The 265,268-nt window shown below is 40.6% G+C and overlaps 10 protein-coding genes, 1 long non-coding RNA gene, 1 other non-coding gene and 1 pseudogene across 18 annotated transcripts in view; 3 read left to right on the forward strand and 10 right to left on the reverse strand.

Annotated features, from left to right (window-relative positions):
* Nucleotides 1–58,374: 58,374 nt before the first annotated feature.
* On the reverse strand, nucleotides 58,375–68,615 carry LOC143116753 (vitellogenin-like; annotated as a pseudogene).
* A 24,681-nt stretch (nucleotides 68,616–93,296) lies between these two features.
* On the reverse strand, nucleotides 93,297–94,301 carry LOC143114775 (uncharacterized). Its single transcript, XR_012984994.1, has 2 exons — nucleotides 94,217–94,301; nucleotides 93,297–93,429 (listed from the first exon to the last, which is right to left on the reverse strand). It is a non-coding gene; the product is annotated as an uncharacterized LOC143114775 (long non-coding RNA).
* Nucleotides 94,302–118,954: 24,653 nt separating this feature from the next.
* LOC143116754 (vitellogenin-like) lies at nucleotides 118,955–168,848 on the reverse strand. Its single transcript, XM_076278044.1, has 34 exons — nucleotides 168,809–168,848; nucleotides 168,653–168,673; nucleotides 168,409–168,560; nucleotides 167,798–168,049; nucleotides 167,425–167,586; nucleotides 167,166–167,314; nucleotides 166,744–166,894; nucleotides 166,487–166,644; nucleotides 166,223–166,388; nucleotides 166,008–166,133; nucleotides 165,698–165,916; nucleotides 165,134–165,351; nucleotides 162,648–162,745; nucleotides 162,037–162,161; nucleotides 161,839–161,940; nucleotides 161,586–161,705; nucleotides 160,683–160,869; nucleotides 157,619–157,712; nucleotides 157,348–157,533; nucleotides 157,099–157,243; nucleotides 156,583–156,799; nucleotides 156,242–156,498; nucleotides 138,849–138,887; nucleotides 138,686–138,748; nucleotides 138,385–138,591; nucleotides 138,135–138,277; nucleotides 137,889–138,027; nucleotides 137,612–137,738; nucleotides 137,295–137,478; nucleotides 137,105–137,199; nucleotides 136,916–137,010; nucleotides 120,599–120,764; nucleotides 119,180–119,341; nucleotides 118,955–119,058 (listed from the first exon to the last, which is right to left on the reverse strand). The coding sequence occupies exons 1-34, from the start codon at nucleotides 168,846–168,848 to the stop codon at nucleotides 118,955–118,957; spliced, it is 4,869 nt and encodes a 1,622-aa protein (XP_076134159.1).
* Nucleotides 168,849–170,156: 1,308 nt separating this feature from the next.
* On the reverse strand, nucleotides 170,157–170,267 carry trnal-caa (transfer RNA leucine (anticodon CAA)). Its single transcript has 2 exons — nucleotides 170,230–170,267; nucleotides 170,157–170,202 (listed from the first exon to the last, which is right to left on the reverse strand). It is a non-coding gene; the product is annotated as a tRNA-Leu (tRNA).
* A 25-nt stretch (nucleotides 170,268–170,292) lies between these two features.
* Nucleotides 170,293–173,255, forward strand: ctbs (chitobiase, di-N-acetyl-). The gene is made up of 7 exons (XM_076278045.1): nucleotides 170,293–170,572; nucleotides 170,678–170,816; nucleotides 171,161–171,369; nucleotides 171,454–171,625; nucleotides 171,722–171,819; nucleotides 172,187–172,348; nucleotides 172,833–173,255. The coding sequence occupies exons 1-7, from the start codon at nucleotides 170,369–170,371 to the stop codon at nucleotides 173,067–173,069; spliced, it is 1,221 nt and encodes a 406-aa protein (XP_076134160.1). The 5' UTR covers nucleotides 170,293–170,368; the 3' UTR covers nucleotides 173,070–173,255.
* A 940-nt stretch (nucleotides 173,256–174,195) lies between these two features.
* Nucleotides 174,196–178,733, reverse strand: spata1 (spermatogenesis associated 1). The gene is made up of 8 exons (XM_076279251.1): nucleotides 177,620–178,733; nucleotides 177,416–177,533; nucleotides 177,271–177,324; nucleotides 176,737–177,180; nucleotides 175,558–175,774; nucleotides 174,652–174,830; nucleotides 174,464–174,562; nucleotides 174,196–174,387 (listed from the first exon to the last, which is right to left on the reverse strand). Exons 1-8 carry the CDS (start codon nucleotides 177,790–177,792, stop codon nucleotides 174,238–174,240), a joined length of 1,434 nt encoding a protein of 477 aa, XP_076135366.1. The 5' UTR covers nucleotides 177,793–178,733; the 3' UTR covers nucleotides 174,196–174,237.
* Nucleotides 178,734–178,905: 172 nt separating this feature from the next.
* On the reverse strand, nucleotides 178,906–185,573 carry rpf1 (ribosome production factor 1 homolog). The gene is made up of 9 exons (XM_076278046.1): nucleotides 185,252–185,573; nucleotides 184,977–185,033; nucleotides 184,614–184,694; nucleotides 184,421–184,516; nucleotides 183,944–184,097; nucleotides 183,562–183,644; nucleotides 180,848–181,029; nucleotides 179,236–179,362; nucleotides 178,906–179,083 (listed from the first exon to the last, which is right to left on the reverse strand). The coding sequence occupies exons 1-9, from the start codon at nucleotides 185,555–185,557 to the stop codon at nucleotides 179,042–179,044; spliced, it is 1,128 nt and encodes a 375-aa protein (XP_076134161.1). The 5' UTR covers nucleotides 185,558–185,573; the 3' UTR covers nucleotides 178,906–179,041.
* A 1,999-nt stretch (nucleotides 185,574–187,572) lies between these two features.
* Nucleotides 187,573–190,222, reverse strand: LOC143116758 (deoxyribonuclease-2-alpha-like). Of its 2 annotated transcripts, XM_076278047.1 has the most exons (7): nucleotides 189,943–190,222; nucleotides 189,712–189,815; nucleotides 189,466–189,631; nucleotides 189,274–189,358; nucleotides 188,940–189,098; nucleotides 188,530–188,721; nucleotides 187,573–188,346 (listed from the first exon to the last, which is right to left on the reverse strand). In XM_076278047.1, exons 2-7 carry the CDS (start codon nucleotides 189,807–189,809, stop codon nucleotides 188,003–188,005), a joined length of 1,044 nt encoding a protein of 347 aa, XP_076134162.1. In that variant the 5' UTR covers nucleotides 189,810–189,815; nucleotides 189,943–190,222; the 3' UTR covers nucleotides 187,573–188,002. The 2 variants fall into 2 exon arrangements, with proteins under 2 accessions (XP_076134162.1, XP_076134163.1); XM_076278048.1 differs by having other exon boundaries at nucleotides 189,712–189,960.
* Nucleotides 190,223–197,825: 7,603 nt separating this feature from the next.
* On the reverse strand, nucleotides 197,826–203,364 carry LOC143116759 (deoxyribonuclease-2-beta-like). Of its 2 annotated transcripts, XM_076278050.1 has the most exons (6): nucleotides 203,205–203,364; nucleotides 202,828–203,002; nucleotides 202,619–202,697; nucleotides 202,063–202,224; nucleotides 200,019–200,216; nucleotides 197,826–198,675 (listed from the first exon to the last, which is right to left on the reverse strand). In XM_076278050.1, the coding sequence occupies exons 1-6, from the start codon at nucleotides 203,315–203,317 to the stop codon at nucleotides 198,341–198,343; spliced, it is 1,062 nt and encodes a 353-aa protein (XP_076134165.1). In that variant the 5' UTR covers nucleotides 203,318–203,364; the 3' UTR covers nucleotides 197,826–198,340. The 2 variants fall into 2 exon arrangements, with proteins under 2 accessions (XP_076134165.1, XP_076134166.1); XM_076278051.1 differs by lacking the exon at nucleotides 202,063–202,224.
* Nucleotides 203,365–204,922: 1,558 nt separating this feature from the next.
* Nucleotides 204,923–209,557, forward strand: uox (urate oxidase). 2 transcript variants are annotated; one of them, XM_076278053.1, is made up of 8 exons: nucleotides 204,923–205,008; nucleotides 205,218–205,430; nucleotides 205,554–205,670; nucleotides 205,762–205,840; nucleotides 206,210–206,393; nucleotides 207,851–207,974; nucleotides 208,235–208,318; nucleotides 209,218–209,557. In XM_076278053.1, exons 1-8 carry the CDS (start codon nucleotides 204,997–204,999, stop codon nucleotides 209,290–209,292), a joined length of 888 nt encoding a protein of 295 aa, XP_076134168.1. In that variant the 5' UTR covers nucleotides 204,923–204,996; the 3' UTR covers nucleotides 209,293–209,557. The 2 variants fall into 2 exon arrangements, with proteins under 2 accessions (XP_076134168.1, XP_076134167.1); XM_076278052.1 differs by lacking the exon at nucleotides 204,923–205,008 and having other exon boundaries at nucleotides 205,200–205,430.
* Nucleotides 209,558–209,619: 62 nt separating this feature from the next.
* Nucleotides 209,620–228,446, reverse strand: samd13 (sterile alpha motif domain containing 13). 2 transcript variants are annotated; one of them, XM_076278054.1, is made up of 4 exons: nucleotides 228,271–228,446; nucleotides 226,876–226,951; nucleotides 226,588–226,699; nucleotides 209,620–210,803 (listed from the first exon to the last, which is right to left on the reverse strand). In XM_076278054.1, exons 2-4 carry the CDS (start codon nucleotides 226,911–226,913, stop codon nucleotides 210,660–210,662), a joined length of 294 nt encoding a protein of 97 aa, XP_076134169.1. In that variant the 5' UTR covers nucleotides 226,914–226,951; nucleotides 228,271–228,446; the 3' UTR covers nucleotides 209,620–210,659. The 2 variants fall into 2 exon arrangements, with proteins under 2 accessions (XP_076134169.1, XP_076134170.1); XM_076278055.1 differs by lacking the exon at nucleotides 228,271–228,446 and adding an exon at nucleotides 227,116–228,245.
* Nucleotides 228,447–228,835: 389 nt separating this feature from the next.
* On the reverse strand, nucleotides 228,836–242,973 carry prkacba (protein kinase, cAMP-dependent, catalytic, beta a). 3 transcript variants are annotated; one of them, XM_076278057.1, is made up of 11 exons: nucleotides 238,010–238,273; nucleotides 236,269–236,330; nucleotides 234,658–234,786; nucleotides 234,403–234,501; nucleotides 232,956–233,038; nucleotides 232,663–232,789; nucleotides 232,207–232,302; nucleotides 231,970–232,092; nucleotides 231,690–231,854; nucleotides 231,121–231,282; nucleotides 228,836–231,003 (listed from the first exon to the last, which is right to left on the reverse strand). In XM_076278057.1, exons 1-10 carry the CDS (start codon nucleotides 238,185–238,187, stop codon nucleotides 231,157–231,159), a joined length of 1,188 nt encoding a protein of 395 aa, XP_076134172.1. In that variant the 5' UTR covers nucleotides 238,188–238,273; the 3' UTR covers nucleotides 228,836–231,003; nucleotides 231,121–231,156. The 3 variants fall into 3 exon arrangements, with proteins under 3 accessions (XP_076134172.1, XP_076134173.1, XP_076134171.1); XM_076278058.1 differs by lacking the exon at nucleotides 238,010–238,273 and adding an exon at nucleotides 242,533–242,973 and having other exon boundaries at nucleotides 228,836–231,282; XM_076278056.1 differs by having other exon boundaries at nucleotides 228,836–231,282.
* Nucleotides 242,974–255,409: 12,436 nt separating this feature from the next.
* ttll7 (tubulin tyrosine ligase-like family, member 7) overlaps nucleotides 255,410–265,268 on the forward strand; it is a 50,045-nt gene continuing 40,186 nt past the window's right edge. Inside the window, exons 1-7 of the mRNA XM_076276537.1 lie at nucleotides 255,410–255,434; nucleotides 256,006–256,137; nucleotides 257,557–257,678; nucleotides 259,959–260,026; nucleotides 260,216–260,374; nucleotides 262,383–262,599; nucleotides 263,069–263,233. Of these exons, the coding sequence (XP_076132652.1) occupies nucleotides 255,410–255,434; nucleotides 256,006–256,137; nucleotides 257,557–257,678; nucleotides 259,959–260,026; nucleotides 260,216–260,374; nucleotides 262,383–262,599; nucleotides 263,069–263,233 (888 nt within the window). The remainder of the gene's footprint in view (nucleotides 255,435–256,005; nucleotides 256,138–257,556; nucleotides 257,679–259,958; nucleotides 260,027–260,215; nucleotides 260,375–262,382; nucleotides 262,600–263,068; nucleotides 263,234–265,268) is intronic.

The raw sequence follows: 265,268 nt of genomic DNA on the forward strand, positions 1-265,268 counted from the left end.
CATCTTGTTAGTGTTTGGCTGAAATGTAGTTTGTTTGCTACATGTACATGTTAGTCCCGACTCTTACGGTCTCTCCAAACACTCACAGTAGGTGTAGAAAGATAATTAAGATGCATAACATGTGACGCACCAGCCAAAGCAATGTTAAAGTGCATGAAACAGTACTCTGGATACTTCGGAAATGATAAATGCACCCAAAAAGTGGTTTGAGAGGGGAGAATGACTTTTCCAAAAGTACAGGGCCCAACTCTTAGGGATAACGTGTCATTCAGAGAGCAGAGACAACCTGAGCACCACCATGAGAACTCAGTTTCTCCCTTCTTAAACATGCCAATTGATATGGTCAAGTCTTTCCCTGCAGACTATACGCATCAGTGTTGCCTTGGGGTGATGCGCAAATTGCTTGGCCTGTGGTGCCGTAGCAAAACTGCTTACAGGCTGTTCAAGTTCAAGTTACTTTATTTGTACCCAGAGGTAGATTTTGTTTGCAGTCCTCATACACACACACATACGGGGAACAAAAGAGGCACATATCACACATTATTCAACTGAAGACAGTGGGAGTTAAGAAATGGCAAATTAAATAAAAATAAACTAAAAAATTAAAAGTTCTTACAGGTCCAAACTATACTTAGATATTGATGTGAACTAAAATACGAATAGTAAAAAGAAAGAAAAAAAAATAAAACAGTAAAAACATAGATAAATATATATATATATATATATCCGTAACTTCCGTATCCATCCAACTTCCGGGCGTGGATTGTCTATGGGGAATAACATGGCGTTTCGAAATATCATACCGGTAAAACATCTGTAGGTAGCGAAGTTGAAAAAGCTGGTGGGCAGATTGGCCTGCACACTTCTGCCATATAGTTTCCACTGGATTTTTTGATTGTCGGTGCCGTTTAAGTAGTATACTATAGACTATACTACTCAAACGGCACCGAAAATCAAAAAATCCAGTGGAAAATAGATGGCAGAGGTGTGTAGGCCAATCTGCCCAGCAGCTTTTTCTACTTTGTCACCTACAGAGTTTGACAGGTACGATCTTTCAAAACGCCATGTTATTTCCCATAGACGATCCACGCCCGGAAGTTGGATGGATACGGAAGTTAGGAGGCGGGATATATTCTGGAGAGGTCTATAGAGTGTCCCAGTGACGCCACTTCCACTTGCCTCCATGGGACCTATCTTTCAAAAAAATTTGAACGCCAGTCTATGCGAAAAAGAAATTATTTTCTGGTCCCGGTTGACTTGTGCCTTGAATTACCCATATGATGTTTGTCAATTTTAAAGACAACTTTTCATGTAAAGACATTTGCAGTTTGTTTCGTAACTTTTCAATTACAACATTGTGAAAGATCGTAATTCCAACGACTACAAACCTATCAGTCGCGCTAGTGACGTTAGCTCATTCACAGCCACACTAGATTGTACAAGCATACCAGCAGCAACAGGTCTTAATTGGGCTTTCCTTGCCGATGAAAATACCATGAGTCAGAGGATTAAACACATCAGGTAAGTTGTATTCGTCCATAGACTGTACATTAGATACTGATAAGTGACATAGCAGGCAGCAAGATGCAACCGTTAACTAGCAGAACAGCTAGCTTCTAATCTTATCGTTTCATTACGTTGGTGACGTACATCGTTCGAGACGAGAGATGTAGTCTACTGAGCGGATTCGTACAAAACCAACATAACTTTGTAAGTCTATCGAACAACAGTACTTTCTTGACGTGAAAAATTATCTTTTAAATTCACACACATCATATGTGAAATTCGTGGCACAATTCAAACTGGACCAAAACATAATTGTTATCTCTCCATTAACTCCCGTTCATATTTTTTTGAAAGATAGGTCCCTTGTAGCGGAAGTAAAACGGAAGTCACTGGGACACTATTCTGGATACTGTGTTACAGATGATGACTACGTGCAGGAAACTGTTCTCAACAACTTCTGACTGACGATTTATTATAACATAGTAATAAGTGCTAAAGCTCGGTTACATTGGTGACAGAGGTTTTACGTTTGTGACGTTCGAGTTTTGTTTACTGTAGTCGTTTTCTTTTGTTAGTGTGTAGTTTAGTGAATGCCCGACAAACACGGGACGTCCCCCGGACCTTATGCCGACATTCACGACGTCCCCGATTGGTCCCGAACGTCATGTTCTCTAGCGGACATTCCGGTGACCTTATTGACGTCCGGAGCAAGTTATCGTTTGGTTATTGCGTGACGTCCGGTGCAGGACTTTCTGGGGACGTCACCGTCAGGTCCCTTGGATGACATTTGCATTTGGTCATTTCAAATACCTTCTAAGGACCCGACAATAACGTTATACCGGGGACATGAGGGGGACGTTTGTTTATTCACACATGGCAGCGGAGTTGAGAGCGCTCTGGCTACCGCCTGCAGGACGGAGACATCACATCCATGCACGACTTCACGTTACGTCTGGGGATGACTAAAGTATCTATCTATCTAGTATCTCTAGCAGTAGCTGCATTAGCCTACCGTAAGGCAACATATCATATACAGTTTATGAAGTTGTGCGTCTACCCATACAGAAAAATAATATATTCACATATATGCAGCTTGAACATATTCCAGTATAAGCACATCTATGTTAAATAAATATATTTACATCTATGTGAAATACATATATTTCCATGTATGTATCAATATATTTCAAAATATAAGTAAATATTCAATATTGGCCACTTTCTTATATTTTATGCATATAATTAAATATATTTAAATATATGGCAGTAAGAAGCATGATCACATGACCCTTGATGAAGATTCTGATCACATGATCTATATATTTCAGACATATATTTCTCTAATATAGTTCATATTCTACTATGGTTTTATATTTTCCGCATTGATCATTAAATATTTCACCATTGTGTTTACTTAAAATTAACCATAGTATCAGTATAAAGAGGAAGAAACACACAACACTTCTGTTATCTTTTATTCTATTTTATTGAAAATCTTTGTTTTTGTTATGGAACCTCAGTTCTGTCACTTTGGCATTTATTGCCTGGCCCAGCAATCTGGAGTGAGTGTCTGGCCTGGGAACTGCTTCAGGGTGGCCTCTGAATAAGACAGAACATATACAAATAGAACATGCAAAATATTAGTGACACAGATACAGATGCTAAAGTGCATAATTGGAGATAAATACAAAGTGAGTTGGAGAGAAAGACATACAAATAAAATAAACTCACCAATTATCGTCTTAGTCCTCTTAGGGTCCAGGCATTCCCTCTAAGTGCATCCTAAAAAATAGCACAATCAATTAGGACCTCAAATAGTTACAGTTTACTAACACAGAAAATATCTATGATGGTGAGGCGAAAATGGGAAGCAGTCCACACAGACAGCCTAACACTTTTAAATGAGACAACACAACTAATATATCATATACACAGAAGAGAGAAGCACACAGATACACACTGAAAGGAAAAGTTAGTTTCATCCTCAAATTTTTACTAAACGTGTACAACCAAGAAGCTGCTATTTCATTAAAGTTAAACATGTACATTTTAATGTAAAAGTTCACATCTGTATGAAAACACTCTACAAACCTTGTTGAATAAAAGCCTTCAGACTCACAACCTCCTCTTGGAGAGCCATTATCGCCACCTCTTCTGTAGGTGGTTGTCAGTTCTTGGTTATCTCCCACAGCTCACACTCATAGAGAGCTCTACCAGCCTTCTCTGAAACCTGCAAGTGAACAGAATATACAGCGTTAATGAGAGTGGCGTTGGTAAAGGGTACTCGCGTAATATGTAATGTCCTGGGATATTCCCACTCATTAAGTGTCTCCCATCCGAGACTGCTATCTGAGACTGTAGGGAAGCTGTACCAACCATCATAGAAAGATATGGTTGGAAAGGTATATTTTCAGTTCACTTTGTGTTCCCAGTAGCTTGAAGCTAATTTCTTGTCATTCAAAAGATCAAAACTACTCAAACAAATGTATAAATTCTCAGAAACAAAAGGTTATGTTCTGCATTCGAAAATAGACCTTTAACAAAAAAGTTATATTCATAAGTAAACATTAATTTTTGATTACCTTTGGTCTATGTGATGATGAAGCATCAACATTTGTCAGTGAAGCATACTATGGGTTGGGCTTGGGTCGTCTTGGTCTCAGGTCTTCTGGTCCATCCTCCGGTGTCCTTGATGTAGCTTTCGAGTGTTGCCTCTCTAAAATGTAAAAAAAAGGGGTGTCAGTGCTCAAATGCACTACATGACCATACATGGTCCTTTTTAATACAATTCAACTTTTACATATATTTACAATATTTTACATTTAGAAGAACTGTTACACCTCAAAGTGACTCTGTATCTTGAAAATAATCCCCCATCCCTCTTTAAAATTAAAAAAGAACACAAAAAGAGCGTTTTTTAGCTGTTCTGCCCTTTGTATGCATTATTCTTACAGTCTGCCAATACTAATACTATTTCAAATACAAAACAGTTTAATCATTTTTATTCAGTCACATTGACATGGAAAGAACTTGAACTTGTCAGTTTTAAGTAGCACCTCATATTTTTCTTAGCCTTTCAAGACTTTCTTGGAATTTTGCATATTCCAGTGTGATTCGGTCACTCCTCTTGCCTAGGTACGCCATGAGAACATCTCCAAACTCCTGTGCTGTTTTCATCCTCCTCTTCCCACTGGGCAGTGTCACCTGGATTCTGAAGATAGGGTTGACTTTAGGCAGAAGCGTGGTGCTTTCTCTGGCAAACTGAACCTCAAGCTTCATCCTCTGCAGCTTTCCGTTGTTGTTCAGACTTTCATCCACAAGGAACTTTTCAACTTCCCCACTGTCAGTGAAGGGGCCACCTAAAGATTTCAGTGTGTCCAGCATGTCTAGTCTCTTCCTCTCCTTTCTTTGAGCCATCTCCTGTTTCTCGTCTGCCCCACTCTCGAATTTTGGCCTCATGAGTTTACTCCAGTTGAGTTCAACCTCTCTTTTTGCTTGGGCTGCTGCCTTGAAACCTCTGAAGGACGGAATCTGTCCATCCCTAAGCTCCTGGCTCTTCTGTAAAATTATTGACCTACTGACTGCGTTCAGTGTGCCTAGCTTCTTCAGTCTGTAGTCCACCTTGCCACATTGTCTCTCCCTCCCAATGTTGTGCACAGGGGTGCCATCAATGTTACTAGCCTGTTCACTGACAGGGTAGTCCATTGGGAAGGTCTCCTCATCAATCCCATAGTCCCTCCTCTGCCTGGCCAGGACAGTCTTCATCCAAGTGTTCGGCAGCCACGTCTGACACCGAATTTCCAGAGCGTGTTACAACACACTCGGCAATCGACTCCTACGGACTTTCCCCTTAAGATGGCAGCAAAGATGGCAAAATTTCCGGAAAGGTACTGGCTTGATGAAATTCATTCTGGACTCTCTATCCGACCACATAAAGACCTCGGGATACTTCGGTTTGCCTTTAGGGACCCTCTACTCACTACCACGTAAGTGTTATGTTGTTTGGAACTGTTAAGTTTCACTTCCAGGCTACGAGTTTTGACTGAAAACGGTACAATCAAACTTTCTCAAGACACTTCCGAATGACATGATTTTGATGTCAACTCAACGTATGTACCCCCAATCATCCGTAAATCGATCTAAAGTGCATTTTACTCCGGATAATTCCTTTAACTCCCACCCCTAACCATCTTGTTAGTGTTTGGCTGAAATGTAGTTTGTTTGCTACATGTACATGTTAGTCCCGACTCTTACGGTCTCTCCAAACACTCACAGTAGGTGTAGAAAGATAATTAAGATGCATAACATGTGACGCACCAGCCAAAGCAATGTTAAAGTGCATGAAACAGTACTCTGGATACTTCGGAAATGATAAATGCACCCAAAAAGTGGTTTGAGAGGGGAGAATGACTTTTCCAAAAGTACAGGGCCCAACTCTTAGGGATAACGTGTCATTCAGAGAGCAGAGACAACCTGAGCACCACCATGAGAACTCAGTTTCTCCCTTCTTAAACATGCCAATTGATATGGTCAAGTCTTTCCCTGCAGACTATATGCATCAGTGTTGCCTTGGGGTGATGCGCAAATTGCTTGGCCTGTGGTGCCGTAGCAAAACTGCTTACAGGCTGTTCAAGTTCAAGTTACTTTATTTGTACCCAGAGGTAGATTTTGTTTGCAGTCCTCATACACACACACATAAGGGGAACAAAAGAGGCACATATCACACATTATTCAACTGAAGACAGTGGGAGTTAAGAAATGGCAAATTAAATAAAAATAAACAAAAAAATTAAAAGTTCTTACAGGTCCAAACTATACTTAGATATTGATGTGAACTAAAATACGAATAGTAAAAAGAAAGAAAAAAAAATAAAACAGTAAAAACATAGATAAATATATATATATATATATATCCGTAACTTCCGTATCCATCCAACTTCCGGGCGTGGATTGTCTATGGGGAATAACATGGCGTTTCGAAATATCATACCGGTAAAACATCTGTAGGTAGCGAAGTTGAAAAAGCTGGTGGGCAGATTGGCCTGCACACTTCTGCCATATAGTTTCCACTGGATTTTTTGATTGTCGGTGCCGTTTAAGTAGTATACTATAGACTATACTACTCAAACGGCACCGAAAATCAAAAAATCCAGTGGAAAATAGATGGCAGAGGTGTGTAGGCCAATCTGCCCAGCAGCTTTTTCTACTTTGTCACCTACAGAGTTTGACAGGTACGATCTTTCAAAACGCCATGTTATTTCCCATAGACGATCCACGCCCGGAAGTTGGATGGATACGGAAGTTAGGAGGCGGGATATATTCTGGAGAGGTCTATAGAGTGTCCCAGTGACGCCACTTCCACTTGCCTCCATGGGACCTATCTTTCAAAAAAATTTGAACGCCAGTCTATGCGAAAAAGAAATTATTTTCTGGTCCCGGTTGACTTGTGCCTTGAATTACCCATATGATGTTTGTCAATTTTAAAGACAACTTTTCATGTAAAGACATTTGCAGTTTGTTTCGTAACTTTTCAATTACAACATTGTGAAAGATCGTAATTCCAACGACTACAAACCTATCAGTCGCGCTAGTGACGTTAGCTCATTCACAGCCACACTAGATTGTACAAGCATACCAGCAGCAACAGGTCTTAATTGGGCTTTCCTTGCCGATGAAAATACCATGAGTCAGAGGATTAAACACATCAGGTAAGTTGTATTCGTCCATAGACTGTACATTAGATACTGATAAGTGACATAGCAGGCAGCAAGATGCAACCGTTAACTAGCAGAACAGCTAGCTTCTAATCTTATCGTTTCATTACGTTGGTGACGTACATCGTTCGAGACGAGAGATGTAGTCTACTGAGCGGATTCGTACAAAACCAACATAACTTTGTAAGTCTATCGAACAACAGTACTTTCTTGACGTGAAAAATTATCTTTTAAATTCACACACATCATATGTGAAATTCGTGGCACAATTCAAACTGGACCAAAACATAATTGTTATCTCTCCATTAACTCCCGTTCATATTTTTTTGAAAGATAGGTCCCTTGTAGCGGAAGTAAAACGGAAGTCACTGGGACACTATTCTGGATACTGTGTTACAGATGATGACTACGTGCAGGAAACTGTTCTCAACAACTTCTGACTGACGATTTATTATAACATAGTAATAAGTGCTAAAGCTCGGTTACATTGGTGACAGAGGTTTTACGTTTGTGACGTTCGAGTTTTGTTTACTGTAGTCGTTTTCTTTTGTTAGTGTGTAGTTTAGTGAATGCCCGACAAACACGGGACGTCCCCCGGACCTTATGCCGACATTCACGACGTCCCCGATTGGTCCCGAACGTCATGTTCTCTAGCGGACATTCCGGTGACCTTATTGACGTCCGGAGCAAGTTATCGTTTGGTTATTGCGTGACGTCCGGTGCAGGACTTTCTGGGGACGTCACCGTCAGGTCCCTTGGATGACATTTGCATTTGGTCATTTCAAATACCTTCTAAGGACCCGACAATAACGTTATACCGGGGACATGAGGGGGACGTTTGTTTATTCACACATGGCAGCGGAGTTGAGAGCGCTCTGGCTACCGCCTGCAGGACGGAGACATCACATCCATGCACGACTTCACGTTACGTCTGGGGATGACTAAAGTATCTATCTATCTAGTATCTCTAGCAGTAGCTGCATTAGCCTACCGTAAGGCAACATATCATATACAGTTTATGAAGTTGTGCGTCTACCCATACAGAAAAATAATATATTCACATATATGCAGCTTGAACATATTCCAGTATAAGCACATCTATGTTAAATAAATATATTTACATCTATGTGAAATACATATATTTCCATGTATGTATCAATATATTTCAAAATATAAGTAAATATTCAATATTGGCCACTTTCTTATATTTTATGCATATAATTAAATATATTTAAATATATGGCAGTAAGAAGCATGATCACATGACCCTTGATGAAGATTCTGATCACATGATCTATATATTTCAGACATATATTTCTCTAATATAGTTCATATTCTACTATGGTTTTATATTTTCCGCATTGATCATTAAATATTTCACCATTGTGTTTACTTAAAATTAACCATAGTATCAGTATAAAGAGGAAGAAACACACAACACTTCTGTTATCTTTTATTCTATTTTATTGAAAATCTTTGTTTTTGTTATGGAACCTCAGTTCTGTCACTTTGGCATTTATTGCCTGGCCCAGCAATCTGGAGTGAGTGTCTGGCCTGGGAACTGCTTCAGGGTGGCCTCTGAATAAGACAGAACATATACAAATAGAACATGCAAAATATTAGTGACACAGATACAGATGCTAAAGTGCATAATTGGAGATAAATACAAAGTGAGTTGGAGAGAAAGACATACAAATAAAATAAACTCACCAATTATCGTCTTAGTCCTCTTAGGGTCCAGGCATTCCCTCTAAGTGCATCCTAAAAAATAGCACAATCAATTAGGACCTCAAATAGTTACAGTTTACTAACACAGAAAATATCTATGATGGTGAGGCGAAAATGGGAAGCAGTCCACACAGACAGCCTAACACTTTTAAATGAGACAACACAACTAATATATCATATACACAGAAAAGAGAAGCACACAGATACACACTGAAAGGAAAAGTTAGTTTCATCCTCAAATTTTTACTAAATTTTTACTAAACAAGAAGCTGCTATTTCATTAAAGTTAAACATGTACATTTTAATGTAAAAGTTCACATCTGTATGAAAACACTCTACAAACCTTGTTGAATAAAAGCCTTCAGACTCACAACCTCCTCTTGGAGAGCCATTATCGCCACCTCTTCTGTAGGTGGTTGTCAGTTCTTGGTTATCTCCCACAGCTCACACTCATAGAGAGCTCTACCAGCCTTCTCTGAAACCTGCAAGTGAACAGAATATACAGCGTTAATGAGAGTGGCGTTGGTAAAGGGTACTCGCGTAATATGTAATGTCCTGGGATATTCCCACTCATGAAGTGTCTCCCATCCGAGACTGCTATCTGAGACTGTAGGGAAGCTGTACCAACCATCATAGAAAGATATGGTTGGAAAGGTATATTTTCAGTTCACTTTGTGTTCCCAGTAGCTTGAAGCTAATTTCTTGTCATTCAAAAGATCAAAACTACTCAAACAAATGTATAAATTCTCAGAAACAAAAGGTTATGTTCTGCATTCGAAAATAGACCTTTAACAAAAAAGTTATATTCATAAGTAAACATTAATTTTTGATTACCTTTGGTCTATGTGATGATGAAGCATCAACATTTGTCAGTGAAGCATACTATGGGTTGGGCTTGGGTCGTCTTGGTCTCAGGTCTTCTGGTCCATCCTCCGGTGTCCTTGATGTAGCTTTCGAGTGTTGCCTCTCTAAAATGTAAAAAAAAGGGGTGTCAGTGCTCAAATGCACTACATGACCATACATGGTCCTTTTTAATACAATTCAACTTTTACATATATTTACAATATTTTACATTTAGAAGAACTGTTACACCTCAAAGTGACTCTGTATCTTGAAAATAATCCCCCATCCCTCTTTAAAATTAAAAAAGAACACAAAAAGAGCGTTTTTTAGCTGTTCTGCCCTTTGTATGCATTATTCTTACAGTCTGCCAATACTAATACTATTTCAAATACAAAACAGTTTAATCATTTTTATTCAGTCACATTGACATGGAAAGAACTTGAACTTGTCAGTTTTAAGTAGCACCTCATATTTTTCTTAGCCTTTCAAGACTTTCTTGGAATTTTGCATATTCCAGTGTGATTCGGTCACTCCTCTTGCCTAGGTACGCCATGAGAACATCTCCAAACTCCTGTGCTGTTTTCATCCTCCTCTTCCCACTGGGCAGTGTCACCTGGATTCTGAAGATAGGGTTGACTTTAGGCAGAAGCGTGGTGCTTTCTCTGGCAAACTGAACCTCAAGCTTCATCCTCTGCAGCTTTCCGTTGTTGTTCAGACTTTCATCCACAAGGAACTTTTCAACTTCCCCACTGTCAGTGAAGGGGCCACCTAAAGATTTCAGTGTGTCCAGCATGTCTAGTCTCTTCCTCTCCTTTCTTTGAGCCATCTCCTGTTTCTCGTCTGCCCCACTCTCGAATTTTGGCCTCATGAGTTTACTCCAGTTGAGTTCAACCTCTCTTTTTGCTTGGGCTGCTGCCTTGAAACCTCTGAAGGACGGAATCTGTCCATCCCTAAGCTCCTGGCTCTTCTGTAAAATTATTGACCTACTGACTGCGTTCAGTGTGCCTAGCTTCTTCAGTCTGTAGTCCACCTTGCCACATTGTCTCTCCCTCCCAATGTTGTGCACAGGGGTGCCATCAATGTTACTAGCCTGTTCACTGACAGGGTAGTCCATTGGGAAGGTCTCCTCATCAATCCCATAGTCCCTCCTCTGCCTGGCCAGGACAGTCTTCATCCAAGTGTTCGGCAGCCACGTCTGACACCGAATTTCCAGAGCGTGTTACAACACACTCGGCAATCGACTCCTACGGACTTTCCCCTTAAGATGGCAGCAAAGATGGCAAAATTTCCGGAAAGGTACTGGCTTGATGAAATTCATTCTGGACTCTCTATCCGACCACATAAAGACCTCGGGATACTTCGGTTTGCCTTTAGGGACCCTCTACTCACTACCACGTAAGTGTTATGTTGTTTGGAACTGTTAAGTTTCACTTCCAGGCTACGAGTTTTGACTGAAAACGGTACAATCAAACTTTCTCAAGACACTTCCGAATGACATGATTTTGATGTCAACTCAACGTATGTACCCCCAATCATCCGTAAATCGATCTAAAGTGCATCTTACTCCGGATAATTCCTTTAACTCCCACCCCTAACCATCTTGTTAGTGTTTGGCTGAAATGTAGTTTGTTTGCTACATGTACATGTTAGTCCCGACTCTTACGGTCTCTCCAAACACTCACAGTAGGTGTAGAAAGATAATTAAGATGCATAACATGTGACGCACCAGCCAAAGCAATGTTAAAGTGCATGAAACAGTACTCTGGATACTTCGGAAATGATAAATGCACCCAAAAAGTGGTTTGAGAGGGGAGAATGACTTTTCCAAAAGTACAGGGCCCAACTCTTAGGGATAACGTGTCATTCAGAGAGCAGAGACAACCTGAGCACCACCATGAGAACTCAGTTTCTCCCTTCTTAAACATGCCAATTGATATGGTCAAGTCTTTCCCTGCAGACTATATGCATCAGTGTTGCCTTGGGGTGATGCGCAAATTGCTTGGCCTGTGGTGCCGTAGCAAAACTGCTTACAGGCTGTTCAAGTTCAAGTTACTTTATTTGTACCCAGAGGTAGATTTTGTTTGCAGTCCTCATACACACACACATACGGGGAACAAAAGAGGCACATATCACACATTATTCAACTGAAGACAGTGGGAGTTAAGAAATGGCAAATTAAATAAAAATAAACTAAAAAATTAAAAGTTCTTACAGGTCCAAACTATACTTAGATATTGATGTGAACTAAAATACGAATAGTAAAAAGAAAGAAAAAAAATAAAACAGTAAAAACATAGATAAATGTATATATATATATATATATCCGTAACTTCCGTATCCATCCAACTTCCGGGCGTGGATTGTCTATGGGGAATAACATGGCGTTTCGAAATATCATACCGGTAAAACATCTGTAGGTAGCGAAGTTGAAAAAGCTGGTGGGCAGATTGGCCTGCACACTTCTGCCATATAGTTTCCACTGGATTTTTTGATTGTCGGTGCCGTTTAAGTAGTATACTATAGACTATACTACTCAAACGGCACCGAAAATCAAAAAATCCAGTGGAAAATAGATGGCAGAGGTGTGTAGGCCAATCTGCCCAGCAGCTTTTTCTACTTTGTCACCTACAGAGTTTGACAGGTACGATCTTTCAAAACGCCATGTTATTTCCCATAGACGATCCACGCCCGGAAGTTGGATGGATACGGAAGTTAGGAGGCGGGATATATTCTGGAGAGGTCTATAGAGTGTCCCAGTGACGCCACTTCCACTTGCCTCCATGGGACCTATCTTTCAAAAAAATTTGAACGCCAGTCTATGCGAAAAAGAAATTATTTTCTGGTCCCGGTTGACTTGTGCCTTGAATTACCCATATGATGTTTGTCAATTTTAAAGACAACTTTTCATGTAAAGACATTTGCAGTTTGTTTCGTAACTTTTCAATTACAACATTGTGAAAGATCGTAATTCCAACGACTACAAACCTATCAGTCGCGCTAGTGACGTTAGCTCATTCACAGCCACACTAGATTGTACAAGCATACCAGCAGCAACAGGTCTTAATTGGGCTTTCCTTGCCGATGAAAATACCATGAGTCAGAGGATTAAACACATCAGGTAAGTTGTATTCGTCCATAGACTGTACATTAGATACTGATAAGTGACATAGCAGGCAGCAAGATGCAACCGTTAACTAGCAGAACAGCTAGCTTCTAATCTTATCGTTTCATTACGTTGGTGACGTACATCGTTCGAGACGAGAGATGTAGTCTACTGAGCGGATTCGTACAAAACCAACATAACTTTGTAAGTCTATCGAACAACAGTACTTTCTTGACGTGAAAAATTATCTTTTAAATTCACACACATCATATGTGAAATTCGTGGCACAATTCAAACTGGACCAAAACATAATTGTTATCTCTCCATTAACTCCCGTTCATATTTTTTTGAAAGATAGGTCCCTTGTAGCGGAAGTAAAACGGAAGTCACTGGGACACTATTCTGGATACTGTGTTACAGATGATGACTACGTGCAGGAAACTGTTCTCAACAACTTCTGACTGACGATTTATTATAACATAGTAATAAGTGCTAAAGCTCGGTTACATTGGTGACAGAGGTTTTACGTTTGTGACGTTCGAGTTTTGTTTACTGTAGTCGTTTTCTTTTGTTAGTGTGTAGTTTAGAGAATGCCCGACAAACACGGGACGTCCCCCGGACCTTATGCCGACATTCACGACGTCCCCGATTGGTCCCGAACGTCATGTTCTCTAGCGGACATTCCGGTGACCTTATTGACGTCCGGAGCAAGTTATCGTTTGGTTATTGCGTGACGTCCGGTGCAGGACTTTCTGGGGACGTCACCGTCAGGTCCCTTGGATGACATTTGCATTTGGTCATTTCAAATACCTTCTAAGGACCCGACAATAACGTTATACCGGGGACATGAGGGGGACGTTTGTTTATTCACACATGGCAGCGGAGTTGAGAGCGCTCTGGCTACCGCCTGCAGGACGGAGACATCACATCCATGCACGACTTCACGTTACGTCTGGGGATGACTAAAGTATCTATCTATCTAGTATCTCTAGCAGTAGCTGCATTAGCCTACCGTAAGGCAACATATCATATACAGTTTATGAAGTTGTGCGTCTAGCAAAGTAGGCCTATATGTCTACTTTGCTCATAGACGCACCCCAGCTAACACACAACTAAACAGCCACGTTGCCTATAAGTTGCCAGTTGGTCACGGCCAACTAACATTCTGGCAACCTTCCTGCAACGTGGCCACAACGTTGCCACTATGAAGTGGCCATTTGGTGACTTGAGCAACGTTGCCACAACGTGGCGCTAAGGTCATTTGGTAATGTTGCCGTTTGGTGGTGTAAATAACGTGGCCATAACGTGGCCCTATGGTCATTTGGTAACGTTGCCATTTGGTGACTTGAGCAACGTGGCCATAACGTGGCCCTATGGTAATTTGGTAACGTTGCCATTTGGTGGTGTAAATAACGTGGCCGCAACGTGGCCCTATGGTCATTTGGTAACGTTGCCATTTGGTGACTTGAGCAACGTGGCCATAACGTGGCCCTATGGTCATTTAGCAACGTTGCCATTTGGTGGTGTAAATAACGTGGCCGCAACGTGGCGCTTTGGTCATTTGGTAACGTTGCCATTTGGTGACTTGAGCAACGTGGCCATAACGTGGCCCTATGGTCATTTGGCAACGTTGCCATTTAGTGGTCTAAATAACGTGGCCGCAACGTGGCGCTATGGTCATTTGGTAACGTTGCCATTTGGTGACTTGAGCAACGTGGCCATAACATGGCCCTATGGTCATTTAGCAATGTTGCCGTTTCCCAACACCAATTTTTAGCTGAGGTTATATCAAATGCAATAATAATCAGAGATATTATTTATTTATTTATTTTTTAAGTCAAACTATCTTCCAGCCAGAAAAATGGACCACTGGTTTGTACTGTTTATTTACTACCTGATGACTCATCCCCACAAAAATAATGCTAAACTGAGATTAATGTTTGCCATCCAGAACTACAATTTTCTAATTTCCACAAACTCTGACCCAGTTGAAAAATAGCAATCAAATATATTCAGATACTGAATTGATGAATCATTTATTTTAAATGCATGTAGGGAACACATTAATAAATCACACTGACAATTCTTTCTATTAACATTTGAAGTAAAATTCATGTGTTTCATGAATTCAAGTGATGTGTACAAACAAACCACGTTGCAGGGTAGGCATTGGTCAACCTGGAGAGAGCATAAAGACCTTGGAGAGGCTGAGGTGGAGAGTAGCTAAACCACTGACTGCTAATCAGAATCCAATCCAAACTATGCTTTATATTAAGTTATAAGAAAATAACAGCAGTGCACATGACCCACAGGATAAGACTGATAACTGACAATCAAAGTTTAATTTTAGTATTCAGTTACCAAGGCTGAAAAGAGGTTAAGCAATTTGAAATTGTGTGAGTAGGAGTGTTGGGTAATGATATAATCACAGGTGTTTTGTTTGGCTGTAACCTCGAGGTTCTGAGGCCGAGTGGCGAAGGTAACAACCCTGCGATCACAAATGCTGTGTTGATTCAATACATTAATTCTGCCGCCGACTAATTAACCTGATTATTTTATTGATGTGGGATATTCCCACTTTTGGGAATAGCTGTCTCCTGTCCAATAAGAAAACAAATAATTCCATAGAACCCAAATGTTGTATGAAATCATAGCATGAGAAAATAATTCTACATTACAACACCAGCTTAATTATAATTCAATTATTATTGTATTCACCAAATTATTCGATCAGCAAGTAGGCTAAGTGGTGCCAATCCAACATCAGTTCATATGTCAATTAAGTGTTGCAAGTTTTCTATCAAGCTGAAGTTGTCCTTAAGCCGTAGAGATGCTGGTTCTGCTGTCGCAACTGAGTCAGGGTTATCAATGTTGCCTCCGGTTGTCTCCAAAATGGTGGATCGATCCCTCTTCAGTTCGGTCCCTGGAAAAGAAAAAAAGGTAAGAATGTCTTAATACTTTCTGTTCACACACTCACAGTTTAATAAAATATCAAGCGAAATGAAAAAGTGTGCATAGACAGCTATACAAGAACAATTGTGTCTAGCTAGCTGAGTTTGACTGCTCCAAAGTCCTTTTAGGCAAGTCCCTCCACTCGGCAGTCATATTGCAACACTTTTTGGGTACTCATCGGGCATCCTATTCGGCAGAAATATGCGTGCACAAGGCTTTACGACACCAGTGTGCTCCAGTGGCGAGTTCACAACACATGATTGGCACGATGTCTGCACAACACAGCACATAATTGGCTCAATGTAGTCACATCACACCACATGATTGGCTCAATGTACACATGTCGACATTTTGGCGAAGAAGGGGTGGGATATGTGTAGACAACAGTACCCCATGCATTTCTATGGAGGATTTTTTGAGTGCTGTCTCCTCATTAGAAAGTCTTTGACTGATCTTGTTTTTATGCCTGTAACTCTACTCTACACCAGATGTGAGGAGTACCACCATGCTGCCCTCTGCAGCCTGTGCATTGGCAATAACGAGACCAAACATTGTTAATTCGAGCTTGCCTTTTAGATGTAACATTAGGTTGAGTCTATGCTTACCTAAATCTTATTTTGCTTTGACATTTTTATGCATGCACAAACAAAGTCGATGGAGAGGGGTGAAGGTGTAACCCACCTAAGCATTGGTTACTAAACCCAAAATTAGTTGTCAATGTTAAATAAATAGGTACATAAATTGAATAAATAACAAAATAATTAAAAATCCAGAAGAAGGACATACGATTTTCTAGTCAACGGGAAATGCTTTTATTTTGACAAGCGTGTTGCTTGGATACCAGAATTCGTTTATTTTACGTTCTACTCGATAACGTTACACTTGAATTAATAGACTTTGAATCAAAACCTTTTACTCCTTGACACCTTTCTATCGTGAATCATTTTTAATACCTCTTAAGTCGTTTTACTATTTCTACTTTGTCCTTAATCTTCCCTCATTGTTTTCACGTCTTTATCCACTTCTTCTGAACGCCGGTGAGTAATTTATCTGCTAGCAAAGATTGTTAAGGCTAGCGAGTGATTAGCATCGCGTAGCAGCAATTGCATTACAATGGGGCTAGCATGTAGCATGCTAGGATAACTTTGAGCTAATTGAATGATATAAAAAAACAATCGGAGATTTACGTTTACTGTACTGCTTTGTTACTGTACTTTAATGTTAGTGTTTTAATATTAATATGATATGTGAATGTTATTGAATATGACAAGTGTAATTAGTAGATGGTGTACTATGATTTTATGAGATATATGCAGTAACGGACTCCCCAGAGAAGACGTTAGTTTGGCATGTTCTAAGACACGAGCTAGTAGCCTGTGTGTGTGAGATGAAAGTGGAACCCTTTCTCTCATGGTTGGTGACCGAAAACGTTGGCTATGTTGTGCCTCTCTTAATTGAAATGTTGTTTTCTGTAGCCCACACTACTAAATTTGGAGGCAGCAACCTGAAGGGGAAGGAGAAGCTGCCACTGCTCGGAACCCGGAGTATGCAGTACAATAAAACGTAAGTAAAACTTAAGGACAGTCTGCACAAATTCAAAAAAAGTGCAGCTCTTACCTGAAAGCTAAAGGTTTTCTTCTTTGCTTGCAGGCCCGGCAGCAGCAGTAGGAGGAGGGGAGGAGGAGGAGCAGCAGCAGCAGCAGCACATCAAGTCATCGGCAGGAACTCCCAAATTAAATGAATTTAAATAAATGGTGTAATCAAATGTGAAATGTCGCTCTGATCTTCTTAAACCAAGTGAGTGGGCAAATGAGGACTGCATCTGCAGATCCGCCCAGAGCTGTTCTGGCGACCTCCAACATGGGTTTCAATGTTGCTATAACGTTGCGGTTACGTGGCCATTAAGTTGCAGGAAGGTTGCCTGCATGTCGCCGATATGTCGCGGTAATGTTGTCAAATAACGTGGCGGCAACATCAAGGCGTCTTTCACTTTTCCGGTTGCCGCCACGTTGGAAATTAACGTGGCGGCAACGTAAACATTGGTTGGAAAATCACGTTGCGGCCACGTGATGGCCACGTTAGTGTGTTTGCTGGGACAACTTCATAAACTGGGAAAAGGGTTGTTAACGTTAAACTCAAAATGTATATGCTACATAATTCAGCATACATGCTGAATTATGTAGCACATACATTTTGAGTTTAACGTTAATGTATAATGTTACAAACTAGGGAAGGGATTTTATCAAATTCGCTGATGTGATGCTTGGTGTAACGTTAGCAAAGTCGCTGTTCTTCTAGCTTAGCCTACAATGCGCATTTCTTCAGATAACTGTCATTACGTGATGCATGTAACATGCTCTAAATAGGCAGTGGTTTATTTAACGTAGTCACCTACTTATTATCTGTTTTATTTTCAGAAACACACACACGGCCGAATTGGGACTGAACCGACTTTTGGAGCTGAATACGATGCAATAAAACTAGAGAAATGTTAAAAACAGACCACGTAGCATTTGTTTAGGGTTGTCTAGCAACAGAAGTGACTAGGCTACTTAATTTGTAAAGCAAAACGATCTAGCTCCCCAGCAAACACACTAACGTGGCCATCACGTGGCCGCAACGTGATTTTCCAACCAATGTTTACGTTGCCGCCACGTTAATTTCCAACGTGGCGGCAACCGGAAAAGTGAAAGACGCCTTGATGTTGCCGCCACGTTATTTGACAACATTACCGCGACATATCGGCGACATGCAGGCAACCTTCCTGCAACTTAATGGCAACGTAACCGCAACTTTATAGCAACATTGAAACCCATGTTGGAGGTCGCCAGAATGTTGTCAGGATGTTAAAAAAAAAACAACTCTGGGCGGATCTGCAGATGCAGTCCTCATTTGCCCACTCACTTGGTTTAAGAAGAACAGAGCGACATTTCACATTTGATTACACCATTTATTTAAATTCATTTAATTTGGGAGTTCCTGCCGATGACTTGATGTGCTGCTGCTGCTGCTGCTGCTACTCCTCCTCCTCCCCTCCTCCTCCTACTGCTGCTGCTGCCGGGCCTGCAAGCAAAGAAGAAAACCTTTAGCTTTCAGGTAAGAGCTGCACTTTTTTTTGAATTTGTGCAGACTGTCCCGAAGTTTTACTTACGTTTTATTGTGCTGCATACTCCGGGTTCCGAGCAGTGGCAGCTTCTCCTTCCCCTTCAGGTTGCTGCCTCCAAATTTAGTAGTGTGGGCTACAGAAAACAACATTTCAATTAAGAGAGGCACAACATAGCCAACGTTTTCTGTCACCAACCATGAGAGAAAGGGTTCCACTTTCATCTCACACACACAGGCTAGCAGCTACTTGCTCGTGTCTTAGAACATGCCAAACTAACGTCTTCTCTGGGGAGTCCGTTAGCTGCTACTGCATATATCTCATATAAAATCATAGCACACCATCTACTAATTACACTCGTCATATTCAATAACATTCACATATCATATTAATATTAAAACACTAACATTACAGTACAGTAATGTACAGTAACAAAGCAGTACAGTAAACGTAAATCTCCGATTGGTTTTTTATATCATTCAATTAGCTCAAAGTTATCCTAGCATGCTACATGCTAGCCCCATTCTAATACAATTGTTGCTACGCGATGCTAATCACTCGCTAGCCTTAACAATCTTTGCTAGCAGATAAATTACTCACCGGCGTTCAAAAGAAGTGGATAAAGACGTGAAAACAATGAGGGAAGATTAAGGACAAAGTAGAAATAGTAAAACGACTTAAGATGTATTAAAAATGATTCACGATAGAAAGGTGTCAAGGAGTAAAAGGTTTTGATTCTAAGTCTATTCATTCAAGTGTAACGTTATCGAGTCCATTGAACTTAACGTTAAAATAAACGAATTCTGGTATCCAAGCAACACGCTTGTCAAAATAAAAGCATTTCCCATTGACTAGAAAATCGTATGTCCTTCTTCTGGACTTTTAATTATTTTGTTATTTATTACATTTATGTACCTATTTATTTAACATTGGCAACTAATTTTGGGTTTAGTAACCAATGCTTAGGTGGGTTACACCTTCACCCCTCTCCATCGACTTTGTTTGTGCATGCACATAAAAATGTCAAAGCAAAATAAGATTTAGGTGCATAGACAATTGACTCTTAACCTAATGTTACATCTAAAAGGCGAGGCTCGAATTAACAATGTTTGGTCTCCTCATTGCCAATGCACAGGCTGCAGAGGGCAGCATGGTGGTACTCCTCACATCTGGTGTAGAGTAGAGTTACAGGCATAAAAAAAAGATCAGTCAGAGACTTTGAAATGAGGAGACAGCACTCAAAAAATCCTCCATAGAAATGCATGGGGTTAGTTTGTAACGCCAATAAGGCTGTTGTCTACACATATCCCACCCCTTCCTCGCCAAAATGTCGACATGTGTATACATTGAGCCAATCATGTGGTGTGATGTGACTACATTGAGCCAATTATGTGCTGTGTTGTGCAGACATCGTGCCAATCATGTGTTGTGAACTCGCCACTGGAGCACACTGGTGTCGTGAAGCCTTGTGCACGCGTATTTCTGCCAAATAGGATGCCCGATGAGTACCCAAAAAGCGTTGCAATATGACTGCCGAGTGGAGGGACTTGCCTAAAAGGACTTTGGAGCAGTCAAACTCAGCTAGCTAGACACAATTGTTCTTGTATAGCTGTCTTTGCACACTTTTTCATTTCGCTTGATATTTTATTAAACTGTGAGTGTGTGAACAGAAAGTATTAAGACATTCTTACCTTTTTTTTCTTTTCCAGGGACCGAACTGAAGAGGGATCGATCCACCATTTTGGAGACAACCGGAGGCAACATTGATAACCCTGACTCAGTTGCGACAGCAGAACCAGCATCTCTACGGCTTAAGGACAACTTCAGCTTGATAGAAAACTTGCAACACTTTAATTGACATATGAACTGATGTTGGATTGGCACCACTTAGCCTACTTGCTGATCGAATAATTTGGTGAATACAATAATAATTGAATTATAATTAAGCTGGTGTTGTAATGTAGAATTATTTTCTCATGCTATGATTTCATACAACATTTGGGTTCTATGGAATTATTTGTTTTCTTATTGGACAGGAGACAGCTATTCCCAAAAGTGGGAATATCCCAGGTCAATAGAATAATCTGGTGTTTTAAGGTTAATTAGTCGGCGGCAGAATTAATGTATTGAATCAACACAGCATTTGTGATCGCAGGGTTGTTACCTTCGCCACTCGGCCTCAGAACCTCGAGGTTACAGCCAAACAAAACACCTGTGATTATATCATTACCCAACACTCCTACTCACACAATTTCAAATTGCTTAACCTCTTTTCAACCTTGGTAACTGAATACTAAAATTAAACTCAGGTTGATTGTTAGTTATCAGTCTTATCCTGTGGGTCATGTGCACTGCTGTTATTTTCTTATAACTTAAATTTGGACTATAAAGCATAGTTTGGATTGGATTCTGATTAGCAGTCAGTGGTTTAGCTACTCTCCACCTCAGCCTCTCCAAGGTCTTTATGCTCTCTCCTGGTTGACAATGCCTAACCTGCAACGTGGTTTGTTTGTACACATCACTTGAATTCATGAAACACATGAATTTTACTTCAAATGTTGATAGAAAGAATTGTCAGTGTGATTTATTAATGTGTTCCCTACATGCATTTAAAATAAACGATTCATCAATTCAGTATCTGAATATATTTGATTGCTATTTTTCAACTGGGTCAGAGTTTGTGGAAATTAGAAAATTGTAGTTCTGGATGGTCAACATTAATCTCAGTTTAGCATTATTTTTGTGGGGATGAGTCATCAGGTAGTAAATAAACAGTACAAACCAGTGGTCCATTTTTCTGGCTGGAAGATAGTTTGACTAAAGTTTAAAAAAAAAATAATATCTCTGATTATTATTGCATTTGATATAACCTCAGCTAACAATTGGTGTTGGGAAACGGCAACATTGCTAAATGACCATAGGGCCACGTTATGGCCACGTTGCTCAAGTCACCAAATGGCAACGTTACCAAATGACCATAGCGCCACGTTGCGGCCACGTTATTTAGACCACTAAATGGCAACGTTGCCAAATGACCATAGGGCCACGTTATGGCCACGTTGCTCAAGTCACCAAATGGCAACGTTACCAAATGACCAAAGCGCCACGTTGCGGCCACGTTATTTACACCACCAAATGGCAACGTTACCAAATTACCATAGGGCCACGTTAAGGCCACGTTGCTCAAGTCACCAAATGGCAACGTTACCAAATGACCATAGGGCCACGTTATGGCCACGTTATTTACACCACCAAACGGCAACATTACCAAATGACCTTAGCGCCACGTTGTGGCAACGTTGCTCAAGTCACCAAATGGCCACTTCATAGTGGCAACGTTGTGGCCACGTTGCAGGAAGGTTGCCAGAATGTTAGTTGGCCGTGACCAACTGGCAACTTATAGGCAACGTGGCTGTTTAGTTGTGTGTTAGCTGGGTCTACATTGCAGAAGAATTAAGGATACTGCTTCTTCATGACTTGTTTAAATGTCATTGTAATTTATTTGACGCATGCTCGCGTTTAAAAGTGTCACACAGCTGTCCCCGATGTTACAGCAGCTCCTTGTGGAAACAGCAAAGAGTGCACATAGCCTATCCGATGAGATTTCTGACGAGGAGCAAGCTCTCTGCCTCACCAGAGCCTTACTGTTTATTAATAAAACAATGATATAGAATAGAAACATCTTTCTATTTATTTCATCTTAAAGTTGGCTACAAAGAGCATTCAGGGAAAACGATACATTTTTCTTTATCTGCAATGTTCCAGGAAGATAGGCTTACATTAGGCTGTGCCTGTTTGATCACAGGTCCAAGAAAACGAGTGGATATAACGTCAATGCATTCTAGTTATGTTTCATGTAGCCTACTTTATTTCATATTGAGTTTTGCTTCCCAGCATGCATTGCGATTCATTTAGTATTTTTGGCTATTATTAGTTTTTAAAATTTTGAAACAATATGGTTTGAACTATTTATCTTGGGCTAGCCTAGGCCTACTCTGATGATGTTTTGAACAATGTGCTACGGGATATGCCCATTAAAACGTCGTACTAGTTTATGAAGAAAATGACACCTTAGATGTGAAAGCAGCACATCCTAGCCCGGTATAAATGTCCATGTCTACTCATCATCAGTGTAATACATTCGGAGGACGTGATTTGTCATACATGCGTGAAAATATGAGGTGAGTGACGTTGATTGTGTAGTTGTAGAACAAGTCGTTGATGCGTGTTGTCGTTGCTGTTCCGTCCCCCTCTCTCCTAGCAACGCTGAGACTTACAGGATGTAATAGCCTACCATACTAAATCGCGCTTCATGTTTTTTTTTTTTTTTAACCATCGCGGAAATATAAACGTCGCGCGCATAACGCCGCGGTGACCATTACAGGACGTCCTCTCAAAGTCTCGTGGACGTCTTTTAGATCTCCCGAACAGAGGTCCGCGGGACGTAAAGGGAACCCTACACAATGTCGAGGAGGTGACGTTCGCCAGGGGACCTTTAGGGGACGTCGCCAGGACTTTATTTTGTTTACTGGGTGTCTTGTTAACGTTAGGCTAGCTAGTTTGGCCATTGTTGCCTAGCTTCACCGGTTCCTAGGCTAATAGAATACAAAGGAGAGGAGAGAAACTTATTCAACATGTGGTGCAAAGAGGAGGAAGATTCGTTGCTGTTTAACACTCGGCGGGACAAAGATTATCAAGCCGCCAGGGTGAAGATTGACCTGCCACCTGCGTTTTCTGGGGAGGATGACAAACAAAGTTTTCTCTGCTGGGCACGTCAATTTGAAGTGGCAGTCCGTGCTCTCATGGAGGGGGACGAAGGAAGAGAGTATCATTATGAACTGGTGAGAATTCTACCAACTCGTTTGAGCAAAGCAGCATTCTTGTTGTGGGATAGCCTTCCTGCTACAGTCCAGGCTGATTATAAAACTGTTAAAGAGAGACTTAAAGGCCATGTTGCAGGGTTCATTTTCCAACGAATTTGCACAATTTGCTTGTTGATAATAAACATTTAAACTGTTATCCATTGTATTTGATGTTGTTGGGTATCACAAAACGGAATATAATATGAAAAAGCAGGTACTATTTCATAGCGTTTGAAGTGATTCTCCTTTCCCCCACAATGCATTGCATTACGTCACCTTGGGGAGACTACAGACCAAAGCCCACCTTGAGACCCTTGAGAGTAACGAGAGAGGAGTAAAGAGAGACGAGTAAGGGATTGTTCAGCAGTAGATAGCGCAGATTATAGATAAATAGATAGGCTATAGATAGCCTAGATATGTATATAGACAGGTAGATAGATAGCTAGATAGATCATGTCATATGCTGGTCACAGGGGAGCTCCTCGACCAGCGGCCAAAATGCACTCGCTTCCCTAGTTACTGCAGCTCTCCACCACAGTTTCCATCGGGACGGCACAGCCCACACAACACCTGCAAAACTGCGACCTGCCCATATTATCTCCCTCTTTGGTAAGCCGTACCCTGACGATGTCAATGGCAATCAATCACGAGCAGTAGTTTTCGAAAATATTCATGCTGAAGACACGACCAGCCTAATCGGCGGCGGCTAGAAGCTAAGTAGGCTAATATTCCACTATTCCACAAGGATAGGTTGATAAGTTAACAAAAACAGGAAGGAAGAAATAAAGCATTTGAAATGTATCCCACAATTCCACTAAGAGGCATATTGAACTACTGTATTTACATGTTTTTTTCTGCATGGGTCAGCTATCATGTTGTTGTTTGGTGATTTGCTCCTTTACTACATCCACTTCTGAGCAAACAAGCCATATAGGTTGATCATGTAGCCTACTGCTGTCATAGCCTACTGTTCTTTCTTCCATAAAATAACTTTAATTCATATGGTTAACTCTATTATCCTTTCTACTTGTCCCTATAGTCATAATTTCGGGCTCATCATTTTCAGCGGGGGACTGGCTGATCTGCTGCTCAGGCTACTTTTGTTTTTAGGCCTATAGGCTACTGCATACACAGATCAAGCTTGAGTTTGCATAATATTTGCAAAGTCTATGAATAGCCATATTGGATGATACCAAAATGCTAATTATGACCGCCGCTAGCGAAGCTAGCGAAGCGGTCATATAGGGATTGTCAAAGTTTTTTTTTTTTTTTTTTCGTCATCTACTTCCTGAAATTTTGGTCAACGATACCTGGGGCACCGAAACACCGGGGCACATGAAATTTGGTGGGTATGTAGCCCCACTAGACTTTTACGGAAAAATTTCGTTTGGTCCCCGGGGGCCACTCCCCCTCCACGCTGGGCCCCCCGAAACCCAAAAAATTCAGTTTTTCCTAAATAACTACCTGAACCGTGGCACCGAGGATGAAATTTTTTTTATGGTATGTTGGTCTCAAGGGCCCACATCAACCTAGCCCATAATCACTCATTTGTGATTTGCACCCCCCCGGTAAAAAATGAAAATGCAATATCATTCTGCTTTAATCGCCCTTCTCTTCAGTTGAGACGTTCAGAACTGCACCAAATTTTATGTGTATGATTAACCTGACACTCTCTGGGGGTATGCCAAGATCGTAGAATTTCATCCATGGGGGGGTCTAAAAAATTAAGTTATGTGTACATTTAGTGACTGTACACTCATTGGCCTGTAGATGGTGGTGCACACATATACACACGCACACACACACACAGGCACGTATACCATCAGTATCGGCAATTAGAACGGCCGATACATAATTACAAATTCTGTAGGATTAAAGGAAACCCAAATATTCATCATAATAATAATTTGGCTGCATTTCCAGTATTGGCGTCACGTAGTCGTTTGTCCACTAGATGGCGCATCGTTGCAGTGAGACGTAATTTTGTTGGAAGTTAATCTAAAGTGGGTTGGAAAGACACTATGCTTCCTACAAGGACAAGACAGTAGGCTACAGTAGTTTACCGCAGAGAACGTCTAAGGGTAGGATGATTTCTGCATGACATGTAATTCCCATTTCCTCTTGAAGCCGAAATAAATCTGAGAATGTTTATCGGACATGCTTGTTTTTTACTGCAGGTAGGCTACGTTAATCCTATCAATAGCAGAATGTAGATAAAATAATGTTACCATTAGCATGGTTGAGTGATGGATAAACCATAAATGCGTTTATAGGCTACCAAGCAAATTGATAACAGCAGTAATTGTATCTTTCAACTGTCATCTCATTTGCTTATGACCATAGCCTAGGCTACTAACAGGAGCTAAGTGAGTTAGCCACAATACGTTCGCTACGTGATGGTTTTTTTAATGGAAAATATATAGGCTACCTGAAAGATAACCTGTCTATGATGCATCCTAAACACCGGGCTGGGACATTTCTGACATTTTATTGGTCTCAAAAAGCATCTGAGTCAACGTTCATTCCCAAACACCCATATAGGCTACTTCAATCCTCTATTTTCAAAGATGATTCAAGTAAGGAAGAGCATGGCTCAAAGTAAAGTAACTGAAACTACATAAATTCGTCAAAGAGAATAATTTGTGTCAACTCGCCGCAATGTAGATTTATTAACGCACCCGTGATGATCTACATCTCCATTTAAACCAGATGTTTTAGAGCGCACGTTGAGATGTATTCAGGGCAGGGCTGTACCTACACATATTTGTTGCACGTGCTACAAAAATCATTCTTTGCGATGAATGATTTGTACCAACGTTACACCGGTCAGATACAGTTTTGCTTATGGCTATACCGTGAGACTGAGGCGCTTTTTGTTTGTTCGAAGTGCGTGTTTAGGGTGTGAGAGGGGAGTCGATGTGCTTTGATTCCAGCTTGGTAGTTGTAGTCTATGCGATTAAAAAACACGTGTGTGTGAAGTATCCAAACAATGATAACGCTTTCATTATGGCTGCTTTAGCCACAGACCTTGAGCTACTGTACAGTGGGTTGGGTTCCATTTAGAAGTGTCCACTTTATTCGCCCTTTCGGTGATTCAGCTACTTGAAATGTATTACTACTGATATGCAAAACTATTAACTTTTCGCAAAGAGGTGGCAGCTTGATACTGTAAGGTGTAAGCCATTGGTTCCAAAGGAGATTTTATTTGGGTCGCCAGCATAGCCTATAGTGACAATTTGTGTTGTGTAATAGGCCTAGCATATAGGGCCTACCTTATATAGCTTATAGTTTGTTAACAGTCACGGTTTTGTCACCGGGGGGGGGGGGGGCAGTGCGTGGATATCTCAATCGCAAAATTAAACAATATTTCTATCGGGCGCCTACCATGGACTAGGCTGGGTGAAAATCAAAAGATTGCGTCAAAAGATTGAGCTTGGTCTGGCGAAAGCTAGACTAACCATGGACCTCATAGTTGCAAAATGCAAGGGAACATGAATCAGCATATTATTTGCACAAACAATAACGGACAGTAGCTCTTCAACTTTGCCCGTTAAAATGTGTATGAACAGTCTCGCAACGCATTTCATGAAGGCCCTTTTGGACATGTCAGTTATTTGCACCACTGGGTAAAACGGCATTTTGTTTTAGACTACTGGTATTTAATTTGTGCATTGACAATAAAGCTGAATATCATATGAACTAGATGACTAAACTTATGCATATGTAGAAGAAGAAACATTCACAAAAATCCGTGACATGACCTCTCTTCTTGATAGCTGTTGAAAACTGCATGGAACTGACAGGGATTGTTTTGTTTAATAATAAATAAATAAATACATTATGCTGCTACCTTCTGCTTTTCCCAAATACAATGTAGCCTACAGGTGTACCTTTCATCAGTCTAGTTGCAATGGATGGACTGTGATGAACTGCCCTACTTGTGATTGTTTAGAGATTTTAAAGGTTTTATAACAATGCTGCAAATTTTTTGGCCCAGAAACAAATCTATTCACCTTTGCAGCGCCAGTAGGCTACTTTGTGTGCGGAATGTGTGCACACACACATTCCAAACAAGTATACACAAAAGTTTCAAGAGTGGGGGATGGAGTAGAAGATGGAGACAAATTCATTAATATGATTTATTTTCGCGGAATGGATGTACAGGACTGAGCGGCGGTCATATTTTGTACCGCTATGTGGTACATCTAGTATTTTAATTCATTTAATATGTTACTTGCGAATAGGTTGACAACGCTAAAACGTCCAGTAGGTTATTAGCCCAATTACGCCGTTATAATCATGGCTATCTCTCTTTACCAGTTGCCACTTATGTCTGTCCTCTTCAAATTTGCACATTTGGCAGCATTTCCCTCCAATACTTTTCGTCTTTTTTATGGCCTTTTCAGTCCCTCATGGCATCTTTCTACTATCCATCCTCCCTGACGCTTATCACCATAGGGCCGGCCCGGCTGGTATCTGAGAAAACTTTTTAGGAAAGACGGCCTATATGGACCCAACCAATTAACTCTTCTTGGGAGGGGAGAACAACCCATGCAGAGGCTGCGGTGTTAGGCATAGAATGCGAACGTGTGTAGCCAACTTTAAGAGAAGATAGATTAACGTGACAAATGCCAATATTTTTCCCTCGACCGGCCCAAAAGTGAAGCGGCCCACCGGGAATTCTCCCGATTCTCCCGATTACCCACTCCGGGCCAGGTCACACCCCTACCTGACAGCCATGAGTACTTTGGTGGTTTGGTGCAAGGCTATTAGACTAATGGCCTCCTTACACCAAACAACTTTGACAAGATTTGGGAAAGATTCTTCAAAGATTGGAGTCTTTTGAGTAAAACTTGAATGGGGGGCATTAGTTAAAATACTACAATCTTTTAAGAATCTTTCCCAAATCTTGTCCAACTTGTTTGGTGTAAGGTGGCCATTAGACGTTTCCCCTCCCGCTTGACCCATCCCTTCTGGCAATTTCCAATCAGAACCATGCAAACATTTTCATCTCACAGAATAGAGTGTGCGTGCCTCTCTCTACAAACCATGTGAAGTGGCAGAGTCATAAGCCTCAAAAACATGGCCAAACTTTAGGGCTGGGATAAACGATTATTTTTTAAACGATTAATCTAGCGATTATTTTTTCGATGCATCGATTAATCTAACGATTCCGTCCAATTCGATTTCGATTCGATTCGATTATCTCCCCATTAATTGACTAAAAGCAATTTATACATGTTGATTTATATATCTGAATAAAAAAACATGAATTCCTTAACATTGCAATATATGTTTATTGCTCTTAAAATTCCAAAATAAAAGACTATACAAGTGCAAAGTAATGCATTCTTAGTCAGAGGTAGCATTCAATAAAGTTCAGTAGTGTATAGGTCTAATTGAGTGCCTGTCACTTTAAGACGTTCGTTCCCTCCAATTGTAACACTAATGCAGTTAAAACGCAGCTGATGTATGGATGCAATTCATAACGTAGCTAGATAGATACTTTATTGATCCCCAGGGGAAATTCAAGTTAGTTCAAATAACAGTTTGTACTTCTCCTTGGGACAAGCACTTTTGAGTCTTGGAAAACACTTTCCATTTACATCGGGATTTTGCAAACATTCAGACTCAATAAAATGAGCCCTGAGTAACGAAATTGACAAGCAGCTGTACTTGAGTTAACTTGACTGCAGCAGTTTTGAACAAATTTGCACAGCATGGTCATGATGCTAAGCGGATTTAATAGCAATTTAGCCAGCCGTGTTCTATGCATTGCTTCTATATGGCAACAACAATCCTTCAACAATCGTGAATATTTTGTGTTAAATGCACATGCAGAGGAGGGGCAGCGGGCTCGTTACGAGAGAGAGCGGGCGGGGCAGGGAAAGGCTGCGTGCGTAAAAAGTGCAGCTCAAAGGATTTTATCTTATCTTTAATTTAAATAGTACAACATAGAACATCAATGTGTGACGGCCGGTTTTGTGGCGCCCCACCACAGATTAGTCAACGTATGGGAAACACTGAAGGTGTAAAATTCAAAATATTAGGCAGCACGCGTTTTGGGTCTGACAAATCGATGCGCATATTTTGCGTCGACGTATTTTTTGCGTCGACGTAATCGATTACGTCGACGCGTTGTCCCAGCCCTACCAAACTTAGATGTCTAATGTCAGAACATGATTTGGATAACTTATTGATGCATTCATCTCCAGTAGGGTTGACTACTGCAATGGGCTTTTTCATTTGGTGTCACTGGGCCGAGTCATCATCTACTTCTTTGGCTTCATGTTCTGAGTCCTTGGGCTTTTCTGTGAAAGAGAATCACCTGGAGTTGACCATTTTTAATGCACTTTATTTACACCGATGTATTATAAGTCTTTATGCAGTGGTTTGACACTGACTAAAATAGGAGAAATAAGTCACCCTATAAGGACTTTCCAACTTTTTCAGCTAAGGGTCACATTATACATAAAAAACATACGGTGAACTTGAAATGAACTGTGCCATCTGACAATTTGGGGTGGCATTTTGTCATCCTATGTTGTTGAGTGATTTATGTGTCCTTGGGGGATTTACTAGTACTGGGGGGTCTTGGTGGACTTGGTTGCACTGCACCTTCTGGTGGTGTGAACTGTTAAATGAGAGTATGAGAGAGAGAGAAATAGGACAGACAAAATAATTTATTAGAATAATATTACTACAGCACTAAAACAGAGTATCATCATCATAATCATCATCATCATTCATACACTGTAATACTGATTAGAAAAACAAAAGGGGAAACGCTAAGAATCTTTAGGTCATAATCCAATAAATACTCTGATGCATCTGTGATTAAAGAGAAACTATGCAGTTTTGGCCATTTATTTGCCGTTTTCTCGCTTTTTGCTCGCAGGTTTCTCTACAGAGCTCCCCCTACAGCCTCAGAGTATATGATTTAAGACACTCCTCAATCGGTCAGTCTGTCGTTTTTTTTCTCTTCCCTGTTCCTCCGACAACAGTTACTCGCTTCCTACTTCTTTTCGCTGGCTCTGTCACAACGAATGTCTGAGAAACTCCATCGCTACCTTGTTCTAGGCGGTACATTCCAATTTTTTACGTTTTAGTAGAACTAAAGCACTCATTTTCAGGTGCTTGTTGACAGCCATGTCAAAGAACAGGAAACTGGTCTGCCGACTACAAGTGAGCTTGTGCTCAGAGCACATACATTAGCACCTATTTTATCAACTCACAGCTTTTCTCTGCTTCACTGAAATCACTTCTGGCACTGTCTTGTTAGACAGGGACATGCACTGGTGAAATAACATTAGCATGGAAAATAGTCTCTCCAGACATATTTCTTACATTCCTCCCAGATGAAATGTAATGCCACTCTTTGATTAGCTAAATGTAATACATTTTAAGACCTTAAAACATTTATATTTTATTTAAGACGTTTTAATACTTTTAAGGATGCGCGGAGACCCTGCTCTATTGCTTCTAGTGGTCATACCTTATTTTCAGGATCAGTTGAAGTGTTTTGAGATTTTTTTTGTAACAGTCTTCAATATGTTAGATATTCATGATATAACTTGTTTGTGATCACTGCAAACCATATTTTTTATTTTTCCATTATAAACAATAAATGAAACTGGAAACAATTAAACCAGGAGACTTTGTCACAAGACAAAACAGATGTCTCAAAGCCCATTAGATTAACATGAGCCTACTGCGGTTTAGATTTGTATGGCAGCAACGTTATAGACAAATAGACTAGGCTAGCTAACGTTACACTGACACAACGTAACTTAATGCTCTGAATTCGCAGCCAACATGAAATCCATAACTTTTTGATCACCAAGTTGACATTTCCAGGTCAACCACAAATAATTCCGCTTCTTTTTAATATCATCCAATAACTAATTTAAAGTTGATTAGGCCTATTACTCACTTCAACACCATTAAACACCTCAAACTTCAACGAAGATGAGTTGCCATTGCTGCTGCTGTGCTGAAGAGATGTGGACGGCAAGGCAGGGCACAACCAATGACCATAAATTACCGCAACACAACACAACACAGACCCCACTCGCGTCAGTCACTGAAATGAACGCAACACAGAACCCGCTTCTCTCGCGTCAGTCACTGACAGTTAGCAATGCATCGGGAAAAACACTTAGATGATAAGCATTTCAGAACGATGGAGGCTACTGTGTTCTTGGCCACTTTCAATGCTGCAGAAATGTTCTTATAAATCACTGTGTCTTCACACAACCCTGTCTCGCAGGTCTACAGACAATTTTCTCAACCTCATGGCTTGGTTTTCACTCTGACATGCACCATCAACTGTGAGACCTTATATAAAGAGATGTGTGCCTTTCCTAACTAGATGTCTCGCATAGCGGTACAAAATATGACCACCACTCAGTCCTATACATCCATTCCGCGAAAATAAATCACATTAATCAATTTGTCTCCATCTTCTACTCCATCCCCCACTCTTGGAACTTTTGTGTATGCTTGTTTGGCATGTGTGTTTGTGGCCCGCACAAAAAGTAGCCTACTGACGCTGCAAAGGTTCAGAGCTATTCTAAATGCAAAAGTGCATGGAGGGAGTTATGACAAAACCGTGACTGTTAACAAACTATAAGCTATATAAGGTAGGCCCTATGCTAGGCTTATTACACAACATAAATTGTAACTAGGCTATGCTGGCGACCCAAATAAAATCTCCTTTGGGAACCAATGGCTTACAGTATCAAGCGGACTTAAACTGCCACCTCTTGGTGAAAAGTTAATAGTTTTGCATATCAGTAGTAATACATTTCACGCAGCTGCGTGAATCACGGAAACCGCGAATGAAGTGGACACTTCTAAAAGGGACCCACAGTACAGTAGCTGAAGGTCTGTGGCTAAAGCAGCCATAATGAAAGTGTTATCATTGTTTGGATACTTCACACACACATGCTTTTTAATCGCAGACTACAACTACCAAGCTGGAATCAAAGCACATCGACTCCCCTCTCACACCCTAAACACGCACTAACAAAAGCATCTCAGTCTCACGGTGTATTGGTGTATTTGTATTGGTTTGTCTAAGTAAATGTTTTCCCTATTTATTTACGATATTTTTGATCCGTGTTTTTTCCGTGTTATTCTTAGTCCTTTTTACTCCTAAGTCAGCTGATGTCGTTGACACTTTGTCCATTGGGAGCTTGCTATGGCTAGCTTTTGCCCTAGCTGGGCATCGGACATCCTTCCATCTATCCGTGAGCGGTGCAGCACTTCACTGTCTGGTCGAGTGGATCTCTCGGGACAGCCGGACCTAGGCTCTACTCTGCGAAAGATCTACCGTGCCCGGCGAGCTGTTGCTGACCTGCGAGCTGCCTTGCCAACTGCAAACTAACGTTAACGGTGAAGAGCTGCATACTCACGGAGCAACAAAGTCGCTGTTAAGTCCACCGAATTGCGGATCTACACGATCGCTCAGTACTTTGGTCTGTGCTTCCATCATCTCCAGACTGCAGTCTAGCAGGCCTAGCTAGTGAATTCACAGGGTTGGTCAGTTGCTAAAGAACTTTGTTGGCATTGCATCGGTTGTAAAGACACAGCTCTGTGTGCAGTTTTAACGGATCATCATTGCCCTTGGACATTTTCATTTAAAATATATTTTCTTTCTTTTTATTTGTTTATTTGTTTTGTTGTCTGTCTTGTATGTCTTGGTGTCACGGGTACGCTGGCGACTACGCTGCTCCGTCCGGCATTTTTTTTTGTATTTGTTATTTTTTTAAATTTGTCTTGTCTTGATGTCATGGGTACGCTGGCGACTACGCCGCTCCATCCGGCATCATTTGTCTTGTTGTTATGTGTCTTGTTTGTGGAGCGCTTTGGATTGCACTATGTGCATGTTAAATGCGCTTTAAAAATAAATCTGACTTGACTTGACTTGACGGTATAGCCATAGACAAAACTGTATTGGACCGGACCGGTGTAACGATGGTAGGCTACTAGGGGTGTAAAGATTAACCGATACGTATCGGTATCCGTTTTTAACGTGTAAGATACGGCTACATCGATATGTGAAGCCCCGTATGGGAATAAAACTGAAATGATCCGGTCGTTATATCGATTTACTTGTTACAAATCGGTTCATAACCTTTTCTGCTCGCTCAGACTCTGATTTACGTTGCAAGCAGCGCGTTCATCCCACTTCCTGTTTTGAAACTACACGTGGCACGGATTTGTGGGTAATGAAGTTCGTTTTGGGCTAAACTCATTGCCCAAAGTAGACAAAGGACTTCATTACCCATACATCTACTGCAACTTAAGCACGTGACAACTCGCACTCTGTCGGTGTTTGACAGATTTTACTCTTTTGTTTGTCAAAATCCAGCGCGAAATTAAACACTTACTATAGCATTCCTAAACGGCAACGATAGTCTGTAGAGTAGCCTTACGTTTGATGAAGGGGTTTCCTTAATGTTAAAGAATAATTTGGCCCTTGCTGCTAAAAACGATGTACAAATTATTATTATTTTGTTCATATTCACTCAGACTTGGAACAAAATAGGCCCAGTTCATTGATATGTAGGCCTATGTTCTTGTAGGCTATGAGAAAAGGCCAAGATTGTCTTCAGCACCGTTTTATTTTATTTCGGTATTGTCTTACCTCAACAATAGGCTACAGCTCCTTGAAACTCTATAACTCTATAAAATCTATAAAGTCTATAAAAATGTATTTTTATGTTGTATTAGGCTGCTTTGTTTGGCTGAAATGTAGACTATTCTTTTTTCATTTCAATACAATATATGATACAAACCTCAGTTTAGATAATCATATTCACACATTTGTTTTTGCCTAATTGACATGACCATGATAATTTATAATATAAAATTAATGTGCACCTTAAGCAAATGATAAAAAATCTTTCAGAATGCTTTCCATTCTTCAACTGCATCGAACTGCATCAAATCGCATCGCATCGAATCGTACTGAATCGTTTTTATGAACATGTACCTTTTTTGTATCGAATCGTGCCCATGTATCTAGATGTGAATCGTATCGTCTTTTACATGAGAGATTCACACCCCTATAGGCTACTAAATCATCCATCGCAAAGAATGATTTTTGTAGCATGTGCAACAAATATGTGTAGGTACAGCCCTGCCCTGGATACATCTCTCAACGCGCGCTCTAAAACATTTGGTTTAAATGGAGATTGTCACGGGTGCGTTAATAAATCTACATTGCGGCGAGTTGACACAAAATTAACAAATCTATCGCTCTTTGTCATTGTTGGCAAAATGATCGGAGGGCTCAGAAGCCCCTAGCATTTTGGCGACGCCCCTGACCTCGGTATTTAAAAAATTCAGACTACGACCTTGTCTGGAACATGTGCTGAATAACAGGTCTCTTAACTAACGTTAACCAGTAAAAAAAGTACTTACCGCACATATTTCCATGTCCTTTGGTGAAGTTAATCGTGGTTAATCATTGTTATAAAACCTTTAAAATCTCTAAACAATCACAAGTAAGGCAGTTCATCACAGTTCATCCATTGCAACTGGATTGATGAAAGGTCACTTACACCTGTAGGCTACATTGTATTTGGGAAAAGCAAAAGGTATCAGCATAATGTTATTTATTTATTTATTTATTTATTTATTTACAAAAACATCTCTGTCAGTTCCATGCCGTTTTCAACAGCTATCAAAAACAAAGGTCATTTTTGGATGGATGGATTTTTTTGTGAATGTTTCTTCTTCTAAGATTTTAGTCATCTTTAGTTCATGTAATACTTTATTGTAAATGCACAAATTAAGTAACAGTAGTCTGAAACGTTATTGTTAATGCACAAATTAAGTAACAGTAGTCTGAAACGAAATGCTGTTTTACATCTAGTGGTGCAAATAACTGACATGTCCAAATGGGCCTTGATGAAATGCGTCGCTAGACTGTTCATACACATTTTAACGGGCCAAAGTTGAAGAGCTGTTGTCCGTTATTGTTCGTGCAAATATAGGCTGATTCATGTTCCCTTGCATTGTGTAACTGAGGTCCATGGCTAGTCTGACTTTCACCAGACCAAGCTCAATCTTTTAAGAAATCAAAAAATAAATAGCGGGCAGATCAGGCTGGGTTCACCAAGCCTAGTCCATAGGCACCCGATATTGTTCACGCTCTGGCTATTCTAAATGCAAAAATGCATCAGGGAGTTATGACAAAACTGTAACTAACAAACTAGATCCTAATAGAAAGCTGTTAGCTTCCCTAAGCTACAGGTAGGCTTATAAGGTAGGCCTATTTACAACATAAATTGTCAATAGGCTATGCTGATGACACAAATAAAATCTCCTTTGGAAACCAATGGCTTACGCCTTACAGTATCAAGCGGACTTAAATTGCCATATCGTGGCGAAAAGTTGTAATAAAATTCACGCAGCTCCATGAGTCAAGGAAAGCGCGAATGAAGTAGCCACTTCTAAATGGGACCCACTAGCCTACACAGTAGCTTAAGGTGTGTTGCTAAAGCAGCCATAATGAAATTAAGGTGTCATTGTTTGGATACTTCACACACACGCGCTTTTTAATTTTACAGACTACAACTACCAAGCTGGAATCAAAGCACATCGATTCCCCTCTCACACCCTGCACGCACTTAAAACAAAATAAACAGGCGTCTCAGTCTCACGCATGTATAGGCAAAACTGTATCAGACCGGTGTAACGTTGGTAAATCTTCCATTGCACAGAATGATTTTTGTAGCACGTGCAACAAATGACAGTCGAAAGATACAATTACAGTGCTGCTATCAATTTGCTTGGTATAACCGCATTTATAGTTTTCTACAAATGCAATCAATCAAATTGGCCTCCATCACTCAACCAACGCTAACGGTAACATTACCTAGATCCTTATTGATATTATAAGATTAACGTACCTGCAGTAAAAACCAAGCATGTCCGATAAACATCCTCAGATTTATTTCGGCTTCAAGAAGAAATGGGAATTACATTTCATGTGAACATCATCCTATCCTTATTAGACGTTCTCTGCGGTAAACTATAGTCCTTGTAGGAAGCGTCCATTGTTATTCCAACCCACGTTTAACTTCCAACAAAATTACGTCTCACTGCAACGATGCGCCATCTAGTGGACAAACGACTACTTATCGCCAATACTGGAAATGCAGCCATGATGATGATGATGAATATTTATTTTGGCTTTCTTTTAATCCTACTGAATTTGTAATTATGTATCGGCCGTTCTAATACCGATAGTATGTGGGTGCCTGTGTGTGTGTGCATGTGTATATGTGTGCACCGCCATCTACAGGCCAATGAGTGTACAGTCACTAAATGTACACATAATCTAATTTTTTAAAGACCCCCCCATTGATGAAATTCTACGAAACTTATCCCCAGAGAATGCCAGGTCAATCATACACATACAATTTGGTGCAGTTCTGAACATCTTAACTGAAGATAGGGGCGGTTAAAGCAGAATAATATTGCATTTTCATTTTTTACCGGGGGGGTGCAAATCACAAATGAGTGATTATGGGCCAGATTGATGTGGGCCCTTGAGAGCAACATACCATAAAAGATTCTTCATCCTCGGTGCCACGAAAAAAAAAAAAAAAAAGCGGCGGTCATAATAAACTCCTGGTGCACTTACAAACTTTCTAATGCCTCGTTATTGGACTAAAGGTCATAGTTGTACTACTGCAGAAGTTTCGTACCATTCAGGGCATTATTAGTTGGGTAATTTGCTAGATAAAAGTTGGTTCCATCACGACTGCAGAACGTCATTCGTTTCTGACAGGTAACTAAGGGAAAAAAGGTTCTGGGAGGGTGTTTGGCTCGGGGTCATGGTGCAAAGGACCCTAGGGTGAAATTACTCCGAACCATCGCTTTAAAGAGAGGAACCATGTGCTATATATACCAGCAGTACTCTGCAGTACACTATTATGGTTTTCGAATCTTAATTTGCTTAATTGTCATGATATGAGAGTGTTATTCTAAAGTACAAAAGTTGATGGGAGAGTATTATTCAAATTTTTACATGTACAAAAGTATGCAAATTAATATATTTACGGAAGATTAAGTATAATTGTGTTGTTTTTTGGTTATTAAAGACTTGCAATGCATTGGGTAGGCAGCAGTAGCGAAAAAAGAGGTTTACCTCACACTTTTAGACACTAGGTGGCACTGTTGTGCAATACACAGAGGATCAACGTGAGAAGGCACATTGTATTTCTCAAGTAATGAGTTTGCATCGTAGATGTTCATGACTGCAATATCAGTAGCCTACGACAGGAATACAGTTTGTGAAGGTGTGCTTTGATGAACAAAGTAAGTTAGCCGTGAACCTGTTAATGACCTAGGCCTACCAGTTGTACTTCAATTAAGAGTTTATAGCCTACTGCCAGAGCCCGTCTACGGAGAGCCTGGCCATTCCATATTAAGTCCCATTGTACCGAATTTTGGTTGCAGTTCCACCAGAGTTCCACTGGGGGCGATCGCCATGAGTGCAGAATGAATGGGAGTCAATAGAGCTAGACGGTTAAATTTGTCTCTTTAACCTGGTTGTCGTTGACAAATCTCAGATTTGATTGTAGTTTGTATAACTTCAACATGGGTTATAGGTCAAAAGTTAAATGAACGAGTACTTATGTACTTTTGATTTCTTACAGATTGGGTCGTTGCCCATAACACGCTAGCATTGTGCTAATGAATGACGTCATTGACATGTTCGAAAGGCTTTTTAGAACAATTAAGTGACTTTAAAAAATATAATACTCAACCAAGTGTATTTTCTTTGCCTCCCCTTTCAAATACAATATTCAAACTAGAAATGCAATTCCGAGGAATTACATGAGGGGATGCAGTCTGCTGGTTAGGGTGTTGGTGGGGCTGTTGGTAGGGTAATTGTGATACCTGCAAAGGTGCTTTTGGAGTAACCAAATTTGAATCTTGTGTGACATGGCATTATTCAGATATCACACTCAAGGTGTTTTTGACCTTGACATTTGACCTTCAACCTTCAACTCACTTCATCTTTGAGTCCATAAAAACACTCGTACCAAATTTGAAGCATGTACGTCAAGCCGTTCTAATGCTGAATGCATGTGATATGGCTGGGATTTTTATTTTGACACACAGGAAACACTTTAACAGGATGTGTAGTTCAGGTAGAGCTAGAGTGTATGCTTAGAAGCTGAGACAGTTGGAATCCTCACAGGTGACACCTGTGCCAGTGTTCTGATTAGCCTGGGAACTGCTCTGAGAACTATACTTAATGAGCGCAGCTGGCTCTATTATGACATCACAGCCCCCATTCAAGTCTATGGGGGAAAAATACACTTTTACAGTTTTTTTCAACTGCTTACACACTAAATCTTTGCTTGTCACACAATTTTCTAAACATGTCCTACAAACATCATAACCCGACACCAAATCTGCAAAACCATACACTAATAATTATCAGTGTTTGACTCAGTTTTCAATTGACTAAAACACATTTTGCAAAACACCACACACAATTTTCTACCTAACACACATAAATCTAACAGGAAGTAACTTGATTTCGTTCTTCAAACACAACTAGGGATGTCCGATATTGGCTTTTTTGCCGATATCCGATAAGCCGATATTGTCCAACTCTCAAATTTCGATTCCGATATCAGCCGATACCGATGTCGATATGTGGGTTATTTTTCCTCAAAACTAATTTAGGTAACATATCTCCTGTTGTGGAATTAACACAACATGCTTAATGTTATTGTGATGCCCCACTGGATGCATTCTTGAATGCAACAAGGCTTTCCAAATGTTAACATTGTCTGTGCAAAATAAGAAAAATACTTCAACTTAATTTAGGGAAAAAGTGCCATGTTTATTTTTTATTTTTTAATTGTCTCAAACAACAGTTTGGATTACACTCTCCCTGAGATAATCTTGACAATGCCCACAACAAATAGGGCAAATTTGACTTCTTCACAAATGATAAAACATTGTACCTGAACAACTATGTGCAACATAGCAGAATGTAAAGCCAACTACAGGCATAGTGTATGACAGGCTACCCTTTTTCTGTGTTAAATGAGCCTGCATTTGTAGGATGCTTCATGAACTGTTTCTTTAACTAAAACTCAATCACCTTAATTGAATGAATGCACAAATATGAGTCAATTACAATGTGGCAAGCAACTATACTGCACAATTTTGAAAACATTTGTTTGAGCTACAAAAAATACTTCAGGCTTGAGGTGAAGTACATAACGGGCCATACCCACAATCAGGCTTGGAATTTCACCATTTTAGGGGCAAGGCCACTTGGCCTTCAGTTGGGCATATTTGGTGGGGGGCACAAAGGCCACATGTCAGGGCACCAAGGCCAAAGTTAACTATACAGTAGTAGGCTATAAAAATGATCAAAGTTGTATTCACTGCAGTAGACCTGCATCACTGTATACAAAAACATAAAACATGACATATTACATATAACTGTAAATCATCTGATCATCTAATATTTTCAGATATCTAGGCTATATTTAACATTTATTTTATATTTGGCCTGTTATGAAATCATATATTGAACAATTTAAGCACAGCTCAGCTTTAAGAAACTCAAATAGCCTAGATGCATGCTTAGCATTTTGTGATCATTAAGGCTACTTTCACAAACTCGTATACAGTCAGCTGTCCTCTGATTTACCGATATCTAGGCGACATTTGTAATATTTGTTTTGTATTTGGCCCGTTATGAAATAATGTGGAACAATTTAAACACAGTGTATAACTTAAATCCCAAATTTGGAGACATCCATGTATGTTGAAATTTACTGCAAATTCAAAACGGGATTAGTCTGGAACGGCTACAGGGGACTGATTTACACCTTTCTGTTCGGTAAGGTCTGCTGTTTATTCTGATATATGGTTCGTCATATGTTAAACGAAGGGTTCTGAAGTATTCCACCGAGATGAATGGGTAGGGAGATGGACGCAAAACCTTCAGTAGAATTTATGATTGAATGATATTTACTTTTCTCGCGAACCGTTCACCACAGCAATTAGCGGCTAACATCGTTTAAAAGCTGAGAAAAAGCTCTTTCATGTGATACTTGTGATGTCTGTGTGATGAGTAGGCTACTTCGCGAGTAGTTCAACTGAGAAGAATGGGTTAATTTGGACGCACTTTCTTGCGCTGTCACTTTCTCCACTGCGTAATTTGGCCATAGGCTAAATATATATCGCTATTAGTAGGACGCAAAGCAGAATATTTAAAGAAGGAGGCACCAAGGCCATCGTGGCCTGTAAACCTCTGATTTTCAAAGGGGCGTCACGGCCAACTCAAGGGGCTACGACGGCCATGGCCAATTCCAAACCACAGACATAATGTTGAAACAGAGCGAGCAAAGTTTGTTACTGCAGCCATCCACGCTTGTTTGTATGCTTCAAGACGCAGCTTGATGAGGTCATCATATGTGCGCCGGTAAACGCTTCAGGAGCGCATAGGCACTATTTGGGTGTAACGCAAGCATTATTTTATCGGTTTTAAGGCAAAAAAAATCCGATAACGATATTAACAGATATTACATTTTTATGCTAATATCGGGCCGATAATATCGGTGGGCTGATATTATCGGACATCTCTAAACACAACCCATCAAAATGCCACACTAAATCACCAGTGCTTCACTCTTTCTCTTCACATGTGCAAACACTCTTTACTTTACTGAACACCATCCAATCATTGCCTTAGTATAGGTCTATGAATAGATATACTCTCTATATAGGTATAGACCCTTTCAATCTGCTCCTAGAGGATTTCCGGTTGAAATATTCAGAACCAATGCAGATACTTTGAAAATTACAGTAATCGGACTTTAGCTTACAGTAATGTTCTACAAAAAGTTGACTTTATGTAAAATTTGTCTTTTTACTCTATTTTTGTTTGTCCCCATGCTACAGTACCATTAGCTCAATACATTTTTCTGTGCCTCCAGAAATGCCTTAGGAACGCTTACTGTAGAATTGTTTGTTTCTGCAGTTGAAAGGGTCTATAGGCCTATGAATACATACTGTACACGAACCCCCCCCAACCCCCCCCCCCCCCCCCATACACACACACACACACACTTGTCTTTAGAAAAAAACTAAATCAGTGTTTTCAAAACTCCATGTACATCTGGTGGTCACTGTATTCTTCTTTGCTTTTTTTCTTGTTTGCTGTAAAATACTGTATTCACAACAGCAAATTATTTGGGAAAAATCACTATTTTTGGTTTCAATAATTCTGTGTATTTCAACTTCTCTCTGTACCGTAACTTTCACTCTCGTATGGAAATACATAAAGCCTATGAAAGACAGAAGAGTGTTAGGTTTTTAATAACAGTGTGTATATGATGTATCCAAAATGTCATATTATGACAAAAGTGTTTGTAATGTGAGGCGAATGTTTGATTTAAACATGTGTTTTTGCCATTTTGAATGTAGTGTGTCATTTTGCTGGAGATTTGAGGCATTTTGCATTTTGTGTGAGCAATTGTGGGTTTTGTGTGTGGAGTTTTGAAAAATAGACACAGAGTTTTGAAAACGTGTGTAAACAATTGTAAAAAACTGTAATTACAAATATCTCAAAAAGTATAAACTTCTCAAAAATTAAAAACGGATAGGACAGTAAAGCCTTGGAAGATCTACGGAACGGTGTTTCAACCAAATTTGTACGTTAAGCGGTTTGGGCTAAATAGCGCGCACAAAAAGGTAAAATGAAAAATAACTAGAAATGCAATTCCGAGGAATTGCACGAGGGGAAGCAGTCTGCTGGTTAGGGTGTTGGTGAGGCTGTTGAGCTTGCTGCTAGCTGTTTGGTAGGGTAATTGTGATACCTGCAAAGGTGCTTTTGGAGTAACCAAATTTGAATCTTGTGTGACATGGCATTCTTGAGATATCATACTCAAGGTGTTTTTGACCTTGACATTTGACCTTCAACCTCCAACTTCAACTCACTTCATCTTTGAATCCATAAAAACACTCGTACCAAATTTGAAGCATGTACGTCAAGCCGTTCTGGAGATATAATGCTGAATGCATGAGATATGGCTGGGACTTTTATTTTGACACACAGGAAACACTTTAACAGGATGTGTAGTTCAGGTAGAGCTAGATTGTATGCTTAGAAGCTGAGACAGTTGAATTCCTCACAGGTGACACCTGTGCCAGTTTTCTGATTAGCCTGGGAACTGCTCTGAGAACTACTTAACGAGCGCAGCTGGCTCTATTATGACATCACAGCCCCCATTCAAGTCTATGGGGGAAAAATACACTTTTAATTACAAATATCTCAAAAAGTATAAACTTCTCAAAAATGAAAAATAGGATAGGACGGTAAAGCCTTGGAAGATCTACGGAACGGTGCTTCAACCAAATTTGTACGTTTAGCGGTTTAGGCTGAATAGCGCGCACAAAAAGGTAAAAAGAAAAATAATAATAAGAAGAAGTCTCCGGATTTCAAGAGGGGATGCATCCCCTCTAATAATAAGAAAAAGAATCCGGATTTCAATAGAGGGGATGCATCCCCTCTAATTGCTTGAAAAAAAATTATAAAGTGGATTTTGAGGGGTACAGCTCCATAGACCTCTATGCATTCTGCACTCGTGGACGAGGGCCCTCATTTGGAACCACAGGAGGAACTGCAACCAGTTCAGAAACCGGAAGTTTTGCGAGAGTGGCAGTTCTCCCCTTATTAGACATTCTCTGCTACTGCCAACGAGGTAAGGGAATGAATGTTAGGTGAACCTGCGCACGAAACAACTTTAAGAAAAACTTAGATTGATGCGCTACTTTCATCCAAACAAAAACTTTTCAAAGACAGCAAAAACTGGCACTTGCCTGCCTAATGTTTCTTTTATTTTTGATTTGTTTTATTGACTCTGCACCTCTGCTTTTTAATCCTAAGCAATGACATTGATATGACCCCCCTCAAATTGAGCTACACTGCCCACAGCATATTGAACGTGCTCTTATTGCCATGATTTACGTGTAGTAATGAATGAAGCCATGCCACATGTTATGCGTCAATGAGATTAGACTAGATTACATAGGCTACTCTAGTCTACATTATGGTTTGTCTGTTCATTGTATGATACAACAACATGAAAAGCTACAGGGCCGATATTCATGAACTTTGGTTGTAAAGTGTAGTTTGAGTGAAGACATTACATTTTGAAGCTAATCCAAATCTTTTAATGGATTTGTGAATTCCATTTCATGTTCACGAAAGCTGGTAACATTTTGGCCTTGGCCTTATGGCCTCAGCCATAGCGCACGTGGAACACTTAAAGGAATTATGCACTTTAGATCGATTTACGGATGATTGGGGGTACATACGTTGAGTTGACATCAAAATCATGTCATTCGGATGTGTTTTGAGAAAGTTCGATTGTACCGTTTTCAGTCACAACTTGTAGCCTGGAAGTGAGCGGGGCCACTACAAAACGCTATTTTTATACCTCTTCTACAGTTCCAAACAACATAACACTTACGTGGTAGTGAGTAGATGGTCCCTTCCATCCCAGTAGGCATTTCAATTGCGCCGCTACAAAACGCTATTTTTATACCTCTTCTACAGTTCCAAACAACATAACACTTACGTGGTAGTGAGTAGATGGTCCCAGTCGGGTCGAAACGTTGCAACACTTATTAAATATATGGGAGTTTTAGCAGATATATGGGAGTTTTAGCAGAGTGCGGGCATTTCATTTCTTTGCTGCTCTAGTTCCATTTGCCCTGCACCTCACCGGTGGGGATGTGCACACCTCCACTACTACTCATTGGTGCTGAATGAGACATTTTACTGCACAACAAAATTATTACATCTTGGGCTTAGAGGGCAAACTGTAAGATTTTGCTTGATCTGTATGTTACCTGGCTGATGGGGCATGGGAGAAGCAGCCTGTCAGCGACTATGCCTGCTATCTGAAGACGCTTACTGAACTGCTATGGTGCTGCGCAACTGGCGTGCCCTGCGCGCGACCGCGCGAGTTCACGTAACAAAGGAAGAGAGATAGGCTGGTAGGGTGTGCGCAAGGAGGTGGCTCATTTCGGGGCATTGTTTCAGTCGTTTTTAATGGCTCAGGTTTTCAAAAGATAATTTCAAAACCGACCTCAGTAAAATCTTAATAATATTAATAATTAAAAAAACAAAAAACAAGTTTCAAAAGGGCATTTTCGTTGATAAAGGGCAAACTTCCTAGTGCTTTAGCACCACCTAGTGTCTATGTATGCACGCCTATGGGTCCATTGTTATGTAATTTATAATGGGCAATAAATGGAAATATTATTTCTTGTTTATTCTCATGTCAAACCACACACATCCTATTGTCGCTATTATAGATGCGTTCATGAGTATCCAGCTACATTTAATGAGTTAAGTGAAATATATTCACACACACACACAGAACATGTGGTGGACATTCCTTTATTCTGAGATACAAACAGACATACGGTGCTTATAGAGCAGGCCCATATAGATTATTTGTCAAATAAACCCGTAAATCAGTATTAGGGGCAGAGTTTCCGCTAGAAAAAAAAATGGTGCCGGTGTTGCACCAAATTCTGTGACCTGTCGAATTTTGTGACTCTAGAGGGCGCTGTTTTATTGGAGTCTATGAATGTACTGAGCTGTACTGACACACTGACATTACTGGCACATAACTGGCAATTCTGTTATGTGTATAATTCTTCTAATAAACTTTGTACATTTTTGAAACATGGAACATTGACTGGGTGTGGGTGTATTATTCTAGAGTAGAGCTAAAGCCTACCCGTCACCACTCCTGTGAACAGATGGACTTCAGCAGGACAGGTCACATATTTTGATAGGCTACTGTCAAATTATGTCACTGTAACTGCAGAAAAAATGCTGTGGAGGTCACTAACTGCCTCCTTAAGTTTGTATATCAGTTTGAGGTGCCAAAAAGTATATTAACAGACAATGACAAGGAGTTTGTCAATAATGTAAAATAAAGTGTTTGCTGATGTCAATGACAATGTACAATATCAGTCTATTTCTGCAGAGTTATAGTGGGGTAACATAATTTGACAGTAGGCCTATCAACATATGTGACCTGTCCTGCTGAAGTCCACCTCTTCGCTGGAGTTAGCTCTACTCTATAGAGATAGTATAGAGAGGTAGATACACAGGCAGGCCTGTGGAGTAATACACCCACACCCAGACAATGTTCCATGTTTCAAAAATGTACAAAGTTTATTAGATGAATTATACACATAACAGAATTGCCTCATCAGTGTGTCAATACAGCTCAGTACATTCATAGACTCCAATAAAACAGCGCCCAGGTCACAGAATTTGGTCACAGAATTTGGTGCAACACCGGTCAAAGTGACCAGCAGAGGTTTCGTTTTCCGGACATTTTGATGATATGCCGGTCAAATATATTATCGCTTCTTAATTAGTCAAATTGAGGAAAACTGGAGACAGGCTACTTAAAGAATGACATAATCAAGCTAGAATGCAACATGTTCATTACCTAACTTAAACATGCCTAACAAGATCTAGCCAGTATCTTTTCATGGACAACAAGAGTCCGCTTGTTGTTTTAAAAAGGCTACGTTGTTTGTTGCTGCTACCCACGTTCTCCACATCTCCAGTGGTGACTGTTTAACTTACACAGATGTGCACATACAAGAATGAGCACTCACATCACTACCCCCTAATACTATGCCTCTTTATTTGATAACAATAAATTAAGAAATGTTTCCTATTCTGGAAAATGTTTCGTTTCTTTTTCTTTCGGCCGCGGTTAAATGATACCGTTTAATTGTGCCAGAAATTATCCGCGAACCAGTAATCTCCTCGTCGAGGAGACCCTAACCCTGCAGATCATAGACAGAGAACGCATAGGCCTACTGTATGCTTTGGGTAAAGAACACTTTGCATGTCCAGTGTAGGCTTCACGGAGAATGACAGTGTCTTGGAGCGGCCGCATCCCCCGCAACTCCACTTCCAATGTCACTGATTCCGACAGATACGCCCAACACTTCTGCTTTTTATCTGGTGGTGGTGGAGTTGACTGGACATATGAGGCTTCAGACGTTACCAATTTATCATCATCCATCGCGTCTGGCCTCTGAAAAAACTTTTAAGGCTAGTCTGCCTGGGCCTGGCCATGTTTGAACCGCCTCACTCATTTGTTCGTTGTTTAACATGGACGTTTTAAGCGTGCGCTTCCTATTTGAAATGCAGCATAGCTAGGGTTGCAAAGGGGCGGAAAATTTCCGGTAAATTTCCGGAAACTTACTGGAAACTTTCCATGGTGAGTTAAGCTGGGGAATTTTGGAAATACTCCAAATTGGAAACTTTAATGGAATTAAAGGAAATTATGGGAATTTACGTGAATTAACTGGGAATTTTTGGTAATTCCTACTTTTTCATATACAAACATTAACATTTTGTTTCATAATAACCAATATGATTTGTTTGTTCATATTTTTGCTTAGCTTAGCATACAAAGCTAGCTACCATGCTAGCGGGAATCCCATTCTCTGCCTATGGTTTACTAGCGTGCTAAGCTAGCAACACTGAAACCACTGAACTGCCCAAGATACACCGCACCAAGGGCGTCATAGTGGGGGGACAAGTGGGAATAAATTACCCGGGCCCCAAGTGGGGGGAGGGCCCCTAAGGAGTTGAATTATATTTTCCTTAATAATAAATAATTTCCTTAATTTAAAGATCTTAATAAATATTATTAACTAATATAGATGCAAATATTTCGGGTAAATGCATCAGTTGATTGATGTATTAAATTGTGTCCAAGCCAACATTGTTTGAGGGCAGGCACCCTCTCCCTTGCACGAAATGGTTCAGTCCGCCTTCCCCTGCTAGGCGCATTTTTCAAGTAACGTTCATTCTGCCGAAGCGGCAATGCAGACGGTCACAGTGTGGAGATGTCTAAGTCTAAGAAAGCTAAATCCGGTTCCCAGAAAAGAAAAGTGAGGCAAGAAAGGGAGAAAAAAAGAAATGAGGGAAAACAAGTGTTAACAGCCTTCTTTCCCAAGAAAGGTGAGCCCAATGTGAAAGCAATAGTCTACAAATGAAATGAACTCCTGAAAACACTTAAATACTACCGCGAATCCGCGATTATCAGTGCTAAAACAGCATTAACACAAAATTAGAAATAACATGATGCCTGATTTATAGCCTACCACAACATTTCAATAGCCTACTAATTCGAAAATGATTATGAGCTAATAGCTTAACTTAGTAGGCTCAATGTTATATAGGTTCATGAGGAAAGGCTGTCAAATTAGTAGCAAAGCTAACTTGTGAAACGCATCACACTCAGTTAGCTATAGATAGCTGTTCTCTCAGCCAAAAGTGTTCAATTTGTATAGATAGCTGTTCTCTCAGCCAAAAGTGTTTTCATTCATTTCATGTTCTAGCTTTTGAAATTCAGTGAAGTCTTGGGTAATAAGATTATTTTCTGTTATTATACGGCTCTTCACAATGCAAGTAGAATGCTCCATTTACTTGAATACTTACAACCGGACCCGCGTCACACAGAGCAGGTTGTTTGCGCCATGCCCCTTTTGAGGGGAAAACATTCCCTCAGAACAAGCCAAAGTGAACCGGTAGACATGCCGAAAAGTTGCAGGTGGGTTAGGCTACAGCTTTGCTGGCAAATAAATATTAGCCTAGTTATTAAATATTTATGAAATTATAATATCGTTCATTAGTCTTCAAAAGACAAACAACTAATGTTACACCAAAAATGAATCAGACCAAAGAAAACAGAAATCTAGGCTAACACTTAACGGCTATGACAGTAATGATCATATCTCGGAATGATCTAACTAACATACTTTACATCTGAGCCTGTGAGTCAACTACACTACATTAAAATTCAAATATGAAGGCAAAAATACAGGAAAACAATTTAGTTACTTACCTGGAGACTCGATGAGATGGGCTACGAGTAAATGTCCGGGTATGACTTAGTGGGGTTGTTGCACCACTTCGTACTCGGGAGACTGAAGGGACATGTTTTTTATATTAATTGAATTAAGCTTTTGTAGGTATCTTTCACGGTCAACGACCGGCAAAGTGGTTATGTATTGAGTGGTCATATTGATTTGTGGTATTTTTTGTTATTATTTACTCCTGCGATTTCTGTACGAATTACGTTTATTGACCCTAATTTGCGTTGGAGTTAATGAGAGGGGTTGTTTGTTTTCCCCCCGAAAGGGGCGGGAACGTTTGTCACGAGTCAAGTTCCCGGATGTGCCGGTCTAACGTATGGGATTTCCGAAAGTTCTAGCGGTCATTATTTCTTGGGAAAGGACCTATGAAAACAAGAATGACCGCTGTCAATGGCAACGGAGTTTGCGCTTGGAACTTCATTCAAAAGTGAAAGCAGACGGTTGATAAGCTGTGTTCTAAAGAATGTTTGATTCAAGTTCAGCGTGTGTTGCGAACTATTTGTTTCTCAGCAAAAGCCACGACGAAACGGTAACAAATAAGTGTAAAGAGACATATCATGGAGTTTATTTTTTTGTTTTGGCAAGTAGCAATAATAAGCGGGATAATGTATAGAACGCCGGTCATTATGGGAAAATAAGTCCCTTCAGGGCAAAACAAGACCCCTCCGTTGGCGCGTCGGGGTCCGGTTCGCCCTGTCGGGACTTATTTCCCCATAATGACCGGCGTTCTATACATTATCCCTTACTTATACAGTACATATAAGAGTTGTTAGATTAATTCAATGTGTGATTAGATAGTAGTTAGTTGTGAACCTCATGCTTCATTCTTACATCCGGTGGTTGGTTGGTTGGTTTGGGGGGGGGCCCATGGCCACCACTTGTGCATAAGGCCCAGAATTTGGTGCTACGCCCCTGCACCGCACCACTCAACAACAAAATCCGATTGGTTGGAACATTAACTGACTATCAGTTTGTTCCGTTAGAATCCCAGAAAATGGTAAAACAAGTAAAAAAAATGACACAACATACCACCCCAACCAAACCTTATAGATTATGTAAGTTATATATGTTGTCAAGCTTAATCAGACAGATTAATCGTCCCATTAGAGTTTAACCCTCTAGGCGCCACGGTCGACTTTTGTCGACAAGATGCGGTACTGAATAAAACGGCAGTTTACAGTTTAATTACAGTGCAAAATGACGTTCACCAATTTGAATGAGGACAAAAGTGACGACAAGCCCATAACTGGGCAACTCTGTTCGCAAACTTCTCCCAGTTTCACACCAATTATTCCCACAAGAGATGACATTTTCATTGGGAATTTATTTCCCCCATGCACATGAACGCACCATAGGTTTCCTTTACGTCTAGTAGCCTCTGCTGATTGCTGTGTGCAGGGTAGAAATTTGACTGAAAATGACTGAAATTGCATTAAATCAGGTTGTTTTAACTAGTATTATGCTGCAAGATGGGGGTTTGTCCACTACATTTAAGTTCCCTGTTATAGACTAACTTGCCATATTAAAAATTCCCAGTTTATGCCCCAGCCGTGACGCGGCTGGCTGGGGCACCTGCACTGTATGCCGGCGACCCGGGTTCGATTACCGCCCCGTGGTCCTTTCCGGGTCCCGCCCCGATTCTCTCTCCCATTCGCTTCCTGTCATTCTCCACTGTCCTGTCTACAATAAAGGCATAAAAGCCCAAAAAATTTACTTAAAAAAATAAATAAAAAATTCCCAGTTTATTCCCATTAATTCCCGTATATTCCCGTTAATTCCCATGGAAAGTTTCCAACTTTGAAAATTCCCAGAATTTTGCAACCCTAAGCATAGCTATGCGTGTTGTTTAATAGCTTAATTTTCAAACGGTAGAGCCTGTTCATTTAAAAACCTAGACAGAGGACATATAATATAGGCTTACGTATTAAGGCTTATTCTCAAATTCAGATTGCGTTAGGGGACGGGATTATTAGCCAATTTCAATTTTTTTTCCGGCCAATGTCCGGTAATTACAGGACAACGGAAACCCTGATTAGGGGATGCCGGGATGGAATATATAACATCAATGTCTCCTATACATTGACTAATCTGTGGCAGGCCGCCACGAAATCAAAACCGCCGTCACACAATAATGTTCTATGTTGTACTATTTAAGTAATTTAAAAATAATTCAATCACTTTCATTGAGCTGAACTTTTTACGCAGCAGCCTTTCCTTGCCCCTCCTCGCTTTCTCTCGTAAAGAGCCCGCTGCCTCTCCTCTGCATGTGCATTTAACAAAACATAAAGGATTGTTGATGGATTGTTGTTGCCTCATAGAAGCATTGCATAGAAGGCGGCGTGCTAAACTGCTAATCCAAATCATTGAAGGATGTGTTTGTTGTGAATTCGGTTTCATGTTCATGAAAGCTGGTAACATTTTGGCCTTGGCCTTATGGCCTCAGCCAAGGGTCGCTTGAGCTGAAAAATTGAAGGCCCCTGTACTTCATGGTAAATCAAAACCAGCCAGTAGAAGAAGTGTGGTCTGGACACTGCAACTGCTCCAAAATATAAACTTTATTAATTTAAAAGCAACGTTTCGATCCCCTTGGATCTTCGTCAGGCATGCACCGACTATCCGAAATCAAAACCAGCCGCCACACAATAATGTTCTATGTTGTACTATTTAAATAAAAAATAAATCAATCACTTTCATTCGACTAGGTTACTTATGCATGCTCTATTAATTTTATTGACTCCGACACTACATTTTTGCAAAATCCCGATGTAAATGGAACATTTTTCCAAGATTCGGAACTGTTTGTCTCAAGGAGAAGTATGAACCTTTAATTTAACTGTGTTAAAATTGCAAGGGTTCCCTAACAAATGCCTTAAAGTGACAGGCACTCAATTAGACCACCCCCCCCCAACCCCATTGTCCAAGTCAGCCACTGCCACAAATTGAATCCAATTCTGTGGGAAACACTGAACATTCACACCCAACTTCTGTCATAGCTCATATTTTTTAAATAAATCAGTGAAACAGTATCCTGATAAACAAGTAGCATTTTAATGCATCCGTCATGTTTCATATTTGTTAAATAAACCACAGGGAATCGTTAACTGGAGGTCTGCCTGCACAGATAAACACCTCCTCTGTTCCCGGGAGCGTCGCTCCGGCCTCCTAGTTTGCTTCCGGCAACAGAGGCTGCGTTTCCCCAGCAATTAACGGCCGAGCCGTCATTCCAAACCCCACCCCACCCCCCCTCCCCTCCCCTCCAACACCACCAAGCCTCCCTCAATCTCTGGTATGGATGCGGGAGGCACAGGGAAGAAGAAGAAGCTAGGATGATGACTGACACCGGGGCGACTCTGATGCTGGAGCAATTTACTTCACATTGATAATTTAAAGTGGCTGTGACACTTTTTTTTTTTTTTTTTTTACAAATCAGAAAGTGTGATAAACATACTAAGTCTATGGTCTTTTTGTATGGAAATGTTCAGCTACAAAAAAAAAAAAAAAGGATGACCCTACTTCATCGATGAGTCCCCTCAACCCTTTTGTAAGAGGGGGAGAGGGGGGGCGTCTGAGAGCACACCCAAGGCCCCATGTAGCCACAATGCCTATGGTTCAGGTGGCGCGGCCAGATGAGAGTTTACTTGTGTTATCGGCCATAGACTGAGAAAGACATCAAGGATGCTATGGCTCACCTCTCCCACCAAAAGAACCTTGAAGTCAGGGGCGGAGCCAGACATTGTAAACATTCGGGGCTTAGCCCATTTAAAACATTCTTTTAAATAACCCCTTAAATAATGACTTCTAGTGAATTTTGTGTAAACTAATGGACACATTGAGACTTAAAAAATGTGAAACTAACATTCAACAGATTCAAGGTATCAAGGCACTACACTGTGTAAAATTATAGTTTTAGGTCTTTCAAGAGGCAATATCTGTTCATATCTGTTTAGCATGTACTTAGTTAATTAAGCGTTTCTTATGGTTTGTATATTATAGTATTTGTTTATTCATTAGGCTATTGTTTGATATGACATTATTGTTTATTATTGCTATTCTCCTTCTTCCTCTTCCCTGATCTCATCTGTGTGACAAATATATAGAATATATTATACTATAATATACATAATATTATGATATATTTTACAGTATGGCCAGTCATCATGATACAAGGGTATTTTAGAAGGAATGCATTATCATCTTGACATAGGCGTTTCTAAATGTAATTTAGCAAGATTATTCATAGGTTTCATCAGGTCCCTTTACACAGGTGCATAAAATCAAGCACCTAGATTATGAATGCAGACTGCATGGTGCTTGATTAACACACTTATGGAAAGGGCCCTTTCCTCTCAATATATCATTGTAATGTTTTTTTTTTTAGTTAATAATTAGTTAGGCAGCCAAAACAACATAACATGACTTTTATATTTTGTGGACTCTTGGATTATAAGATCTGTGGTGGTGGATAGGATATCAACAAGGTTTTAAGGTAGGCTAACAGTTAACATTCTTTTGTGCAACATATGACACTGAAAAGTTGACATGGGCAGATAACTGTAACGGTTTTTCTGACATTTCAAAACAGTGTAGCCTAATTTATTAGCTACAAAACGAGGATCACTTTGTTTTGGGAGCTGGAATTTCTTATTCTGCAGTAGGCTTAGCTACTAAATTTGCCTTTTTCCGCCGACGAACGAGGACATTTAACGTAAACGTTAAGCATTTAGTGCTAGGGAGCTAGCCAAGTAGCCTAACGTTAGCCTGCCTAACTGACTGAAAGCTCTTAACGTGAAATCACCAACCTGAAACCAAGGGCGTAGGTTTGGTCTGAGCTTTGGTGGGGACACTACCCACTAACCCCCCCCCCCCCGGAAAAAACAAAACAAAAAAACACTCAACTCTTTCACCAGCCACTATAGATAGCCTATATAAAATTATTAAAATGTGCTACTGTCCAACTACTATCCATGATTGAAATGTGCTACTGTCCAACTTGATCTAACTACACTGTGAAGCCTACATAATCTGATTTTAATATGTAGGCTACAGATATGTAGGCTATATTTAACATTTATTTTCTATTTGGTCTGTTATAAAATCATGCCCATTTAAGCACAGCTCAGTTTTAAGAAACTTAAATACATGCATGCTTAGCATTTTGTGAAAAGAAATCATTAAGGCTACATTGACAAACTCTTCACTGTGAGCTGCCTGTATATTCTGTGATTCTAATATTTACAGATATATAGGCGATGTAAGCACAGCTCAGTTTTAAGAAATGCAGACAAAAGACCATGTTGAATTTTGCTATAATTTATTTCAAAATCGGATTACTCTGGAACAGCTAACTAGACACGGGAATGCATTACACCTTTGTGTTCGGTAAGGTCTGCTGTTTATTCTGATATATGGTTTGTCATGTGTTGTGTGAAGAGTGTGTAGGCCTAATATATTTCAACCGAGACGAATGGATGTGGAGATGGGCGCAGAGAATAATTATTAAATCTCTTGAAGTTATTTTTCTCGCGAACTGTTTATCACAGCAAACAGTGGCTAGCACCGTTTAAAAGCTGAGAAAAGGCTCTTTCATGTTATGCATGTGTGATGAGTAGCCTACTTCTCGAGGAGTTCAACAGAGAAGAATGGGTGAATTTGGACGCACTTCATGCTTGTAGTGAAGTAAAGCTGAAGCGCTGCATGCTGCGGAGACTGCGGCTCACTGGTATTTATTATAGGTAACTTCAAATCAGCGCGATTTACCCTTATAGGCTACTGCACATTACAAGATCAACCTGAATATTGGTGGGGACATTTCAGTCGTAATTTGACATTGGTGTGGACACGTCCTTCGGTCCCCATGCAAATCTACGCCCCTGCCTGAAACAACACTATCCGTCAGTTCACTGGGCGATGCTGTTGCTTGAACGGAGCTGGGTGGTCTTTTGAAAAACGTTCTAATATCCATAACGTTTCAACAACATGTACACAAAGTGTTTTATCACAGACTGTAAAAGTGACAGACTTCTGACCGAGGCTTTTTGGAACACCGAAGCCATGACGTAGCGTTGTCAAGGCAGCATTTTCACTGGATCTAAACAAATCAATCTAACCATTGAAATCACCATAGCTGATAGCCCAGAGACCTGGCATAGATCGTGTAGCAAGTCAAATTATTTTTCAATATTGGGCTTTGAAAATAAGGGATATATTTCCTCAGTAATAGAGCATTTTGTGACATAGAGAAACCGAGGGGAAGTTATATTGGAAATAAGAATTGCCGGGAATTTAAAACACTAAAAAAAGATTCGGGGCTTTTGAAAAAAGATTCGGGGCTTAAGCCCCCTAAGCCACCCCCTATCTCCGCCACTGCTTGAAGTACATTCTCAACTGAGCTCTTGGCCTTTTGCCAGGAGTGTAGCCCAACTTTGCAAGAACAGCGGCGCTCGGGGAGCAGTGAGGGGTTAGGTGCCTTGCTCAAAGGCACTTCAGCCGTGCCTACTGGGAGAATGCAGGCCTTGAAGAGGGGAGTAGGAGAGTGGGTGAATCTGTCTGGAAGATTTTCTTGTCAGGACATCAAACGAGGACATGTTTACTGGACAAATGAATACTGCTCATCTAATATCAAGGACCAAATGCTGAGAGAGCGGGTGGGGAGCAGTCGGGGGAGTCCAGCCGGAACCACTGACATGGGACTAGGTAAGAACACAGAATGCACGCACACTGGCAATGAAGAACAGCTTACATTGCAGGCACATGAATACATTTGCAATGAAGAACAGCTTACACCGCAGGGACATAAAAAGGCAGCATTGTCACAATGCATACACGCTGACAGAAAAATTACTGCACCATGACCACTTAGCATCACCGCAACACACAAATATCACTCATGGAGAGATAGGCACATATGTTAAATATAACTACGATGCCTTTAAGAAAATGCCATTGCTTAATCTAGTGGTGAATGGGGTACTGATTTCATTTTTGGTGGATTCAGGTACAACACATTCAGTATTGAGAAAAAATGAATTTTCAACTCCACCCAATGTGAGCTCTAATCATGTGATTTCGATAGGCGCATCAGGGGCCCCTGTGACAGAGTGGTTTACAAAAGATTTATGTTGTGTTTACGATGACAGACAATTTCAACATGCTTTTTTACTTTCCTCCTGCTGCCCGATTAATCTACTGGGGCGAGATTTGATGTGTAAGCTGAACATTACATTGTCTTCCACCCTTACAGGGGTGATAGTTAGTGCTACAACAGGTGACGGCACAACAACAACAGCAGTCAAATTGAGCATGCAGTCAAATCTATATGTTTATCAATGGCTATTGCCACAGCATAGTCCTGCGAGTATGTCCCTCCTTGGGGTGCAAACGTGCACCAACACCGGACATTTTTGGATTAGAGGGATCAAAATCCACCACAGGTTGAAAGCTCTCTGAGTCGGGGGAGGAGTGATCGGGTGTGCCGTACTCCAAGCTCGCAACAGTCAAGAAAGAGCTGATATCTGGGTGGTGAGGCCCTTGAAGACATTATGAAGAGGATACAGCTGTTTGATTTGGAAAGAAGGGTTGTGCGAGAAGAGAAAAGTGTGAAACTGTGGGAACTAGGACTATTGTTACTCATCTGTTTTGTAACGGCATTAGCTCCTCTGAGAAGAGGAGTGAATTGCACCTGTTTGAGAGGTCAAGAAGGTCTAGAGGACGTGACAAGACTGGCACACGATCTACAAGAGCGGCAAAAGGCGGATGGGAGGATTGTTTTCCTAGTTTGTTCCCAGGACTCAAAGGCTGGGTTGTTAGATTTTTAGCCCCTGTGATGATAGTGTTTATTCTGTTAGCGTTTGTGGTTTGTTGTCATACCTTGTGTTAGGGCTTTAATTATGCGCCTGGTTGAACGCACTGTGGGACTGCAAATGGTTCAGTATACTGCTTTAGCAATGTATGAAAAGGAAGATGAAGAATGGCTACCACCCTTTAATGATGTGAAGACTCAAGCCTAAAGCTTATGTAACGGATTGTGTCTGATGTGATGGTTATTACAAATAATAAAAAGGGGGGAATGTGAGGGGAAAATGACAAAGAGGGACCTTAACCTTTGATTTGATACTTGTGTTTCTGTATGATTTCACACTTTTGAATGGACTCTTCTGTGTTTAGCCTAGCTCGTGACGTTCCGTATAATTGATACTTCTAATGCAGTGTGAATTCACTCTTTCTGTGTGACACTGATCTAGTTCTTAAAGTTCTTATTAGTTCCTATTATTTGATACTTCTGTTTCAGTAACTAGTGGTCCGATGGCAAATCATGTGTTGTATGACGTTAAAAATGTTCTTAATGTCCTTGATTCTGTCATGTGTATGTGCGGAGAGGGTGTAATGATACAATGATACAATGAGATTATGATATGTGTGAGGTATAAATGTGTGTGTGAGAAAACAACTGATTGTCTCTTGGGTGCACAGACTTTGTCTCTGTATCCTGATAGCCTGATGCTTATGAGACCTCTCTGCGCAGAGATTTAATAAACTACTAACGAGAAAGACAAACCTTATTTCAGTTTTTACAGACCTTTAAGCTAAAAATTCTTCCACATTGGTCAATTCCTCTGTAGCCTGACAAATCTTATCAGAAGGATTTTTGGTCACATCTCAGGAACGCTTTCACATATCGATACCAAACTTGGTGCATAGACTCGGGACCCCATCCTGAGGACACACAGTGAATTTGGTGACATTCAACCACTAGGGGGGCGCTAGAGTTACAGGAACTTAGCTCATATCTAAGCGACACTTTCATTTCTCAAAACAAAACTTGGTACAGGGACTCGGGACTCCATTGTGAGGACACATATAATTTGGTGCCCTTTGACCTATGGGTCGCTGCAACTAGCAAAAATGTGTTTTGGCATTTCGGATGTATATTAATGCATGTAACCTTTGACCTGTACGCACAATTTTGAAAATTAGCCACTGTTAGAATTCTTTGATTATGCCAGGTTCAACGTAACATATTCCACTGACGCTCACGTTAGTGACCGCACCAGAGCAAGCACACTTTCGCAGTTCCTCGGAAATGCATTCTAGTTTAGACAGCCAGTTGTTAATTAAACACTCAAGGGGACCATAGTTTGCTGGGTGCTACACATTGATGGTTGTTAGGTTACCTCTTTACTGTAAAGTGCTTTGTGTGCCTTGAAAAGCGTTATATATGCAATGCGTTTTGCCATAGTCATTAAGCGCAGGGCTAGGTAGATTTGGGTGCCATCAGCTTAGCTATTTTAGTAAATCAAGTTGATTTTGATGATTTTTCCAAGTGGTAGCATATTAAGAATAATACAAATTAATAAAAAAAATATTGCTTTTTAGTTGTTTTTTTTGTGTTAATGTAATTGTACCATACATTTAGTAGCAGTGTTTTCGATTGTATCAGCACATATGTTATCTAATTTCAAGAAAGTTCCAAGAGACAAATGCAAGTTGCTGATGTTGATTTTATTTCAGTTTCATACATACAGATGATTGGATACTGAGAATGTTTAACAAATGTCAAGTTTAAATCATAACATTCTATGCACACCGAGCGTTGCACTGGCAGTCCATATGAGCCTCCGCAGTCTCCCTCAGGTCCACACTCTTCTGAGAGATGTTGCTCAGATCCACAGAGCGCCTGTAATCTGAAGAGGAGAAAGGAGACGTCATGTCAGATAAACTTGTTCACAAATAAAACTAAAAGGTTACCCAACTCATTCAGAAATAAGCTGTCGGATAGTCCCAAACCCATGTTTTTGAGCACGCATCCTAATCGTAATATATCCTTACCAGCGGGGAGACAGTGGAATGCAACGGTGACAGGCATGGTCTTCACTGGGAGGCAACCAGGCAGACAACGCAGCACTGGTTCCACAGAGTAGCATTTAGACTCCTGGCCATCCACAATCAGCTGCTTCTCCAGCTTGACAGATTCATGCTTCAGACGGCACTCTAGAGCAAACACAAAGATGTTTCGGCACGTTACAGCATATAGGAAAGACAGACAGAGAAGACAGAGGACGGGGAAGTGTCTTTCTTACGAGTGCTGTCGCGGCAGCTCTCAGCGGGAAGCACCCAGGAGTGGGCGAAGCTGACGGAGCTCTTGGTCTGGTAGCCGCTGGGTGTGGAGTACTCCTGTCTGGTCTCTCCGTCAGCTTTACCACAAACACCACAAGTCTGGCCCTTCATCCAGTCTGCGACATTGACCTGAAAGACACAGTTATACAGAAGTCTCACTTCTGTTGTGTTTCTTAAAAATCTAACCATCGATGTAAAAGCAATTCAGGCTGTGTTTACCCTCAATGTGTCCTTGCCGAAGTAAACCTCCTGAAGACCAAGGCGAGGAGCATGAAGTGACAGGCCCTGAGCTTTCTGTCTAATCTGAATGGGGGCTAAAACCAAAAACATTGTTATATAACACTGTATTGGGAAAAACACTGTGGGATCAATGGAAAAGTAAAGTTTTAGTTTAAGTAAAGTGCCCAGTTTACCTGACGGGTGTTGGTAGGGAAGATTGGAAATAGGAACCACCACACCGTTAACCTTCACTAGCACATCACTGCCAGTAGGGTACAGGTCAACATCCCTACAGAAAGCCATAGCAAAAGGTCATCAGCATTCTTAGCTACATCATCATGATATAATGGGTTACTTACTACTGTTGAATACTTACATATCAGCAATCTTCACGTTCATGTGGTTCTGTGCGGTGACCTCATCCTTCTTCAACAGGACCATGAACTTAAGCTCTGGAGTACAGTCCTGAGCCAGCACTTGGTAGCAGGAGATTGGCATCTCATTCTTGTACTTCCTGTTGTTGAATGTGGTCAGAGTGTCCTGGATCATGCTACACTGAGCTGAAACAAATTATGTACCGAAGATCCATGATCAAGATTCCATTTATAAATGCCGCCAAAGGGGAAATATCCAAAATGGGTGAACACTTTCAATAGGCACTGTAAATTTACAAATCATATTGTCCTCTGAAATGTATACCTACCAGAGGAAGCCTCAGCATACAGGAAATGAATCTGCTCAAGGATGTTCTCCTCGGGAATGACCTGGATAGTAGCATCAGCACCAATTGGCAGGGCAATGGGAAGAGGCAAGGCCAGTTTGGAGAGAGTCATCTGGACACATAAAACACAATCAGCATGATTAATACTCACTCATTTGGCTGACACTTTTATCCAAAGCGACTTACACATGTCAGTTCTTACAAGGGCCAGTCTACCCAGAACAAACTTAAGTGCCTTGCTCAAAGTCACAACAGTGGCAGCCGGGAATTTAACCCTCAACTTTTCTGCCTACTGCATGCCAGCTCCTTGACCACTACACTACTGCCTTACAGTTTGAAAGAATCATTTGGAGATATTTACCTGTGGCAGTTTGATAATGACATCCACTGTCCTTTCAGTGGGGATGGCAACGGTCAGTTCAATTTCTTTTTCGCTGTTCTCGGCTTTGTTGACAGTGATCCCAGCCATAAGGGCAGCATTAGGGATGTACTTAGCCAGCCTGGGTGGTCACAGTAAATACAAAGTATAAATACAGACTGAAAATGTATATAAAGAGAATGGATATTAACCTTTAAAAAAACTCTTTGATTAATGACAAAGTACCTGGTTGCATAGGTAGTGACAATGGTAGGAATCTTCACCCACTCCAGCTCCAGACGGGCAGCTGGGCTTGCACCAAGGAGACCAGCTTCTGCCTTCAAAATGGTGGCGTATTCTTGGCACTCAGCTCCCCATGTAACCTTAGACTGATGACACATAAGTTACTATTAAATATCTAAATGCATAATTTCTGGCTATAATTACTTATTACACTGAAATAGCAGAGGAGGCAGCCAAGCGAGGTTGGAGTGCACGATTAAGGCCTATTGAAATCGGTGCACGTGGGTTTGTAGCCAGATCTGCTATTGGCTTGCTGTCTGAATTGGGCATTTGTGGTCGAAGTCTAAGGCAGGTGGTTAGTAACATGTCTTTAGCAGCAGAACGGGCAAGCAAATGGTTGTGGGTAAGGAGAAGTTACCCTTCCTGGGGCGCAAGCTAAGGTAAGCTAACTGGCCAATTTGTTTTGTGTTTGTGATGGACTGTGCCTAGGTTGATGGTACTTGGCTAAGGTTTTTTATGGTTTATGGTTCAGTCCGCATCAACAGGACGGACCAACCTAGCCAACTTAGACCATGCCTAGGTTGGTTAAGGGTATTTGGATGTTTGTTGTGGTAATATGGTGGCAGCATGGGGTGTAAGCTAACTGGCTAATTTGTTTTGTGTTTGTGATGGGACCTAAGCTAACTGGCTAATTTGTTTTGTGTTTGTGATGGGCTGTGCCTAGGTTGATGGTTGGTTGGCCAGGGTTTTTATGGCTATGGTTCAGTCCACATCAATGGGACGGACCAACCTAGCCAACCTTGACCATGCCTGGGCTGGTTAAGAGTATTTTGGGTATTGGATATTGGTAATATGGTGGCAGCATGGAGGGGAGTGTCTCCAGGACACTGGTTTCACTGTTAAGCCTTCATGAGGTGTCGTGGGCTTAACTTAACGAAACATCGGTGAATGAGGGTGCCCACTTGATAACTCCAATGACATGCCGCATACTATATACTGCTGTTGGATGGGCCATTTGTATTCTGTTTGTGACCATTTGTTGGCGGATTTGTGGGTAGTGTGCTTTTTAAAGTTAAACTTGAGCAGGGGCTTCTGAATGTGTTTTTACCTTGGATTTTGGCACAAGGGATTTTAACATCTAATCCTGTGTATTAATGTAATGCTTACTCTCAGTTAGCCATAAATGAAAGTGACAAATGAGACATAGTCGCACCATGACTTTGTGCTTGCTCAGAACAACACCATCAGCACACATCTTCCAGTTGTCAGTCTCAGCCAGAGCAGAGATGACGAGCTGCAGTCTTAAGTTGGCCTTGTCAAGATAGGCAGCAGCCTGGTATCCCAGCAGCTTCTTGTCAGTTCTCACAGCGCGGAAGATGGCCACCACAGCAGGAGCGACAGCATTACCTAGGAACTGATTCTAAATGTGTGGATTGAAAATGACATGTTGAAAGTACACATAATTTATTTACACCTGGTCCCAAATTGCCATCCAGTATAAAGGTTAGGCTGTGCCATTCTATGGAACTCACCTGTTGGTAAATGGCTTCAAAGCTGGATGCACTACTTCCACTGCTTCTGAGGTTCTGAGCGGAGATTCCTTGAGAGACCAGGTACTGATATCCAATCACAATTGTTGAAGTTAGATATGTTTTACAGTCTTGTATTTTACAGTAAGTTATTTTGAGCTTTTCATTACAACAGCAGAAAGTTGTTTAAATACCTGGTTGTTGTGGAATTTCTTGAATGGGTATTGCTTGAGGGAGGCCTATGGAGCAGTAAAAGAAAGTGAAGCAAATCGCTTCGATTGTATTGAATATCATACCTTCAATTCTGACACATTAGAATATATGCAATGTGATATGGTCCAAACTGACCTTTGACATGCGGGAGCTGGATGAGCTGGAGCTGGAGGAGCTCAACAAACTGCTGATGCCAAACATGCTGGAGCTGAGCAAGCTGCTTAAGCTGGAAGAGCTGTTTCTCAGAGCAGGCTCAAGGATCTTCTTCAGTTTAGTAATGATGGTTTTGCCCTCGGCGGTTTGCTCATCAATGATGTTGATTTCCTTCAGGAGCTTCTCTGCAGCCTTGGGTCCAATTTGAACTTCAGCCTCCAGTCTCTCAATAGCTGGGCCATCAGCTGTTTGAAAGTAATAGATTAGTAAAACATTTGTAACGTGGAAACGTATATATATTTTCTGGAAATGTATTTGAAGGAAATATATTACCTGGTTTCACAGCAACCAAAACGGCGTGTTCTCCAATGAGGTTGAGGAGAGGAATATCCTTGATGAAGGCAGTGTTGCTAGAGGTGACTTCAAAACATCCTTTGATTCCAATGAAAGCAGCTGGCACACAAATGGTCTTGTGGAATGGTACACCGGCCCTCAGTTGAGGTACCAGGTCTGAGTAAATGATCTCGGAGGACTGGGACTAGACGGGTGACAATAATAACTGTTTAGATTACTGAACAAGATGTTAGGACCTAATTGAGTTGACTAAGGAAGATGGGAGATTTCAGTGGACTTACTGCACTGAGAGAAGTAGAAGACATCGTAGAGGCAAACCTCTCAGTGGATCTCATCTGTGTAGCAACAAGCGGTACCATGGGTGTGATTCTCTCAGCTGCAAGGTCCTCAATGTTACGGGCAATAGCCAGGGTCTCAACACTAGTTACAAATGAATAAGAGTAAATTACATAGAAATACAAAACATTATACACTCTTAAATCAAATGTGTTGACCCTATCTGGACACAAAGATGTGTTAAAAACAACGCAAGTTGTGTTGTTTTCAACACATTTGTTTTAAGAGTACTAGTATTTTGTATATTTGAATCACATAGACACAAGTATCATTACCGGATTTTAGCAATGTGCTCAGGTGTGTCAACAGGGAGAACCTCAATCTTGAAGTTCAGTTTGGGAACATCCGCTCTTGCAGCCAGCTTAGCAGGCAGCACAGTGACAGCCTTGGCTCTGGCCATGACGGCGGCCTGAAGGAAGGCAGTGTTGACTCCCATCACAGCAAAGGTGTGCATGGAGATGCTACGGAAAGGAGAAAAAAACATTTGAAGACTTGCACTAGAAATGTGTGGATATACTGTTGATATTTGTCAAAGAGGTGTACCTTGGAGTGGCCTCAGCTTCCAACTGGATGTCTGCCTTCAGCAGCTCGGCAGCATTGAGAGGTTCAGAAAGAGGTGGGGTAATTGTTGCTTTCACTGTAGAAGTCGGATGGATTGCAGAGATGTTGGATTAGAAAACAATAGCTTAACAATAAGCCAACTATGCCAATCATGATTATGAAATTGGTCAAACCTGTCCATAATTATCTTGATCCTACCTTTGATGGAAGCAGCGGCAACAGCAGCAGAGTAGAGACTGAGCTCCATTGGCACACCAACAGCAGTGGGGAAGATGCGGCGAATCTCAGCAGCCAGAAGAGGCTTAGCGGCCTGAGCGGTAATGCCAGTCTGCAGTGCCTTCAGGGCATCCTTCAACAGGACCTTGGCATCGGCACTAGTGGCAAGCTGGAGATAGGAGGGATGATAACATGTCCATACTGAAAATAATCAAACTTAAACACACAAACGCAACGCACCAAAATGCAGCTCATTATTGTAGTGTTCAAAGTGAATTGATAACAAACTTCTTTACCTGAACTGCTTGTTCAATTATAGCTTTGTCAATGTTTGCAAAGGCAATTTCCTGTCCGAAGAACTTGACATAGACGGATGCCAGAGGCTGGCTCTTTGGCAAGGCCTTCCATTCTGCAATCTGCAAAATATTGAAGAGATTTTTGCACACTGAATCATTTCTTTATTTATATATCTTAATTATATAGTTATTTCACTGTTACGTACTGCCTTCATGATACGCTTCATCTTGGTGATCCTGTCGTCCTCCAAATCCTCCAAAACATGAGTTTTCAGAAGGGCCTCCTGAATTCCCTCGGTTCTCACTCCCACCTGAGAGTGCAAAAGGAGCATTTAATACATGTACACAGATGGACACAATTTTAGTCATGCCGTTTATATGAGGATAGTGTTGTTTTACACACCTCAAGAACATCAGCAGCAGCTCCAGCAAGATAGGCACGAGCTTTAGCCACAACAGCTGTGGGCAGAATGGTGGCACCATCGTTGATGATGAAAGCACTGCCGGCAGCACCAGCCATTACGGGGCCTTCAGAAAAAGAGAGGATTTCAGTTTAACATTGGAGAAAATACAAATCGCCTATTATTCCCTTTTGAAACTCATTCAGGGTTTATTAAGAGAAATGAAAAACAAGCCTACTTTTGTACAGGTCAAGGTGGATGGCTTTACTGTAACGGTAGCTCAGTCTGTCCAGCTTGGGGCTCAAGATTTTGATGGCAACATTGCTGGCAGCAGCCCTAAAATGGGCATAAATGACCGTGTTAGACAACTAACCATAGTTCAAGAGGAAAGCAAAATACACAAAGCCGAACAATATTGCACATACACAGTGGCATAGTCTGGGACAGTGCTCCTGGTGAGAGATCTTATGTAGGAATACACAAAGCTGACAATCTGCATGCTGGTCTCCTTCTTCAGAACGCTAGCAATAGTAGATACCAGTGCAACTGTGGGTTTGGTCTCAAACAGAACCACAGCAGCCACCATACGCAGTTCAGGGTGAAGGGCCTTGTCCATAAACAGCTGCAGGGCCACTGGCTGGACCTACACAACAATAACATAAATAAACAATACATACACTAACAATAAAGTTCATCAATAAAGACATTATTAACAGTTATTCATTTAGCAGACGCTTTTTATCCAAAGGTCCATTCTCCCCAGAGCACAATGGTGGAACCTGGAAATTGAACCTACAACTTTTCAGGCTACTGCATGCTAGCCCAGCTCCTTAGCCACTACGCTAGCACCGCCCCAGTAGGATTTTGATTTGTAATTCTGCCTGTTGGCCGGAAAATGCTAGACTTACCAGTTTGGGTTCCCTCTTAGCAATGTTTCTGAGAGCCAAGATGGCGTCGACTTGGACTCCGACTGGGAGGGCAGCAGCTGCGGAGCCAAATCCAGGGAGGATCTTTATGATTGGTTTAAGACTAGCAGGATGACCAGCATTACCCAGAACTTTGACCAGCAGGGTGATCTTAGCAATATCAGCCTTAGCAATAGCCTTAGCTGCAAGCTCGTGGATGGGCTGAAGAGAGAAGGTGGACATTGTCAGTCACTCACAAAAAAAATATTATGCATATTAAAGGAAAGTCCTGAAGTTAAAGGGGGAAATTATCACCTCCAGGAGTTCAGCTGGGCAAGTAGGAACTGCAGCACAGTACTTAAAAATTGCGGTACCATATCCCAGCATAGCAATCTCACTCAGAACAGGGTTTGCCTGAATCTTGTGGTGCAGGGCCAAGCTCTGTGTATTGAGAGAGGAGACATGAATATAGAAGACGTATGAATATAGGAGACGTAAGAATATAGGAGACATATGAATATAGAAGACGTATGAATATAGGAGACATATGAATATATTCCTTTTTTTTTTAATTAAAAGCTACACTACATGATTACACATACAGAGATGAGTCTGATGATCTCCGGATCAGAAGGAACCATATGCACAGCAGCCAAAAGAATCTGAACAGTTTCAGGAATGCTGATGTCGTCAGCCAAGAACTTCTCTTTGATGAGCTTCACAGCAGCTGGTGTTCCAACAACAGGAACGGCATCCAGAATCCAACGTCTGAAACAATTATGTTACAATTCATACAGATGGCAGGAAGGTGGTCATACGTTTATTTAAATACTAAAGATGGGGCAGTTCATACCTGTATTCTGGCTTGGCCTTAAACTGAGTCCAGATGGCTTCAAGGTTCTCCAAGGTGGCAACACGCAGGACCTGGATCAGCTGGATAAACTTCAGAGGAGCATCCTCATGGACCTTAGCCACATTGTTGGCAACAAGATGGTGCAGAATCTCCACAATCTGAAAAAGATGTATAGACATTATGAGGCATCTGAAAACATGTAAAGAAAAGTGTGTCACAGAAGAGTTTATATGTTATTCAAATATTTCACCTGAGCTGGTGCATTGTTAATTTTCAGAAGCTGAATTGGAGTCTGAAGAATTTCAGTGGCAAACTCATAGAACAGGGATCCGCGGGCCAAATATTCTGCGTTGATTGGGACAATGGGGGTCTTCTCAATCTCCAGGAAGGTCAGGCTTTGCCTTTAACCATGGTATAAAAAAGATATTTAGTTTACAAGGCTTTAAATCAATAAGTATGTTCTATTTTGTGAGATAAGCCAATGTTATAATAAAACACATACTTGGCCTCCATCTGTGCAACTCCACCCATCTCAGCAACAGGTGTGACCTGATGGAGTTCCCTCACTGTGGCTTCAGTGAGCAGAGCACCAGTGGGGGTTGGTTTCATGATGTAGCTGTAGGTTGCGGCTCCAGTCAGGCTCCTTGCTTGCTGTGTGTGTGGGATTGGACAGTTATTTTTTATAATAACAAGATGTACATATTCTGAACTGATCTGACCGGAATTATCTTGTTTTGCTTACCAGTGTTTCCAAGTAAGCCAGGCCCAAATCCTTGATGATCCTCTCTTGGCAGTTGGTGAGATCCTTGGACTTGGTGACAAGAATGCGCTCTGCCTTGACATCCTCACTGATGACATAGTGGGTCTTGCAAACTCCCTGGGCTCCAGCCTGAAGAGCAGCGATTAACGTTTATTACATTTACATTTATTCCTTTAGCAGACAGATATATCCAAAGGGACTTTTATGTCATTTACATTACAAGGACCACTGTCCCCAGAGCACTCCCTGGGCTCCAGCCTTTTGGTTAAAAATGGACATGCTAGTTACCTGCCATTACACTGACTGAACACAAGATGATCTTTTTGGGTTTTGGCCTTACCTCTTGCAGTTCATAAATATTCTGGGTCTTCTTGAGGTTGAGCTGAAGAATGTTGAGGATACCTCTGTGGACATTAAGAACTGTGGTGGAGACTCCAACGGGGGCAAACACCTTGCCAACCACACCATTAGCATACTCAAACTTGATGGGAATCAGAAGCTGAGAAGCCAGTGCTGAGGTGAGCTTGGTGGCTGGGACGAAGGGGTCCTTTGGCCAGACACCGCTGTACTCAAAGATCTCAGGATCTGCGAGCTAATGAAATGATATTAAGCATCCATTAATAATCATTTACTCAATTTCTTAAAAAAATAAAATAAAATTGAACTAGATGACATTTTTTGAAATAGGTGTGTTATCTTACCCTCAGCAAGTAGGTGTTCTGAGCCTCAGCACTGATGAGAACCTTGCTGCTGACTTTCATTCCTGCTCTGGCCAGACCTTCCACAGGAAGTCCACCAAGAAGTAGAGCCTCATATTTGTACACGTAGGTCTTAGAGGCAGCAAACTCGGGAGCTGTGGAAATGGATATGTCTTATCAGTTTGCTGAGTAAAGAGCAGAAGAAAGTTGATATTTCAAAATACTGATTATATTTCAATTGACTCAAGAACATAATTTTTCACTTACCAAGGTTCACATGTTGACTCGCTGAGAAAATAAAAGTTAGGAAATTTGAAATTGTTGAAGATATTTTAAATTAAATGTTACATTTTAAATTGAAACTAACTGCCTAACTGACCTGCACAGCATGTAAGCCTATTCTGTTTTAATTTCTTAGCATTTGTTGTGATTATATAATCAAATGACACTCATGATAACTTAAAATAGAAGGATAGAAGATAGGAATGGCATGTGAATTTCAGGAGACAAATTAGAACAAACTGCTCCAGTAAAAATATTCTTGCCATGTTTAAATGTTGCACTTTTACCCTTAATAGCCTATCTCTGGCAATTCATTTTTGGATGACTGTAGATAGTTGTTTAGCCTACGTTTCCATAGATAATAGGCTACACCATAGGCCATCTTGAGAATAAAACACTTCACAGCTGCTAACCATCACCATCCTCCACAACCATGAGGATATAATGGTAGACTAAACGATCGGCTTGCTTGATCAAACCCACTAATAAGAAAATTTAAGAAAAACATATTTTTAAAACAGCAAAATAATACATCCACTTACCCACAAGGGCTAGAGCCAGTGAAAGCAGAACCAGTCTCATCGTGGGATGTAGAGAGCAGCACCAACACACAGCTCTTTTAAAGCCTAATCTTTGATGACATCACCTGGAAAATCAAACATTAAGGCCTGTTTCACCAAATCAGTGTGATGCAGACACATTTCATTGGTTCAAGGTTGGATTTTGTTAATCTGAACAGGTTAGGTTGACCTGCCTTTCTCTGTCCACTTCTGAATATTTCCAAATATTGACTGGTAGATAGTGGTCAGACATGGGCAGTATTTTAATTAGATGTATTTGAAATACATATTTAATTACTTTAGCATTGCCATTTGTATTTTGCAGGATTGGAAAAAATCAAATGTAGTTTGTAACAAAATACTTTGAGGGATTTAGAGTAGAGTTGTATTTAGAATATTTCAAAAACTCAAATAAGCCAACATTTCATCACTCAGTTAAATATACTACCTCTGACCATAACCAATGGGCTATGCTTATTACCATAGTAAAAGATTTTACCATATTTGCTGATGTTGGCAATGGCAATGTCCAGGTTAGATGCACGGAAATCATGTGACACACCCTTCAGACCAGGCTCCTTCCAAGTGAATTAGCTTTGACCACAGGAGAAGAGGTGGCTCTGCTGCGCCTCTTTAAAACGGCATTAAAGGAGAACTCCGGTGATTTGTCACATAGATCTCTTTTTCTCGAGGTCACCGAGTACTATCGGTATGAAAAAAAAAAAAGGAAAAAAAATTGGTTCTACTGAGCTTGAGTTGCTGCAGCCAACAGCCAAAGAGCTACACTCTGGTGGCATGAACATGGGGACTCATGAACATGCCCTCAGAGTGTAGCACTGTAGCTGCCTGGCTCGCTGTTTGCTTCGATTTTTTTATCTCTTCATACCGACAGAAGGCATACTTGGTGACCTCGAGAAACAGAGATCTATGTGAAAAATCGCAAGAATTCTCCTTTAAGGTCAAGTGTTTTGTGAAACATATATACAGTCTGTATACAACTGTGTTGTGCTGCAATTAGTAGGCTAGTGTAGTGTAGCGGTCCTTTAATGTCTGCAGCAACCTCCTCTGGATGTATTACCAGTCTGTTGTTGCCAGCGTCCTCTTCTATGTTGAGGTATGCTGAAGGAAGGAAACACTAAGAAGAGGGATGCTGGGCGACTGGACAGGCTGGTAAGGAAAGCTGGTTCTGTCGTTGGTGCTGACCTGGAGTGCAAACATTTTGGACAATGGCTGTCATCCACTCTATCACAAAGCAGAAGAGCATGATCAGCTCAAGACTACGCACACTGCCATGCACAGCTGACAGACTGAGGAAGTAATTTTTCCCTAGGGCCATAGAATTCTACAATGCCTCACAAAATGGAAGAGGAGAGATAGACTTCTCTGCATAGTCTGTTTGCCTCTCCACTACATCCTACCTTTTTTAAACTCTATCCTTGCACTGCTATAGTTGTTATATTTCTATGTCTATTTAATTTAATTCTGGTCTCTAGACTTTATCCTTGCACTGCTGGACTTATTTGCACTACCACCATGACACACACTCTCACCTTACCATGCATAGTGAATCACAGGGTCAGTCCCTGCCCTATCACTGCAAGTGTCATGCTTATACATCCCTTAGTACATTCATGTGGATTTTTTATTTAGTATCTTTTATTGTCCATATTATTCAGGTGGATTTGTTATTTTATCATCCTGTTTAAGTTGTATATGTATGTTGTGCGTGATGTCCTTAAGCTACTGGGACCTTGTATCTATCTATCTATCTATCTATCTATCTACATTGTTAGCTTGCTAGTGGCATTTTAGCTAACATTACGCTCATGTTAGTAGTAGGACAATGTTAGGTGTCATTTGTGTCACGGACCTGCCGGGCTCCTCCTCCTTGTTGCTCTTTTCCTGTCTTGCGTCTCCTCTACAGGTGGGCCAAGTACAGGTGTGGCACAGGTGTGATGCGACATGCGTGTGATTACTTCCTGGATCGTGGGCTTTAAGATCTCGCCAGACCTGGTTGTGGAGGCCGCCGCTTATCCTCCTCTCCCGCACCATTTTGGCTATTTGTTTCTTTACGCACGACACCTCAATACTCATATCGCATACACTTTTATTTCCCAACCTATCATTTATACTGACTTTACTTAACCTACGTTGTTAATTCTTTAACTTAAATAAATACATATTTTTATACGGCAAAATCCGTGTGGTCTTCCCTCTCTGGTTACATAGCCTAGTAGGCAGATTGTAACAGATTGGGGGCTCGTCCGGGATCTGAAACGACATCGGTAAATATGCATTTTTTCTTTAATGCTTATTACTGCGTTTTGTATTGCCTAGGCGTTGGAAATTGTTAAAACACTTTAAATATATTAGATCCATGTTTAGTTGCGTCTGATTTGGAAAGCGCTGTATACCGATCCTGCGAAGATCCGATGCTAGTTCATTCTTTAAATGCGTGGCTTTGAATCATTGGGAAGACGCATGTGGATTAGTTAAAGTTAATTGTGTTCGGAAGTTTTGTTAGTTTCGTTGTTGGTGCGTGAGACGGGGAGGAATTTGTTAACTAGTGCCTTGGCTGTTGATTGAGCCAGGTTGAAGAATCTGCGGTGGGACATTGTTTGCTAAGTGTGGGCCTGCGCTGCGAACAAGATTTGAGTTTATTGATAACGTTTTGGATAACGTAATTATCGGAGCTTTGTGAGTGCCCGCCAAGCCTTTATGGCTTGTTTGTTATTTTAGTTTATTGTTTTTGTGCAATCCTGGGCAGAGGGCACCGTCGTGGAGGCCTACTTTAACGGCACATAGTCGGGGGAGTATAGGCGCCGCTGATATTGTGTAATAAAGAGCTCTGTCCTCAGGGTTTGCATGAAGGGGATCGCTGTGTTTGCTGGGCAGCTCCTTTTGTCTCGTCTTGATGCGCAGTGTTGGGACCACACTTAAATTAGAAAAAGTGAGCTCGTTTATCGTTTGTATTTAATGTCTGTATTGTAGAACTCATTTGTATGGCTAGTTTGGAGTATTTTTTCTCAGCTCCATCTGTTGAGGGTTTGAATACTTTAAAAAAGGATCAGTTGCGTCAGGTTGGCGAACATTATAATTTTGACTTGGGTTTACCCAAAACAGCGAAATTGGCCCAGATAAGAACATCAGTTCAGGCAGAATTAGTTATTAGGAATATTCTTCCATCACCAGCATCTCTAATCATGGAGGAGTTAGAGTTAGGAGAAGCAACGTCGACACCTCTTTCGACAGAGTTTTCCAAAATGTCACTCACTTTTGAGCAACAAAAAGTGCTTATAGAAATGCAACAGAAAGAAAGGGAAGCTGAACGGAAAGAGAGAGAAGCTCAGCGTGAGGTAGAGCAGAAAGAAAGGGAAGCTGAACGGCAAGAGAGAGAAGCTCAACGTGAGGCAGAGCGACGTGAAAGAGAAGCCTAGCGTCAGTTAGAAATGGAAGGAATAAGGAATGAACGTGATGTGGCTTTAGAACGGCTAAGACTGGTCGCAGAAGGTAAGCTTTTACCTGACGGTGATGGTACTGCTCCTAGAGGGCCTGCGCGTCCTCCTGATATATCCAACATGGTTAAGTTGCTCCCGAAGTTTAACGAGAGAGACCCAGATATTTTCTTTTCTTTATTTGAGAGTGTGGCTGATGACCGTGGCTGGTCTGACTCGGAGAGAACGTTGCTACTCCTTCATCTCAGCGATCAGGCCTGAGCTCTGCTGGGCCTAGTGAGAGCAACAGTAGGGCTGATTCAGTTGAAGCCTGTGGTAATGGCAGGGCTGCCAACTTTTCAAAAAACCTTGGAATGAGATTTGGTGGGGCCAACCAAAATTTTGCTGCGTAAATTTTTGTTTGGCTCATTCAGCATTATACCGTACAGTAAAAAAAACGTACATCAGTGGTTCTCAGGTGAAGGGACCAGGCATGGACGGATTATGAGCTTTCGGGCCCCTGGGCCCAGATGTATTAAGGGTTCCCCACTAATTGTCGCATATGTGGAAGGGGGGTTTGGGGGTACTCCCCCAGAATTTTCTTAATTTGTTTAATGTGATTTCCTGTATTCTGGTGCATTTTGGGGATGGGCAATACTAAATTCAATCAGATTCATAGCCTACATCCTGATGTGTTGATATTGAGGCAATGATTCCATGCAAAGACATGGGCTTCAGGGCCCCCTGACACCTTGGGCCCCTGGGTCTGGGCCCGGAAGGCCCGTGCAGTAATCCATCCCTGGGACCAGGGTCCCAGAGTTAAATGAACATTGGTATCAAAGGGATCTAGCCTACTACTAGGACCATGGGCGTCGGAGGCATTGTGAAAGTGGGTGGGACATTTCAGCGGAGGTGTATAAGGTTTCCATTAGCGTACCGCGGACGTTCAATGAACGCATGAAAGCGGATGGTTTGTTTGAAATCCCGACACTCTTTCAACTACATGGAACGTAATAGTGATCATCAAATACCTCCCCAGATTTCAGTGCCCATCAGTCCCAACATTTAACAATATAATCAAACAGTCCAAAAGTAAATTAAATATCAAACTAAACCGAAAATGTCATGCTTTTGAAGGCCTACCAGTATGCCGCTCCAAGAAACGCATGTCTCAAAATAAAACTCGCATAAGAAATAAAGGGCTGTCTCGAATACAATCCTGCCCCTAAAGGCCTGTACTTTGTCTTAAGACCCCGGCCATAATTTGAAGATTTACAGTATCTAAGTAGACAAACTGGCTTCAGATATCCAACAGAGTGAATAGAGATTGTGCAGTCTTAGCTGTGGTTAGTGACGTGATGCTGTTAATGGGGAGTTTTACATAGCCTAGCGTAAACCTATAGGTTATTATTTATTTGGCGTACCTATAAGGCTTTTTACCTTATCAAAAGTGAGGGGGACGACTGATCTCTTCAACACTGCGGGGGATTTGGCGCTTGTCACTGTGTGTGTGACAGAAGCGGAATGGGAGAATGCGTGTAACAAAAAAACAAAAAAAGTTTATGAGCGATTTACGCGCAAATGGGAGAATCCAATGAAAATGACAATGAAGCACTAAACAGATGCTGAAAACAGCACTGGTATTTCGCACGGCAAAAGTGTGTGTGTGTGGGGGGGCAGACTTGCTTATTTTTATGGAAATATTTGTGCTGTAGCCTAAGCTATTTTGCACTTCAGAATTATAACCATGCACACACAGGTGGAATAGTTATAGTGATATTGCAATAAGTTCACAACCACAAAAACATATGCTACATTTCACAGTTCAGAAATGTTCAAAAATGTGTGTACATTTCAGCACCCCATGAAATTATGCAGAAGTGGTCACCTGTGTTATTCAGCGAGTGTATTTAAGATAATATATTGGTCATTGTAATGGCCATAGCCTATAGATAGATAGATGGATACTTTATTGATCCCCAGGGGAAATTCAAGTATAGCCTACATGCTATTCCTTTTTCAGGATGTACCCATATCTGCATGATGTGAATGTTTGCATATGGCTTATGTCAGGCTTTATATCGATATTTGTGTCTCGTTATTTGATTTTCTTCATATTTTTGCATTGTCACTAGGAAGCATGCCAATATAAATATATTCATTTATCTGTAATGGGATTGGCTGGAACCTGACAATATAAGAACCATGATAGTGGGATAATCTATGGCTGAGCAATTTACAAAAATGTATGTAGGCCTACTGACAAATAGTTTACATTAGAATACATTATAATTTCGCCCCAATGAGGCTATGTAGAAATGTGTTGCAATTTCAAAACCGGATTACTCAGGAACCACTTATTGCACAGAGGCATGCTTTATAGCCTCGTATTCGGTAGGTTTGCTGTTTATTGTGAAATAGGGTTTTCCACGTGTTGTGTGAAGGGTTAGTGAAATATTAAACCGAGAGTAATGGGTAAATGCAAATATGATTAGCCTAAATTGCACGTCGGTTCAATGTTAATTCTCTCGCGAACCATTTATCACAGCAACTTGGGGCTAATATCATTGGAAAGCTTAGATTCCGCTCGTTCACATAATGTGTGATATCATATGTATAGGTTTAGTTTAGTTGAACCTCATCTGCCAGGTATTTGACCTACCAGGTTGACACTTCAGCGTGAAAAATACTCAATAATACTCAAAGCATACCTGAAGCCGGGGAAATGCGGGGGGGATGCGCCTGGGATGGCTTCTGAAGTAGCATCGCAAACGAGAGAACATTTTGAAAATTCCACAGACAGGGGGTGCTCTTGAACCCTCTCACCGTCTCTGAAAGCATAACCGTGGCTCAACAGGTAGATCTATAGATAGGCTAAACTCATTTTTCAGGCATCTGACCGACCGGGTTGACACTTCAGCGTGAGAAATCGGGGGTGTGGCGTGTGAGCGTGTGAAACTAATCAAATGCGTGTGTCTCACGGCCAATGCGTGAGAGTTGGCACCTAAGTAATGGCTACTTTCCTTTTATTACAGACGGCTTAGTTTCACTGGTGGGTAGTTCTGTCCAGATGCCAGTTAAAATACTTAGAGATACAGGGGCTTCTGAGTTATATCCCTGTATCTGAACAGACAGAGACTGTACATCTGAGGAGGGAGGCAGCCATCAAGACCCCGTGCCTTTATTTTGGTGAAGATGATGATTCTCTCATACATGTACATGGTAAGTAACACTAACCAAGGGCATGTTGAAATTGCAATAAAAATTGCATTTTTATGCCAATCTTTAAGCCAAAAACCTTTAAGCCAGCTCCCAGCTCGTACCTTTTCTCAAGCGTCAACCTAAAGCAGCTTTTTAAATTTTGTACAGGATATCCATGGCAAGGAGGTGTCAAGAGAAAACCACCCCTTGGAACATGAAGGCATCGGCATCGTTGTGGATGGAGGCATCATTTTGGAGGAACCTGGTCTGTTGCACAAGGCTGTGCAGTGAAGCCAGAGACTTTCTAATGAGGAGACACAGCACTCAAAAAATCCTCCAATCATGTGTTGTGAACTCGGTGCTGGTGTAAGGTTGGTGTCGTGAAGCCTTGTGCACGCGCATTTCTGCCAAATAGGATGCCCGATGAGTGCCAAAAAAGCATTGCATTATGGCTGCCGAGTGCAGAGACTTGCCTAAAAGGACTTTGGTGAAGCTAGGGGTCATATACACATTGAATCAATGTTGAACTCTTCAATACTATTACAAATTCATGCAAAAAGTTGTCATTCAGATGGATGGTGATAAGCTCCTACCCAAGGTTCTCAATCTTAAATCATTAGATGGGCAAGTGGGCCTCTTCTTTCTCTTCCCTGCTGTCTCTCTCTTTCTCTCTCTGTCTTTATCGTTCGTCCTCTCTCTCTCTGCACACTTTTACACACACACACAGTCATGATTGACTTGATTTGAAAGATTCAATAAATGGTTGTGAACCTTTCTTTCTTTCTCACTGTCTTTCTATCATTCTTTCTTTCTCACTGTCTTTCTCTCATTGTGAACCTTTCTTTCTCACTGTCTTTCTCTCATTCTTTCTTTCTCACTGTCTTTCTCTCATTCTTTCTTTCTCACTTTCTTTCTCTCATTCTATCTCGGCACATTTACTTACACACGCACGCACGCACACACACACACAATCACTCACTGGTAAGGTGTTTGGCTTTGGTCAAAGGTTCACAACCATTTATTGAATCTTTCTTTCTCTCTTTTGGTGCACACACTCTCTCTTTGGCACTACTGCCTTTGCTTTTGCTTTGGTTTGAGAGCGGGAAAATTATTATTTTTTAAAGCAAAGGGTCCCAATGTGTGTTCATATGTGTGTTTCTGTGTTGAACATTTGTTTTAATAAAGACAGTTATACCATTTCTGTTTGAGATTTAAGTTAATACTATTTAACCTGAATTTGAAGTTTAACTTAATTTTTACCAATGAAATTATATAAAAATATTAAGCAAATTCAACTAAATCTATATGGCTGGATGTAGCTAAATTAAATTGAGTGCAAATGGTTACCTAAAAAAAATTAAGTAATTCTTGCATTAGAGAATATTAAGCAAATTCAACTAAATCTATATGGCTGGATGTAGCTAAATTAAATTGTGTGCAAATGGTTACCTAATACTAATTTTTACTCAAAATATTTGATTGGAGTTTGCTTGGCTTGATTTAGTTGTAACTACTCAATTTAGTTTAGCTTTAATTGCAAGAAAATATTAAGCAAATTCAACTAAATCTATATGGCTGGATGTAGCTAAATTAAATTGAGTGCAAATGGTTACCTAAATAAAATTAAGTAATTCTTGCATGTCATTTTTTTCTCCTGCCTGGTCTCCTTAAATATAGCTTTCCAGGTACCGGGATTTGCTGGAGCCTTTGGTGTGAAGGAGGGCGGCTGGAGCTGCTAGAGGGTAGAGGGGCTGGGGCCTGTGGACAAGAGTTTTTTCATCCAGCTCATGCATATGGGCTGTCACCACCCCTAGACCAAAGTTAAGTGCTCACTTTTAGAATTATTGGACATTATGGAAAATTATAAAAAAAAAAAAAAAAATTTGGGGTGTGGGGTTTTTGAAGGCTTTAACAGAGGCCTTCTAGAGGCCTCTGTCTTAAGGGGGGAGGTGTCACAGACCTGCCGGGCTCCTCCTCCTTGTTGCTCTTTTCCTGTCTTGCGTCTCCTCTACAGGTGGGCCAAGTACAGGTGTGGCACAGGTGTGGTTGTGGAGGCCGCCGCTTATCCTCCTCTCCCGCACCATTTTGGCTATTTGTTTCTTTACGCACGACACCTCAATACTCATATCGCATACACTTTTATTTCCCAACCCATCATTTATACTGACTTTACTTAACCTACGTTGTTAATTCTTTAACTTAAATAAATACATATTTTTATACGGCAAAATCTGGTCTTCCCTATCTGGTTACATAGCCTAGTAGGCAGATTGTAACATTTGTGATAGCTTAAATAATAATAATAATAATAATAATAATAATAATAATCTTTATTTATAGAGCGCTTTTCTAAACAAAGTTACAAAGTGCTTTACATATAAAAAAGAATAAACAGAACAAAAATTAAATGTCTAAAAATAATACAAATAAGACCATATCAACATTGGTAAGAATAATGGAAATGTCTCTTTTCTTTTAAAAAAAGCCTACAATAATTAGACAGTATACAAATAAACAAAACAAAAACAAAAAAACAGATAGGTTTTAAGATAAATAAGGTTAGCACTCAACTGAAATATTTTTTATTGTCCCTTTTGTTAAAAATAACTTCATCCTCTGAGGGGATTCAAATGTTCTTAGAAAATTAATATTAATGTTAATTTTGTGTCTGTAAAGGGCCAGCTAGAAGTTTAGTTTGTCTGCCTGATTAGTGTTTGGGTATTTACTTGTTTAAATTTTAATGAGTTCCATTTTTCACATCAGTATTTTGTATTTTATAGGTTTATTCAGAGTTTTTTTCTTCTAGATTTTTAAATCTTTCATTTTTTCTTCAGTGATTTTGTGTCAACAATTCCCGGGACACTGAAAGACCGGGCTGCATGAAACTTGGTGGGCATGTAGCCCTACAAGGATGACACGGAACCATTGTTTTCCGTGTTGATCCGTCGCCACCCAATGGACCGGACCCCCCGAAAGGAAGGTAGGCCGGACACAGTTTTCTGTGAATATGTCGAGAACAGTAGGGCCTAGGAGGACCACATTTTTTAGTATGTTTGTCTCAAAGGGCCATGTCAACCCATCCCATAACCACTCATTTGATGTATAGCGCCACCAAGTTAACCAAGCAACTTTACATGGCCAAGAACCAAACAGTTCTAACTAAATATTTTACACTTACTTGTTACCAATCTTTTACCAGTCTTATTCGTCAAATAACTTATATTTTAGACCTTACAATTTATGATTTATTCAAATTTAGGGTACTTCAGACCAGTTAAAAGGACTTGGGGTCATGTTGACATTTGTAATCATTGACATCATGTTAATTCTTTATCTGGCAAAACACATTGACATGTTGGCTACATTTCAGGTTGATGTAGGCCACTAGTAGGCCAACTGCACAGACACTTTCCAGGTCATGTAATTTCCAGCTGATCAGTTGGAGACTTCACTCACTGCCTTGCACAACAGACAGACTGAGGAAGTCATTTGTCCCCAGGGCCATTGAACTGTTCAATGCTTCACTTAAGGGAAGAGGAGAGATAGACTTCTCCGCATAGTCTGTCTGCCTCTCTACTCTCTCCATGTTTGGGTACTGTCTGTCCACTAGCCACTTTTTACCACTGTCTTACTGCCTCACTGTTTGCGTGCTATATTAGCACATATGCATAACCCCTCCCTCCATGCCACAGCCGGATTGTGGCCACACTTATACCTTTTCTTAATATATTTATATATATATATTTTTTTTTTTCTATAGTTTTTTAATATTACCTTGCCTACTCTCTGATATGTCCATATTTATTTTATGCTGGTCTCTAGACTTTATTCTTGCACTGTTGCACTGCTGGACTTACTCATTTGCACCATCACCATACTCACACAGAGCACCTTACTAGGGCTGAAACGATTCATCGAGTTACTCAAATAACTCGATTACAAAAATTACTCGAGGCAAAAACCCTGCCTCGAAGCCTCGTTAAATTCCTATGACGCGCACTATACGCGCGGGGATCTGATTGTTCCACACGGACCGTTGTTCAGGAAGCACACCACTAGCGCATGAATCTTGGTTAGCTATCCATAAATGGCAGAGAATGTCTAAAGTTTTCAAGTAAAGTTTTGGGATCATTACATACTCAAAAAGAAAAAGAACAAGCATCTGAACCTAAATATCCACTCCATGCTGTTTCATCAAGCGTCAATAAAGTAGGCTAAGCTATTTATCAATCTATCTAGCCTATCTATCATCTATCTGCGTAGCCAGCTGATCAGCTTTAATCACATACTGTATTTGTAGCGTTGTCATGATAGCTTGTTTAGCTTTGATGTTTTTAAGTAAGTAAACTTATTCACGTTCAATTGCAAGACGGTATGCCTAAAAAAGAACCCCTCACACATGAATGCACCCTCATCTTTCCTCACGCACCGCACGCGTGCACACACACACACACACAGGTTGCTAGGTTACCATAGCAAATAGGCTCACCCCAGAAATTATTTTTTAGTAGCCTAATGGTAAAATTATTTGTTAGTAGCCTAATGGTAAATCCTGCAGGTGTAGAAATCTACATAAAACAGATATTTATGTTGATGTCAGGTCTAGATTACAGCATGAAACTTGTTGTAGGCTACATATTAATACATTAAATTGCTTTCCCTCTTCTCCCTCCCAGCACTTCACAACATAGTATGGACAGCTTTGTTCGCCCAGCTAAGTCATGCACAAGAGGCTGCAATTTTACAGAGAGCATTTTCAACATTATTTAATTGATGGCACTGGCACTTAAAAACACTAAATGGGTAAATTGCAATAAATGGGCTTAGTTTTGTAGCCTAATGTTGGAGTTAGAATAAATACCTCTGTGCCAATTGCTTGATCATTTTACAGCCATGTCATTTCCGTTATGCATTATGTGTTTTGGTTGTTTAAAAATGCAAAAAAAAATTTATCCGATTAATCGATCGATAAAGTGCTAATCGATTAATCGATTACAAAAAGAATCGATAGCTGCAGCCCTACACCTTACCTTACCTTACTATGCACAGAGAATCACAGGCTCAGTCCCTGCCTCAGTCATTGCAAGTGCCTCTTGATTAATCACCCACTATGTGGATACTGTTTTTAGAATTGATTTAGATTGTGTTATTTAGTATAATTTGTATTTTAGTATATTTAGTATATTCTTTATCTTCTACTGTCCTTATTGCTTAGTTGTGTTTTTTATATTATATACTTTTAATTACTTTTTTCTGCTGTTAGTGAATGTGTGTGTGATGTCTGTATGCTACTGAGACCTTGAATTTCCCCTTGGGGATCAATAAAGTATCTATCTATGTAATTTACCAGCAATTGCTATAATACAATATAATATTTATCTACAACCCCAAAACAGAAAAAGTTGGGACGCTGTGTAAAATGCAGATAAAAACAGAATTTGATAATATACAAGTCTCATAAACCCATATTTAGCAGCAAAAAAGACTTTGACAACGTACCAAATGTTGAAAATTACAATTTGGACTATTTTATGGACAATATATGTTAACTTTGAATTTGATGCCAGCAACATCTTTCAAAAAAAGTTGGGACGGGAGCATGTTTACCACTGTGCTGCTTCACCTCTACATTTAACAAAACTCTGTAAATGTTTAGGAACTGAGGAGTCCAGTTGCTAGAGTTTTGAGAATGAAATGTCCCATTACTCCCGGAGATAGAACTTCAGTTGCTCAACAGTACAGGGTATTCTTAGTCATGTTTTTCATTCCATTATGCACTGAATTTCACAAATCTAGACTGCAGACAGGCCATTTTAGCACCTGAACTCTTCATCTATGGAGAAATACTGTTTAAATATGTGCAGAATTCATTTTTATATTGTTTTCCTGAAATATTCAAGGTCTTCCCTGGAAATGACATTGTCTGGATGGTAGTACAGTAAATGTTGCTCAAAACCTGTACACATCATTCAGAATTGATTGTGCTTTGCCAAATGTGCAAGATGCCCCATTGTAGGCACTAATGCTCCTCCACACAGTCATAGATGTTGGGTTTCAAAATGAGCACTAAGATAAGTTGGATTGGTTGGATACTTGGATAGGCCCTCTCCTCTTTAGCCAACACACACACACACACGCACAGACACATAAAACACACACACACATGCAGGCAAGCAGACACATGCACACACACACACACACACCATTATCCCCACACACACACTCACAAGCGAAAACACACACAGTGAAGCACACATACACAAAAAGTGCACATACACAAAAGCAAATGCACACATGCACACACTAATTTACATACACAAAAGCAAATGCACACATGCACACACTAATTTACATACACAAAAGCAAATGCACACATGCACACACTAATTTACATACACAAAAGTAGCAAGAGTAGGGGATGGAGTAGGAGATGGAGACAAATTGACATGTGTGATTTATTTTTGTGGAGAGACTGCAGGACTGGGTGGCGGTCATATTTTGTATCGCTCTACAGTACATCTAGTTTTGTTACATTTCATTAGCCAGTATTTGTAGTTTGTAACAAAATAGTTTTTGATGTATTTGTGCCCACTTCTGGTAGTGGGTAAGTAGAGCACAGGGTTTAGGGTTTGCTTTGGAAATACAGTAGTATGAAATGTGCAGTGTGTAATACTGTATATCACATGTATTGGATTTTAGTGTCCTTTAACCAAGCAACTTTACATGGCCAAGAACAAAATAGTTCTAACTAAATATTTTACACTTACTTGTTACCAATCTTTTACTAGTCTTTTTCGTCAAACAACTTATATTTTAGAGCTTACAATTTATGACCTTGATTTATTAAAATTTAGGGTACTTCAGACCAGTTAAATGGACTTGGGGTCATGTTGACATTTGTAATCATTGACATCATGTTAATTCTTTATCTGGCAAAACACACTGACATGTTGGCTACATTTCAGGTTGATCAACAGATGTAGGCCACTAGTAGGCCAACTGCACAGACACTTTCCAGGTCATGTAATTTACGTTTTCCAGGTCATGTAATTTACCAGCAATTGCTATAATACAATATAATATTTATCTACAACCCCAAAACAGAAAAAGTTGGGACGTTGTGTAAAATGCAGATAAAAACAGAATTTGATAATATACAAGTCTCATAAACCCATATTTAGCAGCAAAAAGGACTTAGACAACATACCAAATGTTGAAAATTACTATTTGGACTATTTCATGGAAAATATATGTTAATTTTGAATTTGATGTCAGCAACATCTTTCAAAAAAAGTTGGGACGGGAGCATGTTTACCACTGTGCTGCTCCACCTTTACATTTAACAAAATTCTGTAAATGTTTAGGAACTGAGGAGTTCAGTTGCTAGAGTTTTGAGAATGAAATGTGGTCCCATCACCCCCGGATATAGAACTTCAGTTGCTCAACAGTACAGGGTATTCTTAGCCATGTTTTTATCATTCCATTATGCACTGAATTTGACAAATCTAGACTGCAGACAGGCCATTTTAGCACCTGGACTAAAAATACTGTTTAAATATGTGCAGAATTCATTTTGATATTGTTTTCCTGAAATAGTCGTCTTCTCTGGAAATTACATTGCCTGGATGGTAGTACAGTACATGTTGCTCAAAACCTGTATACATCATTCAGAATTGATTGTGCTTTGCCAAATGCTTTTGCCAAGTGCTTTGCCAAATGTTCAAGATGCCCATGCTGTAGGCACTAATGCTCCTCCACACAGTCATAGATGTTGGGTTTCGAACTGAGCACTAAGACAAGTTGGATTGGTTGGATACTTGGATAGTAAAGATTTCTCTGGATTCTCTGAATGCTTTAATAATATTGTTCTGTAGATGATAAAGAAAACAAAAGGAGGAATATTTCACTACTAATTAGGGTAACTGGCAACACAATTGGGTATGAAAAAGAGCATCCCAGAGAGGCAGGGTCTCTTATAAGTAAATATGTACTGTAGGGGTACTCATCACTCTGTGTAAACCTGTGTGCACAAATTATGAAACAAGGTAATTTTAATGCTTCTTAAGATGAAATTGTGAAGTATTCGGGGAGTTCATATTTTCCAGCATTTTGTTACCCCCATCCCAACTTTTTTTGAAACATGTTGCTGGTATCATGAAATAGTAAAAGTTGACATTTTCAACATTGCATATGTTGTCTGTGTCCTTTTTGCAACTAAATATGAGTTTAAGGATAAGAGAATAAGAGATTTGCAGATTATTACATTCTGTTTTTATTCACATTTTACACAACGTCTAACTTTTTCTGTTTTGGGGTTTGTTAAAACCTTGGTTGCGTTTAAGCAGACTTTACCTAAGGGAATTACCAACAATTCATAATGTTGTGATGTGATACACAGGGTTACCCAATGGGAGGCTACATGTTTTTGGTGCTTTGGTGTCGATTTGACAATATGTCACAGGTGATGTCCCATTTTTAGTGGATTTGATCCAGCTAGCCCACTATTAGTCCATGAGCCAGCAGGGGGGTTGATGGGTATCATTGGGGGGACAAATGCTATCATTATCAAATAAATGTCCTGATCGTGGACCAGTCACCCCAGAGATGCTTTCACTTCCGCGACGAAAAAAACCAAACACACAGTGGACACAAACAGGCAAAGCACAGTGATCAGTGCTGCTGTTACCACCACACGCATCACCTGTGTGTAGGGCACCAAGAGACAGAGGAAGGACCAATATTAAATAAATATTAGCTTTACTGCAAACTGATTTGCATTCTTGTTAGACAACGTTTACAATGTCAAAATGCACCAACAGCATGTTACATAAAGATGATACTTTTCGGGTCCTCCCCATTAAGATCCAACTTCAACGTATGCTAGCCTACTTAATTTAATTAAGAATGCGTTTCAGCGCGCGCACAGGAAGGGAGAGAAAACAAGTGGCAGGTTCCAGCTGGCTTCATTGTTGATGATGATTGATATCTCCTTTTAAATATAAGAAACGTATAAAGGGAAATCATGAAGGAAACAAAGACGAGATTAGAGGAAATTGCGGATTTATCTGGTTCTCACTAGGCTACTGTTATAAACTGAGAGCCAGGGTACTTTGACATAAGCTCCGCTCACTGTGATTTGGAAAATGGACAAGAATATGAAGTTGTCTTTGCCTTTGTGTAATGGAACTGGTGAGTCTTGAAGTCTTCAATAATTTGTTTACATGAAGGATATTATGCCGATTGAAACGCATTCCACGTAGCTAGGTGGCTACTGGCTACCAGGCTCATAATTAACTTTTAATTGCAAACAGAAAATGTCTAGCAAGCATCATGTCATTACATGCTTTTATTTCCAAAGTAATGAAAGCTGTTTGTGCCAACTTAATATCATGCTTATCATTGTTAATATTGTGCTATACATGTGGCACAAACAATGTTAGAGTTTGTGGACTAGCTCTGGCCATAGCTATATTTGAATGGAGCTGGTAAAAAAGATCATTAGGAGAACGTGTGGACAGTGGCACACAATGGACTTAAAGTGACAGTGCACCATTTACAAACTAGTTCAACAGCATCACATGTGTAGTATTTAAAGGAACCATATGTAAGAAAAATATTTCAATTAATCATAAAATGGCCCTGATATGTCTCTAGACATTAAGAAATCATGTTCATTTCAAATACTTATATCACTGACAACAGTAATCCGGCCAGGATATTGTCATTTAAAAAGTGAAGTTGCAGCCCTCAACTGATGTTGATGTTGTGTTTTGTCATGTCATGTTGTGTTTTGGCCTGATGCGCCACCCTCCACCTATCTTCTAATCACAAAGTCAGTAGTGTTTCGCCATCAGGGTTGGCAACCTCGAGTCAGGGGGGAGGGGGAGGGGATACACCGCTCTTCAGTATTTTGAAAGTGATTGCAGTACCAGTTTTGGCCACAATCTTACATATGGTTCCTTTAAGAAATTAATACTTTAAAACAAAATTACTGTGTCATTATTATCATTTAAATAATATAGAAGTGTTTTACTTTTACCTTTGTGGTTACTCAGTAATTTTGTGATTTATGCTGTATTTAATAGGCCATATAAAAAGTTAGTCTTTAGGGAGAAAATTTACTTTTTAACTGCAATTAATCTAGATTAATTCATTTCAAAATATGAGATTAATTAGTTTTTTTAATCGTTTGACAGCCCTAACAAAAACGTAAAATATTTAACCGCAGCAATATACTAATTTAGCAGGCAAATCTGTGGCCTAGCACAGTGAAATGCAATCAGTCAAATTATTACTCATCCTTACAGTGGACGCTGCAATTTGGAAAAACAATATATATTTGCTGCTGTGCTGTGTTATAGCTATCTGTTTCGTTCTGATTACTCAGGTATGCTCATGCGTATATTTCACAGGTATGTGCATGCCTATATCGTAAAAGCTTTCAAGACAGAACCATTGAACATATTTTAATCTGTATTTATAAAAAAAATACTGTAGATTAGATTGATGTGTTAAAATTATGATCGATAGTCTGATATTGGCATTATTAAGTGAAGAGTACCTGATGACTTGTTCAGGACTTGAAAAAGATTGGGACTTGGACTTGACTTGGCTTTCATGTGACTTGGACTTGGACTCGACTTGCCCTTCTCTGTATTTACTTGGGACTTGACTTGGACTTGACTGCTAAGACTTGGGACTTACTTGTGACTTGCCAAACAGTGACTTGGTCCCACCTCTGGGACTTACCACCGTGACACCATGTCACATGACCTTAAAATATCGCGGGAGTCATAGGGCTTTTCTCAATATGCGTTCTTTTCTATACTTGTGTTCTCATGAACTTGAAAATCGTTCTGAAACGTCATCAATCACCGCCGAAGTACTGTTCCAATTCACAAGTTCGCATTTATTCAAGAACGCATAACATTCCCGGAAGTGTTCTCGAATCGTTGGTTTTATCAAGGATGCATCGGGTGGTGACTTGGTGGCTTGAAGATTCCACAATGCATTACGTCAGCTCAGCCGTGACACTCGCATAAGAGAAATGGCAGCATTGATACATAATAGGCCTACCTATCATAATTGCTGCTACAATCCGATCCATGTTTAGGCTATAAACGGTAGGCTACAGGCTGCACAACTAACGTTAATCATAACTGTCACTTAAACTGCGAACTTCAAACGTTGTTCCTGCCATCCGCAAGTGAATATATTGTTATTAATATTTAATTTTAAAAAATCAATGAGAAACAAGCTGGTGAATTATATATTTTATTGTAAATGTCAGAAATACTGGGTAGACCAATAAAGCATTAGGTAAATGACTAGACTCCCGAGCTGTTCCGAGAGAAGCTGCCGTTGGCAAGAACGCTGCTGTCTCAAACTGCAAATTGAGCGTCCTGTGTCCTCGCGTTCTCCAGAGTCTGGACTCACGATCTTAACTTTTCAAGTTTGAACTTTCAAGAACGGGAGACCGTTCTTTAGCGTACTTTGTATTGAGAAAAGCCCTTAGCCTGCAGTCAGATCTTGCAGTTGCCTTCCACGAGCTAAAACACGCCCTCATGACGTCAGTTCAAAGACGTGATAGGGCCATTTGGCATAGATATATATACTGACTAGATGTCGCCTTGACTACTGCTGTTCATTGGAACGAATGCGTCAATCGAGACGCCATCTTGCCGCGGTGATCCACTCCTATAATGCATTAGCGTCAATTTAGGCAAAGATGTAACAAAAAATAAAATCACCATAAATCGTCAAAATCTCAAGCAACTATCTAGTTTTTTGGGTTGTTCCAACTGACAGGCATGTGTTTATGGTCGAGTCTAGAGAAAACTAAGCTTTTGACGATAATAAAGATACATTTTACCCGTCTAGCCCCATAGACTCCCATTCATTCTGCACTAGCTATCGGCGGCCCCTAGAGGAACAATGAGTGAACTGCAACCAGGTTCGATACAATGAAAGTATACAGGATCTCTGTAGACAGGCTCTGGTTGAGGCCACATATATGGAGTAAAACTTGTGTCACCTTAAACCGAATTTGAATATGAATTTGAATATGAATTTGAGCAATTGTATTGTAAAAACAAATTTGAATAGTATATGTTGAAACTGAATCATTAGATTGGAACTGAATCCCAGTCAAATTGAAATTGAATATAATATTTTGAAATTGAACTAATTTGCTCTGATACATAAATTATCCTGACTGAAAATTTCACTCTTGGAATTTTCACATTCAGTTCTCAAAATTCAGTTTCAAAACGTGAAATTCAATTTCAGTCTACCGAGACAAAAACAGCTGGTAGCTAAGGAAGAGCAATCGAGTGCAGAGCTATTGTGATCGTGTGACTAGTGCCAAGCGCGAAGCAAAGAGCATAGCACCCTGTCACTCCCCGATGTGAGTTGTTACCCGATGTGAGTCACGCATGCTCAGATTGATAGGTTTTACGGCATAACGCCAAGGGATCCGACTGAAATCTATCAAATAATTCACTTTTCTGTTTAAAAAACGTTTTAGCTATCTAAGATTGTTTGATTGCTAACGTTAGCAAACGCCATTCAAGTGACAGCCTTTGTTGTGCTTGATTGCTTACTTAGCCTAGCAGCTACTTGCTTACTTGCCAGCAGTGAACAAACTTCATTATGTAGGTCAATTTTTATTGATATTACAGAAGTCTGTCGCTAGCAGGCTACTTCAGCCTCTAATCTAGAACTGACATTAGAGATCATGCCGTGAAAATGTGATGCCTTACGCTAAATAATACATTACTGCTGTGTTAGGCTAATGTCATTATTCTGTCGCTAACAGCACTGGTAGTCGCAAAGTAGCAAAGTGAGGCATGCGCGACTCACATCCGGTAGCGACTCACATCGGGGAGTGACACACCCTCTTAGCGAGCTGTCTCCTGAACCCACTGATCTTTATAGATCAGTGCCTGAACCTCCTTACAGTGTCGGACAGAAAAAGAAGAGATGGAAGCGACTGGCACATCTGAAAACCTCCACGTAAGTTGATATCATATGGCATGTCTGTTAACGTTACTTTATATGTACGTGAATATAATGTACATTATATGCTAGCGCTGGTTTATGCAGCATAGTTTCATCGACTAGCAGCTATGTTAAAGTTTTTTCCATAGTTCAGAACCAGTTAGGCTACTATAACGTTACTCTTTGATAGAACAATATGATTGGTCATTGTCATATCATTGTGCCTATTAGGCCTGTAAGAACACGTTACAATCTCTAGTTAAACTGTAACATTCATGGAGCAAAACTGGATATGTCCCCCTAGTTAAGCTTGTCATGGATTGCGATAACTTTGTTAGCAAATGGTAGTTAGCTTCTAATAGAACTAGCTGCTAGTTTCAAACTGAATATGTTTTATATCGATGATATGATCAAGACTCAAGAGACCCTAGTTTAACATTATTTCTACAGGCTGATTTATGCTTCTTTATCGACTCCATGCTGATTTTGTAAAAGTTATTGAGAAATAGACACAGTATTACAGTAACGTAACTAGTAATACTTTAACCGTGTGTTGTCTTGATACTTCTGTTTCAGTCATTTGTGTGTGGATTGCAAATCATGTGTTGTATGACGATAGAAATGTCCTTGGTTCTTAATTAACTCATTGTATTGACCAAGTCATGTGTGTGTGCAGAGAAGGTGTAATGATATGATGTATACGATGCAAGGTATGAATGTGTGTGTGAGAAACAACTGATTGTCTCTTAGGTGCACAGACTTGTCTCTGTATCCTGATTGCCTGATGCTTATGAGACCTCTTTGCGCAGAGATGAATAAACTATTAACGAGAGACTCACAGTAGACCTTTAAGCTAAACACTGATTGTTTGTTGGTTTTATTTTCATAGGTTGACAGGCCTCAATGAACAGTGGACAGTGAGATAGACTGAGGACAATGGACCTTTGGACTGGCACCGACCAGACATGGACACCGAAACTTGATTTCTCTTAATGAATATCTTTGCTAGATGAAACACATATTGTAAAACACTTTACACACTAATAAACATGTCCACTGTTGTTTTCTCTGGAATTTATTTGTTTGCAATTGGTGGTGATGGATTTCCAAATGTATGGGCAATCTAAATTTTACAGTTTATGTGTGTAATCAGCTGATATTAGATATGATGCAATTGCAAAATCATGTAGGTTTACACCCCTTTCAACATAAGGAAGATCAGACCTTATCTGACACAGGATTCCACACAACTTCTTGTTCAGGCCATGGTCATCTCCAAGCTGGACTATTGTAAGTTACTATTAGCTGGCTTACCTGCTTGTGTAGTAAGATTGTTACAGCTGATTCAGAATGCTGCAGCACGCCTGGTCTTTAATCAGCCAAAGAGGACATATGTAACTCCTCTCCTAGTTACTCTCCATTGGCTCCCTATAGTAGCCAGAATTACATTTAAATCTCTCACTTTGGCCTATACTGTAGGACACTGACCGGATCTGCTCCTTGTTATTTTAATTCAATGATCAAGACGTACATCCCCAACTGCCCACTGCGGCCTTCTGAAGAGCGTCTGTTTTGTCGACCAGTCATAGGTCAAATTCAAGACTTTTCCTCATTGGTTCCATGTTGGTGGAATGAGTTGCTCTGTTCCTGTGATAGTTTTGGGTCTTTTAACAGGGGTCTAAAGACACATCTGTTCAACATGCACTTAGTTCATTACCACTTATGTTTTGTATAGTATTGTTTTATTTACATTAGGCTGTTGATTAATTTGACATAGTTGTTTATTATTGATATTCTCCATAATGTTACCATGCTATTGTTATTTTTATTATATTATTGACTGAATGTACATTATTGTTTATTATTGCTATTTTCCCTTTTTTCTCATTGTTTGTGTCATTAGGCTATTGATTGAATTGACATGGTTGTTTATTATTGCTATTCTCTTTATTATAGTCTGACCAACATCTTAATTTGTTCCCTGTTAAATTTTAAGTATTATATTGTTTTGTATTTGTATGTTGCTTTGGACAAAAGCGTAACCATAATTGGAAGCAAATAAAGGTAGCCTACACATCATAGTATTACAAGAGTGGCTTTAAACGTAAGAAAACGGTAATGATTTGTCATTTGTGGTCATTCAAACATGTAGATTTTTATTCCCATACTAGGTTGTTGCCTTTTCTATCCAGTAGGTGGCAGTCCAGGATAAGAAATAGAGCAGTAGTTGAGTAGGAAAAACGAAAACGAGAGAAAGTTATGCCCATGACATTTTAAAGAATGACAGGCTAGAAGTTTGCAATATAGTAGCCTACTGCAATTGGTAGACAGTACATTGATGTTTGATGGCTAGCTGGGTAGTTCTGTATTTCAAGGACTGACAGGCTGGAGGTTTGAAATGTAATACTGCAAAAAATGTTTTGTTTAAAATTACAAAAACGGTAGGTAAGACCAAAGAGTATAGAATTAACTTGTTACTTCTATACTCTTTGGTAAGACAGTACATCGATGTTTGATTGCTAGCTGGGTAGTTCTGTATTTCAAGGATTGACAGGCTAGAAGTTTTAGATGTAATACTGCAAAACATTTTTTTTTTGTTTAAAATTACAAAAACGGTAGGTAAGTAGGCTAGCAGCTACATCGATGTTTGATGGCTGGGTAGCCTAGGCTAGTTCTGTATTTCAAGGCTTGACAAGCTAGAAGTTTGAAATAATACTGCAACAGATGTTTTATTTGTTTAAAATTACATAAACGGTAGGTAAGACAGTAGGCCTACAATCGGAATGTGTTTTATGAATCGTGCAGATCTAATAACCGTGCAAACCAGGTGCCCACACTATGCTCTTTGCTTCGCACTCGGCACTAGTCACGTGATCACAATAGCTCTGCACTCGATTGCTCTTCCTTAGCTACCAGCTGTTTTTGTCTCGGTAGACTGAAATTGAATTTCACGTTTTGAAACTGAATTGTGAGAACTGAATGTGAAAATTCCAAGAGCGAAATTTTCAGTCAGGATAATTTATGTATCAGAGCAAATTCAATTTCAAAATATTATATTCAATTTCAAGTTGACTGGGATTCAGTTCCAATCTAATGAATTCAGTTTCAACATATACTATTCAAATTCGTTTTTCCTATACAATTGCTCAAATTTATATTCATATTCATATTCAAATTCGGTTTAAGGTGACACAAGTTTTACTCCATACACATACCTCTCGTCTCGTTGACTCATGTAAGTTGTAATCTCACCAGAAGTTGCTGTAGATCTGTAGAACATTTACTTCCGTGCTTTAACATGGTCTGCTACTACATAGGCCAGTCGTTACTTTTAAAATCATGGGTCAATGCTTTGGGCGAACGAGATGTAGCTTAATTCTCAAATGAAAAAGCCATGAGAAAGGTGATTTTCTGACGTTTCAACAATGAAACCGAGTTTGCCATCATTGTGAGAACTTCCCAAATTTGTCGCTAATCGCTAAAAAGGTTTTCTATCGCTGGGGATGGCCAAGCGTCGCTAAATAGGTAACACTGACATTACGGGAGAACTAGTTTAGAGCTTCAGATCCCCGCTCCAAGATGGCGGCGGTGTTGACGCATGCTGAGAAGCAGAAAGCGACATCTAGTCAGTATATATATCTCACATAAGTTCTCACAATGATGGCAAACTCGGTTTCATTGTTGAAACGTCAGAAAATCACCTTTATCATGGCTTTTTTATTTGTGAATTAAGCTACATCTCGTTCGCCCAAAGCATTGACCCATGATTTTAAAAGTAACGACTGGCCTATGTAGTAGCAGACCATGTTAAAGCACGGAAGTAAATGTTCTACAGATCTACAGCAACTTCTGGTGAGATTACAACTTACATGAGTCAACGAGACGAGAGGTATGTGGCCTCAACCAGAGCCTGTCTACGGAGATCCTGTATACTTTCATTGTATCGAACCTGGTTGCAGTTCACTCATTGTTCCTCTAGGGGCCGCCGATAGCTAGTGCAGAATGAATGGGAGTCTATGGGGCTAGACGGGTAAAATGTATCTTTATTATCGTCAAAAGCTTAGTTTTCTCTAGACTCGACCATAAACACATGCCTGTCAGTTGGAACAACCCAAAAAACTAGATAGTTGCTTGAGATTTTGACGATTTATGGTGATTTTATTTTTTGTTACATCTTTGCCTAAATTGACGCTAATGCATTATAGGAGTGGATCACCGCGGCAAGATGGCGTCTCGATTGACGCATTCGTTCCAATGAACAGCAGTAGTCAAGGCGACATCTAGTCAGTATATATATCTATGCCAAATGGCCCTATCACGTCTTTGAACTGACGTCATGAGGGCGTGTTTTAGCTCGTGGAAGGCAACTGCAAGATCTGACTGCAGGCTAAGGGCTTTTCTCAATACAAAGTACGCTAAAGAACGGTCTCCCGTTCTTGAAAGTTCAAACTTGAAAAGTTAAGATCGTGAGTCCAGACTCTGGAGAACGCGAGGACACAGGACGCTCAATTTGCAGTTTGAGACAGCAGCGTTCTTGCCAAGGGCAGCTTCTCTCGGAACAGCTCGGGAGTCTAGTCATTTTATTTTCGTTAGATCTTTGCCTAAATTGACGCTAATGCATTATAGAGGAGTGGACCACCGCGGCAAGATGGCGTCTCGATTGACGCATTCGTTCCAATGAACAGCAGTAGTCAAGGCGACATCTAGTCAGTATATATACACTGTAAAAAGTTTAACGTAAAATTTACAGCAACTTGCTGGCAGCAAATAACCAGCAAGTTGCTGTATTTCACTCTACAGTACACCTACTGTATATGAAATCACAGTACCTATGCCTGATACTGTAAATGCAAACTACAGTAGTACTACCAGTGCTGTAATGTATACAGCATTGAATTGTCTACCGTATTTTTAATCACAGTACTTATGGATCATACTGTAACTAAGTACAGTAGTAATACCAGTGCTGTAATATTATATACAGTCATTTTGGGAAATTCATATCCTGCTTTATCTACAGCCAGGATAAATTTGGCTAGGCCTAGGTATGGTTTAGGCTACACAAACTTGCATAAATAACCATTGACAACTTGTTATCAGTTTGAAAAGCAAGTACATTTATTCACTTTTTTCCGTTTAGAAATTCTCGTGTGCTGCATCCTAACGTTAGACCAACGGTTGCAGTCAGCCTGATCCACCACCAGTAGCAGAGTGAAGCAGCACCTAGCAGAAATAGAAGAAGAAAAGATAAATAGTGTTAGATAACAATGTTCAACTGAAACTCAAGGGTACTTACAAGTGAAACTTTAGAATAATCATTTATATATATATACTGTATGTTTTTTGAGTTTACTGTCAAAATGCCAGGCTGAAGAAGGTGTTAGCATAACTCAGTTTCGCAAGGTATATTTAACGTTAGCCAGCTGGGTGAGCTCATTGATGATGTTTGCTTGCAGCAACAGCCATTTGCGCTGTTCGTCTGAACAACGGTTAATGATAGTCAGATGTGACTTAAAGTTAACTTATATCAATATTGCTAAAGTTCGCCTATTAAACTCACAAAACCGTACATGATTACGGGGAGTTAACGTTACATAAGTCAGCTAAACCTCCACGTTAACGTTAACCAGCAGCACATCATCTTCAGCCTAACATTTGTGACAGTAACATACTAGCAGCTAGGCCTAGCACTACTAGTGAATGTTTTATATAAATGATATGAATATAATAAACTGTAACTTACTGAGAACTAAGGTAGGCCTAATATAAATGAGACTGCCATAACGTTAACGTAACATAAAACATTAACGTTAATGCCACCGTCACAGCAACAGCAACTATGATAGCTAGCCTAACGTTAGCTGCTACTTACTTAGTTGATCGATCCAACAAGCATGGATGAGTTGTAAGTTAGACAGTACAACGTACATAGACTGTACACATGCCCGAATTTAATGTAGTACACTTTCACAATGAAACATTAACGTTACATAAATAAATGCTTGCTTACCATTAAGGTGGAGCTGCGAACTTGTCAGAGTGCTGAACACCGTTGGTCTGACTGACTGAACTGTTGCTCAAAAATGATCTCCCGCCCGACAGTTCAAACGTCGTCGCGCGGTGCACGTTTCAATCACCACGTCAAAATTTCCCAGTAAACCATAAATCCATGACTTTTCAATATCTTTTCAAAATAATGATTTAGATGGAAAATCAACATAATATCAATGTCACCTTGCTATCTGGGAGCTTAACTTTGTATTTATGTGCAAAAAGAAAACAGAAAACCCCAACTGATTTTCCGCCATGTTTTTTCAAAATTTTCAAAAAGCTGACAAGTGAGGGAGGAGTCAGATTTATTACTGTGTTATGATTCGCAGCAAATTTTTATTACTGTAGTTTGACCATTTTTGACCATAATTCATAGCGAAACCACAGCAACATACTGTATTCACAAATACAGTACACATTTTCCCCAAAAACAGCAGTGATGCTGTGAAAATCACGGAATCTTGTTACAGTGTATCTATGGGGAAAACACTTGATATTGAATTTATGTGCTACAATGCAGGCCTGTTAACTGTATGACAACAGTGGTTTATTTAAACTACATCATAAGAATTTATTTCGTCAGTCATCATGCTCATTTTAATGAGTAAGAATGAAACAACATTCCGCGATATCTCCCGCGAGTCACGTCAGGCAGACTGTAGCTTGTCTGTCCGGGATGAGCTGCCCTCTGTTGTAGCTCCTCCCGGCTAGCCTCTGAAGATCACGTTTACGTAGAAAGCCAGACCAGTGGGGTATACTACGAAGCACGTTAGACATATCTAGGCTATGTAGACATATCGAGGCTTGACAAAGCCTTGACTCAGGGGTATACGTTAAGTGATACTACGATTGCTGTTATGTGATATATTTGTCAAACTAGGCTTTCAGCTCAGATCTGTGCGCGTTCTCGGTGTTGGGATGACTTTGGCCAATCGTGTAACGTGGAGACGCACAAGACGGCCTCTATTTAAAAACGATTACTTCCGCATTCATGAGCGATAGCTTAATCTACACTGCGGTCATTTTTTGTGTCTAACCTATAACATCAAATAAATCAATTGTCATCAGTTGTTGTATGGTATGCACGTCCATAGTGGGATATTTGCACGCACAGCACTATTAAAGCGCATTCGAGATCCAAAATGTTAGTAGAGGCGGAGCTCCACCTGTAAGATATATGACAGAATCCTACACGTGAGATAACTTCGTTTTTAAGACAATTGATTGGTCAGTGTGCGGTAGATTACACGATTTGAGCTATAACTTAGCACATAACCTCCTCCCGACCAGGTTTGGTTGACAGCATAAAATACCATGGTGATATAGCGACACTAAAACAGATCCACTTTCGTGTCACAGCATAGCCTGGCTTTGAGCGCAACATACCTCGCTAACCAACTAATCGAGATTCGTAGTACACCCCACAAGTCAGACTCAGCCGAAGTCGAACTTGCCTAATGTAAACATTGGTCGCACATTTGGTGTACTTGTTGCATACTGTGACGTTGGCTGCCCAAAACTCCGTTTACCACAGTTTAGAACCAAACGCATAAACGGAGTTTTCCGGAGATTTTTTGGTTAACCGTTTTACGGGGCACTTGTTTGGCCACGAACTCGTCACTCTGAAACTGGACGACTGTAGGCTGCACCCAGGGTTGCTAGGGGCAACATCAAATAAACGAAATGAGAGTCTTTCAGTACTTCTTTCAGCTGCCGACCACTGTTCATTACATGGCCCAGAATGCCTTGCATGTCTTTACAACAAAACACAGTAAAACCTAAATGCCTGTAAACATATGAATTTGCATACTTGTAACATTTTTAATAATACTCTCCCATCATGCTTCTCCGCTTAGCATTCTAATAACAGAAGGGGCACATTTATGTTGACCGCTACAACATGACTCATTATGTCTGTAACTCTATAAAACACTTTCATAAAGCTAGCACACCATCCAGCACATACACATGGAAACCGATATTTTAGGTACTTGGCCACAAACTCAAAACGTGTCTCTCTGAAGCTCTGTTCTAGAATCTTTGCTCTGAAGGCTGCGTTGCTAGGCAACATCAAATAAACTAAATGAGTCTTTTCAAGGTATTAAAAGTGTACGTGTGATTACGAATGGATGTGTGTGGTTTGCAATTAGAATAAACAAGAAATAACATTTCCAATAATTTCCCATGATAAATTACATAATATTTGCACCTTCCTCACTTGTCTCTGTCTCAAAGGGCATAGGCGCTAGAGCTGACAAAAAATTAGGGAGAAAAAAAATAACAAAAAATAATAATAATATAACCGCAAGCGGTGATTTAACGGGGTCCGAGCAAAATGAACATGAGGTAGCATAGCCAGGGGCGTAGCCATAGACAGTAAAATAAATGGACGAACAGACTCCGTCGTTTTCAATGGGAGGGCACTGAGTCAAATAGAACGATTTTTCAGTTGGTCCCCCCAGTACTGCGCAGACTCACACTTAACTTCGTGACGTTAGCCATCGAACTGAATCTTGTAACTCATAAGATACACAGAAATTCTTCTCACACTTCCTTCGCCTTCAAAGTCATCAAAGTTAAACATTTATTTATGTATTATTATTAATATCATCCTCACCAAGTCGTGTTAATGTTGAAGCTACCATACATGATCATCTTCAAAAACAGTCATGCTAAAACAAAACAAAAAAGTTATAGCCTTGAAGCTAATCTTCTTTCCACTTTTCCGACCTACGGTCAATCCATCGAAAACCTCTGAAATGATTAGTGCCGTTTTAAAAAAATTAGGTTTACTTTTTTATTATTATAAGGTTGCCTCTGTGTAATGCTTTACCTTAACATACGGTCGTGTATGCTAGGTTTTGCTTATGAGTTACCGTCAGACAGTAAGGTGGACTGAGCTTCTTATCCAAACAATACGGTTATCTCCCTACGGCAGCGGTCCCGGGCCGTAGCCTACGACATGAGTTTAAAAAAAAAATGCATGCAAACTAAACTAAATTTAATATGCAATAATGTCACGTTTTTACATGGCATAGGCCTATATGCAGTTGTTTGATTGCACGCATGTTTGCATTATGCAAGGTCTATTTTCTTACGTCTGTCTGTCCCGCCTTCAACACTTTTACATACAGTAATTGCCTTCAGCGCTGCGCAGCCTCAGGTCAGCTCACTTCACTTGATCAGTTCTTGGCGAACGGTAGTGTCACACGAAGTTAGCTTAACTGCTAGAATGAACAACAAAAAACAAGCATCTTTAGCAGGTCACTGGCCAGAGTTGCGAGAGCCGCTGCAGAGATTTCTTACAGAAAAAAGTCACCGTTAGCTGTACATTTTAGTGATGAGGATTACCTGTGTGACATATTCGGGTTGCTTAATGACCTCAACCTGTCACTCCAGGGGAGAATGACGACTGTCTTTAAACTGGCAGATAAAGTCGCTGCATTTAAAGTTAAGCTTGATTTGTGGGGACGACGAGTGGACCAGGGTGTATTTGATATGTTCCAAACAGTTGTGGGGGGTTTGGCAAACCAATGAGTGGGTCCGCAACCCATGTCAATATCCCGAATAGTCCTAACTTGTCAGCGCAGGAGGAAGAGCAGTTGATCGAAATTGCAAATGACGGTGGTCTTAAGAGTGTGTATAAGGAAACCTCTCTGGCGGGTTTTTGGATCAAAACCAAAGCAGAATATCCCGAGAAAACGTTTCCCACCACGTATCTATGACTGCAACTAAGACCAAATTGCGCAATCGACTGGACATTTCAAACACACTGAGGGTGTCACTGTCTTCTATCACCCCCAGATGGAAGCTTCTTGTTGCAGGGAAACAAGCACAGGGCTCCCACTGATTATATTCATAATGCACGTTTAGTCCCCATCTTTTTCCCGCTGTTGTTGCAGGTAGTGTGTGCTTCACCTCACTATGTGCTGAGTGTGTTTCACTAATTCACGGATTGGGATAAATGCAGAGACCAAATTTCCCTCACGGGATCAAAAGAGCATATATACTTATACCTATACTTATTTTGCGAGAGAGACGATCATGGCTTTCTCCAATGCTTCATAAGACGCATTCAAAGTTTTGACTTTCAATCCAAGGGCGACATATCGGATGCTTTCAGGACAATTTGCTTTTGTTTTAAATTATCCACCTTCATTTAAACGTGAATATGTGCTTGGTAGGCCTAATCAAAAAGACAATAATATGTGACATGCCCATGCCATCTATTGCCTGCTTAGAGGAGTTTATTGGCTGTTTTCAACACCTTTATCGTGCGAGAGGGACGCTCATGGCTTTCTCCAATGCGCCCACAGGCGTTTCACATGACATTTGGTACGTTCATAATCGCGGCAAAGCCCACCGCGGCGCACATAGCCCATGTTTTGTTCCCATATTTTGTTAAGCATATTCACACTTATAGATGTAGCTTCAAGTTGTTCAATATTCATAGTTCATATTGTTCAATTTTCACTTCTTCAAGTTCACGTTTTTCACAAGAGATGTTACCTTCACTGTTCCTACATAACTGGAGCTAGTTCTTTTCAAGTTATGCATACACAACACATATGGAACATGGAACCCCCGAACCCCCCCGGTCCGTGAAAAAAAAAATAGGAATCAAACCGGTCCATGGTACATAAAAGGTTGGGGACCCCTGCCCTACGGCGCGAAAGAGAGATTACGTCAAAGCTAGCTTCCCTCCAACCGAACAAGCTAACCATTCTTCTTATGGGTAACCAACGTTACGGACGAGGTAATGGAGTCTTATATGAAGTTATGGTATTTCAAAAAAATCCTAGAATGAATGCACTTCTATGGGAGTTAGCAGAGAGGTGGTCCCTCCAGCCTACGTCGATTCTTCTACTTCCGGGAATTCGCCTGCCCCCTTGGGCGTAGCACCAAATTCTGGGCCCTATGCACAAGTGGTGGCCATGGCCCCCCCCCCCCCAACCAACCAACCAACCACCGGCTGTAAGAATGAAGCATGAGGTTCACAACTAACTACTATCTAATCACACATTGAATTAATCTAACAACTCTTATATGTACTGTATAAGTAAGGGATAATGTATAGAACGCCGGTCATTATGGGGAAATAAGTCCCGACAGGGCGAACCGGACTTCTTGTTTCGCCCTGAAGGGACTTATTTTCCCATAATGACCGGCGTTCTATACATTATCCCGCTTATTATACGGCTACTTGCCAAAACGAAAAAATAAACTCCATGATATGTCTCTTTACACTTATTTGTTACCGTTTCGTCGTGGCTTTTGCTGAGAAACAAATAGTTCGCAACACACGCTGAACTTGAATCAAACATTCTTTAGAACACAGCTGATCAACCGTCTGCTTTCACTTTTGAATGAAGTTCCAAGCACAAACTCCGTTGCCATTGACATCGGTCATTCTTGTTTTCAGAGGTCCTTTCCCAAGAAATAATGACCGCTAGAACTTTCGGAAATCCCATTCAAGTAAATGGAGCATTCTACTTGCATTGTGAAGAGCCGTATAATAACAGAAAATAATCTTATTACCCAAGACTTAACTGAATTTCAAAAGCTAGAACATGAAATGAATGAAAACACTTTTGGCTGAGAGAACAGCTATCTATACACGGGTTTCCCGTTTACCAACAAAACTAGATGCGCGCGCAGCCGTGAGGCAGAAGACGCTTGGTGGCCGTCCACAATGTTATAAACTTAACCTAAATAGTCGGCTGCTGTAAGCTACAATCGGATTTTTTTGTATATCCCTGTTGTCTCAATGATAATAACATCTCATTTCAGACTATATTTCAAAGTTTGCCGTTCATTTGGATTATTAATATAACATCGTATTTTGTCATTTTTGGCGAAGACATGCATTCCGTTAGGGATATTTAACATTCTCTAACCATCGTGATTTCGAATTGGTGCCGTTTTCAGCACAAAAACTCATTTTATTCTTTTGCTCTTTTGCATTGCTCTATGCCATAGACTGTATATATAGAACTGGACAGTGTGGCTGCATTCTGCAGTGTTCTATGGAATTGAAGCCGCCGAGGCGACGCCATCTTGGAAAATTTGGAGCCAATTTGAAGTGCGGCTGCGCAGCAAAAGTTGAAGCATGCGCAGTGAAGAGGAGTCGCGGTCAGGCACGCCCACTCAGTTGTCACTCAGCGAGTTAAACACGCCCCTTGTCAAGTGAAACCCGCCCCTTCTCCTTTCCACAACGCAGGTCGACTCGGCGCCGAAGGCTAGCTGGCTGGATGAATTTTGCGGCTGTGAGTTAGCTAAACAGTACAAACAACAATCGGTTTGTTCTTGTCTGGTAAGTGTTCCGTATCAAGTGAAACGTTTTTTTTGTCTATTGGTGTTCTTAAATACGTCTAAGAGAGCTTATTATGTTAATTATAGACTGTGACAATTTAGTATGGTGAATACTAATGAGCTAACAACAGAAATACAGACAGCGAATTACATGCTAACGTTAGCAGCTACATTAACGTTACCGTTAACGGGAGGCTAAGTTAGTCGTTGAATTGAAGATTAGCACACAGCTCCCGTAAGAGTCGATGCATGATATACTTCTATAGTTGTTGCTGTTTTCAAATATCTCAATGTATGCCATCTCAAAATGGAGTAACCATTGACTGTACATGGGGATTAATAACACTAGACAGTCAGTACAGTATATGATGTGATAAAGCAACGGTATGATGTGATAAAGCAACGCAAGTTAACGTAATGTGAAGCATGGACCTCATCAACCTCATGTTAATGTAACTACTAGCCAGTTTGCCAGCGTTGCATTTTTTCTAACGTTAACGACAGACACCTCTGTTAGAGCTACTTCTGTGATGGTAGGTCGGTAGCAGAGATAGACTGTAAAAAATAGATCGGTAGGTCGGTAGTTGTAGACCGCATAAGTGAATGATCGATAAATGAAACGCCTGCATTAAACACTACGCCAAGAACCAGTCACTTCCCAGGGATATCGGTGAACATTTGAGAAAGACCTTAGTTTGTCATCTAACGTCCATGATCAGTCATACTGATAACGTTATTTTTCAAGCTGACGCAAGTTAATAACATTCACACCGCATATTTAAATGTGTTTCTTTCTTTATCAGGAAGGCTGTGAAGTTTATTGCACACATATATTTAATTAATTGGTATTACTAGTGGTGTTGAGTGCCTGATTAGATGCTTTGTAATGTTGTAAAATTGTCTGACTAACTTTATTGTAACTTTCCTTTTTGCAGGTAAGATATGGGTGATGGCTGAATGTACTGGAGGTGGCGGCCAGGTGGTCTCCATGGTCTACATTAGTCTGCAAGCAAGGGAATGCCTACGTGAAGTGGTTTGGTGCTGAGGTGGCATGTCCTCCCCCTTTCTCCAAGTCCCCTGACATCCATCTCCCTGACATCATCACCCACCATCACTGGATCAACCTGAAGCCCCTTATACATGGGACATGGCACAGCACCACTACGTTCTGAAAACACATGACTTTCAATAACTTGCGTGGCACCAAGAAAGGTCTGCCGCTGCTCTGAACCTTCTGTTAATGTGACATCATTAATACTTGAGGCTGTACACATGCCTTTGTTTCTATTTTCTTTATTGATGTCACCCAAACTTCAACTTTCTGTATGCCCCTGAACTCACACAAATTGTAAATTGCAATGCGCCATTTAACCAGTGGTGTAGTCTAGTTAGTTAGTTGTAGTGGTGGGTATACTGTGAGCAACCCCAAATGTTATTAAATACGTATCCTTGCCTATTTTAAATGGGTATACTGAGATGATGATGCTTTTTAAATGGGTTTACTGTGTAGTCCTGTGTATCACGTAGACTATACCACACCACGGTCATTTAACTGCCTTGGTATTTAAGTCAGAGGCCATTGCTTAGTATTTAACTGTAGCCTACACAAAGATGTAGACATTACAATAATATTAATATCAGAATAATTATTGGTTGATACTAAATCAATATTGAATGTTTTTTTTATTTCTTTTGTGTGATATATCATTCAGAATGCTGCAACATGACTGGTCTTCAATCAGCCAAAGAGGACACATCGTAACTCCTCTCCTTGTTACTCTCCATTGGCTCCCTACAGTAGCCAGAATTCAATTTAAATCTCTCACTTTGGCCTATGACACTGACTGGATCTGCTCCTTGTTATTTTAATTTAATGATCAAGATATACATCCCCAACCGCCCACTGTGGTCTTCTGATGAGCGTCTGTTGTGTCGACCAGTCTTAAACGCTAGGTCAAATTCAAGACTCTTTTCCTCAGTGGTTCCATGTTGGTGGAATGAGTTGCCCAGTGCTCTTCGTTCTTGTGATAGCTTTTGGTCTTTTAAGCACTTATACATTATGGTTTGTATGCAGTAGTACTGTTTTATTTTCGTTATAGGCTGTTGATTAATTTGACATTGTTTATTATTGATATTCTCCTTAATGTAGTCTTACCATGTTTTTGTTATTATATTATTGATTGAATGGGCATTATCATTTATTATTGCTTTCCCCCCTCATTTTCATTGTTTATTTCATTAGGCTATTGATTGATCCCTGTTTTAAGTATTATATTGTTTTGTATTTGTTAAGGGTAACCATAACCATCATCATCATAATGTGGTATTTTCTTATGCACTTGAAACAAAGAATAAAAATGTTTCTTTAAACGTAGTACCACTTTAAACACATCACACACTGAACAGCAAAGTAGCTTCCTGATTATGTGTAAAATGTTTACAGAGTATCCTGATGTAGATCCATGTTCTCATATTTTTACAGCTGACATGAAGGCTGCAGTATTACATTTTTGATTTATAATGGAGCACCCTCTCCGGTGAAAGACTAGCAAGCATGTGGTAGAGGCATACGATTACAGACATATTGAGAGAGCCTATCAATGAGTTGTCACAGTTTTCAATTTAGACGTATTATTTTGAAATGATGTACGTCTACGGGAGGATTTACACATCACTGGCAAGACCTGATCAAATCATACCAATGCAAAATGCTTCTCCAGCAGTGCAATCGCAGGTAACAACGATACCTTAACGCATTATCAGATACCTCTGTTCTGAGCATACTAAGCAAATTGGCCATTTGTAACTTTGAATCCCTCCTCACGTTAAGCTATGGTCCAATAATGTGTTCACTAAAACACAAGTAACGTTATTTGTCGGGCTGATTCATAAATGGGCATACCGAGGTTGTCGACCTAGCAGGCTAGGTAGCGTTTATTGCCATTCGCAAAACTAAGCAAGAGTTAACGTTAATGAAACTTAACATCGCCTTCTCCAGTGTATTCAAATGAAGTTGCAACGATGATGGCGGCAATCACTGGTTACGTTATACCATTTGAAACAAGTAGGACTGTAAATGATGGTGACTATGGCTAACGTCACTTCAATATAGCAGAGCCCTTTTACTTTACCTATCAACTGGCTAATGCTAGCATGATGTAGCATGCTATGAGCTAATATACTTAGCATCTACGAAAGAACAGCACATATCTTTTTTCACAAAGAATCGGTCACAACTAACAACGATGTCTCTTACAAACAACTACACAATGTATGACTATCAATATGTATTTAGTCAGACTGTGATAAGATATAGCCTAATGATAATAACAGCAACACTTCTTTAGGTTAGATTATGTGTTGAAATCAGGTGTCGTTAAAATAAGTGAGCGATGACGTGGTAGTGTCTGCAGCCTAGACGGTAAAACATAATGGACAAAGCGTCGTGTCTGCAGCCAGCCAGCTGTCAATCATAGGTGTAAACACGCCCTTTTTAGATTTGTTAATATAACATTAAAAAAAATTATTTCAGCGAGAAAAGAAAAATTGTGTGTATTGAAGCATCTTGAAAACTATTTTTTCGAATAAAAAGTTGTTGATACAAAAATAGTTTTAGGTGAGAAAAGTGACACGGAAAGTTGGCTACTTGGCCATTGAAATACATGGGGGTGGGCGGAGTTACACATTGTACTGCAGCCAGCCACCAGGGGGCTCTGGACTAACGCTCGCATCACTCTTAACAGACGGCACACTGTCCAGTTCTATATATACAGTCTATGCTCTATGCTGTTCTATGGTGCTTTCTGCCTCTTGGTTGCGCACGCATGTTTTCGTAACGTTCCATAGAAATCCATGTATACAAATTGAACACTTTTGGCTGAGAGAACAGCTATCTATAGCTAACTGAGTGTGATGCGTTTCACAAGTTAGCTTTGCTACTAATTTGACAGCCTTTCCTCATGAACCTATATAACATTGAGCCTACTAAGTTAAGCTATTAGCTCATAATCATTTTCGAATTAGTAGGCTATTGAAATGTTGTGGTAGGCTATAAATCAGGCATCATGTTATTTCTAATTTTGTGTTCATGCTGTTTTAGCACTGATAATCGCGGATTCGCGGTAGTATTGAAGTGTTTTCAGGAGTTCATTTCATTTGTAGACTATTGCTTTCACATTGGGCTCACCTTTCTTGGGAAAGAAGGCTGTTAACACTTGTTTTCCCTCATTTCTTTTTTTCTCCCTTTCTTGCCTCTCTTTTCTTTTCTGGGAACCGGATTTAGCTTTCTTAGACTTAGACCGTCTGCATTGCCGCTTCAGCAGAATGAACGTTACTTGAAAAATGCGCCTAGCAGGGGAAGGCGGACTGAACCATTTCGTGCAAGGGAGAGGGTGCCTGCCCTCAAACAATGTTGGCTTGGACACAATTTAATACATCAATCAACTGATGCATTTACCCGAAATATTTGCATCTATATTAGTTAATAATATTTATTAAGATCTTTAAATTAAGGAAATTATTTATTATTAAGGAAAATATAATTCAACTCCTTAGGGGCCCTCCCCCCACTTGGGGCCCGGGTAATTTATTCCCACTTGTCCCCCCACTATGACGCCCTTGGGAAGGATTATGAGCCACTGGGCCCCTGGGCACTAGCCTGACGTAGTCATACTCAATTCTAGTCCAGTGGATAAAATCAATCAGTATCGTGTTTGCGAGGAGCATTTCAAACCGGAGGACTACAAAGAGAAAATGCAGTAGGCCTATGCTACGAGAAAAATGCTGTTACATCTGAAAGATACGGCCGTCCCATCCATTTTCAGTACAGAGGCAGAACAGTGTTCATCATCCATGCCTGTAAGTATAATTTCTATCCTTCCTTAGGTTATACGTTGCTAACGTTATAACTGAAACGTTAGTCCGACTCACATTGTCGCTTCCAGTTTTATTGTATAACTTCATTAGGCTGCCGTTTCACCCTATTGACAATATGACGACTTTACCTTTTACCGTTACCTGTCAGTCGGCATGGGTTGGCACACTCCACACTCACACCACCAGTTCGTGTTTGCTCTCGTTCGCTCATCCGACTCGCCTTGAGCAGTCGCAACGTCCTCTCTTCCCAGATCCAAAGCTCGCAACTCCTCTTCAGTGAACTCAGGTTCGAAAAGGTAGGGTCTTGGATCTTGGTAGTCGAAGTCATCATCTTCGTCTATCGTGTAATCTTCCATATTCATCGCCATTAGAACTCTTAGAGAAAGCCCACCTGTCAGTGTCAGCCAGCCTAGTAGCAGAGAACTTGGTAGTCACGCTGGTGTATTGCCGGAAGTTGAGGGTTTACAGATGCTGCGTGATGTCTTTGCGCCTGGCAGCGGTGCTTTGCCGGTGCTATGCCCGAAAATAGTTCCAAATCTAAATTGGTCTAGTAAATCCCTTCGTGTTAATTTGCATTGATATTTGTACTCGATGTGAATGTACAGGTTACGAGAAATAATTATAAAAAATCTTGAGTTATTTGATTCACTTTTGCAACGACATGCTAGCTGGCAGCGCCGGATTACAGCGACTACGCTAAAATAAAGTTAACCGGGCCGTTTCTAGATTAGGACAATGGCTGGGTCGGCTATAAAACGCTTTGGCTCACTCATCCAACTCTAGGGACTGCGGGGAGAGACCCAATTTCACCTAGGGGTGGCGTATTCCTTTAAATGATGACTTCTGGCGAGTTTTGTGAAAAGAAATGGACAGATTGAGACTTATGAATGCTTTCAGCACCAATCTCACGCTCTCACGCACACTCAAGAAATGTCGGTTTGTCATGTGTGGAACGAAAAGTTTGTGAGATATTCCTCCTATATGAATTGAAATGAGCGCAGAGCTATAGTAGCCTAATATGATTATTTCTTGAAAGTTAATTTTCTCGCGAACCGTTTATCGCAGCAAATATCGGCTAGCACCTTACAAAAGATGAGAAAACGGTATTTCATGTGATGTCTGTGAGGCTACTTCGCGAGTAGTTCCTAGAGAAGAATGGGCGGCCACACTTGTCGGTCTGCCTCATGTCTAAATAGCAGCGTTTTCCGTGAAGGTGTCGCGGACCGGATTAAAATGGCCTATCAGCGAATCAACAATCAGAGAAAACTGCGCTGAGAACGTTGTAGGCAGATATTAGGGTGCATTCAAGGCACTTCAGAATGACAAGGACCGCCCCCGTGGCTACTTTGTTTTTCCCACAGCAAGTGTTCATGTGCTTTCCCTTCGGAGTGTATGACAAACATGGATGCCACAACAAAGGTTAAAACATACACTCACTAATCCTAAATAAACAACTGTATTTGCTTAAAATATAGTGTAAGAGGCTTGTGAAAGAAAGATATGCAGCTTTCAAGTGACAAAAACGGCAGATTCCTAGTTTCACATTAAAACTGTTGGACATGAAAGGCCACATGGACTACAAACGAACTACAACGTGACGACAAAAGTGATGACGAGCCCCTAACTGGGCAACTCTGTTAGAGAGGGAGTTACCTAGCGTTCATAGACCTCTCCAGAATAAGTCCCGCCTCCGTAACTTCCGTATCCATCCAACTTCCTGGCGTGGATTGTCTATGGGGAATAGCATGGCGTTTCAAAATATCATACCGGTAAAACATCTGTAGGTAGCGAAGTTGAAAAAGCTGGTGGGCAGATTGACCTACACACTTCTGCCATATAGTTTCCACTGGATTTTTTGATTGTCGGTGCCGTTTAAGTAGTATACTATAGACTATACTACTCAAACGGCACCGAAAATCAAAAAATCCAGTGGAAACTAGATGGCAGAAGTGTGTAGGCCAATCTGCCCAGCAGCTTTTTCTACTTTGTCACCTACAGAGTTTGACAGGTACGATCTTTCAAAACGCCATGTTATTTCCCATAGACAATCCACGCCCGGAAGTTGGATGGATACGGAAGTTAGGAGGCGGGATATATTCTGGAGAGGTCAATGGGCTTCGTAAAAACCTTTCTCCGAGTGAAAACATCATCATTCCACGTCATTCACGTCACTTAATGTGTGAGTCAGAGGTCGGAAACTGGGGCTAGATTTTGCTAACAGAGTTGCCCAGTTAGGGGCTCGTCATCACTTTTGTCGTCACGTTGTAGTTCGTTTGTAGTCCATGTGGCCTTTCATGTCCAACAGTTTTAATGTGAACTTGGGAATTTGCCCTTTTTATCACTTGAAAAGCTGCATATCTTTCTTTCATGAGCATCTTACACTATATTTTAAGCAAATACAGTTGTTTGTTTAGGATTAGTGAGTATATGTTTTAACCTTTGTTGTGGCATCCGTGTTTGTCACACATTCGATGGCAAAGCACTTGAACACTTGCTGTCGGAAAAACAAAGTAGCCATGGGGGCGGTCCTTGTCATTCCGAGGTGCTCTGAATGCACCATTAAAGGACAGGTTCGGTATTTTACACTTAAAGCCCTGTTTTCAGATAGTTTATGATTAAATAGAACGTTTAAGATTGAAATTTGGACACATGCTGCTGTCCTGAGAATTTTCGGTTTCTGTGGTAGCGCCCCCCCTCCTCCAGAACGATGCATAGGTGCACTGGAACAATCCTTCCTAAAACGCATTAAACTTTCGTTTACAAAGACGTGAAACTCACCGAGTGGTCAGGGGTGTTCGCTGATATGCTCACACAAAAATCGCTGCAAAAGACGCTTTCCAACAGGTTATTACCATGTTGTAAAACTGTGGAGCTATTTTTCCAAACGCCTCACACCCGTACATTCTTCCGTTGAGAGCTTGAATAATAGACACTCCAGCCCAGTTGGTGGCGATAATGCACCATACACCGTCTTGCCAACAAGCAAACCACTGGCATTTCATTGAATACACAGAAGAAGCAGAAGATCGCTGTCTTGAAGTATTTTGCAACAGACAGCTAAAAATGAGGAGATTTTGTGCAGTTCCGAATTGCGGGAAAATTCGTGGCAAAAAAAGTTGTCACAGACTTCCTTTCAACGATCCAGAAAGGCTAAAGTTGTAGCTGGAATTTCTGGGGTTGGATGTGAGCACACCTGTTGAGAATCTGCAGAAAGCTGATCACCGTGTCTGCATTTTACTGAACGTCGCTGGAGGTCAAAAGAAATCGCCCAAAAAGCTATTTCGCCTGAGAAATACAGCGGTTCCCACATTACCTCCTGGGATGACAGAGTTGGAAGAACTTGGGGTAAGAACTTATTTGTTATGTCCATAACCTGTCATGTTCACATCATAAGCCTAACACTAACCCTAGCCTAGCCTACATGAATAATTTGGCTACATGATTTTGTACGTTTACAATTTTTTTGGCTGTGGAACTTTCATGATGAAAACGTAATGGTTCACGTAGGCTATCATTCACATTGTGCAAGTTCCAAGACATTTTAGCATTAGCCATGGTTGGACGTGACAATAATTTGGATAGCGTAGTAGCCTACGATACCGCGACTGCATAAGACTACAGAAAGAAAACAAACAACCCCATATCCGTTTCCGGCAGCGGAGTAATACCGTACCTCACAGCACATCCAATACAAGTCAATGGAGTTGGACAAAAACTACGATAAAACCTGTTGGAAAGAATCTTTTGCAGCGATTTTTGTGTGAGCATATCAGTGAACACCCCTGACCACTCGGTGAGTTTCACGTCTTTGTAAACGAAAGTTTAATGCGTTTTAGGAAGGATTGTTCCAGTGCACCTATGCATCGTTCTGGAGGAGGGGGGGCGCTACCACAGAAACCGAAAATTCTCAGGACAGCAGCATGTGTCCAAATTTCAATCTTAAACGTTCTATTTAATCATAAACTATCTGAAAACAGGGCTTTAAGTGTAAAATACCGAACCTGTCCTTTAAGTCATTTAGAGACGAATGACCGCGTCGCAGGAAGTGCATCATAACAAAGATACGCCAGACCATGGAGGTATTATATATAACTGGAGAGAGTGACTAAGTCCCGCCCCCATTCATTTCAATGGCCCATGCTAGGCTAGCTACTTAAGCCAAAAAAGCATGAAATTGACCGCAGCCATCTTTACGAAAATGGCGTTTCATGGGTGTTCGTTTCCGGCACCAGCTAGAATTAGCCTATTAGATTCCACGTTACAGACGGAGACAACGTAAGGTACAACGGTATGTCGTTGATGAAGATTGGACATTCCCTCAGAGGAAAATAAGTTGTTCGGGAACGCGCGGGTAATACTTCTTTTAATTTTGCTTTAATTATTTATTTTCGTAGTTTAATTACATACATCTTTTATATTAAAAGGAAGTGGTTTACTGCCCTTCCAAAGATAAACTACTGTGTTGAGTGTTCTATCTGGTAATATTGTTTGGTACACCTGGCTCTGTAGGCGTTCCTAGAAATTCTGATCCTGCTGGTCCCAGTGAGTATTTATAATTATTCTTTAACCTTACATAAGACTTACCCTTCCTCTATTTGTCAGCCTTTTGTGCAAAGGAGGGCTACATAAACTTGGCGAGCCCAGCCAGGAGCCTGGTTTGATATCAAACAATAACCCAGAAGAGACACTTTATAGTTTTACTCTTTTTTATTTTTTACACTTTACACACAAACTGATTCAAAATGGAACTTTTTGATAATTTAAACGTTAAAGTCCCCAACACTGTTCTAGTCAGTGGAGTAACAAGGACAGATAATGATGAAGAAGTGTTAGGCTTCTTGGGAACATATGGTTCAATGAATAGGATCCAAACCATAGATGACTCAACCTCAGAATTTTATAATCATTTTGTAGTAGAATATAACCATGGCACTGCCTTAGAACTATTAGAGGATATTTTACCCTACACTTATTCACTAAAGAATAACCCCAATATTACGTATCACATACAAGCTCTAGCAGCTGTCTACACTCAAAAAGTAGGTAATAGCATCACTCAGAGTTATCTTAATGAAATTAAAGGAATAGCCAAACTTAGTGGTAAAGACTTTGAAGAAGTACTGAGGGTAGTCATGACTAAAATAGAGGAGTCTATTGAAGGCTCTGAGCCCAGTGAGCAATCCACTTCTCTGCAGCAGGCAGATAAACTAAAGGCCACATCAGTGCTTTGCCAACATGAAACTCCATCTAAACTCCCAGCTGACTTAGGCGTTCCCCTACCCTCTAAACTTAAGCAAGTTAACACTAACCAGTGGGGACCACTCTTCTCCCCTAAACTCACACTCTCACCTCAAGCTGCTTCTTTGCACTCCTCAAAGGCACCTCTGACTTTAAGCCCCAGTGAATTCAATCCCCCTGAAATTCAGAAAGTAGTGGTGGAACAGTCAGAAGTGAAAACAAGTCGGCATACTCTCATTCAGCCATAAGACTAAGAACTTTCTCTGGAAAGACCCCCAGACCACACAGTGAAGTTGATTATGACACCTGGTATTCTCACGTCAATTTGATGATGAAAGACCTTTCCATCTCCAACCTTGAGAAAACTAGGAAGATCCTTGAAAGCCTTCTCGTCCCTGCTTCTGACATTGTCAGACATCTTGGTCCTGAAGCTCCGCCCACTGATTACCTACATCTGCTAGATTCCGCCTTTGCCACAGTTGAGGATGGAGAAGAGCTCTTTGTACGGTTCATGAACACTCTACAAGATTCTGGCGAAAAGCCCTCTACTTACCTGCAACGTCTTCAGGTGGCTTTGAGTAACACTGTACGCAGGGGGGGGTATTTCAGTGCATGAGGCTGACCGGCAGCTCCTCAAACAGTTCTGCAGAGGCTGCTGGGACAACAGTTTGCTTACTGACCTTCAGCTTGAACACAAAAAGCACAATCCTCCTTCTTTTGCCGAGCTGTTACTACTATTACGTCCAGTATACCTTTTCTTATTTTTATTTGTCATTTTGTCTTGATTGAGAGAGAATGATAGTGAAAGAAAGAGTGTAGTGCTGGAGAAGTGGTGTGTGCTCTTCCTACACATAACAATGAAATGTTATATGTAGGAATTTAGTCACGATAAGTCGAGCGACGAGTAAGAATGAACAGGTATGATAAGGGATCAGATTCCAAAAATAATTCTGTGGAAATGCATGGATTCCAGTTGCTGCTACTGGAAGAAACTAATCCATGCATTTCCACAGAATTATTTTTGGAATCTGATCCCTTATCATACCTGTTCATTCTTACTCGTCGCTCGACTTATCGTGACTAAATTCAAGATGGCTGCAAACGCTAAACTTCGTGAAGATACTGTCTGTATAAATCGTCTTATAAGTAAACTACCAGTGCTTTTTCAAAGTTCTCAATGTCTCGTTTTAAATGTCAGGGCCCTCGGAAGTCTACCAATGAAGTGTGGAGATACATTGAGCCTCGTAAATGGTGTAAAACAGTGATTTATTTGCATGGCTATGCCGATGCCGAGGCACCACCATTGACCGCCTTGTTGGTAGCATCGGCTAACTAGCGCCAGATTTCGGAGTGCAGGGGACAAGCCGAGATGGGCTATGAGACATACGTTCACACTCGGTATCATGTTTCAAAACACTTAAGGTCAAAATCACACCGGAATTCTCCTTTAAAGTTTGTCTCTCCCGCACAGTTTTTCGACTCCAGAGCAGCCAACCCGTCCTCTATGGACAGCAACCTGGAGTTTACCTAATTGCTTGAATGACTTGCAGACAGCTCCGAGCAAAGAGGATGTCACGACCCCATTAAGAGGCAAAGTTAGTCTGTGAAAACAAAATGTACAGTTAAGATCGGTATCTATCAACGTAGCCTATCTATTTCCTTATAGCCTACAGCAGAATGAAAGCATAGTATTCTTTAAATCTTACCATTGCTCCGGTAGCGCCTATGTGTCTCCGAGTGAACCCTGGTAGGCTACGGCTGGCTACCGCGGCTCTGATTTCCCGACAGCAGATGTCCATTTTCCTGGCGAGACAAGTAACCACTCGTCTGGCACTAGATCCAACGCTCTCCATTCTTCCAAGCAAAAAGGGAAGTGCTCGTTTAAAGGTCCCCTCTTCTAGAAGGAATGAGCGCCGACGATCGCGGGCGCGTTGTTTATGATTCACATCCACATACATCCAAGTAACGTGTGTAGTAGCTAATGAAACTGTAGGCTAGCCTTTCTGTTCTGCTGAACCCAAGTACAGCTCGCTGCAGCCTGTGGGAAGGCGAGGCTTAGAGATGCTCCTCTCTGAATTTGCCGCCGCACATTGACTGTTGTTTATCCTATCAGCTGTTGTGGTGGAAGCGCGACCACAGTGCAACCACTGCTCACTAGAGGAAGTGTCTCCCCTGCTGGCGTGGGGGCGTAACGGTTGAACTTAGTGGTTTATTGAAGTGACTCTGCTGTGGCGTATAGACTGAGAATGTTTTGGACTGTGTAAATAGTCTACTACCAGGGAAATAGCCAATATATATATATATAGGTATATATTTTCATTCAACAAAAATATATGCAGTTTTGCATATATTTTTGTTGAATGAAGATAGTGATAAAGACAATCATTTATATATTTGCCTCTGAAATTCTCATTGTGTTGGTGTGAAGGGAAAATCTGAATCTAAACTCTATCGACTGTTTTAAGTCAGGTTACATTATTGGAGCTTGCAGGGAACAGACATGTCATACCCAGCATCATTTCTGCCTGTTGAGCGTATTACTGGGAGTTGTGTGGTTAACACATCCACTGTTTAAGCAAGACCAAAGGCCACAGTCATGACAGCATGCACAGTTCACTCCCCCTGTTACCCTGATTTGCATTTGTATAGCTCACAGCATTTTCATTTACATGTTAAAGCCTCCCCTAGAATTAGGAGGAGGGGGGTCATGGGCGGACGACTGCCAAGCAAGGCCCACGTCAATTTCTGACAATTCATGGCAGTTTTCGGCATTGCCTGACCGCATTGCCTGACCGCTGACCCAAGACCGCTTTTGTCTGCCCTTTAGGATTCTGGGAATTTAATTGAATGCCTCAAGGCATCACAAATGCCCCCAGCACATTTTAGCGCCTCATGGAAAAATGCATGGGAGATATGAATCTCAAAGAAGTGATCGTGTTCTTAGATGACATCATTGTGTTTTCCAAGACTCTGGAGGAACATGAGACCAGATTAATGAGAGTCCTAACTCGCCTGAAAGAGTATGGTTTAAAGCTCTCTCCAGAAAAATGCAAGTTTCTTCAAACGTCAGTGAAATACCTTGGACATATAGTGTCTAGGAACGGAGTCGAGACAGATCCCGAAAAAGTAAAGGTACTAAAAACCTGGCCAATACCAAAAAACCTCAAAGAACTGCGATCCTTTCTTGGCTTTTCTGGATATTATCGCAGATTCATAAAAGATTACTCAAAGATAGTCAAACCACTGAATGAACTCACTCGTGGCTATCCACCAGTCCGCAAAGATTCAAGAACCAGGAAACATCCAAACAAAGAGGCAGTTGGGCATCCACCAGACACAGAGGCAGTTGGGAATCCACCTTTTAGAAGAAGCACACCGAAGTCCATCAGTTACTTCAATCCAAAAGATCCTTTTGGCTCTCGCTGGACAACTGAATGTCAAGAAGCATTTGATATCATCATCTCTAAACTCAGCTCTAATCCTCGGTTTTGCTGACCCAAAGAAACCTTACATTCTACACACTGACGCCAGCACTGGGTCTGGGTGCAGCGCTATACCAAGAACAAGAGGGTCATATGAGAGCCATTGCATATGCCAGCAGAGTTGTGTCCCGAAGTGAAGCAAGATACCCAGCTCATAAGCTAGAATTTTTAGCCTTAAAGTGGGCAGTCACAGAAAAGTTTAGCGACTACTTGTATGGAAGCCAGTTCACAGTTTTAACTGACAGCAACCCCCTGACATATATTTTGACTACTGCAAAGTTAGATGCCACTAGTTACAGATGGTTAGCATCCCTGTCGACATACACCTTCAAATTGCAGTATCGAGTAGGCACACTAAATGCAGATGCTGACTGTCTCTCAAGAAGACCTCATGAAGAGGTACACAATGACCTGATATCTCAGAAAGAACTAGATTGGATTTGTCGGTTCGCGGAAACACATCTGGCTGATACTGAGGATGTCGTGAGCCAAAACATTGTACATGCGATCTGCGAGAAGCACTTGGTCACAGAAACCAATCACAAGGAAAGCCATGGAGTTATAAGTCTTGTACAGTCACTAGCAGTCTCTCCTGAAGCCCTTCCTGAGAGTTTCATGAATGAAGAACAGTTTGGTGGTCTCCCTGTACTTCCGCATCTGTCTGAGGATAACATTAGAGAAAGACAACAAGCTGACCCCTGTCTCCGACACATAATAACTCAGATTGAAACAGGAGAAAAGTTACCCCCGACAATCAGAGAACAACTTCCTGATCTTTCCTTCCTTTTAAGGGAACTGAACCGTCTTGAACTACGGAACCAGGTTTTATATCGACGACGCCAAGACAACGGCCACGTCATGTATCAACTCATTCTACCTGAAGAACTTAGAACAGCTGTCTTACAAAGTCTTCACGATGACATGGGCCATCTAGGCATTGAACGTACACTAGATCTAGTCAGGAGCAGATTCTACTGGCCGAAAATGGCAACTGACGTAGAAAGAAAAGTAAAGACCTGTGACCGTTGCATTCGTCGAAAGGCCCAGCCAGAAAAGGCCGCACCTTTGGTGAACATAAAATCCACCAGACCTTTGGAACTCGTTTGTATGGACTTCTTGTCATTAACCTGACAGAAGCAACACAAAGGACATCCTAGTTATCACAGATCACTTTACAAAATATGCAGTTGCCATTCCAACACCTAATCAGAAAGCCAAAACAGTTGCAAAGTGTCTCTGGGACAACTTCCTTGTCCACTATGGAATCCCTGAAGGTTTACACAGTGATCAAGGGCCGGATATCGAATCGCGCACGATAAAAGAACTGTGCAAAGTTGCTGGTATTCAGAAGTGCTGAACTACTCCATACCACCCCCGAGGAAACCCTGTGGAACGTTTCAACATGTTAGGAACTCTGGAAAATAAAGACAAATCACAGTGGAAAAACTTTGTGAAACCTCTGGTACACGCATACAACTGTACAAAGAACGATGTGACTGGATTCACCCCCTATGAGTTGATGTTTGGTCGCAAGCCAAGATTGCCTGTTGACCTGGCATTTGGATTACCTCTAAAGGAAGGTGAATGCAAGTCCCACTCCCAGTATGTAAGGAATCTGAAATCCCATCTAGAAGAGAGCTATAAGATTGCCAGTGAAAACGCCCAAAAGATTGCTGATAGAAACAAGACAAGATTCGACAGATGTGTCACTGCTTCCAAGTTAGAAACTGGTGATAGAGTATTGGTAAGAGCTGTTCGTCTTCGTGGCAAGCAAAAACTCGCTGACAAGTGGGAGACAGACATCCATGTGGTGGTGAGACAAGCTGGAGATCTCCCAGTCTACATTGTCAGACCAGAAAACAAAGATGGTCCAGTGCGAACTCTCCATAGAGACCTCTTGCTCCCATGTGGATCCCTTCCACAGAGTGTTGAAAAGCCTGTTCTGCTGCGTCCACACAAGCCGAGAACACGGAGATCTGCTGAAGAACCCGAGGATGACCATGTGCACACAGATTCCGAGAATGATGTTCCATATGAGTGGTCAACAGAGCAACCTGCTATAGAGACCACAAGATTTACACACTTCTATGAAATCCCAAGAGTGAACAGCCGTCCAAAGAAAGAAAGAGTACCTTCAAATGTTCCTGTGTCCACTGATCGTCCTGAAGGTGAAGAGTACTTCCCTGCTGATTCGCCTGTATCTGTTGCTGGTCCACTGACTGAAGAATCCTTGCCTGTTAATATTCCTGTGTCTGTTGATGGTCCAGTGACTGAGGAACCCCTGCTTGTTGTTGCTCCTGCACCTGTTGAAGCTGCAGATTGCCCTGGGACTGATGAAAACTCACCCGTTGATTCTGTCATTCCTCTTGATGGTCCAGGACACTTCTGCACCTGTCAATGCTCCAGTGTGTGCTGAGACTGATGAAATGGGCAGTGCTGTCCGACGGTCAATGAGAAGCAAGAGAAAACCTGAGAGACTCCAGTACCCCACACCTGGGAACCCGTTAATGACCATTGTTCAGTCCTTGTTCCAAGGCTTGAGCACAGCTTTCACAGATCTATGCCTTGCAAGAGCCCCAGGATTCCGATGGTTACCTGAGTCCATCCCTCAGCCTTGTTACTAGGCAGCCGCTCACATGCACAGGGACATGCATGAATTCAAGGGGGGAGGGTGTAACCCTGGTTAGTCAGCCTGTTAAACAGTAGTAAATAGGCATGACATCAGAGCAGGTAGAAGGACTGCAAAAAAACACTTCTAAAATTAAAATTTCTAAAATTTCTGCAACTAGATAAACCACAAACGTCCATATTAGAATTAGTTTGAATATTTTAAACATTTTTTAGAAATGTATTTCTTAATATTTTCTTTTAAAAATAAGTCTATCGCGTGAGCTGATAGTCTTATGCGAGACGTTAGAACCGGAGCCCACTTCTTCCTTGAACGATACAGAAGACAGTCGAGGTGGTGAAAGCCACTACATTTACCTCGACCACCATTATTTAACTTTGAATAACTTTGAAGCGAACAGCCCAGGATCATCTATGAACTTAACATCTTACGAAAATAACTACTTTAAACAACATGAGAAACTTTATTTGCATCTATTTGGTACTTTGACCTCTGTCTGAGCAACCCGGCGACCTGTCTTCGCCCATATACGACGCTTGATCCCGCATTGGTCAGGTTTTTTATCTTTTGCATGGATTTGAATGAGTTTGATGGCGAGCCTCCCATGAACCTGTGAAGAATTGCATGCGAAGAAAGAAGACTTTGAACATTGATATGTAGAATAAGTAACCTTTGAACTTTGAACTGTAGCATAAGAAATCGTTGAACTGTAGAATAAGAAATCTTTGAACTTGCCTTACAATTCAAAGACAGTAATAATGTAATGTAACAAATTCCTTTGAGATGACAGTAACAAGTAATAAATAATGCATTACGCTTTTGAAGTAACTTGCCCAACACTGGTTAGGAGTGGTGGTAGTGTAGTGGTTAAGGATGCCCCCCCCCCCGCACACAATTAAACTTTCAACGCTAATATTTACGCTAATAATATTTGTCTGTTTCCCGGTTAGGTTTGTGCATTGGTCAGCTAAAAAGTAGCCTACATGGTACTAACAACATCCACATTAAATATCTTTCTAACTATCTTAAGTCCCTGCACTGGCTTCCAGTTTAAAGCACTACTGCTTTATAAATCACTAAATGGAGCAGGACCTAAATACCTTTCAGATATGCTTCAGCAGTACACACCCTCCAGACCTCTCAGGTCCCAGGAGAAAAACCTGTTAGTAAAACCTGCTGTTTGAACTAAACATGGTGAAGCAGCTTTTAGCTGCTATGCGGCTCAGTTCTGGAACCAACTTTCGGATGACATTAAAAAGGCCCCAACTGTAGCCAGTTTTAAATCTAGACTTAAGACCAAACTGTTCTCAGATGCTTTCTGCTAACTGCACTGAGTTACAAATTCTGAATCTGCCTTGAAAATTATTCTACCTTGTGTCTTTTATTTTGTGTTTTTAATTATTCTTTATTTTTAAATGATTTTACCTAGTGTGTTTTATGTTTATTATTATTATTATTATTATCCATTTATTTGTATTTTTTATTATTATGATCTTTACCTTTTAAACTATTCTTTCACTATTGCTCTTTTATGCTTTTATTTGATATTACTGTTTGCTTTTGTTTATGTAAAGCACATTTAATGACCTCTGTGTATAAAATGTGCTATATAAATAAACTTGACTTGACTTACAACAACAACGCCTAACAACGACCTATACAATTTTGTTTCCCTTGCCTTGGCAATTCACTCTCATTTCACCTCCATTCAACCTTAATGAGAGTGAAACAAAATGTCACAGTGTGGAAACGTACTGTGAGAAGAAGGGGTGTGCATTTGGATGCAATTTGCGGCCATCGGCCACTAAGGGTTTAACCAAAACAAAAAAAAAGAAAAATGATATCGATTTCTAATTGAAGAGCAATGTCATTTATTCAGCCTTTTAGGATTTTTTTCCAGGCCCCACTATTTATTCTGTTGTGTCTAAAAGTAAGTCTGTGTTTATTACACAAATTGCACTGGAGAATGTGCTGAAACCTTTGTGCTGAAACCTTTATTGCTCTATCTCCATCACACACACAAGCACAAATATGAATTCTGAATTCTAGATATAAGTGCATAATAAAGAAAAAACATAGACAAAAATGTAGCGCAAAAGATAATTTTAATGTTAATGCTTACACCTTAAAACAAATGTTGGACATCATAATAGTGATTTCTCTATGCACATTCTGCATTGCACTGGCAGGCCATATGTGCCTCTGCAGTCTCCCTCAGGTCCACACTCTTCTCAGAGATGTTGCTCAGATCCACAGAGCTGGAATCTAAAGAGGAGAAGAACACGAGATAAACCTTCAATTTCACAGGGTATATTTAAGTAGCAGACATTCCATTGACATGAAAACCAGAAAGTCCCAATAATCCGAGACAGAACCAAATACTCACGGGTGGGCAGACAGTGGAATCCAATGGTGACGGGCATGGTTCTTACAGGGAGGCAACCAGGCAGACAACGCAGCACTGGCTCCACAGAGTAGCATTTAGACTCCTGGCCATCCACAATCGGCTGCTTCTCCAGCTTGACAGATTCAAGCTTCATGTGGCATTCTGCAAAAGTACAAAAGACAACCCAGAGAGTTGGAGAACTTAAAGGTGAGAAGATGAGATGAGATTGTGTAGGAAGAGAACTAGGGTTGGGCGATGTCGCCTAAATTGGCATTTGACGATGTGTACAGTAAAACATCGTGATGGACGATGATATCGTGGGGGGGGGGGGGGGGGGGGGGGTAGTGTGGTAAACACTAATTAATTAGCCTATAGCCTATGTCTGTACAGAAATACATTTATAATGTTCTCCATAAAAAAATAAAAAATATATTATATAGGCTATACGGCCTGATGAAAGTGGACAGCTAAGAGAGACATACTGACCAGGCTACCGAAGTTGTGTGGAAGATCTGCTCCAAGAAAATTGTTGTGAAAGACGGATAGACAATCAATCTGAACACTTGCGTGTGCACCGACCAGCGGAATATTACACATTGCCAGCCTTTGCTGGGCCCAGCAAAAAAGCTACTTAAGACTACTATCGTGGTCACTCATTTAAAATCTTGGTACTATGCAGCATCCCACGTTATCAGGCTACCGTCTATGCTGACTATGAGGGCGGCGGGAAGTGAAAGTAAAGGGCTGCGATCGCGCAGTCCAGGCTATATATAGGAGGGCAAAGTAAAAACACTTTTACAAATAACGAATCCCGATTACCACTCCGCTGCTGTCTGGGACTTTTGCTAAATGCATGAAATACAAGCCATACAGTGAAAGACGAATAGGCTACCTTCTGATCCTATAATTAACTAAAGAAATGGTTTATTTTAACACAGAGGAGAAGGACGCATTTGGCGCTCGCTGTAGCCTTGCAAAAATATTTGAGCGCTAGAATGTCCTAGTCGTAGCCTAACAATAATAAATCTATATTTTCTGCTAAAACATTAGGCTACCTATTAAGTCCAATGTAGGCTATAGGCTTGCGAGACATGTAGGGTACAAAAAGACAATTAGGCTACACATTCACGTCACAGTCAGGAATTATTTGAATAAGAGGGTAGACTAATACGTCTTTTATTTTACAAGATGGTAGACTAATACGTGATAACTGTTTGGTTGACAGCCTTTAAAGTAGGCTCAATTTCATTTTCAGGGAAAGTTTTTTTTTATGTTTTAGCCTGTTACAGCAGGAATTAGTGACTGGCATGTGGGGGCGTGCCATCACGATGGTTGCTTTCCATCGTGATGCCTGTCAATCATCACGATGGACGATGATATCGTCTATCGGCACAACCCTAAAGAGAACTTCTTTCTCACGTGTGCTGTCGCGGCAGCTCTCAGCGGGAAGCACCCAGGAGTGGGCGAAGCTGACGGAGCTCTTGGTCTGGTAGCCGCTGGGTGTGGAGTACTCCTGTCTGGTCTCTCCATCAGCTTTACCACAAACACCACAAGTCTGGCCCTTCATCCAGTCTGCAACATTGACCTAAAGGATAACAGTTTATTTTAGTCTTTAAGTATTAAATTAAGTATTAAAGTTTATTTCAATAAGTTGGTTCTTACTAAAATAGGGGCATCCAGAGTTCCGGTTGGCGGGCAAATGGAGTAGAAGTTAGGACCGCAGCCTCCCACGAAATCTTTCAAAACTTTTATACTAAACCTACCTATACGAGTAATATTTGCATTTTATACATTTTTATTTTGCATACTAAACGAATAGTAATATGACGTCGAAACACGGGAAAAGCTCAAAAAAGGACACTGGGGAGATTAGCCTGACCATGGCTAGCATAGCAGACCTGCTTAACCAACATACTGCTAGGATATCTGCTGAGTTTAAATCATCATTCCAAATTTTGGAATCTAAATTGAATTTAATACAGTCTACATTGGACAGTCAAGAAGAAGATCCAGAGATCGACAGGGCTCATCGCAGTCTGGCACCCAAACCCAAGGAGGAAGAACGACCACGTCCGGCATAGGTGCCAACACGCATTTGATTAGTTTCACACACTCACACGCCACACCCCCGATTTCTCACACTGAAGTAGTGTTGCACGGTGTATCGATACTAAAAAGGTATCACGATGCCTTCACGCAAAAAACGATACGATTTTCGACGTTTTTAGAATCGATACTTTATTAAAATAATAACGTTCTGTGTTTGTGTGAACTGCTGCTCTCACTGCTCCTTGCACGCATCTAGGCAAGTGGGCGTGTCAAGCAGGCAGCTCTGAGTGAGTGAGTGCGCAGCCAACGTCAACATAGTTATTTGCCGACAGTCCTTGGCCTTGTGGATAAAACAAAAGTGAAGTGAAGTGAAATCTGCAACTATTTTGGATACATCGCGAATAGTGAAGGCAAGCCATCAGGTACACACAGGCCCGTTTGAAAAATATGTTTCAAAGTCATTTAAAAGCAGTAGGCTATGCATGGAACTTGGCTAAACACCTCGCAGACATATCCCAACATTTTTAAAGAGTTCAAAAAACGACAGGTTAACGAATATGCTATAGAAAACACGACTACATGGTTAGTGCCAAGTTCTTCTCTTCTGTTTTAGTCTAGCCTAAGTGAAACGAGTATATGGTTCTCTGGGATAAAGCGAACCCAGACATCCCAACCTGCAAAAAGTCATTTCAGGGAGGTATCACGACCCCCCCCCAAAAAAAAAAAAAAAAAAAAAAACTTTAGCCTAGTCAGTCGGCCTACACCAAATAAGGAAGGGCCTATAGATAGAAAATATTTAGATTTTGGTAGTTTGGTGTTTTCATGTAGCCTTGGCAACTAGCCATCTAGGCTATAGGCCTGAATAATATGCACATTAATTGGCACTTAAACTCACCTCAACATGTCTTTTGCAATCATTTCACCTGGCATGGGCAATGCTAAAGTCACTGTTACAAACAGGGCAGCGTGCAAGACTAGGCCTATCATTATTTTTTACTCTTATGAGACAAGGGTAGCCTACATTTTCGTTTTTTTTGAGGCACTGACTCTGCTATGACGCTCTTATTCATACACTGAATTGATTAATTAAGTTCGGGAGAAAAGAGATCAATTAAAGCCCGCCTACACTGAAAACTGATTGGTTGATTTAGCGAAACAGGCCAATCAGGATGCTCTCTCTCTCTTGGATGCGCTCAGGCACACACGCACCACCCCTCTCTCTCTCTCTCTCTCCCCCGTCGTGTGAGCGCTACACTCAGATGCACACGCGGTCTCGAATGCTCGCTCTTGATCGCTCACTCTAGATTCCAGGAGATTTTATCTAATTTGCGGGCGTCAGGGAGCCGCTATCAATATACGGGAGACTCCCGGAACTTCCGGGAGACTTGGGATGTCTGCGAACCTTCCTTCATCAATGCATTTTGACGAGACATAACGAGCTGTAATCATTTTGACGAGACATAACGAGCTGTAATCATAGGGTGCTAACGTGATGAAAGCGCAATGTTCACGCCAGAATAACATTACCATAACTTGTAAACAATCTATTTCATGTTCGGTCAGTACTACTGGTAATATTTGTCATGGCATGTAGACTGCAATTTGTTTAATAATTATTGGCCAGATGTAAGATAGGATACCCGAAATGCGCTAATTAAAGCCCACGGCATATAATACCACCAAAGCGTGTTGAGTCCTAATAATAATAGCGGCTTATTGTTACGTGGTAGCAAATCATGTTATCAAAGAAATAGATGTAGGCTAATGTAGGAATGCACACAGATATATTGCAACAGGTAGGCTAATGGTGTAGGCCTATCTGACGAAGACCTGAGTGGTTGGAATGTCGTACTTGTACACTGGGCGCAAAGAAGACAATCCTCACATTTTTACCTTTGCAACTGTCAAAAAAATCCCATGAACACGGGAAGGCCTAGGGTAGCCTATACTGTACATCAGATGGCCTAAAGATTAGGCCCCTCTGCATAGCATTCAGTGATTTGCATGCAGTAATTTCAACACTGACCTTGATCTAGCCTAGTTTGGCTATTTAAAGCTACTTTATTGCCAAAACAACACAATGTAAATGAACTATAACAAACAATAAAGGACTTAATCACACAAAGTAGGCCTACTATTTTACTGACTATAAAAAATGATAATTATGTAGGAAGTTTAGAACCCAGAGTTGACCTGCACACTACAAAAGTGCACCGAATTCAACACAAATGATTCAATACACTTGGAGGAGGTAGCCTACGAGTCCTTTCTTTTCCAGATATCTTAGGATTTCGCCGTAGTATCGTTTCAGTATCGAGCATCGTGATATTTATGGCAGGTATCGTATCGAAGTCATAATTTTGGTATCGTGACAACACTACACTGAAGTGTCAACCCGGTCGGTCAGATGCCTGAAAAATGAGTTTAGCCTATCTATAGATCTACCTGTTGAGCCACGGTTATGCTTTCAGAGACGGTGAGAGGGTTCAAGAGCACCCCCTGTCTGTGGAATTTTCTAAATTTTCTCTCATTTGCGATGCTACTACAGAAGCCATCCCAGGCGCATTCCCCCCGCATTTCCCCGGCTTCAGGTATGCTTTGAGTATTGTAGTGAACTGAACCTAGCTGGTTCATGACTGAACTCCCATAATGCTGTGCAGTGTATGTGTGTGTGTGTAATGTTGATGTTGGTTTTAGTGTAATTGTGTTTACCTTGTCATGTATGTATCATGCTGGTATAGTCTTTCTTTATGTTGTACCTCATGTGTTTACCCCGTGTATTGTATGTGACTACACCCTGTTTGTGTATCGTGCTTGTTTAATTGACCTCCCTTGTGTTGCCTGTGTAATGACGTTCGTGTGTTTTGGTGCGTAACCAATAAAACCATTCTGAGACAACTTCGCAGTTTGTTACATTGGTGTCAGAAGTGGGATGACGACCCCTACTGGACGGGGGGAGAAAGCTGCAACTGATGCCCTGGCGATGATGAGTTTCCTGCCAAGACGGCTCTTTGACAGCGCGCTCGCCCATGGCCACCTGCTGGGCCCAGCAGACGGATCCAGCCTGTAGCGTGACCTTGATGAAGAGATCCGCCCCCGGCCACAGGAGGAAACGAACCGGGCTGATGGCAGCATCCCGCCACTTGAACCCGCTCCACACGGGAGCGATGGAAACCGGCCGGTCCCCGGTGCGACGGCGATGGTAGAAGGGCGCCCCAGCGTAAAGTTGCCCCACTACAATGGCAAAAGGCCGCTGGCGACATACCTGGTACAGGTCTGGCTGGCAGCCGAGCTGAATGGCTGGTCGGCGGAGAGAACGGGCGTACAGGTGGCGTTGGCTCTGGAGGGGGAAGCGCTACAAGTATTAGAAGACCTGCCACCGGCGGAGCAAGTAAGCTGGACCGCAATCGCTTCCAGACGGCGACACAAGGACGAGAGACTGGGCAAGTTCGCGGCTGACCTGCAGCTGTATGCCCGGTGGGGCTACCCAACGTACAGCCAGAGTCTACATGAAGAGATGGCACTGGAAGCGTTCGTGCGAGGCATCCACCCAGAGCGGCTAAAAGAACACTTTCGCCTGAGCGCCCCCAGCTCGCTGTCCGCAGCCCTTGCGGAAGCCGAACAGGTGGAAAACATCTTCCGCACAACAGAGTCGAGACATTGTGTACGCCAGACATCGATGGAGGAAGACGGGGAGGAACTGGAGGTGACACGGCAGACCACGGCACAGCCACCACAACGCCGCCCACGCGAGTGGAAGAGGCCGGACAGCGGAGACGGATGCCACCGGTGTGGCGAGCCGGGACACATCGTGTGGTACTGCCCAGTCCCGGCACCCCTCACGCTCGCGCCCCAGTTACTAGAAGAAGGTGGCACGGCGGGAGGGGCTATGGATTGCATATCGGCTGGGCCGGCTCGGCCAAACCAGAGGACTGTATGTGGACTGCACGCTAGACGGGACTCGGTGTCGCGCCTTGATTGATACTGGCTCCACTATCTCGCTTGTGCGCCCCGGTCTCTTACCTGGCACGCTGGTAGCCTGACCCAGAGGCTGGGAAAAGACAAACGCGCATCACAACACTTACCGGAGAGCGAACTGTATGGACAAAAAGTGGTGTGCGTGTGCATCAACGGTGAGACGGCGAGCCGCCAGCTTTGGTTGGCTAGCATTCAGGATGATTGCATTCTCGGCCTGGACGTGCTAGAGAAATGGGGGGCTGTGGTGGACATTTCCCGGTTCACACTACACTTGGGGACGAGCAGCGTAGTGTTGCACACGGTGGGGAAAACAGAGCATGAAGTGCGGAGAGCTGGCGCGACGAGGTCAACCAGGTAACCCGGAAAGACTCCTACCCGCTCCTCCGCATTGACGATGCGCTGGACAGCATTGCCGGCTCCTGCTGGTTTAGCTCGCTGGACTTACGCAGTGGCTACTGGCAGATTGAGCTAGCCCCGGAAGCTCGGCCGAAGACAGCGTTTACCATCGGGCAAGGGCTGTGGCAGTTCCGGGTACTTCCGGTCGGCCTATGCAACGGGCCAGCGAACTTTGAGCGGCTGATGGAGCGTGTCCTGGCGGGCATTCCACGAACATGCTGCGTGGTTTACCTGGACGACATCCTGTGTCATGCAACAGACTTCACCGGTGCCATAGGACATCTGGAGAAGGTGTTCGACACCCGAAAAAGTGCCACCTGTTTCGGAGGCAAACCGGGTTCCTGGGCCATGTCGTGGGGGCCGACGGAGTGGCCACCGACCCAGCTAAGGTGGAGACGGTGAGACGTTGGCCTGTTCCGTGCGATGGTGCTGAGCTGCGGAGCTTCCTGGGCCTGGCGTCATATTACCGGCGTTTCATCCGGGACTTTGCTACAGTCGCCAGCCCGCTGCATCGATTGACGCACAAAGGCCAGCTCTTCGAGTGGACGCGAGAGTGCGACGCGGCATTCCGGCGGCTGCGGAGGGCGCTATGTGAGGCCCCAGTCCTCGCTTTCCCTGACCCTCAACTGCCGTTCATCCTGGACACCGACGCCAGCGACGTGGGCGTCGGCGCCGTTCTCTCTCAAGCAGGCGAGCAGGGCGAGCAGGTGGTCGCATACTTCAGCCGCTCACTGGACCGAGCGGAGAAGAATTACTGCGTGACCCGCAGAGAACTGTTGGCTGTGGTGGTGGCAGTGCGCCATTTCCGAACCTACCTCTACGCCAAATGGTTCCTGCTGAGAACGGACCATGCATCGCTCACCTGGCTGCTGAACTTCAAAGAACCAGAGGGCCAGCTGGCTCGCTGGCTGGAGGCGCTCCAGGACTACGACATGGAGATTCGACACCGGGCGGGTCACCTTCATGGCAACGCGGACGCCCTGTCCAGGCGTCCGTGTGCAGCAGACCAGTGCCAGCACTGCCACCGGAGGGAGGAGAGGAGCCTGGCCGCGGCTCAACCGGAGCCCGCTCGTCGGCTACAGGCTGCATCACCGCTGGCAGAGAGAGAGAGAGTCGCTGTTTTCAACGCTCGCCAGCGTCGCGCCAATGAGAGGGTCAACGCTCGCCAACAGCACGCCAGTGAGGGGGCCAACGCTCACCAGCAGCACGCCAGCGAGAGACTTAACGCTCGCCAGCGCCACGCCATCAAGAGAGCCACTGCTCGCCAGCTTCACGCCATCAAGAGAGCCACAGCTCGCCAGCTTCACGCCAGCGAGGGAGTCAACGCTCGCCAGCAGCACCTCGAGGTCGTCTCGCCGCCTTCCGCTACCAGCTATAGTGATCGAGAGACTGGAGACAGCGCACTGCAGCCCAACGCCATAACGCAGCACTGCAGAGCGGCAGCTGGGGCCATGGACGCGCAGTCGCCGGTAGACATGATGTCAAGGGAGGAGATCTGGAAGGCGCAATCGGAGGACGCCACACTCAGCCGATTGTGGTCATGTATCGAAGCCAGTCAGCGACCGCCACATATCAGCACTCGATCCAGAGAACAAAGCGATTTATTCACAGTGGCCGGAAATAGTAGCACGTCAAGGACTGTTGTATAGACACTGGCGAGCTCCCGATAGACAATCTGACATTTTCCAGTTGCTGGTTCCTGCTGGATTACAAGCCCGTGTACTGGAACAGGTACATGGGGCAGTGGGGGTGGCTCTTCGTCGGCTGAGAAGCCACTTCTATTGGCTGGGATGCAGGCTGGACGTTGAACTGCATGTTCACTGCTGTGACGCCTGCACAGCGAAGAAGGGCCCCACACGACGCTCGCACGCTCCGCTGCAGCAATACGCAGTCGGGGCTCCCATGGAGCGGGTAGCCGTCGATAGAGTTCTCAACGGGTCGGGTCGGCCCGACAAACCCGACGGGACCTGCAGGTTCGGGCCGAAAATATAAGCAAATGACTCGGGTCGGGTCGGACCTCGGGCTTAATCTTTTCTGCTCAGTGAAAAAAAAAAACATTTATTAATCACCGTAAAGAAAGTCTGCTGCTGCGTGCAACGTGCATCATGGAGAGGGGCAGGGGCAGACCTGCCGCTGCGTGCACGCCTTTAGCCTGGAGAAGATGGAGTTGGTGAAAAGTAGGCTAAACTTGCCGCAGGTGAATTCACCGTCGCTACTAGGCTACAGGAGTGGGGAAATCAGAGGTCTGGAAAGTGTTTGGAGTGGTGCTGGATTCTGATTGAAATTCTACAGGTTATGTGCAATGCTCAAAATGCAAGGTGCTGATGAAATATGTGACCTTGCAAGGCGAAACCAGTCGCTTTGGTAAAATTTACAAAATTAAGTTATTGTGCTCATATGAACGGCCATAAACTAAGCTTTCCAACGATATGTATATCGAGGGTATTGCAAAAAGTATCGCTAAGATAACCGCATCCAAAGTTGGCATGGTTCTTCCGTCACGATAGGCCAGAGGAGAAAATCACTGTTTTAAGTAAATTGTCACGCTAATGTGTTGAATCTTCACCTAAATAAAGTCAGGGTTTAACAGTCAAAACGTAACCTATGTTTTACGTCGGGCCGGGTTCGGGCAGATGATTCATGTTGATGTGTTCTTTATGTTGTACCTCATGTGTTTACCCCGTGTATTCAGGGTTCCCGCGGATCCTTAAAAAGTCTTAAATACAACTTTCTGTTTTTAAGGCCTAAAAAAAGTCTTAAATTGTCGGGGCTGTCTTGAATTTTCGAAAGGGAGATATTAAATTTGCGTATAGGCTATGGGACTGCCAGCGAGTGCAAGAGAGCGAGTGAAACGTCTCTTTAAAACGCAATTGTATAAGTGACTATATAAGGCTACGGGAGGAAGTGTAGTGGTTGCAGAGTGAAGATGTTTTTCACAGGTGTGGTTAATAAAGGTGTGAAAACGTTAATAATATGTACAAATATGCCTGACGTTTTCGTGGTGTAGCCTAGGCCTGAGAGATACGCAAGTAGCCTACATGAGCAGTAGAATGAGCGGGAGAAAGTTGATAAGCCAGTTAGCGATAGGGTGACCATACGTTCGAATTTAGGCCGGACCAGGGGCGGAGCCAGACATTGTAAACATTCGGGGCTTAGCCCATTTAAAACATTTTTTTAAATAACCCCTTAAATAATGACTTCTAGTGAAATTTAAGCACAGCTCAGTTTTAAGAAACTTAAATACATGCATGCTTAGCATTTTGTGAAAAGAAATCATTAAGGCTACATTGACAAACTCTTCACTGTGAGCTGCCTGTATATTCTGTGATTCTAATATTTACAGATATATAGGCGATGTAAGCACAGCTCAGTTTTAAGAAATGCAGCCAAAAGACCATGTTGAATTTTGCTATAATTTATTTCAAAATCGGATTACTCTGGAACAGCTAACTATACACGGGAATGCATTACACCTTTGTGTTCGGTAAGGTCTGCTGTTTATTCTGATATATGGTTTGTCATGTGTTGTGTGAAGAGTGTGTAGGCCTAATATATTTCAACCAAGACGAATGGATGTGGAGATGGGCGCAGAGAATAATTATTAAATCTCTTGAAGTTATTTTTCTCGCGAACTGTTTATCACAGCAAACAGTGGCTAGCTAGCACCGTTTAAAAGCTGAGAAAAGGCTCTTTCATGTTATACATGTGTGATGAGTAGCCTACTTCTCGAGGAGTTCAACAGAGAAGAATGGGTGAATTTGGACGCATTTCATGCTTGTAGTGAAGTAAAGCTGAAGCGCTGCATGCTGCGCAGGAGACTGCGGCTCACTGGTATTTATTATAGGTAACTTCAAATCAGCGCGATTTACCCTTATAGGCTACTGCACATTACAAGATCAACCTGAATATTGGTGGGGACATTTCAGTCGTAATTTGACATTGGTGTGGACAAGTCCTTCGGTCCCCACGCAAATCTACGCCCCTGCCTGAAACAACACTATCCGTCAGTTCACTGGGCGATGCTGTTGCTTGAACGGAGCTGGGTGGTCTTTTGAAAAACTTTCTAATATCCATAACGTTTCAACAACATGTACACAAACTGCTTTATCACAGACTGTAAAAGTGACAGACTTCTGACAGAGGCTTTTTGGAACACCGAAGCCATGACGTAGCGTTGTCAAGGCAGCATTTTCACTGGATCTAAACAAATCAATCTAACCATTGAAATCACCATAGCGGATAGCCCAGAGACCTGGCATAGATCGTGTAGCAAGTCAAATTATTTTTCAATATTGGGCTTTGAAAATAAGGGATATATTTCCTCAGTAATAGAGCATTTTGTGACATTTATAGAGAAACCGAGGGGAAGTTATATTGGAAATAAGAATTGCCGGGAATTTAAAACACTAAAAAAAGATTCGGGGCTTAAGCCCCCTAAGCCACCCCCTAGCTCCGCCACTGGGCCGGACATATGGATTTTAAAAGCTCTGTCCGGCGTCCGGCGCAGCCTCAAGCCGGACGCTCATCTGTCCTCCTTTTTGAAGTTGCGCTAGGCATCTAGGTCTTTGCTCGGATGCAGCATGGTTTCACAAACTATGGACGCGAAGACTGCTGGTCAAATTATGCGCAGTGCTTCTGTCACTCGTCTAATAATTTGCTGCCCAATTTATGAAGGAACCACGGACTGACAGAAAAAGAAAACAAACGTTTTCGCAATCAGGAGGAAATACTGTACACGTTAAGTTGATCTGTTTGAATCTTTACAGCATGTGTTGCTGGCCTAGCCTAGGGAAAAAAATATCTGTCTAAGTTATAATACCTGTAATATCTGTCAGCAGCTTGCTTGCCAGCCTTTCCCAGAAGGCCTACTTCGCAAAAGTTGTGAAATATAGCCGCATATTTTTTTTGAATGTCGGCGACTGGCTACATAAAAAAAAACAAAAAAAACGTGCGTTCATAATACATGCGTGCTTGAGATGAAACCAGCAGTTTTCAGCAGTATCCGAGGAGGACCTGTCAATGTCAATGGTTTTACAATGTTTCAGTCAAGCTTTGGTTAGTTTAGATACAACTGGTATGCAAAATGTAAAGTAGTGGATTAACTTTAATTTGCTGTGCTGCATATGGGACAATAGATCCACATAGTAAATGATATAAAGTAAGCCTATTAAAATATTTAAATAGCTTAGTCTAACTTAGTCTTAGTCTAACTAAACCTATACATATGATATCACACATCATGTGAACGTGCGGAATCTAAGCTTTCCAATATTATTAGCGCCAAGTTGCTGTGATAAATGGTTCGCGAGAAAATTAACATTGAACCGACGTGCAATTTAGGCTAATCATATTTGCATTTTGCACACAGTGCACACCCATTACTCTCGGTTTAATATTTCACTAACCCTTCACACAACACGTGGCAAACCCAATATCACAATAAACAGCAAACCGTACCGAATAGGAGGATTTAAAGCATGCCTCTGTGCAATAAGTGGTTCCTGAGTAATCCGGTTTTGAAATTGCTACACATTTCTACATAGCCTCATTGGGGCGAAATTATAATGTATTCTAATGTAAACTATTTGTCAGTAGGCCTACATACATTTTTGTAAATTGCTCAGCCATAGATTATCCCACTGTCATGGTTCTTAGGTTCCAGCCAATCCCATTACAGATACAATATATTTATATTGGCATGCTTCCTAGTGACATTAATGCAAAAATATGAAGAAAATCAAATAACGAGACACAAATATTGATATAAAGCCTGACATAAGCCATATGCAAACATTCACATCATGCAGATATGGGTACATCCTGAAAAAGGAATAGCATGTAGGCTATAGGCTATGGCCATTACAATGACCAATTATCTTAAATAAACTAGCTGAATAACACAGGTGACCACTTCTGCATAATTTCATGGAGTGCTGAAATGTACACACATTTTTGAACATATCTGAACTGTGAAATGTAGCATATGTTTTTGTGGTTGTGAACTTATTGCAATATCACCATAACTATCCCACCTGTGTGTGCATGGTTATAATTTTGAAGTGCAAAAAAGCTTAGGCTACAGCACAAATATTTTCATAAAAATAAGCAAGTCTGACCTCTGAATTTATTTTGAAAGTGCACCTGATTGATAGCCTGGCGGGCCATCCTATATCATTGAAATGTATAGTCTGGAATCGAACCATTCACCTCGCTTATTCCAAGGGGCGGGCAGAGAATTGTCTTTCAAACTGCCTAGGCATGCAATAGGCCAGCGCTACGACCATATCCGTATCCGGTCGGCAAAATGGCAAATACATCCTTCTTCGAAAGGAATGACTTAAGTGCATTGTGTTGCTCAACTTTCAAAGAAAAGCACAAGTCCAACTCCTCCAAAGTAGACGCCAACGCCGATTCAAACAACCGCTCTTCGTTCGCCATAGCCACCTTCCTTGTTGTTCACCGTCGCAGGACTGTCGTCATCCTGTTAAGCCCGCCTTAAGACTCTAACAAAATAGAGCGCTGTGATTGGATGACGTCCACGGCGTCAGCCAATAGAAATCCCTATGGTTTGCTACTAGACGTACAGGCTAAGCAAATTAATTTGCCGCCGCTAGGGTGCGTGTAGATTTCTAGGCTACCTGATTGATGCATTTAAAAGTTAAAATATACAAACATTTCTTCAATTCTTACAAAACACCCACCCACTTTTTAAAATTGTTAGTTTGGACCCCCCCCACTTTTGCCGTGCGAAAAACCAGTGCTGTTTTCAGCATCTGTTTAGTGCTTCATTGTCATTTTCATTGGATTCTCCTCCCATTTGCGCGTAAATCGCTCGTAAGCTTTTCTTTTTGTTACATGCATTCTCCCATTCCGCTTCTGTCACACACACAGTGACAAGCGCCAAATCCCCCGCAGTATTGAAGAGATCAGTCGTCCCCCTCACTTTTGATAAGGAAAAAAGCCTTATAGGTACGCCAAATAAATAATAACCTATAGGTTTACGCTAGGCTATGTAAAACTCCCCATTAACAGCATCACGTCACTAACCACAGCTAAGACTGCACAATCTCATATTCACTCTGTTGGATATCTGAAGCCAGTTTGTCTACTTAGATACTGTAAATCCTCAAATTATGGCCGGGGTCTTAAGACAAAGTACAGGCCTTTGGGGGCAGGATTGTATTCGAGACAGCCCTTTATTTCTTATGCGAGTTTTATTTTGAGACATGCGTTTCTTGGAGCGGCATACTGGTAGGCCTTCAAAAGCATGACATTTTTGGTTTAGTTTGATATTTAATTTACTTTTGGACTGTTTGATTATATTGTTAAATGTTGGGACTGATGGGCACTGAAATCTGGGGAGGTATTTGATGATCACTATTACGTTCCATGTAGTTGAAAGAGTGTCGGGATTTCAAACAAACCATCCGCTTTCATGCGTTCATTGAACGTCCGCGGTACTGTAATGGAAACCTTATTGCGTAGCCAAGTAGCCTATTGAGTTATTTTTAAATTATGCATGATTTACTATTAATTTTGTAGGCTGGCTTTATTTTGTTATATAGAAGTATCTAAATAACCTGTTAAAATGTACCAGAATTCAGGAAATTGCATCTAGTCCAAAAAAAAATTCTGGGGGAGGACCCCCACACCCCCCGCTGAAATGTCCCACCCACTTTCAGAATGCCTCCAACGCCCATAGTCCTAGTAGTAGGCTAGATCGCTTTGATACCAATGTTAATTAAACTCTGGGACCCTGGTCCCAGGGATGGATTACTGCCCAGGCCCAGGGGCACAAGGTGTCAGGGGGCCCTTGAAGCCCAAGCCTTTGCATGGAATCATTGCCTCAATATCAACACATCAGGATGTAGGCTATTAATCTGATTGAATTTAGTATTGCCCATCCCCAAAATGAACCAGAATACAGGAAATCACATTAAACAAATTAAAAAATTTCTGGGGGAGTACCCCCAAACCCCCCTTCCACATATGCGACAATTAGTGGGGAGCCCTTAATACATCTGGGCCCAGGGGCCCGAAAGTTCATAATCCGTCCATGCTTGGTCCCTACACCTGAGAACCACTGATGTACGTTTTTTTTACTGTACGGTATAATGCTGAATGAGCCAAACAAAAATTTCCGCAGCAAAACTTTGGTTGCCCCCACCAAATCTCACTCCAAGGTTTTTTTAAAAGTTAGCAGCCCTGACGTCCGGTGATAATACGGCTTCACAAGTACCAGGTCAAGGAGCGTCTTATCCGGGAGGCGCGCAACTATCTGGGAAGCCCTTAAGGCCTTTCTCAGGGGACAGATAATTTCCTTTGCAGCTAACAGAGAAAAAATTCGTAACCATCAACAAACACACCTTATAAAGCAAATTAAAGATATAGACAGTTAGTACACAACCGCCCCAATGACAGAGCTGTACAGGGAACGCTTAAAACTGAAAACTGAATTTGACTTACTTTCCACTCAAGAAACCGTACATCTTTTGCAGAGGAGTCACAGTGATTATTATGAACATGGGGAGAAGACAGGCAAACTTCTTGCCAGCCAATTAAGAGGGGCAAGAGCCAAACAGAGTATCAGTGCTTTGCGACTCGAGGATAGAGGAATAACCTCTGACCCAAATGTGATCAATTCTAAATTTAGAGAGTTCTATAGTAAATTGTATGCATCCGACTCTACAGTGAATATGAACGAAATGGAGGCTTTCCTTGGTGATTTAAAAATTCCTACCATATCTTCAGACTTAATGACACATCTTGAACAACCCATTACACAACAGGAGATTGTATCGGCTATATTCTCTATGCAATCAGGGAAGTCTCCCGGTCCAGATGGGTTTCCAGTTGAGTTTTATAGGAGATTCTCTGCTCAGCTCTCTGGTCATCTCACACTGGTTCTTGCTGATTCCCTTGAAAAAGGGACTCTACCACCAACAATGGCTCAGGCCTGTATCTCCCTGTTGGCCAAAAGTGGGAAGGACCCAATGGAATGTGCTTCATACAGACCCATCTCACTGTTAAATAATGATGTCAAGATTTTAGCAAAGGTATTGGCCAAAAGACTTGAGGGAGTCCTCCCCACTGTAATATCTCCTGACCAAACAGGGTTTATTAGAAATTGACAATCATTTTTTAATATACGTCGTCTATTCAATGTTTTATATTCTCCTTCAAAATCTGTTTCAGAATGTATTGTCTCTATGGATGCAGAAAAAGCTGGGGTAGACAGGGTAGAATGGGATTACCTGTTCACTGTTTTAGAGAAATTTGGTTTTGGCCCCGTCTTTATTTCCTGGATAAGGCTGTTCACAGCTCACCCTCTGCATCAGTCCTAACCAATAGCCAATCCTCCACTCCGTTTACTCTACATCGTGGCACCCGTCAGGGTTGTCCTCTCAGTCCTCTACTATTTGCCCTTGCTATAGAACCATTAGCAATTGCACTCTGCGAATCCAACCAAATTACAGGTGTAGTGCGGGGGGGAGCTGAGCACAGGGTCTCTTTATTTGCCGATGATCTCTTGCTTTATATTTCTAATCCAAATGTGTCATTACCTGTTGCTTTGTCCTTGCTTGACAAATTTAGCCAGTTCTCTGGATATAAATTGAACTTGCACAAGAGCGAACTTTTCCCTATTAGTCATGAAGCGTTACAACTGCACTTAACTGTACCTTTTAGGATTGCTAAGAGTAATTTTACATACCTAGGAGTCAACGTTACCCGCTCTTACAACCACCTCTTCAAGGCTAATTTTGCCAAACTACTAGAACAAACTAAACAGGACCTCAACTGAACATGACTCTCATTGGATGTATCAACTCAATCAAAATGACCATTCTTCCCAAGTACTTATATCTGTTCCAATGCATACCTATCTTTCTTCCCTTATCATTTTTCAAATCTTTGGATTCTATAATTTCATCATTCATTTGGAATGGTAAACAGCCTAGACTTCGTAAAGCCTTTCTTCAAAGACCAAAAGACCAGGGTGGCATGGCTCTTTCTAATTTTAAATACTACTACTGGGCGGCCAACATACGATGCATGTTATATTGGTGGCGTTACCATCTCAGCCGTGATTGTCTATCCTGGGTTCTCATGGAAAGCAGTGCTTGCAAGCAGACCTCTCTGTCAGCATATTTGGGTGCTGCTCTTCCTGGGATTGGACGTACACCTACAAATAACCCAGTTGTGGACCACTCTCTTAGAGTGTGGGCTCAGTTCAAGAAGACTGAAGAAGATTCTCTCTTCTAAGCCCCATAGCGTTAAATCATCTCTTTGCTCCATCACTACAGGATAAGACATTCATGGCATGGCATGACTTAGGGCTCCGCTGTTTTCAAGACCTGTTTATGGAGAAGACATTTGCCTCTTTTAAGCAGTTGTTAGGAAAGTATGTCTTGCCAAATACAACTTTTTTCAGATTTCTCCAGGTGAGGAATTTTGTGCGCAGGTACCGAACTTCCCATCTATGCCTGTCAATCCTTTAGATGACTTTCTCAGTCTTGACCCATTTAAGAAGGGAGCTATTTCAGCGTTATATAAATGAATATCAGGTGTGACCTCCCCATCTTTGACTGTTGTCCGGGCTGCATGGGAGCAGGACCTGGTTCTATGCTTTCCAGATAATGTCTGGGATTCTATTCTTAAGCAGGTACATGGCTCTTCTATGTGTGCACGTCACTCCCTTATACAGTTTAAGGTTGTGCACCGTGTTAATCTGTCTAAAGTAAAACTTTCTAAAATATATCCAAATGTTTCTCCACTATGTGATAAGTGTAAAAGTGTGGATGCCTCCCTAATTCATTTATGTACTGGTCCTGTCCCTCTCTAGAAACTTTTTGGCGTTCGGTTTTTGAGACCCTCTCTGAAATCCTAAACCACAAGATCGACCCAGATCCTCTTGTGGCACTGTTTGGGGTTGCCCCAGAGGAACTTCTGCTACCTGTAGCAAAACATAAGACCCTGGCCTTTGCCTCATTGCTAGCATGCTAATGGAAGGAGTCTTACCCACCCAAACACGCGCACTGGGTCAAGGACACACTGTCCTTCCTCTCACTAGAAAAGATTAGATATAGTCTCAGAGGATCAGTAAATAAATTCTACAAGATCTTTTTTGTTTAATTTATTTATTTTATGATATTTACTCCTATGTTATGGGTGTGTATGGGGGAGGGGAGGGGGGGGGGGTTGCAATTATATCGAACTGTTAAACTTCATATCTTGTCTGTAATAAAATTGGAAAAAAAAAAAAAAAAAAATAGGGGCATCCATAGCAGCATATCCATGTGATTTTGTACTTACCTTCCATATGTCCTTGCCAAGGTAAACCTCCTGCAGACCCAGGCTTGGAGCATAAAGGGACAGACCCTCAACTCTCTGTTTAATTAGGATGGATTCTACAGAAATACAGGAACAAAAATAATCAACCCAATATATTCATACGGATCCATTGATAAATATTTCCATGGTATTAAGGGATTTAAGATGGACCTGTTGGATGTTGATAGGGAAGGTTGGAGATTGGAACCTCTAATCCATTAACCTTTACAAGCATGTTATTGCCCATGGGGTACAGGTCAATATCGCTGTGGGAGTATTAAATATAATCAACAAGACAAAGTAGAGACAGAAACAGAATTGTTGTTGAGGTGTAGTACAGTGGTAATGATACAAGACTTACATGTCAGACACCTTCACACTGAGGTGCTTCTGTTCAGAGATCTGATCTTTCTTCATGAGAACAATGAACTTAAGCTCTGGAGTGCAGTCCTGAGCCAGCACTTGGTAGCAGGAGACTGGCATCTCATTCTTGTACTTCCTGTTGTTGAATGTGGTCAGTGTGTCACGGATCATGCTACACTGAGCTGGGGGGGGGGGGGGGATTACAATCTTGAGAATACTGACAGTACCAGAAATGAATCTATTTCAACATCTTGAACAGTGTTTGTCATAATAATAATAAAAAAAATAATAAAGATTCTGATTTCTTTCAGCTACCAGAGGTGCCTTCAGCAATAAGGTTTTTGAAATGTTCAGTTATATCTTCCTCTGGAAATAGGCGGTCAACATATTCTTTTGCGAGTGGCAGGGCAATGGGCAAAGGCACAGCCTTGGACAGGGTCATCTACAGCAGAATAAACCACAAGAGAAACAGCAATTGAAACCATATGAAATCTACTATTTCACCCAAACTCAAAAACCAACAACCATTCACCTGAGGTGTTGGAAACTGACTAAACCCTTAATTGTTATAAGGTCAGAGAAAACAATCTACCTTGGGTGTCTTCAGAATGATATTCAGGGTCTTCGCAGTGGGGACAGCAATGGTCAGTCCAACGTCTTTGTCAGTGTTCTTCTCATTGGCTACTGAGATTCCACCCAAAAAGGCGGCCTGGGGGATGTATTCAGCCACCCTTGGTGGACACGGAATAGAAGACTGTTAAGAACCATGGGAAACACATCTAGCTTTCCTATATTTCAGAGACAAAATACAGAATGCAGTGTGTTTTAGACAGACTACCTCTTTGCAATGACAAAAACAATGGCAGGGAGTTTCACCCATTCCATTTCGAGACGGGCAGCAGGACTTAAGCCAACTACTCCAGTCTCAGCCTTCAAAATGGTGGCATATTCCTGGCAGTCTGCTCCCCAAGCAATCTTAGCCTGATGACAGACATTTTAAGGATATATTTGTTACATTAAGAAAGTCAAGTGTTAATGTCATGGTGATGAAGAGGAAGATTAGAGAAAGTCTGATGTTAGTGTCACACCATGACTTTGTGCTTGCTAAGCACAATGCTGTCGGCACAGATCCTCCACTTGTCAGTCTCAGCCAGAGCAGAGATGATGGTCTGCAGTCTGAAGTTGGTCTTGTCAAGATAGGCAGCAGCCTGGTATCCCAGCAGCTTTTGGTCAGCTCTCACAGCGCGGAAGATGACTGCCCCAACAGGAGCGATGGCGTTTCCAAGGAACTCATTCTAGTGATTGTACATTTGTAGTTAAATTGTGCATCCCATTCTCGTAATTTTTGATTATACTACAAATTTGATGTATGTTAATAATAGTTTTTACCTGCTTGTAAATGGCCTCAAAGCTGGATGCACTACTTCTGCTCACATCAGTGCTGGTTCTGTGCTTTTGTACAGAAACATAAAGCATTAACATAATTTAATACACGGCATACAAGAGGAAAAGGATGCAAAAATAATTGTCAAAAAACGTATATGGTCATTACCAGGTGGACGTGGTTCTTGGTGAACTTGTGCATTGGTTCCTGGAAAGGACATATTTGAAATGTTTATTACAGTGCATGAAAATGCACTGTACTGTTCTTCCTAGGCTTCTTCTTATTAGAGGGCATGAAAATGCACTCTACTGTTATCCGATTTATTAGAGGGCATGAAAATGCACTCTACTGTTATCCGATTTCTTATTATTATAGTGCATGAAAATGCACTATACTGTTCTTCCTAGGCTTCTTATTACAGTGCATGAAAATGCACTGTACTGTTCTTCCTAGGCTTCTTCTTCTTCTTCTTCTTCTAACGCACTTAATGCAGCTTCAACCGTTTAACTTAGAAACTTCATTCAAACTTTGTCACGTAGATCTTACTTAGGACACCCGGGCAATGTATTTTTCAACTTTGTAACTTTTATACTTTTTAAACTATTAATTAAAAACTATAAAAATTTCCCCATTGACTTAACATTGCCCTTTATGACATCACAGCAATTAGAATCTTCTGCCAGATGGTCAGGCCACCTGGATCAACTGCCAGTCTCAGGCTTTAAGCATACAAATTGGCTGCTATTAAGACTACACATCCTGTTCAACTGCTTCCTCTGCCAAAAACTGTTTTAAAATAAAAGTCCTCACTACAATATTTCACTGTTAAACAATTTAACCCTTTAAACTACTGAACTTTTTAACTGTTCAGCCATTGTAACTGTTACTTGTCATCAACTATGACTCCTACCCACTGTAGCTAGTTAGCATGGTTAGCATAGTTAGCATGTTAGCATTGCTAACATTTTTAGCAAAACTGCTAAAAATGATTAGCTAAGTTAGCTAAGTCACATGGTTAGCATAATTAGCATGTTAACATTGTTAACATGCTAGTTAGCATAGTTAGCATAATTGTTAAAAATGATTAGCTAGGTTATCTAAGTAACATGGTTAGCATAGTTAGCATGCTAGTTAGCATAGTTAGCATAACTGCTAAAAATGATTAGCTAAGTAACATAGTTAGCATGTTAGCAAGCATAGTTAGCATAACTATTAAAAATGATTAGCTAGGTTAGCTAAGTCAAATGCTTAACATATTTAGCATTTTAACTTTGTTAGCATGCTGGTTAACATTATTATCTTTGTTAACATAGCTAGCATTACTGCTAGCAAACATTGGAGCCATTCCAACTGTTAGTTATCGTCAACTATCTACCTAAATAATTTAACCTTTTAAATGATCAACCTATTTAACTGTTCAGTCATTCCAACTATATTAAACCTTATCTACCAAGCAAATAATTTAACCAAATAAACTCATCATATTTTTGCATTTTCATGCACTATATTTCCTTCAGGAAATGCTTTTCTAGTTATTTTTCTTCTACGTATTTGTGCGTTTAATTCAGCTTCAACCGTTTGACATAGAAACTTAGGTGACTTCAGCTATGTATTTTTCAACTTTGTAACTTTTATACTTTTTGAACTATTAATTAAAAACTACTAAAATGTTTCCCATAGACTTAACATTGGCGATTATGACATCACAGTAGGGCACTTAGAATCCTATGCCAAGTGTTCCGGCCACCTCCAGCAACTGTCTGTCTCAGGCTTTAAGCATACAATCTGGCTCTATTAAGACTACAGATCCTGTTCAACTGCTTCCTCTGCCAACAACTGTTTCAAAATAAAAGTCTCCACTACAATAATTCCCTATTAAATAACTAAATAATTTAAATACTATTTAACTGTTCAACTATTCCAACTGTCATCATCGACTATGCCTCTAGCCTACTATATTAAACCACCACCTAATTTCCATAGCAACCAACATGATTATACTAGCAAACCACTGTAGTAACTCCTTTATTTCTGATAGTAGCCACCATGGACACCCTAGCCGCAACCTAGCAATGACTTCAAGTACCCTAGCAACAGCCTAGCAGCCTGCCCACAACTGTTTCAAAATAAAAAGTACTCACTACAATAATTCCCTATTAAATAACCTAACAATTTTCACTCTCCAACTATTTAACTGTTCAGCCTATCCAACTGTCAATCGTCATCAACTACAACACCCGCCAACTGTTTCCTCTGTCCTCAACTTCAAAATAAGTCCTCAATACAATAATTATATAAAATAATTTAACTATTTAAACTACTCAACTATTTAACTGTTCGGCCATTCCAACTGTCAGCTGTCATCAACTATGACTCCCCGCCAGCTTTTTTCTCTATCTGACCTCCATCTTTTTACTTAGATTATATTTTAGACAATATTCAACAATATTTCATTCAGCAGCCATTTTTGCATTTTCATGCACTCGTAATTCCCTGGAATTACATTCTCTAGTTAGAGGGCATGAAAATGCACTCTACTGTTATCCGATTTATTCTTATTATTTTTCTTCTACGTATTTGTGCGTTTAATTCATGTAACGGTGCGGTTGCCCGTTACGGCTACAGTTTATTTCATACGGGAGCTAAATCCAAAGAACGGACAACATGATTTACAAACACACTTTATTTGCACACACGAGCACGAACATGAACGGCATCCAGCATGGTTGCAATGGCAACTGCAAAACACAAACGCATACGGGACAATATTAATTATCAGCCTTACTTTCAGGGTGGCCAACTGAAGGTTGACGGAACACGGACATTCAGCAAACTTTTCATTGTGCCGGACAATAGAGCTGCACAGTCCCGCCCACAGCCGATGCCGGAAGTAAAAATTCAATGCAATTTCTCCATTGACAATTGCGGTATAAGCCATAAAAACTTAACTGCACGTGGTAGACTTAAAACCAGCTACGGCTGTACTAAGCGATTGTATATGCTCATATAGACGCCAAGAGTTCATGGGGCACTAACCTTGTTTTGAGATAAATGCCTTTTATTCGCGATCTCTTGGATAAGTACTTCATTACCCACAATCCTGAACAATCCCAGAATCCCACAGTGATGCCTCTGATTGGTGGAAAGGCCGTTATGGTCATAGTTTGAAACTCTCAGCGAAAATTATTGACAAAGATGGCGGAGTATTTTACTGCCTATGGCGAAAATCTTAATATGATTAAAAACTTTCTTGACGAATATTGGTACTTGTATCAACAAGGATTGTGGTTTATACATCACACGAACTTAGTCAGGGCCAATACACTATCAAATAGACCACTGTAAATGTTAGTTCAAACACTCAAACTTTTCAGGTGGCCGACAGGCTAACCTTTAGCATTTCCGAGATTGTATGTCATTACATAATGCAGCTAACATTAGCCTACATGCTGCAACACAGGTATGAAATATATTATGTTTTAGTCAGTGTCCAAAGGGGTGAAAGCCACTTTAAATCGGGTCACATTATTGACTGTAGTCTGTCCGAGTCAGCTTGTGGGTTTTGTAAGGGCCAGCATGAGGGACAAGACCTACAAAGTTGTGGTGAGTTAAGCAGGGAGGTTGGTAACGTTAATGCTGCTAGTTAACATTAGCTAGGCTACTGTAGCCTTCATACTGTATGATTCATATCAATCATTAACCTAGGAATACTTCTTTGTGCATTTAATGAACATTTTGTGTAATAACTCACGGCAAATTAATAAACTGAATATAGTGGTCCAAGAGCAGACCATGCACCGGTCCATGCATCAGCCCGACTGAGCAGTGATGACAGCATAGGATGACAGTTAGGTATGACACACCATGTTGCTAACGTTAACGTTAAAGGGGTGGTTCAGGATTTTGGACATAGGACCTCATTTCCAAGTAAGCAAGTGTGATATTTATCAGTGGAGACTTTTCAACACGTTTCATCCAGTCCTTCTAATTGCAGAGTTCGCAGGTGCTAGGCTAGCGCAAGTCAACGGTATGTGCTAGCCTGCCACTAAAAACAGTCTTACCCACTCCAAAGTACACCCGAGGCAAATAAATTATAACGCCAGACGATGTAAATGTCTGTTTTGATAGTGTTATTTCTAACGTTATTCTATCCTTGCATTTCAACGATCGCATTACATTTTGAGGGACTAGTTTCTTAGCAGCGGCGGAATTATACTTGCTCCGGTTAGTAGTACTGCGCCGAAAAGTAAACAGTAAAGCGCACTCCAATGGGGATACCTAGTAGTAGCCTTGGTAATATCAGTCCACCGCTGAGATGCAAAATGACTACTACCAACTTCAGGGACCAAAGTATAACTATTGCAACGCGATGCGAGGGTAGTTGTATTTCTCACACTATTCTATCAACACAGACATTTACATCGATTGTCTGAAATTTGCCTCGGTTGTACTTTGGAGTGGGTAAGACTGTCTTTAGTGGCAGGCTAGCACATACCGTTGACTTGCGCTAGCCTAGCACCTGTGAACTCTGCAATTAGAAGGACTGGACAAAAAACGTGTTGAAAACGGTCTCCACTGATAAATATCACACTTGCTTATTTGGAAATGAGGTCTTATGTCCAAAATCCTGAACCACCCCTTTAACCGCTTTCACACACACACACACGATATAAAATACACGATGATAAATATAAAATTCAATATCAAAACACTATTATTTACACGATTACTCCTGAAATAACTGCTATTAACTGCACATTCACTATATAAAAATCACTGTTTGGAGGAAAGGGTTCGCGTGCTGTCGCCGGTTGGAAATGGTTTCAATGGCAAAATAAATCTCGCCGATTTTGCCTATATTATTCAGTGAGACGCGGTGGTTTATGGGATGAATAGTTCCTTCGCTCGGAATGAAAATATGTACACAGTCTTGTACCTTTGACTTTTTTTGGATTTTCTCTTCGTTTTTTCACTCGAAATGATATGTTGTATGCTTATGAGTTATGCCGTAGCTGGTTAGCCTAAGACATGCTGTAAAACTCCTTAGATATGAATTTTTCCAAACGTCAATGGGACAAATGAATGGGAATCTTACATCCGGCACCTAACCGCATTTTGGCTGTGGGCGGGACTGTGCAGCTCTATAGCGCTTCCTGGTCTGGGGACCATACCTGTCAACGTTTAGCTTTCCAAAAACGGGAGATTTTTTTTCGGGGGGATGTCAGTGTTTATACCGGATCTGTGTTTGCATATTTAATACGTTTCATACACGTGTTTCAACACTGCATTTCGGTCGTTGCTTTTACCTTACCATTACCTTACGCATGCCAGTTTTTCACTCGAAATGATATGTTGTATGCTTATGAGTTATGCCGTAGCTGGTTAGCCTAAGACATGCTGTAAAACTCTTTAGATATGAATTTTTCCAAACGTCAATGGGACAAATGAATGGGAATCTTACATCCGGCACCTAACCGCATTTTGGCTGTGGGCGGGACTGTGCAGCTCTATAGCGCTTCCTGGTCTGGGGACCATACCTGTCAACGTTTAGCTTTCCAAAAACGGGAGATTTTTTTTCGGGGGGATGTCAGTGTTTATACCGGATCTGTGTTTGCATATTTAATACGTTTCATACACGTGTTTCAACACTGCATTTCGGTCGTTGCTTTTACCTTACCATTACCTTACGCATGCCAGTTATGTATTCACCAGCTGCCTGCCTGCAGCCTACTTCCAAAACTCCAAAGCTGCTTGCTGTCAGATTTGGTTCCGAGGGAACAAGTTCAGTGTATCAGCAACACTCAATAACAGTTTATGTGATGTGTTAATCAATTAAATTCCCAACAATTTCACAACAGCTAGTTCTGGAGTAGGCCATTCATCTAGCCCGCTTGCTTACGATGAGACTCAGGCTGCGCAGTTTGCACCCGCTTCCTTATTTGGGTTTTGGGTTGCCAGGTTTTAGCCTATGACAAAACGGTTGAAATTGAAACTAAGTGATCGTGTATGTGTAGGGTGTATTTCATACACAATCTGGCAACCTGAATGCATCAATGATTTTAAAATGAAGTTTGATGGCCATGCAAATTACGGGAGTTTTCCGGGAGAAATAACAAAACGGGAGGGTCCTGGGAGATGACCTTGAAATACGGGAGAAACCCGGGAAAAACGGGAGTGTTGACAGGTATGCTGGGGACTGAGAAAAGACCCTGACGGAAAGTCGCAAGCTGTGGGTTTTATGGTATGGAATGTATTATTGGATATTTATATAGAGAAGATGCGTTTTGTTAGTTGATTGATTAATTGATTGTGCATTGGTTTAGTCGGCAGAGTTAAATTCTCTGGTGGGACTATGGTTGAGGGCAGAAGGAGGTAGAATGGTCTGAGGTGAGCAAGTCATTGCCCCTGCGTATAGGCCTAACACTCGTTTTGTGATTTGCAGCAGTTTACCCTATAATTGAAGAGGGTGGTCAAAGTTAATTTTGATATGTTTTGAAAGTTTAGTGATTGATTTGAGAGTTTTGTTTGGAGTTTGTTTTTTTTCTTTTATTTTCCGATTTTCTCCATACTGGTACATGCATGCAGCTGCTAAGGTGGAAATAAAACCTGGCTATTTTTGAGAAACATCACCACTGTCTCCTATTTCCATCACCGCAACGCCATCCCGATCACATTTGGTGTCAGAAGAAACTAGGAGCGCCTGAATAGAGGACAGTGTGGAAGATGCCACTGGAGCCTGAGCAGTCCAAAGATGCCAAAGGCCGCCAGCAGCAGGAACAACAGCAGGTGAGAGACCTTCCGGAGGGCAATGGGGCATCAAGGCCTAATACACCTCAGCTACCAGCGGCGGTGGCGGTAGAACAACCCAAGGAACTGAAGTTCAAGGAACCGAAGCTTCACCCACTAGCTGAGGATGACCTCATACACTTCATCTTGGTCGAGAGAGTGGCAGCAACGAGCATACGGCCGGAGTCTACTGGGGCTCTACTTCGAGAGGCCCTGCTTCGAGGGGGCCTTGCTCTTCTCGGAACGACAGGCGTCGTCTGCAGAGGAGGGGGGAAGTGTAACGGTGCGGTTGCCCGTTACGGCTACATACATGCTAGTTAGCATAGTTAACATAACTATTAAAAATGATTAGCTAAGTTAGCTAAGTAACATGGTTAGCATAGTTAGCATGTTAGCATTGCTAACATGCTAGTTAGCATAGTTAGCATAACTGCTAAAAATGATTAGCTAGGTTAGCTAAGTCACATGGTTAACATTTTAGCATTGTTAGCATGCTAGTTAGCATAGTTAGCATAACTACTAAAAATGATAAGCTAAGTTAGCTAAGTCACATGGTTAGCATAGTTAACATAGTTAACGTGCTAGTTAGCATAGTTAGTATAAATACTAAAAATGATAAGCTAAGTTAGCTAAGTCACATGGTTAGCATAGTTAACATAGTTAATAGCATTAGCATTATTAACATTTAAAAAAACTGCTAGAAAACATTAGCTAAATTAACTAAGTAACTTGGTTACCATTATTATCTTTGTTAACATAGTTAGCATAACTGCTAGCAAACATTAGAGCCATTCCAACTGTTAGTTATCGTCAACTATCTACCTAAATAATTTAACCATTTAAACTATCCACCTATTCAACTGTTCAGTCATTCCAACTATATTAAACCTCATCTACCTAGCAACCAATATAGTTTGTTTTTACTCTATGATATTTTACATCATATTTTTGCATTTTCATGCACTGTATTTCCTTCAGAAAATGCACTGTACTGTTCTTCCTAGTCATCTTCTTATTATAGTGCATGAAAATGCACTGTACTGTTCTTCCTAGGCAACAACTTATTTTTACAGTGCATGAAAATGCACTGTACTGTTCTTCCTAGGCAACAACTTATGTTTCTTATTACAGTGCATGAAAATGCACTGTACTGTTCTTCCTAGGCTTCTTATTATTATTATTCCGCTTACCACTTTTTCCATACGCAATTTCTCTTGAACAGTTTAACTTAGAAACTTCATTCAAACTTTGTAACGTAGGTCTTCAAACAGATCGGGTTGCTATGTCTTTTCAACTTTGAAACTTTTATACTTTTTAAACTATTAAAGAAAAACTTTTTAAAAATCCCCATAGACTTAACATTGCTGATTATGACATCATAATACGGCCATTAAGCAATTAGAATCCTATGGCAGGTGTTCAGGCCACCTGCAGCCTCAGGCTTTAAGCATACAATCTGGGTCAATTAAGACTACACATCCTATTCAACTGTTTCCTCTGCCCAAAACTGTTTCAAAATAAAAGTCCTCACTACAATAATCCACTGTTAAACAATGTAACCCATTAAACTACTGAACTTTTTACATTCAACTTTTAAACGGTCTACTTTTAAACTATCATTAAACTATCTATCTATTAAACTAGCTGTCTATCAACAACTTTTAAACTATCTACATTCAACTTTTAAACTTTTAAACTATATACATTCACTAGCTGTCTATCAACAACTTTTAACTTGTAATCAACTATGTCAACACTTTTCATCAACTATGACTCCTACCCACTGTAGCTAGTTAGCATGGTTAACAAAGTTAGCATGTTAGCATTTTTAGCAAAACTGCTAAAAATGATTAGCTAAGTCACATAGTTAGCATGTTAGCATGCTAGTTAGCATAGTTAGCATAACTGCTAAAAATGATTAGCTAAGTTAGATAAGTAACATGGTTAACATATTTAGCATGCTAGCATGTTAGCATGCTAGTTAGCATATTTAGGAAAACTGCTAAAAATTATTAGCTAGGTTAGCTAAGTAACATGGTTAACATAGTTAGCATGCTAGCATGTTAACATGTTAATTAGCATAGTTAGCATAAGTACTAAAAATGATTAGCTAAGTTAGCTAAGTAACATGGTTAACATAGTTAGCATGCTAACATTGTTAGCATGCTAGTTAGCATAGTTAGCATAACTATTAAAAATAATAAGCTTGGTTAGCTAAGTCACATGGTTAATATAGTTAGCATGTTAGCATTGCTAACATAGTTACCATGTTTAACAAAACTGCTAGAAAATGTTAGTTAAGTTAGCTAAGTAACATGGTTAACATGTTAGCATTGCTAGCACTGTTATAAAACATTAGCTAAGTAGCATGGTTAGCAGAATTAAAAATCTTAGCATAACTGCTAGCAAACATTAGAGCCATTCCAACTTTCAGTTATCGTCAAATGTCTACCTATACACAGCCATTAAACTATTTGAATATCAACATTCATTCAACTTCCAGTCTGTCAACAACTTTTAAACTATTTACATTCAACTTTTAAATGGTCTACTTTTAAACTATCAACTTTTATTAAGCTACGCAACCACCATGTCTATCCTAGCATCACCGTAGTAACCATCTCTGTATTATCTGTTTTAACTATACATGATATTTTACATCACAACTTTAGCATTTTCATGCACTGGTAATTCCTTGGAATTGCATTTCTAGTTATTATTATTCCGCTTACCACTTTTTCCATACGCAATTTCTCTTGAACAGTTTAACTTGGAAACTTCATTCAAACATTGTAACGTAGGTCTTCAAACAGATCGGGTTGCTATGTCTTTTCAACTTTGAAACTTTTATACTTTTTTAACTATTAAAGAAAAACTTTTTAAAAATCCCCATAGACTTAACATTGCCGATTATGACATCATAATACGGCCATTAAGCAATTAGAATCCTATGGCAGGTGTTCAGGCCACCTGCAGCCTCAGGCTTTAAGCATACAATCTGGGTCAATTAAGACTACACATCCTATTCAACTGTTTCCTCTGCCCAAAACTGTTTCAAAATAAAAGTCCTCACTACAATAATCCACTGTTAAACAATGTATTAAACTACTGAACTTTTTACATTCAACTTTTAAACGGTCTACTTTTAAACTATCATTAAACTATCTATCTATTAAACTAGCTGTCTATCAACAACTTTTAAACTATCTACATTCAACTTTTAAACTTTTAAACTATATACATTCACTAGCTGTCTATCAACAACTTTTAACTTGTCATCAACTATGTCAACACTTTTCATCAACTATGACTCCTACCCACTGTAGCTAGTTAGCATGGTTAGCAAAGTTAGCATTGTTAGCATTTTTAACAATCTGCTAAAAATGATTAGCTAGGTTAGCTAAGTCACATGGTTAGCATAGTTAGCATGCTAGCATGATAGTTAGCATGTTTAGCATAACTGCTAAAAATGATTAGCTAGGTTAGCTAAGTAACATGGTTAGCATAGTTAGCGTGCTAATATGTTAGCATGCTAGTTAGCATTTAGCAAAACTGCTAAAAATGATTAGCTAAGTTAGCTAAGTAACATGGTTAGCATAGTTATCATGCTAGCATGTTAGCATGCTAGTTAGCATTTTTAGCAAAACTGCTAAAAATGATTAGCTAGGTTAGCTAAGTAACATGGTTAGCATAGTTAATATGCTAGTTAGCATAGTTAACATAACTGCTACAAATGATTAGCTAAGTTAACTAAGTAACATGGTTAACATAGTTAGCATGCTAACTTTGTTAGCATAGTTAACATGTTTAGCAAAACTGCAAGAATATTGTTAGTTAAGTTAGCTAAGTAACATGGTTAGCATGTTAGCATTGCTAGCACTGCTATAAAACATTAGCTAAGTAGCATGGTTAGCAGAATTAAAAATCTTAGCATAACTTCTAGCAAACATTAGAGCCGTTCCAACTTTCAGTTATCGTCAAATATCTACCTATACACAGCCATTAAACTATTTGAATATCAACATTCATTAAACTGCTAGAAAACGTTAGCTAAGTAACATGGTTAGCAGGTTAGCATTGCTAGCACTGCTATAAAACATTAGCTAAGTAACATGGTTAGCATAGTTAAAAATCTTAGCATAACTGCTAGCAAACATTAGAGCCATTCCAACTTTCAGTTATCGTCAAATATCTACCTATACACAGCCATTAAACTATTTGAATATCAACATTCATTCAACTTCCAGTCTGTCAACAACTTTTAAACTACTTACCTTCAACTTTTAAACAGTCTACTTTTAAACTATCATTAAACTATCTATTAAACTAGCTGTCTATCAACAACTTTTAAACTATCTACTGTCTATCAACAACTTTTAAACTATCTACATTCAGCTTTTAAACAGTCTACTTTTAAACTATCAACTTTTATTCAGCTATGCAACCACCATGTCTATCCTAGCATCACCGTAGTAACCATCTCTGTATTATCGGTTTGAACTATACATGATATTTTACATCACAACTTTAGCATTTTCATGCACTGGTAATTCCTTGGAATTGCATTTCTAGTTATTATTATTCCGCTTACCACTTTTTCCATACGCAATTTCTCTTGAACAGTTTAACTTAGAAACTTCATTCAAACTTTGTAACGTAGGTCTTCAAACAGATCAGGTTGGTATGTCTTTTCAACTTTGAAACTTTTATACTTTTTAAACTATTAAAGAAAAACTTTTTAAAAATCCCAATAGACTTAACATTGCCGATTATGACATCATAATACGGCCGTTAAGCAATTAGAATCCTATGGCAGGTGTTCAGGCCACCTGCAGCCTCAGGCTTTAAGCATACAATCTGGGTCAATTAAGACTAAACATCCTATTAAACTGTTTCCTCTGCCCAAAACTGTTTCAAAATAAGTCCATTAAATCCTTTACTGATATTTGTGCAGAATATCAAATACCCAGAACAGACTTTTTTAAATATTTGCAAGTTTGTCACATCATTGTATCTTTACATAAAAAGGGACAACTTAGATTCTATCCCACTGAGCTGGAACAATTTATTATTACTGCTACTTCGGTTAAGGGGAAGATATCCCACCTGTACAGAACTCTATCTGAAAGTTCACAGAACTCTTTTTTGTCTCTGAGAACAAACTGGGAAATAGAGTTTAAAATGACTTTCAGTGAAAAAGAATGGTTAATTCTGTGCACCCAATTTACCTCACCTTTGACTACAAACATTAAAGTTAAAGAAAGTAATTATAAATTCCTGTATAAATACTATATAACTCCAGTGAAGCTTAATAAGTTTGATGGTACTAATTCTCCTATGTGTAGAAAATGTGAAACTGAATTTGGAACATTTATGCATTTATTTTGGCATTGTAAAGCTGTTCACTCCTTTTGGGAGAAGATTCATAAAGCAATTCAGGATATGTGTAACTGTACTTTTGAGCTGTGCCCCATGTTATATTTGTTGAATTACGATGTGGAAAATAAGTTTCCCTATACAAGAAAATGTGTGTTTATAATGCTTTCCTATTTTGCTAAAAAATGTATACTTAGTACATGGATTTCCCAGTCAGGACCCACTTTAGGTCAATGGCTGGAACAAATAATAGACTTATTGCCAATCGAAGAAATCACAAGCAAACGACATTCAAGACTGCAAGATTACTTATCCACTTGGTCCTTAATATTGAACTATATACATACTATAAAATGACTAACTTAGATTGAATAATGGATAACCCACAGACTGTGATAACGTAGGATTATTATTATTATTGTTCTGATTGTTATTGTCTTTTTTTTTTTCTTTTCTTTTCCTTTTCTTTTCTGTCCTGTGGATGTGTCTAGATGTGTTGTCCCTGCTGTTTTGTGTGTTGTCGTGTTTCGATGTGTGTGTGTTGTATGTGCTAAATTGTGAATAAAAAAATAAATAAATAAAAAAAAATAAAAAAAAAGTCCTCACTACAATTATCCACTGTTAAACAATGTAACCCATTAAACTACTGAACTTTTTACATTTAACTTTTAAACGGTCTACTTTTAAACTATATATCTATTAAACTAGCTGTCTATCAACAACTTTTAAACTATCTACATTCAACTTTTAAACTTTTAAACTATATACATTCAACTTTTAAACAGTCTACTTTTAAACTATTATTAAACTATCTATTAAACTAGCTGTCTATCAACAACTTTTAACTTGTCATCAACTATGTCAACACTTGTCATCAACTATGACTCCTACCCACTGTAGCTAGTTAGCATGGTTAACATAGTTATCATGTTAGCATTGCTAACATTGTTAGCATTTTTCAGCAAAACTAATAAAAATGATTAGCTAGGTTAACTAAGTCATATGGTTAACATAGTTAGCATGTTAGCATTGTTAGCATGTTAGTTAGCATAGTTATCATAACTACCAAAAATGATTAGCTAGGTTAGCTAAGTCATATGGTTAGCATAGTTAGCATGTTAACATTGTTAACATGCTAGTTAGCATAACTACTAAAAATGATTAGCTAGGTTAGCTAAGTCACATGGTTAGCATAGTTAGCATGTTAGTTAGCATAACTACTAAAATGATTAGCTAGGTTAGCTAAGTCACATGGTTAGCATAGTTAGCATGTTAACATGCTAATTATCATAACTACTAAAAATGATAAGCTAGGTTAGCTAAGTCACATGGTTAGCATAGTTAGCATGTTAGCATGTTAGTTAGCATAACTACTAAAATGATTAGCTAGGTTAGCTAAGTCACATGGTTAGCATAGTTAGCATGTTAACATGCTAATTATTATAACTACTAAAAATGATAAGCTAGGTTAGCTAAGTCACATGGTTAGCATAGTTAGCATGTTAGCATGCTAATTAGCATAACTATTAAAAATGATAAGCTAGGTTAGCTAAGTCACATGGTTAATATAGTTAGCATGTTAACATTGCTAATATAGTTAGCATGTTTAACAAAACTGCTAGAAAACATTAGTTAAGTTAGCTAAGTAGCATGGTTAGCATAGTTAACATTGTTAACATGTTTACAAAACTGCTATAAAACATTAGCTAAGTAGCATGGTTGGGATAGTTAAAAATCTTAGCATAACTGCAAGCAAACATTAGAGCCATTCCAACTTTGTTATCGTCAAATATCTACCTATACACAGCCATAAAACTATTTGAATATCAACATTCATTAAACTTCCAGTCTGTCAACAACTTTAAACTATTTACCTTCAACTTTTAAACGGTCTACTTTTAAACTATCATTAAACTATCTATTAAACTAGCTGTCTATCAACAACTTTTAAACTATCTACTGTCTATCAACAACTTTTAAACTATCTACATTCAGCTTTTAAACAGTCTACTTTTAAACTATCAACTTTTATTAAGCTATGCAACCACCATGTCTATCCTAGCATCACCGTAGTAACCATCTCTGTATTATCTGTTTTAACTATACATGATATTTTACATCACAACTTTAGCATTTTCATGCACTGGTAATTCCTTGGAATTGCATTTCTAGTTCTTATTATTCCTCTTCTTCTAACGCAGTTAATGCAGCTTCAACCGTTTAACGTAGAAACTTCATTCAAACATTGACACGTAGGTCTTAATTAGGACATGTGGGCTTTGTATTTTTCATCTTTGTAACTTTTATACTTTTTAAACTATTAATTAAAAACTATCAAAATTTCCCCATTGACTTAACATTGCCCTTTATGACATCACAGCAATTACAATCTTCTGCCAGGTGGCCAGGCCACCTGGATCAACTTTCAGTCTCAGGCTTTAAGCATACATTATCATTCTATTAAGACTACACATTCTGTTCAACTGTTTCCTCTGTCCACAACTGTTTCAAAATAAAAGTCCTCGCTACAATAATTCCCTATTAAATAATTTAACCATTTAAACTATCCACCTATTTAACTGTTCAGTCATTCCAACTATATTAAACCTCATCTACCTAGCAAACAATTTAACCATTTAAACTATTCACCTATTTAACTGCCCAGTCATTCCAACTATATTAAACCTCATCTACCTAGCAAACAACTTAACCTTTTAAATTATCCAGCTATTTAACTGTTCAGTCATTCCAACTATATTAAACCTCATTTACCTAGTTCAGTCATTCCAACTATATTAAACCTCATCTACCTAGCAAATAATCTAACCTTTTAAACTATCCACCTATTTAACTGTTCAGTCATTCCAACTATATTAAACCTCATCTAGGCTACGTAGTTCAGTCAATCCAACTATATCAAACCTCATCTACCTAACAAATAATTTAACCTTTTAAACTATCCACCTATTTAACTGTTCAGTCATTCCAACTATATTAAACCTCATCTACCTAGTTCAGTCATTCCAATTATAGTAAACATCATCTACCTCACAAATAATTTAACCATTTAAACTATCCACCTATTTAACTGTTCAGTCATTCCAACTATATTAAACCTTATCTACCTAGCAACCAATATAGCAACCACCTCAAGTACCCTAGGAACAGCCTAGCAACCACTTCCACAGTTACAACCTAGCAACCAATATAGCAACCAATGAGTTTAACCTAGCAACCAGCATAGCAACCACCACAACTAACCTAGCAACAGCCTAGCAACCACCTCATGTACCCTAGCAACAGCCTAGCAACCATGGCAAATACCCTAACAACAGCCTAGCAACCACTTCCACAGTTACAACCTAGCAACCAATATAGCAACAAATAAGTTTAACCTAGCAACCAGCATAGCAACCACCACAACTAACCTAGCAATAGCCTAGCAACCACCTCATGTACCCTAGCAACAGCCTAGCAACCATGTCAAATACCCTAGCAACAACCTAGCAACCACGTCCACAGTTACAACCTAGCAACCAACATAGCAACCAATGAGTTTAACCTAGCAACCAGCCTAGCAACCAGCATAGCAACCACCACAACTAACCCAGCAACAGCCTAGCAACCACCTCATGTACCCTAGCAACAGCCTAGCAACCATGTAAAATACCCTAGCAACAGCCTAGCAACCACTTCCACAGTTACAACCTAGCAACCAGCATAGCAACCACCACAAGTAACCTAGCATCAGCCTAGCAACCACCTCAAGTACCCTAGCAACAGCCTAGCAACCATGTCAGATACCCTAGCAACAGCCTAGCAACTATGTCAAATACCCTAGCAACAGCCTAGCAACCACCACAACTTCAACCTAGCAACCACCATAGAAACCAACAGGGTTACCTAAGCAACCAGCATAGCAACCACTTAATTTGGCATAACAACCAACATATTTACCCTAGCAACACTATTGCAACTATATCTGCATTATTTGTTTTTACTCTGTATGATATTTTACATCATATTCTTTGCATTTTCATGCACTGTATTTCCTTCAGGAAATGCTTTTCTAGTTCTTATTTTTCTTCTTCTAACGCAGTTAATGCAGCTTCAACCATATAACGTAGAAACTTCATTCAAACTTTGTTACGTAGGTCTTACTTATGACATCCGGGCTTTGTATTTTTCATCTTTCTAACTTTTATACTTTTTAAACTATTAATTAAAAACTATAGACTTAACATAGCCCTTTATGACATCACAGCAATTAGAATATTCTGCCAGGTGGCCAGGCCACCTGGATCAACTGTCAGTTTCTTAGGCTTTAAGCATACAGTCTCATTCTATTAAGGCTACATATTCTGTTCAACTGTTTCCTCTGTCCACAACTGTTTCAAAATAAAAGTCCTCGCCACAATAATTCCCTATTAAATAATTTAACCATTTAAACTATCCACCTATTTAACTGTCCAGTCATTCCAACTATATTAAAGAAGCCCTATGCAGGTCTGGTTATTCCTTCGCTGTTTCTGGGTTTTCGCCTGATTTGGGCTCGCATTATTCACGACATAGCTCCCCCTGCAGCTTCGGTAGCAAGTGACTGCTACGCTAAACCCCCAATAGCTAGCGAGCTAGCATCAATAAACCAAACATAGGGCTCACAATAAAACGGTCGAGCAAAAATCACATTACAAAAACGAAGTTCACCCAAAGGTAGGCTACTTACAATTTCAACAGCAACAAAGCCAAGTCGGAGTCCGTTTTGCAGTCTTCTTAGAAACTACAATCTGACTAAATCTGACTACATTTTCGAGTATTTCCGCCGAGTTACATCCGGATGTGTTCCGACCGTGACCAGAAAGTTGCATATTCGTTTTTTCCACGGAGAAGCACTAGGGGGAGACGAAGCACCCACCAAACGACCCAAAAAGTGTTGTAGAACCATCAGAACGACTCTCAACCTGCATAATTAAGGTCTAATTTTTGCTAAAATTGTTGCATAGGGCCTCTTTAAACCTCATCTACCTAGCAAATAATTTAACCATTTAAACTATCCACCTATTTAACTGTTCAGTCATTCCAACTATATTAAACCTCATCTACCTAGTTCAGTCATTCCAACTACGTATATTAAACCTCATCATGTTGGTTGCCAATTAGCACATCATCTGTTTTAACAATATATTTCACACCATATGTTTTTCATTTTCATGCGCTAGTAATTCCCTGGAATTGCGTTTTCTAGTTTTAATTTACTAGTTTGACATTAACTTATTCAATGATGCCAGTGTTCAGTTATCCCTGGGATCATAATCTGGAAAGTGGCTGATCCAATCCCTAGACTATCACATAATACCATGTCTCTGGAAATTGCAGACTCATTCTGTGTGCCAGCTCACCTGGGATGAGCGCCTGACGGAGCGGGCGCTGGAGCTGCTGGAGGACATGGAGCTGGAGGAGCTCAGTCTGCTGGAGGAGCTGCTGGAGCTGGAAGAGCTGTTTCTCATGCCAGTTTCCAGAATTTTCCTCAGCTTCAGCAATATGTTCTTGCCCTCAGGAACGTCTTGCAGTGTGGGCAGGTCTTTCAGGAGCTTGTCTGCGGCTTTGGGTCCCATCTGGACCTCGACTTCTAGTCTCTCAATGGCTGGGCCATCAGCTAGGGGAAAAAACAGCCAAGTATGAAGATAACTGAAAGGGATATGCAATGGGAATATTAGACACTAAAAGGATTCTAACTCACCGGGTCTCACTGCAACATTGACTGCATGCTGTCCAATCATGTTGATCAGGGGTGCGTTCTTGTTGAAAGCGGCATTGCTCGAGGTGAGCTCAAAGCATCCCTTTATTCCCAGGAGAGGGGCTGGAATGCAGGTGGTCTTCTGGATTGGTGTACCTGCTCTCAGCTGAGGAGCAACTTCAGATGACAGATCAGAATAAATCACCTCAGAGGATCGGGCCTGGAAGAAAAGAGCAGACATGGGTGTGATCAAAATAAGGTATGTTAGACCAGGGTTTCTGGGTGTGCTGATGCCAATTCAGGGGTGCCATTGAATACTTTGCTTATATTTCTAATTTACCAATGTTACTCATACAATTATTGTACATCAGTTTAAGCACTATGTGCAAACCTATTTTCAATCGGTTCTAAAACCAATAGATTTTCTGTGAAATTTCCCCTGCAACACAACTCACTTCTAGAACAACTGTGTTGAGACAACTGCATGAGACGAATCACAACTACTTGTGTTTATCTTACCATGCTACTAGCAAGTGAGGCTGACAGCCGGGAGGTAAACCTTTCCTTGGACAGCTGCTCAGTTGCAACAATTACAGGGACTATGGGTGTGATTCTCTCATTTGTGAGGTCTTCAATGTTTCTGGAGATGGCAAGGGTCTCAAAGCTGCCAGAAAAATGTTAAACATAATATTGTGTTATTGTAGTTATAACCATAATCAGGATGATCTTGTAATTTTCCTGCAGTCACGGATCTTTAAGTATCATTACCGGATTTTAGCAATGTGCTCAGGTGTGTCAACAGGGAGAACCTCAATCTTGAAGTTCAGTTTGGGAACATCCGCTCTTGCAGCCAGCTTAGCAGGCAGCACAGTGACAGCCTTGGCTCTGGCCATGACGGCAGCCTGAAGGAAGGCAGTGTTGACTCCCATCACAGCAAAGGTGTGCATGGAGATGCTACGGAAAGGAGAAAAAAACATTTGAAGACTTGCACTTGAAGAAATGTGTGGATATACTGTTGATATTTGTCAAAGAGGTGTACCTTGGAGTGGCCTCAGCTTCCAACTGGATGTCTGCCTTCAGCAGCTCGGCAGCATTGAGAGGTTCAGAAAGAGGTGGGGTAATTGTTGCTTTCACTGTAGAAGTCGGATGGATTGCAGAGATGTTGGATTAGAAAACAATAGCTTAACAATAAGCCAACTATGCCAATCATGATTATGAAATTGGTCAAACCTGTCCATAACTAGATGTACCGCGTAGCGGTACAAAATATGACCGCCGCTCAGTCCTGCACATCCATTCCGCGAAAATAAATCATATTAATGAATTTGTCTCCATCTTCTACTCCATCCCCCACTCTTGAAACTTTTGTGTATGCTTGTTTGCACACATTCCGCACACAAAGTAGCCTACTGGCGCTGCAAAGGTGAATAGATTTGTTTCTGGGCCAAAAAATCTGTAACATTGTTATAAAACCTTTAAAATCTCTAAACAATCACAAGTAGGGCAGTTCATCATAGTCCATCCATTGCAACTGGACTGATGAAAGGTACACCTGTAGGCTACATTGTATTTGGGAAAAGCAGAAGGTAGCAGCATAATGTATTTATTATTAAACTAAAACAATCCCTGTCAGTTCCATGCAGTTTTCAACAGCTATCAAGAAGAGAGGTCATGTCATGGATTTTTGTGAATGTTTCTTCTTCTACATATGCATAGGTTTAGTCATCTAGTTCAAATTATATTCAGCTTTATTGTCAATGCACAAATTAAATACCAGTAGTCTAAAACAAAATGCCGTTTTACCCAGTGGTGCAAATAACTGACATGTCCAAAAGGGCCTTCATGAAATGCGTTGCGAGACTGTTCATACACATTTTAACGGGCAAAGTTGAAGAGCTACTCTCCGTTATTGTTTGTGCAAATAATATGCTGATTCATGTTCCCTTGCATTTTGCAACCATGAGGTCCATGGTTAAGCTCAATCTTTTGACGCAATCTTTTGATTTTCACCCAGCCTAGTCCATGGTAGGCGCCCGATAGAAATATTGTTTAATTTTGCGATTGAGATATCCACGCACTGGCGCCCCCCCTGCGACGTGTTCGCCCCCCGGTTTTAGAGCTATTCTAAATGCAAAAATGCATAGACATTGCATGACAAAACCGTGACTGTTAACAAACTATAAGCTATATAAGGTAGGCCCTATGCTAGGCCTATTACACAACACAAATTGTCACCAGGCTATGCTGGCGACCCAAATAAAATATCCGTTGGAACCAATGGCTTACACCTTACAGTATCAAGCTGCCACCTCTTGGCGAAAAGTTAATAGTTTTGCATATCAGTAGTAATACATTTCACGTAGCTGTGAATCACGGAAAGGGCGAATGAAGTGGACACTTCTAAATGGAACCCAACCCACTGTACAGTAACTCAAGGTCTGTGGCTAAAGCAGCCATAATGAAAGCGTTATCATTGTTTGGATACTTCACACACACGTGTTTTTTAATCGCATAGACTACAACTACCAAGCTGGAATCAAAGCACATCGACTCCCCTCTCACACCCTAAACACGCACTTCGAACAAACAAAAAGCGCCTCAGTCTCACGGAATAGCCATAGGCAAAACTGTATCTGACCGGTTTAACGTTGGTATTAAATCATCCATCGCAAAGAATGATTTTTGTAGCACGTGCAACAAATATGTGTAGGTACAGCCCTGCCCTGAATACATCTCAACGTGCGCTCTAAAACATCTGGTTTAAATGGAGATGTAGATCATCACGGGATCATAGACAGGTTATCTTTCAGGTAGCCTAGGCCTATATATTTTCCATTAAAAAACCATCACGTAGCGAACGTGTTGTGGCTAACTCACTTAGCTCCTGTTAGTAGCCTAGGTTATGGTCATAAGCAAATGAGATGACAGTCGAAAGATACAATTAGTGCTGATTTGCTTGGTAGCCTATAAACGCATTTATGGTTTTCTACAAATACATCAATAATCAAATTGGCCTCCATCACTCAACCATGCTAACGGTAACATTATTTTACCTACGTTCTGCTATTGATAGGATTAACGTAGCCTACCTGCAGTAAAAAACAAGCATGTCCGATAAACATTCTCAGATTTATTTCGGCTTCAAGAGGAAATGGGAATTACATTTCATGCAGAAATCATCCTACCCTTAGACGTTCTCTGCGGTAAACTACTGTAGCCTACAGTCTTGTCCTTATAGGAAGCATAGTGTCTTTCTAACCCACTTTAGATTAACTTCCAACAAAATTACGTCTCACTGCAACGATGCGCCATCTAGTGGACAAACGACTACTTATCGCCAATACTGGAAATGCAGCCATGATGATGATGATGAATATTTATTTTGGCTTTCTTTTAATCCTACTGAATTTGTAATTATGTATCAGCCGTTCTAATACCGATAGTATGTGGGTGCCTGTGTGTGTGTGTGCATGTGTATATGTGTGCACCACCATCTACAGGCCAATGAGTGTAGAGTCACTAAATGTACACATAACTTAATTTTTTAGACCCCCCCATGGATGAAATTCTACGAAACTTGGCATACCCCCAGAGAATGTCAGGTTAATCATACACATAAAATTTGGTGCAGTTCTGAACGTCTTTACTGAAGAGAGGGGCGATTAAAGCAGAATGATATTGCATTTTCATTTTTTACCGGGGGGGTGCAAATCACAAATGAGTGATTATGGGCTAAGTTGATGTGGGCCCTTGAGACCAACATACCATACCATAAAAATTTCTTCATCCTCGGTGCCACGGTTCAGGTAGTTATTTAGGAAAAACTGCATTTTTTGGGTTTCGGGGGGCCCAGCGCGGAGGGGGAGTGGCCCCCGGGGACCAAACGAAATTTTTCCGTAAAAGTCTAGTGGGGCTACATACCCACCAAATTTCATGTGCCCCGGTGTTTCGGTGCCCCAGGTATCGTTGACCAAAATTTCAGGAAGTAGATGACGGGAAAAAAAAAAAAAAAAAAAAAAAAAAAAAAAAAAAAAACTTTGACAATCCCTATATGACCGCTTCGCTAGCTTCGCTAGCGGCGGTCATAATTATCTTGATCCTACCTTTGATGGAAGCAGCGGCAACAGCAGCAGAGTAGAGACTGAGCTCCATTGGCACACCAATAGCAGTGGGGAAGATGCGGCGAATCTCAGCAGCCAGAAGAGGCTTAGCGGCCTGAGCGGTAATGCCAGTCTGCAGTGCCTTCAGGGCATCCTTCAACAGGACCTTGGCATCGGCACTAGTGGCAAGCTGGATAGGTAATCCCAGTGAAAAAACAATTATAATCTAGAAATCTGGCCTCACAAGCTCTATTCAGATATTAGACATATCATAATGTATATAAATGTTATATAATTAGGGATGCACCGAATCCAGGATTCGGTTTCGGATTCGGCCGAATATTGGATTTTTTGACGGGGTTCGGTTTCTGCCGAACCTTAGAATTTTTCCCCACCAAACCGAACCCTACGCTTACACTATGCGCGCTACACTGGTCGACGTCATGACGCCGCCTTTGATTATAGGAAGGTGTTTACGTAGGTGGCCCGTTCGAATGCAGTAGCTCAGGCTGTGTGAGTGAGAAAGTGAAAATGGAACTCGTGAGCAGAAAAAGTGTTGTTTGGCAGTACTTTCAGTCCAAAGAAGGTGATTCTAGTCGAGCTACATGTTCAATTTGCAGTTAAAATAAAATAAAATTAAATATACACTGCTGTGGATGTTATTTACTTCATAAATGTGTTTACTGTGTTAATGGACTGAGGATGGAGTAGGATTCGGTATTCGGTTTCGGATTCGGCAGAATCTTAACCAGTGGATTCGGTATTCGGCCGAACCCCAAAAATCTGGATTCGGTGCATCCCTATATATAATATCAAGATAATTCAATCTAATCTAACAGGTTAAAAGCTACAATACTGTCAGAAAACGTACACGCTTAAAGACACTGATTTACATATTGAACATACCTCAATTGCCCTGTTAACTAAGTCTTTATCAATGTTGGCGAATGCAATTTCTTGTCCCATGAACTTGACGTACATAGAGGCCAAAGGCTGGCTCTGGGGAAGAGCTCTCCATTTTTTCAGCTGTGTGCAGACATGGGAATATATATACTATTAGATATACATGAAAGGGGGAAGACTAGTTTCAGTGTAATTACCAGCATAAAGAGTATTACTACTTACAGATGATTACTACTGAAAGAGTATTGCTACTTACAGCCCTCAAGACTTGTTTCATCTTGGTCAACCTGTCAGTTTTCTCAGCCAGAGCTGGGGACTTCATGATGGCTTCCTGGATCCCTTCGGTCCTCACACCAACCTGAGGGAAATTCATCAGATGACTGATGTTAATGAAAAAAGAAATACAAAAACATTATTTTATGGCAAGCTAGAGAACTTTTTGATTTATCCTAACCTCAAGAACATCAGCTGCAGTTCCAGCAAGATAGGCACGGACTTTAGCCACAACAGCTCTGGGCAGAATGGTGGCACCATCGTTGATGATGTAAGCACTACCAGTAGCACCAGACGTCAGAAGATCTGTGGATGAGCATTAAACAGTGACATTTTAGCATCGGAAATGGTAACCCTCCGGCATGGTTTCAATGAATGTAGCTCATACTTCTGTACAGAGATGTAAAGTAACCAAGTACAACTACTTGTACTTAAGTATGAATGGGGAGTATCTGAATGTTACTTGCTACTTTTACTCCACTACATTTTCATTAGCAGCATTAAGTAAAAGGTAGGCTAAAATAATGTGCAAATGAAAACAGGCTTCGAAGACATAGTGACGTGTAGACACCAAGTTTTAAGGTGCTGTATGAACTTAGTAGCCTATCCAGTTCTGACTGCTTTCTTTTTCTTTAAAAGCATAGCATTGTCACCCCAACTGGCCTTGAAAGCATTTACTACTTGTCATACCGTAAATAATAGATACTTTAAGACTTTTACTTAAGTCATTTTCTGATCAAATATCTGTACTTCTACTCAAGTGTAGGTTTTGGATACTTTATACAACTCTGCTTCTGTAGATACCAATGTGAATGGCTTTGCTGTAGCGGTAGTTCAGTCTGTCCAGCTTGGAGCTCAGGATCTTCATGGCAACATTACTGGCAGCACCACTAAGAACCAATATGTACAAACATCGGTTAGCAGCCGCACTAATTTATGAAACATATAGACTTACTGACAACTCAAGCGATAACTGCAACTTGGCAGCATTTGCAATCACTGCTAGAAAGATGGCAGTGGTGAGGCCAGGGCCTCTGTTCCACTACAGGCAATATGACATGAGTGGGAGTGGTGTTGGTAAAGGATATCGCCACGGCGGTAATTAGGCTATAGGTACAAATGCTGAAAGTCATTGGAGTAACTTCTATAGCCTACTTACCAGAGATGTAAAGTAACGAAGTACAAATACTTAAGAACAGTACTTAAGTATAAATGGGGAGTATCTGTTCTTTACTTTTTCATTCATTCATTTTTAAAATGAAATGTACACTTCTACTCCACTACACTTTCATTAGCAGCATTAAGTAAAAAGTAGATATTTGCAACCCCGAGATTATCTGACCTGATGTCACTACGGAACACAGCAATGAATGAAGACATAGCACACCAAGGCCTATGTACCCTGGCAAATATTGATTTAATGCTGGTTTTCTCTTGACCAATATGTTTATTTTGACTGAAAATGACACTGCCACGTGCCAAAAGGTTGTAAGGCAATATGGTAGAAACATGGAATAAGAAAAAGACATTTTTATGAAAAATTCCATGTCCAAACTTATTCATACCCTTTTTAAATAATCAATGGAAACATCTTTGTTTGCCATCACAGCTTTCAAAATGGTTCTTGTAATACCTACCACACCTCTCCATGTCTCCACAATGATTGTTGACCTTTTTAGCAGCAATTCAGGTTTTGCGGCATGAAAGATTCTTTGCCATCACTCTGCCCTTGTGATTGGCATAAAAAATAAGCATTAAATCCCAATGATGCCATGACCATATGAAGTGTTGGGGGTGAGAAAATTATTCTTTTGGGATGTTTTTCAACGAGTGGGACCTGGTGACCTTCTCAAAGTAAATAGTAACACTAAAACAAAGGGCTACATTTAGATTCAGAGGTGGCATTGGACCATTAAACCACACAATGATCCTAAACATACAGCCAAACAAGGCAAGAAATGGTTAACAGAGAACAATATCAACATTTTAGAGTCCAGACCTCAATCCATAAGTGAACACAAGGCCAGAGTGATGTCAACGAATCGTTCCTGCCTCAAAATTCGGATTGCTGCTAAAAAGGTGCGGTCTTGTGGAGACATGGAGAGGTGTGATAGTTATAAGAACCATTTTGAAAGCTGTGATGGCAAATAAAGATGTTTCCATTGATTATTTAAAAAAGGTATGAATAATTTTGGATAAAAAATGAAAACGCTTCTTTTTCTGATTCCATATTTCTACCACATTGTCTTACAACCTTTTGGCATGTGGCAGTGTCAGAACAAACATATTGGTTAAGAGAAAATCAACATTAAATCAAGATTTGCCAGGGGTATGAATCTTGTTCCTAACTGTATGTTGTAAGGAGCTATAGTCAAATTCGAACAGCTTGCTTTTCATTAATAGCACTTTTGTTTAGGCATACTTAAGTACTGTAAATAATATATAATTTAAGACTTACTTAAGTGGTATGCTTATAGATTACTTTTACTTAAGCACGAAACCCTGGAGGGGTCATTGCAAGATTTCTTTGGTATATCCAGAAAATGTGCGCTCATTTGACTAAATTGTGTGCCCATTTTACTAAATTGTTTTACTAAATAGTATGCTCATATTACTAAATTGTGCTCTCATTTTAATTTTTGTAAAATGTGTGCACGATTTACTAAATTGACAGCACAATTTAGTAAAATGAGTGCACTATTTCATAAAATGTGCGCACTATTTCATAAAATGTGCACAGGATTTTGTAAAATGTGCGGACAATTTAGTGAAATGAGCACACAATATACTAAATTGTGCACACAATCTAGTAAAATGAAACCACAATTAAGTGAAATGAGTGCACATTCTCTCGATATAATAATATCTTGCAATGACACCTCCTGGGCTCCGTACTTAAGTCATTTTCTGATCAAATATCTGTGATCTCTCAAGTGTGGGTTTCGGATACTTTATACAACTCTGCTACTTACTTGTCTATGTTTTATATTTATTTCAACATTCACCTATGTACCTATGTTTTACTCCATTTTCTCACTCAATTGTGATGTTATAAAATCGCTGCTCTCTCGCTTTGAATAAATGGAACGTTTGCGTTGGATAGTTCAATGCAAGATCACTAGCTGCAAAACGCCCGAGTGGGGATACCCTGACATATTGCACTCATGATGACTCATAAAATGCCTCTTGCCCAATCAGAAATTAATAAATAGTTTGACCGGACCTAACTCTTGTATAATAGTAAATAAACAGTGAACAAAACTTGAGTCAATATTTACACAGTGACCAGGTCTGGGGCAGTACTCCTGGACAGAGACTTCATGTGGGAGTAGGCGAAGCTGACTAGCTGCATGTTGGTCTCCTTCTTCAGCACATTGGCGAGAGTGGACACCAAAGCCACAGCGGGTTTAGTATCAAACAACACGATGCAGGCCACCATCCTCAGCTCAGAGTGAAGGGCCTTGTCCATGAACAGCTGAAGGGCCACTGGTTGCACCTGGGCCAGAAATCAGACAGGTCACCTCACAAAGAAAGACACCAATCAATCATCTTGGGGAACTGGATAGGGACAACAAATGAAAGTTAGCCAATGTGGCTAACTCTGAGTTAGTTGTGGGTTCAATTCCCAGCTTCTACCGTTGTGCCCTTGAGCACTTAACCCCAAGTTGCTCCGGGGACTTGTAATATAATTGACATAAGTTAGTAGCTTTGGATAAATAAAAAAAAAATGTCTGTTAAGTGAATAAATGTAGATGTAATCTGTTGATTAATAAGCACTGTCCCTATCAAATAAAATAAATTGTGAAGTAAACTGCATGGAGTGGCTGTCCTGTTACACTTACCAACATAGGCTCCCTCTTAGCGATGTTCCTCAGGGCCAAGATAACATCAGTCTGAACTCTGACCGGGAGGGCAGCAGCTGTGGAGCCAAATCCAGGGAGGATCTTCATGATTGGTTTAAGACTGGAAGGATGACCAGCATTACCCAGAACTTTGACCAGCAGGGTGATTTCATTAACATCAGCTTTAGCAATAGCCTCAGCTGTACGCTCGTGGATGGGCTGAGGATTACAAAATAATCATATTAGTCCAAAGGAAAACAAAGTCATTCAGAAGAAAGATGAATACTGAAAATACATGTAAAACATTCACCTTCAGGAGTTCAGCGGGGCAAGAAGGAACGGCAGCACAGTACTTGGCAATCATGGTACCATATCCCAGCATAGCTATCTCACGCAGAATAGGGTTTGCCTGAACTTTGTGATTGAGGGCCAGGGACTGTATGATTAGAAGAGAAGAGTTGAAGAATGAATAGTGTCCTTTTAGAGAATGTTTAACGAAAATGTACAATACTCATGTCAACATACAGAGATGAGTCTGATGATCTCCCGATCAGAAGGAACCATATGTACAGCAGCCAAAAGAATCTGAACAGTTTCAGAAACGCTGATGTCTTCAGCCAAGAACTTCTCTTTGATGAACTTCACAGCAGCTGGTGTTCCAACAACAGGAATGGCATCCAAGATAAAGCGCCTGCAGCAATAATACTGATTTATATAGATATACAGACCGTGTAATCATACAGTCATACAGACAAACACAGCTCCTTGACAGATGTAATAATAACACACCTGTATTCTGGTCTGGCCTTAAACTGAGCCCAGATGGCCTCAAGGTTCTCCAAGGTGGCAACACGTAAGACCTGGATCAGCTGGATAAACTTCAGAGGTGCATCATCATGGACCTTAGCCACATTAGTTGCAACCAGATGATGCAGAATATCCACTGCCTGAGGACAAATGTAAATAAATAAATAAAAAACTTTATAGAGAAGAATATTTGCAAAAGTTATGCTCGGAGGGACAATGCTGTCAACCTGTAGCCCTACCTGAGTCACTGGGTTAGTAATTTTGATAAGCTGAATAGGAGTCTGAAGGATTTCAGTTGCAAACTCATACTGCAGTGAACCACGTGCCGCATATTCAGCACTAGCCTGTACAATTGGAGCCCTCTCATCCTCCAGGAAGGTCAGGCTTTGTCTGAAAAAACACATTTAGTTTACAATTACAAGGCTTTGTATTTATAGTTATCAAGTCAAGTCACTTTTATTTATATAGCACATTTAAAAAACAACAGGAGTTGACCCAACGTGCTTTACATGGCAAAAGAGAGGTTGGGCAAAACAGTTAAAACATAGAAAGGGGCCCAGGGATACACAGTTCTGACTAAAGTAATGTATACGATAAGTAAGAAGAAAAACAATATCACAATATATGAAATCTATTTTAAAATTCTGGTAAAAGCTCATACTTGGCTTCCATCTGGGCAGCTTCATCCATCTCAGCAACAGGTGTGACCTGATGGAGTTCCCTCACTGTGGCTTCAGTGAGCAGAGCACCAGTGGGGGTTGGTTTCATGATGTAGCTGTAGGTTGCGACTCCAGTCAGGCTCTTTGATTTCTATGGGGTTAAAAGTGGACTGATTAACAGCCAGCATGGACTGTACAAGTACAACACACATCATCATTCATATCATGTTACATCTGAGCTAGATGGGCTGTGTCCCTTACCAGCTGGCATTCAGCACAGGTTTCCAAGTAAGCCAGGCCCAAATCCTTAATGACCCTGTCTTGGCAGTTGGTGAGATCCTTGGACTTGGTGACAAGAATGCGCTCTGCCTTGACATCCTCACTGATGACATAGTGGGTCTTGCACACTCCCTGGGCTCCAGCCTGAAGAGCAGCGATTAACGTTTATTACATTTACATTTATTCCTTTAGCAGACAGATATATCCAAAGGGACTTTTATGTCATTTACATTACAGGGACCACTGTCCCCAGAGCACTCCCTGGGCTCCAGCCTTTTGGTTAAAAATGGACATGCTAGTTACCTGCCATTACACTGACTGAACACAAGATGATCTTTTTGGGTTTTGGCCTTACCTCTTGCAGTTCATAAATATTCTGGGTCTTCTTGAGGTTGAGCTGAAGAATGTTGAGGATACCTCTGTGGATGTTCAGAACTGTGGTGGAGACTTCAGTGGGGGCAAACACCTTGCCAACCACACCATTAGCATACTCAAACTTGATGGGAATCAGAAGCTGAGAAGCCAATGCTGAGGTGAGCTTGGTGGCTGGGACGAAGGGGTCCTTTGGCCAGACACCACTGTACTCTAAGATCTCAGGATCTGCAAGCTTGGAATAAAATTGGAATCACAATTTTACAATGATAAATTCATCGAAAATTATTTCTGCCACTGCACACAGAACAAATGGAGCTTCAGTTCAGTTTAAAGGGAGAATGGTGCTTGCCTGAACAATCGATATGTTTTTGGTAAAGTTTGAAACAATGTCATTTTTGTCTGCTAGCCCCACAATTTGAGGCTAAACCTACACACCAAATATGTATAGTATGCCTTATGTAAACACCAAACATGTACACAGGTAGTTAAATAAGAGAATGAAACAGAGATACCATCAGTACTGTTGCACTGATAAAACACTATCATAATAGGTATCCCTAAACAGTTACAACACAGGTAATTGAAGGTTACCCTCAGCAAGTAGGTGTTCTGAGCCTCAGCACTGATGAGAACCTTGCTGCTGACTTTTAGTCCTGCTTTGGCCAGACCTTCCACAGGAAGTCCACCAAGAAGCAGAGCCTCATATCTGTACACGTAGGTCTTAGAGGGAGAAAACTCAGGAGCTATGAAGAAATGTATATTTATTTATGGCAGAATTCAGAATGTACAACAAAAACATTTTGGACTTTACTTTCAGGTTGAGGCTGCAACTTACCAAGGTTCACATGCTGACCAGCTGTGATGAGAGAAACAAAAAAAACAAAAACAATGACATAAACCATATGCCATACAGTAATTTGAATTCTGTATCATCTCATTTCTGTTCTAGTATTACAGACAGGTCAACAGACACAGTTACAGACAAACTTACCCACAAAGGCTATAGCCAGGGCAAGCACAAGGACCCTCATCATTTGAGGATGTACTGTAAGAGACAACAAGGATGGACAGACCTTTTATAATGACATTTTGCTGCCACATATCAGTGGTTCAGTTTATCATTAACCAGACTGGTGTGATGACCAACGGAGCTTTTTGCAGTAGAGGCGTGTAAGAGCATATAACTTCCAGATCTGCCCCAGGTTAGGTTACCCTGGCTTTTACTGTTGATATTACCAAAGGGAATGTCAATGTTCAAGTTACACAAGTATTCTTTAAACACTGAGATGTACTATTGTAGAACATTAGGCAGCCTCATTCCAACTCATCCCAATAGTCAGGTTCATTATATTCAGTTTTTAACCTTTGTGGGAATTTTTGGGGGATTTGCTAAACTATACATTTTTGGAAAGGTTACTGTATAAGGAGTCAGAAAATCAATGTTTGCATTTGCTCAGATGTCTATATGGCGGCCATATTGAAGTTTAAAATTGTAGCCTAATATCTCGACTTCTGAATAAACTGGAATATTGATTTTAACCGCTAAACTCACACTGCAAGGGTCAAGAAATCCAATGGTGCTAGTTACACTTTACCATATTAATCCTTAGATGCATGAGTAGGTAATAAATTACCCTGTGTGGTTGTTTTCTTGCAATGTAATGAAAAGTGATCATTTCATATTCCAGTATATATATATTTATATATATATATACTTATGTTTACCATTTCTGCTGTAAGTGCATGTTGTGTGTGATGTGTGTATGCTACTGAGAGCCTTGAATTTCCGCTTGGGGATCAATAAAGTATCTATCTATCTATCGACACAAGCCCAACATTTGGTTGACATTAATCACCTGTGGACCTTCTTATATGTATGGCACCACTGACTTCTATTAAGCCCTTAGAATTGTCAGTGTTACCATGTGTAGTATTTTTTCAATATTGTGGATGTATTTCAATGGGATGATAAAATAACATGCTTTTTGAGGAACATGGAATATTAAATGCAAACAACTTTTCATTATAATGATATTGCAAGAAAACAACCACACCGGGTCATTTTTGACCCACTTTGCATCTATGGGTTAATGTGGTAAAGTCTTGTAGCTTTGTAACTAGCATTCCCTGACCCTGACAATGTGGGTTTAGCAGTTAAAAACAACATTTCAGCTTATTCAGAGGCCGAAAGGTCAATGAAGCTTTGTAGCCTATAGGATTTAGGATACGGTATTGTGACACCCAAGTTAATGCCAATTTAGTTGAGGTTTAGATGAGCCAATCTAGATGTTAATCGGTTAGGGAATAGCTGTAGGCCTATTAGCTGTCAATAAAATATATGTCAGAAGTGGGATTCGAACCCACGCCTCCATTCAGAGACCAGAACACCCACTTGTATGGAAGGATTGTCACCTTGAGTCTGGCGCCTTAGACCGCTCGGCCATCCTGACACGTGACAATTTGCTTCAATTTCCGTATTCGCTTCGGGTATGTGCGATAGAGAACTAGAAGGTCTCTTACTTAGCACAATTGGCGCTGGTGCTCACATGATATGACTCTCTTCCTCGCATTTGTGGCAAAATTAATTGAACAATCCGGTGTAGGTAAAAGTGGTTCAATGGAGGGCTCTTTACGAATTGTATTGTTCACAGTTCTAAGCGCGCTGTTCTTCAGTGCATTCGGGGTTGTTGACGACGACTGTCCTTGCATGGAACAGGAACTCTGTAAACAAATTCAAAACGAGACTCAATTTGAGGTAGTAACGCTTAAACGTCAGTTTCGCTTTTGTCGTGACTTCTTATTAGATATATGTATCAGGGATAATAAATAGGCCTAATAATGCCTCTTGCTTTTTTGTCAGGTGTTTGTGTTTGATGTCGGTGGAAAGGCATGGAAGTCTTACGACTGGACCAAATTGACGACCATCGCTGCCTTTGGACAGTATGATGCAGAACTAATGTGTTTTGCCCATTCAAAAGGAGTCCGGCTTGTTCTGAAAGGTAGGCTAATATAAACAATGTGTGTGTGTCGACGGTCAATAGACTCTCCTCACCATTTAATCAGTTACACATCAGCGACAGACAGACACTTTAGTAAACTTCACAACATGACAAGCCTGTGTATAAGCCCACTTTCAATGATTGAGCCTAGATTGAATGGCCCCATCTAGTGGATGGATCGGGCAATTGAATAACCATAGGATATGTCAAACAGGTGGCAAGTTCTAGCATATAATTTGGACAATAATTCTATTTTAGTAAGCGTAGTCATTGTGCAATGTATTATAATAACCTAAAACACAATATTTAAGTTAACAGACTTGTGCTATTTTGGTTGCGTTCAGGGGATGTGTCAGTCTCAGCAATGGTAGATCCCACCAACAGGACTATCTGGATCAAGGAGAAAGTCAGCTTGGCAAAGAGACAGTTCATGGATGGCATCAATATTGACATAGAGCAGGCTGTAGAGGAGAACTCTCCAGAGTATTTTGCTTTGACGGCATTAGTCAAAGAGACCACAGATGCTTTTCACAAAGAGATTCATGGTTCCCAGGTAAAGACGACAGATTTATCAATATTTGTAGTATTTTTTCTTAAGCAGTTCAACTCAATTTGCTTTTTACATTTTTACTCACAGGTATCTTTTGATGTGGCGTGGTCTCCCAAATGTATAGACAAACGTTGCTATGACTACTCTGCCATCGCTGATTCCTGTGATCTGCTCTTTGTGATGTCATATGATGAGCAGAGTCAGATATGGGGAGATTGCATGGCCTTGGCTAACGCACCCTACACCCAGACACTGACAGGTGAGTGAGGGACTCACACCAGGGTGAAGCAGACAAGGAAGTTTACAGGCCACACAGTCCAAGCTGACATTGCCTAAGTTTCCGTTTCTCTTTCAGCATATGAGCAGTACATAAAGATGAAGATTGATCCAAGGAAACTCGTGATGGGGGTGCCTTGGTATGGGTATGATTACCCCTGTCTAACCTTCTCACAGGTACCAAATGCCAGGTTTTTGCAATGCTGATATCCGTCAGTTCTGCACAGTTGTGGGATTCATAAACACATGTCTAATGGATATTTGCAGCACTGCTACCACCTGATCAGTTAAGCAAATATTTTGTTTGTGTTATTTGGAGAGATGATATAGAATAGCCTTTACATTTTGGTCAAATGTTATGTACAATCATTGAATTCATTTTATATCAAAATACAATTTCAAAATGACCAGTTCCAGTCTTTTTTCCCTAAAGAGTAACATTCTCATTCTATAGAAAGTAACATTCTCATTCTAATAGGCTGACCCAGAGACATATAAAGGCTATCTATAAGGCTATGGGCTGACCAGTTTGTTTGCATTGTAGAGTGGAGCGTGTGAAATCCAGAAGGTTCCGTTCCGTGGGGCCCCATGCAGCGATGCGGCTGGGCGTCAGATTCCCTACAGCTTCATGATGAAGCAGATCAACAGCTCCATGTCTGGCAGGATGTGGGACGTGGAGCAGCAGTCGCCTTACTACAACTACAAAGTAAAGTCTTCACTGTGCTGTGCAAGTGTAATGGTAGCCAGCTGGTGCGCTAGCTGTGCAGCATGTATTTGTTTAGTAAACCTCTCTCCTGATGCCTTGAGAGACATGCTAGTAAGAGATTCTAGCACCCATGGGTTTGAGCTCTCTTGCTACCACTCCTGCCTCCCTATCCGAGTTGCCGCAAGTTGCTGGTTTGAGTCCGGGCGGGTGCTTGACTGAGTTGTGCAGTCAGTCAACACAATGTAGTTACACAACCACACTGTTATTCTGAGATCTTTGTGCTTTATCTTGGTTAGGTTAACACTGTGTTTTACTGTACACAATAAATGGGCATACCAAGGGGTCACAAATGACTAGCTTTGAAGATAACTTCATTAGAAAGGGCTTGTAATAGCCACAAAGCCAGGTTTTAGCCAAACCTTAATCAGCCCAAAGCCTACATATTGCATTTTAAATTCAAATACCTCTAAATCATCTCTTTCAGGATGCAGACGGCCAGATCCACCAGGTGTGGTACGACGACCCAGAGAGCATCTCCCTGAAGGCAGCCTACGTTAACAAGTTTGGCTTGAGAGGCATCGGCATGTGGAACGGCAACCTTCTGGACTACAGCAACAACCCCGTCGCCCAGCAACAGAGCAGAGACATGTGGAATGCTCTGGTAGCAACCAGGGAAACCGAATGGGGGGAAGTCACCTTGGAGGTGAAAAGTATGTCTTAGAGTCAACATGCTGTATTGTCTCCAGAGGGGCAGTAGAGGCAGCTTCCTCTGGCATTCAGGGGTACTTGTCCATGCCATCAGATTTAACGGCAGCTTTGTTTTGTTCCCTCTTTGTAATACACCTCAACACATGTGCAATAAACAATAATATTTACAAAAGTCTTCAACCTCTTAAAGGAGAATTCCGGTGTGATATTGACCTAAAGTGTGTTGAAACATGATACCGAGTGTGAACGTATGTCTCATAGCCCATCTCGGCTTGTCCCCTGCACTCCAAAATATGGCGCTAGTTAGCCGATGCTACCAACAGCTTTTTCAAAAATAATTCCGTGGAAATGCATGGAGTCCAGTTGCTGCTACTGGAAGAAACTGGAATCCATGCATTTCTACAGAATTATTTTTGGAATCTGATCCCTTATCATACCTGTTCATTCTTACTCGTCGTTCGACTTATCGTGACTAAATTCAAGATGGCTGCAAACGCTAAACTTCGTGAAGATACTGTCTGTATAAATCGTCTTGTAAGAAAACTACCAGTGCTTTTTCAAAGTTCTCAATGTCTCGTTTTATATGTCAGGGCCCTCGGAAGTCTACCAATGAAGTGTGGAGATACATTGAGCCTCGTAAATGGTGTAAAACAGTGATTTTATTTGCATGGCTAGTCTGATGCCGAAGCACCACCATTGAAAAAGCTGTTGGTAGCATCGGCTAACTAGCGACAGATTTTGGAGTGCAGGGGACAAGCAGAGATGGGCTATGAGTCATACGTTCACACTCGGTATCATGTTTCAACACACTTTAGGTCAATATCACACCGGAATTCTCCTTTAATTATCCCTATAAAATCCCTAACAAAGCTTAGAACGTAACACTTCTTGCCAAATAAACATATTACATTCCTCACTAAAAACATGTCCTTAAAAATGCAATCCGTGATCCTTGATAACTGTCAATGAAATGACACTTCTCTGATCTGTGCCCCTGAAGCAAAGAGTTGAATCAATCTATGTTTTGTTTTTTATATATATAGAACCAAAACACAGCTAGCAGGCGATGATGAGCAATTCTATAGATTTAAAGGGGAAAAAAAGGGTTTTGGATCACAGATTATGCCTTTAAATATTTTTACTGAAATATGTTCAAGCTCTATGGTCCAATTTCCTATAGGTCAGGCTTGTTTCTGCACTGCAGGAGGTTTGGTATACTGCTGCCCGCTGCCTCCAACATCTACAGGTGACTTGTAGACAGAAGGCTGTGATTTCTTTGAAGCCAGCTCAGCCTTCAGTGTTTGTCGTTCTGTGGCCGCTTGTACTCTTAGCTGAAATAGTTGGGAGAAAATTTATTAGCTGTAAAAATTAGTTTTGTCAACAACAATGTAGGAACATTTGACAAACCTTCTGCTCTGTTTCCAGTTTCATTTTGCAGTCTTCTACCTTCCTTCTTAAATCATCTATTTCGTAGCTCTCTGTCATAATCTGGATGATCAGATCATTCTGAAAAGGGTTATAGTTAATTGATGACATTCAACTGGTTATCCAATTAATATGGCCATATCCATGTTGCAGGGCACATTAATACTCACTTTAATGCTGGAGACTTTCCCCAGATGTCTGTGTTTCTTTCTGCCTTCTCTCGCTTGTAGCTGTTGCAAGAGTTTGTTGTAGAAAGTCTCCAGTTCCTGCCGGACATTCTTCAGGCTTTCTTCCAGGGGTGCCGTAGCTTTCTTGGTATCAAAATATTTCCTCTTCCAGCCATTACGAGCTGAAAAAAGATACAGACTACATCCGAATGTGTTGGACCAGACGTGTCCTAGGATAAATTCAGACATCTGTAAGGCCTATTTTAGAAGGAAAATGCATTGATAACATGGTGACCTGCTCTTGCATTCACACTAGTTAAAAGAAAATGCTGCAGGTCTATCTGTCATACTGAAATGTAGGAATATCTGAATGTGTTAGATTAGACTTGTACAGTCACAGACTGTTTTATACAGGCACTGATTCAGCATGGGCAGCAAGTGTGACCTGACTGCTTTGCTCTTCAACTCACTCCAATTGACTTGAACTAAATATAAGGACATGCTCTATACTATAGAGCACGTCTACCGTTAATTCAGCCGAATAGGCGTTTTGGCAAGTGGCAATAATAGATTTGAAGTTAAAATCATACCATATCGTCAAAAATCATATATTGTGTTTCTAGTATGAGTGGCTATTGCTGCGTGCTACATATAGCTTTGAGTATGCTTTGTTACACGCTGACTAGGGGAGTAGAGCAAGTCCATTGTTGTTGCTGCTGCAACACCACTTCTGGTGTAAGACAGGGATCATCCTCATCCCACACGCTGATACTTTGATCTGATGTGAGGTGGGTGTTCTGGTGCATAATGGCTGCCGTGCATCACCTAGGTTGGTGAGGGTTCCCCCTTCAGTGTAAAGCGCTTTGGTTGCCTTGAAAAGCACTATATAAATGTTGTTGTTGATAATACCTTGATTCCTCCGGTGTCTGTTGAGAGCCAGAAGGTCTTTGCCCTTCCTCAGAAGGTCTTGTCTAATCCGTTCCAACTGCTTTCTCTCCTCCATCACCATTCGGACTTCCTCCATTAGCTCCTGCCCTGAGGAGAACAGTTGGAGGCGTGAACTGGGTTCTACAGCAGCATAGCACACCACAGCACTGAGCAAGGATGTGAATGGAGTTTGGTCGTACTGTTAGTCGAGAAGACGGTGACCACAGGTTTTCTTGCAGTGTTTATATCGGAGGAAGCTGCTGTTGGAGAACACTTAAGAGACACAAACAATGAGCCTTGACCTTTGAAAAAACATCTCATCAAAGAAGCTTTGCATAAAGAAATACAACATGCCTAGTGTTACGGCCTGTATTACACAGTACACCAGTAAAAAATAGACCACCTGCTGGGTTTGACATCTCGGGCATAAACAAAAGCTCACGGCCCATTTACAAGAAACCGCATGAGTCATTAGCAACCGTCTGGGACTTCTTGAGCATGTAGAACGCCCCCCGCCCACCCCCCCCACCCCGCCCGCGAGACACACAGCTACTCACAGCTACTGTCACCCCACCCCCCAGACACACAGCTATTCACAGTTACTGTCACCTCCCCCAAATGGACGACCTCAGTTTCATTGTCAAAAAAAGGAATGTCAAACTGACCTCTTTTGTATACTCGATTCTGTTGTTTTTGTTGTCTCTGTATTTTCTGTGTACAAATAATAATATAAAAAAGTATGCATACCATATAGATGTTAGGTAGTAATACATCTGGGAATATTATGGGATGTAGGCGTGTCAGGGAGACCTGTCTTGGTTGAGAGATAAGCTGCAGTCCACATCGTCCACGGAGTCAGGCACTCCTGAGTCTCTGGTTTGGATTCTCTTTGTGGAACATTTCTTTGTTGCCGAATTGACCGTTCTGGCTGGGCATAACTTGTCGGGATTTCCTGAGAAATTGAAAATGTTCAGCCAACACCAATAAACATAGCTGATTACGTCCTATATCATCAAAAACAGCTGTAATAATGTTTTCTTGTCAAAAATGACAGTGCCACAAGATTTGCTGTCTGATTAAAATGACAGGATATTACTGATACTCTTAATACTAATACTAACTCTATTCTGCTTGATTCTTTCATACGTTACACAAACACACAGATGTTTGAAACAATGAACTAAAATACACATTGGGACTGCTGCCAATTCCTTTATCTATGTCAATCATAGGCCTACTATTCTTACCTTTTTTGGTATGAAGCTGCTCACGAATGTTCTCCTTTTGGCTGTGGTCTTCTCCCCATCCTGAATTGTAAGAAGAACCATCTTCCTCTTTGTCCTCACTGGAAATTAAGCTATCATCATCAACACCGCCACCATTACCATCCAGACTAAGAGTTGGAGGCTGATTGGACAGCTTTTTTATTTCAGGAAACCGGACCGGCTCTTTTGATTCCGTGGCTATTGATGTTAATGGCTCTGAGCGAAAGCTGGTGTGTGGGTTTGAGCTGTAACTCTGCATCTCTGAGGTGTGTGAGTGTGACCGCGTGCTTCCACTGATGTCCAGAAAAGAGGGCAACAGGTACAGTTCAGGATAAGGGGCCTAAAGACAAATCATGGACCAATGGAAGAGTTGCTGAATTTCATTTGGTGAAATGTACCCAGTATGAATCCAAACAGGGTGTTAACTTACATAGGGAGGTGAGAAAGCTTTTACTTTGAGTTCTCTTTCTTGTTTGGGCTTGACCTGTGATGGAAATATACATTTCAACATGTAAATCACATGCCACCTTCCCACAATAGTTCATAGTTTCTTCTAAATTATAAATCAATTTTACCAGTGCCAGACTTCTACCAACACATTTTAGGAAGGAGTATCTGTCAATTAAGATGTCTCCACCAAGTAGGACCCCAAGTTCATCTCTAAGTGCTTTCAGTGTGATATCTGGATAAACCCTGGGACAAAAATAGGGAGTTTTACTTTACATTAATCTACAGGATTATGGTTATTAGGCTACTGTTTGTTAACTATTTTAACTTACCTTATAAGCCCTGCAGATATGAAATTATCAATGACTTCAGATGAAATTGTGTTTCTTTTTGAATTCCACAGTTCAATAGGCACACAGAGTACGTGTAACTCCAAACACTGTCCCAGATCACAAAGAAATGCGTAAACATCAATTTCCTTCATTTCCATTTTAAACACAAGCATTTTACATTTTGATAACGTTAACTGATGAAGTATGTTGAGACACTATTGAACTACCGACATACCTCAGAGCTTAGGCGTCTTCCTCTGTGGTTCATCATCATGCTAGGCAATTGGAAAGGTTTGGGTAGCCTACATTTACCATTTATCGAACACGCAAGAATTCTCCAATCGTGTTCCCTAGACTCAAGCGATCTCTTGGTATCCCTCCGTGGGAGTGGACCGCACTGCTAAGTTACAATCTTGTGTAATCAAACACTGAGATGGTAGCCTCATCGTTACGGGAACAGCAACTATAAATGCTAGTCTCAAATCGAGGATATTAACATTTGGAAGGATAGAATAGTGTAGTGAAAAATATACGCCGATGCACCTACTTCAACGTAACGGTAACTATGGTATTTATATGGTAGGCCTACTCCATAACATGTCTAGTGAGCAGTAAGTACAAAGAAGCAATAAAATCTCCCTTTCAAGCTCGTGCTTTGTCCAACACTATCGGCATTAACCCTTGGTTTTGTCATACCCGGGCAACACAAAAGTTAGCCTAACCAAAAAAAAAAAAACGAGTTGAAGTGATAGATGTGCAGAAAGCAAGTGCATCTTTTGACAACAGTTAGAATAAAAATATATAACTAATACATCAGTAATATCAATGAAAAAAGTGTTATTTTGACCTAAGATAAGTTACCCACATCTCAAGAATGTGTTATTATTATATTAATAAACATCCATAGTAGGAATTGGAGATAGTAAGCAGGGCATGCAGTTTCTGCCATTTTATTTTTACTGTAGGGTTCCCACCCATTTTCACTGACAAAATGTCAAAACCTTTCCATTACTTTTCAAAGATTTTTCAGCCTGTAAGTACGAAATTGCTTACTTTTGGGGCTAATTACAACATGTGACTTAAACAACAACAATGCTTTCTGTTTTCTCCCCCACTATTCCATTTTTTTCCCAGCAGGATGTGAGACACACGCATAGGAATATTCACTGTGTCTGCCCTCATTATCTATTAGTCGAAGAGTAAATGCTACATAACATGTTTGAACAACTTTACATTTTATTGCCAAAGACTCACAACAACATATGTAGTTTGGATGACAAACAAAATGCAAAAACAAATATTTATTTATTCATGTGTGTGTGTTTGTGTGTGTGTGAGAGTGAGTGAGTGAGTGAGAGAGAGAGATTGAGAGGGAGAGGAAGAGGGAGATAGAAGTGTGGTGCTACACAGCAGAAAGACTGTTCACAGGTGGAATTTTCTACGACTGGTGTCCATCTCATGACGCTATAGAAGAGACAGAAAGATGGGTCATTAGTATGTTTTCAGTTTAGTACTATAATTACCTTTTAATTCAGGTAACTTATAATAGAATTGAATAATTTAATTTAATAAACTAGTAGTAGCAGATAGCAGACTAATAATAACTGAAGACTCACCTTGTGAACCCATTCATATTCCCCAAATTTGGAGTCAAAGGTCCCCTTTTGAAGAGAGCGAAGTTTTAGGGTGAAGCGTGGTCCAAGTTCTTGGATACCCACCTTCTTCTCATTCTTAAAGATGTACCTGTGTGGACCAATGCAGGAGAAAATCAGTCACACTGATATTCACAACTGATTCTGCTGATCAGATCCTCTTGACAAATAAATGTGAAAGATCATCATGTGGCATTTTAGAAATAGGACTTCCATTTGTTTTAACTTGGATGACAAATCCATCCATAAGACTATCAAAACTACATTTCCCAGGGTCCCTTTTGCTCCTCTGTCCTAAACTGGTTCATAGCAACCCTGACCTACAACTGACTCCAAAGATTCCCGCTATGGCTAGTTAAAGAGCCGTCTCTGTCAACAGACCGTAGGTTATAGGGTGGGACTGCAATACCTCTAGTTTGTATTTGGTGTTTGAGTCAAGTCACAGTGGAAAAGTGTTTTATACTGGAACTATCTCCATCCTTAGCACCTCCTCCTATTTAACCAGCTGCAGGTAGCATCACCGGAGGCCCATTTGTTGTTCAAGGTACAGTGATTATAACTCTTTTCTCAAGAATTCTCAAATGGTCTGCACAGAATGTGTTCTTAGGGTAACCAGGAAAGGCCTGATGTTTTTTTTATCCGTGGTCAGTTAATCCTTAATTTAGACACAAGAGGGCGCACATGCTGTAATCCTCAATGAATGTGAGTGACTGGTAGCCAGGCTAATATAACACCATACCGCTTCTCATATCTCAATTTAGCTATCAGCGCAGCTATTGGTTGTGTTGAACAGCACTGTTAAACTGTACTTCTCTGTCTGTCAAGTAAAGCCCACCCCAGGTTGGATAAGTGTTTATGATTGGATCTTGGGTTTTTGGTGATTCGGAAATGAAATGGGAAGATCTCCAGACAGACCTCCTCTACTCAAATTTGGTTGGTCTTGATTCACCCAGGTTAAGTGAATGGGGCCTAGCCTTTAAAAGGACTGATTCAATTGGTTTCTCCTTGGTAGTAGAACAGTAGCTTTTCCAATAAATAAAGAATAAATTAGACTTTAGGACTTGCTAAACTAAAACACAAGTTTAATAATCATGACTGCAGAGTACATTTGGTGGTCTGATGGCCTAATTGACATATCTAGTGAGTTGGGGCCGAGGTACGCTTCAGAAGATCTTCACGGCACACTGACCTGACGTGAACATTTTGGTCTCCAAAGTATATTTGTTTTGCTATTGCAAACACGACTAAGCCAGAGCATGACAACTCACAACACGCACAAGTCCTTCCTCCACACAGAAACAAAATGTTGGTGCTTTGGCAAACAGTCCATCGCAACAGTTATGCCATGCACCAGTGCAGAAAGTGTCCAAAGGAGTATGTTAGAATGTCAAGTCAAACACAGGGTTCTAGATTATACATGTTGTTACTGACACTACTGATGCTGTTAAATACATCCACTGGTATGAATTATGATCCCGCTGGTAAAATTAGACCAAAAATAGACACAAAATACATAAAAAGGCACGGTGTCGAGTCCAACACACAGCGTGTAAGCGCTTTCATCCATGACACTTACCGGTGGAACCGGAAGAAGATGAAATCTCGTTGGTTGTGAAAGGTGGCCACCTGACGTCCGACAAAGTGCGGGTCGTGGGGGTAGAGCGCAGCAAACAGGCGGCCGATGCTGTGGCCAAGGCGTGTGGTGAAGTTGTTCAGGATGACCTCGGGGGAGTGCTCCGTGGGCTCCTTCCCTCGCCTCTGAGGGGAAAACAAACATCATGCTTTTTAACAACACATCCATTAAGGCAAGGCAAGTTTATTTATATAGTGCATCATGCTTTTTAACAACACGTCCATTAGGCAAGGCAAGTTTATTTATATAGCGCATACATGGGCAACATACGGCCCGTGGGCTTTGCCTGACCAGCCCGCGTAAGGTCCGTGAAAGAACAATAGTCAAGAGCCTAGCATAGAATGCATGCAAATCAATATCGTTGTTTTTATTTTGAAAGCGACTGCTATTTGTATGCCCATACATTTGTGCGTGGATACGACGTAAACACCCTTACTGATGTGGTGAATAGAATTTATGCTTCTGCGTCGACACAATGCAGTTGCCTTTACGTCGGCGTAAACCTTTCAAAGTTTTGTGTCTCTTATGTCTGCGTCGCTCACCACCGCAAAGGTTGTTAGAAAGAACTCCTACTGCTGCTCGTTGGCGATACAAAGTGTTCATTTCAAAACGTTACTGGCAGATAGACAGTTTACAATCGGATAACCCCGTAATTGTAACCAAATGTCTGAGTTTATTTGCAAAGCTTATGTTAGCGAACTAGTATGATGCTACTACCCACAGGTTGCTTGAAGCAGCCGGCTCAACAAACAGAGCGAGTTGACCAATCACAGTTATGTGCATAAAGTTAAAGCAAAAACATAGCCTACATTTTTAAAATAGTTTTATTTGTGCATGTTGATTAACTAATGACAGCCTATTATTGTCTGCTCTACTTTTTCTAAGTCTAATTCTGCATAGAGTTAATTTAATGATGGTAATGATTTAATGATGAAATATTGTTGAGTGTTGATGAAATGGTGGCACAGGCCTATCGGTTGTACTGTACTCCTTCACATTTTCATGACCTAGCCTAATTATATAGATATTGTAGTACTTTTTTATATCAGTCTTTGAAAACTGAAAAAAAATGTCATGTCAAAAAATAATTTTCGAGAATGAGGATTAAATACTGGACATAGATTAAATATTGTCTCCCTCACATTTTCATCTGTTCTTACGACTAGTAAACAAAACCATATGATTTACTTAATGTTATACAAGAACAGAATAGAATTGAACAGAATTGAGTTCAGACTTGAGTTCGGAATTTTGGGTCCGGCCCTCCTCAACAATCCCAGTTTGTCATGTGGCCCCTTGGGGAAATTAGTTGCCCACCCCTGATATAGCGCATTTCATGCACAGGGGTCAATGTGCTATAAGAACAATAGTGTGGGCCGCTGTGGTGCAACTGGCCAATCGGAGAAACTTTTGTTTTCTTTTTCTATCGGTCAGTGGCTCCATGATCAATTGTGCCATAAATGATCAGATCATGTGACAGAAGCACTGGGCATAACTTGATTGCGCGGAAGAGCAGTCCCCTCATCAATAGGCAAATAGTTTGAGAAACATTGGTCTAAAGGATTAAGGATGATGGTCTGATATTTCCTTAGAGCAAGAAAAAAAATCTGAAATTATCTGCCTGGAATTCTTAGTAATTTCAAATGAGTAATTTCACACCATTATACGTACTCAATTCTAAAATATTAAAAACAGCACTGGTTTACTCCTGCATTCCGGAACAGTGTCTGCAAACTTTGAAGGACCAGTATGTAGGAAATAATGGAAAATAAACTGTAACCATTAAAAAAATGATCACCATATGTCGTCAGAGAGTAAGGAAACACGATGAATTGAAGTAATGGCTTATTTGACAACATTACTATACCCCGTAAAACTTGTGAAAAAAAATGAGTTACGGGGCGGAATCTCTTGGAATTTTCTTCTCTTGGTATTAATAATGGGCTGGCGTGTTCTCCTATTTGGGTTGCCAGCGAAGGCCAACTATCAACAGCTGTCAGTTGTAGTCATGAACGAGTAGGCCTAGCCTACGAGAGGCAGGCACATTTCCAAAATTAAACAAGAAACCAATTAAGTGGACATCGGAGGAGCTTCCTGAGATGGTGACCTCTTCGTCAAACGAAGAATATCAAGTCTGACGCAGAGATGGCCATATTTCTCCACGACAGGTAGCCTAGGCTAAACTTCATCTGCATCGCTAACTTCAGCTAAATATATTACATTGGTTAGAGAGGTATTTTTTGTTTTCGCTGTTTCCGTAATGTGTAGCTGGGTCATGGTTGGAGAAACGTTTAAGCAGCTGCAGGTCAACTAACGTTAGCTAAGTCTTCATTAGCCTACATCTGGCAACCCAGGACAGGCTCGCGTCTAGGTAGTCTTGAGAACGTTCACCAGTGTTTTGATTTTGGCCTACAGAACGTTCGGTAACAATCAATCAATTAAGGTCTGGGTAGAGTAAATTTGTCCATTCTGTCAACAGAGTGTGCAACAAGAATTTCAAAATTCACTCTGATTCTGTGAACTGCATATGTAAATAAATGTCCTGTGACTGTAAACACCTGTCTTTGCCTGAGGCAACCCACTTTAAATGATTAAGCACAACCTCCAGCTCTTGAAGTGAACAGCAAAAAGAAAACTCAACAGAATATCTGACTTACTTTCATTTCCTTGCGTAGCCTGACGTTGCTGATTTTGAAGTGAGCAGTTGGGCCATCAGGAAGATGACAGAGAACCATACCATCTTTTAAAAGGGAGGGTTAAGGGGAGCAGCAAACTGTGCAACAAGGTATTAAATCAGCTCCTTATTTAGAGTGATTTATTGTTAATGACTGATACTGAAAGACCATAAAGCACTGATACACTCAATGGAGAAAAAGTACCAAGTATTGTAATACACAATACAAATATGTGGTGGATAATTAATTAATTGCTGCAAGAAAAAATGCTGGTCATATTATATAAGGTCTATGTCCCATGGGATTCTTTAATGTAAATTACTTATTCAACTAGTTTAGAGTAAAACCAGAGATGCAAGGATACTGGGCACTTTTCTGTCCTCGTTGATAACCAAGAGATATGTGAAGCCCCTGGATACGCACTGTGGAATAATCCTCTTTAGAGCGAGGCCTCTTCTGTAGTACACGTGAGCGTCTGGTATGACTGTCGCCAGCTGATCACAAAACTTAATAGTTCTCTGAAAAAAAAAAAACACAGTAATTACTCGACAAGCATGGACGGGATTAAGTTAGAACACCTGTGCACAGAAATGCAATCAAACTGTAAGAAACCACATGGAGTAGTATTAAGTGTGATGTCTTTCTCTTGTTGATGGGAATTTGTCATTGAAACAAAGGCAATCATGAATGTTTCACTATGCAAATGATGAAACCCATGTGGTTTGGCTAGGCGACATCTAACATAATAACACAAAACTTGGACATTTTATAAAAATAATTAAAAAAAAAAAAAATCCAGAATAATTAATGTCAATTGCCACAGTGAATGAGAAAAACTTACGGTCTTGGGTCTGTCTGATGTGGTGATTAAAACCTTGGGGTTTGTGAGACGGTTAAAGTAAGCAGAGAACTCATCTGTTCCCTCGTCAAATGCAACCTGAACAAAACAAACAAACAAATGCACATTCCATTAACATATTGGTCACTGTTTTTCCGGCTCCAATGTTTGTGATGTTTAACAAACAATATATTACCTCTTCATCCTGGGGATCAACCGTTGTTTCATCGTATATTCTTTGATTTTCAATAGTTTTTGGAACCTCTTTTGGTGGTGCCTGCACATTGAAAAAGAGACAAACCATGTAAAGGTTAGAACCATATGAATAATGGATGCAGACAGCCTGCATAATCACCTTAACAGGAAATCAACTACTGTACATTGCTGAAAATAATGCATTTCTACAGTGTAGAGCTATGAATGTCAAACCATTTTTTGTTTAACCTTTTACATGAAACCATATACAACCCATCAATAATTACAACCTACTGTGACCATACAGACAAGTGATTACAGGTAATTTCAGACCTGTTTACGTTAGTGTCAGCATTTCACTTACCTTGTCACCAAGGGCTTCCCTCTCCTTCTTTCTCTTCTTCCGTATCTCTAATCTTTGCTATAAGACAAAAACAGTTTGACAGTTACACGTGTAATAAGCCACATGTTTCTCTCCATGAATGTTTTTTAAAAAGACGACTGTCAGGACAAATTCGCAAAAAGCCAAGGCCCACCACTACACTACACAGAGCAAAATAACATCACTGGTCTGGTTCCTTCTACCCAGCAAACAGCAATCTCAAACGAAGACATCATTACACTGTCATCATAATCTACCTTTCTCTTTTCTTGCTTTAACTTCATGAACATAACATGTCTCCGTTGTTTGTTTTTTATTTCAGACACGCTGAAAGTTGGTGGAAAAGAAGTTCCAGGCTCTGTGTCCACGGAACGTGACTCAATCTCATCCTTTTTCACGACTGGTACTTGAGACTTTTTGACTTTTGTTGATTTCTTCCCCTTATCTTTTTTCTTTTTAACAGTTCTCTGTTCAGATTCCTCTTCAAAATCCATGTTTTCCTCGGGGAGATCTGTTCTGTCCATAGAAGTATTATGGTGCGCTCTCCTTTCACGTGTGTGCATGTAGCTAGTCTGACTACTTCCGTGTGGAAAAGGAAGTGCGCAATAGAGCCATAGAAGGCATGTCGCCGCCTTGCGTTTAGGAGGAGCCACAACTACCTCCATTCCAAGACTATTCAAGCATCATGTTGCAGATAGGGATTGAATAGGTCTCCTTTTAAAAAGCTGTTTTATATTACCGGTATGCTAGTCAATCCTGCATAAACATAACATTACACTGACTTTTCCCAAACGTCTACCCTATTAAATGAGAACAGTGAGAAACCATTCTATGGGTGGAATGAAGCCTACACTCTGTGTAGCAGGCTGTTGCGGTCACTGGAGGCCAGGGGTTCCCAAAGTTTTTTGGCAGGTGACCCTATTTTGATTTCACAAAACGTTGGCAACCCCAATCATTCACAACATGTTGTGTGAGAGAGCACATCTCATATCTGCTGTAACATCCAGTTGAGAGCAGTATTTCCCCAAAAGTCCTAGCAAGCTAAATTGTTTGTTTGACTAACTCGCCTGGTTGTTTTGCTACTTTCTTTGGAACGTTGATCGAGCATTATACATGATGATCTCATGTCGGATGTCTAAGTTTTTATATTTACATAGCTAGATTGTAATGAAGGAGCCTATTAGTTACTTGACTTGGATACCATTTATATTTAATGTATTGTAATGACTCGAGCAAGGCTTGATTCAAAACACAAAGCTTTATTGATAGATCAGGAGCAGGGACACAGACATAATCCATAGCACACGCTAGGGAAGTCACTCATCCATTACACACAGGGTTGGACACAGCCACACCGACAAGAAGGGTCACACAAGAGGCAGAACTAAAAAGGGATTCACGCTACACTAAAACACGTACAACAGTAAATAAAGATAAAGACACATACAATAACCCCCCAAAGTTCTCCCGACACCCTAGCTCCAAAGCATTGTGGGAAACACTAGTACACTTATACACCAACGCTACAGTATATATTTTATGTAATGCACTGGTCAATTGTAAGATACCTAACATCTCAGCTGACCCCATTTGAATTTCAGGCGACTCCACATGGGGTCCCGACCCCAAAGTTGGGAAATGATGGGCTAGACAGAACCACAGGCATCAGACAGCCCAATGTCCAGTTGGAAGGCTTTGATGTTTGCCCTTCATAATGCTCTTGATCCAGAAACAGACTCCTGTGAGCCCTAGCGCTTATAGCTTCCCCAGAAACAAGATTGGAATACTCAGGGGTTACATTTGGGCCAGTTTGGGTCTGGCTGATTTGTGAGGTATAGGCTACCTCTAAATTATTTTTTGTTATATACAGTATAGGCCAATTGATATAGTTGAAAAGATTATCCAGGTTTTTCAATGCAATGCAAGACTTGGAACTTCCATTATTTTGAACACATATCTATGTCCAGCTACAGGGTTAACTGGAAATCCAGAGTTCTCGCGAGAGCACAATGGAATTGTCTCTGCAAGACACTCTGGCAATGAGCAATGATGCACGTTACTTTTGCCCCTTGCATCCCGGGGAACCAATCAAATCGCGTATCTGATATATGCGGGCCAGATGCGAGCTAAACTGATGACGACAGCGCTGCAACGTTGGAGGTCAGTAAACATTGGTCGTAGTGTTATCCAATTGCGTCGAAGTCCGGAATCATTCAGAGTAAACATTGGTGTAGTGTTATCCAATTGCGTGCAGGGAGATTTTCAAATGCATGCTTGGTGCCGCCCCTCGAGTTGGGCCATTACATTGTTCGTGGCCAGACCTGGATTTTCCAGGCAAAGGCATAACACAGTTATGTGTAGTGTAAATAACACAAATAACACTCATACATATATATATCTCACTAAATATAGTATTGTATATGTTCAATGTGTATGACTCATTAATGGTGTATGCTTCAAATGCAATGTATTGCATTTGAAGCATACACCATTAATGAGTCATACACATTGAACATATACAATACTATATTCTGCATTAATTACTTAATACATTAGTGTGTCATCCATACCAGTAAAGAAAAGATCTAAACAAACATTGAAAATGATAGGGTATCTCATGGACAAAGGTTAAAAGTTCACCATGGGTAGTGAAACTGTTGACACTGTGACCGTGTGTTATATGATTTCACTTCTGTCCAGGCAACAGCTGTTCACTGTCTTCCCACAAGATGGAAAGTTGAAAACCACAATGTTATGAGATATTAGAATTTAGTTATGAAAACGTCGGCCAATATACAGTTAAAAGAGACAGGAGAGACAGGAGTGGCTACACCCTTCTTTAGAACATGAGAATTTATAACCATCAGAAACACAATGAAGCCATCTAGGATTTCAAAATAATTATGTTTTATTTTGAAAGTTCAACACACCCTTTACAAAGCTGCCACTTGGCTGTAAACCTGTTACAGTGATCAGTTAGGGCATGGCTCGTAGACCTGTTACAGTGATCAGTTAGGGCATGGCTCGTAGCTGAACACGATGCTGGAGAAGGCGCTCCACACAGCAGGGTTGTCTGTGCACACTGCCCCCCCGCCTCTGCTCTCCTGACTAACTTCTCGGTTCATGTCGGCGATGCAGGTCCAGGGCCTGGAGGACTCGTCCACCGTCACGCTCCACTTTGAGTGGTCCACGGTGATGCTGAAGGGCTCGGTGGTCGGAAGCTGCACTTGTTCCACGTTGTACACGATGTTAGGGACGGAACAGTTGGAAGGCAGTGGGTGGCGAAGTCTACCCCAGCTCTTGGCGTAGAAGTCACCCCCCATGTGTTTATCAAGCACAGCAGAGAACAGATCTGCCAGAAGAAATCTCTATATTAGATGTTGTAATCACATATCAATTATAAGATGTGGATTTGTTTGTTTGTATGTAAGTGTGTATGTGTATGTATGATTGATAAATGATAACACTTTAAATGTTGTATAGTTACCTTACACTTGGCAAACCATAATCAGTAGAGCTTATGAATCATACATACCATCATGGAGTTTGCCATATTTGGCATAGCTGACAAACTTGTGTCCTGCTAGGGTCGTCATGTCGAGCTGTCGATAGTAGGGCGCCTCTTTGGGATAGCAGCCTTTATTGGCCACACACTGGAGCTCAGGGTAGAAGGACTCAGGGATGTGGGAGTTAAACGGATTCACATGAATGTACTCGAGCTGGATTGCTGTGGAGGCAGTTTGCAAAAGATTCACAAAAAACTTTTACTAACCGTGACAGCAATGAGAGAAGCATAAAGACATATGTTTCTGGTTAAGACCCCAAATATCCAGATACCATCATCATCATCATCGACAACAATTGCCATTCAGAAGACACAGACATGACCTACAACATTGAAAAGGAAAAGAAAAAAGAGAAGAAAAAACTTTTTGAAAAACTTACCAATGTCCTTGAAAGTAGAGTATTCGTATGTTCCACAGATAAACGATTGTCCATTGTGGTAGCCGCTCTGTGGCCAGAAAGAGTTGATGTCAACTCCGGGGAAATCCGGGGTACTGTGTGACAACCAAATGCCAGTATGTTTGTCCAGCAGAACAACACCTGTGCAACAAAAATGGAGATCTCAGCAAGCAGTATAAAGATTGACTCTATTTGAACACTAGATTTTATTAGCATGGGAGAGCGCCGTGAAGCAACTCATGGCCTACAGTAGCTTGCTGCGTGCTGCTAGCATCTCATTCTATCGGCTCATGCTGTGTGTGTCTGAGTTTATTACCTTTGCTGTGTCCATAAGAAGAGGAGGCTGTTCTGTAAGGCACTGGTGGTTGATCATTGTACAGTATGTATCCAAAAGTGTCAGTCTGTTCAGAACCACAGAAGGCAAATCAGCATCCAGTAAAATCTCACAAAAATGTAAACAAAACAAATCTTGTGCGTTGTACTTGTTCATATGCACTGATGGTCTTACTTCTGTGTCGATGTTATCAAATAAAGGCTTTAGTGTTTGAGCCACGGCACTTTGTTTATCATCAATGGTGTACTGGCCTGGGACCCAGCCATTGGTGGTCTCATCCATGTAGAGATACCTCAGTCCATTTTTGCCATCGATGTTGGGTTGCTTGTATAAAATGTACCTAAAATACAGTAAACACACATGCAGTTATTGTGTCATATATTAATATCATGCATTTGGATGAGATTTGTCAGAACTTACCAGTCAACGGCTTGTCCTTGCTCATTCCGACAGGAAATAGATGTGGTGGCTGTGCAACCACCCACGGTTAACAGAATGCCAAGAAAGATCCAGATCATGTTGCCCTGTATGGAAAAATCACATTTTGCATTTTGTGTTCAGCTGCATTTCACTTGTACCAAACAACAACAGTTATATGCTTGTTATATTGTGCTGTTTATTAGTAAAGAAAATACTTAATATGTTCTTTACCAGCAGTTCTTGTGGTCACAACTTTCTCTTGAAAGGGTTCTGAGTTTTGACAAATGCCTCATGCACCTTGGGACTTTTATAATCCCAAGAAAACTTCAAGTATCCAAGACAAGCAATCAAACCACCATAATTAACTTATTATCTGACGTACATGTCTCCTTATCACATTGTGATTAATTTAGAACATTCACTATGATTTTTAGGCAATGTGTAAATGACTTAGCAGCCAAATGATAGCAAGTGTATGTGTTGTTAGCTGTTAGGTATTCTTTTTCAAATCTTTCTGCTACGGAGTCTTTGACCCAGTCTTTGACCTAAACGGCTGTTCACACCACGATAACTATAGCGATAATGGCAATCGGTTTATCGGTTTAGTTATCGTTCTTGGTGGGAATGGCCTTTAATTCTGATAGCACACTCAGACTTGTAACCTCAAAAATCCTTGCTTATTCCGATTGAAGATAAACTGAAATAATTGCAATAAACATTGCAATGCAGACTTTATTTCATTAAAAACAAAATGGTTTGAATGTAAATGTAGCTTCAAACTTACACATTGAATACTTCACAAATACTTTATTGTGAAAACCAGCACATCTAGCCTGGAAATACCCATACAAACCTTTGGCAAATTTGGGATTTGCTCTGCAGGTTCATCTGGCCAAAAGGCCATTGAAGTCCATTTCCAGTGTCCTTAAAACACGGACATGTAATACAATTGCTAATCCGGCATGGACGTGTATTTCTTTGGAAATGAATAAACAACTGCATTTAAAACCTTCGTTTACAAGACTTTTGAAACGATTTGTTAAGAGTTTACTGTACCAATTTAAGTTTAATTTTACTGCTAGTTACGCCCTGCTGGAAGTCGTAAGTCAGTGATCCTTTTCACTCCCAATTGTACAATTGTGAAGGTCTGGGTGTTCCCAGGCTACAGTACATCTTGAGCCCTAATTAAAAAAGCGGAAAAGTGCAAGGTCAGTCAACAGGCAAAGTTCTCCACAAGCTAAGCTGGCCAAAGCTGACTTGTTATCAATGTTTACATTGATAACAAGTCAATGTAACATTGTAACATTACAATGTTTAGGTAACCCTCCTGTTGTGTTTATTTTATGTTCACTGGTTTTGTGTTCCCAGTCAAAAAATGACCGCTGCATTAAGACTTGTTACAAATCCATAGTAACACATATAGAGTCATTTAATGTTGTGATAGACCTTTGTATCAACATATGTTCTATTGGATATTACCAGTTTTGAACTTCCATTTGCTATTTATGGCCTGCAGACCTCATTGACCTGAGCTCATGCAAGTCAGAAAGGGAAAGATTCTATTGGGGAAAGGTTCCAGTGGGGGCTGGCATAGAAGCAAAAAGGCGGAGTGAAGGGGGGGGGGGGGGGGTTGTGTGAATGTGTGAATGTACAGAAGCACAGATACAGTCCATCTGATCAACAAGTATGTTCCTGGACTCAATTTTATACACTGACCATTTTCTCACCCATCATCCATTTCTAATAATGGCCGGTCATTTTTGACTGGGAACACAAGTTTTAAAAAAACACCCAAATTCTCATGAAGATGATCAAAATTTGCTTTGTGTGTTCAGATGCCCTGTGTTAACGGCATGGAGCCTCATGATAGTCTGAATAAATTAACAACTTGTTTGAGAGAAAAAGAATTGTCAATCGGACAAATTTGGCCACGAACACAACAGGAGGGTTAAGGTCCGGCTCATGGTGTTTAATAAGCAACTTGATTTTGCTTATTGATTTAGCTTTAGTTAGACTCAAGACTTCGCACTTTGCCCATCTTTCTGTAAAAGGACTGGCCATTTGCTATATCTCAATGACAAACAGAGGGTATTTCACAAAAGATAAATAGTGGATTAAGACAAGATTTGTTGGTAATCCTGACTGAATTTAGCCTTGGTTTCACAAAAGCAAAGACATACAAAGACACTGTGGGAAATGATTCTGTGCGGCTATAGCCTGGTCCCAATCAGGCTAATACCCAAGCTTAGTTAATAAATTCTGCTGTCTTATTGGTTCAACCTGATATGACCTAAGGACTTTATTCCATGCACCTATGTATAGCCTAATATTTTTATTTGCTCGCAAAACACCATAGATACGCTTGCTACTTGCTGTTTTACAAAACTTTCTGTTTCCCCATTCAAAAATATACTTCCAAAAGCTGTTGCTCACTTGCTGTGAACGAGGCTATTTTCTGCATCTTTTTTATTCCAGCCATGAGTTCTTTTGAGGAAAGCTTAGAATGCATATGTATCCCGAATTAGGCCTACTTACACTTAGCTTGACCTAGTACCTCCCACTCATCCTGGCTTGGCGTTCATGAAACATGTTGAGCTAGATTGACCAGACAACGCTAGATCAAGGATCGCTTTATCTGTTATCTTGAATTTTCTACTTCTGCTTTTGTGAAATACCCCTATAAGGAAGGGACTTCTTTTAGTTGTTGTTGTTGTTGTTGTTGTTGTTGTTGTCATCGTTGTTGTGGCTGTTGTGGTATATTGAGCACTGGTATGCTGGTTGTGGTGCACCCTGATGTGTTAATTACTACATCTTGTGTGGCTGTGTTTCTGGAGTGGTACTTGTTGGTGTCTCTGTTAGTAACATCTCCCAACCCATCATGAGTGTGGAGGGGGTGGGTCTGGGATGCCAGACACCACTGTTGAGAACTCTGGCGGGGTAATGTACGTAGCCATACTCATCAATTCTAGTCAGAATATGAGTCTGATACTGCTCCATTGGGACGTAATTATGGGGCGTGTTTCAACCGATACAGGGGGGGAATGCCTCTGCACTCAATTGGATAGACCTAACCAATCAGAGCAACGAAATAACTTACTGTGAGATGTAGGATTGGTTTCTGGACTTTTGTAAAAGTTATTCTGCCGTCAATATCTCCTACAACACTCATTAGTGAAATCTAAGAGATACTGTACCTAGTAGGGTAGGCTATTAGGAAAAAACTGATATCCTATCCTATATCCCCTCTGTTTTTAAAAATAATTCTGTTGAACACTGATATGCTACAAACATGTTATAAACAGCTGGGAAAGGCTGTCGCAAATCCCTCGAACTGGTGGTCAATCAGAGATTTCAAACGAACGAGAGACAACATGTCACAATGCAACATGCTGTTTTCCCTTGATGAAAGTGAAACCACTTTCCATCTTAACTTTGGCCAAAGTTTTCAGAAATAATAATTTTCAGTGATAAAAACGTATTGAAATAGAAGCCATCTGTCTCCTTCTAGCCACAGCATTTTTGTTGCAAACATAATCAACCTAAGCATGCTCAGATGACGTGATAGATGAGGCGCTGTTGCTCACCTGTCCATCATCGTAAAGCCCGATTTGATTGGTCCGCCAGATTTTAGGCGAGCATAGTTGCTCCACAACGGAGCAATGCCAGACTGAACTTTCCGACCTCAAATGTTGTGGGCGGGACTAAGTTCGGCTGGCGCCCAGGGGTTATGGGCTTATTTCTATAAAGCATGAAGGAAGGTGCCTGCTTGATAAGTGAGATGTTCACAAAGATTGCTCTGTTGGTGATGTTTTTTCTGTTCTGTTTCTTCAGTGAGGCATTCAGGTTACTGGTAGCGCAGGTTGTGCTGCGAAGGAGACGGATCTTGTGTAGGCTATAGCATGTGGCCACAAGCCAATTGTCTATTGTTTTTGTATGCCGTGTCTTGTTGTGTAAGTTTAGAGAGGCTTGGTTGCTGATTGGCCTCTGTGGCAGTGCATGTTGTATCATAAAGGAAATCCCGGGTACAACATGGAGCGTGTTTACAACTAAGCCAATTGTGCATAATCGTTGAATCGTGCGCCATGCTGCGTAATGTAGGCTTGTAGTCCAGGCAAACTAAGATCTGACCCAAAACTACTACTTGCAACAGAATTTATTTTCACATTTTTATATTTCAATTTGTGATCTAAACACCATAGTCCATGAAAATACAGTTGGAAATATGTTTAAATGAGGGTTGTTTGTAATTAGAATCTTCTTTTATTTTCAAAGAGTTAGTGAATTTATTGGGCTCAAAATTTATTTTAAAATAGAACATCAAATACCCTAATTTTAAGTCAAAATAAACTACAAAATACATTAGCCACACCATGTATCAAAATAAAATACTGTATTTTTGTATTTTGAAAGTACCAAAAATAATGGAGCATGATATCACTTTCCATATCTGTCTATATTCCTTCACAATGACTCTGTTGATTAAGTGGACAGTGTTTGAGAGCAACAGCTTTTCTCTGCCTATGAGACATGGCATAGCCTAAACTGCAAACAGTCAGCAGATCAACTATGCTGACCTGCCTGTTAAATCTCGTCTAAATACTGTGTCAGAGAGATGCACTCAAACATTACAAATGAATGTCAAGCGGTACAATGTGAAGACTCATAAACCGGTTCCATGTGTTCCGATTGAATGACTAAAGTTCTCAAGAAGCTTGAGGTTAGTGCAGCACAAGCAGAGTTTGGTGAGTTTGCAGTGATGTAGGAATATCATGGCAATAGAGCCAACAACATTGGTACAACATTGGCAAGTGCGCAGTGACAAGAACAGAGATCATCACTCGGTGATAAACAGTGGCTGGTGGTTTGCATGTCTGGCAGTTGCACAAGCATTCGGACAAGCACATTCAGGACGGGTCAAAGAACAGTGGTAGCTCTCTGGCTCAAAGTAAAGAAAGCTCAAGTCACAACTGAACTTGTCAAGTGGTACAAACTAACCACCAAACTTACTGAGAGCCACCGAATGTGGGTTTAAAGCAACCCTACCTTAAAATAACGGCTTCAAACTCATGGTACACTGACATATAATACAGAGAATGAAGGACAATCAATCAAGACAAGGTTGCTAGGTTAAGGGGACGCTGCCGTGACATGCCGCTCCGTCTGGCATCATGTTTTTGTTTGTTTTTATGTAATGTTCGTAATTTTATGTAATGTTCTGTTAATTTTTTGTATTTATTTTTCTAGTTAAATGTAATCACTCTTTATTTATGTTATTTTCGATCGTTTTTGTGTTATTCTTAGTCCTTTTTTCTGATTAACAAACTCGTCTGACACCATCAACGTCAAGTTAATGTTAACCAGCTTCCATTGGGCTGATGAGCGCCTTGGCTATGTCTCTGAAGTCCCTCATCCATCCGTGACGCTGCACATCCAATGTCTGGACGGAGGGATTGCTCAGCAAGGGTGCCTAACGTTAATCTGCAAGAGATCTGCAGCTGCCACGACCACCGAGCTGCGGCTGACATCTGTCATGCTAGCATCTACCGTTAGGTGCCTGGAGTCTGGATTGAGTGCTAAGGAACTCTGATGACACCATGAAACAACAAACAACAAACGGTCGCTGTCTAGGACCACCGAGCTCATATAATTTGCCCATCACAAATTCGGACTGTCTTGTTCTTCCAGTGCTCTCCAGACTGTCAATGAAGCACTCCGGGTTGGTCAGTTATAAAGAACTTTGTTGGCGTTGCATCGGTTGTGAAGACACATGTGCGCAGCTTTCACGCGGGTCATCATTGCCCTTGGACATTTTCAGCTGGTTTGGAAATTGGACTAATTTAGCTTCTAACATGATTTTTTTTTTTTTTATTGATTTTCTTTTTACTTTCTATTTGTTAATTTTTTTGTCTGTCTTGTTTGTCTTGATGTCACGGGCACACTGGCGACTATGCCGCTCCATCCGACATCTTTTGTCTTTTTGTTAGGCCCTATGTGTCTTGTTTGTGGATCGCTTTGGGTTGCACTCTGTGCATGTTAAATGTGCTTTAAAAAATAAAACTGACTTGACTCCGTCATTGCATGCCCAGAATAATTGATATTGCACTTTGTAATCCTGTCCATCAGGTAGGATCATGACCCTTTCAGTTGTTTTTTAACTAACTGGGTACTGTGTACTAAATGGGGTTATATGGGCATAGATATGGATGATACATCACTCAGTTCTGGAATAGTTCCTTATTCTTTTAAACAGGCTAGGGTTACACCTCTGCTAAAGAAAAGTACACTTAATCCAACTGAGATGAAGAACTACAGACCTGTCTCCCTTCTTCCTTTCTTGTCAAAGGTTTTGGAGAAAGTGGTCTTCAAGCAAGTTTGTGACTTTCTTCATCAGAATAATCTACTAGACCCTATGCAGTCTGGTTTCAAGAGTGGTCATTCTACTGAAACTGCTCTTCTGTCTGTGACTGAAGCATTGAGAGTAGCTAAGTCCTCTGCTCAGTCATCAATTCTACTAGATTTATCTGCAGCCTTTGATACTGTTAACCATGACATTCTCCTATCTATACTATCTGAACTGGGAATTTCTGGAAAAGCCCTTGACTGGTTTGAATCTTACCTTAAAGGGCGTTCTTTCAATGTGTCTTGGCAGGGACAGGTATCTAAGTCTCATGACCTCACCACAGGTGTGCCTCAGGGATCAGTATTAGGACCCTTGCTTTTCTCTATTTACACCACTTCCTTAGGTGATACCATTCGCTCCCATGGATTTGACTATCACTATTATGCAGACGACACTCAACTTTACCTGTCTTTCCCACCTGATGACTCTAGTGTTTCCCACCGGATTTCTGCATGCCTTAAGGATATTTCAGCCTGGATGAAAGATCGACACCTTCAGCTTAATCTCTCAAAAACAGAGTTTTTGGTGTTTCCAGCTAAAACAGCTATTCCCCAACAGATTAACATCCATCTTGACTCAACTTCACTGACCCCAACTAGATCGGCACGAAACTTGGGCGTTGTAATTGATGACCGACTTAACTTCTCTGAGCATATAGCTTCTATTGCAAAATCATGTCGGTTTATGCTTTACAACATTAGGAAGATCAGACCTTATCTGACACAAGATTCCACACAACTTCTTGTTCAGACCATGGTCATCTCTACGCTGGACTATTGTAATTCACTATAAGCTGGCTTACCCGCTTGTGTAACAAGATCATTACAGCTGATTCAGAATGCTGGAGCACGCCTGGTCTTCAATCAGCCAAAGAGGACACATGTAACTCCTCTCCTAGTTACTCTCCATTGGCTCCCTATAGTAGCCAGAATTAAATTTAAATCTCTCACTTTGGCCTATAGGACACTAACTAGATCTGCTCCTAGTTATTTTAATTCAATAATCAAGCCTTACATCCCCAACCGCCCACTGCGGTCGTCTGGTGAGCGCATGTTGTGTCGACCAGTCATAAAAACTGGGTCTAATTCCAGACTCTTTTCTTCGGTGTTTCCATGTTCCAGTGCTCTCCGTTCCTGTGGTAGTTTTGGGTCGTTTAAGAGGGGTCTAAAGACATTCCTATTCAACATATACTTAGTTGTTTAAGCGCTTATGTGTTATGGTTTGTATAATGTTGTTTTATTTTAATTGGGCTGTTAATTAATTTGACATTATTGTTTATTATTGATATTCTCCTTAATGTAGTCTTAGCATGTCATTGTTTTTATATTATTGATTGAATGGACATTATTGTTTATTATTATTATTGCCTTTCCCCCTTTTTTTTTTCCATTGCTTTTTTATTAGGCTAAGGCTATTGATTGAATTGATATTATTGTGTACTATAACTATTCTCCTTACTATATTTGACCTACATTCTAATCTGTTCCCTGTTCAATTTTAAATATTATTATGTTGTTTTGTATTTATGTGTCACTTTGGACAAAGGCGTCTGCTAAATCCATAACCATAACCATACATGACACAACTTTTTGAGTAAAAGTTAAAGTTATCAAGAAACTGATGTTTAGTTCTCAAGAAACTGATGGTTAAAATTCTGAAGAAATTTGAGGTTGGTGAGTGTGTGTGTGTGTGTGTCAACCCAATGAAATACAAATGACAAAATACTAATTTTTATTATTTGAAATTAATACATGCATCATAAATACTGCCCAACATTTAATTGTTGCCACGACGACCATTAGGGTTTTCTGATAATGGTTTTATATCTGAAAATGTCCAGGGCTCCAAACTGTACAAGTTCACCAAGTTTCATGCCTTTATGAAAGAATTTGGCCTAATTTTCACATATCCCCTGTACTATGAAAGTTCAGTAAAACTGCCAAAGGTGCAGCTTTTGGCCATTGACCTATGCACAAATAATTCCATTGACAATGTTCCACCACTCGGATTTTCATGGACTTTTGGTATGTGATATGGGAAGGTTTCATGAACTGAATATAACAAAAAACATTTCTGTTGCAATTAGTTTTGGGGTTGGGTGATTTTTTCTCACAGATTGCCTAGAGTTAGACTATTGATTCTTGGTTGTTGATCGGCCACTGTGGGAAATCCTACCCCAACCAGTAGCACAAAAACATACAATGTGTTCTACAGCTCCTGCAAAAGGCCTTAGCATTTGAAGAACGAGTAGATGGCCTGGCGGAAGACCCTGTAGATGAGGGCATTCTGTGTGCAGATCAGTCCCCCATCCCTATAGGCCTGCCCCCTCTCGCGGTTCAGGTCACCCAGGCACATCCAGCGATCCCTCGGCTTGACAGAGACGCACCACTTGGAGTGGTCGATGCGAGAGTGGAAATAGAAAGGGCCAGGCAGTCGAACCCCGCTGACGTTCAGCACATGTCTGCGCAGGGAGCAGTTGGAGAAAAGCTCGTGCCCCTCTCTCTGCCAGCTTTCCACCAGGAGGTCTGTGTCCAGCAGCTGAGCAACCCAGGAAGCGTAAATGTCTGTGAGGAAGAGCACGGAGAGAGGATTACAGATGTCTTATGTGCAAGCAGGGTTTCACTTCCCCAGAGAAATTTATGAACCTTAACTATGAGGAAACAAACCCAATGTGTCTCAATTTTGTGTGGTCTTTAGGCCTATAGGCCTGCATCCTGTTCATCAGATCAGATACACTACCCAGTTGAAAGAGCACTCTTTGGGGGAGTGCTATTGTTCCTTTAGTACGATTCCTGTCCTTAGTTTGACAAAGTGGGATTCTGTACACCTCCTGTCACTCTACAAAGAATAGACAGAACTGTCTCCATTCGTGCATTACTGCTCTGTTGGGCCTCTCTGAAGCGCTCCATTGGGGCTTATTTAAGATGTAACTTGGGACTATTTGGCTCTATTTGGGTATTTTGGGCCCTAGGAATATATGTCTGCACACACTACCGTGGCTTCTTTTTTAAGAATCTCCATTTTTAAAGAGTGCTGCTGTTTACTGGGTGTCTGACTAAGGATCACTGAGTTACACACTGAGTTGGGGGCAGCCGTGGCCTACTGGTTAGCACTTCGGACCTGTAACCGGAGGGTTGCCGGTTCGAACCCCGACCAGTAGGCGCGGCTGAAATGCCCCTGAGCAAGGCACCTAACCCCTCACTGCTCCCCGAGTGCCGCTGTTGATGCAGGCAGCTCACTGCGCCGGGATTAGTGTGTGCTTCACCTCACTGTGTGTTCACTGTGTGCTGTGTGTGTTTCACTAATTCACGGATTGTGATAAATGCAGAGACCAAATTTCCCTCATGGGATCAAAAGAGTATATTTACATACTTATACTTACTTATACACATTTTGATTCTACCTTATGTCTTTCATATATGTTTTGCATCATTTTGCATTCTCTTGTTTGTACTTTTAAAGCTATGTTTTTAACTATGGCCTGTTATGCTTTTATGTACTATTATTTTTTGCTTTTGTTTCTGTAAAACACATTGAATTACCCCAGTGTATGAAATGCGCTATATAAATAAACTTGCCTTGACTCGCCTTGCCAATCTTGTCATTCTAGTTTGCAACATTGTTTTACAGGGTGTTTTCTGTTTGAATTCAATTTGTCTTGTTTCCATAGTCAATACTATTACAAATTTCATAAAATGGACAGTTTTTTGTTGTTGCTGTGATAAAAACCTCCGATTATTGACACATCTGTCAAAACAGCGTGTATCCTGTTGCATAATTTGAGTCAACAATTATGCAAGTCACTTGTCATTCTCAATGTCAACAGTGCTATCACATAACAGAGGCAAGCACAACAGTTAGGCCCCTTTACATATCTCTCATCCAGACAGTAAATGTTTTCACCTACCATCAACAAAGAGGTGTGACTTGACGAAACTGAGAAAGCTCTCCCCTTTGGCCGATACCAGTTTCTTCACGCTCCTATCTCTGGGCAGACGAGGGTTGACCCTCAGGCAGAGCTGAGCTAGACGGGTCATGTCTGCCCACAGAGGAGCTGGCAGGGAGCAGTTGTAGACGTGAGGGTTGCTGTATGCCAGCTGCTCTGCTGGATAGGACACACAGGGCCGTTAGCATGCAGAATTACAGTTTTAGATTTACACTTATTCATTTGGCAGATGTGTTTATCCAAAGCGACTTACAGCAATAGAATAACATGTAAGCTATTAACATTTAAGTATTTTAACAATTAAGCTACAGAGCTACAGCTACAGCCAGGCTTGGAATTTCACCATTCTGGGGGCAAGGCCACTTGGCCTTCAGTTGGGCATATTTGGTGGGGGGCACAAAGGCCACATGTCAGGGCACCAAGGCCAAAGTTAACTATACAGTAGTAGGCTATAAAAATGATCAAAGTTGTATTTAGCCTATTCACTGCAGTAGACCTGCATCATTGTATGAAACATTACAAAAACATGAAACATGACATATTACATATAACTGTAAATCATCTGATCATCTAATAAAAACAGATATCTAGGCTATATATAACATTTATTTTATATTTGGCCTGCTATGAAATCATGTATTGGACAATTTAAATTTAAGCACAGCTCATCTAAGAAACTCACATAGCCTAGATGCTTAGCATTTTGTGATCAGGCTACTTTCACAAACTCTTAGTCAGCTGTCCTCTGATTTACCAATATCTAGGCGATATTTGTAACATTTATGTTGTAGGCTATTTGGCCCGTTATGAAATCATGTGGAACAATTTAAACACATTGTAAAACTTAAAGCCCAAATTTGGAGACATCAATGCATGTCGAAATTTACTGCAAATTCAAAACTGGATTACTCTGGAACGGCTAACTGTACAGGGGAATGCTTTACACCTTTATGTTCGGTAAGGTCTGATGTTTATTCTGATATGTGGTTTGTCATGTGTTAAAAGAAGGGTTCGTAAAGTATTCCACCGAGATGAATGGGTAGGGAGATCGATCATGGACGCAAAACCTTCAGTAGAATGTATGATTAAATTGAATTATATTATTTACTTTTCTCGCGAACCGTTCAACACAGCAATTATAGGCTAACATCGTTTAAAAGCTGAGAAAAAGCTCTTTCATGTGACATCACTTGTGATGTCTGTGTGATGAATAGGCTACTTCGCGAGTAGTTCAACTGAGAAGAATGGGTGAATTTGGACGCACTTTTTTGCGATGTCACTTTCTCCACTGCGTAAAAGACTAAATTAATTTGCGCTGTGAATGCTAAGATTATTTTGACAGGCCGCAGGCTAAATAAAAATCGCTATTAGTAGGACACAAAGCAGAATATTGAAAGAAGGGGGCACCAAGGCCACCGTGGCCTGTAAACCTATGATTTTCAAAGGGGCTTCACGGCCAACGCAAGGGGCTACGACGGCCATGGCCGTCGTGGCCGCCGTGAAATTCCTACCCTGGCTACAGCAATAGAATACATTTTAGAATTAAACACTATTTACACAATTTAACACCATTAAATGGCTATTGGTACAATATGTGACAGAATAAAACATATTTGTCTTTGTTTGTCTTTGTTCAAAATATAAAGACACTTGTTTAGATGGTTTTGGTACAACACCATTTCCAAAAAAAAAAAAGAAGGGACGCTGTGTAAAATAAAAACTGAATGTGATAATCTGCACACATATCAAATTACAATATAACAATATATGAAATGATACCCAAATATTTACAGACTGCTGTTAAAAGAAGAGGTTAAAACACAGTGATAAACATACCCCGGCATCAAATTCAAAATGAGCATATACCCCCCCCCCCCAAAAAAAAAAAAACAAATCTCTGTTTCAACAATTGATATGTTGTCTTGGCACAATTCTTAATTAAATATATGGTTTACACAGTGTAACATATTTAGAAACGGAGTTGTAGTTTCAGGTGTTTCCTTACATATTGCATGAAATTGCTCATAGCTGTAGGTGACACAGAACAGGACCTGTCCATAGAACATGCCAGTGGAGGGATAGTCAAAGCCCCTCTCAGGGAAAGGAGGGAAGTGGGGTATGGTGTGGGATAACCAGAACCCTTGGGACTTATCAAACATTACAACGCCTATGGAAATAAAGATGCAGACACGACACATGAACCATTACACAATCCAGATCTATGTGGACATCGCCTCATAGTTGTTCTATGGGGATTTTTGTACAACAAAAGAAAATATTACAAGGGGACAAAACACTTGTATTGTACACACTGAGACTGACATGAATGAGGCAGTGATGAAAGTTTCTCTCTGAAAGGAAACATTTGGGAGACATCGTTGTCCTGACACAGCAGCTCTTATCAGTGATGCTCTTTGTCCTGTCCCCACCTCCTAAAACCACACATGTATTGGACTGCTCTCTTTGTCACTCTAATCTCGGGGACTAAGGTCATGGGGAACAGAAGTGCCCCCATATGAGAGAGAATTGTCCATACAGAAAGTATACAGTGCGCTGCATACCTTTGGTGTGACCATGTTCCATGTCATAGGGCAGCTCTGGAGGAGCGTCATTGTAGAACAAATAAGCTGAGCTGTTGGACTAGGCAAAAATAATAAATAATATGCGTCATACTCCATATATTATAATTTTAAACATATTTGAATGTATGTATCTATATGCTGGATCATGCCCCTATCCATATTATACGATCAGGCTGTCCTTTCCCTACCTTGTACCCTTTGCCCTGGTACAGCTGTCCAAGGGTATGCCCTGCAGCTCCATTGGTGCTGTTGACTTTGAACGTGCTCAGTTCCCAGTTCTTCATGGAACCATCCAAGTACATGTAGTCCAGGCCAGTTCCAGCATTACCCATTACGTATTTGGGTAATTTGTAAATAATGAACCTTTCAGAAGCAAGACAAATTGGTGAGGAAGCAGACTGCAATCTCAGTTACTGTAAGCATTTGATAGCACAATCACTGATACTGGTTTACTAGTACAATACTGAAAATATAATCCATCATGCCTACTGACACTGAGAACAAGTCATAACACTAGCCTTGAAAGTCACACGTGGAAAAAACTGTCCACTTCGACATTACCTACCAGTCAACAGGTTCATTCTTCTCATTCCTACATGAAATGTTGCTCTGGCCAGTAGATAGAACAGCCAAGACCAAACGTAAAAAGTGTAAAACTACAGTAAAGTAATGTAACATTTTAGAAGTCAATGATCAGTCATGAGAATGTCAACACTGAACGTGTTCAGACCATAGACTGTATATAATAGGTTCAGACATGCAATGCAAAAGGAGAAGTGGCCTGTTTTAGTTCTGTTTCCTGCTTTGGCAAACCTGAAGGCTGTTGCAGCTGTGTGATTCCCAATCTCAAACCACATCAAAGCATTCGGTTTATTTTATGAATTTGGGGAAAATCAACAGAAACTAAATAGATAAGAAGGGGAAATACATAAAACAAATGTCAGACTAATAATAACTGAACTGACACTTAAGGCTCTTTTTTCGTGGTCTAAAACGCATGGTCACTAGTCAAAAGTTTATTTAAATTTAGTATGTCCAGTCCACATTGGGAGTGTTTTCGTTATCAAATGTCGGGCAGATGGCGCAACAAGGCGTTCCTAGGTTTCTTAATCAGTCATGGGTGTGTTTTGGGCGTAACATCATTTAAACCAATTAAGATGACATCTGTCATTCCCTTTAACAGCGAGCAGCGTAACTTCAAACAGCGCATCGGTATCTTGATAGTCAGCGGCACATTTGAAGGAATCTGCTTGCACGCAAGACCATATGGAACAGTTATTCCACTAAACCATGCTTTATTTGCACTTGTCTTTTATTTGAACTCATTGGCAAGGTAAAACTAACTTCACTGTGGTCTCATAGTCAACGACAAAACAGTTATACACAGTTACTTTCACTATTGACTGACAACAGGTTACCATTGAAAACATAGCCTGAAAAAAGCAACACTTACCCCAATAATGTTCGAATGACTGAATAAAAAACCTAAGGGCATTTATCAGAGGAGTTTCTGCTTACATCTCCCTGCAGAGGAGTTGCTGCTTACATCTTGTGACAGTGCGTCTTCAGCTGTGCTTCATATTTGCCTCTCGCCTAATCACTTTTATCTGTCATTACCAATTTGCAAATCATGGTGAATAACTACTCATTGTGAGATGTATTTCATAATCTTTATTCTGATTATGTTTCCAATTGTAATCATGTAATTTGTAATGTTTTGCATGGATGTGCACTATGCACGTTCGTGGATGAGAGAAGCAAACTGTTAATAATGCGCTCTTAAAATAACATACTGTAAACAACTCACCATGGATTACTGACCAGGTTTCTCTTGGTCAGCGACATAATGCGTTTTAGGTGTATGATAGCAAGTTTTTAGACACTGCGCTAGACCCCTCCTTAACTGCCATACCCATTGGCGCGTTGCTCAAAAAAAGAGCTGTGCAAAATGTATTAATTTTGTGCTGGGATAATAATCTGCTTTCCGCCAGGTCGCGAAAATCGGGTCCTTATTGTTCCTATGACCTCACCTTGGCTGTGGCCAAGTCTGACACAAAAGACAGGTCTGACAGCTCTACCAGTATCAGTTGCATATGATACTTTTAAAATGATGTTTATAATTAATTTATATAATTAATTGCTCTATTTGACTTCAAATTTTATTTGTATACTTCTGTTGATATGATTCTACCTACTTTTTTGTCGTATTTCACTGTTGGACCCTGAGGCCATCTTTCCAAACATTGCGCAACCAAGACAAAGCAAACAGCACCCAGCTCACCCATGTAAACAAATGTTCTGCCAGCCATACTCCACTCCTGGGGAAGACAGACCAGGGATAAGGACTCAGGCTAAACATGGCAGCTCAGGTAAGGACCTTATCACATGCCATCGTTTTGCCCATTTCTTCCTTAGTAAAAGTCTATTGTAGCACCATAAAAAATTCAATAACTTGTTCAATAACGTGTTTGAGATCCACTTCGGACCTTTTCACCAGGTATTAATCCATTAGGTTAAAACTAAGTAGTCTGGTAGAATGCTGAATTAGGATTAATTTAGGATGGCATTATTTTCGCAGGATGTGGAGTTTGTGCGGACAGGCTATGGAAAAAATCTGGTGAAGGTTTTGTACATCAAACGTGAGGGGACACACCACTACATCACTGAGCTGAAGGCAAACGTACAGATAACGCTTAAGTCCCGCAAAGACTACCTCCAGGGGGACAACTCAGACATCATCCCCACAGACACCATCAAAAACACTGTGCATGCCTTGGCCAAGCTGAAGGGGGTAAGATGAGCCTGTGGTACAATGCATGAGACCTGCATGATCACTCTTAATATGCTGCCAAACAGGTTGTACCCTTTGCCCTGGTACAGCTTTACAGGTTATAATGGTTTTTATTTTTGAAAGGTTAAAACAATAGAAGATTTTGCACTGGATATCTGTGAACATTTCCTGACGTCCTTCAAACATGTCACTAATGCAGAGGTGTACATTGAAGAAGCTCCATGGAGAAGGCTGGAAAAGGTAATGTTACTTCTGAGATCAACCCTTAATGTGACTTTCCTCCCGTAATGGGTTGCAGTATTAACTGAAGCACGTTGGGGTTTCCTTGCAGAATGGAGTGGAGCACGCCCATGCCTTCATTTTCAGCCCAGAGTCCTGGCGCTTCTGTGAGGTTAAACAGGTTCTCAGCGGTAAGTAGCATGGTGGGGAGAAAATCATTACATTTGAAATCTCCATTCAGCCAAAGGTCTCAGATCAATATGAGCATACCTTTTGAGCATACCAGTGTAATCAGCTTTGCTTGGGAAAATGCTTTGGAAGGGCTGCAAAGTACTATCACCTTCTTAAATGAGCATTATATATCTCTTAACCATACCTTGGAGCAGAAATTTAAAGAAAAAGCTTATGTTTTACAGTATACATATTTCATTTTGATGCAAACAATTTTACCACTCATAAACACATGCTGCAATTCAAGTAATTTATTTTAAGATGACATTGATGGTATAAGATTTGATCAGAGATGACAGATTATCCTCTCCATACATCTCTTCCCCCAGGGACTCCTGTGATTCACAGTGGGATCAGAGACATGAAGGTACTGAAGACCACCCAGTCTGGCTTCGAGGGTTTCCTACGGGACAGATTCACAACGCTGCAAGAGGCCAAGGACAGGTGCTTCTGCACAGCAGTGTACACCAAGTGGCGCTACAACACACGCAACGCGCCATTCGATGAAGCCTGGTGAGCGCTTCTAAATGACTGTAACACGTACACAATGTTGAAGCGTACATGGGGCAACTTTTTGAGCAATGTTGCTGGGCAACCACATAACCAGTTCTATTAATTCTGATTGGATGATCATGGCAATTTGCCTACTGATGATTAAAGTTTTCCAGAAAATAAACTGTTGCACCATATCAATGGAAATATGCCAGAACCACAATAATGAGGAACATTGCCAAGGCAGCAACTTTGCTCAAAAAGTTGCCCCATGTATCATCAGTTCAAGGGCTGTATTTTGCACACTGGCGCATGGCGTAAAACTCGTTTTCCACCTGTGCAAAGTTTAATTCGGTATTTTGCACGTTTATTTTTTAAACAATGCGCCCAGGGGTGTGGCAATTAACAACCTAGGGAGGGCCCTGGCGCATTGTCTAAAAATCGCTATTGTACACCTGGTCAGAAGTCTATGGCGAGTTGTTTATATGTTATTTTAGGAGTGCATTGCCAACAGTCATATTGGCAGGTGCACGCACCATCCTTCTATCATTCATGTACGCACACCAGCGCACGTCCATGCAAAACATTACAAATTGCACGATTAAAATGGGAAACATAATTAGAATAAAGATATTACGAAATACTGTACATCTCATGATGAGTAGTAATTCACATAAGTGTTGCTTTTTTCAGCCTATGTTTTCGATGGTAACCCATTGTCAGTCAATAGTGAAAGTAACTGCATATAACTGTCTTGTCGTTGACTGACACCTTGGTGAAGTTAGTTTCACTTTGCCAATGAGTTCAAATAATAGACGAGTGCAAATGCGTGAAGGCTATGCTAAGTTTTAGTAAAGCATGGTTTAGTGGAATTCCATAGTCTCGCAAGCAGCCTCCTTCAAATGCGCCGTTGAATGCCAAAATACCGATGCATTTATTTGACATCGCGCTTTGCGCCGTTAAAGGGGATGGCAGATGTCATTCTCATTGGTTTAAATGATGTTACGCCCCAAACACACCCATATGACTGATTAAAAAACCTAGGAACACCTTGTTGCGCCATGCGCTCGATGTTTGATAACGAAACCCCTCCCAATGTGAACTGGACATCCTACTAAATTTGAATACGCTTTTGACGAGTGACGATGCACTTTAGAATGTCATGATAGGGCCCCAAGTGTGCAGACACTGTGCAAGTATTATTTTAGAAAAATCACATTTTACTTGGATAACCCACCCACAGACTGTCTACAGATGCTGAGATTATCAACAAACTATTTGTTGACACTGCTAACTACCGTTTATGGTTAAGGTTAAGGGTTACATTTGGTTAAGGAAATGCACAGTAATTGTTCAACAGTTCAACAACAATTTTACATAAAGAACTTGAATCTTAACATGATCTGTTGTCAGACTATCCAAATAAAGTGTAACCCAAAAATCTGAAGAAAAATCATGAGGACTTGTTTTTTGGACAGGAAAACCGTCAGAGACACAATCATTGAGAAGTTCGCTGGTCCTTATGACCGTGGGGAGTACTCTCCGTCCGTTCAGAAGACCCTGTATGACACTCAGGTCCTTGTGCTGGACCGTGTGCCCGAGGTAAGCCAAAAACAGATAAAAGCAGAGCTACTTTATCTATAAACACAGAGCTAAGACTTATCTCAAACAATGCTTGAATTTGAATTGAATATTTGCCTGATAATTAGGACAAAGCGCTTTAAGGAAAAATAAGCAATACTTCAGAACAAATCTTTTAGAGCGTTTTTGGTGTTGACATGGCAATAAAGTAATCTATCTCACATAGTGCATGTTCATGAGGTCAAATGTGGGAAAATGCTGACCATTTTCTGTCTTCCCAGATTGAGGAAATTGAGGTTGTGATGCCCAATCAGCATTACTTCACCATTGACATGACAAAAATGGGCCTGTCAAACAAGGGCGAGGTATGAGATATAGTAACATATGGAACATTTATCAAAACAATAACTCTTATTGTGGTGTATCCTAAACTACTGCAACCGATATCATACAAAGTATGTTCCAAGATAGCCACAGATGACAATCATACTCTTCATTAATCAGTAATGCCAGTATTATAGTTATTTTGATTCCTTTGTTCCTTCAATATACAAACAGCCGGTCTCTAACTGACTGTAACGCTCACTTCAGCTCTCGAGATTACACAAAGGGGCCTGTTGAAACCAGGCTGGCATACACATGCAAGCCATGAATGTTCTTGATGTTATCAGACTGAGGGTTTTAGTCATCTTAAAGACTCATTGACTCAGGTGCACTACAATAAGACATTTATTACATTATTTGTTGTGACTGATGCTTGATTTCTATTAAATTAGAGCTTGTTTACACGTATCTAGATTCATTTCACAAGTCTAGTTGTTGGCATTATGACACCTGAAGAAGTTAAGTCCATGTGAGAGGTTTTAAAGGGATGACAGTGTAAGACCAAGTTTAATCAAGAATGCCAGGTTCTCTGTGTCTGAAGTGTCTACATCTATCAGCTAACACACGCAGGAACTCAACCGCAACTGTGTATGTCCAAGCTACTGTCAATCTTTGCATGCCACATGAGTTTTAGTTCATATTGAGGTGCTGAGTGTGTGTATAAACTGTACAAATGTACTATATACCCATCAAAGTATTTAAATAGGAAAGCCCATCCTGAATCAATTGGACGATAATGACCATCCAAGAAATCAATAGCAGCCTTAGGTGCAACTGCACGTAGTTATGCAGTCTTCCCCTAAAGTGCAAATATTCAGAGAAATGTTACTGCACGTGTTTTTTCTTGATGTGAACTTTGAGTCCCATGTGCTCTCCTCAGGTCCTGCTTCCCCTGGACAACCCTTCTGGGAACATCACCGGGACCGTGAGGAGAAAGACCCGTGCCAAACTATAATAGAAAACACTGAAAGTTGGACGATTTAAAGCTACATCAATCAATTTCTGCCACTTATGTTTATCAATTCAAAAACACTTGGGATCGGACTTAAAAAATGCTAAAACTGCACTTGCTTCTAGTATCTACGTAAGAACAGTGAAAAACACAGAAGATGGGCAAAGCCCGAAAGGATTGTATGTCTCTGTCCTTCTAAGGCTTTATACAATGGTTTGGCTTATTTTTAATACAACACTATTTGAGATACAGTTGCTGAGTGTTTTTTTTTTTCATTTATCTTGTTCTTGTTATGAGTTAAGGAAGCTAATTCATGACAGAACTATTAAATCATATCAAATAAATCTCTTTTATAGTTCTTGTGCATTTGTCAACATCCGCAAAATCAATACAATTGTAGTCATGTCAAAACAAATGATTACTTGAGGGAAAACCGAGCACAGTTTCCAATACAGCAGCCAACTGAAAAGATCCACACATTCAACAACTCATAAACAACCACGCCAAAGACACCAAGGATATATATTACCTGATGAAAATAAAAATATTAACATGATCTGTCACATATTTCATGAATATCTGGGTTATCCATTTTTTGATATACATTTAAAATTATTTGACTTGCCATCTATTACAAAATAAAAAATAAATTATAACTAGCAGATTCAAAGATCTCAAAACAATAGTCACAATAGTCAAACAATAGTACTCTTCTGAGATAAATTAGCACCACTGATTTGATCAGGTTTCATACATTATTAATCTATATTTGGCCTCATGAGACCACAGAATCAGGGGCTATGGCTTTTACTATACTATGATACAAAACTGCACAAATCTTTATAAAAAGTTAAATAAACAGCAAATCCCAACATCCCTGGTATTTACAAATGAAATTAAAAGATTCACCTTTCAGACCATTCAGTTTGGGAAAACTGCACACAATAAATCAGGAGTACACTACAACGTGCAATGTAGTGTTTGACTTCTGGGTTCCACAAGGGAAAAAAACATCTACACGTAGCTCAGATACACACAATCTCTCTCTCTCTCTCTCTCTCTCTCACACACACACACACACACACACTATCATAAGTTAAAAATAAACAAGTAAATATTTTCATTATTTCTAATGACCCAACAACAACAACAAGAAGGTATAAGCAGTACAACAAATACTGCAAATATGCCCCTTTCAAAACATCCAGTAGTCCAATGAAGTTTCACCCTTTCCTCTCGCAATGTCTGTGTCCCCACACCCCACATATGATGATTAAGAAATGGAAGAATCCTCTCTCATCAAAAGTAGAACCCTGTAGCATCCACACAGTCATGATTGTCTTCTCCTCAGAGGGTACTTGTTAGTAGTGCTACGACACATTGGTCTTAAGATGCTGAGTCTGAAGGGGCTTAACATGGTACTCGTAGATCTTCAGCGCTGGTCCCAGCTTTATCGACAGACCCGTCAGGACGTCGTTGCGAGTCATCAGTAAAAGAGACTTGCCATCAATCTCCTGAAAAGTTCAGATGATATATATGACACACAGATGATATATACTGTAAAACTCCAAATAATAGCCCGGGCTTTTACTTTCCCAAATCGCCCTGCACCAGCTAGTAGGCTATTAGAGACAGGCATCTATATGAGACAGGCCTTTTATTCCCTTTACACAAAACTTTTCCTCTGCAAAGATGAAAAATATTATCGAATTAATTATTTCAAACACACTGAATGTCTACCCATATGACTAGGCTATCCGATGACAATTACGGATGAGATGTAGTTCATTGAGGGCCAGATGTACGTACATTTGCGAACGTAGCGTTATCAGCGTCATGGACAAACCGCAGATTGTGAACGCTGTCAGATCCAAGTTTCCGTCGTATTTATCAAACTAGTGTAAACTGCGCCTTTCTCTGCCTTTCCCCGCCCATAAATGCAATTTACGAACGTCCACAACTGAATGGCCTATAGAGCCTATAGAAGCACAGTTGAATGAAGTTAACTGATGACAGGGTTCTTGCAGGTTTCAATAAGTCAAATTTAAGACCTTTTTAAGACATTTTAAGACCATAAAGATTGAAATTTAAGACCTACATGACGCATTACCAAAAGATATTCAAATCAAAGAAATTCTGAAAAAATCATTGAAAAGTCGTTGAAAAAGCATTAATTTAATTTACAGATAAAGCAATCAAACTAGTAACCTTCCACACCCAACGTCTACAACCCAACTGATTTTTACATTGCTCACTTGTAGTATACTCAAAGAAAAATATCTGTGTCACGTACCAAATGCCCTAAACCTTAAACCCAAAATGAAAATAATCTAAAACAAACTAGCCCTCAAATAGAATAGAATAGAATAGGAAGTCAAAAATGAGATGAGTTGAAACTGGGTGTGAAAGTGTGTTTTGGGTGGACACTCTGCACTTGTGTGCATGTGTGATGTTTGCATGAGAATGTGTGTGGGTGGGGTATGTGTATGAGGATGTCATTAGGCTTATAGTATCTTGGGGGAGCTGAAACCACCCAAAGATGATCAAAAGCCCTCCTAAAAATATATAGTATTAATATGCGTCCAAATTCACTTCCATTATTCTCTGTTGAATTGTAGTACTTATCTCGCACAAGTCGGACAGACGTCACTTGAATATGCGAAACCGGAGCTTTCGAATGATGTTAGCGGCTAGTGCTGATAAACAGTTTGCATTTTGCGGCTAGCTTATGTTTCTCTGCATGCTCTGGCTTTTGACTCCAGCGCCTTCACACCCAGAGTCCCTAATTGAATAGTTTTTTTGCAAAGTTTGCAGCGAGCCTCGTACCTGGAGCTGGGTACCACTTAACCAACAGCAGACATCGCTGTGATCTAGCCAGTGTTGCCACAGTTACCTTGAAAAAATAATCTGATTACTCCTTTAAAAAGTTACTTTTAAAATCAATCAGTAAAGTAACTGAGTTAGATTACAAGTTACTTTATTAGTTACTTTCAGCAGCTGCCGACAACACCACCCCGCCGCCTCAACATAAAAATGACAACCGGTTTTGCCAATACTCACTTTATTGGAAATGCATTTTAACAGTAATGTCAACAATGTATAGCAGACATCCCAACCTGAAAAAAAGTAATTTTAGGGAGGTAGCCCTTTAGCCTACTTAGATACTGAAATTCAGATGTTTGTTCAATAATGTCTAGTCAGTACACCAAATAAGGAAGGCCTATAGATAGAAATTGTGATGATAGAATATGTAGATTTTGGTAGTTTGGGCTTTTCATTTTCAAAAAGAGAACAAACGGGAGAGCGAAGTGTTTGCAAAGAAAATGCTTTTCATGTAGCCTTGGCAACTAGCCATCTAGTATATGCCTGAATAATAGCAAATTAAATGACACTTGATAAACTATCACTGCGTAGGCTACGTACCAACACCAATATCCCCCAGAAAGAACTACAACACACTGAACCAATGTTCTGAGCATTCTGCTGGTTTTGTTACAATTAGGGGGGGGTGTTAATACGAAATACCACAATAGCCCTGATTTCCTGATGCAACAAGATGTTTTAAGCACTCCTGTGTAATTTTTTTGAAATTTTCTTCCAAAACCCCCCCCTACCCCCAAAATTACTTTTTTAACCCTGAAAATGCGTGTTTTTTGCCATATTTCACAACTTTCCCACTTTTGGCCTATTACAACCGACAAATATTATCATGTTGGACCATTTAATGATCTCACATGTGTTATGTTATATCGTAAGAGTACTTTGCACAATGAAAAGTCTAATGTCAAGGTCATATTGTAGGTGAAAGGTCACCGAAATTAGCCTGGTGTTACCATCCTACGTACTTCCGGCCAAAATTTGATTTCAGCCTCGCACGTAGTCTGGCCCAACCGACAGTATGCGGTTCGCGTACGACCGCGCCAATCAGCGAACAGTTGAGTGATGACGCGGAACTTGCCTGCCGAGTTGCTTGTAGTCCAGCGAAGCTTGTAGTTCAACAGCATAGCAACAATGGCGACGGAGGAAGAGACGCTAGAAGCTATCCACGAAGTTGTCTCAACTCTCGAGGGCATTACGCAATTAAAGCAGGAACAAGAGGCTTGTCTTGTCAATTTTATAAATGGCAAGGACATCTTATAACTCTCCTTCCAACTGGCTTTGGGAAAAGTTTGATTTATCAGATGGTGATAGCTAAACCTAAACGCACAAGTGTAGGCTACTACATGCATCACTACTTATCATGTTTTCAAATAAACGTTTGCTGCTCGTTATTCTCCCCCCTACTCTCAAATTACCTTAACAAAATCAATGCGGCATAGGCCTAGGCCTACTTAAGGAATGGAATGTTAGCTACCCTACCGAGCGGGGCTCAAGGCGAGGCGGTGTGTCTTGACGTGAGCTAGCCTGTTACCGAGCAGAGCTCAAGATAAGGCTGCTGTGATTGTGCTTGACTGGGACTAGCGGTTACTGAACTGGGCTCAAGGTTAACCGCTCCGTGTTTGTGTTTGACAGAGGCTAGCCTGTGGCTGAGCTGGGCTCCAGGCGAGGCTACCGTGCTTGTGGACAGTAACGTTAGCCAGTCACCGAGCGTGGCTCAAGGTAGGCTGCGTTGTTTTATGCCGAGGCAAGCTCCAGGTTAAATAACACGTAGGTCGTCAGTACAATCCAACTTATCCGAGAGTGTAGTCTGAACAGCCCGTGGAGAACAAAGTAAGCTCCGACGAAGTCACCGGGCTGCGTAGAACAACAATCGTCTGATAAGCGGCGAGAAGAGATAACAGGGAAAACTGGCGTGTGACAAGAGCTGATATAATCTCGGCGACGTGACGCTTTTGGTATACAACTCTCGGTCTGTGGCTGGCGCAAGTTAGAGATATATCCACTACGAAGAGACTGCCCTAGCGGTCAGGTAGCCTGCATACTAGCCAGCGGTCTGTTTACTACTGAGAGCAGAAGAGCCTGAAGTGGAAGTGGTAAGCGTAAAAGCCTGAACTCCGGCGCACAGCACACGTCATTACCAAACGTTGCTGATTGGTTAAGGGAACTCCAATGATTTTAAACCTCAAAATAAGCATCCGCCCATTACGGAGACAGATTATTATGACCGCCGCGCAGCGAAGCGGCGGTCATATAGGTTTAGTCAGATTTTTTTTTTTTTTTTTTTTTTCTTTTTCGCATGTCCAAATTTCTGTCAATGATTCCCGGGACACTGAAAGACCGGGGTAGACGAAACTTGGTGGGCATGTAACCCCATATGGATAGCATGGAACCATCGTTTTTCGTTTTGATCTGTAGCCCCCCCGCTGGACTGCACCCCCCGAAAGGAGGGTAGGGCAGACACAGTTTTCTGTGAATATCTCGAGAACCGTAAGGTTTAGGAGGACCATTTTTTTTTTGTATGTTGATCTCAAGGGGCCATGTCAACCCATTCCATAACCACTCATTTCATGTATAGCGCCACCTAGTTAAACACAAAAAAGTAAAAATGAGGTGTTGTAATCGCAGGTATCTGTGACCTAACATAGTCAAAACTGCACGAAATTGGAAGTGTAGGATCATTATGACACCCTCTGAATGCACGCCAAGTTTCGTGGAATTCCGTTCATGGGGGGCCACACAATAAATTAATTTATGTTACTATACACCAACTGGCCTGTAGGTGGCCGGAGACAGTTTTCTGTGAATATCTCGAGAACCGTAGGGCCTAGGAGGTCCACCTTTTTTTTGTATGTTGATCTCAAGGGGCCATGTCAACCCATCCCATTACCACTTATTTCATGTATAGCGCCACCTAGTTAAAAATTAAAAAGCAAAAAATTAGGTGTTTTCATCACAATATCTCTGGCTGACATGGTCAAAACTGCACGAAATTGAAAGTGTAGGATCATTATGACACCCTCCGAATGCATGCCAAGTTTTGTGTACTTTCGTTCATGGGGGGCCTTACAATAAAACAATTTATGTGTACATTTAGTGACGTACACCAACAAGGATTCCCGGGACACTGAAAGACCGGGGTACACAAAACTTGGTGGGCATGTACCCCCACATGGATAGCATGGAACTGTCATTTTTCGTTTTGATCTGTAGCCCCCCCGCTGAACTGGACCCCCCGAAAGGAGGGTAGGCCAGACACAGTTCTCTGTGAATATCTTGAGAACTGTAGGACCTAGGATGACCATTTTTTCCGTATATTTGCCTCCAGGGGTCATGTTAACCCAGTTCATGTGCACACATGTGCACAAACAGATACACACACACACACACATTCACAGTAATCATGACACATACTCACACAGTAGACATATGTACGCTTCCATGCACAGGCACATACGCAGGCACGCACGCACACACACACACACACACACTCACACACACACACACACACACACACACATAACATAAACATAACACAAACAATCAAGAATTTCTCATAATTATGAACAGGCAAGATGGAGGTGGGGTTGTATAAAATGAATTTTACATGTGAAATCTATGAACTAATCATGTTTTGGTACTTGTTGTCTAGCAGATACCAGTGAGAATTGAGTGTGGATAATGCAATTTAGTGAGACAGTTAGAATCATATAGGCCTTTCAGCGTGATTTCTTTTTGTGGAAAAAATGTGCTGGACTGGGCGGCGGTCATATTTTGTACCGCTCTGCGGTACATCTAGTTATTACTTTGTTCCAGACTGTATGACGAAGAGAATTCGTAGTCACAGGCGGTAAGGGCCAGGCTACACCGAAATGCCTTTTTCCCCCAAAAAATCAATAACATTCCCACACTTTATCAAATCATGATTCTCGTCGAAATGTGTCAGTGTACTGGCAGAAAAAGTTAAGTGTCATACAACTTAAGATATTTTGTTTCTAAAAAACAGTCTCATGTGATGTGGCTTTTATTCAGTGACAAAACCCACATTCACCATAATAGAAGTTTGGCATGTCCAGTACTGACGAACAAATTAACAATGGCGATTTGTATTCATGGAACATGGTCAAAATCCAAGAAGGAACTTGAAGATGTGGCCTATATGGAAGAATCTGACCTTCCTCATGGTGTCTTGCCCTGTAAGAAGGATATCATTGAATGCATGATGTATCTTCTTCGCCCTGCAAGGGTCGGTAAAGTCCTGCGAACCAGGTCTATGGCGGCAAAGATTCTCCCCTCTGTTTTAAAAGACCACTGGTTGTTCTGCAACATATACACCATTGGGGAGCAATACATTGCCAGCAGAATTGAAGTCCTTTACGGCTCCTACACACAGTTGCGTGTGTTGCAGTGCTGGAGACGCATCCCATTCACTTTACATGAGCTTACGTCATCCGTTGCCGAACTGAATTGTGGGTCCGTTGCGTCGCGTTTCTCCCGTCGCTCGCATTGAGAAGTTCAGCTGTTGCTGCACCGACAGACGGCACCTGCCAATCAAGCCAATCGACGGACGGCACCAACCAATCAAATTACGGTTATACTTCAAGTAATTTGCATAGCTACCGTCGGGAACACCCACTTGATGGAACGCAACTGTGTGTAGAAGCCGTTATACCCGCTTCCTCGCCAATATGAATTGGCCACAGTCCAAACAAAGTGAGAAATGGAAAACTGACATGAAGGAGTACAATGGGGATATGGAAAATCTGTTGACATTTTTTGTGAGAACAAATCGGCACAAGTGTCCCAAGAAAACCTTTTTGGGGTCAAGATGGGGGATGAGAAATGGCAGTTCTTGCATTCCATGCGTAATGGTCGCAAAGGTTACTGTGAGGAGCAGGTTGATAGAAAGTGGGAGCGAACAATGGAACGAAAGAATGCGAGGGAAAAGGCCTGCAGGCCATGCAGAACAAGGAAGAGGAACGGAAGAGGGCTGATACAGCATTGGTTGGGTCAACATACGAAGAAGCTATGGGGGAGGCAACCATAGAGACCACCACTGAATCTACTGATAGTATCTCAGAGCAGGTAAATACAGCAGATGATACCAGAGACTTTCTAATGAGGAGACACAGCACTCAAAAAATCCTCCATAGAAATGCATGGGGTTAGTTTGTAACACCAATATGTCCGTTGTCTACACATATCCCACCCCTTCCTCGGCAAAACGTCGACATGTGAATACATTGAGCCAATCATGTGGTGTGATGTGAATACATTGAGCCAATCATATGGTGTGTTGTGAAGACATCGTGCCAATCATGTGTTGTGAACTCGCCGCTGGAGCAAGGTTGGTGTCGTGAAGCCTTGCGCACGCGCATTTCTGCCGAATAGGATGCCCAATGAGTGCCCAAAAAGCGTTGCAATATGGCCGCCGAGTGGAGGGACTTGCCTAAAAGGACTTTGATGATACATACAACCCTGCAACTGAGCAACTCCAGTCCAAAAGGAGAAAAGTACACGTTGCCACGGACACTGACAGCAATGACAGTGATAGAGAAGTTATCAGCATTTGCGTAAATCTGCTCGTAAAACATCTCCACTGCTCAAGCTGAAGTGAACCATGCAGAACATTATGACTGAGGTCAACTTTGTTTTACATTGTGCATTGTAATGATCTCTGCTTAATGTTTCTTATTGAATGTAATTCTGGATCATTTTGGGTGACCTTTGACCTTTAATATGACCTTGAAATAGGATAATTTATAATGCAAACTATTCTCATGGCATGACATACCACATGAAAGACCATCAAAGGGCCCATAATGAACATTTCTCTACATTGAACTTAACAAAATGTTAGAATATTGTGGTTTTTTTTGCAAAAAATAGGCATTTTGAGCCATTTTTGTGACCTTTGACCTAAAATATGACCTTGACACTATACCCTTTGTAGTGCAAAGTGCTCTTACGGCATTGCATGCCACATGAAATACCTTTAAAGGACCCAGCATGAACATAAATCCACTATGTACTTTGAAAGTTGGCAAAAAACACACATTTTCAAAGAAAAGTAATTTTCAGGGTAGGGGGGGGTTTTTCGGGCTTGATTTGAAATTTTTTCACATCAATGTATTCCCAAGACATGGGAGCATTAGAAAATCTGGGCTAAAGTTGAATCTGAACATTTTCATGAAATAACACCCCCACTATTACAATGGTAGAAGACGCTAGAGCTCTGCTTTGCAAGCTACGACTCAATACTTTTTTGCTACTTTGTAATAACTTTCTGCGGCCAGCGTTTCTGGAAATGAACGATGGTAAAATATTTTTTAGACCTGACTAAATGAATTCTAAGACCTCGGAATGAAAATCTGGGCGTTTTTAAGACGTTTTAAGGCCTTAAATTTAAAGTTCTGAATTTTAGGCTTTTTAAGACTTTTTAAGACCCCACGGGAACCCTGTGATGACAACATTAAAAATAATCAAACATTTAGCGATCATGAAATTATACCATACATGATAAGATGTCAACAAGCAGGGAGATAATGAAGATTAGTAGTTTTACTCAAAGTACTTTTGTACGTAGGCTATGGAAAATTGGTCAAATCTAGCAAGTAGGAAAGTTTAAGTGAATGACGTGAAAGTGAAAGTAAGACATTCAAAAGGCCAACGAAAGTTAAGGTTGCTTTTGATAGTACAAATACTTACAAAACTGGTGCTCTAAATAGCGATTCTGTTGTCTTTGAAAGGTTTTCTTATCGACGAATTGTACTGCAATTTAGATTAACACCTGCTTTTACAAGGCGGAAGTATTTAGGCGCAGAATAGACGTGCGCTTTCAGGAGCAGTCTTTGTACATACCGCGGAATACATAATTAAGCGCTCATTACGCTTCCCCTTCCATTTTTTTACGCTAAACTCCCACTTTCCCCTGGATCCTCCCATGAATGCATATGCATTTCACGAAAAACGCAATTAGCCATGTTCAGCTCCCGCGAGAGGCAGTTTGCGCTTTTAAATCATTGCGGCCTGTTTGTACATACCTTGCAATGATTTTACACGCATGTTGCGAAACAAATACGCCTGAAGTGGGCGCAAACGCGTTAGTACATCTGGCCCTGAGTGAGATAAGATCCAAATAGCGGGGATAGCCAGAACAGATGAAGCGCGTTTTAATCAAACGTATTTTACAAAGAGATCGTATCACACTGAAAGCTCATATTTTGTCACTAGCAATCTAGCCTATATCTGTCCTCTGTCAAACGCAGTTGCATTATCAGCCCTGACCAAAACCGTTCAGGAATTATTTATGCAAAAGTGGAACATGCGTAATGTTTTATTCTCCCTCCTTTTCGGCACAAATGAAACAGCATGAGAGAGCATGAACCATATCGTTTCTCCCGTATTTTATTTGGCAAATTTGACAATAGTAAGCTTACATTTCAAATCATAGCCTACTTCTTTCTCTTTATTGCCATGGCGGTACGCATTTAAAATAAAGAATAACGTGCCAGCATAAAAACAAGCTTACCATCTGCCTATCCGCAAATTAGAAACAAAAGGGATGAATTGAACGATGACGAAGTCGGACATATAGGCAATTCAAATTGAAAAAAGTTATACAATTTGGAACTCTAGCTTTTCCCCACCACAGTCTTTAATGCCATCTAATCATAATGTTAGTGTGCGCAGTCTGCATCATACTGGCTTAAGGCCACCCCAAAGACCAAAAATTTGCAACGAGATGAGCTGCAGCATTCTATAAACCAGCACCTTGATGCAACATTCTAAAACCTTGCAACTGTGACTAGACATAATGAATGCTTTGCGACGGCTTGCAACATCTAATTCACACCCCTGCAACTCCTTTCTGCAATGGTTTCGTCTTATTGCGAATCTTTGGTTTGAATTGGGCTTTAAAAAGACGATCTGACGGGTTTTAGAATATTAAATACAACCCGAAACTAAAAAACAGACCCGGCCTCTATTTGATACCGGCCTTTAACCCAAACCTGTAGCCACACCAGGCGATTAAAAGAGACAGCCGTCTATATTTGGGACTCGGCTATTATTTTACGTTTTACGGTATACATATACAGGGTTGGGTAGTAACTGATTAGAACGTAATCAGATTACAAAAACCAGGAAGCTATAATCAGATCAGACCAGATTACATAAAAGAAATGTGTAATCAGATTATAGTTACATTGTCGAAGATTAAGCTTACTTGATTAGATTTTGATTATGTCTTTCAATACATAACATAGCTTCACATCATGCAGTCAATATACAGTGTACCGTATTTTCCGGACTATAAATCGCTCTGGAGTATAAGTCGCATCAGTAAAAAAATGTCTAATGAAGAGGAAAAAAACATATACAGCGGGGAAAATAAGTATTGAACACGTCAACAATTCTTTCAGTAAGTATACTTCCAATGAGGCTATTTACATGAAAATTTCACCAGACATTAGTATAAACTCCAAACATTAAAGTCCATAGGTAGAGTTATGTGTAATAAAGTGGAATGACACAGGAAAAAAGTATTGAACACGCCTGCTGAAATATCTTAAATACTTTGTGGAAAAGCCTTTATTCGTAATGACAGCTTCAAGGCATTTCCTGTATAACGAAACTAATCAATCACAGTATTCTGGCGTGATTTTGGCCCATAGTCAAATCAGATAGTCCTTTAATATTTAAGATTCCAGGAGTCCCTCTTGTGAATCCTGATCTTTAGTTAACTTCCAAAACTGTTCAATTGGAATTCAGTCAGGGCCTTGATTTCCTTTCTCTGAAATCAATTGAGAGTTTCCTTTGCTGAATGCTTTGGATCATTGTCCTGATGGAAGGTCTAGCCATGTCTCATCCTCATCATCCTGGTGGATGTAAAGATTCTCCCAGAACAAAATGACTCCATTCATCATTCCTTCAACTGTATGAAGTCTGCCAGTACCATGAGATGAAAAACAGCCCACACCATAATGCCACCACTTCCAAACCTCACTGTTGGTAGGACATTTTTAGGGTGATGCACAGTGCCATTTCTCCTCCAAATACAGTGTGTAGTATGACATCCGAAAAGTTCAATTTTGCTCTCGCCTGACCAGAATACATTCTCTCAATATTTCATAGGATTGTCCAACTGTTGTGTAGCAAACTTTAAACAAGCTTTGACATGTTTTTCTTCAGCAATAAAGTCATGCGGGATGAGCGTGCATAGAGGCCATGGCGGTGGAGTGCATTACCTATGATTTTCTCTGTAACAATTGTACCTGCTGCCTCCAAGTCTTTCTGGAGCTTTCTCCGAGTGGTCCTTGGCTCTTGGGCTACTCTTCTGACTATCCTTCTGACTTCCTGGTCAGAAATCTTGCAAGGACATCCTGTGCATGGCCAGTTGATGATGCAGTGATGTTCCTTCCACTTGCAGATAATGGCCCAAATACTGCTTGTTGGATGATTCTGAAGTTTTGAAGTGCATCTGTAACCAGTTCAATTGATGTTTTGCAACAATAAGCTTGCAAAGGTCTTGGAAGAGCTCTTTGCTTTTACCCATCATGAAATGTTTCTTGTGTGACACCTTGGTAACAAAAAACTTTTTATATCCCACCAGTATGTACTAACCCAGTTTATCAATTTGCACAGATAGGAGGGATAATTTCTCTAACTACTTATAGATATAGATAGATAAGTTTGTTCCTTGCCATTCCTTGCCTTTGTGTACTGCTTTTTCTTAGCGTGTTCAATACTTTTTCCCTGTGCCATTCCACTTTTTTACTCATAACTCTACTTTTAGACATTAATGTTTGGATTTGTATATATGTGTGGATTACCTAAGTTAATACTAATGTCCGGTGAAAATTTAATGCGAATAGCCTCACTGGAAGTATACTTACTGAATTTTTTTTTGACGTGTTCAATACTTATTTCCCCCACTGTATAAGTCGCACCTTATTTAAACATTTATTTCACAAAATCCAAGACCAAGAACAGACAGACTATGCAACTGGACACAGAGACGATTGAGAATTCTACTGGGAATGTTAATGAAGACAAAGTAGTGAATGGCGGCAAGCTGGGCAATAACAAAAGTGGCCAAGGAGGGCCCGACGGTAATTGTAAAGCAACTTACAAAAGATTCACTGAACAAAAATGCTGATGTGGTACATCAAAATGTAGCTAGAAATGTAGAGAATGCAATGCAATCAAGCATTTTGGGCGATGTGGAGGCTCAAGCTAGCCTGGGATTGAGATGGGGCCTGGGAACTACACATTCATTTTCTCGTATTTGAGACGTGGTTTACGAATGCCCAGAGCCGTTTATTGGGCGCTACAAATGTCTATCAAATGCGTCTGTACGTAGCTCATAACCATTTCGGTGTGTAGTCATCGTCTTACTGTTCCCCCTCCGTTCTATGATTGGTTCCTTCGTTGAGGTGAAAATCCGGTCCATGAGCGCTACGAATGTCTATCAAATGCGTCTGTACGCAGATCATAACTGCTTCGGTGTGTCGTCGGGCCCGACGGTAATTGTAAATCAATTTAAAAGATTCACTGAACAAAAAAGAATGTGCGCTTTCAACGATGCTTTACTAAGGAAGCTACCCTTATTTTAGAGACTGTTCACATGCCTTTCTTAACCAGTATGGACATTTAATCTGGAAAGACAAGTTATTCAACTACCACACAGAATAGGGTGACCAGACGTCCTGGTTTAACCGGGACAGTCGCGATTTTGAGTTGCGTGTCCCGAGTCCCGACAAAAGCCTCTAAAATGTCCCGGTTTACACCAACCACTATTAAAGTGTGGTCTTATTATAGCCCGATCATTAACTAAACCCATGTAGAAAGACATTCGATAATGTGTGTGTGTGTGCGCATTATGGAAGCATATGGGTAGCTTTTTTCAAATGAGAATGCAATCTGCAATATGCAATTCAAAAAGACATTACATTATGCAATTGACAATTCATTATGCAATTTAATATTGCAATTTGCAATAATATCCAACAAATTGTATTTTAATCTGCAAAGTGACAATGAAATCCTAAAATCAATTCCAATTTCATCATTTAACTGTCAATTCGTTTTGCAATTTAATATTTAAAGTGCAATGTAGGATTGCATTTTAAAAACATATTTGACAAAACTGTCAATGCCAGCCTGAAAAGATTTTGGATTATTTTGGGCAAAACGTTTTGCCATCGTTTTGAGGCATTTTCTTCAAATGGAAAAGAAATAGCGCCCCCCGTGATTGCATTGCACTTTGGTCACGCTCTTTGTGTTGCAAAATTCAAATAGCCATCTGCCAAACGCATTGCAATCTGTCAAGTCACTCGTCAAGGCGGGAACTAGGCTACGTCACGTTTTTACTTCTCCTTACCCAGTTAGCGTTTGCAATGGAGGAGTTTGCAGTCTCTGGCCGACAGACCTGGCTGAGTACAGTGACAGAGGGGGCATTTGCGTTTATCAAGGGGGCACATTTTTTTTATTGGGGGGGGGGGGGGGGGGGGAGTGTTGGCGGCGCAAACATATCATGTCACAGTTGATGAATAATGTTAACCGTGACCGCGAGTAGGCCTAGTGTCCGCGAGACCCAGCTGTGTTCTTACATTATTAAGGCTCTTATGTTGCTGCTGATAACTTTGCCAACCAGCGGCATCTTTGGTAGCAGCCCCTCCCCCCAGCAATCACCCCCAGCAATCAGTAGCCTACAAATAAGCATCGTATACAACAATTCAGCGAGATAGATTTGGCCAAACGTGGGCCCGGAGCGACCGCACCCCCCGGTCCGCTTATGAGGCTAGCCAGACAACGCGAGGGGAGTCTCCGTTGTGTGTGTGTATGTGTGTGTGTGTGTGTGTGTGTGAGAGAGCAGGGCAAGGAAAGGCTGTGTGAGTTTTAGCCTAACTAACGACAATGGACGACAGAGTGGGCGATCTAGCCCTACTTTTCCTGTGAACTCCAAAGAGCTCCGCGATCTCCCTAATAGGAGAGGTAACCCTCTATTCCCTCCAGTGGTATCCACAGAAGGTCTCCCCACCGGCTAGCGCCCATTAGCTGTAAGGCCTCAGAAATCTTTGAACGGACCAGGTTGACATCAAATCGGACAAATAGGGCTAGATAGCCCACTCTGTCGTCCATTTTCAGTAATCTGTCCGTTGAGTCAGACTCGTTGACACGGCGGTGTTCTACATAATCAGCCAGAGACCTTAGTGCAGCTGCAAACTCCTCCATTGCAAACGCTAACTGGGTAAGACGTAAACACGGAAGTGACGTAGCCTAGTTCCCACCTTGACGAGTGACTTGACTTGCAATGAATTGCAATGCGTTTGGCAGATTGAATGGCCATTTGAATTTTGCAACACAAAGAGCGTGACCAAAGTTCAATGCAATCACGGGGAGCGCTATTTCTTTTCCATTTTAATAAAATGCCTCAAAACGATGGCAAAACGTTTTGCCCAAAATAATCCAAAATCTTTTCAGGCTGGCATTGACAGTTTTGCCAAATATGTTTTTAAAATGCAATCCTACATTGCACTTTAAATATTAAATTGCAAAACGAATTGACAGTTAAATGATGAAACTGAATATTGAAAATTGAAATGCAAAATGAATTGCCATTTGAATTTTGAGACTGAAGTACCATGGCAAAATGGAATGCAATTCAATCCATGTTTATTCTATTTTTTAACCAAAATTATTGGAATTGATTTTAGGATTTCATTGTCACTTTGCAGATTAAAATACAATTTGTTGGATATTATTGCAAATTGCAATATTAAATTGCATAATGAATTGTCAATTGCATAATGTAATGTCTTTTTGAATTGCATATTGCAGATCTCATTCTCATTTGAATAAAGCTACTCATATGCTTCCATAGCGCATGTTTCAATCAATCGTAACAGTCTGCATAATCTTTGCAGCCCATTTTACAGTGTATCTCTGTAAACATTGTTGCAATCGTCATATCTGTCTTGTTTTAACGGTTAAGACAATGCTGAAGAGAAAGTCATCATTCTCAAAATAACTTGGCTGAGTTTTGTTTTAAAATGTTTTCATGCATGTCTGGATTACGGGTGAGGAATGTTTAGGAGACAGACTATCGTAAATCCTCAAATTACCTCACATGCCGATGTGCGTTTTATTTGGAGACTGTTTTGCGAGACAGAGACTGAGTTTGCTGCTGATATTCTGGGGATAGGCTACAACATAGCCAATGTAGGACTTTAGCCTTTTAATATAGTATTTGCTGCAGTTTTTCTAGAACAGGCAAGAGCTTTCTAGCCTCGCGTCAGCAGCGCTGCATCACCCATACATTAAAACAACCAGCGGATGGTGGGCGGGTGCGGTTTTGAAAATTGGTCAAAAAACTGGTGCTGATGGATGGCAGATGGATGATACGTTTTGCTATGCAGTTATGGTTGAAATAATAGCCCATCAGCGCATCTCTAGTGTGTGTGCCTCTCTCTCGCTCAGAGGGGAGGGGGAGGCTGAGGGGTCGATCAAGCATGGATTCTAAACTCTGTTGTGGATAGGATCTACAATTAGGTGTTTATTATATTACTACGCTAGGTCAAAGTACTCCCAAGTGCCATTGTGCCACACATTGTAGTTCTCCTGTTTATTCGCTTGGAAAATCGCTACGTTTTATGTTGTGTGACCGTAGACATTTTTATCAACTACTCGTGCAACTGTATTTAAGTCGGGAAAACGTGGATGTTTTTTATTACTTCTACGCCTGGCTACGTCTGAGCCCGCTAGCATAGCAACATGCTAACACATTTGCGCCGCGCACCAGAGCGTTTGAGTGCACGTACCAACACGGGAGAGGTATGACTGAACTCGTGAAAGTTAAGGTAAGAACATATATTACTACTGACATTGGGTGGCGTGTTCCTTTAACATAACATAACAATATTTAATAGATTTTCCCGGTGGTGACACCCCCGAACTTTTGGGCTTAACCCTCTAACCGCCCAAGTCGCAATATTGCGACAAGCGTCATTACTGAATAAAACAGACAATAGACTCGAGTACAGTGTAAAATCTCATTTGTACTCTTTACTACTAGTTCGATTCAAGCTCTGACACACAAAGACGACATACATTTCCTCCTTTAAAGTGAAAAACAAAAGTGGAAAATTTGTAGTGTCTTTTTTATTTAATGAGTTTAATTTTGAGTATTTTATTTTTAAGTAATCCAAAAATATTCAGATTAAGTTACATTACTTTTGTAATCCAATGGATTACATAACAGATTACAAAAATTGACATGTAGTCTGTCTGTACTCGGTAATGGATTACATTTCAAAGTAATCTGACCCAACACTGTCTACAGTTTTTGAAAATCAGAAGTCAATGGATTTAAAAGCAATTTGTTAATCGCAACGTGTTTTTTTCCCCCCTCAGTCTTACCTGATCCTGGAAAGCGTTTGCTTGTTCCTCAAACCCAGTGGCTTTGAAGTAATTGACAACATCAGCGACTGCCCACTGGGCAGGGTCTGGAAGCTCACCATTCTCCACCGTGCTGTCCGTCACATGCAAGGCAAACAGATCAAATTTACAACAACTAGGTTAACTAAGTAGCCCTGGGGAGCTTTTTCAACAACTTGAATCAGTGACAAGCCTGGGTAAATTAAGCCAGAATACGTGGTATACGTCCTAACAGTACTGATGGGAGAAAGAAATATACATAAGTCGTACCTTTTGATGTCCATAGAGCCGTTTGCTTTAGTCTCCATGGTCACTACAGAGGAACAGTGGGTCACCTACAGGAGTTCTGTAAGAGCAAATCCATCTATGTTACAGGAGCAATAGGCCTGCAAGACCGCCTAAACCACCCTACAGTTCACTTGACTTACAATGTCAAGCATCAATAGTAATAACAAGTGCCCAGCTAACTTCAAATCACATCAGATATAAAAAGGTATTTTGAATACAAACCTCAAAACACAGGAAAGGAAAAAAGATAGCCAGTTGCTTAGCAACATCGTTGATGGTGGTTGATAGCAACAAAAAAAGCAGAAACATACAGGCCCCCCACCTATCATATAAGTATTCTGTCTTTAATTAATAAAATAATTCATAGAAATAGATTTACTTGGTGTGATGTAATCAAACTGCCTATGCCTGAAGTGTTCTTTCAGAGCAAATTTAGTGAAAAGGTTGAGTGGGACAGTTTGTGGCAAATGTAGAGGCTGAGGCTCCCCGACTTTGTCTGTGCTGAACAGATCAACATTGTATCCATATTATCGTACATTCTGATACAATGTTATTCTTGCATATTGTGATGCAATATTTTGCACAGACACGCGTGTCAAAGTTCCACGTCAATGTGTGCAGTATTCTAGTAGTTTTAAAGAAGTCTCAGCATTGCTTCTTACTAACGTCGAGACATTTCCCCCTGAAGCAGATAAATAGGCATACAGACATAACGTTAAGGAAAACCTTAACCTTACAGAAGGGTGAAACTTCCTATTGTTTTCCAATTTCACGTAGATCTAAACATAAATCTTAACGTTGTCCTACGACAACTAGAAGTTCGAGTCTTTAGATTGCATTTTTGCAACAGCAATTTGAGAAATGTGTGACATTACATTGACGTTAGCTTTTTTGTTCCCGAATGAATAATTACAGTTAGAAACCCGACTTGAGGTTAGAGAGCAGTTTAGCGGCTAGTAGCCAGATACCAGTGGGTATCCTAAACATACGGTGTTGATGCACTGTCTGTCGTTTAGAAACGATGGCTATTACTCTTGTGTTCGCACTTTCAGTACGGTGTATTTGGTTAGCTGCTAAGCTAACTTAGACCAAGCGGATAAGACAGCTGACTAGCGACCAACTTGCACAGCTAGCAAGTTAGCTTACATTATGCTGCTAACTAGCTAACTTCGCAATTAATCATAACGTCCGTTGCATGTCACCCATCATAACTTTAGTGATAGAGCAAAGCAGTTTTAATTTCAACTCGTTTGTTAACAAAACACACCAGAATCTATAGCTGCTAATGTTAAATGTCAACTGATGAGAGATTTATCTAGTTAACTGGAATAGCTATAAGGTTAATAGCTGATTTTAGCTAAGTTATCTTTCACTCACCTTTCATATTATTTCGGCTCAGTTAATCAATGGTACATTGAATCTTCTAAGTAACTGAGTTTCACAATACCAACATAACTTTCTGGCTACGTTTATTAGTCTAATAGAGCAGAAATATTTGCCCTCAAATGTCTTTCAATGAGGGTGGCATCTAACAACTGCAGCCTGTGTGTGGGTATGGCAGTTACCTCGTCAGATTTCAAAATACAAAAACTCACTGGTTAACCCTTTCTGAGTGGAGCATTCTCATGATAAATAGCATGCCAGCCATTCATGGAGAGAGTGATAGAGAGAGAGAGAATGAAAGAAAGAAGTAGCCTACCTTACATTTGTTGTGACCATTACCATATGTTTCCTTCGAATCATGACTTAGCCCTACATGACCATGTTCATTTAAGTATACTCTTTTGATCCCGTGAGGGAAATGTATTATGTTCAACACAGGCCAACTTAATCAGGACTCATGTCTCAGATATCAAAATGTGTGATTTCACCAAAAGTCTGGATGAAATCAAGCGAAATCTTCACCTGTGAGAGGAAACAAATAAACCAGAGATACTGAGAATGGTTTTGACATCTGTGTTTTTATTGGGAAAATGCACATACGGAGGAACCATGTAGGCCTATGAGAAATAAAGGTTATGTGGGTTTACAGTATGTGACAGATGACAAGTCATGGTAACAATCCACAAACGTTAGTCTCAGATTCCCTGTAATTACATGATTTATTCCAAAAACACAAATCAGCTACTCACAAAACTATATGGAATACACTGTACTAATGTTCATCTTGAATTGTCATCCATTTTTTGTTTGATAGTTAGAGCATTTAAGACTCCTGCAGCAACTATTCAGCAGTATATGGACAAGGCCTATTTTGTCACAATAACATGCCAGCTGACACATAAACCCACTTTTTATGACCACAGACAGTACCAATGACATCTCAAGATGCACCCAAAATATTGGAAAACACTGGAGTCCCCCCTGTAGCAGAAACTGGAGGGCTTACAATTTTCACAAGTACTTTGAGAATCCAGCCCCAGATTCAGATTTCAGTTCAAGTTTATACAAAAGGAAACTGATCATTTTCTAACAGAAGCCATTTTGTAAGAGAAAAAACAAAGCGGTGAAGAGGGTAATGTGGGTATAGTTTTTTTTCGGGACAGCGCTAGGTTACCAGGTGGCATTACTTAATTACAGAGGTCAGTCAAAAAAAGTCAGAACTGAAATTAGGCATTTGAAATGAATAAAAAATCTCACATTTTTCTGATGATTACTGACAACATACTTTGCTTACTTACAGTGCTGCAAGTAAACAGCTTGATGGTGAAATTAAATACACCATGACTGCAAAAATGTACATTTATTAGATATCGATAAACATTTAAAAACTGAAATGATTCAACATTAACAGACTAAAATCAAAATGAAAACTCAGCTATGCAAGGTCACTTGCCCTCAAATTTCTTTAAGTACATAATGTTGCAGTTGGAAGAAGACCAGGACGGGAGTGTGTGTGTGTGCCTTAGCATATCTGCTCTACCACATATTGTATACATATATAACAAGCCCCAAAACATCTTTGGAGGAAACTAAGAGACTTTTAATGACATTTGACATTCCTGTCAAAATAAAAGTCAATTTTTGCGCTACGATATCTTATCATAGCTAATGAGAACGTCTGCTCTGAAAACTCCCACCCTGTGGATGACAGGAGAAGCACATGTGCACATGAGGGATTATCTCACTGATATGGTTTTGGTCTGTGAGGGGAGAGGGGAGGGGGGTGTGGGGGTTCTGTACAGTGCTTAAGAAGTAGAATATGTCAGGAAAAAGGTTTGAAATGAGCTGCGTGTGACTGAAAACTCCTTCATTCAAGTGTATTATTTTTCACTTTTGGTCATAATCTACACTCCACACCACAGACATAAAACACAGACCTTTGGGATAATGGAGAAAAATAATACAATACATTATCGCAAATGCTTTTTGTTATATTATACAGATGCTCAGTATCAGTCTTTCCTAGTTAATTTTGACTGTTTTAAATGTATGTTGAAATGTGAACCTGCTGATAGTAGTAATAGAATGTCAGAATCATAAACAGAGTGAATCTCATTAGCTTAAAAACTGGGAGAGTATTTTGATTGAATAAGTTAATATATCATGATAAATCCCATCTTTTAAATGCCCAGTAGAATGGCTCAAGTACTGTAATACTATAGAACTGTGGAACTTCTAATAAACTACACCCCTACAACAGACACACCTATACACATACACACAAACATAAAGTGCAAAATGATAATAAAGGTAATGTGACAGATGGTCCTGTAACAAGTGCAAACAAAAATAATAAAATATATTTTAAAAAAATAATAATAATAAAAAAAAAATACTACTATGTAACAGGCAACTGATGCTGGAAAACAAACAATCTGTACTACAATTTCCCATCAAAACATGTGCACCACCATGTTGTAAGTGAAGTTATTTCAAAAACAGAAAGCCACATGTGCATCATTTCATTCGAGTGGTTCATAGATGCAGTGTCTATTTCAATTACTTATTTTTCTCTCAAGGGGTTAATAATACCACTGGGTATGACTATGAAAAAGCAATAAAAAGACAGATTTCTGTTGCAGCCAGGTTAGCTTCTCCGTAATATGCCTGGGTATTAGGCTGTGCAAAATCCACACAAAGATCTTTTCATTGAAGATCTCATTCAGCCTTATGGAATGAAGGAAGTAGGCATATGTCTGAACATATATATGATGGTCTCAACTTGATCTTGACATAAAATAAATTAAACTAACATAAAAACAAAATTAAACAAAATCAAAATACCTCAAATTCCAATGGAGTCCTGCTCATTCTTAAATTTTAAAATTCAAGGAATTCCTTAGCACATTTTTCAGTATCTGAGATACGAATGTCCTCCTCCTCATAGTCGTCAAAGTTGCTGGTGTCCCCTGGTCCTCGGCACTTTGGTATAATGGGGGCCTCCACCTAGGAAATGGACATGATTAGTATGTACTGTAATACGTAAGAATTGTAAAATGAACGTAAGGAATGTAAAATGCAGCAATAAGCATTTACCCCTTATTGTCAATTTTCAACATACTGTGTTATCCCTTTAGCATCATTTTACCATGTGCAGGGTTCCATGAAAAATGATGCTAAGTGGAACCCAGTACGCTGAAGCCTGCTGAAAGGGGTAATTTTTCTGCTCAGTACCACAAAGTTACATAATGCAATAGCAAGCATTCTGGATGCACGCTGTCAATGGCAGACACCATTCTCCCTGTTATAAGTCAGTGTATAATTAACTTTAGTTTGAAACCATTCTTTGAGGGTAAAATAACTGCAGTGTTGTTCATATGATGGCACGTATGGAAATAAATAGTGGCACACACCTTCCTCTCATAGATGGCAATCCAATCAGTTGTTGAAAACCACTTGTGGTTTTTGATGTCGTTGACTCCGTTCTTCAGGTTTCCAAAGCGCTTTGTCAGGTCCACCTGAAGCAGGTTCCGAAGCAGGTCCTTCAGGTCTGAACTAAAGTGGGATGGGAATCGTACCTGTAACAGCAGGAGAAATCACAGAAATCTCAAATAACGTTTACTTTGAAGTGTACCTTCATAATACAACCTGCAAATCAGAGTGTAAACTCAGTCAGCATATAGTTTACAGTACCTTGCCGGACACAATTTTCTCATAGATCTGAATGGGCTGGTCAGCAAAGAAGGGTGGGTATCCTGCTGCCATTTCATAGATCAGAACACCCAATGCCCACCAATCCACAGCTTTATTGTAGCCCTATTGGACAAACAAAGAATGACAAAAGCATTAATTAAAGATTGTAATGAAGAACCAAAACCTGATTTAAGGCCAACTTTCATGTGTACTGTACTTAACAGACTCTGTCCTTACCTTGCTAAGGATGATTTCTGGGGCCAGGTACTCTGGAGTCCCACACAAGGTCCAGGTTCTACCTTTTACTCTTTTGGCAAAACCAAAGTCTGTGACCTGAAACAGAAAATCATTATGGAAGTGATTTACCCCAAGCAACTCCAGAGTGTTGAAAGAATGGACATTCAGTCAAGAGTATATACCTAGAATGGACTATTTAGTCATCTAGTGTTAGAAAAGAAGAATTCTGTTCACATATTCAGTCTTATATTCATAAAGGCAACCACTGATGTTTAGTTTGATAGTGGAATATGGCATTCAATTTGTGTAAGCTAGTGTGTGTGTGTGTGTGTGAGAGAGAGAGATACACATATGTTTTAAAAAAATCTGAGTGATTGATGTCCAAATATAAGATCCTCTTCACAAAAAATGACCATATAGTCTATAGAGAAGAAAACTGTTGGATTGATGATTTACCTGAATGTATCCTTGTTGGTCGATGAGAAGGTTTTCAGGTTTCAGGTCTCTATAGATGAGGTCTAACGAGTGGAGGTACTCAAACGTAAGAACTATCTGTGCTGCATAAAACCTGGCATGGTGTTCACTGGAACACACAGGGGGAGATACACAGTAAGCACAGACAACTAACTGGCTCACAACAGATGGAAAAAGCATTTCTTTACAACATCAGAGAGGTTTGAATTAGAGTTAATGTAAATGATCCACAGTTGAATGAGGATCGAATCTAATTAAGGTAGCTAGCTGTTTACCTGAACCTTCCAATTCGCCTCAAGTGTGAGAACATTTCCCCACCTGGAACATACTCCATCACCATGTACAAATTGGAGTTGTCCTAAAAATGTTTGACAAAAGACTATTAATGGACAGTTTCATTCACACAGTAACAGAATTAGGGGTAAACTGCAATGCACAATTCCTATTCTGCTTATTATACATATATACTGTGTGCCAGCCTATGAATGCTTCATAGCACAGTGTAACATGAAGGCACTGCATTCCCACTAAGCTTTCATACAGGAAACACTTTGAATGCTGGCTCACTCTTCATTTGTATCCACTATCAGTCTTAAATACATTATGTGTGCATCTTGTATACATCGTGTACATAGAATGACACATGCACGCTAATGTTAATGTTTTTTATCCTGATGTGTGTGTGTGTGAATTGTTAAATTGTTGAACTGTTTTCAGACATGTCCTCCGCACTATATGCGGATCTTTGTCAAATGGATGTCTGACCCTTTGGGTGATTCAGATATGATGCTTACATGCGGACATTATGCGGACATTATGTGTGAACGACACCGACGCACATGAACAGAATCTCTGCATGTTATTCGCTTTGTTCAGATATGAGCTCATTCACATAATGTCCGTCCGAAACTAGGAGGGGAGTAGTGTAAGTTCAGAGTTCCAAATGTTGGGATATGTTGTTCAGATATACGGCCCAACCGCTTGATATATGCGCAGAACATGCAGACTTACACGTATGTCTGAAAGCAGCTAATGTGTCTGCTGCTTCTGATTCTCTCCTCTCACTTCCCTTCTATCCCCCCATACCCCTTTCAATACAATTTCTGGACTGGTGCAATAGAAACAGAAATGCTGAACGATAAAGAGGCCGTTGTAAAAGCTTCACGCCACCTGGGGAGTGCTCTTCCCGCAATGCTACCTGGGTAGCCCCAATCAGATGGGCCCCCATCATGAGATAGGATCTTCTCAAGGTTCCTTCCCGTTAAAAGGGACTGTTCTGCTCACCAGTCACTTAAGTGTTTGCTCTAGGGGGCTCTAGGGGGTGTGTGCACTCTTAAAACAGCACAAACTGTGTTAGAAACGACAAAAACTGTGTTCTCCCTATCTGGACATAGGGATGTGTTAAAAAAACAACACAAGTTGTGTTATTTTCAACACATCCGTTTTATGATTTGCTTTAGGGGTCTCAGCCTTGTTACTGTTTCATCTGTGCTATATGAATAAAATTGAGTTGGGCTGAATTGAAATAGCCAAACACAGGTTTTCAAACCTGCAGGATATTGACATCTCATTTTGAAGGTGTAGTCCAGCCCTCACAACAGGGTAATGACAGTGTTTAACTAGTATGTCTTTTTCAAAGTCTCCATAATTAAAAAAAAAAAAAAAGAAAAAAACAATACTTGACTAACGGTAATCATAGACTATGCTATGCTGAACTCTTACCTTGAAGGAATACTCCAGTCTTACAAGAAATGGGAAGGACACTGCTTGCAATATTTTCTTTTCATTTAAGGTGTGCTCTATCTGCTTCAACTTCACCACCTTGGGAAGAGATTTGAAGAAAAGATCAATTCAATCTAACTTCAATTTAACTTGCTATAAAATGACAGAGAGAAGAAACTTTCTTGCACTCTTTTGATTGGCTGAAATTAGGACTCTGGGAAATATATGCTGGAAAAACAAACAGAATGAACATACTTTCTGTTTGTCCAGAATCTTCATTGCATAGTACTTGTCTGTAGCGCGATACTTCACCAGCATAACGCGTCCGAAGGAGCCTGTGCCAAGAGTTTTCAGTCTGTCAAAGTCATCGAGTCGCGTTGTGCTCTAGAGGAAAGATCACAGAGGCTAGCACACTTCAGACTTCACGTCAGTCAAAACGAAGTGACAAAATCACATGTATGTGGTGTGGTGGCTGTGTGTGAGGAGGTTAAGTGCGTGGGGTCGTGCTATCAGAAAGTGGGTTAGATAGATGAGCTATACAGGCCTATACACATCAGATAAGACTTGGACTGTAAGGCTACATGACTTTAGCTGTCTTTGAGAATAATTACAAGAGCGACATCATGACAGTTCTACAAAAGGAAAAAGAGTAATGTCAGTTGTGAAGTATAACTGCATGTTTATTTGACTTAACCTTAAGTTAAGTAAATTGAAAGTGTGATGTGTCTAGGGGCCTGTAGGAGTCTATTGACAAACGTGAGCTACTACCGCTTCTGATGTAATTTTAACTACAAGGTACTAACAAAATCATTATGAGTTTGATCAAAATATGTTTCATGTTTGAAAACATAATATTTGGGGCTTGCTGAATTCTGTTCTCTTGCACATAAGGGTCACTTCAGTTTCACTACACACACACAGATGGTGCCAAGTTTAAACTGCATATTTTGAAGATGAGAGAGAGACACATCTTAGACAGAAGGGCTGAATGTACAGAAAGTAGGTATACCAACAACCATCATAACAGCTAAATTACTGCTTATGTTATAGTCATATTCTGTGGCACACTATTGTAAAATATTATTCTACTAATGTGTGTTTCATGTGAATCAATGGGTTTCATTAGTGACAGATGAAAAAAAAAAAAAAAAACACAAATATGAATTTATGTAAAAGTGTAACAATGGACCTAAAAACTCACCGTACTGTCATAGAGACATGCCTACAATTCAGTGAATTCCTACTTAAACTTTTGCTTTGAGTTAGGCCTCACACCTTCAGAACCACAGCCTTTAATATTATGAGTCACTATTTTCGATAAAAACATTTTTACATTCAGACAATAGTTACAAACTATGTATTACAGCAAATTTCCTTGCAATTAAATGATTACATACAAGATTATATTGTTTAGCTGAGTAAAGACTGATGGCTGGATATAGAGACAATAACACTTCCTTAAGTCAAATACATACATGCCTCTTAAGCTTTTCAAACCTACAATTGACTATTGACCATATCTGAGCAGCTCTACAGTATGCGTATTGCAACGCAGAAAATGTTTAATAAAGTATAATTTACAGGTGCATCTCAACACATTACAATATCATGGAAAAGCCCATTGCCCTGCACATCGGATTATAGAGAGATATTTTGAGATTCTGGATTTTTGATTTCCATGAACTGTAAACCGTGTTTTTTTTCAACCGTAATCATCAAGATTATTCTTTAGAAATATTTCACTGTATGTGTAATGAATCTAGATTATATAAAAGAAATACATTATTGGAAAAATTCCACTTGTCCATGATATTCTATTTTTTTAAGATGCACCTGTACAGTATGTCTATACATGTATTATTTTACCTGGGGTGGACATTCCCATTTCTTTAAAAAGTCTTCTTTGGCTTTGGCTAAGAACTCTTTCACTAAAGGAGAGAAAAAAACATACATTAACAGGTGACGTTGAAAGGTATGGATAAGGGAAAACTTTGTAAGGTATGGATAAGGGAAAACGGCTACAAATTCCTAAAATATTGAAGTTATGTAAAACATACAAGGTTAAGAACACACAGAGATTTCTAACAAGTAATGAGTCCAGGTATCCAGCACCTGTCATTGCTTGTAGACTAGCTAATAAATGCATAGCACACAGATAATAACAGGAAGCTCTATGACCTGCCTTCTAGTGTTGATGTGTGAGACATAGTGATGTAACATCATTCCAGCAAAGAGTTTTCCAACACACTTTACATGATAATATTCTTATGAGGTCACCTGCTTTTGGTTACCAGTACAAAATGCTAGCCAGCCCCCCCCCCCCCAATTCAAATTACCGTACAGATTGTTGTTTTGGTCCGTTTCATTAAATACAGCTATACATTCAACCATTTAAGGTTCTGAAGCCTCCTACCCTTCTCAGTAACAAAACTACCACTTTATCACTTCAAAAAAGAAATAAGAAGGGTTTTCCTCATGGTCAACTACCTGCTGTTCAAGAGATCTATCCAAACATAACTACCTGCTGTTCAAGGGAGCTAACCTCATAGGAGAGAAACAGACTGGTGGTAGTGAAGTGAAATCTTTGCTGGAATGTTCCTTAAAAATGAAAATCCAAGAGATTTCTCAATTTGTCTGACAATTTCATCTCCACCCAAAGTCCTGTGGATAGACGTTTTGCTGAATAAGCAATCTCACTGACAAGCCTGACAATCTGTGCCCTTGAACAGGCTATTGGTGCACTGAAGTAATGTGATCATACTTTTAACATGCTATACATGCTACAATTTAGTGCAGCTCATGGAAGGAAAAAAAGCATACCAAACAGTTCTGAAGATCAACAAGCGTTTGCATGAGAAGGAGAGGAAAGAGACAGCAGAAGAACACATACAAGTTAAAGTGAGACACATGGGGAAATATGCAGAGGTACACCAGCAGACGGCAATTTTATACAGAGACATACAAATGGAAACTTTCTTTCTTTTTTTCAAAAACCTGTCCAGCCACTGTCTGCAAAGAACAGAAGTCATTTGGGGAGGTCTTTGTCTATGTGGTTAACTGAACACTTCCTGTCTCTTCCTGAGTGCAGTTACAAGTTACATATGAAACTATATCTGAGCTTTATATATTTAATGACTGGAAACATTGGTAAATAAAATGACTAATATAAATCCTGGAAGAAGCATTAGCACATATGAAGTGAGACCATCCAATAGCAACTGAGTAACTCATGTGTGATATTCAAAGCAAACACATATTGGTGGATCTCCACCCATTTCTATCTCTGTTGAAACAGAAAGGAATGCTAAAAATAAAATAAGAACCAGTACAATTAAAACCATATATACACATACGTATATTCATCCATGCAAGGTATGATGTGAAGAAAGACTGTGAAGATCCGAAAATGTCTATTTTTACTATTTGTAAGGACAGAGCACATTTGCTATGAATGCTAGTTTTATGTATTAACCCTGTGAATGAAAACAGCTAATTTCATATACTGGAGACAAATTAGGAAAACTGAACATGGAAATAATAAAAAAAATAAAGCACAGTCAATGTAACAAAATGAAGACGCAGTACCAGATGTTCTATGCGTACGTACTTGCTCTGTCCCAACTCACGGTGTACTCTGAGAAAAGAGGTCCTTCATTTTCTTGCGATTTTTGTTCTTGGCTTCCCTTCCGGTACTTAAAAAAGCGGCTTGCCAACACATCTAGCTTTTGGAGAGCCGTGTTAGTGCCCACCGACTGGCCAAAGTTTGGATCTTTCCCTTGGGCCATGAACTCACGCTTTTCCAGGAGTGCTTCCACCAAAGCAATGAATAGAAGCTGCAAGTGGCCTAGTCTGAACGGCGCACACTTCCTGTTTTGATGTAGGCCTAGGCCTATTTGCAAGACTCTTCAGTTAACCATACGCGCGTGGTTGGTTGTGCTTCCGGACAATGATAATGCACCTTTTTTTTCCTTTTCACTACAGGATAATTAGTTCTGATGAACTAAACATAAAGATTAAGCTAGATATGCTGCTGAGCCCCATGTTCCAGAAATACAACTCTGCAACACTGCAACTAAAAATCATAAAAATGAACCATTCTTTAATCTTTAGGTATATAGACTAGAACAATCTTTGGCTCAGACACTGTCATTAGGTCAGTACTGAGAGAGCAAAATGCTGATTACAGTTTTTCTCAGTCGCTTTGGTGCATTTTCTGTTTTTGAGACAACAATTTGTCTCAAACTAATTAGTGCAAACTGCACCAAATAGTGGTTTACTGGCAAAAGTGAGTATCTTGCTCAAAATATTTATGTCTCAAAAGCAAGTATTTATTCCAATGAAACTGTCAGTTTATTCTGCCGGTTTATTCTGCAAGTATTTTTTAAATTTAGACATTAATGTGTGACGGGATTGATTGCAAGAAACTGGATAAGTTTCAAAGTTTTTACAATACTCTACTGTTCGTATGTCAAGCTGTTGACAGACATTGTTACAGTTACAGAAAAATTTACCACAACACATAAGAAACACACCTTGGGCAGAACTGTGCACCACTGTAAAGATTTACTGTATAGGCCTTTCCATACATGTTTACGTCCCTGTCTGCTGGGACTGAAATGTATGAAATGTGCTCGACAAACTATGACAACTAGTTTTGGATGTAATGACTCAAGCAATCAAGTAAGGCCTATTTGTTTTATGGGGTGACTATTCCACATGGAATCAGTATAGTGCATTTTGACCAACATGATATTGGAAATGTAAAAAACAGCAGACATTTACATGTATTCATTTAGCTGATGCTTTTATCCAAAGTGACTTATAGCGATAGAATAACATTTAAGCTACAGAGCTACAGCTACAGCAATACAATAACATTTAAGCTACAGTGCAAAGGAGACCATATACTGTAGCTAGGAATAACCACAGCAGACATTTATACACAATTGGTTGCATATAGGGCTGGGATAAACGATTATTTTTTAAACGATTAATCTAGCGATTATTTTTTCGATGCATCAATTAATCTAACGATTCATTTTTTCAGTCGATTTCGATTCGATTAGCGATTATCTCCCCATTAATTCACTAATAGCAACTTATACATCTGAATGAAAAAACATGAATTCTTTAAATTATATCTGAATGAAAAAACATGAATTCTTTAACATTGTAATATATGTTTATTGCTCTTAAGATTCCAAAATAAAAGACTATACAAGTGCAAAATAATGCATTCTTAGTCAGAGGTAGCATTCAATAAAGTTCAGTAGTGTATGTCTAATTGAGTGCCTGTCATTTTAAGACGTTTAACACAGTTAAAAGGCTGCTGATGTGTGGATGCAATTCATAACGTAGTTAGTTCAAATAACGGGTTGTTCTTCTCCTTTGGACAAGCACTTTTGAGTCTTGGAAAACACTTTTCCATTTACATCGGGATTTTGCAAACATTCAGAGTCAATAAAATGAGCCCTGCATGAGTAACGAATACAAGCAGCAAGCAGTAAGCATGCTAAACTTGACATCCAAACAGTATTCTAACGTTAGCTTTGAGATACTGCTTGATTGCATACTGTAACTTAACTTAGTTTAGTCTCCTCAATGTACTATGTTGCGATAAGACCTTAGCAGAATTTACTTTAACGCAGCAGTTTTGAACAAATTTGTGCAGCATGGTCACGATGCTAAGCGGATTTAATAGCAATTTAGCCCACTGTGTTCTATGCAGTGCTTCTATGTGGCAACAACAATCGTGAATATTTTGTTAAATGCACATGCAGAGAAGGAGCGTCTATGAGGAGGAGCAGCGAGCTCATTACGAGAGAGCGGGCGGGTGCGAGGAAAGGCTGTGTGAGTAAAAAGTGCAGCTCAATGAAATTATTTTATCTTATCTTTAATTTAAATAGTAGGCCTACAACATAGAACATCAATGTGTGGTGCCCAGCCACAGATTAGTCAACGTATGGAAAACACTGAAGGTGTAAAATTAAAAATATTTAGCAGCACACGTTATGCTTGACGAATCGACGCTCATATTTTGCGTCGACATCATCGATTACGTCGACGCGTTGTCCCAGCCCTAGTTGCATAGATGTTCTAAAGCACTTGGTGTTTGTTAAAGATTGGGAGAAATTCCTTTTATGATGTGCACAAGTGACAAGATGATATATGGAGTTTGAACAAGCAGTTTTGATAATTTTCATTCCGATCTGACAAATGCACCAAAGTGGCTGAGAAAAACTGTAAAAATGTAGGCCTATACTAATTGTTGCTTCGGATATGAGCATGTGAAATGAGTATGGAAAATGTAAATAAAAATACAAAAACATAGTCTAACCTGGTCTCCCATTTTAACGTCAAAGCAATGCAACCCCCAGTTGTACTGTTATTTCAATAACATTTGACAAGTGATAATAAGCAAAATAACCTCCCAGGGATAGGCTGAGTGGAAAAGGATCTGCCTGGTATCTGGGTAGATTTATGTGATTGGAGTATTTTTAATCTCAAAATAACAGGAACGGGAACACGGACACTAACAGGAACATTATCAGATTAAATAAACTGTTTCTTCTAACATTAATTTCTTATCAAAATAATCAGAGAACTGAGAGGGAGAAAGAGAGAACATCCATCAGCATCTCCAAAATATTCGACTCACCTAATTATTATTGTTTACATGACTTAGCCATGCTATTGCATGTATTTTAATTTATAGACCTAGGCATATTTCATATTAGAATCATTCTTCTACTTTATTCCAAAACTACCCCTGGTTAGCATTCAAAGAATAAACACATGTACACACACTCTGAGTTGTGACCAGATATTATTTAGCACAGAAAGCAAAATTAGCAGCTTGTGTTACTTGCGTTACAACCATCAACCATCTATCTATGGTATCAGTCCAGAACACACACATAAGCCTCTCCCTCTTTGAGATGGCCCACTGAAAAACCTGAGAGGAACTAGCATACACTACAACTGAAAACATCCTCCAATACACAAGACATTTTAAAACATCATCCTGAAACAATTTACAGTATAGCCTACTGATCTATACAAATACATGACAGCTTATCAAAAATTTTATTTTTTGTACCTTTTTCATAACCTAATGTAACACATTTCTTATCATGAATGGCGATTGCAAAAATGTATATGAAGCATAGTGAGACTTTAATGTTAATAGAAGACTTGCTAATGTAGGCCTAACATTTGTACCCCAGTCTCTGTGCATTTCTGACTTTACATCAATTGTCAATTATTTAATATGCATCCAGTAAGCTACTCTCTACTTTGTGTGTGACACATCTTCACAAAAATAAGATTGCAATATTATTTTAAGGTTATTCAAGCAAAACAATAGTGAAGCACAGCTGCCACATGTCTGACACATAAATACTTCTCAGCATCGCAAGGGTACATGCAACTTACTAGCCTCACACTCAACAATTATTTATATTTTTCAAGTAGGTGTTAGCATTTTAAGTAGACTGATTCCTCTGCTGTCCTTCATGTACTGCTATCTCAAGTCATGCAAGTTCACATAGCCTCAGGGCCTGGGTCAAGTAAATGAAGCATGCAGCATCTGTAACACTGCAACATTTAACCACATTTCTACATTTCTTCTTAAATGGCTGATTAAGGCTTGAGTGGAAGCCAGGGCCTTAACACAGACCAAACCGTGACACCCCCTATACTGGATCAATGGCATATTACTACTGATAGTTCGTGGGCCAGGTGGTTTTCAGAATGGAAAGGTGGCTAGCTGACCAAATTTAGGCCCACTGGTAACTTTATGACGTCAAACCAGAATTGCCTAAAAGGGCATCTCTGTAGCAAGCAACCTGTCACTGATAGCTCGCTAGCTATGTGCAAGTATTGGTATGAGAATCCAACATATCAAACGTTGGTTGGCTCACATGTAACGTTAACGCTATACATTCTGATCAACCGTATGAACGTGCAAAATAACATCATAAGAGATGTTTGTTTACCTACATAACCCCGGTCAACAGTACAGTATTGGAAAGCAGACACGACATTTCACTCATTTTATCTGACGTGCAGATATTATTTGGATGTCAGACTCATATGGCACTTCGGTTAGCTAGCATCAGTCTAACTCACCACTTTCTAGTTCGTTGCCTCTTTTGGCGGTTGCGGCGTTTCCCATAATGCACAAGTTAAGATGAAAAGACAGCAAATAAACAGAGGTCTCGGTGAAGAGAAGAGTGGGTCTTGTTACAGCTTTATTTTCTCGTCCTCAGGTAGCCCGCTAGTCCACCCAAAATCAATTGCTGCAAGTAGCCAGCCACCTTCATTAAATGTTAGCCGGGTAGCTGGCTAGCTAGCTACCCGAAAAATCGACTGTGTGGATCCAACTCGCAACACAAAATAATAGCTCGTGATTGATTCATTGATGAAGACAGCTCATCAAGCCTGGCATCACTTAACATTGTATACATTGACAGAATTCCATAACTGAGTTAACCTCAGCTACCACCAGAAAGTGGTGGGGTAGCTAGCTAGTTTGACACTATCAATGAAAACAGTGAGCAAACGTTAGCTGTCTAAGCTTAGCTTCCTCCTAAACAAATCTATGAAGCCCACAGCGGACATGACGCTACGCTCTGACGTCACAGTCGTCAATGAACGCAAAAGGGCATGTTCTTCATGAGCGGGGTCTCGCCATGGAAATTAAGGTTTGAATGGGTGCTGTTGGTAAACAACAATAGTCAAAACTTGATTACAACCACATACAAGTCATCTGGGCTGTAAACTACATGCGCCATACACAAATATTCAGCACACGTGAATGAAGCAAATTACGTTTTGAAGAAGGACAAACACTAGGGAATTGCTATCATGCCATAGGCCTAAAATTACTCTTTCAAGATGTTAACATCTTTAATGTTAAAATATTCAAAGTGAATTGTACAATAATCTCCAGTTTGAGCCAACCTGACTTTCTTTGTGGAAAAAAAGCAACATGCCACACAAACTGTTCAGTGCTTTGGGAAATAAGTTTGTCCTATGTGGATGCAAGGGGCACACAAATTGTAGACCTATCTTGCAGTGGCAACATCAGGTTTTGCCTGCCTTTGTCGGTTTTATGTGTAGGCTTATGCAGAATGTATTGTTGATAATTGTTTGATCTCCTCTGCATTGACTCCTCATTGTTTTAAGGCACTTTGAATTCATGCATGTGATAAATGAATAAATGTAAATGTATAATTTTGTGTATGCATCTCCATCTCCATGACATTTAAGTTGCTACATTTGAACATCATTTGTGCATGTGGCATATCATTTGTCCTCAATTTGTTGACATCAGGTGAGGTGAGTATTACCATCTGCAGACTACAAATTGACAAAATAAAATGTTTGCAAGCTCTATCGCCAGGTGTGGTAGTTACTGAACATATAATGATTATATGTTGAGTGTTTATCCTTCCTGTTTTTTCATGATCTGATAAAGGCCCCAGGCCAAAACGTCATCACTCAATACTTTGATATGGAGCCAGAGTATGGAACTTTTCTCTCTCTGCAAGTAAGAACTGTAAAGAAGTGACAAATTAAAGAAACACAATGTATAGTAGCTATTTTACCTTAAAATAATTACTTCAAAGTCACTTTGATTCCACACTGGCTTACAAAAAAGATAATGGAGTACGTAATATTGCTGTTGTGTATCCAGAACGTAATAGCGCATCCGTAATGCACTATAGGCCTACCAGTAGTTCTCAAACTTGTTCTGTCATTCCCCTCTCTGGAGGCAGTGTTGGGGAAGTTACTTTTAAAAAGTAGTGTTTGCTCGTTACTCGTTACTTCTCAAAAAAGTAACCCGTTACGTTTCTTAGTTACCCTCTATGGAAAGTAACTTTTTACGTTACTCGTTACTTTTACGTTACTTTTATGTTGCTCGTCTTTGGGCAGAACCCAATATCTGTTCCTAAATGCGTAGGCCTACATAAAGTTCTACTATGGAGGACAACATGTATTTCTTTTGTGCTCTTTATTATAAAAAATGCCACAAACAGAGCACTTGACAAGAAAATATTGGGCTTATAGGCTTCAACACCACCACTAAAGCCCTATGAAACAATATCAAATAACATAGTCTCAATACATCTTAATCAGGCATATAGGTGAACACCTTATACACCTTATACTCTTTCATTAAACAGGCGCTCCTCCAAAGCTAGTGCAAATCGTATCAGTAGGCTGGCAGTTGAGTTAACGGCAGTGGACAAAATCAGGGCACAGTGTAGGCTACAAATAACACTTACATTCCTCCCCTTAGTTTCGAGTAATGTGAATACCTCCATCCCTCAGAAGTTACCGTTGGCTGCGTCTCGCTTGTTATGATTGCTCTTCGTTGCCACCTGCCTCTGTCACGTACCATTTGGAGCTCTGATTGCACTTCATGCTACCAGCCTCTGTCACGTAGGCTGCCGTGTGGAGCTCGTGCCTATTGCGCAAGCGCACAGTTGAGAAAGCAGCATCGCTGTCAAATCTGTCCCTGGGAAAAGTAACGTTGCGCCGATATGAAAAAGGAACTACGTTACGTTACCAAATTTTCAGTAGTAACGCGTTACACTACTTTTTACTCGAAAAAGTAGTTACATTACTGTAACTCGTTACTTTGTAACGCGTTACACACAACACTGTCTGGAGGTGGGGAATTTTCAAGCCCCACCCACATCACCCCATCAAAATTGAAAATGGCTACGTTAAAATATTATTTTCGCATTTTGGTTCTGGTTTGGTTCTCAGTCCCCTGGATCTGATGGTGCTTTAATTTATATAGGCCTGTTTTATGACTCCTATGTATGTTTACGTGTATGTATCTCCCGTTTCTCACCTGTCATGTTTCCATTCCCCACTAGTGGGGCCCGCCACACACTGGCCTATACTGTTGTGGATAGGTGCATGACCCTTTCTCTAACAAACTGGATACCCCCTTAGTGCAATCGGTACCCAGTATGTTAAAAATAAACCAAAAAGGGGATTATGTGTGTTACTTTACTACATGCTTTGTGCTGGTGCTCAGTACTTGATCTAATTTATAAGTATATAATCTATATTAGACAGTACTGATATACTGATGGGGCGGGCAGCCTAGTTATAAACAATTACAGTCGCATTTAATGCTCCTCAGTAGGAGCAACCATTGAGACTAAACTTACTGAAGCATGGTTGTTTTTCTATTTTGGCTTATTTTCACTCACTGCGTTTGAATCACTTTAATGCATACAAAAAATGCTAGTGATCTGTAACACATGAGATGATTTTACCTTGTCACATCAGCTGTCTCAACTGTTTTTTCACGACAGATCAAGATTGTAGAGGACAGAATAAAGTAATTTATTGTGCCATGTAGTGTTCTTTATTATATTTTGGCTATAATTATAATTTCCGTTATTATAATGGTATTACTGCCACACCTGAATAAATTGGCAACACTCATCAGTTTTGAGTTCTTATTATCTGTAGTGTAATTAACTGAATTTGTATTATAGTTCTCATCACAGCAGCAGTCCGCCTTGTGGTGACCAAATTAACATTTCCCTTTGTGAATTGTTCCGGGTTGGCACTGACTGGCACTTTGGCCTAACAATTTTGTTGGATAATTAAATGATGGCCTTGTCCTCATATACTCTATGCATCTGACACATTCACTATTGCTTCTATGTAGAATAATACTATTTGTTTAACAATTTCTCAAATGACATTGTGACTGTAGCCTAATCAATCCAAAGAATGCAATTTTTCTGCAGAAAGCAACCCTTGATACCCTTCCCCTTACAACTAATGATGAATCACGCCCCCTGGCGTTCTGAAGGTAACTTAATAGGCCTATATTTATAAATATTCATAACCAGAGAAACCAGAAACATGGAGAGAACCAGAAACACCCATGGACTCATTGAAGGTGACGTTTGTGTGGAGCATGTTGTAGGCCTATTGTTATGTGGGATCTGACTCCCTCTAGTGTTTTAAAACAGTGCAATCCGATTACAGCAATTCAGCAAATCAGTGTACTAATCACATTCTCCGTATGAGGATTAGTTTGACTACATATACCTCAGTAAACATATGATTATAATATTAGCTTATGACTGACTCAATCATATCTTAAAAAACTAATGCAAATGTAGCATATTGGAAAATGCCACTGCATGGTGTTAAGGGGTGATGCATCTCAAAGCACATTGTTGCAGACCAAAATTTAAAGTAGGCATACTAATAGGCTAATTGACTGATTCGATGGTATTTCTTTTGCATTTGAAGAACGATTGTTAATAGGCTAGCCTGTAAAATAAACAAGGCCCACATGCAAGCTGCAGATATTTCTACGTTCACATATTCTCGTTCATCTGAAAACTTAATAGGCCTACATATTATAGGCCTAATTGTAATGAAAAACAATTGTATTCATGAATATGCTGAGATCCATATCTCGCGTTAAGGGTTTGTCGTGTTGTGAAGGCATCATGCTCTTCTCCATGGTGATGACACTTCGCCCTCTTCCAATCCCCCCTGCTTCAACGAAATGGTTCAATCTATCGACGACGCTTAACCCGCTGTATTTAGTATTGACTGTACGCCGAAGAACAGGTTCATTCACTTGTTACAGTTTTGTGTCATCTAAAGTCTTAATCAAGACACGTTAAAATGACAACGGTAAACTATTCTGGTGCATACAGACATAACAAATAAACAAGCAACAACGTGAGGGACCGATTGACACGCTGTAGTGGGCAGTATTTGCTTCACCAAGGAGCCTATGGTTGAGGTAATGTAATGTCACGCATGAAGCTACTTTCGTTCTTTCCCTAACAAAATAAGCTAACAAAATGCACCTTATAGCTCATTCTTGTATGCTCATTTATCAATGAAGAGATAATAACAAAGTTAATACCAAGCGTGCCTGTACTGCGTCTGTCGGCTTTATTACAATGCGTCCCCTCTCCTCGAAAGCTAACGTTAGGCTAACGTTCTGGACCAAGATCTCGGAGGAAACAGCAGCAGGACCACTAGCAAGGATTCAATTGTATCACGGCTACCAACATATTACATCATCTTAAGCATCCTCTAGTTATTTGGGCTTTTTCGTGTAATCATTTTAGGATTTGAACCAGTGTTCTTACTTATTACCAAAGCAAAAAGGTGTTGTTTTGTGTCTCCTAAATGCTTAATTTCATGGGCTACGCTTTCACGTTCACACGGGCCTAGCTTATTGTGAGGTGAGGTGTCCTTATGAACCCATTGTTTCAGTTGCCTTGTTGACTCCTCTGCTATAAAGCTATTTCTGAGTAGGCCAATGTCGATACAAGTTACTACTTACTGGCCTATGTAGGAAAAAATTTACCTGCATCAAGTATCCTAACTGTATTCATAGGACTATCAGTGGGTATGTGTAGGGTATATTCTTGACTACTATATCTAATTAGAAGGTCCGTGGGTCTGCCTTTTCCAAGCAAGCATGATGTTGACATGTAGCCTACCTAACCTGTAATAAGTCTTGTCATTTGACTGTTCTATTTGGGATGGGTTTAAATATTAGGGTAGCCCTATGCTTGGAAAAAATATTCATCCTCACAGGCAGCTGGGAAAAAAAGACTTAAACTAAACAAAATTTAGAAGGCAAGATCAAGACTGATTGAGATGGTCTTGGTCAACTAAAACAAGATTGTTTTAGATTTGTTGATATTGTGGTACCAGTCCCACAGATATAAAGCAGGTGCACCTGACATGGCACTTACGCTACAGCTTGGGTGAGTTTGCGAGTGCCTTACATTACAATTATTGTAAACAGATTATGATCGCTTCTGATCATTTGAAATGCAAATGTCTCCATGCATAATCAATAATTGCTAATCAGCCTTATTGTTTTATTATTATATTTATTTCTGTTCATTATTTTAATTTAAATGAAATACAATTGTGTGGAATCATTCTATGAATCTATCAGCTGTTGATACAATTCAAACTGGCCATAGGGAAACTTGCCCATTAAATCCTCTTACAGGTTATCAGTCTAAAGCTCATCTATTGGTTGGATTAGAGAAATATAAAGCGCTTGATACCTAATCCATTTATCGCAATAATACAATACAGTAGGCTAATTCCTGAACATTGTTGCCACTGACATGAATTATGCTTTCATGAGCTTATGTTAGAAACCAGATACATATCTTACACAAGTAGCATTTGACTCAAAGGTGCAAATCGGTTAGTTAGGTAACTTGCTTGTGTCTCAGTTTACCCTATGTCATTAAGGCATTGAAGCTAGACACAGAGCTTATTACATGTTGTCATGACAACAAAGGGTATTACATTGTTTTGGTTTGGCCCTAGGCTACTGTGTAGTTAAACAGAATTCTGTAAGCCCTGCTACACTACACCTAAAAGAAACTGTGGAGGTAGTAGATAAAAGTGATCATCCCACACCATACCATCTCTGACAGTAGCCCTGAACACGGCATTACTGTTCAGTGATCACACTCTGGAGGAGTGCTCATACTGTGTAGTCTCGCATGTTTGTAACTTTAATGGTTGTATGGTTTCATGTAGGCCATGCATTTGGTATGGAAACACACTTATTTGACTGTTGTATAATTGCCTCGTTCACTCAGGCCTCAGACAGGCCGGCCCATTCATGGCACTTAATGATGATGCAATCAGAGACGTTCAATGGCCTCCAGCCCTTTACTGCATCCTGCATTCATGCGGTTTCCCCGCTGTATCCCAGGCATCGCTCCATTATCCCAGCTCCCGCTGATCTCATCTCTGAAATTCTTCTGTGGAATGTAACCTGCATTCCAAAAATATCTCTCATGATGATATTTGTGAATGTCTTGATAATTAGGTCTATGATAGTTGCAGGATGTCTTATGGATAGTGAAATGCACTAATGAACCATATGTGAAAAGGCAGTTTGATGCAAGTGTTAATTTAATGGCACATCCATACTATTGATAAATTGTTGTGTCTTTAACACGAGGCTTTAATGTGAGAGCTGTTTGGGGGCAACAGCTGCTTGGTTCTCAGCTTCTCACTGATATATTTATACTCGGTAATAATATGCGTGATCACTGACTACTCCCTATCTCTGTTGTGATCAGGTGTCACGTGAGCGTACTTGATGGGTTGCAGTTACACCGGGCTGAAATTCAGTCTCAGTGTGATGTGATCCAACCACATTCCAGTCTCCATGTGCAGAGCGTGCATTTAGAGTGTGCTGTAATGTACTGTACTGTTGCTAGGATAGACTAGGGTAAGAATCAGATACAGATTATATGTTGTTTATATACTGTCCAGCAGTACATGCAAGCAGCAGGCAAGTGTCCAGATGGACTGAACTAGCTAGGCCTAAACTGTCAGGCATTAGACAGAATTTCTCTCTTTTGCCATAGCTTGCCTGTCATCTGAGACAATGCTGATGATCAGGTGCAAAATCAGATGACCACATAGGCCTTTAATAATATTTTTTATTAAATCTGTATTGTTTCAATATTACTATTTTAGAGCGATGCAGCACCTAGTGGGAACCTTAATGAGTGACTCCATTAGAGCAGCCCTGCCCAGGTTGTTTAGGGGGGCGGACCTCTGCTCCCCCGTCAGATGCAATTTGGGAGAAGCACTGAAAGAAGGCGCCTGTGTCATTTCCATTCTTTTTCACTTGCTTTACAGGAATTTGATCTTTATTATTGTGGTACCAGGCTTTGGACCAGTTACACAAGTAGCCCGTAGCCTGCCTGTCATCTTGGACCATGCTGATGGACATTATATGATCATAGTTCTCTTAAAATCACAGCTATTCAGCATATTTATTTTGTTTTGATCAAAATTAATATATATATATATATATATATATATATATATATATATTCATTTTGATGTATGTATGTATGTGATATGTGATTTTTTAATCATACATTACACATGTATAAGTCACCCTAATTGAATGAATGGTATATTTATCAGTTTGCATAAAAAAATAGTTAGCCTGCTTGGTGGGAAGGAGTTTAGTTCATGGCTGGGCATCTTCTTAGTCTGTTGAATCCAACTTGTTACATCTGGATCACAAGACTGTTGTCCTTTAATGTAGGCCCTTTTATAGATATTTGACATTTCGTTTGATTGTTGTCTATGAGGGTCTTCTTACAACATCTCGGTGTGACTATTAATGAAATGATAGACAGTTGCACATGTTTTGAAGCTCTGAGCGCCTCTGTTCTTTGCAAAAAGGTGAGCCTCTCAAGTGAGCATCTTTATAGTGTTGTGTCTCATAGAAGAGACAGACAACAGAAGCAATGAGCTCCTTCTGAAAGAAAAGGAAAAATAAAAAAAGAATCAACCTACTTTGTGTCAGGAAACCTTCTGATGAGCAGCAATAGTCAATTTGTTAGTGGCTTTCTCACTGTCACTGCCAGTTTATTTTTCTACAATAGGCTAGTGGTGTTGATGTCTTTTGTCTGTTTTATTGAGCTGAGATTGTACATTCTCATGCACCTCTGGATAGTGGAAATAATGGGGCTAAAGTGTATAGAATCATCTAGGTGGCCATTGTTTGACACAGGTGACATGCTTACGCTTCCTTTTATGGGAGCATTTGTCTGCCATTGACAAGAGCAAATTTGAATAATACTGGTGATCGTTTATCAGAGTCTTTTTATACAAAACATAGCTATACAAAACAGGTTTGATCTGATATATCAGATATTTGATTGATAAAACAGCGTTCTCTTTATAACATATTCATAACACAGGAACATTATTTACATCATCATGTTTTATCTTTATCAGTGTAGGCCTTCCATTTTCATTCAGAACCTGGGGTAGGTGTCCTCTTTGTTCTGACTGATCTATAGTGATGGACTTTTTTGATGACTCAGCTTTGTAAGGCCTTGTCAAAAGACAGAAAAGCCTGCAGGGTGAGTCAGGGTGAATCAAGGGTCTACCTACCAGCAGAATCCGCCTGCCTAGCTCTCTCCCCTTTCTACTGGAATAACACCCTCTCCCCCATCTCCCATTGATAATAAAAATGAATGCAGTTTCCAACATCCGGATCCTGATCCAAACGCTCATGTAGGAGGACTGACCGAGATATGGTCACTCTTCCTTATGTGATGTAAATATGAAGTAAATCAAACCAGTAGTTTTTAAGTTATGTGAGTGGACACACAAATGCAAATGGGTCGAACCCGATTCCAGTACCCTCGTCCTCTGTATCAGGGTGACGGTAAATATGATCTCTGTGCCACGCTAGCATTTGGTAGTAACATTGGATCTGCATATGACCATGCACTGTAGGCTCTTACCCATAATGGAACTGAGTGTTCTCTGTCCTTCCTCTCTCCTGTGAGGTTGTCTGTGTTGCTCTTCTTGTTTTACTTTTTGTCCAGGCCACTGCTGTGGTCTTAAGTCTTGTCAGTGGTAGAGGTTGTAGATGATACAAGCTTTATGCACTTATATCAATAAGAGAAACTGGGCCCCATAACTAAAACTATGATTGGTTTAAAGGGTTTGTTTTTGAAAATGGTTAAACAGTATTAAAACAAAATGTGTTTAAAATGTATGGCTTGATGTGAAGTCACTGGTGGTGGTTGAGTCACAAGAACTTGACTTGACTTGACGAGAAGTCCAATAATGTAAACAGTTCTGTTTCTGTAATTCTGTTATGGAAACCACATAGACTTGTTTTTGTATCCTTTACATATTAATAATTCATATAAGGATATAACAAAAAGCTAATGTTATTAGGCTCATAGTTCTGAATTCTTTATGGCTATTAATTATGTATCTATGTACTCTTTTTCATTACTTTATGTGTTTCTAGATTTAAGTATTCCAAAAACATAGCAAATACTTAGTTCTTAGTTTAATGCAATGGGCAGTTTAATAAGATAATGCTTCTTAGTTCAAAGAGTCTTACAAGATGACAAAATGGTTGCCTTTGGCACAGTGAGCTTCAGACTACTGTACAGGGGCTGTGAATTCTTTACCAATCCCCTTTATATTTCTTACTGCAGCTCTGTGACATAATTTATGGCCTGGCCTCCGTATTTACGCAGTACTCTTAGTGGACACGAGGTGGCAGGCTGGAGCCACCATCGTTTTTCCTAGATGCACAGATTTCAGACTTTAATACGGTCTCTCTCTCTCTCGGTCTCTCTCTCTATCTCTTTCTGTCTGTGCATCTGGAAAAAAGAGCAATATGGAGCAGATATTAAGGATCCTGCTGATGCTCTCTAAAGAAATCAACTCTAACTTGATTTTATGATTAGGCCCAGGGCCTGCTTGGTGTTGCTGCCAAAGTGATTTATGAGCCGAGCCCGGAGCAGGCAGGCGGGGCAGGTGATTACCGCTGTGACTCATTTGTCATGAAAGGGCCTCCTTTACGAGGGAAATATATGTTTGAATAGTAAATAGGAGCTTAAATACCCAGTCGTAAAGTGATAGCTCCGAGTGCAAAATAAAAACTTAGACAGATGTCGCGTCGAGACAGTTCTTTAGCTTGTAAAAAAAGTTTTCAGGAAGTTCTGCTGTGGGTCAGATTTTGTGACCAAAATCACCAAAAACATTGATGCTTTGAACCGTCTGTGTCTCGTCTGTCTATGTGTTAAAATGTAGAAATAATTAGGGCTGCAAGTAATGATTATTTTCATAGTCGGTTAATCTGTTTATTATTGTTTTTGTTTAATTAATTAGTTGTTTAATCGCTAAAATGTCAGAAAATGGTAGAAAACAAAATAAAAAGTTGATCTGTATTCAATGCGAAGTCCAAGATGTTGTCCTCAAATGCCAAATGCTTTTTGTCCACATGCCAAGCATATTTCTGTCATAGAGGAGCAAATAAAGCACTAAACTATTAAAGTTTAAAAAGCTGCAATCAGTAAATTTTGAGGCAAATTTTGAAGCAACAATATACACTTTTTCCTAGACTAAAAATATACAAATCTCCTTATATTATATTATATTATATTATATTATATTATATTATCAGTTCAGACAAAATCTGTTGAAAGGTAGAGTTATTTCTATAATAGAAATGCTATGCCAAATTAGTTGATCTTTTTATTTTTCTGTTTGCTAAAGGACCTGTATTGTTGTTTGTTTTTGTTTTGACCTAAAAAGAATAACATGTGGGTCTGGGAAATAATTAAATTCTGGTCGCTAAAGATTTTAACATAGTTTGAGAGTGACATAGAGTGACAGAAATGCTAACGGTCTGTTTTCTGTCTGACTCGCCTGGACATTTCCTCATGAATTATTATAGCCTACCACATTTCACTGCTTGACTAAGTGAAAACATATACCGAACATGGAAATCGCCATAGTTATGTTGCCAATGGAGAAAACATTTAGCCTAGCTGGTTTCTGACAGAAATTACGTTTTGTACAAACATTGTAGAATCAAACCACAGCCGTTGAGGTGCAAATCATCTCCCTTCCTTTCTTTGGGTTTAGTTTATGATTTTCATTAACTAGGCTATTACACCGAGTGCATGCTAAAGACACCCCCCCCCCCCCCCACCTTAATCCATGTGTCATTGGCACATTTCCTACAATACCAATTCTATTTTGCTACTAGTCTATTAGTCAATCCTCTATACATTTTGCCAGTGTGGGAGCTGAGTGTGCCAGTTCTGTGGCCCGCCACCGCAAAATGTACACAGAGGAAACACAGGTAGGCTTCAGTGTATTGACTCTCTGACTCTGCGAACCTCTTTGTTCTGAGGTGACTGATACATTTGAAACCCTGTTTTTGGAGAGAAACCGTGGAGAAGAACAGCGGGGATGGGGGTCTGTGGGTGTTGGGAATATGGGGCGATGGGTGCGGTGGGGATGGGGGGAGGGGGGTCAGAGTGCTGCGGGGTGGCACGGGACACGTCTGCAGAGGGCCACAGAGAGTTAATGGATCCTGGAGGCCAGGGGTGGCCGGTGAATGGATTAGACTGCATAGTGCAGCTCCTGCCGCCTGTGCGCCTCCTTAACTGGAAATGCTGAACTGTATCCTACCCTGGGGAGCGCTGGAGTCAGCACACAACTCATCAGCTTTCTGCACACCCCTAACCCAACCCAACCCAACCCCCCACTCCTTTGCATTTGCTGGGAGATATTACTGACACGGAGGGGTGTGTGTGTGTGTGTGTGTGTGTGTGTGTGTGTGTGTGTGTGTGTGTGTGTGTGTGTGTGTGTGTGTGTGTGTGTGTGTGTGTGTGTGTGTGTGTGGTCACGGGATGTGGTCAGATGCTGGGATGCAGTTCGGGGCTTACGATGTTTCATTAAGTTTAGCCGCTTAACGTTTCAGATGCTTGAAAAGTTGAGGTTTGATCTCATGCTGAGCTATTGATATTTATGGTGTGTTAGCACAATATGTGCAGACAGGTTTGAAAATGATGCAAGCATGTGAGAAAAGGTATTGACGTGAAAATAAAATGTAGACATAAATAACACGCAAGACGATGTTTCACATTTTCTTTTATTTTGATGTTGCAGATGTTCAAAATGTTATTGCATCAGTGACCTTAAAACTGAGAACAATCTATTGCACTGTTGTGTCAGATTATATGTCGAAAAACATAATCAGTCCAGTTTTATATGGTAGTAAATTTTTTAGAGACATTTGATTTGTGAGAATCCACTTGGGATATTGATAACTTTCTGATTTGTCTGAGTCTGTCCAACTCATCATGTCTGTCTTTGGAAGTAAGTAACCACTGTGAATGATCTAAATGAGTTGCATTCTCTCAGCAGACGTCTGACAGGGACCTGGATGCTCTCGCTGGGCACACTGCTGCTCGGTGGCCTCACTAGCTCCAAAGGAACCTCTCCTCCATTCTCCCCCCCTCCATGAGCCCGAGGCGGTGGCCAGCACCCGATGATTCTGCCCGCCTGCTGCAGCCATAGCGCCAACCACCCGGACCAGGGAGACGAAGTCGTAGGATTGGCAGGACAGCCCGACCCGCCCTCTGACCCGTCGACTTGTGAGATGCCCTCGCTCCCCGACAATGGAGGTGAGAGAGTGTGTGTGTGTGTGTGTGTGTGTGTGTGTGTGTGTGTGTGTGTGTGTGTGTGTGTGTGTGTACTGCCCCTTTCACCCGACACATCTGATGCACCATTACCTCACCGGCGCCCAGCGCTCTGGAACGGCTCACGTGAGCACGCGGGGACAGCTGTTGATGAGACACACACATAGACACACACACACACACACACACACACACACACACACACACACACACACACACACACACATTCACACATGCACATACACATACTGTACATGTGCACATACACACAACACTCACTCATGCATGCACACAGAGACACAGTCAGTGCTGGTGTGTCAGTCTTTTGTCATTGTCTCTGCCTACGAATGACAACACAAGGTCATCTCACTTACAAACAGAAGACAATAAGCCTTGCTTCTCCTGCCTTTTCCCAGTGTTCTTGATATGTATCCTTTTGAGTACATGTGCCCAGTAACTATTTTTCATTTAAATTGTGCCTAGAGTGGTGCCCTTCACTCAGTGTCCTCCTCCTCTGACATCACAATGCCTCTTCTCTGTGCTGTTTTCCCTTCAGAGGATCAAGGAACATCCCCCGTGAATCTGCCATCTGCCCGGGCCTATCAGAACACGGGGAAGAGGAAGGTCCGCAACAAGAAGAAGAAAGGAATCATCACAGCCAATGTGGCAGGAACCAAATATGAAATAGGTACAGTAATGTGGCAGGAACCAAATATGAAATAGGTACAGTAATGTGGCAGGAATCAAATATGAAATAGGTACTACAATGTGGCAGGAACCAAATATGAAATAGATACAGTAATGTGGCAGGAATCAAATATGAAATAGGTACTGAAATGTGTCAGGAACCAAATATGAGATATGTACTGTGGACAGTACGTCATGCACAGTCTTGATACTATTACTCCACCGTTACATTCAAACACTCACAGTTAAAACACTATAGCAGCCTACGTATATCAAGGAGACTGGTGTATGTGTACGATAATAATATAATAATAGCAATAATAATGTGTTATGATATAATATAACATTATGTTACGCTGACCAATCAATTGCAAATCCATGATTATGGGTGATCAATGACCCCAATGTTATTGATTATGGTAGCAATTAAAATGACATTGTAGAGGTGAGCCCAGGATGTCTAAAAACAAGATGGATAGCAATAGTTTATGAGTGATGAGTTGTTTATGAGCTACCATATTGGGTTTATTCACAGCAGCATGCAACAGACTGACTGCCATCAGGGGCAAACGCAACAGGCATTTAATCTGCTGGACTGTCCAGTCTCAGTGTGGGGTTAATTGAACCTACACAGGGATGAAGGGGTCAGTGCGAATGATGAATGACCAGCGAGGGTGTTCAAGTTGAGACGGTGGCCGTTAGAACTGGGGAAACCAGCTAACTCTAATTACTCTGATTGTCTGTTAGCTGTTGTCTCCTTCATCCATGGCAGCAGAAGTTAAAGTTGAGGTTTGAGTTGGTACATGCTCACCACTTTTGATATGAATTCCTGGAGCAAAGGTGTAATTATACAATATTAGGTATAGCATCTTCAGGTTTAGAGGACTCAAGAAATAATTAATACCCTGTTTCGTCAGGGCAGATTAATTTTTCATTAGATCTTGAATAATGAATAGTTATTGGATTAATGTCTAAATGTGTTGGCCACCTATCTCTCATGTTTTCCATTCCATGGGGATTTATTGAATAGATTATAAGACATTCATTTATCTTAGGGTGGAAAAAAGTGTGAACCTCTAGTAAATGCCCAGAGCTTTTTGATCAGTGAGATATTTAACCAATTTTTTTCCATGCTGCACTTCATCGTCAAATAACTGAAAGCATTCAAGAACATTTCAACATAGTCTGGAATTATCTCTCGATAATTATCAGAGATTTTTTTCTTCCATACACTGTCCTTTACTGTTGGCCAGGTGAGATCCCATTATGGTGAGTGAACCAGGTAAGGTGATCTCATTAGATCTTTTCGTGGGTCTCGTTAACGGTTGTAGCCAGCGAAGCGAGGCGCCTCCGAGCCGACACACACACGCGACACTGGGTGCCATCTCTCACTGCCTCTGTGCGTTCTCGTTTGTTTCAGTGCGTGTCGCAATTAGTGAGCTGGCTTTCCTGAAGACGCGGGATGAGGACGAAACAGCTAACCTCATCTGGAATGACTCGGCTGTTCAACACGAGAAAATCGCTGAGCTCAGGAACTACCAGGTAACATAACTCATCAATAACAATCACAGACCAGCGGGTGGCATAGCGCTGTACACAAAATTAGCCGTGAGTGTACAGTAAAGTGTTTGCTTTTAAATCCCAAAGCATTTTTTTTCTTTCTTTGTAAGTGCTTAGTTTATTTCCCAGAACATATCGTAACTACCACTAAGGGGCTAAACCATTTCTTCAACCAGCTAAAACCTAAATGATCATTACTCTCCGCTGATGTTGGGGGCAGGAACTTCACTAGGTAGTGTACTTCTTATGAGGAGCTTCCTAGGTGTTCTGGCTAAAGGTTTTTTTTGTTTTTTTTGTTTCACATCTGCGACTGTGATTATTGACGGGATCCGAGTGTGAAACACCATGTCATGTGAGGTGAGCAGAGCAGATGCCGGTGGGAAGACTCCCATCATGAAGAGAGACAGAGGCAGACAAGTCCCTGCGTGTGACATATCTTAGAGCCCTGAGCCCAGAGAGAGAGAGCGAGAGAGAGCGCAAAAGAGTAAAATAGAAGAAAAGAGAATGATTATGAGAGGAAATTCAGAGGCAAATGGAGAGACAGATGGTGAGAGACTAGTGGCCCTATCTTGGCAATCAGAAACGGATGGTCAGAGGCGCAAAGTTTATAGACATTAAAGGCGTGGCCAGTCCATACAGTATTCACTAATTTAATGGCGTGATTTTTGTGATCAAACACTGGGCGCCGGGCGCAATAGGGTTGTTCTTATGTTTCTTAATCAGTCATGGGTGTGTTTTGGGCGTAACATCCTTTAAACCAATTTGTCATTCCCTTTAACAGCAAGCAGCACAACTTCAAACAGCTCCTCGGTATTTTGATAGTCAGCGAGCATTTAAAGGAATCTGCTTGCACGCGAGACCGTATGGAACAGGGATTCCACTAAACCTTGCTTTACTAAAACCTGTTTGTGACTAGCAGAGTATAGCCTACATGCATTTGCACTCGCCTATTATTTGAACTCATAGCCATGATTTTTAGTGGGTGTAAAATAACGATTTTTATACGCCAGACCACACCTTATGTTGCTAATTGACACACCCAAGGTTTAATGAAAGTGGAGCGCATGGCGAAATATTTCTCACTTTATTGAGTGTAAGATAAGAATAAGCCTTGCATTGCGCTTTGCGCCACCTTGCACCTGGTACTTGATAAGGCCCTAAAAGTGCTAGTGTGTGTGTGTGTGTGTGAGAGAGAGAGAGAAGAAAAGATGAAAAAAGAAATACAATCAGTGAAGGGAAGAAATATGTGTAGAAATAGAGAAAAAGGAGAGGGGGTGAATGTGTCCAAATCCTCTCCGTCTCCGGCAGCAGCAGTGTAGTCACCATGCCTCTCTGCACACGCAGGCCTTACGAATGGGATGGCACAATAGTGTGTGTGTGTGTGTGTGTGTGTGTGTGTGTGTGTGTGTGTGTGTGTGTGTGTGTGTGTGTGTGTGTGTGTGTGTATTTTCAGTCAAACCGCTATATAAATGTGGATGCATTTTGTTCTCCTGAGACAGCCAGCCTTGACCTTCTCAGTAACATGGGCTGTGTGTGCCATCCATCTTCTTCATAGGCGATGTAATTACATGGGGCAGCACCAATCGATGAAATCATTTCATGGCCAAAGCTGCATGTTTGCTTGGCCCCAAACTGGTATGGTCTGTGCCCATGAAGTAGATGAGCAATTTTTAAGATAGGGAATTAAATTCTCTTTATTGTTTAAGTTTCTTTTTATCTTGAAATAATGTATATCACATTTATTTATTTCTTTACATTTCTTTAGTTTATTTGTACCATAAAAATGAGCATTATCATGAATTCCTTTCACATTTTTTGTAATTTTCCTTCTTTTTTTCTGTGTTCAGGAAGTTTGCTGTCAAGCCACAGTTCATACGAGCCTAATTAACTGCACTGTTCTAGCTCATTTGGTCAAAGAATACAGAAACCGTGCCTTTTTTCCTCTCTCACAGCATTCAATGCAATTCATTCATCTGTCACTACTTACAATCGCAGGTTCCCTGATGCAGAACCAATTACCTTGGCCCCTGGAGTTGAGATTGATTGTCCTTTTTCTTGTTTTAATTTAAAACGATGTGGTAAACTAAATAAGGGTCAGGGAAGGTCTTGCAATCACCTTTTGTTTTGAGTCCATAATTGGGCATAAATGTCAGAACATTGTAATCTCGCCTCGGCTTTCCCCCTTTAATGTTACACTTTTTTTTATGTGAAGGTGAGTAGCGTAATGCCCCTGCCGGCTTTGTTATTTCTTTTTTATTGTAGAGAATCAACCATTTCCCTGGGATGGGGGAAATCTGCCGGAAAGACTGCTTGGCAAGAAACATGGCCAAGTAAGTATGCATCGAGGATTAAACAGAACGTAATTTAAAGCGGGGATATTGCCTTACCTGTTCTTGACCATCTTGACTACCAAACCATCTGGGATCATTTTATTACGTCCAACCTCATCACGTAAACACCTTTCTCTCTCTCTCTCTCTCTCCCTCTCCCCTTGTCTCTGTGTTCCCTTTTTCACTTAGAATGATTAAATTCCAGCCTCAGGAGTACAGCTTCATACCCAAGACCTGGATCTTTCCTGCTGAGTACACGCAGTTCCAGAACTATGTGAAGGAGCTGCGGAGAAAGCGCAAGCAGAAGACATTCATCGTGAAGCCGGCCAACGGCGCCATGGGTCATGGGTAGGTCAGCTCAGACCCACGAGCCGTCTGGCCCCACGGTGCTGGCACGCCCGAACCGCCACATATTGCCGCTGGTGTGAGAGACGGGGGCCTGACATAAGCTATGGAAAGCAGTCTCTGTGTGTGTGTGTGTGTGTGTGTGTGTGTGTGTGTGTGTGTGTGTGTGTGTGTGTGTGTGTGTGTGTGTGTGTGTGTGTGTGTGTTGGGGTGGGATGGGATGGGGGGACTTCCAAATGGAGAAATTCTGGCACAAGACAAAAGCGATTCTCATAGCAGACCTCATTTTCATCCCCTCCATTTCCATTAATCCACTGCAAGGGCAGCCGTAGCAGGTAGTCCGTTCCCTCAAGGAGCTGCATGTGATTATTGAGTCACCTTATCCAGCACCATGGAGACCTGGCCAGACTATAAATAGTGCTTTCTGTTCTGCACCAATTTTTTTTTCTTTTTTCGTTTGGTTGTTGTTGTTACTGTTCTTTGTGGCACTTTGGGCGAACACTTGCACCACAGCATGGTTAAGCCACATTTTACATTGCAAGGCCAAATTACACAGTTTTCAGACATATTTTTCTTCACTGTGTTTTTTTCCCTTCCCGTTGTGTATTTGAATAGTCTTTCATAACATTGTTGAGAGACCATGAACGTTGCAATGCCAAACTTTTGCCTGAGAACCGATATTAAGCACACCCTGTTGGATTTCATTATGAATAAAGAAAACAGCGCTTATTTGGCCTGTAATTCAGTTAGGCTCCAATAGATGGAAGTATTGCAGTAGAGAAGTCTTTGTCCTGTTCTCATATATATATACTGTATATTCCCCTGGCTGTCCCAGCAATGGTCCTGTGTTACAGGGAGCCCAAATTTATTACAAAATAAAAAGTTAGCAAAAGCTAAATTATTGCGATACATTAAGAAAGTGAAAGATGATGAGTTTAGCTTGGCCAGTCGGAGGAGGATGTCGGAGATTAAATTTGAGAGACGCACAGTGTGATGCAGGAAATTAAGTTATAGCCCCTCCGTAATTCATTTTCAGTCTGAAAACTAAATGAAGTTATTGTTTGTGTCTGAACTGAAGCTTGTTAAAAAGTGTCAGGCCTAAATACAAGCCCCCCATTGGTGGCACATTAACCCGCCTGCCAGAATGGAGTTTGATTACCTGACATCAGCACTCATCAATCATGTCATCTAATTTACCGCTACACCTACAAACAATCTCAGCACTGTCCATATCAAAGCCACACCATATTTACGCTCTCTTTGTCAGACTTCCATTGTCTGCTGGTCAAGACGTCATAAATAGAGGAAGAAAATACACTCCAGCTTGACTAAAAATGAAAAGAGAAAAGCAGAAAAGCATGCAGTATTACTGCAGTAGTACTGGAAATTTACACCGCAAGCAAGACATAAACGAGAGTGAAACGCAATTTACACTGCCTCCGTCTGTAATGTGACACAACAATGTGTTTATCCATGTTTTTTTCTATGTGTATGTTTCACATGTGTATGTGTATGTGTTTGTTTCACATGTTTCACATACACATGCTCTGAAATAGAAGTGGAGCGTAAAAATACACTTTGCTCTAGTTTTAATGGCCGTAATATGTGCGTAAAATGCTGGCACTGTATATGTGATACACTGATTCTGATTCTGATGGAATTCTACATGTATTGCTAACAATAGACAGACCCCAGACAAACGACTAAAAAACACTGGAAATAACAGCTCTGGTGTAAATTCCCAGCTAGAGAGAGGGTCTGGGTCAGATCTGGTATGGCTCTGTTTCAGAGTCACTTCGGTCTGGTGTTTATTCGGTAGTGGGTCCCTGTTATCATTTTTCACTTAATGTTTATTAGTCTCAGATTTTTTTTTTTTTTTTTAACAGTCACACCTTGGCAGCAGCAGACATAGCTGAATATAAGCTGAATTTTACACTGAGCAAGATCATGTTTTTCCTCTTAGGACATGTCATAGTTATTTCCTGTGCTTTACGAATTTGTTCATCCTCAGGATTTCCTTGATTCGCAATTGCGAGAAGCTTCCGAGTCAAGAGCACTACATCGTGCAGGAGTACCTCGAGAAGCCCTTTCTGATGGAAGGTTACAAGTTCGACTTGCGTATTTACATCCTGGTCACCTCCTGCGATCCTCTGCGGATCTTCCTCTACAACGACGGCCTGGTCCGGATGGGGACCGAGAAGTACCACTCGCCCAACGAGTCCAACCTGGTGAGACACAGACAGACAGACAGACACACAGACAGACACACAGACAGACACAGACAGACACACAGACAGACAGACAGACAGACAGACTACTAGCCAGGCAGGCAGGCACCCAGCCAGCTGTGCCAAGCAGCTGTCTTATCAAATATTAAGGGCCCCCAGGGGTGTGTGTCGGATAAACCCGTCACAAGTGTCCCAGTCCGTAGTGCGTCGTCAAGCCATCAGGTGTGCCAGGGAGATGAATGGCATCATGCTGCTCTAACGTCTTGTGTTTGGAGTTAATGGGGGTTACGCCATGTTGTTTTTTGTTTTTCTCCATGTTTATGTCGGTCTTTACTTTTTTCTACTTTATAGTGTTTTTTTTTGTTTTTTGTTTTTTTGTTGCTGGTGTAGGGACATCATCTGCCATTAAAGATCATTAATTGGATTATTAAAAGACCATTAATCATTCCTTGTTTTTCCCCCCTTACAGAGCCAACTATTCATGCACCTGACAAATTACTCTGTCAACAAACACAACGAGAACTTTGAGCGAGATGAGACCATAGACAAAGGAAGCAAGAGATCTGTGGGCTGGTTTTCCGAGTTCCTCCGGTCCAACGATTTCGATGTGGCCAAGTTCTGGAATGATGTATCAGTAAGTGTGCAAATCTATACTTTCACTTACACCCATGCATTATATTTATTTATTTATATATTATTATTAGTTTTTTTTTGGTGTCAACATTTGATGATTACTCTCCCAGGCGGGTAATCCCAATCCCTCACCAAAATGACTCAGAACCAGGGGCTTTAAAGTTCATCTGGTTGGGTTATGCACTTCAAGTGTCTTTTTTTCCGGAGTCTTCCTCTCTGATCTTGCCTTGTGTCAGTACCAGTCTTTGTTTTGTTTGTTTGATGTGCATACCATTGCCCCCTTTTTTGTGGGAGTGTGTCAAGCATTTCTTTATTTTACAATCAGTATTTTCAAATATAGAAAACCTGACCTACATTCGTAGAAAATAAAGTAAAAAATAATTTTAGGACAGATAAAGATTGCACATAAAATCTGCCCAAGCGCTGAAGATCCTATTTGCTCACGATGTGTTGTCCAAAGATAAACTTGCTATCGTAACACCCCCAATTATCACCACTTTTGTTCAGAAATTCTAAAACAACGATGTTTTTTAACACTTCAAAATAACATTTGCTAAATGAACCTTACATTTTTCAGTAGCCATAGGTGTGTAGATTTGAACAGAATCTGGTTTGGTTCTTAACGGGAGCATTTACTGCCTGAAATATCCGATTTTGTTTACCATGCTCGGAGTTATAGTGTTGGCCTGATGGGTCGTCTATTTACGCCGTTTCAACGGCACATGAACGGTTAGACCGAGAATTCTCGTCATGAAATTAAAATTACACTAGAGCGGATGTGTACACGCGGATGTGTACACGCAGCCTTACAACACTGTTTACAGCTCTTCGAGTCACTTGTGTGCTTGCGTTTCTTTAGGAATCCGCCGTCTTGGTTTGTATAGAAATGGATATTAAGTGACACATACACGCAAGATGGCGGAAATACGGGACCGACGGTAATAGGGGGAGTTGTGATATAACTGTTCTTTTTAGACCAAAACGTAAGAGTGGATAGAAACGAGTCAATGAGAGTTATGACAACCCCCAATCAGAATCCCCAATCAGAACATCCAATCAGAACCCACAATTAGAATCCACAATCAGAACCCCCAATCAGAACCCCCAATGAGAACCCCCAATAGTAAAGCAAACTTCTACAAATTTAAACAGATGCGTTGCCAGACAAATGTTGGCACTTGGGTGTCCTATGTGCTGCTATGAGAGATCAGTACCACGCTAGCAATGTGAAGCAGACATAAGAACAAAGAACATGAGAGAGGAGTTACTCATAAAAACAACCGGAGAGCTGAGGGGAAAAAAAACTCTGTTTCCATAGATACAGTGACAACAAATCTGTTCTTTTTGGCCTTCTTTTGTGTTCACCGAACCTGCTTGTACCACGGAGAGCCATTTGCAAAAAATGCATTGCCATGCTTGTCAGTCACTTTGACATACACGGCACAGCGTATAATGAATGTGGGCTGAGGGAGGTGCTTAGCAGAGATACTTGAAGGAGGGGGCTTTTCAAAGCTCTTTGTTTTTGGCTTGTGTTTACCTCGGCCAGAGTTAGATACTGTTGCTTTATCATTACGCTGGCCAAAGATGGCGTTGCTTATTGTGCATTCTGTTGCTTTTGCAAGACTAGAATGCAGAATAAAATACAAATAAATGGGCAATTCCGCACAAAACTGTCACATCCATAACGGCAACACAATGCCATGGTATTTAGTTGACGTTATGGACGTGACAGTTTTGCGTGGAATTTCCCAAATACAAAATGGATAAATAAATATGTCAGTTTTGATCAGCATTCAGCAGTATTCTTTTACTGTAGGTGTATTTTGCAGTCAAAAACATGAGGTATTGCAGATTTACCGTTTGGCTTGTCTCCATGAATGTAGGTTATGATTTTTGTAGTTGAGTTCTCGTGCTGAAGCGCTCTTTCTTCTCTTCCTTCAGTTCCGCTGTGGAACCTTGAAGAAATCGGCTCAGAATGATTTTCTTTCACAGTCCTCTTGACCCCTGACCTTTCCTAGAATTGCTGCTCTCGGATT

This window comes from Alosa pseudoharengus, unplaced genomic scaffold, assembly GCF_046254945.1.
Source record: "Alosa pseudoharengus isolate Yale_2024_CS ecotype anadromous, Long Island Sound unplaced genomic scaffold, YU_APseudo_1.1 YU_APseudo_1.1_scf_11, whole genome shotgun sequence".
Taxonomy (NCBI): Eukaryota; Metazoa; Chordata; class Actinopteri; order Clupeiformes; family Clupeidae; genus Alosa; species Alosa pseudoharengus.

Bases quoted from the DNA above. Each gene is read 5' to 3' on its own strand.
- LOC143116754 (XM_076278044.1), bottom strand. From the start codon at position 168,848: ATGAGGGTCCTTGTGCTTGCCCTGGCTATAGCCTTTGTGG. The intron at 168,050-168,408 runs GTAACCTTCAAT...TTTTATTCCAAG, and splicing joins AGAACACCTACTTGCTGAGG to CTTGCAGATCCTGAGATCTT. The intron at 137,739-137,888 runs GTAGATTGTTTT...ATTCTGCTGTAG, and splicing joins TCATTCTGAAGACACCCAAG to ATGACCCTGTCCAAGGCTGT.
- ctbs (XM_076278045.1), top strand. From the start codon at position 170,369: ATGACTCTCTTCCTCGCATTTGTGGCAAAATTAATTGAACAATCCGGT. The intron at 171,370-171,453 runs GTAAAGACGACA...TTTTACTCACAG, and splicing joins AAGAGATTCATGGTTCCCAG to GTATCTTTTGATGTGGCGTG. The intron at 172,349-172,832 runs GTAAAGTCTTCA...CATCTCTTTCAG, and splicing joins CGCCTTACTACAACTACAAA to GATGCAGACGGCCAGATCCA.
- spata1 (XM_076279251.1), bottom strand. From the start codon at position 177,792: ATGCTTGTGTTTAAAATGGAAATGAAGGAAATTGATGTTTACGCATTT. The intron at 177,181-177,270 runs GTAAGTTAACAC...ATTTGTCTTTAG, and splicing joins AAGCTTTCTCACCTCCCTAT to GCCCCTTATCCTGAACTGTA. The intron at 174,388-174,463 runs GTTTGTCAAATG...CAACTATTTCAG, and splicing joins AACTGGAAACAGAGCAGAAG to CTAAGAGTACAAGCGGCCAC.
- rpf1 (XM_076278046.1), bottom strand. From the start codon at position 185,557: ATGCACACACGTGAAAGGAGAGCGCACCATAATACTTCTATGGACAGA. The intron at 185,034-185,251 runs GTAGATTATGAT...TTTGTCTTATAG, and splicing joins TAAAGCAAGAAAAGAGAAAG to CAAAGATTAGAGATACGGAA. The intron at 183,645-183,943 runs GTATCCTTGCAT...CCCTTTTAAAAG, and splicing joins CGAGGACAGAAAAGTGCCCA to ATGGTATGGTTCTCTGTCAT.
- LOC143116758 (XM_076278047.1), bottom strand. From the start codon at position 189,809: ATGATCTGGATCTTTCTTGGCATTCTGTTAACCGTGGGTGGTTGCACA. The intron at 189,359-189,465 runs GTAAGACCATCA...GGTTCTGAACAG, and splicing joins TTGATAACATCGACACAGAA to ACTGACACTTTTGGATACAT. The intron at 188,347-188,529 runs GTATGTATGATT...TTCTTCTGGCAG, and splicing joins ATATGGCAAACTCCATGATG to ATCTGTTCTCTGCTGTGCTT.
- LOC143116759 (XM_076278050.1), bottom strand. From the start codon at position 203,317: ATGTTACATTACTTTACTGTAGTTTTACACTTTTTACGTTTGGTCTTG. The intron at 202,225-202,618 runs GTATGCAGCGCA...TTATTTCCATAG, and splicing joins GGAACATGGTCACACCAAAG to GCGTTGTAATGTTTGATAAG. The intron at 200,217-202,062 runs GTAAGGAAACAC...TGTCCTATCCAG, and splicing joins TGAGCAATTTCATGCAATAT to CAGAGCAGCTGGCATACAGC.
- uox (XM_076278052.1), top strand. From the start codon at position 205,200: ATGGCATTATTTTCGCAGGATGTGGAGTTTGTGCGGACAGGCTATGGA. The intron at 205,671-205,761 runs GTAATGTTACTT...GTTTCCTTGCAG, and splicing joins CATGGAGAAGGCTGGAAAAG to AATGGAGTGGAGCACGCCCA. The intron at 207,975-208,234 runs GTAAGCCAAAAA...CTGTCTTCCCAG, and splicing joins TGCTGGACCGTGTGCCCGAG to ATTGAGGAAATTGAGGTTGT.
- samd13 (XM_076278054.1), bottom strand. From the start codon at position 226,913: ATGGAGACTAAAGCAAACGGCTCTATGGACATCAAAAG. The intron at 226,700-226,875 runs GTACGACTTATG...TGTGACGGACAG, and splicing joins GGCTCTATGGACATCAAAAG to CACGGTGGAGAATGGTGAGC. The intron at 210,804-226,587 runs GTAAGACTGAGG...TGAACTTTTCAG, and splicing joins CAAACGCTTTCCAGGATCAG to GAGATTGATGGCAAGTCTCT.
- prkacba (XM_076278057.1), bottom strand. From the start codon at position 238,187: ATGGCCCAAGGGAAAGATCCAAACTTTGGCCAGTCGGTGGGCACTAAC. The intron at 234,787-236,268 runs GTAAAATAATAC...TCTTTCCTCTAG, and splicing joins AATGGGAATGTCCACCCCAG to AGCACAACGCGACTCGATGA. The intron at 232,790-232,955 runs GTAAACAGCTAG...TGTGTGTTCCAG, and splicing joins AGGCGAATTGGAAGGTTCAG to TGAACACCATGCCAGGTTTT.